This window comes from Choloepus didactylus, chromosome 6 (assembly GCF_015220235.1).
Source record: "Choloepus didactylus isolate mChoDid1 chromosome 6, mChoDid1.pri, whole genome shotgun sequence".
In the NCBI taxonomy this organism is placed as follows: Eukaryota; Metazoa; Chordata; class Mammalia; order Pilosa; family Megalonychidae; genus Choloepus; species Choloepus didactylus.
In genome coordinates, this window is record NC_051312.1 from 1,401,744 (window position 1) to 1,658,149 (window position 256,406).

The 256,406-nt window shown below is 56.4% G+C and overlaps 3 protein-coding genes and 2 pseudogenes across 27 annotated transcripts; 2 read left to right on the forward strand and 3 right to left on the reverse strand.

Annotated features, from left to right (window-relative positions):
- The first annotated feature begins 22,871 nt into the window (after nucleotides 1-22,871).
- Nucleotides 22,872-92,331, forward strand: BRSK2 (BR serine/threonine kinase 2). Of its 18 annotated transcripts, none has more exons than XR_005217419.1 (22): nucleotides 22,874-23,046; nucleotides 69,437-69,531; nucleotides 70,831-70,916; nucleotides 71,200-71,340; nucleotides 72,025-72,141; nucleotides 73,160-73,193; nucleotides 73,423-73,491; nucleotides 74,087-74,233; nucleotides 75,987-76,018; nucleotides 76,259-76,423; nucleotides 76,639-76,736; nucleotides 76,815-76,965; nucleotides 78,828-78,893; nucleotides 81,028-81,088; nucleotides 81,990-82,197; nucleotides 82,812-82,860; nucleotides 85,835-85,958; nucleotides 87,454-87,634; nucleotides 87,708-87,797; nucleotides 87,970-88,064; nucleotides 89,421-89,468; nucleotides 90,927-92,331. XR_005217419.1 is itself a non-coding variant. In XM_037839808.1 (21 exons), exons 1-21 carry the CDS (start codon nucleotides 22,947-22,949, stop codon nucleotides 90,750-90,752), a joined length of 2,262 nt encoding a protein of 753 aa, XP_037695736.1. In that variant the 5' UTR covers nucleotides 22,872-22,946; the 3' UTR covers nucleotides 90,753-92,331. The 18 variants fall into 18 exon arrangements, 15 of the variants coding, with proteins under 15 accessions (XP_037695736.1, XP_037695737.1, XP_037695738.1 ...); XR_005217418.1 differs by lacking the exon at nucleotides 90,927-92,331 and adding an exon at nucleotides 90,601-90,685; XM_037839808.1 differs by lacking the exon at nucleotides 87,970-88,064 and having other exon boundaries at nucleotides 22,872-23,046; nucleotides 90,553-92,331.
- A 4,898-nt stretch (nucleotides 92,332-97,229) lies between these two features.
- Nucleotides 97,230-173,107, reverse strand: MOB2 (MOB kinase activator 2). 7 transcript variants are annotated; one of them, XM_037838708.1, is made up of 7 exons: nucleotides 109,222-109,533; nucleotides 108,832-108,974; nucleotides 108,615-108,684; nucleotides 105,083-105,243; nucleotides 104,550-104,643; nucleotides 98,856-98,980; nucleotides 97,230-98,173 (listed from the first exon to the last, which is right to left on the reverse strand). In XM_037838708.1, the coding sequence occupies exons 2-7, from the start codon at nucleotides 108,860-108,862 to the stop codon at nucleotides 97,887-97,889; spliced, it is 768 nt and encodes a 255-aa protein (XP_037694636.1). In that variant the 5' UTR covers nucleotides 108,863-108,974; nucleotides 109,222-109,533; the 3' UTR covers nucleotides 97,230-97,886. The 7 variants fall into 7 exon arrangements, with proteins under 7 accessions (XP_037694636.1, XP_037694630.1, XP_037694635.1 ...); XM_037838702.1 differs by lacking the exon at nucleotides 109,222-109,533 and having other exon boundaries at nucleotides 108,832-109,210; XM_037838707.1 differs by lacking the exons at nucleotides 108,615-108,684; nucleotides 108,832-108,974; nucleotides 109,222-109,533 and adding an exon at nucleotides 173,002-173,107.
- A 20,325-nt stretch (nucleotides 173,108-193,432) lies between these two features.
- Nucleotides 193,433-209,757, reverse strand: DUSP8 (dual specificity phosphatase 8). 2 transcript variants are annotated; one of them, XM_037838426.1, is made up of 7 exons: nucleotides 209,580-209,757; nucleotides 203,208-203,546; nucleotides 201,520-201,658; nucleotides 196,118-196,284; nucleotides 195,452-195,611; nucleotides 195,157-195,280; nucleotides 193,433-194,919 (listed from the first exon to the last, which is right to left on the reverse strand). In XM_037838426.1, the coding sequence occupies exons 2-7, from the start codon at nucleotides 203,436-203,438 to the stop codon at nucleotides 193,875-193,877; spliced, it is 1,866 nt and encodes a 621-aa protein (XP_037694354.1). In that variant the 5' UTR covers nucleotides 203,439-203,546; nucleotides 209,580-209,757; the 3' UTR covers nucleotides 193,433-193,874. The 2 variants fall into 2 exon arrangements, with proteins under 2 accessions (XP_037694354.1, XP_037694353.1); XM_037838425.1 differs by lacking the exon at nucleotides 209,580-209,757 and adding an exon at nucleotides 208,738-208,839.
- LOC119535992 lies at nucleotides 209,282-220,726 on the forward strand (annotated as a pseudogene).
- LOC119538901 lies at nucleotides 216,697-216,793 on the reverse strand (annotated as a pseudogene).
- Nucleotides 220,727-256,406: the final 35,680 nt, after the last annotated feature.

A 256,406-nucleotide genomic window follows, 5' to 3' on the forward strand; every position in this document is an offset into this window, starting at 1 on the left:
TCTGCCGAGGACCCTTCCACGCCGTTCCACCCGCGGGGTCCCTCTCGCTCCGGGCCCATTCAAACTCGGCAGCAGCCTTGCGGATAGACAAATTGTGGTGTGTCCACAGCACGGATGGTTTTTCATCCGTAAAAGGAAAGAAGCACTGATCCAACTACAGTGCGGCTGAGCCCTGAAGACACGGTGCTGAGTGGAGTAAGGCAGATGCAACAAAACACGTCTTGTCTCGTTCCACTTGTACAGGACACCTAGAAGAGGCAAATTCTCGGAGACTGAAAATAGATGAGAAGTTACTGGGGCTGGGGGACAGAGTATCTTCATGGGGAGATGAAAAAGTTCTGGAAGTCGTGGTGATGGTTACACCACAGTGTGACTGTGCTCAATGCCACTGAATTACACACTCAGACGTGGTTAGAATAGTAAATGTTAAATTATGTATTTTTACTACAATAAAAAAGGGGAAAGAGACACCTGCTGGTCTTCTGGGTTTTTAGGAAACAGGCTGAGGAAGCACATACGGTTCACGGTCCCTCCCGAGTCCAGACAGGCCCACCAGGCCCTGAGCCGCTTTCTTAGTTGCGGGCGGTGCAAACAGCAGCAGCTTGGAACCAGTGCCCAGGGACTCCCCCGAGAAGGCAGGTCCTCCTTTCTGTCCTTGGGGTGATCAATATCGAGATTTCGAGGTGCCCGAGGATGGTTTGACAACAAAGGAACGGGGAATGGGCGACACCTCAAGGTGAGCGAGCCAAGCGGTTCTGCTGGCCGCGCCAGGGGAAAGCAGATGCCTTCCGGTGGCCTCCGTGGTTTCGTCCCGAGGAGCAGCCCTGCCGGCCGGGCGTTTGCCCACAGGAGCCGAGTGGACAATCCGTTACGGAAGTTGCGGCTGGGAGAGCAGCTGCAGTGCGGTCACTACCTGGACTGATGGCTCTCAGCGGCCGTTCTCCATATCCACCGTCCCTCCCCAGGCCCAGTGGACACACGAAAAGTCACCAACCCGGGCTCCAACGTCCACCCCCCTGCGTAGCCGCAACTCCTCCTGGACGGCTCCACAGGAACTGCGGCCATTCAGCAGCTGGACCATGTTTCAGAGAAAGTGAGGGAAGCAGACTTGGGGGGCCCCGCTGGGCAGCGACTCTGCGCTGTGGTAGCCCCACCTTGCCCGGCCGCGTGTCTCGGCGTCCTTCAGTGAGCCGACCTTCACGGAGGGGCTGGGGTCTGTGACCTCCTCGGCTCTGGGGCGGGAGAGGGGCTGGTCCTGGCTGCCCCGACCGGGTCATTCCCTGCTCACCAGGGCCAGAGGTCCTTTTCCCTCCGGACGTCAGGGAGAACTTTGGCAGGCGTCTCACCTACCCTGGCCCTGGGGATGTCACAATTAATTGGCCAGAGCTCCTCCGAGTCAGTGCTCCAGTTCTGCTTGGGCCCTGGGGGTGAGTCCTGCCCGGGGACTCCTGCCCCTCAGAGACTCGGCACCCCACTGAAGGGGAGCCCATGGCACCGAAGTCAGGAGGCCTACAGAACTTTTCAAGGCAGCTGGTGTGCTGGTTTGGATGTATTGTGTCCCCCAGAAAAAGCCATGTTCTTTAATGCAGTCTTGTGGGGGCAGATGTGTTAGTGTTGATTAGGTTGGAATCCTTTGAGTGTTTCCATGGAGATGTGACTCAATCAACTGTGAATCAAACGTTTGATTGGTTATTTCCATGGAGATGTGGACTCCACCCATTTAGGGTGGGTCTTAATTTAATCACTGGAGTCCTATAAGAGAGCTCACAGACAGACGGAGCTGAGAGCAGCTGAGAGTGACATTTTGGAAAGAAGCTAAGAGAGACATTTTGGAGATGGCCATTGAAAGCAGACTTTTGCTGATGTTTTGGACATTCTAACCCAGAGTTTGCTCTGGAGAAGCTAAGAGAGGACAAAATGCCCCAAGAGCAACATTTGGAAGAACACACAGGAGCTGAGAGAGGAGCTGGAACACAACCTGGGATCAGCAGACACCAGCCATGTGCCTTCCCAGCTAATAGAGGTTTTCCAGATACCATCGGTCTTCCTTCGGTGAAGGTATACTCATGTTGATGCTTTAATTTGGACACTTTTATAGCCTTCAGACTGTAAATTTGTAACCCAATAAATCCCCTTTATAAAAACCAATCCATTTCTCATATTTTGTGTAACGGCATCTTTAGCAAACCGGAACAGCTGGTGCTCCCCATCAACGTCTTCCTCTGAGGAACCACCATTGGATGGGAGAGGGGGACGTAAACACCCCTCTGGCATCGTGAGCTCTGTGCTTTTGGATTCTTTCCTCCTCATCACACCAAGGAAATGCTGGCCTTTCCCTCCAGTGCCAAGTTTCAGTCCACCAAGAAAGCCAACACTTAGGACCCCTGCCAGCTACACCTTGAGCAAACTTGCGGAGCCAGGGTCCCTGGTGAGGGAGCTCACGATGATGAATCTAATGGCGCAATGTTGTGTTACGTTCTCCATGGTCTGAGACACTCAGAGTCCATTCCTTGAGACATTGCCAGGTTTCTGCTCATAAAAAGTGGCAAAACCTTGCATTCAGAGTGTATCTGATCTCCTGGGTTGGATTTTGTGCTCATCCATCTGGGATTTGACTCCAGTTACAGGTTTGGAAAGAATGAGAGCTGGTCAGGTGGGTCTTGGGAAGGACGGTCACCTCCCAAGGCTGAGGCCTCAGGTGAGGCTTTACGGGATCCTCGGGCACCGGGAGACAAACCTCTGCAGGGGGAGGAGCCGCGTCTGCCAACGAGAGAGGTTCAGAGGGATCTGCAGCCCAAGGTGCTCGGATTTGATGAAATCCATCTCTTCTATTCTCAAATCAATGCCATAACATTCACTTAAGAAACCCAGTTAGGCACAGAATTATATTTGAGTTGTAATTTATTAACCTGAAAGACTAAATTTAAGGTTGTCTGTTTTTTTAAACATTGGTCCTGTGGCTGCAAGAGATAAAATATTTTTTCAGGCAGTGCTAGATAGAAGCCCTCTGGTTCTCCGGCTGTGCCTTGAGCTGAGAAATTAAGGCCAGAGCTTGTCATTTTTTTCTGTTAATTCTCCAGTGCAGTCAGAAATAGCCATCCCATCCCACAGTCCTGCAAACCATCGTTTCCGTGGAAATGTTCTATTGCAGGAGACCTTGGTCTCTGAAAGCCAAGCCCCCAACAGGCATGTCGTTCCACATGATTGCAGGTGATGATTTTACCAGTAACGACACCCACGGGCTCTCTCTATCCTATTTTCCACTGGTGATAAGGTCATTGTGCCTTGAACTTAACCTGGTCAGCCAACTAATCCCAGAGTCTCCTCTTTGAGGTTCTGCTTTCCTGGGGATGCTGCTGGTACCAGGGATGGTCTGGGCAGGGGGGAACTGTAGTCACTCTTGGTATTTTGAGCAGAAAGAGGGGATTGGAGGCTTATACAAATGCTGAGAAATTTGGGGAAGGTCACATTCAATGGCCCCAGCCCAGAACCTGCAGCTCCCAGGAGATCCTCCGCTGATCCTGGGAGCCAGCGGGCGCCACCGCCCCCGGCCACAGCTGCCCCCAGACGGCCACGGCTGCTCCTTCCCGCCGGCCTTCCCGAGCTCTGCTTGCTATAGCGATTACTGGGAGTTTTGTGTAAAACTTTAGAGACTAAATGGGAAATTTCCGCAGCCCAGTCCCCAGCGGATCCGGTTCCTGGAATGACGGCCTGCGCGACACCCAGGTGCACACGGCGAGCAGCCACGGGGCTGGCTGGAGGCCAGGAGGACACAGAAAGGGTCAAGGGGGAAGGACACTACAAAGGCCACACTTGGGGTCAGCTGCAGGCGCGAGATTTGTGGCCACTCATGTCACGTTGCTCCCGTTTGTCATATAGAATCCGTATTTCTGTCTTGGTTCTCTATTGCTGTGTAACAAAGTATCCAAAACGTAGTCTTTGAAGACAACATCTACCACCTCGGCCGTGTCTGAGGGTCGAGCAGTGGTGGAGCTCAGGGTCCCGGGAGCCAAGGCTCGCCAGCCCCCGCCGAGGCGGCCCCACCACCCCTTTCCCGTCCTCTCTGCCGTCTGTGCAGTGGCGTTTGACGATGGTCAGCGGCCACATACACGATGATGGCAGGATCATCATGTGGCCAGGGTGGCCCGGAGACAGCCAGGTGCCATATGTCCCTCCAGGGAGAGGCAGGAGAGTGTGACGAGGGATGGGGCGGCTCCAACAGCCTCCTGCTTGGCGCTGCTCCTGCCCCTTTCTACCTGCAGAGGCGGGTAAGGTTTGCAATGCTCCCAGCCCTCCTGTGACAGGGGCTCCAGGTGAGCTTCGGGTCCCGCCCATTGGACACGTGTGTGTGAGGCTTTGGCCTGGAGCGGGACCACGAGGGGACAGAATGGATGGCCCGTCGCGCTGGCATTGCGGGGGGCTCCAGGGCAGGTGCTGGGGCAGAAGCAGATGCTCCCCCGGGACTGGACTCTGCTGGGCAGGGGCGGCTCCGGGCAGCAGGCCCCGAGCCCCAGCCCTGCCCTCCCGGCGAATCTCGAGATGTAGACACAGGTCCTTTTCCACCTCAACCGGCGGGTGAGGGCTCTGTTATCTGTAATTAAACCCGATCAATACAGCTCTGAATCCTTCACTTACGTTTTTGAGCATTCAAAGTGCCCGTTGTTAGATTACTCTATAAAATTAATTTCTTCAGGGGTGAATTCATTTGTAACCTCTGATTCACCATTTGTATCTCAGTTATGCCTCAATAAATCTGTAAAATACTAAAAAATAAAAATTTAAAAAGCAATCTCACCTGTGAAAGAAGCCAGATGCAAAAGACTAAGTTCATTCATATGAAATTCAAGAACAGGCCAAACGAATCTATGGCGTTTGCCTGTGGGATGGAGGAGGGGCTGGAATTGAGCCAAGGGAAATTTCTGGGGTGACGTTCTGCACCTCAATCGAGACGACGGGTCCTGGTGACTGGGATGTGTGCATTACTGAAACTCATGACATCATGTAACCTGAAATTCTTTGCATTTCACTTTGTGTAATTTCTTTCTCAATTTAAGAAAAACTGGTGAACTAAATGGGGAAGTACACAAACCCATATCTGTAACTGCAGATTTTAACCTACTTCCCCCAGAAAATAATAAAACAAGAAGAAAAAAAAAAATCAATAACTCTCTAGAGGTTTTGAATCCCATGATAAACAGATTTGTTCCCAGAAACTACACCAACGAAACACTGTCTTTTCAGGAGTAAACGGGTCATTCAGGAAAGTATGTCCTGTTCTGTCCATAAAGCAAATGTCAACATGTTTCAGGACCAGCACCCTTTGGAGCACGTTCTCCGAATGCAGCTGATCTAAGCCAGAACCCAGCGAGGGAAAGTACCGAGGACACACCACGTTTGGAAATGGAGCTGGGTTACCTGGTGTTGCTTCAGCACAACCCGCCCCTCACCTCGTCTTTGGGCTGCGTGAGCCTCGCTCACCTGCGGTGTTACAGATTCGACCCTGGCCCCAGCCCCTCTTGCCTTTTGCTGCCCTGGTCTCCTCCCAGCAGCCTCCTTCCCTATTCAGGCCAGTCCATCCGCGTCCTTCCAGGTGAGCCTTGGCCCTCACCTCCCTCCAGGTGACCCTTGGCCTCTCACCTTTACTGAGTTTCTCCACAAGCCCTGACCCCACGGATGCCCCAGGTGACCCCGGCCAGTGATTTGGCCTCTCCGAGCCCCACCTTTCTCGCCTCTGGAATGGGGGTAAGGATCTTTGTCTCACAGGGCTGCTTTGGAAGGTGAAATAACAGGTAAACATGTTTAGCAAAATTCAGAGGTGTGCTCCACTGTAAGCCGTCGTTTCAGGCCCTGCACAGTGCAGAGTGAGGGGTGATGTGTCCCCGGTGTCTTGAGGTTTACAATCTATAGGGGAAACAAAAGGGGCCATCGTAAAATCCATCCCACGGAACCAGATAATTGTGGAATAAATCACATATGTACGTGGAGCAGCGCGGGCTGAGCCATCACCTGCTGGCAGGGGGAGGACTGGCTGTTCAGCAGAGAAGGCGGCCCACCCCACCTGCTGGGAGCCCGGCAGCCCTTCAGCCTGTCCCTCCTGGGCCTCGGGGGCTGGTCCTCCTGGCGGGAGGTGGGGGACGTGGGGGCGCCTGGGCAGCCCTGGGGGGGTCAGGGAAGGGGAGGCCGCGGTCTGGCCCCAGGGGCTCCTCCAAAGCCCACCCCCGCCCCCAGTCTGTCTGCTCTCCCGGGAGCCGGCGTGGGACTTTGGGGTGCTGGGCAGAGAGGAAGTGACAGAGGTGATGCTGAGCCCCCAGAAACGGTGATGTCAGAACCAAGGGGCTGCTCGTGGGGCTGAAGGGCTCTGCAAGAACCAAGAACAAACCCTCATTAAACACAAATTCCGCAAGAAACAACAATATGGCAAAAATGGACCTCTGCCCGCTCTTTACGGGTGGAGAATTGATGCAGGGGGGACCCAGCGATGAAACAGGCAAATTTTGAGAAGTATCAACTCAATTCATTGAACTATATTAGCTTTAATTATTAACATTCAACATAATTATTGGGTATTTTTCTTCGGCGTGCATCTACAGAGAGCTCCGTTCCTGAGCTTCCGAGACATGTGACCTGCTTCTGGGGGCAAGAGTGTTTGATGTGCTTCTCCTAATTCTGAGAAACAAATAATAATAATAATAAAAATACAAATTGAAAACATAAATAAATGGTCTCATTAGGAGGAGTAGACGGGAGCTGTGGGAGCCGGGCTCCGCGCCTCCTCCTCACAGCTCAGCGGCTGGGACTCTCCCCGTCCCAAGGGCCGCATTTCATTAAACAAGTAAATACAAAGTCAGTCGTACTAAAAATCCATGGGATATCAAGCCACAATTCACCAGAGTAGAAACATCATTACATCTAGATAGGCCAGTTATCAATCAGACCAGGGGCTCCACCCCGGGTCTCTTCTGTGGAAGGCTTCGGAAGGTTCCTTTAGACGGCGATTCCTCCAGGCAACCGCGACGAGAGCCGAGAGCGCACAGCCCCTGGCAACCGCAGCGCTTGCCCTTACTGCTCTTGCTTACTAAGTGTGATTTCACGCGCGGCCTGCCGCTCCCCCCTCCTCCCGCTCCTCCCTCCCCCTCCTCCTGCTCCTCCCTCTCCCTCCTCCCTCCCCCTCCTCCTCCCGCTCCCCCTCCTCCCGCTCCTCCCTCCCCCTCCTCCTCCCGCTCCTCCTCCCCCTCCTCCCTCCCCATCCTCCCGCTCCCCCTCCTCCCCCTCCTCCCTCCCCCTCCTCCCGCTCCCCCTCCTCCCGCTCCTCCCGCCCCCCTCTTCCCGCTCCTCCCGCTCCTCCTCCTCCCGCTTCTCCTCCAGCTCCTCCCCCCCTCCTTCCTCCCGCTCCTCCCTCCCCCTCCTCCCCCTCCTCCCTCCCCCGCGGCGCGGGGCGCAGGGTCTCCGGCGCGCTCTGCTCTGCCTACCGTCAGCGGGAGGTGCCCGCGGCCAGGAGGGGAGGGAGGAGCGGGGAGCCGAGCTGTCTCTTGAGAAAGGGGATTAAGGCTCCAAAAATATCCGCCAACACCTGGAGAGGCCTCTCGGAAACGACGCCCTCGCGCCACGCCCCGCGCCCTGCGCCAGGCCCCTCCCGCGCTGTCCCGCCATCAGCGCGCGGGACGCAGCCTCCTGGGAAGCCCACGGCGCTTTCCTCCGGGCGAGCTTCTCCAGGGGGGAACAGAAGCCCCATTTGTAAGAATGTGACCCCGCAGCCTTTCTCCAGTCTGTCTTTTTAACTCCCCGTTTCTTTTCTTGCTCAGACGCTAATGGAGACGCGGACGCAGAGGATGCAGGGTGCACGTGCGCCGAACGCGACCCCGAATGGAGCAAGGGCGCGGGACCTCGGACCGTGTCGCTGCAGCATGGAAGGTCCCTCGCCGGCGCCATCTGATGTCCCTCCGCCTGCTCCCCCTCCCCCAGCGATGCGCAGGAGCTCAGGAGCACCAGACCCCACCTCTGAACCTCGGGAAGGCCTTCTGCGTCCTGAGGCCAGATGCTCCTCCCGGTCCGGGGATCACCCAGGGAACAAGGCTCCCCACCCACGACGCCTTCGCTGATCAGGTGGAGGCAGCACGGACCCTCTGCGCCCCCCCCCCCCGCTTCCCCCTCTTTCCGCAGCTCTTCTTCACTTGCCAGAAAAGTGGGAAGGAGCCACCACCTCAAATGAGGCTGCAAAAGGGGGTCCCTGGGGAGCCAGTCCCCCGGGGCTGCGGGCTTTGGCAGGAAGCGCCGCCCTGTCCCACCAGCGGCCCCTCCCCGGGTAGGAGAAATGTGGGAGAATGGAGGAAGTGGCGCTGGGATGCCCGGAGCCGGCTGCAGCCAGTGGGAGCCCCTGGAGTGTCCCAGCACCTGCCCCAGGTCCCTCCCCCGGCCGCCGCTCCCTCCCCCACCTGAGCTCAGGGGCTGGGGCATCAGCTGGACCCGGGGGACTCAGCAGCTGGGAACACAGCAGACCTCGGGGCTGTCCCCAGGGGGGCTTGGGAGGCTGGGGGAGGGGAATAGCACAGGTGGAGGGCTTGGCCTGTCTAAAGGTTTTTATTTCCACAATGACAACAGATGCCAGAACTGCCCACCCCGCAGGGGCACAGTCCCGGCCAGTCAAGGGTTAGGGTTAGGGTGACAGGTGACCCACTGGGCTAAGCATAGCCGAAAAGGGAAGTGAGCTCAAGGACAAACCTGGAGACCATGGTGCGGCCCAGGTGGAGCCGGCTCCTTTCCCGTTGGCCTGTGCACCTCCCACCCGGGCCCCTGCTCTCCTACCTCTGCACCCCCTCCCCTTCCCCCTCTCCTTGCAATCTGACCTGGGCAACATCTCGGGGACCTGGGGACAGTGGCACCCTTGCCTGTCCCAGCTTCTGCGTCCTCAGTTCAAATGAGCAGGATGGGCTGATGGGCGTCTTGGGACCCCAGCTCCGAATTAGCTGAGGGAGAGTCTGGCTGGCCCCAGTGAGTGGACAGGGCCCCTGGACAGTGAACCAAGGCCGGGAGTGGTGTGGCCCCAACTGCAGTGACTTCAGGGCCAGCCTGGGATGAGGGGCTGTCAACCAGGAGATGTCCCAATGGCCTCCACGACCCTGGGTCCGGAAAAGGGATTAAAAGACTTAACCACACACAAACCAAAATCAAAAGTCAAATAACAAACCAGGGAAAAACACTTGCACCTCACAAGACAGAGAGGATGACAGTGCCTTTGATAAAAAATGGGCTCTTACAAATCAATATCGAGAACCTGAACACCTCCAATGAAAAATAGACAAAAAACACAAGTCAGGACTTCACAAAAGAAAAATCCAAGTGGCTACTGAACACACAGGGAAAACAGCTTATCTTCTCTGGTAAATGGAAACATCCACAGTAAAGAAGGAGGTTGTTTCCACTTATCCAAATTTCTGAGTGCCAAACATGCCCCAGTTCCGTGAGGGGAAGAGGGGTCATTCGCTGACATTCTCAGTTGGTGGAAGGCTGGATGGAGGTGAGGGGTGACAGAGAATCTGTATAACGTATTTGGAGGGCAGTTTGGCAGTTAGGATCAGAAGGCTTATAAAACATGCATCCCTGCCCTGACAGCTCTGCATCCAGAGATCCACCCTAGGAAAATAATCACGGAGGTAGGCAGGCAAAATGCAAAGTGCAAATGACCGAGGCAGGGCAAACGGGTTCATAAGTGGTAAGATGTGGGTGCAGCCTGCCGGGGTCTGGAGCCCTCGCTGGCTGTGGCCTCTGGGAATGATGCCATCCACCAGCCGTGGGCAGTGCCATGTTCAGTCACAGCACACATGGTCACCAAGCCCCCAGCTGAGTTCACGGGCTGGGGACAGACCAGAGGCATTGACAAATAAGAAAGGTACCGTGGGTGTTGGGGACAGTACTGGACGTAGAAAAAGGAGAAAGCAGAGCAAGATGAGGGGTGGGGAGTCTAGTGAGGGGGGTGGGGGGCAGGTTGCCTTTTCTGAGCAGTGGGGCTGAGATGGGCCTCATGGAGAAGCTAACCATGGTGAACATCTTGCAGCCCTCAGGAAGTGAGCCAAGTGTGTGTCTAAAGGCAGAGAGAGGACCAGAACCCACAAACGAGTATGCCCGGCCCACCCCCAAATCACAAGGAAGAGCACAGGGGGCTGGGCAGTGTGTGCAGGCACTGGTGGGAGATGTGGTCAGATAGAGGGGGTGGTAGAGCTGGAGGCCCCAGGGAGGACCCTGGCCTTACCCTGAGTGAGTGGAGGGCCATGGGAGGGTGTGGGCAGAGGAACGGGGTCTGACTTGATTCTCAGCAGACCCCTCGGGTGCTGCGTTCACCTGTAAGAGAAAGAATGTCTCTCTGTGCCCACAGGTCCCTCTTTTTGTGAGGACCACAGCCATCTCGGATTTAGAGCCTGCCCTGCTAGGGACAGCCTCTTCTTAACCTGCAAAGAGACTGTCTCCACATACAGTCACAGGTTCTGTGGACGTGAATTCTGGAGGGTCACAATTCAACCCAAGCCAGAGGTCAAGGGTAACAGTCAAACAAAGACTGCAGTGAATTCTTTTTTTTTTTTTTTTTTGGCTTTTTTTTTTTTAAATTTTATTTTGAAATAAATTCAAAGTTACAGGAACAGTTGCAAAAACAATACAAACCCCATACATAGCATACCGTGACCCCCCTCCCCTGATACCCCGATCCATCAACTTTAACATGCTGTCACACTGCCATTTCTTTCTTTCCCTCCCTCCCTCCCTATCTATCATCCATCATCTATTGCTCTGTCTTCTGAACATATGAGAGTTAGCTGCACACATCCTTGAACAAACACTATAATTCACATATACATTTCCCATGAACAAGAACATTGTTTTATGCAATCCCATTAAGCACAGCTAAGAAGTACAAGAAATTCAACACTGATACAAAGCTTACATTCTACATTTCCTTTTTTTTTTTCCCCTTATGTTCCAACTGTGTCCCTTTGAGCCTCCTGTCCTCCATCCTCAGATCCCATCCAGGATCATCCTTGGCATTCAATTGTCATCTATTTAGACTGTCTTTTTTTTTTTTTCAATTGTGGAAACATATATACAGCCTAAATCTTCCCATTCCACCCTTCCCTAGCATTCCATTAGTGGGATTAATCACATTTAGAATGTTGTAATGCTATCACCTCCCACCATCCATTACTAGAAACTTCCCTTCACCTCAAACAGCAACCCTACACTCATTTCTTAACTCCCCATTGCCCCTTCCCCCACTTCTCATAACCCACACTCTACTTTTCATCTCTATGGTCATATTCTCTGATAATTTCTTTGCGTTGCAATGAATTCTTAACTATGAACAGAAACTGTACAGCAAATGAGCTTGCCTAGATGAAAGGACACATCCTTAGAAAGACACAAACCACCAAGAGGGATTCAAGAAGAAACAGAAAATCTGAAGAGACTGACAACAAGTAAAGAGATTGGCTTCACTGGTGAAGTCGACCAAGAAGTATTTAAAGAAGGGTTAACACTGATTCTTCACAAACACTTCCAAAAAGTAGAAGAGGAGGGAACACTTTTCAACTCATTCTCTGAGGCTAGAATCCCCCCAAAGCTAAAACCAGACAAAGATGTCATAGGAAAGGAAAATTATAGACCATTATCCCTTATGAAAATAGACATAAAAATCTTCAACATAATATTGGCAAACTGAATCCAGCAACATTTAAAAGGGATTATGCACTAAGACCAAGTGGGATTTATCCCAGGAATGCAAGGTTGGTTTAATATCTGAAAATCAATTAATTAATGTAATTCATGAATGGAATAAAATACATCAATAATAATTTAAAAAATCCAACAGACGCACAAAAAGCATTTGACAAAATCCAACACCAACACCCTTCCACGTTAAAGGCACTCAATAAGCTAGGACTACAAATAAAAATCCTTCTACCTGATAAAAGGTGTCTATGAGTAAACCACAGCTAACATGATATTTAATGGTGATAGAGCAGATGCTTTCCCTGAAGTAGGAAATAAGACAAGGATGTCTGCTCTTGCCACTCCTATCCCACATTTTCTGGACATTCCATCCAGGGCAATTAGGCAAGAAAAAGAAATAAAAGTTATTAGGATTGGAAGGAATAAGTGAAACTACTTCTAGTCACAGATAACATGAGCCTGTATATAGAAAATCTTAATCTTAAGGAATCTACTAAAAACTACTTGAATAAAAAAGTCAGCAAAGTTGCAAGGTACAAAATCAATACCCAGGAATCAACTGTATTTCTAAACATTTGGAAGGAACAATCTGAAAAAGAAATTATGAAAACAATTCTATTTACAATAGCATCAAAAAGAATAAAATACTTAACAATAAATTTAAGAAACAAAAGTGCACAACTTGTACTCTAGAAACTACAAAACCTTTTTGGAAGAAATTAAAGAACCAAATAAATGGGCAGGCCTCCTGTGTTCACAGGTTGGAAGGCTTACTCTTGTTAAGATGACAAACTACCCAAAGTAATATTTAGAACTGAAAGACCAGAAATAAACTCTCATATTTATGTCAATTGATGTTTGACAAGGGTCCCAAGACACTTGAATGGGAAAAGAAAAGTATTTTCAACAAGTGGTGTTGGAGCAACTGAATAGCCACATTCAATAGAAGGAAATTGGGCCCCTCTATCCCACCATATACAAAAATTAACTCAAAATGGATCATAGACCTAAATGCAAGAGCTAAAGCGATAAAACTCTTAGAGGAAAACCCAGGATTTTTCTCCTAATATCTGTGACCTTGGGTTGGTTTCTTCGGTATGTCACCAAAAACACAAGCAACAAAAGAAAAATTAGATAATGGGAATTCATCCAAATTAGAGAGTTGTGCTTCAAAGACTGCCACCAAAAAAGTGGGAAACCAACCAACAGAACGGGAGAAAATTTATGCAAATCATATATATGATAAGAGACTGGTATTAAGAATATATGAAGAAGTCTTACAACTCAATAAGGAAAACACAAATAACCCAACTTAAAAATGGGCAAAGAACACTGTATAATTTAACCTGTTGGTCAGTTTATTCAAACACAATAATTACATGGAAATTTGAATAAGGAATGAAATCTTGTTGGTTTGTACGGGTTAGTGTGAAGCCCTGATAAATCCCAGAATAATTTGGGCAGAGAAGAAAAATGTATTTGCAAAATCTCCTTGAGGAACTGGGGGAAAATGTGGAAATATTAAACTTCCCCACATGGGGAATTACTGATATTTTCACAAGCATTGGGGACTACCAGTTTAGTAGGCCGTGCCCTTGATCTTGGGGCTTGCCCTAATGAAGCTTGTTACTGCAAAGGAGAGGCTAAGCCTACTTTAAATTGTGCCTAAGAATCACCCCCAGAGAACCTCTTTTGTTGCTCGGATGTGTCCTCTCTCTCTAAGCCAATTCTGCAGGTAAACTCACTACCCTCCCCCTTTATGTGGGACATGACTCCCAGGGGTGTTAATCTCCCTGGCAACATGGGCCATAACTCCCAGGAATAACCCTGGACCCAGCATTGTGGGATTGAGAAAGCCTTCTTGACCAAAAGGGAAAGAGAAATGAAACAAAATAAAGTTTCAGTGGCTAGGAGATTTCAAATGGAGTTGAGAGGACATTCTGGAGGTTATTCTTGTGCATTATATAGATATCCCTTTTTGGTTTTTAGTATATTGGGACAACTAGAAGAAAATACCTGAAATTGTTGAACTGCAAACCAGTATCCTTGATTCTTGATGACAACTGTATAACTATATGGCTGAAAGGTTGTGACCGTATGATTGTGAAAACCTTATGGCTCCCACTCCCTTTATCCAGTGTATGAACAGATGAGTAGAAAAAAGGGAGACAAAAAGTAAATGAATAGATGGAGGGATGAGGGATGGGATGTTCTGGGTGTTCTTTTTTACTTTAATATTTATTCTTTTTTTTTTGCAGTAATGAAAATGTTCAAAAATTGATTGTGGTGATGAATACACAGCTATATAATGGTACTATGAACAATTGACTATACACTTTGGATGATTGTATGGTATGTGAATATATCTCAACAAAACTGAATTTTAAAAAATGGGCAATGAATCCAAAGAAGCTATCCAAGTCATTAATAAGCACATGAAAACATGCCATCAGGGAAATGCAAAATCAAAACCACAAGATACCACTTCACACTCACTAGGATAGCTGGAATAAAAAAAAAAAACCCCGACAGTAACAAGTGTTGACGAGGATGTGGAGAAATCAGAACCCCACACGCTGCTGTCGGGAGAATGTAAAATGGCGCAGCCACTTTAGAAAACAATTTGGCAGTTCCTCAAAACATTAAACCTGGAGGTATCCTATGACCCAGGAGTTCCATGGCTAGGTGTATACCTAAGAGAAATGAAAACACATGTCCCCACAGGCACTTATACATGAATCTTCATAGCAGCGCTATATACAATAGCCAGAAAGTGAAAACAACCCCAAAAATCCATCAACTGATGACTGGACACATAAACCAAATGTGGTCCATTGTACAAGGGAACATTACTCTACAACAGCAGAGATGAAGCTCTGATCCACGCTACAATGCAGATGAACCTTGAAGATGTTGTGGTCCATGAGGGAAGCAGGTTACAGAAGATCAACTATCGCAGGACTCCATTTATATGAAACCTACACAAGAGGCAAATCCATAGAGACAGAAAGTAGATTAGTGGTTGCTGGGGGGGTGGAGGGGGGGAGAGGGTAGCTGCTAAGGGGTGCAGGATTTCATTTTGGGGTGATGAGAATATTTTGGAATTTTTGGTGATGGTTGCATGTGAGTGGACTAAAAATCGTTGACTTGTGCAATTTAAATGGGTGGACTTGCATGGTGCATGAATTATAGCTCAATAAAGCTGTTCAAAAATATTAACTGAAAGGAGGAGGTTATAAAACATTTAGCAGAAGCCAGCTGGTGGAAAAATCCTGGCCGGACACAGAAAGCTAGATGTTGACAGTGGTGTTCTCTGGCCAGTGGGACTAAGGGTGATTTTTATTTCCTTCTTTTTATTTGTCTAACATTTTCCAAAATGAATCAACAAGCATATATTACTTTGGTAATGAAGAAAAATGTACACACCATGTTTTCAACAGGGTTTTATGAGACACACTTTGTCCCCCTCCCTCTGGCATTTGACTCGTCCTGCTGCCTCCCCTCCCAGCTCCTCTCCCCGCCACGACTTCTGAGTCTTCTCCCTCCTTCCCTCCTTCTGAGTCCTCCTCTTCCTCCCTCCTCCCCTTCTCCCCTCCCAGCTTCTCTCCCTCCTCCCTCCACTCCTGAGTCCTCCTCTCCCCTCCCCTGTCCCTCAGCCCGCCGAGCCCCGTCAGCTGAAACCCTCCGACGGGGCTGCTGCTGAGCCCATTGGACCCCAACCGGCTCACCCCTGGAGTCCGGTTGGTGGCCTGTCCCTCTGCTCTGTCCCTCTCCCGTCAGTGCCACCGCCCTGTGCTCTGCCCCGTTGTCTCCATCATCCGGCTGAACTGTCCAGTCTGAGTGCCGGTGTCTGGGGGGCCTGGATGGGCAACACGCAGGAACTGAGGAACCAACACACCCACCCGATCCTCCCACCCCCAGCCCCACACTTAGTAAACGGGCAGGCGCGGGTCCTCTGGGTTGAGCATCAGCTCTGCCTGCACCTGCCCTAGCCTTGGTTCAGCCCTTCGCCAATCCTGCCGATGTTTATGGGGCAAAGTGCCGGGCTGGGTGGGCAGGGAGCAGCAGGATGCACAGTGGCCAAGCACCCCTGAACCCTGGGTTCATGGAAGAGCGGGGAAGCAGGAGCTTTGGCATCACACAGACCCAAGGTTAAACCCAGCTCTAATGAGGGTAAGTCACATCACCACTCTGACCCTCAGAATCCTTTTCCACCCACTCCTCTGCTCTCCTCCAGCAGATGCCCAATCTGGGTTGGCCTTTCGGAGTATCCACCCGGGACCCCGCCCATCCAACTCACCTGCCAGGTCTCTCATTGCCCTTCCCGCGCTGGCCCCACCTCCCGGGAATCCTCCTGGGCCCGGCCCCCAAATCTTCCCCGTGAGGTGCTCAGATCCACCCCTCCCCACCTCCCACGGCCCCGCTGGTCCAGGCCGCCTCGTGGAGCTCCCAGACCCAGCTCCATTGTCCCATGTGCTGGTTTGGAGCTGTTATGTACCCCAGAAAAGGCTGTGTTCTTTCAGACCATCCCTGGGGGTGCAGATCTATCGTGGGTGGGGCCTTTTGATTACGTTGTTTCCATGGAGATGTAACGCCACCCATTCAAGGTGGGTCTTGATCCTTTACTGGAGTCCTTTATGAGGATAAAAGCCAGAGATACTTGGAGAGAGTTTAAAGAGATAAACACCCTGGAGATGCTAAGAGAGACCCACAGATGCTCAGAGAGGAGGCCACTGGAATGAGAAGCTGAAAGCCTCGAAACCCAGGAGAGAAGGACCAGCGGACGCCACCATGTGCCTTCCCACAGGACAGAGGGACCCCGGATGCCAGCAGCCTTTCTTCAGAGAAGGTATCTTTCCCTTGATGCCTTTATTTGGGCATTTCATGGCTTTCGAAAGGTACATTTGCAAACTAATAAACCCCCACTGTGAAAGCCAACCCATTTCAGGTATATTGCATTCTGGCAGCTTTAGCAAACCAGAGCACCCCAGCTGCAGGGGTCTGGCTGCTGCCAGCCTTGCCCTGGCCAGCCCACTGCCACGCTGCAGCCACAGCCCTGTCCTGCGGACAACCCTTCACAGGCTCCCTTCATGGGCTCCTGCTGGTGCCCCAGGGGGTACCTGCCAACCCCACCTGACCCTTGCCCCCACTCAGCCCTCCGGGTCCCTCGTCCCCTGCTGCCATCATTATCAACAGCAACCACAACAAACAAGGCCTGCCCCTTAACCCACAAGGGGTCACCCTCACTCCACAGACGGGGCCTTGGGACTGACCCCTCATATGCCCCCCCGTGCCCTTCTCCACTGCTGTGGTTTATGGCAAGGCCATTTGTCACATGGCCTCGTAAGAGTCACTGTTCCCCCTTCCTTTAAAATTATTATTATAGAACATTTCCCACTGACAGTTCCAACTCAGCACAAGAGATGGAGCTGGAGGGGGCGGTGTACCCCAGCCCCCTCAGACCCCCACCCCGCCCCACCTGCCTTCACCCAGGACCGTGCCACACAGGTGTCTCCAGTCTCCAGGTGCCTGCATGGCCCTGGGAAAGCAGCTGGCCGGGGCTGCTGGGCTTTGGGGACGGGCGGCCGCGTCTTCCAGACTGTCCAGGTGAGCCCGGCGCCCTGAGGGTGTCATGTGGGAGAAGGTGCATCGCAAGGTGTGGACACACCTGTCCTGGGGATTCGCTGTGACCCTTTGTTTCTTCTCGGGATCACACAGTCCTGGAGGGACCCTCCCCGGACTTGGCCCTGCCCTGGGACGGCCACACTGACCTTTATTAAGTTTTGCCAAATTTCTTCCCAAAGTCATCATTAAATGTGTGCTCCTGCTGGTTCCCCACCATCCACGTCCTCAACATGTCACACAAGGTGGCGGCTGCAAACCAGGTCAAGCGGAGCATCCCTGCGACGTCCACCTGCTCTCCTGTCACCACAGGCTCCTCCGGCCCCCGCCCCGGCCGTTCCTTTCCCCGCAGGCTCACTGTCTTTCTGGGTAGATCCCGGGGGCCTTGACACCAACCGGGGGCAAGTTCCCCCTCGGCTATGCAGCCGATCTTCTCCCAGCCTGGGGCTTTCACTTGGAACGTGTCCTTGGTTGTAAGTTTTTAATTGTAACCTAATCAAATGTATCAATTATTTCCTCTGTGGTTTGTGACAGTTGCATATTAAGGCACCCTCCATCCCAAACGTGTTGTGTGTGTGGTGAGACGGGTGCCCTGTTTTCCCCTAAGTTTGTTGTGTGTCCATCCTTCTCGGCTGTGTCTCTTTATTTCTCGGTTGTCTCCACGAGTGTGTCAGCACCCACGGAAGGCCTGGTGGGGGTGGCGGGAGCTCTCGGCACAGGCCGGGCGGTGGATGGAGGCCTGGCGCTGTCACACGCGGCCCTGGGCTGGGAAGGGGTTAGGGTGACGGGGGCTGTCACAGGAGTCTGGGCCCCAGGACAGTGGGCCTCGCAGGGGGAGGGGGCACTGACCAGCTCAGAGCTGGGGAGAGGTCGGCGGGGCCAGGGCCGGGGGTGGGGGCCAGCGGGGACCAACGTCCAAGAGCTTGAACCCCGGGCCGGGGGACAGGAGTGGGTCCAGGGCCAGCCAGTGGCAGGAGGGCAGGGGTGTTTTGGGGTGTGTGGGAACCACGGGACAGGGAGGGGCTGGAGGAAGACAATGCGGGGTGGGCCAGTGTCAGGGTGGGGGTCCTTGGGGGTCGTGTGGAGACATACAGAGCAGCAGGGGAGCCTGCGGGGCAGGAGACTGGTGTTTCCTGGGGTGAAGAAATGGGGTGGGGGTGACGAAGGCTACTGGGGAGGGGTGGGGGTTCCTGGCAGGCAACAGCAGGGTGAAAATAACAAACGTGGACCTGACGTCGTTGCGGGAGGGTCTCTGCAGCGAGTCAGTGGACACCAGAAGACGGTGGGGCTGGAGGAGATGAGGGAACCAAATCCCTGATCGCTCAGGAGAAGCCACGCTGGCCGCTGGGCCTGGGCCGGTCACCGGGCTCTGCCCTCACAGGGTTGGGGGAAGGTGACGGGGGCGGCTTCCGCCAGGCCCTGGACCCCCACCTGCTCCCCCCTCGGCCCTGCCCCAGTGGAGCCCGGAAGATTCCTGCTCAGGCCTGGTGGGGGGCTCCCCTCGCATCCCTGGGTGGTCCAGCGTGGTTTCAGGGGTGCAGCAACTGGGCTACTACCCCCTTCCCGGCACCACCAGGACCCACACCTGACTGCTTTTGTCTGGGCTTCCAGCAAGAGCCCCTGCCCTGCCCCTGGGGGGCGCCCCCTCTGAGCCCCCCACCCACAGTGATGGCCACTGCCTCTTGCTGGGGTCCCGGGCTCGGGCTCTGACGTCCTGGGCCCCCGCCCTCAGGAGAAGCGGGGAGGGGCTCCTTGAAGGATGAGGCGAGACAGGGCCCCCGGGCGGGGCTGCAGCCGCTGGTGGGAAGCAGCCTGGTGGGGAGGGGGCAGTCCACACAGGCGAGGGCAGCATGGGGGGCTCCTCTCCACAGCCCCTTCCTCAGGGGGCTCACAGACGACCCAGCCCCCAAGATTGAGACACAGCAGCTGCCCCAGCGGACGGGGGCTGCTTTCCACGGCCTGGCGGCCACGGCAAAGAGACACCACCCCAGCTCCCATCAGCCCCGGTCCTCGGGCCGCCCAGCCCCTCCCTGGGTGTCGGCCCCGCAGCCCCTCTCCCTCAGCTTGTCAAGGTGTCTGGGAATCACGTGTCTGTGTGCAGGGCCGGCAGCAGGGGCTGTGACCCTGAGTCTGAATCCCACATGCTGAATGAACCTGCAACATGGAACGAATGAATGAGTGAATGAATGAATCCATCAGTCCTGGGCCTCAGGAAGCCAGTGATTAGGGCCTGGGGGTGTCGGCAGAGAGGGCAATGGACCAAAGGGAGGGAGGGAAAGAGAAGGCTGGAGCAGGAACTTGCCAGTGCACGTAACAAACCACCCCAGGCCCCCCTGAGCTGATCTGCTGCACGGCGCGCCCCCCACCCCCCGCCTCTGGGCGCACAGGCTCCGCTGCTTTGTGCCTTCGCGGTGGCCGAGGGCCCTGGGCACCAGACATGGACAGCGTTGCCCAGCCTGCAGGGAACGTCTCGGCTGGCAGTAGAGATGGACCCTCCTCATGGCACCCTCTGTCTCCTTCACCCCCCATGGGTCCTCCAGGAGGCTGTGTGTCATGAGCCCAGCTGGTCCACGCGGCTCACACACAGCCTGCTTATGTCCTCAGGAGGCCACCTCCTCCAGGAAGCCCTCTCCTACTCACCCGTCCACACCCTGTGGTCCCTTCTTGGGCTGCCCCCTGCACAGTGGACAGACAGATGTGGACCTTCTCTCCCCAACTGGGCCACCGGCTCCCTGGGGGCATGGGGGCGAGGTGGGGTAGCAGCTCCCTTTTTCTCGTCAGCTTTATTGGGGAATAATTCACATTCATGGAAACGTACCAATTTCAGGTGTATAATCCGGTAATTTGGCAAATGCACACAGTCCGTGAACCACCACGATCACAAGACAGAACTTTTCTGGCACCTAAGTGGTTCCTGTTTGTCAGCTGCCTCCCCCCACCCTGGCAACCACTGGTCTGCTTGTTGTGGATTTTCCTCCTCTATAAGGTCATGGAAAGATTCTTTTCCTTGGCATTTTTGAGATTCATCCATGTTGTGGCCAGTATCAGAAGCTCATTCCTTTTATTGCTGAGTAATTTTCCGGCGGAGTGGGTGCTATAGTCCGTTCATCCGCTGTTTCTGCACTGAAGAACATTTGGGCTGTTTCCACCTTGGGTTATTACGAGTAAAGCTACAATGAACGTGTGCTTACGGGTCTTTGTGTGAACCTAGTTTTCATCTTTCTTGGGTAAATACCCATGAAGGGGATTGCTGGGTTATATGGTAAGTGTATCAGTTTAGCTTCATGAGAAACTGTTTTCCAGAGCAGCTGTACCTCTTTGTCCCAGTTGCTCTGTATCCCGAGTAGTATTTTGAATTTTAATCATTCCAGTGGGCATTTCAAGACATCTCATGGCTTTACTTTGCATGTATCTCATAACTAATGAGGTTGAACTAACCGTTTCCCCATTTTAAGCCCAAATCACATGCTCGTTTGTCATCCATATCTCTTTCTGGGCAAAGTGCTTTGCCCACATTTTTGTTGAGCTGTTGGACTTATTGACTTGCTGGAGCTCTTTGTATATTCTAGATATACATCTTTGATTAGAGATATATTTTGTCAATATTTTCTCCCACTCTGTGGCTTTTTGTTTTCTTAATGGTGTCTTTCTGAAACACATTTTAAAATTTTGATGAAACCCAATTTAATATCTTTTTATTTTATGGTTTGTGCTTTTTGTGTCCTATCTATAACCACGGACACCCACATTTTCTCCTATGTTTTCTTCTAAAGGTTTTATACCACTCTTAGCCTTTAGGTCTGTGATTCTTTTCTAGTCAATATTTGTTAATATCATCTGATTAATCTGGTTAATATTTGTGATGGTGTGAGGTGAGGTTTGAGTCCCTCCTTTCCTCGGGATGTCTAATTGTTTCACCCGATTTGTTCCAAAGTCCATCCCCTCTCGCTCACGTGCCTCTGTGCATTTGTTGGAAGCTAGTTGCTGTGAGTGAGGGACTCACGTCTGGACTCGGCTTGTTCTCTGATCTCTAAGTCAATGCCGTTCTGTCTGGATTATTATCGCTTTGTAACAAGCCCTGAACTCAGGTGGTGTAACTCTTCTAACTCTGTCCTTTAAAATTGCCTCGGCTCTTCTAGGCCCCTTGTGTTCCCCTGGGTTGGGGAAGAGGAATAAAGGAATGCACTGTATGTGGTCCCCGCAGTGCATGGAATGTGGGAAGGATCTGGAAGTTTCCTGAGTTCACAACAGCCCCAGAGGGTGGGCAGGATCAGGGGACCGGCTGGCTACGCAGGACAGCTGGCAGGGACGGCCAGGAGGGTGGAGCAGAAAGTCTGAAACAATGTTGGGGAGCTTGACCCCAGGCCCTGCACCTACCTCCCCAAGCCTAGCTTCCCTGGCCAGACCCCCAGGTCTCACTCTCCTGGGGCCTCCTGCCCCCCAACCTCTCCTCTCCCAGGACTCTCCGCAGCACCCATGCTTTCCCGCAAGAAAGAGGGGTCCCTCCCGGTCCGTTGCCTCTGCCGACTCGCTGGACTTCACACTGTACAGTGGCTTCTCCGAGGCCTCCGCTGGATCTTGAGGACAGCCCTGCTGTGTGACCTCGGGTGAGCTCGTGGCCCCGCTGGGCTGGCCCCTCATTTAATACCCGGGAAAACGCTGCCCCACTTCTGCCCGTGGGGACAGAGGAGGGCAGCGCCTCGGGGCACAGCCCGGGAAGCGCAAGGTCACGGGTTCTGCACACCCGCAGCCGCGTGCCGGCCCGCGCGCCCTTCTCCGCAGTGCCGGCCGCCGCCACCCGGGAGGGGCGGGAAGTTCCGTCTGGGAGTCCGGGGACCCGGCCCCCAGGAGCGGCGGCGCCGTACTATCCTCCGCACCCCCGGGCCACGGCGTCCGGAGGCTGGAGACCCCTCCCCTCCTCCCCCGGCGCCCCCCGCACTCCCGCCCCGCCCCGCAGCCTGCGCGCCTCCCGGGATGCGCTGAGGGCGCGCCGGGCGGTGGCGACGGGTCGGGAGCGCGCGCGGACTCCCGGGCCCGGCCTCGCCCCGCGCAGCTCCCGCAGCCCCCGACCGCCCCGGCGGAGCTCCCCGCAGCCCCCCGCAGCCCCCTGCAGCCGAGCCTCCCCCGGGCTCCCGCGGCGGGCAGGGGCGGGCGGCTCGCGCGGGAGCCGCTGATTGGCCGACGCGGGCGCCACTCGCCGCCGCGGCCCGCGCTTCCGCCGACGCGCCGCCGCTGCCGGCTGCGCTCGCTCGGGCTCGGCTCAGCTCGGCTCGGTTCGGCGCGGCCCGGCTCGGTGCGCGGGCCGCGGACAGGCGGGCGGCGGGGGCGCGGCGCGGCGGCGGCGGCAGCCTGGTGCCCCCGCCCGCCCTGTGGAGCCGAGGAGCGCGCGGCGTCGCCGCTGGCTCGGGGCTGTCCGGCCGCCTCCGGAGCGGGGCGCGGGGGGCGCGGAGCGAAGCGCGCGGCTCGCACGGGGCGCCGCCGATCCGGCTCCGGGAGGACCGCGCGCGGCGCACGGCGCGCGGACGGACGGACGGGACTCCGGCCCTCCCTGCCCGCCCGCCCGCCGGCCGGCCGGGGCGCCCACCTCGCCGGCGCCGGGCCTGGGAGCGATGACATCGACGGGGAAGGACGGCGGCGGCGGCGGAGCTCAGCACGCACAGTATGTGGGGCCCTACCGGCTGGAGAAGACGCTGGGCAAGGGGCAGACAGGTGCGTGGGGCGCGGGGGCGGCCGTCCCGGAGGAGGCCCGCGGGGGGTGGGGGTGCCACAGCGCGCCGGCGGGGGAGAGGGGGGCGCCTAGACCCGGCCCCGGGCCAGGGCCTGGCCCGCAGGCCGCCGGCGGCCGCGAACAATGGGCGACCCTGCCCGACTCGGGCGCACGAGCCGCAGGCCGCGCAGCTGCGGGCGCCCGGCGCGGCCCAAGGACACACGCGGGACGCGGACTGGCGCGGGGGCCGCCCAGGTGTGCGGCCGGGGGGCTGCATTGTGCGCCCGGCCAGGGCCATTGTGCGGCGGCCGGAGCCGCCGGGCGCCCATCTGCCGTCTGCGCGCGGCGCTAATGGGCGTGCTGCCCGAGCAGCTGCGCCCCGGCCGCGGCCCCCGCCTCCCGGGGCCTGCAGGTGAGCGGCCTTCGGGCAGGGGCGGCCGGCCGGGCCTCCTGACAACCGCGCATGGCCTGGGGCCTCCCTCCGAGGCGGGTGTGAGGTCGTGCTGGGACCAGCCAGGAGCTGGACAGCGCCGTCGCCTTCTCCTGGCCTCAGCCCAGCGCCGGCTGCTACGCTGCGCTCCCCGGGGCGCCCCGACAGGGAGAGGGGCCGCCCTGGGCCCGGACCGCGGACCCCTGGGCCGCCGGAGCAGCGCCGGGCTTGAGGCGGCCGCGCCGTTCCAGAGCGGGGGTCGGGTCCCTGCAGAGGCCCTGAAAGGCCCGCGGTGACCACGGCCGCCCTTGTGCTTGGCCAACTTTTCCCCAGCGGCCTGGCCACCCCCTCATCTGGTCAGCCCGGCGCATTCGCACAGTCGCCTTTGTGGGAGGCTGGACTCAGCCATTTTCTTTCTTCTCCAGGTCCGTCTCCAGGCTGCTCCCGGCAGCCGGTGCCGCGGCTTCTCCCTTCCTACCGTGGCAGGCAGGAAGGGAGGGGAAGGGAGTGTTGGGGTGAGGCCCAGAGGGGCTGCTGCAGGGTGGGGGCCCAGGAAGGGGTGAGGCCGCAGGCCCTGGCTCTCCCACACCCCCCAGGGCAGCAGGGAGGTGGTGTTTGGGAAGGAGGTGGACCAGGCCCTGGGCTCGTAGGGGGAGGGGAGCGGCCGTGCCGTGACTAAGGCCAAGCGCTCCTGGGGTGCCTGGGCCCCGGGGTGCCTGGCCTGGGAGCCTGAGGGAGCTGCACCTCCCTGTCCTGGGGAGACAGCCCCGTCCGTGCCTGAGCAAGCTCTGGACCCAGCTGCCGGGGTGTCGGGGGGCCGTGGCAGCAGGGCAGGGCCATTGGAGTGGGGGGGGTGGGAGGAGGCCGCAGACAGCCAGGGTTCGGCTGAGCGCCCTCCCGGGTGCTTCCTGGGAAGGACGACGGTAGTTTGTGGAACCCACATGGGATAGGGCCTGGAGCAGCAGCATGCGGAGGCAGCGTGATAATGTAATTATTTTACAATAAAACATCGTCTTGAGGAAACCTCCCAGTACAGGCGATGGAGGGGTGAGTTACGGTCGGGCTGGCGAACGTCCCCTCGGTCGAGTTGTGCCCGCACCTGGTTAGTTACAGTAGCTTCCTGCTGTGGTTAACAGTAGTGAGTGCAGAAGGAGGTGCCGGGTATGGCGACAGCCCCCTGCGGTGTGACGTTTGGGGAGCAGCTCCGACCTGAGCACAAAGCCAGCAGCCCCTCCTCCGTGGCTTGGGACCCCCTTAGCACTTCGCCGAGCTGAGTTTCCTCCTGGGGCCCCCTGCGGTGATTCTCTTGGTGCAAAGGCCGGGGAGTGGCCCGTCCGGCTGGCCGTCCCCCTGTCTTTCTGCCGCCGCTGCTGAAGGGTCACCTGGAGTTTGGTGGCGTGCGTGGGCCGGGCCCCCGGCTGGCTGGGCTGTTCCCGGCACCAAATGCCGAGCGAGTAGCAGCGCCAGAGGCCTGCCCGTCTGCCCAGAGAGGCTTCTGGCCTTATCTGGGTGATGAGCGTCTTGCCGGGGCCCTGGTGGGAGAGGCGCGGGTGCACTTGTGTCTGTACTCCCCGTGCCCTCACCCTGCTGGCCTGTCCCGGGCGCCGGGGAGCCCCCGGGTGTGGCGGGGTCACACACTTGGACCTGAACTCCTTTACTCCCAAGTGTTCTCTCGCCTGAATCTTCCCCATTCTCCGCTGTGCCCCCGCCCCAGTGAGGACCTGCGTGTTGTGAGGGGGCGTTGACGGGGGACGGCAGGGAGCCCCCCAGAGCCTGCGTGGCCTGTCGGAAGGCAGGTCACTGATGTGCTCAGATTGAAGCGGGTCCCCAGGTCCGGGCTCGGTGTGGGGTGTGGGTGATGCAGACACCCCCAGGGAAGTCCCCTGAGATGGGCAGGCTCTGGCCGACACTTTCTGTGCCTTTCCAGCGGCCTTCGGCTCAGGGTGATGCTCTGGTTGTGTCTGAACTGGGCTGCTTCCGTCCAGCTCGGGTGTCTCACCCTGCACAGCTGCGCTTTGGCAGCCCCGGGTCCTGCCTCCTGGCGGGTGACGAGCAAAGCTGGAGTGTTCAGCTGCCCCAGGAAGTCACCAGGCTGGCAGGGGCCGTGGTTTCTGGCCGCCGAGAACTCTGTTGGAGGGACGGGGCTGTGCCGGGCAGCCAGGGCTCCTGGGGCACGGTGTCGCTGGGGCTCGGCATCCAGCTGTCCGGGGCTCTTCTGTTGGCTTCCCCTGACCCTGAGAGTCCCGGAGGCCCTTCCCTGGGCCTGTGGAGGCCGAGACCACCCCTGCTGCTGAGGGCACCCACCAGGAAGGGGCATGGAGGCTGGGGGTGCACACACACGGGGCAGGCCATGCGTCCAGGGTCCCTATGCCGTGGCGGACCCCGCTCTGGAGCCCAGGCAGCCCCTGTGGCCCGAAAACACCCGCAGGAGGAAGGGGTGTGCAGCAGGTCCCCCCGAGCCCCTGCAGCCCTGTGGTCTCAGGCTCTGAGGTGAACCCTGCATGCGGTGGGAGCACGGAGAGGAGCTGAAGGCGCAGCCTCCGCTTGCCTGCCTGGGGCCACAGGCCCGTAGGAACGGGAGGCGGGGGTGCTGGGACCTCCCCTCGGGGTCCCCGCGTGTGGCAGCTCTTCATGAAGACCAACTTAAGGGTTCTGCAGGCTGGGGAGGGGGCGGCCTGCACAGTCCCCGTGAGACCAGGAGGGAGGGTCCGGAAGGCCCGCGTGGGGCCTGGGGTGTTGGAAGGAGCCGGGTGCAGGCAGGGCCGGGAGTGGGGTAATTGGGGGCGATGCTTGTTTGAAAAGGACTGAGCACTCAAAGGCAGCTTGCGAGGTGACGGGGGGGCCCTCGCTGTCGGCCGCTGGGGGCTGGATGCCGGGTCCTCCGGGGGTGCTGCTCGGCCAGGCCCAGAGAGTGGTCCCCCGGGCGGGCATGGGCCGGGCTGACCGTGGAGGCGCCGCCTTTGATCAGGTGGGGCCCCCGCGGCCCCCGCGTCAGGGTGGAGCAGGGCTGGATGCGGGTGGCCAGCTGGCGCCTGGGAACCCCACCTGTCGTGTGATGGTGGGTCTCACTCCTTGCGAGGACCCCGAGGGTGTCCAGAGCCCCCGCCCTGTGCCGTCGTCTGTCTCATCCCATCTCTGCAAACAGGGTGACAGGCCTGCTCAGAACTTGGGGAGATGCTCACAGGCGGCAGCTACTTGGGGGAGAGACTTAGGCCCATCGTTTCTCTGCTGTCCGTGGTGGGCTCTCGGAAACGTGAGGTGCAGGACCCTATCCTTGAGTAGGGTCACACCTGGGGCTTGGAGGGGCCAGGGAGGGTGGGAGCCCTCTTCCCTGTTTGTTGCCCCAAACCGTGGTGCGGCCCCGGGGGGCTCCAGGCTCCCCCCAGTGAAGCTGGCAGCATCACTGTCGTGGAGGCCTTGGGGTGCAGGTCTGGCCTCTCCCAGTGGCCGAGCTCTCCCCCCGGGGCTCCCCTTCCTGCCAAGGAGCTGGCTGTAGAGGGACTGTCCCTCTCGTTGAGGGGGCAGCTCAGCCTGGAGGTTTCTGGGGTGCAGTGGGGGGCGTCCTGGGGGAGGGCGGTGCTCTGGGCCCTGGACTTGTCCCAGGCCCTCTGGGGTCCCCTGGGACATCCGAGTGACACCTGTAAGTCAGAAGTTCTCCCTGGTCTGGCCCCCGTCCCTGCCATGAAGGAGCTTCTGAGAGTGGTGGGGTGCCCCAGAGGCACGTATCTGGTCCCGCGGGAAGGGTGTGCCGGGAGCGGGAACAGTGTGGGTGGATGTGCAGAGGTGGGGGGGGGAATCCTGGTGGGCCAGGTGCCCTGAGACTGCGCTGCTCCCAGGGTCGCCGCCCTGCCCGGCTGCCAGCGCCCCTCTCCTGAGGCAGGCAGGAGGGGCAGGGGCTGGGCCGGGGGGCCTTCTGGAACGCCCCCTGTTTGGTCTTTGCCTGGCGTCTGCCCAGGGTGGACAGTGGTCTCTAGAACCATTTGGGAGTGGGGTGCTCTGGTGTGCATGGACACCAGACTGGATTTTCCTTCTGGATATCGAGCGTCAGACGCACTCACCATGGCCCCCCAGGCTTGGGGGTCTCTGCTACTGCAGACGCTCACCCAGCACCCTGGGGGTGCTGAGTGTCTATCGCCTGGGCCTGCCCTTGGGTACATTGATCCTGGGACCGGTGGCTGAGTGAGCGTGGCCTGCCCAGCGCAGGGGCAGGGGTGGCAGCTGCAGTTCACTCCCAGCCTTCTTCCGTTATCTCTTTTCCTGGCTGTCACTCCTGGCGTTTGTCTTTGGGGTGACCCCGGTGCGAGAAGGGCAGTCCGGGCATGCGCCCCACCCTGGACCCCTTTGAGTACCTGGCAGTGGACGGAGAGCCCTCCCCGAGCCGGAGCGCACCTGTGTCTGAAAGGCCTCCGTGGACGCGGGTCAGGCTGCGGCCGGTGGCCCTTATGGGAGAGGACATGGCGCACTGCTGTGTGGCCAGCTTCCCCTGGGGCCGAGCCTGGAGGGCCTGTGCTCTCCCGAGGCCGTCCCCTAGGTGCCTGCGCTGTCACGACCGCCGCCTGCCCGTGCCCACCACACTGGTCAGCTCCCTCGGGGCTGGCAGTGAGGGGCCCGTCACTCCGCAGCTGGGAGCTCACACGGCACCAACGAGCGGGAGGGTCTGGGCTCTTTGGAAGAGGCGCCCGTGTCCTCCTGGGGCCTGGTGCCGGACAGTGAGGGAACGGGCCAGGGCTGGCTCATGCGTTCTGGCGTTCCCCCCACGTTTGTGCCCCGTCTGCTGCATGACCAGGGCCTGTGGGCCCTTCTGGCCACCTTGGAGCTTAATGGGGCGGCTCTCCTGGGCTCTGGCCGCCTGGGGGCTGGGGGATTTTGAGCCTCAGGCCCTTTCCCTGTACAATGGGGTTTCCGTGAAGTTCCTGGGAGGCTCCTGCAGCTGGGGCCAGCAACTGGGGCACGTCTGTGGTGCATGGCGTGGGCAGGACGATGGGCTGTCAGGGCCCAGCTGAGGGGTGTGTGTGGGGTCCTGGCTGGGGGCGTGGAGGGGGGCCAGCTGGGGGGCGTGGGGCAGGGGTCTCTCTGGGCTGTGGGCTGAGGATGGCTCCCTGCTGCCTGGATCCTGTGAAAAGGCCTCTCGGCTCCGACGGATCCTTCCTTGACCTTCTGAGGCTGGCCCTTGGCTGTGGGCTGACTGGCTCATCCAGGGCCGCGCAGCAGTGGGTGGTGGGCCCCAAGGTGGATGGGCCTCGTGGTCTTCACCCAGAGCCCTGTGTCCAGGCCGCCCGCAGGCCCCTCAGGTCCGCCGGCCCAGCGGGCTGCCCCTGCCGGCCGCCTCTCACTCGGGACGAGATGGGGGCTGGGCTCGGGCGGGGGCGCGGGGACAAGGCGGCGATTGTGCCGGGCCCGGCCGCTCCTCACAGGCCTCGACCCGCCGCCTCTGAGGGGCCAGTGTTCTGGAGCCCCAGCAGCTGGAAGCCGGGCACCCCCACCCTGGACAGTAACGAGCCAGGAGGACAAGCCCTCCTCACGAGGAGCGGCCCTTATTCTGCTGGTGGCTTCCGTCTCCGCTGCGCCTCCCGCCTTTCTCCTGGCACGGCCGGGGTGGCCCCTCCTGGGCCGGCCCACGGCTGCTCCTGAGCCCAGCCCTGGGCCCTGTCCCCTGGGCGGTGGGTCCTGAGGTCACGTGTGTTGAAGTGCGTGGGGTGTTTGGCCTGCGGCGGGGACTTGCTGACCCGGGAGGGGCCCCTCCACCCCAGGAGTGGGGGTGCTGGGCTCAGGGCCCCCTTGACGCAGGGAGGGGCTGGGGCTGGCTGCCCCCACTGCCTCCGAGGGTCCTGGGAGATTCCGACCCTCGTGGCTCTGGGCTGGCGGGGGTGGGGGAATGGGTGACGCCTGGGCAGGGGCTCCAGGGCCTGTGGGGGGGTCAGGACGTGCCCAGGGCCCCCACCCCGCTGCTGCCCACTCTGGGCTCAGACTGGCCCCAGGGGCCTGGAGGGCAGCCCAGCTAGCCGCCCGCGAGGCCGAGTGATGCAGACACACGTCAGGCCACAGCCTCGGTCCCCTCGTGCCAGGGCAGGGTACGGGGGCAGCGGGCAGCTGCACGCCAGGAATGTGGCTTCGATGAGGGGAGGCTGCGGCCCGGGAGCCTCTTGCTTGGGCCTGGGGGTCAGGATGGGCTGGGCAGAACCTGGAGGGGCATCTGTGCAAGGAGGACAGGCCGTGAGGAGCCACCTGGCGCTTCTCCGGGGCTGCCTCGGCCTGGACCTGAGGTCCCTGCAGTGTCCCAGCTGGTCTGTCGGGGTCAGTCCCTGGCTGGCTGCTCCCTGGGGCTGGGGGCTTCGTCTCCTGGGTCTGAGAGTCCAGGCCTGGGGCTGGGGGGAGGCTGGACACGTGCCTGCCCAGGAAGGGGCTCGGGTGGTGTCGGGGGTGGGGAGAGCGGCCCCCAGAGTGGCGCGTTGTCTCCGAGGCCTGACCTGGCCCCTTCCCTGGGCAGCCCCTCTGGTGATGATGCTGACTCCGAACTAGAGGTGGGCTTGGGCACGGAGCCATGGGTGGGCGGCGGACACGGGGCAGGGGCCGGTGGGAGCCACCCTGCAGATGCCATGAAGCTGCTGCTTGGTGCGCTGCAGGCCTTGCTGGGCTCCCGGCCTCTCTGTGGGGTCAGGGTTGGCATAGGAGCCCTGTCCCCGTTCCTGCTTGTCCAGCCTCAGGCCTTCAGCCCAGAGCTCCGCAGACTCAGCCGGGGGAACAGGGGTCCTGGGTGTAGCCCGGGGTGGGTCGTGGGGCCCTGCAGGGTGGCTCCTGCTGGTCAGAGGTCTCCTGGAAAGGTGACTCTCGTGCTCGGCAGTGCCTGTGGGTGCAGGGACAGCTCTGTGGTGCCAGTGAGGGCCTGAGCAGCTGGCGAAGGGGTGGGCTGGGCAGGGAGGGGGCTTGGATTGGGAAATGAGGACAGACGGAGCGCTGTGAGCTGATGGGATTTTGGGTATCTCTCGTTGGAGGGTGTAGCGAGTGTGGAGAGTGGATGGGGTCAGGTAAAGCCAGGCCCTGGGGGAGGTGGGGGACAGGTGGGGGTGGGTGCACATCCAGGGGCTGCCCCCGCCCGTGTCTGGCCCTGGCTCAGCGGCTCCGATGCCCACGTGGGGGCGGGGTCCCGGCCCCCTGCCTCAGCTTCCTCGATGCAGAGCCCACGTAGCTCTTGGTCCCTGAGCCCCGGGTACCATCTCTCCCACCAGCATCCATATCATCTGCTCTTGTTGGGTGGGTGGGGGTCACACAACCCTGAGGCCAAGTCGCCAGACCCTCACCAAGTGTGTGCCCTCGTCCACCCTCACACCTTCCAGGAAGGCAGAAATGAGCATCCCGGGAGGAAGGTGTTCCCGGTACAGCGGTGTTCTGGTTTGCTAAAGCTGCCGTTTTGCGAAACACCAGAAATGCACTGGCTTTTATAAAGAGGGTTTATTTGGCTACAAAGTTACAGTCTTAAGGCAATAAAGTGTCCAAATGAAGGCATCAGCGTGAGTGTACCTTCACTGGAGAAAGGCCAGTGACATCCGGAACACCTCTGTCAGCTGGGAAGGCACGTGGCCAGCATCTGCTGATCCTGGGTTGTGTCCCAGCTCCTCGCTCAGCTCCTGTGTGTTCTTCAAAGCATCTCTCTCGGCTGCAGCAGCTCCTTTTGTCTGTAAACACTTTTATAGGACTCCAGTGACTCAATTAAGACCAACCCTGAATGGGCGGGGCAACACCTCCGTGGAAATTATCCAATCAAAGGTCTTGTCCACAGTTGATTGAGTCACATCTCCGTGGAAACACCCAAAGGATCCCAACCTCATCAACACTGATACATCCACCCCCATAGGATTGCATCAAAGAACATGGCGTTTTGGGAACATAACACATCCAAACCGGTACAAACAGGAACTGTCCCGGCTGGGGCTCAGCAGGGGCTGTGGGCCTGGCCTCTGCTGGGGGGCTCTCCTGCCTGCTGCCTCTTCTCCCCCACCTCCCCTCCCCAGGAGGGAGTGCTCCCCGGGTCCTTCAGGGCTGTGGGGGGCAGAGGTCAGGGGCCACTGGTGCAGCATCCTCTGCCTTGGGGCCCACAGGGTTGGGGTGTGCGGGGGGTGGGGGTGGAGCTGCCTGAGCTTCATCGCCCCACCGACACTTCTGCTCCTGGGGCGTCCCTGAAAGGGGTGGTCATGGCGATCATAAAGCTGGTCCTTTTCTCACAGTGGATATTGGGGATTTTCAGATGTTGGTGGGACACAGGAACCCTTCTCGGACAACACGCAGCCAAGCTTGTCACTCTGCACCCCTCTCCAGCCAGTTGTTCGGGAGCAAACCCCAGACAGGGTTGGCTGTGAGTGTATTGGTGTGTGTTGTGTCGCTGAGAGGTGAGGCTCGGGGCAGAAGGCAGGGTGCTGGCCTTGCCCCAAAGGAACCCACATGGTTTCCAAGGACCCCTCAACCCTGGCTACCCCGAGCCGAGCCCCTGCCGCCCGCCCACCCTGCACTGGGCCCAAGGGAAGCTGGGGGAGCTGGGCTGGGGATGGGGGTGTGGGGTGGGTGGGGGCTGCTCAGTGGTCTCAGCCTTGGGCCCCCAGTGATCTCAACCTCAGGACCCTCCCCCCTAAATCCCATCTGGTGGTCTCAGCCTCGGGCCCCTCCAGTGGTCTCAGCCTCGAGCCTCCATCTCCACCCAGTGGTCTTAGCCTCGCCCTCCACCCCCACCAGTGATCTCAGCCTCGGGCCCCGGTGGTCTCAGCCTCAGGACCCCCCAGTGATCTCAACCTCGGGCCACCCCCCCCCAGTGGTCTCAGCTTTGGGTCCCCCTCAGTGGTCTCAGCCTCGGGCCCCCGGTGATCTCAGCCTTGGGCCCCCCCACCAGTGGTCTCAGCCTCGGGTCCCCAGGGCTGGTTGCTGCACTGCCCCAGCTTCCCATTTGGCGGGTTGGATCCCACTCTGAGAACTGCTGGTCTAGACCAAAGTTGGGGGGATGGACCCCGTCTCCTGAGGGGTCTCCTGGCCCAGGCGTGGGGGCGGGGCTGCCTCCTCTGGCCCCACAGGCGCCACCCCCGAGCTGGGTGCCGGCTGGATCTCAGGCCTGGTCCTGCCGGGACCGCTGGGCACCTGCAGCCATAACAGATGCAGCGTGACCACGTCGTGCGGATGCCACCTCCGTGCCGTGAGCACCACCTGGAGGCACGACCCGGTTTTAGCCCAGGGCGGGGGCAGGGGACAGAGGCTCCACGAAGCCCAGCGGGAGGGGCGGGCCCAAGGCCGGTCACCTGGCCATGGGGGTGGCCTGCATCTGGCCGCTGGCTCTCGGGACCCCCTGCAGCCCTGGGAAGAGGCCGATGAGGAACCCGAGGCCCTGACGGGGCTGGGAGGGGCTCACGACTCAGGCGGGCCTTCCTTCCTGGCTCGGTCGCACCCTCCCCAGGTCTGCCCTCTCCTCGTGGCCTGGTGGGGACGAGCGGGGGTGCCTCGCCGACTGCGCCGACCGACCGGAGTGAGGCCCTGGGAGTGGCTCAGGGCTCTGCGGTGGCCCGGCTGCGGAGCTGTCCAGCGCCGCGGTGCTGAAGCTGGGGAGGCTGCGCGTGGCCGGGCTGGTGGGTGTTGGCCGCCTCCTGGACCTGCCCTTCCCTGGGGAACTTTTTCTCGGCTCTGTGCTGACAAGGGTGAGAGGTGGAAAGTCCAGGTTCCAGCTGCCAAGTCTCCCCTGTCCTGGCTGGGCTGCTCGGAGGGAAGACCCCTGGCCCCCAGCCCCCTGGGCAGGGGAACCGGCGGCCTGGCCGTCCTTGGCTGCGGTGGTGGACCCCATCCAGGCTGTGGCTGCCCTGTGCCTGGGTGCTGGGCCTTGGCCACCCTGCCCCGTGTTCTCTGGAGCCTGTGGGTGCCGTGCACCCTTGGGACTCCCCATGAGTCCCCTGTGGAGAGTGGGGGCAGGCCCACCCTTGGGGTCGCTGGTCAGTTGCGCTCGCCGGCCCACTGCACGTCCTCAGTCCTGATGTGGGGCTTTGTGGCCCAAGGTGGATGAACTGTGGCTGATCGTGCAGAATGGGGTCTGGTCGGCGGTGGCCTTGGGGCGGTGATGGCACCAAGGGGGCCTGGGTGGAGGAGAGACCTTTGTGGGCCAGGCTCCTTGCAGCCCCCATCTGTGAGTCCGAGGGCTGGTCGCCTGAGCCCCCACCTCTGGGGAAGGCAGAGACGTGGTGGGCATGGGGCACTGGCCTGGGAAGGTGCTGGGTGCTGCTCTCCCACTGCCGTCGCCCTGTAGCCCCCCGGCTCCTGCTCCAGGGGAGGGCCTGGGTCTCTTGTGTTCCCTGCAGATGGGGCAAGTCCTCTGGGCATCGCGGTCTGCACCTGCAGCGCCCCTCTCCTGTGCCCGGGGTTTGGAGGGAAGTGGGCCTGGGTGCAGGAGCTAGGGTGGAAAAGGTCTGCCAGGCCCCAGCCCCTCCACCAGAACACACCCTTCATGCAGGGCCTTGGGGCAGGGTGGCATTTGGGAGAGGGGAGCCTGGCTGTTGGATGAAGAGGGGGATATTGTGTTGCTGAGAAGGCTGGGAGGCTGCTGGCCTCGGGAGAAATGTGAGGGGTGAGTTGCTGGTTTATCTCCAAACAGAGGAGACTCTTCATGTTGGATACCTTGACTCTGAACCCCAAATCCCAAGAGACTTACAGCTGACCGTAAAGCAGCGAGGATAAGGCGTTGTCCAGCACAATGCGGTGGGGAGGCAGAGGGCGATAAACGGACACAGGCGGAGATGGATGGGTTGTGCCTGAGTGTTTGGGTCACTTATGTCCCTGGGGGGCACATATGGCTTGGCCGGGCTGCAGGGAGGTGCTGTCCCAGGATGCATGAGGCCCAGGGTTTGGCGGGGAAGGTCCCGTCACTGTCATCTCCAGCCTTGCTGCTGGACCCCAAGAGGCACATGGGGAACTCAGAGGCAGGGGAGCCCCACCCACTGCCCTCGGCCCCGCCCACTGCCCACAGCCCCGCCCTAACTCCTGCCCTTGGCCCCACCCACTGTCCTCAGCCCCTCCCACTGTCTTTGGCCCCGCCCATTGCTCTCAGCCAGCCCCGACCTCACCCCACCCCACCCCACCACCCGGGGGCACCCATTGGGCTGGGCCCCCTGGCCGGACCCACGCTTCACCCGCCTAAGGTGCCACTGCAGGGTTTCCCGCACTCTCTAACCAGTGGCCCCAGTGGGCAGCACCAGGCCTCCCGGTTCTCCCCTGAACAGAGAACCCCCTGATGGCCCCGGGCTGCCGTGTGTTTGCCTGGTTGTGTGTTCCCACAGCAACTCTAGAGGCACAGCGTCTGGGGGGAGGGGACGTGCATTTTAAATCTGATGAGCCGTTCCTGCCTTTGAACGTGTGGCATTCGGCCCCGTGGTCACCCGTGGTCCAGCGCTGCTCCGTGGTGACACCCTCCCGGCAGCCCCATCAGCATCCACTTGGTCGCACAGGGCCGCCTGGGGCTAAGAGTCCGCTGAGGGGTCCCAGTCCCGCCCCGGGAAAGCACCCCAGCTCACACCCGCATGCACCCTGGCTCACGCACACAGCCTGGCTCACACCTGCACACACCCCGGCTCACGCATGCACGCCGGCTCACACCCACACGCACCCCGGCTCACGCACGCACCCCGGCTCACGCACGCACGCACCCCGGCTCACGCCCGCACCTTGGCTCACGCACGCACCCTGGCTCACGCCCGCGTGCACCCCGGCTCATGCCCTCATCCTGGCTCGTGCCTGCATGCACCCCGGCTCACGCCCGCACCCTGGCTCATGCCCGCATGCACCCCGGCTCATGCACGCACCCCAGCTCACGCACACATGCCGGTGGTCTGGGTTCCTGGTTTGCACACTTGGGCCCCCTGAAGTGCCCTGGGGTGTCTCTGTAACTCTTGAGCCCCGACTTTATTTGGAAACGTGTAACTGTCTTGGAGGGTGTGGGTTTTCCACAGGCGAATCTGCCGCGGTTGGCAGGTCGGGGAACTGTGGACTCAGGCAGCTGGAGGGCAGGCAGCCAGGCCCCTGGCCGCCACCTGGTCCTCTCGGCTGGCGGGAGCCTCTCCAGGCCTTGGAAAACGGGACAGGCCTGTGCGTGGGGCTGCCGCCAGGACGTGGAGGCAGTGGGGTGGGCAGCTGGGGAGGGCCATCCCTCCCCAGGAGAGCACGGGCTGGGCAGGGGGCCTGAGCCGCAGCCCCCTCTGTCCTCAGTGAGCTGTGGATGGTGCCAGCCTGCCTGTACCAAGCCTGTCCATGCCGCTGTCTGTGCTGGGTCTGTCTGTACAGCTGGGCCTGTCCGTGCCGCCGTCTGTGCTGGGTCCATCCACACTGGCACGGGCTGTCCCTGTGCTGCCCGCCTGCTTGCCCTCCAGGGAAGCCCCTTCGCAGGGCCCCGGGGAAGCACGGGCCCTGGTGCTGTGTGAGCAGCCCACCCAGCAGTGCCGGCAGGAGAGAGGCCGTGGGCTCCCCCCTAAGGGCCGGGCTGTGGCGTCTCCGTGCTTCTGACCCTTGCTGGCCTCCGTGAGCCCACCTCTCGGGAACCGGGTGCCCCCGTTGAGCCCCTGGCTCCCGGGTTATAGGGCCCTGCTCCGTGGCCCTGGCGACCGACTAGGGCATCCTGGGCTTGGGAGTTCACCCCAGTCCTGCCACCAGGGCCCTGCTGACCGTGTCCCCCCACTGGCCCTGGGTTCCTCTCGGGTCTGGGTGCTGAGCGGCCCCTCCCCAGGGGGATAGCTCTATCGAGGTGCAGAGAGGGTGCAGCAGGTACCCCACCCGCCTCCCCCCAGGTGTCGCTCCCAGGGCAGGTGAGCCAGGGCTTGTCAGCAGGGTCCCCCGGGGAGCCGGGCCTGGGGCATCATGCCCGGGCTGTCCCTGAGCCGGCGGTGCAGGCCCAGCATCACCTCAGGAAGGGCAGGAGCCTGGTCCGTGGCACCCCAAACTGTGCCCGTGGGTCTGATCCGGAAGTTCCAATCAAGGAGGAGGTAGCATGTGTGTCAGGCCAGGTGTGGGGGGAGCAGGAGGCAGATGGGGGGTGGGGGGGGTGCTCGTGCCGGGACCTCACGCCAGTCTGGGGTGTCCGGGTGGGCAGGCCCTGCGGGTGGATGGAGGGGGGGACCCACCCCTGGTCCCTGCCCCGAAACTCACCGTGGGGTCGTCCCTCTGCCTCCTCCTGGAGCCGAGAGGCCTTCAACGCTCCCTGGCGGCGTGAGCTTCAGCAAGACGCTGCACCCCTTGAGCCCATTGGGGCAGCACTGGGCCCCTGCACGGAGGAGGCCGTGTATGAAGTGAGCTGGAGAGCGCGTCTCGGTTTCCCTCTCCTGGGCACACATGCTCGGCAGGCAGGGATGCGGGGGGCTGTCAGCGTGCCCCCACCCCCTGGGGCGTGCAGTGGGGTGGCTGTGCCTGTCTCCCAGGACATGTGGTGGGGTGTCTTCCCGTCCCCCTCTCAAGCTGGGCCGTGGCCTTGGCTCGCGTTGGCCGTTGTGCGGGTGCAGTAGCAGCATCGAGAGCCGGCTCTGTCCCCCGCAGCCCCGTTTCTGTCCTCCCTCTGGGTCCTTGGTCACCGCCATCATGGCTTTGCTATTCGGCGTCCCCCAACCGTGTGTTGACTTTGGGGGTGCACGAGGGGCCCTGGTGCCTGACTTGGCCTGATGGGGCAGCCCTTGGACAGGGGGACGGGTCTCGGGAGGGAAGGTCGTGGCTCGAGGCGGCCCGTGCAGGGCAGATCAGGGCAGGCCGTGTGCACTGGGGGGTCCCAGGCAGCGGGAGGAGGGCTGGGGGCAGGGGTGGCCGTGGGGTGGGGGCTGCCAGCTGCCCGCTCCGGCCCCCCAGCCTTCCCAGCAGGCTGCCCGCTGAGCGGGTCCTACGTTCCCCCTTGTGGGGGTTACTCGGCCTTCTCGGGGGCTGGGCGGGGGGCTCCAGGCTTGCAGGTATCAGCCCTTTCCTCCCCGACCGAGTGGGTGACACTGCCGGGTTCACCGCCCTCCCTGCGCCCGGCGTGGGCCCCTCCCTGACATCCACGCGGCTCCCTGTGGGTGAACCAGCGGGCCGAGCGGCTGTCTGTCTGTCTGTCTGTCTGGGCAGCGGGTGCCTCGGGGGCCTGAGCCGTGTCCGCCTTTGCTTCCTGGGGAGGCTGCCCCGTCCCCTCCCACCCCCACCGTAGACCTGGGTGGGCTTTCATCGGGTGTTGTGCCCACACCTGCCCTGGGGCCAGCCCCCCCTCCAGGGACCCCTTGGTCCGTCCACCTTACTGGGCCCCCTTTCGGCCCTGGGCAGTGCCCGCATCGTGCTGGCCCTCCCTGCCCCCCTGCCGCCTGCGGGGGAGGGTCCGGCCCCAGGGCGTCTGCTTGGGTGTGGGCTGGAGGGTGGTCTCCTGGGGTGGGGGTTGGGGATGAGCGTGGGCTCAGGGTGCCTCCTGCCCCCCGTGAGACGGAGGGGGGCGCTGGGCCGGGCTCCCCTCGGACACTGGTGCAGCCACTCCCTGTGCTGCTCTGGGCCGGCGCGGGGGGCGGAACCTTCTGTGCGGTTGTGGGAAACCGAGTCTGCAGCTCTGATGTAGGTAGAGCCGTGGCTCGTGTGTTTAACGGCAAGTGCACCTACAGCAGGGGCAGGAAGTGGCCCCGGTGCTGGGGGACGGGACCAGAGAGACGGGGAGCAGGGCCCTGCAGCTTGCCCGCACCCCGCTCCTTCCTTCCCACCCCACTGGGCTTCGAAGGCCAACCCAGGCGGCCCCCCGCCCTGGGACCCTCACCTGCCCTGAGCCCGGGGGCTGCGAGGGTGGCCGGGGTGCCTGGAGCTGGGGGCGGGCAGGGGGTCTGCTCCATGGGGGGGCAGGGGCACAGCACCAGCGCCCCCCACCCTCCCAGGCCTGCTGAGCGAGATGCCGGATGTGGGGTTCAGGCAGGTCCACGGAGAGGCCGTTCTGAGGTCAGGGCTCCTCTCAGAGCGCGTGTGGGTGCGTCCGTCCGTCTGTTTCCTGAGCTCTGTCTGTGTCGTCCCTGGGCTGAACGGGCCGCACAGAGGATGGCGCCCCAGCCCCTGGCCCCGTCCCCCCCGGCCACGCGGTCCCTCCCATCCTGGAGCATCGTCCCCACCCCGGGCAGGCCCTGGAGTCGCCGTCCCGCCCAGCTCAGGTGCTCGGCTCTGCGCACTCCTCCCGTCCTCCTGCCAGACCCCTCCCGACAGGTGACCCCCACAGGTGACCCCCCCCAACGGACACACACAGGTCACCCCCTCCGCAGGTGACTCCCACCCCCCGTCTCAGCGACGACTCAGGACATGTCACTCCTGTGACTGGCCGTGGGCAGGGGTGGGCCTGACTCCGTGTGGGGTGGGGACGGGGAAGGCAGCTGCAGCCTGGGGGTGGGGAGCAGGAGATGGGGGGGACACCCCCGGGGAAGCTCCTCTTGGCCTGGGGGTCTGCGGGGCCGGGGGTGGTGAGCACAGGGGGGCTGCAGGCCCAGGGCAGGGCCCAGCCTTGGACTGTGGCTTTCACTCCAGGGACCCCCCACCAGCTGCGAAAGGCGGTGCTGAGGAGGGGACGGGGGGCCCACGAGCTGCGCCGCAGGCCACCCCGCCGTGTCCGTGTGCCCGTCGGGGTGTGCGTGTCCGCGCGTCCGCACGTCTGGGTGCCTGTCTGCGCGTCTGTGTGTTTGTCATGCACATCTGTGCGTGTGTGTGAATGTGTGTCTGCGTGTGATGCAGGGGGGTGGCCCCCGCACCCCGGCAGCCCGTTCCTGGGGGCTGCCCACTCTGCTGGGGCGGGCCCTGCCTCCCAGTGCCCCCTCTGGGCTCCTGGTCCTGCCCCCAGCCCTCTCACAGCTGGGCCCCCAGCGCCCCAGGCCCAGCCCCCTCTCCGGCCCCCCACCACCTCATGGAGCCCACCCCGGGCCCGGACATCTGTGTGGGACCAGGCAGCTGCCCCCGTGCCCTGCCCGAGCTCCGCCTCAGGGTCACCACCTTGCATGGCCGTGGTGGCAGAGCCCCTCCTGCACCCCCGCCTCAGCATCATCGAGCCCCTCAGCACGACGGGAGCCGGGGGGCACCTCATGTTCTGGGAACCCCACCCTCACCCCCACCTCAGCCCCCACTGGACCCAGCCTTACCCTCTCACACCAGGTGGCACCTGTCTCCTGGCCCCACATTTGCCTCCTGGGCCTGCGCTGACGGCCCACCCCAGCCCCTGCCCGCCTGCTGCTGCAAAGTGTGGGTGCCCCTCCAGCAGACCCCCTTCTCGGGGCTCGCCCTGGGCCCCGGCCCCCCCACTTCCCTTCCCCAGCACCAGCCTGGCCCCCACCCTTGGGCCCCAGCCCCTGGGCCCTGAGCTCCGGTGTCCCCCAGCCCCCGGGCCCCGAGCTCCGGTGTCCCCCCAGCCCCTGGGCCCTGAGCTCCGGTGTCCCCCAGCCCCCGGGCCCCCCGCCGTGTGACGCAGGAAAAGCGTGGGTTCTCAAAGTAGGACACCAGCTTGAAAGAAGTAAAGAAGCAGCTTGCCGGATTGCTTTTCTGGAGCATTCTTGGGCTCAATCAAAATTCTTCGTGGGGTTAATTTTATGATCCTGAACTGCGAAAAGCAGTTTGTGTGAACCTCCCGCGACCGCCTGGCACCGAGGGAATCGGGCGTGGTGCCCGCTCGCCTCCGAGGCGCCGTCCTCCGCGGAGGTGTTTCCCAGCTCGTGGATGGAGGGGTGGGGGGCTGTGGGGTACGGGGGTGCGGGCCGGGCGGGGCCGGAGTCCTCGCAGTCGCCTGGCGGGGGGCTGCCCCACGGCGCCTCCGTCCCGCTCGTCCTCTGCACTGCCTTCTGCGGTCGCCACGGCGACCAGCTGGTGTCGGGGGGCCTGGGGACCCCGTGACTGGTTTTGCCTGGGACGGAAAGGGGGAATCCCCCCTCCACGGGGCGTTCCGTGCAGCCCTGGACCCCTCCCTGGCCGCGCGGGTGGGTGACAGGGCTGGGCCCCCGCTCTCGAGCTGCCCCTCCCCTGAAGGTCACCAGCCCCAGCCCGCGTGGTGCTCCATCCGCGCCTGCCTCGGGGGTCTGGGCCGCCCCCTCCTCATCGCTTGCAGGCCATGGGGCAGCCCGGGAGGACCCCAGTATCTCGTCCTCGGTGAGGGGTGGCCCCTCCTGTGTCTGCTCCCAGAGCCCTCTCGGGTGTGTCCTGTGTCTGGGGCACTGGGACCCCTGCTGCCGCCTCCCGGGGCTGGGCGGTGGCCTCTGGGCCATTCTGGCCTCGGTGCAGGATGGAGCCCGGAGTGTGGGCTGCGTCCACCCTGGGAGCCTGGGGCAGCGGCTGTTGGAATGGGGAGGGGGCCTTAGCATGACAGCCCCAGACTGGAGGGGCCCTCAAGGCCACCTGTGTCTTTGCCGCCGTGGCCCCAGGACCCTGCACCCCAGTACTGAGGGACCCTCCCTGGGTGCTGGGCTGGTTGGGGGGTGGTCCCAGAGCCACGGCTGGAGTCAGGATGGCCTCTGGAGCGCCCCCCACGTGCCCTCTTGTGCCCAAGCCCACCCCCCAGCCCCACCCGGAGGTCCCCTCTTGCGCTGCATCTGGGGAGTGGGCAGGGGTGGGGCGCGGCCAGGAGGTAGAGTCGTGGTCCTGGGGGGCTGCAGATGCGGGGGGTGGCTGCCTTGGCTCCTTCTGTCTCCTAACCCCTCCCCCTCCTCGAGCCCTGACTGGTTTCCTGGTGCCCCAGGGACCCCGCATCGGGGCTGCTGGGCTGTGGGGTCTGGGGCCGCTGCGGGGCCGGAGCTGACCCGGGTGACTGGTGTTCTTGCTGCACTGTGGCGGCTCCTGGCCCCATTGGCGTTTCGCTCCCCCGCTGCCCTGGCATCCCCGCACCCAGTCTCCGCTGCCTCGGGGACAGGCCCCGGTTTCCAGGTGTAGAGCTCGGGGTGCAGCGGAGCCTCCGTTTCCTCTGAGAACTGCTCTTCCCTCCTCGATTCGCCGAAAGGCAGGGGGTGTTTGTGGGTTTCAGCCAGAGCCCCGGAGCCCAGGCCTGGGGTGGAGACCCGCGTGGCCGGGTTCCGTCTCTTTGGGGTCGGCTTGGCACGCCGGGCCACGAGCCTCTGAGTGACACCTGCCCCTGGGGTGAGGCACGTAAGTCTATGTCCTGTCCGATTCCACACACAGAACACTCTAGAGACCGCGGTGTCAGCAGTGGACGGTGGGCGCTCGCGGTGGCCTGCAGGGAGGGTGGGGGCTGCAGAGTGGTGGAGGACGGCGGGTGGTTTTGGGGGAGGGCACGTCACAACCGATGAGACCGCCCCGCGGGGTGCAGCCGACGGGGAGCTGTCGGAGGAACTCACGGGAGAAATGCTGGGGCTCGGACGGGCCGCACCTGCAACTCACCCTGTGCAGCTTTGGGTGAGCCCTTGACCTCTCTGAGCCACGGGTCCTCGCCGTGAAGGGGGTGCTCTCGGCCTCTCATTGTCAGGCCGTGGGGGATTCGACGAGCCGACGTGTATCAAGTGCTTGGAAAGGTGCCCACACTAGCGCCCCGTGAGCCAGCCCAGCGCCGGGGCCGCATCTTGGAGTGTGGGGGGAGCCTTATCCTCTCCGGCCTCCAGCCAGGGCCCCCCACCTCGGAAATCCGTGTCTGCCTGAGAGTGGGGCCTGCGGGGAGCTTCTCCTGCCCGGGATGGGGGGCTGCACGTCGGTGGGGACGCCCTTGGGCCCAGGAGCCCCCTGGAGGGTCAGGGACCGGCTGGCTTTGAGCCAGGCCTGAGGTCGCACCGGCCCTACCCGCGCAGGGCTGCAGAGCGGCTGGGGGGCTGGAGGGGGTGCCGGGTGGGAGGTGGGAGTCGGGGCGTCTCTGGGCTGTGGGAAGAAGCCGCGGCCAGCTGCTGGGGGCGGCTGGGGCTGGGGATCTGTGGCCAGCACCCAGCGTGGAGCCCCTCCCAGCCAGAGGGAGCGGAAAAGAAGGGGGGCAGTCGGATGCTCGCCTGCCTTGTCTGCTCCCGTCGCCATGGCAACAGATGGCAGCTTGGCAGGAGCGAGGAGGGGGAGGGCTGCACAGGCGGCGCCGGTTTGGAGACCAGCTGGGATCCGGCAGGGCGGGGGCCGGGCTGGGGGCTCGGAGCCGCCCGGCTGCACGGGCTCCGCCTTTGGGACCCCAGAGCAGCCTGAGACGGGAGCTGAGAGTCGGGCTGGGGGACGGGGGTCCTGGGTGGGAGTCGGAGCCCGGGCTCCACATCCCCTGCCCCCACCACGGTGCTGGCCTCTCCCTCCCTCCCTTCCGGCAGGCGGAAGGAGGCTGCTGACCCCTGGGGGGGGGGGCACCTGGACAGTGGGTGTGGACTCTGTCCCTACCTGGTAAACCCCACCCCAGCTCACTGTGACTCCCACGCACTGCAGGGACGTCCCCCACCCAGCCTTCTTCTCCCACCCTGCCCTGCACTCGGGCTCCCTTGCCCCCTCGACAGCACCGCACCTGGCCCAGAAGGTGGGCAGGGGAGGGGCCGCGCGGTCTTGGAGAGTAAGTGACCTGATCGCATGATGCCTGCACCCGCCCCGCCGTCCAGGGGTCATGCTCTGCAGCCACATTGTCCCCCTCACCTCCTCTTCCCCCCTCCTTCCCTCTTGACACTGGAGGCGTGGTGTACCTCTCCCGCCCCCAGGAGCGGCCCTGTGCCCCCACCCAGCTGAGCCGTTCCCACAGTGGGAGTGCAGCCACCTGGGCCGGGTCCTTTGGCCAGGTACCCCCCCCCCGTGGGCGAGGAGGCAGCTGCCTGGGCACACGTGCCAGGTGGCCGGCTCACCGTCAGGTGGGTACCGCTGCCCTTGGTTCTAATCCAGGCAGGAGGGTCGGGGTGAGGGTCGGGCCCCTCGGGAGGCAGGGGGCAGGGCCGGGCGCCCCGAGAGTGGGCCCCCTTGGCACCCACTGGGCCGGCTGAAGCACTGGCAGAGGTGCCCGGCCCTGCCCGTTCTGTCTGTGGGAAACTGCCCATGAGGGGTGAGGCCCACAGCCAGCCTCCCATGGGGAGGAGGGGGTCCCACCGTCTGCTGGGGGGCTGCTGCGGCATAGCGACCCCGCGCCCCAGGTTGGCAGGACCAGGTTACATGCTGCCTGCGGGGTCCGGCAGTGCGGTCGTTCCCCACCTGGCCTGCGGGGTCTTCAAGGCCATGGCAGCTGGGCCCGGAGGGCTTTGGGGCCCACCCGTCCTCGGAAAGCCGAGGCAGGCACCGTGGAGGAGAGCGGCCGTCTCCCAGCCCGCGACCTGAGCGGGGGCCTCTGACCCCCGCCCCCCGGCCCCCCCTGCGTCCCGAGAGGTGGACCTGGCCAGGGCTCGCCTGCCCGTCCACGTGCAGCCCACCCCTCCGCCTGCCCTGAGGGACACTGCAGAGCAGGCCTGGGCTGGGGGGACAGTGTGTGCCCGTGGGCAGGGGTGGGGCCCTCGCACCCCCACCGCAGCAGACACTGCCCCTGCCCTCATCCCCAGAGCCTTGGCTGACTCGGCAGGTGTTGGGAGCCTGTGTGGGGGGGGAGCCAGCTGGGAGGGGTCAGCCCCTGCCTGGGCCCTGTTGGGGGGCGAGAGCAGGGTCTCATGGTGGCATCTCGTGTCCCCAGGGTCAGGCCCCAGCTGTGCAATGCTGGCTGTGCTGGCCCAGCCACCCGTGAGCCCCAAGACCCGTCACGGACAGCCCCCCGACCCCCCAGCTTCTCTCCGTGAGCTTCAGCCTTCGCCCGCCCAGTCGGGCCTTTCGGGACACCCCTGACCCCAGTCACCTGGTCTCCCTCCCAACCGCCCTGTCCCCCTGGGTCTCCGTCCCATCCCCCCAATGTCTTTCTTTCTCCTGGGTCTTGGCGGAGACGGGTTTCCCATGGCTGTGGATCTCGGGGGTCCTGGGGGCTGACCCCACGCATCTGTGTGTCCTATGTCCCTGGAGCAGGGGGCAGGGGCTCTCTGCCCAGGCCCCCCCCGAGCGGCTGTGTTACTCTGCTGGTCCTGTAGGATGAGGGTGTGAGGGCCCAGTGGGTCGGGCGTGTTCCTGTGAAGGGGGGTTCATGCAGCCCCCCAGCCTCTCCCAGCCCCCTTCCCCAGTATCCAGAAGAGGAGAGGAGAACAGCGGGGAAGGGGATGGGGTAGGGGACGGGCAGAGCGGCCTGCTGGTTCTGCTGATCCGTCCCCAGGACAGAAGGGCATGGGGGAGGGGCGCTGGCGGCAGCTGGGGTGGGGGGGCAGGACTGGCCCCCGACCCTCGGCTCCCAGCTCTCCGCTGCAGCTGCCGGGGGATGGAGCCCCCCCCCCCAGGCCTGTATCCCAGGGGGCTAAGGGGCTCCCCACTCCCCCCCAGGCCTCCATCCCAGCCAGATGGCCCCTGAGCACAAAGCGTGACCGTCCCCGGGGTTGGGAGGGGGCTGGGGAAAGCAGGCGGTCATCTCCGCGGCCATCGCCGGGTGGGCCAGGCTGGAGGGGGCTCTGGGCACCTGTCTGGGGGGGCGGGGTGCACTCTGGGCTGGAACCCCCCTTCTCCCAGCAGCTGCCCGTTCCCAGCCTCTGCCTCCTCCCCTTGGCCCTGGCGCTGGGCCTCCTGGGTTCCCCTGGCCTAGCCCGGCGGGGGCTGGGGGGTGGAAGTGCATCAGCGCCGCGGGGGCCTCTGCCAGCCACTGGGCCTGCTGGGGGACACGGCCGCCTGATGGGCTGTGGAGGGGCAGCATGCGGGGAGCCCCTAGCCCCCGCTTCTCCCAGACTGGTGGTTGGGGGGCTGGGCTCACGGAGGCCTCCCCAAGGCCTCATCCCTGGCCCCCGGCCCTGGGGGTGGGATGGCCGGAAGGAGCTGCCCCCCAACCCCCAGCCTTCCCCTAATGGTTCCACGTCTCCCCCGGCTGGGACCTCGGGGGCGGGGTGGTGGACTGCGTCACCCCAAGCTGGCCAGGAGAAGCCGACAGTTTCCCCTGGGCTGGTGGAAGGCTGTCATTTATGGGGGGCTCGACTTGAGTGTTTTTCACGTGGGAAAACCTCCCAGGAGGCAGGGGTGACGGGACTTGAGCAATGGGGCAGTGGGCTGGGCCAGAGGATGCAGGGATGTGCGGATGGGGCTACCCGGAGGCCCCAGTGCGGCCGGCAGGGCTGGACCGTGGGTGCCTTCCTCCCGGCGAGCTGATGTCTGCCCCCAAGTCCCCCGGGGTTCTGCGGGGACTTTGTACGTGTAGCAGGGACTTGCCTTGTGAAATCGGCTCCTGTGCCTGGGGGGCAGGGGGAGGCTGGGACGTGGGGGGTTTCTACGGCCATCCAGGGGCAGAGCTTTTCCCCTGGAAACCCCCCGCCGGCCTGGAGGAGGCCTGCAGTTATCAGGGTGCAGCCTTGGAGCCACCCGACCTGGTGCTGATTCCAGCTGCAGAGAGCCACGGTGGGCATCCAATTAACAGGTGGGCACACGCCAGCCGGGTTGGCAGAGGCCTCGAGCCGTCGCACCCCATCCCAGCCTTCTCAGGCCACTGCCCCCTCAGCCATCTGCCACTTCTGCTGGGTCACAAACACGAGGGCGGCGGGGGCCTCCCAGGGTGGAACTGGGGGGCTGGGGGAGCGACCAGAGCTGGCCTCGCTTCGCTCCCACCAGCCCCTCGTGCTCTCAGTCGGGGGCATGAGTGATGTGGGGAAGGGACACTCAGCAGCCGTTGCGACCCTCCCAGAAGGAGCAGGGATGCCCCCCACCCCTAGTCCTGGGCGAGCTGGCAGCTGACGGGGGGACGTGGCCAGCCCCGGCTGAGGGAGACGTGGCCTGCTGGGGTGGGTTCAGCTGGGGAGACCCAGGCCCCACCAGCACGGCAGGTGGAGGACGCCGGCAAAGCCGGGGCAGAGGTGGGACCGTGGCCTGGGGGGTGAGCAGGGCTGCCAAGTGGACCCTGCGCTTAGCCTAGCTGTGTCCACCTGTGGGGGAGCACCAGGGACCCCCAACCACCACCCCCTCCAGCAGACACCTTGGAGAATGGCCTCTGGGCAAGGAGCCCCAAAGGGGCTGCACCCCTCTTTCTGGGGCCTGGGTGTCTGCCTCACAGGGGCAGCTCAAGCATATACCCCCAGAGCAGGTCTTTGTTTGCCTTTTTAAGTTTCCTGTGCATTCATTGTTTATTTTATTGTGTAATATAATTACATAGAAGTGATGACTTTCCAAGTACAATTTAACAAGTAGAGAGCAAATTTCGAAGAACGTTCTGGGTCATAGTTCCACAGTTTCAGTTACTTCCTTTTTGTGAAATATATGCAGAAAAGGTGATAATTTCCAAAGTATGATTTAACAAGTAATTATATAGGAAATTTCCAAGGATATTATGGGTTACAGTACCATAATTTCAGTTATTTCCTTATTGTGAAATATGACATATATACCGAAAGGTCATGTATTAGGGTTCTCTAGGGAAATGGAACCAACAGAAGACAGCTGTAAATATGAGATTTTATAAAAGTGGCTCACATAACTATAGGGATGCACAAGTCCAAATCCCGTAGGGCAGGCAGCGAGCTGGCAACCCTTATGAAGGTGTTTGATGAACGCCTCGGGAAAGTCTGGCCGGCCGAAAAAGAAAAGGTTCTCTCTCTTCTCCCTTAAAAGTCTTCAACTGATTGGATAAATCCAGCTGATTGAATTCTCTCGTTGTGGAAGACATGCCCTTAGTTGATTATAGATGTGATCAGTCACAGATGTAGTCAATTGATGATTTAATAAACCAGCTTTCTGGTTTATTCACAAATGTCCTTGCAGTAATGGTTAGACTGGTGCTTACTTAACCAGACAACTGGGCATCATCACCTGGCCAAGGTGACATGTGAACCCAACCATCACAGGTGATGACTTTCAAATTACAACTGAACAAGCAGCTATTATAGCAAATTGCAAAGAATGTTATGGGTTATAGTTCCACATTTCATTTCTTTCCTTCTGGCTATTCTAATACTCTAGCAACTAAGAAAAAGACAATTATATAGAGATTCAGGATTCATAATCCTTTGTTACGTTCTATCCTGTCTGTTGCTACCCCTTCCTCTAGTTTAATCACTTTCCCGATCTTCAGGGGTATCTAGGCAGTGACCACCCTAACCTGTTCATCTTGAAAAGGGCTGTCAAATTTATGGGAAAAGGGGACACATCTGGTTGATGTTCTCAAAGAGGCTGTTGCCTCTGAATTTTTGGACTTAGCTGGAGTAGGAGTTCTCTGGAGGATTTAAGTTTCTGAAGAATAAACTTAGTGAATGATACTTTTATAGAGTCTCAGATAGGGATCCGGATATTCTTTAGGGTTTTTGGGACTACTGTTGACTTGGGCTTATTGTACTGTGGCCATTTGACATATCTAGATGAAGCTTACGTAGTGGTAACCTCCAGGACAGACTCTGACTCTGTTTGAATTCTCTTAACCACTGAAACCTTATTTTGTTGCCTTTCTTTTCCCCCTTTTGGTCAAAAAGACATTCTCAACCCCTCAATGCCAGGGTCAGGCTCATTTCTGGAATCTGTGCCCCATGTCTTCAGTGAGACTCACTCACCTGGGGGGTCCTGTCCCACATCAGGGGGAGGGTGATGAATTTATCTGCAAAATTGGGCTGAGAGAGAGAAGGACCACATTTGAGCAACAAAAGAGGTTCTCTGGAGGTGACTCCCAGGCATAATTATAGGTGGGCTCAGCCTCCCCTTTACAACCATAAGTTTCATAAGAGCAAGCCTCAAGAGCAAGGGCTTGACTTAAATTTCACATAGCATACGTTCTGTCCACAATAATCCATCCCTATCTCACATTATTATCACTTAGTTGTACAGTTTTCATCCCTCTCCATTTTAAATAATTCTCATGACCCAAAATGCCCCATAGCTCTTTTTAGCCCTTAATTATTTGTCCCTAGTATTTGTGTGATACTACAAAGATATTCCTATTAATTATAGTCCCTAGTATGCAATAGGTAAATTTTTCCCATACAGCACTCTATTGTCAAATCTCTGTGCTAGTGTCATACCTTAGAAATATGTCATGCAGGCACTTGTCTATATTTGTGGTGTTCATCTGTGGGATACACACCTTTAAACAACCCCTTCCAATCCTGTTTGCCTTCAGTGCAGCTCTGACACTTACAGTCCTATTAACAATCATCACCCCCATCCATTCCCACACCTTTGAATTCACCCTCATTAACATATCTGAACATATTAGACTGTCATTCCCCCTCACTAGCTTCTGTCTATCACTAGGTCCCCAATATTCTATATGATAAGACATTGGTTTTACATTGTTCAGGGAGTCCACATTAGTGGCAACATACAACATCTCTCCTTTTGTGTCTGGCTTATTTCACTCAGCATTATGTCTTGAGGGATCATCCATGTTGCCGTATGTTTCATGCCCTTGTTTCTTATTATTGCCGCGTAGTATACCATCGTGTGTATATACCACATTTTGTTTATCCACTCTTCTGTTGAAGGACATTTGGATTGTTTCCATCCCTCGGCAGTTATGGACAGTGCTGCTATGAACATCAGTGTACAAATGTCTGTTCGTGTCACTGCTTTCAGATCTTCTGGGTATATACCGAGAAGTGGAATTGCTAGATTGTAAGGTAATTTGATATCTAGTTTTCTGAAGAACCTCCAAACTGTCTTCCATAGTGGGTACCATTCTGCAGTCCCACCAGCAATGAATAAGAGTTCCAATTTCTCCACATCCTCTCCAGCATTTATTGTTTCCTGTTTGTTTAATGGCAGCCATTCTAATTGGTGTGAAATGATCACTTCTTGTGGTTTTGATCTGCATTTCCCTAATAGCTAGTAAAGATGAACATTTTTTTCATGTGTTTTTTTAGCCATTTGTAGTTCCTCTTTGGAAAAATGCCTTTTTGTGCATTCATTTTTTAAAAATTGTGGTAATATGTATGTGCCAAATGTATTTGCCATTTCAGCCACTTTTTAAGGGCAGAATCCAGTGGTGTAAATTACATTCACAACGTTGTGTAGCCATCACCTCTATTTTCAAAACTTCTCATCCTCCCTAACAAACTCTATTCATTAAGCAGTAACTCCCCATTCCTTCCCCTCCTCACCCCTCACACCCTTCAGGCTGCTTTGTGTCTCTATGGATTTGCCTATTCTAGATGCTTCATAAGGGGGCTCGTGTAATATGTGGCCTTTTGTGTCTGGCTTCTTTCAGTTCATCTCCTAGTTTGCTAATGCTGCCAGAATGCAAAACACCAGAGACGGATTGGCTTTTATAAAGGGGGTTTATTTGGTTACACAGTTATAGTCTTAATGCCATAAAGTGTCCAAGGTAAGGAATCAGCAATCAGGTACCTTCACTGGAGTATGCCCAATGGCGTCCGGAAAACCTCTGTCAGCTGGGAAGGCACGTGGCTGGCATCTGCTCCAAAGTTCTGGTTTCAAAATGGCTTTCTCCCAAGACGTTCCTCTCTAGGCTGCAGTTCCTCAAAAATGTCACTCTTTGTTGCACTTGAGGTATTTGTCCTCTCTCAGCTTCTCTGGAGCAAGAGTCTGCTTTCAACAGCCATCTTCAAACTGTCTCTGTAAGCTGAAGCTCCTCTCTCAGCTCCTGTGCATTCTTCAAAGTGTCCCTCTTGGCTGTTGCAACTTGCTCCTTCTGTCTGAGCTTATATAGAGCTTATATAAATTAAATTATATAGTAATTTAATTCAGACCCACCCTGAAAGGGCGGGCCAACAGCTCCATGGAAATTATCCAATCAGAGTCATCACAGTTGGGTGGGGCGCATCTCCATGGAAACACTCAAAGAATTACAATCTAGTTAACACTGATAGGTCTGCCCACACAAGATTACATCAAAGATAATGGCGTTTGGGGGGGACATAATACATTCAAACTGGTACAATCTACATAATATTTACAAGGTTCATCCACACTGTGTCAGAACTTCATTCCTTTTTATGGCTGAGCAGTGTCCCATTGTATAAACATTTTGCTTCTCCGTCATCTCTTGGGGGGCACTTGGGTCGCTCTGCCTCTTGGCTGTTGTGAACAGTGCTGCAGTGATGTCGGTGTGCAAACACCCGTTTGAGACCCTGTTGTCATTCTTTAAGGTACGTACCTAGGAGTGGAATTGCTGGGTCAAGTGCTTAGTATTTGTTTAAATTTTGTGGAATTGCCGGACTTTTCTACAGGAGCTGCACCGCTTTTATTCCCACCAACAATGAAGAGGGTCCCTGTTTCCCTGCTTCCTTGTCAGCAGGTGTGATGTTCTCTTGTTGTCATCCAGGTAGGTGTGAAGTGGGACCTTGTGGTTTTGACTTGCATTCTCCTAATGACTAATGATGTTGAGCATCTTTTCATGTACTTATTGGCCAGTGTGGATCTTCTTTGGAGAAATATTTACTCAGATTCTTTGCTTGTATTTTAGTGTGTTGTTTGTCTTTTTGTGTTGAGTTGTAGGAGTTCTTTTTGTAGTATTTATTGCTATTGTAAATGGAGTTGTTAACTTCCTTTTTGTGTTGTTCATTGCTAGTGCGGAGAAATAAAACTGATTCTTGTGTGTTGATTTTTGCATCCTGAAACTTTGCTGAATTCATTCATTAGCTCAATAGGCTTTTTTGGTGAATTCTCTAGAATTTCCTAGATATAAGATCATATCGTCTACAAATAATAACAGTTTTACTTCTTCCTTTTCAAGTTGGATACATTTTATTTCTTTTTCTTGCCTGATTGCTCTGGCTAGCACTTCTAGTACAATGTTGACTAGCAGTGGTGACATCCTTGTCTTGTTCCTGATCTTAGAGGGAAGGCTTTTAGTCTTTCCCCATTGTGTATGATGTTATCTGTGGGTTTTTCATATGCTCTCTTTATCAGGTTGAGGAAGTTTCCTTTTATTCCTAGTTTCCTGATTGTTTTTATCTTGAAAGGGTGTTGATCTGCATAAAGTGGTGTGACCATGTGGGGTTTTCTTCCCCACATTAACTGAATGGTTAATGTTTTATATGTTGAACCACCTTTGCATTTAAATAAATCCCACTTGGTCGTGGAGTATAATCCTTTTAACATGCTGCTGAACTCTGTTTGCTAGTGTTTTGTTGAGGATTTTAGCCTCTGTGTTCAGAAGAGCCATTCGGGATTTTGATCTGGGGCTTTCTTCTCTAGTAATGTCTTTGGCTTCGGAGCAAGGTAGTGCTGGCCTCGTAGAGTGAGTTAGGAAGTGTTCCCTCCTCTTCAGTTTTTTGAGAGGTTTGAGAAAAGGTTTATTAAAGGATATGTAAGTTTAAAATGTACCACTGTGAAGCTTGCATGTGTGTTATTAAAACTCAGCGGTTAGTAGGACTAGTTTAGAACTTAGACCAGTGAGAGATTGTTTCTGGGAGGGAGATGTAATTTTCTCTGTGTCATTCTTTAGAATCGTCAGCGATGCCAATAGAAAGTAGACCAGCTTCTAACTGGCTTTATTTTTGTTTTCAGTCTCCACAGACAGGGTGTCCCTTATTGTTTGCCCACCGGGTTGGGCCCTCCCCCTGCCCCCCAGGATTCTTCCTCTTTTCTTTGCAGAGTGAAGGATTGGTTGGCTCAGAGGGAAGGGTCCTGATTTGGGTTGTGACGTGGTCCTGGTGGGAAACTTCACCAGTGTGGCTGCCCTCCCTCATGGCTTGTGCTGCGTGGTGGCCACAGCTCCCCCCAGCTGCTGTCCCTGGAGCCCCCAGCCTTGGCCAGCTTCCTGCTGCTGGAAGTTCTGTTCTGTGACTTAGGTTTTACAGATTCGGGGAAGTTGAGAGGTTGAAGTCCATTGCCAGCCGGGACCCGGAGCCAAACAAGATGGGCAGTGCTTGTTACCGGCTTCTGCAGCCACTCCAGGATGTGTCTGGCGCCTGGGAGACCTCCCGGTGGCCCGGGAGGCGTGGCAGACCGTGCTGTGGCCCTGGGGTGGGGGGTGGGAGGTCCCTGGTGACCTGGGCACAGGGACGGGCTGGGATAGACCCCTGGTTGAGGGGACAGAGCCTGGCTTATGCCTCAGTGTCTGGCCTCGGGGAGATGTGGCCTTTCTGGGCGGATGCCAGAGGTGAGCCATCTTTCCCGAGGGGCGGCTGGGGGTCTGTGTAGCCCTGTAGACCCTGCTGTGCTGTGCTTTGTCTTTATTTTTATCCTGGTGATAAATACCTGGGGTAGCAAGTCACAAGTGCTTCTCAAGTGATGAGTATGAATTTTTGCAGTTGTTGTTTTTAATTCCCAATCAATACTTTAGTAAAATGACATAGGGAGCAGCAACCCCGAAGCCTCCCCTAGTGCAAGTCCCGACATCCTGCCTGATTCCCCGGACACGGGCTTCCTGGGTCACCGCTCAGTGTATTCCAGAGGCTCACACCCCCTTCTGTGCCTGTGGGGCCGTCCTGGCTGCAGACCACCCCTGGCCCAGGCCTCGAGGACGCGGGTGAGACGCCCTCCCGGCCCCTGCCCCTCGCCCCCCCAGAGGCCACCTCCCCCACCCCGGGCTGCTGCTTCTGAGCCGCCTGACGGTCAGCTTTAGGCAGCACCTCGCGTCGGGTGGGGAAAGTGAGCGAGCCCCACCCAGTGGTCGTCATCCCTGTCGGGTCTTCCTTGGGTTTCTTCGTATTTCTCAGTAGCTTCCTGAGACCTGCCTTCCCACCCTGGTCTGGGCGCTGCCGTCTCTCTTGCTTGTGCAGGATGAGCCTGCAGTGCTCCCACCTCCCCTCCTCCCTCCCGTCCCAGCAGCTGCACGTTTGCCTTCGGCTTGTAGAGCAGCTTCTCGGCCTGCCCTTGGCCGCCCCAGGCCTTCCGGGGTTCCCGGAAGGGGCAGCCGCCCCGAGGCCCGGAGCTCACGGGGTTCTTGTTGGTCGCACGTTGTCTCGCATGCCCTCCTGCCCCCCACCCTGCGGAGAGGCTCCCCGGGACCTCCCAGGACCTGCAGCCGGGCCTCGGGGACACTGTCGTGGCGGTGCTCCCCCCACTCCTCCGCGCCCTCCTCTCTCCCCGCCGTCCTCGCCCCGTCTGCCTCCCGACCCCTGAACGGGGCGCACCCCAGCGCTCGGCGGGGTCCTCTCCTCTGTCGCTCTCGCTTCCCGGGGGGCCGTCGAGTTCCACGAGGCTCAGCGTCCCTGTGGCTTTTTTTATCCTTTTTCCTTCCGTCTGTGTGTCCTTACGTTTGAAGTGAACAGCATGCAGTGTTTGTTTTTACCTCCGGCTAATATTTTGTTTTAATTGGAGTTTGTAGGCCATTTACATTTAATATAATCACTGGTTTGGTTGAAGTCTACCGTCTCAGTGTTTGATTTCTGTTTGTCAATTTGCTTTGGCTTTTGTTCGTCCTCTCCTGTCTTCTTTTGTGTTCATCAGGATTTTTTTGTGTTGTTTCGATTTTAGTTATATTGGCTTTTTAACTAAACCCCTTTTACTGTTTATTTAGTGGCTGCTCTAGAACAGTGGTTCTCAAAGTCTTAGACTGGGGACTCCCCGGGTTCCTGAAATCCTTACAGGAGTTTTGTGCGACCAAAACAGTTTTCATAATATTATAGGTTATTATTTTCCTCAACTCAGTGGAGTTTTTCAAGGGCCCGTGATGTGTCTTCTTTGAAGGAAGATATTAAAAAGGTATGCAAAAATGTAAAAACATTGCCGTTCCCACTGATTCTACTTTTTTGTTTTTAGAAAATGTGTTTTTTTTTCATAAAAATGAATTATGTAAACATGTAATGGGTTTTTTGGTATTTTAAAGCAAATCAATAAATATTTGCAATTTTCTGTTCTAAATTTTTAATACAATAAATATCAATACATATAACCCCATAAATGAAAGCTCTTTGGGGGAGCCTTTTGGGGGTCCTTGGTAAGTTTTAAAATTGTAAAGGGGTCCTGAGACCAAAAATGTTGAGAACTGCCGATTTAGGGATTGCAGCGTGCACGCTTGGCACATCACAGCCAACTTGAGTTGGCATCTTACACGTCACAGATCAGTAACGGTCTCCCAGCAGTAATTCTATTTGTCCTCTGTCCATTGTGCCACTCTTACTTCTGCATGTTATAAATCCCACAAGACATTGCTATCATATTTACAGAATCAGTCTTTTAAAGAAATGCTTTTTTAAGAATAGATTTTTATATTTATTCTTCTATTACCCTTTTTAGTAGACTTCATTCCTTTCCGTGCATCTGAGCTTCCATCTGGGATCCCTGTAGCCTGAAGACTTCATTTAGTGTTTATTGTAGTGAGAGTCTGTAGGGTGCTCATCCTCTCAACTTTTGTTTAAGTAGGATTGTCTTTATTGCACCTTACTTTTTGAAGGACATGCTTGCTGGTTATAAAATTCTGGGTTTTCTTTTAGCATTTAAACGGTGCTTTTCCATTGCCTGCTGGGTCTCCTGTCTCAGCGAGAAGCCTGACATTACTGATGTCCACCCCGACATAATGTGCATATTTTTCTCTGGCTGCTGTTGAGATTTTCTCTCTTTCAGTTTTGTCAGTTTAACAGTGATAAGCCTTGGTGTGGTTTTCTGTGTTTCTGTCCTGCTTGAGGTTCATGAACTTCTTGGATCTGTGGTTTGATATATTTAATGCATTTGGGAAAATTCTTGGCTATTATCTCTTAAAAAATGCCCCCTGCCCTACCCCCTCCCCTCTTGGGTCTCGTCCCACAGGCCTCTGATGTGCTGCTGCTGCTGCTTTTTTGCATTTTTTCTCTCAGTCTGGATAATTCCTCTTGACCCTTCTTAGATTTTACCAGTTTCTGCTCTTAGGCACATCCAGTGAATCTTTTTTTTTCTCTTTTTTTTTTTTTTGCTTCAGATACTATATTTTTCAATTGTAGAATTTCCTTTAGTTCCTTTTTTCTATGTAAGTTTTCTATACTGTCACCCATTTTCTCCATCTTTTCCTCCAATTAAAAACCACATTTATGATACTTTCATATCCTTTTCTGCAATTTCTAATATGCGAGTCGTCTGTGGCCTGCGTCTATATGTCAGAATGTTTTATTGTGTATCTGATGACATGTACTGAAAAACAAAACGGTTCAGGCCGAAGGAGGTAATGTTTTTCCCAGAAAGGGCTCTTCCTGCCCGTCAGCGGTTAGGGTTGGGGCCGATCAGGACCGTGGCTGGTGCCCCAGTGAGCCGCTGTTGGGCTCTAGCTTCAGATAACTCAGGGGTGTGGATGGCTCCTTCCTGCTGTGGTTTCTGTTTGTTACTATGTTGAAAACTCTTATTGAAGGAATTGTACATCTCTCTATGTAACTGTTTATGATTTTCTTTATGTAGTTTCTATGTATTTTTTCCATGTATTTATGAAGTGGGATGTAAATTTATAAAGACGTAATTCCTTAATAATATTTTGCAGTGAGTTATGTCTGAAGCAGCTTGTTTATTAAATCTGTTGTGGGAACTTTCATAAAAATTTCCCATTCAACCTAATAAGTTTTTCCTTTTAATTGTAAAACCCGCTATGCACCGCTCGGTGGCTTATCAAAGAGGGAACATCTCCTGGATCAAGGAGAACGTTGCCAACTCTCCCCAGGAAAACCCCTCGCGTTTACTCTCAAACACGATCCCCTCCATTTCCTAAAGGTCATCACTATTTATGGCAAATACTTCCTCGCATTTCTTTGTAGTATTACCACCTAAGCATACATATAAAATGTATATTTAAGCATCCCTATTTTTGTTAATCTTGTGTAAATGGACTCATAAATTTAATGTTCTTTTTGCCTCTCTTTTTTGTTCAAAATCTCACGTGAGGGCTGCTCATATTCTGTGTAGCTTTGGTTTGTGAATATTTACAGCTTCCCTGTGCACTGGGGATGTTTTCATTATTTCTGTTTTGGGAGATGATAAAAGCAGCGCTGGACGCCTCTGCTGCTGTCCCCTTGGGACCAGGCATGTGCCAGGCTCTTGGGTATAAACCTAGGAGGGCAAATTCAAGTTCATAATTTTCAAACTTAAAAGATGGCATCGGACTTTCTCCAAGTGGCATGAACGACACCTACTCACCCGGGCAGTGTGGGCGTCTCTGCCCGGGCCCCACCCTGCTGGCCTGGCTGTTTGCCTGAAACGGAGGATCCAGCGGACAGTCCGATTCTTCTTTGCTAAGTAGGAATGTTTCCCTGCTTGGGCCTCTCCTGGGGGGGACCCCTGCCGGGAGCACAGGTGTGTATGTACACGCGTGTGTATGTGTGTGCGCCTGCATGTGCGTGTGTGGTGGGGACGTGCCAGCAGGTGGTGAGTGGGGAGTGAGGTTTGGCAGAATGAAAACGCTTTGCTCCAGGACAACCTCCTGCCCCCTGCTTTGCCAAGACGGGCCCAGCGCCTTGGAGAAGAGCGGTTTTGTTCTGTGCCTGGCTCTCCATCTGGGCATGGAAGGAGTGGATGCCAAACCCGGCCACTCCCCACCTGTACCCTCAATAAATGCCCCCACCATGTGCAGCCTGCCCGGCCCCCCGGCTGCCTTGGCACCCACAGCCTCTCTGGGATTCCCCGGAGGTGGGCAGACCCTTCTGCCTTCCTTTTCCAGAGGTTTCTGAAACATTTCCAGGTCTCTTCTCCATGGCCAGACTTCCCACTTGTTTCAGCCCACAGGGTGGGCTCAACAGGAGGCAGACATGAGAGTCAGCCTGCCCTGGAACCCGGGTCTGCCTCACCGTCAGGGCCTGAGCTGCTGCCCTGCCCTCCTCCTCCGGCTCTGGCCGCTTCCAACCCGACCTGGCCCGCAAAGTGCCCCTGGGACCAGTCCTCCTCCTCCAGCCTCCCGCCCCCGATGCATCACCCATCCCCAGTGAAATGTATTCTGAAAACCCGGGCCTCTTCTTGGCCTGCGTGGGAGATGCCTCCGGGGCTCCTTCTGGCCAGAGGCGGTGTTCCCATTCTCAGCTCTGTGTCACCGCGGGATGCCAGCCTCAGGGTGCGGGTAGGATCTGCCCCTCCCCAGCCCGGGGGCCCGGGAGCTTGGCTTCCAGGGGGCCCAGCTCAATGCCTTGCCCTTCCTGGAGTGAGGGAGGGTCTGTGTCCCCAGGAGGGTCCCCACCCCTGCCTCAGCCCTCTGACTGGTGCTGGCAAGGGGGTTCTTAACTCTTGGCCCCAAGGCGCCGTTTCCCAGCATCTCCCATCTGGGTGCAGAAGCGAGAGGGGGGTTGGGGGGCACCCAGGCGATTGTCTTGAGGCTTTGGGTCTCTGGGCCTGACAGATTTCTGAGGCCCTGCAGGCTGCCTTTGGGCTGGCCCCATCCTGAGGACCTCTGGCCCTACCGAAGTTTGGCCCCCACCCCTTAATGGCCCCCTTCAGGCAGGCGTCAAGCCCACCCAGCCCTTGGAAGGCAGGGACAAGTGCAGGATGCCTGGGTGGGGGGCACTGCCCAGAGGTGTATGGGGTTTCCCATTCAACTTCAGGCGCAGGAGAGGATGTTAGAGGGCTGCGGAAGCGGGATTCAAGGCCTGGCCTGGCTCCAGCCGTCTTTGCCCAGCTCTGCGGGCGCACGGCCGGTTCAGTTCTGCCCCGACGCGCACCGCGGGGACCAGAATAGCGCGGGCGTTATGTAAGGAGCTCAGAAACCCGAGCGTCAGCAGGAGGGGCGCGGCGTGGGCGGCTCTGCGTCCTCTCCCGCCCCTTCCCCTCCCGCGGGTCGCGGGCATCCGGCGCGGCGCAGGCCGGGCCCTGGGGGTTTCCAGTCCCGCGGTGGGAGCCGCGCCCCCGCCGCTCCGCCGCCTCCTGTTCGGGTGCCGGGAGGGGGAGGCGCAGGAGGGCGGCAGAGGCGGCCGAGCGGCTGCAGCGCGTGTGAAATATTTCAGAGCTTAATTAATTTAATTTGAGAGGTTCCTTTTTGGAGCGTGAACAGTTGTCTCCCAAGAGACGCGCGCGCCTCCTCCCTCCCCCTCCGGCCCTTCCTGGCGCGGGTGGGTGGAAGGAGAACGCGGGGTCTGCATTGAGGGGGAGCCCTGCGCGGTGCGGGCGCCCCCTCCCCTCCTTTTGCCCCGGTGTCCCCAGCCTGAGGGGTCCCCGCCGCTGGGGCTTTGCGCTTTTGTCCGGGGGTGTGCGCGTGACTGGGCCGGGAGCGGGCGGCAGAATCGGGGCGTTTGGGGAGGAGTTTGGGAAGCGAGAGCGCGGAGCCCTGGCGCCGCCGGGAGGAGAGAGAGAACCCGGGGCCGGCTCGCTGCTGGGATGGGGATGGGGGCGGGAAAGGAGGTCGGGTCCGGGGGGTGGGGGGCACAGCGGCTGTGCCGCGGGGAGATCGCGGGGCCCGGCTCGCTAATGAGGGAGAACCGCCATGCTTTGAAGTCTGAGCCGACTTCAAAGAGGCCGTCCCCTCCCAGCACCCGCGGTCAATCAACTCCTCTGCGCGACTGGAGGGGCCAGGGGAGGAGCGGGCGCTGAGCCAGTTTGCGGAGGCCGGAGTTTCCGAAGTGGGTCCTCTGGACTGGGCCTGGGCGCCCCTCTTTGGTCAGGACCCGGGGAGCCCAGAGCAGGGTGGGGGCGGGGGGCAGTGCGCCCAGAACCGGGAACCAAATTCGTGGGCTCAGCGCTCCTCCCTCCCGAACTCTGGGCCAGAGCCTCGGTGAGGAGTGGGGTGGAGGCCCACGGCCGGAGCTGGGTCAGGGGAGACCCCCAAGCCGCCCTCGTGCGCCCCAAGGCCTGCATCTGGGCGTTGCTGGGGCCTGGCAGTGGTCAGGGCGTGCGTGGTGGAAGAAGGTGGGGCTCGCGCTGGGTGTTGGTTCTTCATTCCCCAGCGTCGACGCCAAGTCCGAGCCAGGCGGCTGCCGCCTAACCCTGGGGCCCCACCACCCCCGGGAGCGTGCGGCCGGGTGGGGGCCGTCGGCGGGTCAGAGACGGGCGCTGGCCCCCGGTGCCCAGACCGCGGGTTCGGCTGCACGTAGAGGTGGTGCGGGGGCGGCCTCTGCGCGGCGCACATCCCACCCCACGGCGCCCATCCCAGGAGCAACGGGGACCGTCTCCCGGCACTGCCGCTCTACTGCAGACTTGGAGGCGGGCCGCTGGGCCGAGGACCCCGGAGGCCGCCCTGCGCCTTGCGCGCTTCTCGGCGGGGAAACCCGGGTGCAGCGGCGCGGGCGGACAGAGGCCTCCTGGAACTTGGGCCTTGGGGGACCCGAGAGCGCGCTGCCGCGTCCCCTCCCGGTCCCTGCAGGGATTTGGCACTTGCACATGCGCAGTGAGTCCCCGCGCCGGCCGCCCGCCCCCACCCGGGGAGGGAGGTGTGTTCCAGCCCCCCCACCCACCAGGACTCGAAGGCGCTTAGCGTCGGGTGACCCGCGCCGCGCCTCCGTGGGCGCCCTTGGTGCGTGCTGGGGGCCTTGCAGGGGGACCGCCACAAAGGCAGGCGCGCTGTACAGATCACCGCCCCGCGGGGCGCACGACCCCCAGGACCTCGGCGGCTGCAGGGGTGGCTGGGGGAGGCGCCTGGAGAGCGGACGTCCGGGTTCCCACGGCGCCGGGCTCTGGGTGTCGGGGGTCAGCTCTGCCACCCGCCAGCTCTCCGGGCTCAGGCCAGGCGCCCGGCGGGGCTGCGGGGCGAGGAGGGGCAGTGGGAGGGGCAGGGGGACCACCCCCGGCTCCCCCCGCGCCCCGAGGGCCCGCCCGCGCCGGCTGCTGTCCGCGGTGCTGAAAGCAGCCTTCCGGCAGCGCCTGGCTCAGCCGCGGTTCCCGGGGACACCTGCTCGCCCAGTCCCCGCGCGCTCCCCAAGCTTACAGGGAAGGGATGCAGGCCCCGCCCACCCGGGAATCTCTCCCTCAGGGCTGGGAGTGCCGCTGTGATTCAGGGGAAGGAAACTGAACCTTGTCCCCAGACCCGGATTCCAGGTCAGCACTTGCTGGCAGGACAACCCTAAGGGACCTAACCCTGCCAAGCCTCAGTTTCCCTTCTGGGAGAGGGAGCAGGACCGTGGGAGGATGGAGGCTAGCATGGAGGGTGTCTGGAGCCTTCGTTTTGACCGGACAGTGGCTTTAACCAGGACTCACAAATGCCTGCAGCCCGCCCCGCCCCGGGCCTCTGCCATGGCTTGACCAGTGGTTCAGGCCTAGGTGAGCCGGCAGCTCCAGGCCCCACTTCCTCCCTCCCTGGGAGAGCTGGGGGCCTGCCGCCATCAGCTCTAACAGAGACAGCGAGCAGGAGCTCCTTCCAGACACTCCATCTCATCCTTCATGCCTCAGGGGATCCCCCTGCCACGCAACAGGGCCCAGCCAGCCCAGCCGGCTTGACCGCCACCTGTGGCCAGACACAAACGTGTGCTGAGCTGGGATGGTAGCAGGCAGCACGTGTTACAGAAAGTAACCTGAAGACTGAAGATGTGCTAACTTTGAGTTCTTGTGGAACAAACAAAAATCCTACTTGAAGTGCACTAGGAGGTTTGTGATGGAAGGAAGCTTGAGGTTCCTACGTGAGCTGAAGACACCCCAGTTGTGGTGCCCCTGGTGGGTGCCAGGGTGTCTGCAGCTTTTCACTTGGGTACCTGCCCATGGACGTGGGGGCCTGAAGGCAAGGGGTGAGAATGCACTTGACATAAATCTTGACTGGGGCTCCCACCGAGGCCTCCCTCTCCCCCACCCTGGACCACCTTACGCCTCTGTAGGTGCCCCCAGCACTGAGTGGGTCTGGGTGCAGGTGAGAGGAGAAGAAGCCGGAGAGACAAGCACGGATGGGGCGCACACTGGTCCTGCAAGACATCTTCTCCTAGTGGGCGGCCGCAGTGTGTCCTCAGGATCCCCCATTCTTCCAGGGGTGCTGGATGGGTCCCTCCGCAGGCAGATGGTGAGGGTGCCGTGTGTCAGGTGAAGAGAACGGACCAGTGTGGGAGATAAGGGGTAGGGCATGAGAGACCCCTTTCCTGGAGCAGGAACCTGGCAACAAGAACGTTTCCACCATTTGAAAGAGGGCTCCCGAGAGTCGGGCTGCATTGCGGCCTCGCGGGAGCAGAGGATGGGCTCCTCTGCAGCCGGGAGAGCTGCTGCTGCTGGCTGTGCCCTCCCAGCCCTCCCCCTCCACCCCTCCAGCCTCCCCAGCCCTCTCACCCCTCCACCCCTGCACTTCACCCTCTGGGCAGTGGCTGGGGGCAGTTAGTCCTGGGGAGAGCAGGCAGGCCCTTGCCTCCCCCCCTCCCCGGCTTACTCACCTCTGTGGCTCATGGGCCTGGTGAGCAGGTCAGACTAGGGGGGAGGCCCTGAGCGGTTGGGGGGGCCAGCTGGGTGAGGTGGAGAGGGGCGAGGAGAGCCAGCCCTGACCCGTCCCTCTGTGCCCCTCCCGTTCCCAGTGCTTCGCGGATGTCCCGTGTCGTCCGGACAGGGCTGAGCAGGAGAGGAACTGGGCTCTAGGGGTCGGGCGCCTCGTGTGACTGCACCCGGCTGGGAGGGTGCTCTTCTCCGCTGTGCTGAGTGCACAGTGGATGCCAAGCCCCGGGCGTTGTTCCAGGGCCCGGGAGCCCAAAGACCGTGCGTGTCAGTTGTCTGCTGCTACGTGACAAACTGCCTCAAAGCTTAGCGACTTGAAGTGACAAACGTTTATCACCTCACAGTGTCTAGGGGCCGGGACTCCAGGAGCAGCTCAGCGGGTGGCTCTGGCTCAGACCCTGCGTGAGGTTGCAGTCAGGAAGGCATGACTACTATGGAGCCTGCTTCTGGAAGGCTCCCTCGCTTAGCTGTTGCCTGGAGACCTCAGCTCCTGACCCGTGGCTTCCCCTGAGACCAGGCAGCAGAGCTCGGGATCTCGTGTACCTGATCCTGGAGCTCACAGCCCCCGTCTCACCTGTTCAGGGCACTGGGCAGTGTGGGGGGACGGGACGTGCCTGGGCTCCAGGAGCTGGGGGTCATCAGGGCCCTCTCGGGAGCTGGGGCAGGAAGGGCCGGGACTCAGGGGCAGGTGCAGCACCTGGGGTCTCCTCCGGGCGTCTCTCCTGCCTGGGGCGGTGCCTGGTGGGGGGCGCTGAGGCCTCTGTAGCCCCCTCCCTCCTGGGCTCACTCGAGGTTGCCATCCCCTGGAACCTGCGTGGATCCAGCTGGTCCCTGGACCCCCTGCCTTGGCTGTCCCTCCCTTTCATATTCTGCCTCCAGCAGTGGGACCACTGCCCCAACCCACCTCTCCCTGCCGGCGGGAGCCCAGGGGAAGCTCTCCTGGAGATGGGCTGGGGGCGAGGGGGTCCTGGCCTGGGCCTGGAGGCTGAGGGTGTGTGTCGGAACCAGTGGCCAGGGGCAGTCGCCTCTGAGGTTGGCAGGAGCTGCTCGGCGGCCGCCGCCCGAGCCAGCCTTTGGGGCAGAGCCCGGTGACTTTGCGTCCCAGTGCTGCTGGGATCTGGGGCCGGCGCCTGCTCCTGGCGCAAGGCCGTTGGCTGCGGACAGTGGAGAGCGTGTTCCCTGCGGGGACGGGGTCAGCAGGCGGTGCTCAGCCCGTCTTGCCCTATCCCTTGTGCAGTCCTCAGTCCTCCACTCTGGTGCAGCCCCTGCCCGCCCCATGCTTCTTTCCATCGCCCACCGTGGACACCCGGGCTTGTGGCGAGCGGGTCTGGCTCTGCTGATTCGTCTTTCCAAAGGGCCAACGTCATGCCGCCTTCCCGCCCTCCTGGGGAGAGAAAGTCGGGGCAGCCCCCAGCGTGGGGCCCGTCGAGGCGGGGGAAAGCAGGACAAACGGCCGGGAGGCGGGCCGTGGCTGTTGGCTGGTCCGGGGGGACGGCGATTAGTGTGGGGGGTGGGGCAGAGGGTGGGCCACCCCGGCATTGGTGACCCTCGAGTGCTCCGGGAAGCGTTAGTGGCCGGACGTGGGTCTCTTCCGAGGCGCTGCCCCAGGGGCTGCCCCGAGCGGCTCCACCCTCACTGAGGGCTCCCCTGCCGGGCCTGGCCGCGGGCCTCGGGGGGACAGCTGCGCCCTGGACATCGTTTCACCGAGGGGCAGTGAAGGGCTACAGACCCTTTCTTCTGTCTGGGGTGGGGGGGGTGGGACTGTCATCCCTGGAGGGCGGTCACTGGGCAGCGTGACCTGGGGACGGACAGACTGAATCACAGACACGACCCCCCGCCCACTCGGGTGAGCCTTTCTGGGGGGCTCAGAGGGGGTGGACAGCTTGTGGACCAGCTGGGGGGACAGGGGCATCAGAGATTGGGAACCAGCCTGGAGGGATGCTCTGGTGACAATGGCCCCTCATCTAGTCCCACACCTGGTGCAGCTGCCCAGAGCTGGGCAGGCAGAAGAGGGCGGCACCCCAGTATGTGGGTGCTGGGGTGCCCAGAGGCAGCCAAGGGCTCTGCTGGGCGTGGTCAGGCCGAGGTGGGGTGAGGTGGGGCCCGTGGGGTGAGCTCAGCGCCTGTCAACCAAGGGCCGAGTGGGAAGGGGCCTAAGGGGAGCCCCTGGGGTCTGCGGGAGGCCCCGGGTCTGTCGGGGTTCAGGGGCCCACAGGGAGGCAGGACACTCACTTGAGATGCTGCAAAGCAAGCCTGGTGGGAGAGGGGCCCAGGGCCTCAGGAGAGGGGTGCTGGCTGGGGTTTCCGGAGCAGCCTCGGGGGTGGATCCGCCCGGTGCTGGAACGGGCTGCAGCCCTGTGGAAGAAAGTGTGGGGTCCAGGACCCCGGGAGGGCCGGCCTGGCTGGCCTGTGACACTCAAGGCCCTCCTTACCCTGGAAGGTTCCGGGGCATTCCAGAGCCCGGGAGTGGCATTGAAGGCTGAGTGCTGTGAGATGGAGACGGTGCTTTGAAGCGTGCCCATACGACGCACAGCTGCCTACAGGGAGACCCTGCTGTGTCTGCTGGGGGTGGGGGCATCCGAGGCTGCACCCCCACCCCCACGCCCACGCCCCGCCCCCACCTCAGTGGCCGAGCAGCTCCTGGGTCGCTCCAGGCTGTGAGGGTCCTTCCCTCCCTCGATCCCGGATGGCAGCCCTGTCGCCTGTCCCCGGGGACCCCTCTCCAGCCAAAGAGCAATGGGTCTGGCCTTGAATGGCAGGGTCAGGGCCCCACTCCAGGCACAGCAGGGCCTGGTGGCCACCTGGGTTCCACTGCCCCCTTCTGCTAGCCCTGACTCCCACCCCCACCTCCCGAGGGCACCCAGCTGCCCCCCTGGGCCCCCGGGACGCCCCACCATCCCCTGCATCCGCCCCCAGCCCTCCCTCCGTGGGTGGGCGCGGCCCCGGCCCCTCAGCAGCTGGGGGAGGCCTGAGCTCCCCTGCCCCCCGCAGGAGCTGCGCCAAGGCTGGGGCTGGCAGTGCCCTGGAGCGGCCCCCATGCAATTACCCGTGACACGATATACTTTTCTTCACTTGATGTGAGCCTGTGTTTGCTGTAAAGACAATAATTAGAGATAAAAACCACAATTGGAAAATCAGCCCCTGCGGAGCTGGAGGGCTGTGAGGGGGAAGGGCAGGCCCCAGCGGGAGCCCCCACCCCGCCCCGACTCCGGGGTGGCATACGGGCCCCAGGGCAGCCCCTGGGATCCAGCTGCACCGCTCAGAAGCCGCCTGCCAGCCCCAGCGCCCCAGGGGGGGGAAGCCCCGGACATGGAGGGCCGAGCCCCCACCCCGGGCGTCAGAGAAGCTTCCTGAGGAGGGGCAGCCCCACGCTGGGCCTGGAGGGGTACGCAGGGACCCGCAGGGCAGAACGAGGGGCAGGGGCTGTCCGGGGCAGAGGGGCAGCAGGTGGAGAGAAGTGGGGCAGGGAGTGCGTGGCCGGGGCCCCGGGGGACAGCCCAGGGCGGCCCCCCAGCTCCCGGCCTCACCTGAGGCACGTGGCAGCCCTCACCTGCACCTGGGGAGGAGGCCCCTGCGGCCACGAGGACGTGCCACAGGTCTGCCAAGGGCTGGCCTTGACCCGACAGTCCCCTCCGGCCCGTGCCTGGGAGCCTTGTCCACGCGGAAGACATGAGGCTCGCGGACGTGGCAGACACCTGGCACGAAGGAAAAGGCCGTAGGAAAGCAGCCCAGGGAGGCAGGAGCCAGGAGACACACATGGGAAAACGGGGTTCAGCTTCCAGAACAGAAAAGTGGGTCACAAAGCTCTAGTAAGTACAACCACAAACTCCAGACCCACGTGACAGAAGCAGGACATCGGAAGGCTGCTGCCAATAACGGCCAGAGCTGCTGGGCACCGAGTGTGCCGGGCACTGCGAGAGGGGGATGTCGTCACCCCATTCTGTGGAGGAGGAAACTGAGTCTGTCATCACCCAGCTGCTCAACGGCCTCCCGGAAAGGCCAGGGGGAGCCCGGGGCCCACAGGAAACATGCTGCACACACACACACACACACACACAGAGAACATGTGCACCCACATGTGTGCACACACGCACATTCCAGGCCTGCATGCGGGAGTCAGGCACATGGGTAGCTGCGTGTGCACATTGGGTGTGCGTGCATGGGTGTGTGCACGTTGCACAGGACGTACAGGTGCACATGTAAACTCTGTGTGTGTGTGTGTGCGCACTGGGATATGTGTGTGTAAGTGTAGGAGTCCCCTGACGGGCTGTGCAAGTGCATGTGTGTGTGCTCATGTCTGGGTGGATGTGCAGACTGTGTGTGTGCAGGTGCGTGTGCACATGGCATGTTGTCTTCAGTGCATGGGCCACGGGTTCACAGGGTGAGTGTGCTTGTGTGCGGGTGTGTGCATGGTGTGGATTCTGTGTGCGCACACGTGTGTTGTTTTCCGTGAGTGGACAGTGGTGCACTCTGTCACCGTCTGGTGGCCATGTGGTCCCAGTGGCTGTGCCATAATTGATGATTATTTTACTTGTCTCCTGTTTGGGGACGGACGTCAGTTCCCGTTCTTGCTGGGAGGCAGCCAGGGGAGTGGGGCGAAGGGGTCAAGGTGGCGACCACCCTTCACCGCCCTGGCCCTCCCCTCCCCCACCCTCGCAGCCACCACGTCCCAGGGATGGGGAGACGGCTCCCTGTCCCTCGGTCCCACTGACCGCCGTCCCAGAGCCGCTGGCCCCTCGGGGTGGGTGGGTGGCCCCTGTGGACCCAGGCCTGCCCCTGCCCTCTGGGAGGTGCAGCTCCACCCCCACCCAGGGCCCCAGGGCCCCCACCCAGCGGCCGCCTGAGGCAGGAGCCGGTCCCCGCCCCGAGGGGCTGCTGCTGGCCCTGTCCATCCAGCTGAGCTCAAGCCCCCGGGTGGCCCCTTTCTGCCCTCCCCCGCCCCAGTGCAGGCTGGGGACCACCGAGATCCTCACCTGCTGCACCCCCTGCAGCAAGAGCACGACCCGAGGTGGGGGGCGGGCAAGTCCTTGTGGCGCAGCCTCTGCTTCCGTCCCGGCTCTGACTCCAGCCCCCCCCCCAGGAGACACGAGGCCCCGACGGAGACGGGTGGGGGGTCGGCCACGGCCTGAGCAGGTGAGGGCACCTCTGGACCATGGCAGGGCAGGGGCTCTGCATGTCCAGCCCGAGATGGGCGGTGGGCAGCTCACAGCACGTCTGTCTGTGCTGGTGCCAAACCCCCAGCCATGAGGCAAGGCTGGGTGGAGGGGCCGTGCCACGGTGGGGTTCCGGGGCAACTCATGAGGGGCCCAGGAGCTGGGGGGGGCCTCACAAAGCCAAGAGGAGGTGGGGCGGCCACCGGAGGGAGGGACGCTCTGTGTGCAGCTCGGAACAGCGCACAGCGAGGTCTGCAGAGTTGGCAGACGAGGCACAGGCCTGGGGAGAAGTTCTCAGTGCCCGGGACAAACGAAGGCCCTGACAAATTGACGAGGACTCGTGCACACACTCACCCCACAAAAGCAGGCAGAGGACACGGGGGGCTCACACAAGCAACTCGGCCAACGAGAGTCTGGAAACCTGCTCCATGTCATGGACAAAGATGCCGATGAATGGGGCAACCGGGGTGTGGCCTCCCCAAGCGCAGCTCACACAGGCTTGCCCTGCACCGATGGCCACAATGTGCCAGCGGGAAGGCGGGCTGCTGCGGTTGCTGGGGCCAGTTGGGGGGAGCGTCCGCCCAGCCCCTGTAAGGTGACAGGCAGGGAGGGGCCCAAGCCATGTCCTCCAGGACCCAGCTCTCCCCCCTGCTGCTCCACCATCCCTGGGGTGGGGTGGTCCCTTTGTGTTGTGGTTGCCACTTGCTCCCCTCAGTTGTGAGGTTCCAGTTGGGGGGGTGGAGGACAGAGTGGGCTGGACGGTCCTTGGAGAGGAGGTGACCCGGGATCGTGGCCCCTCATGGAGGGCAGCCCCCGCTATTGGGGCGGGCAGTGCCCCTGGCCCGGTGGCCGTGCTGCTCCTGCTGGGCCTCAGAGGTCAGGGAGTAGGGTCCGGGGCAGGGAGTGGCACCTTAGCGTCCTGGGGCAGCCGAGAAACACCACCCATGAGTGACTTAAAGCCCCAGAAACTCATTCTCACCTTCTGGAGCCCAGAGGCCCGAAATCCAGGTGCCGGCTGGCTGCTCCCTCGAAACCTGTGGGGAGCCCCTGTCGGCCCCTGGTGGCCCCTGGCCGTCCTCGGCTCCCCTTGGCTTGTGGGCGCATCGCCCCAGGCTCGGCCTCTGTCGCCACGTGGCGTCTCCTCTCTCCATCTGTGCACATCCTCTGCTTTAAGGACACCGGGCTCCTTGGGTTTAGGGCCCTCCCTACCCATTTGGTCTCATCTTCAAAGACCCTCCCATTTAAGGTCACGCTCACTAGGACGTGTCTCTTTGGGGGACACAGCTCACCCCATACCCCTGGGGACGGGGTGCCCCCAGCGTGGCGGGGAGGGGACAGACCTGCTCCTCCCACGTCACCCAAGCCTGGGTTCACCACCCCCAGCCCTCTGGGCCCCTCTGTTCTGAGGTCCCTCCCCTCCAGCTGGGGTTTCTGCTGGGGCCCCCGCGGATCCTGGTCCAGGACGAGGACAGGGAGTGGCCCCCATCAGGGTGGTGCCTGGACGTCCACGCAGCCCTCCAGCCCCTCGAGGCCTCCCGGGTCCGGAGGCGGGTCCGGCTGGAAACCGGGGTTTGGGGATTCTGGAGGGAGGGGTGCCTGGAGACGGGGCCTGGCGTCCCAGCCGCTCGGCAGCTCGTGTCACGTCGAGCGCGCACGCCCGGCTGGCAGGCCCCGGGGTCCTTCGCTTGTGGCGGGTGTGGACCCCCCCTCTGCTCCCCCAGTCGGGCCCCCCAGTCCGCTCGCCTCACACCCCTTCCCTGACCTCGGGGACAGCCAGAGGCTCCGGCCCACTACACGCCTGAGCTCCGTCGGCACCTGGCACCGCCCAAGGAGAAAGGAGGGGGCTCAGGGTGAAGGTGCTTTATTTCACGGTCGGGGGGCGTGTGGAGGGTGTGGGATCTGGCGGAATTGGGCAAAATCAGACGGTGTGGAGGAGGGAGAGTCGAGGGGAAGGCAGAGGGCTGTGACTCTGAAAGCAGAAATGGCCCTCGGCAGTTTCCGCAGTTCCTGCCCTCCGGGAACATTCCCAGACACGTGCCCAGGCTCTGGGTGTGGTCAGGGTGGGACGGGGCAGGAGTCGCCCGCGTGCTGCACCCTGCTCAGCCCGACCTCAGCCCCCGGTGCCAGAGGGGCCCCCACGGGGGACGTGCCGGGCACCTGGAGCACCTGAGCGGGGGTGGGGGGGCTGCAGAGCCATCCAGTTGGAGGCCCGGTGTGCTCGGCGTCACTGATGGGGCCCGGGGCAGGCGACAGGACCAGGGTCTTTAGTTTCTGGTGTCGGCAGGTGAGGGAGCAGAGAGCTCTGCTTTAGGTGGGGGCCAGGTGGGGGGAGGGCCTGGGGTGGTGGGGAGCCGGGGGAGGTGGGGAGTGCCTCTGCACAGCGAGCCCACGGGGCATGGGGGTCTGCGGGATGGGGAGGCAGGGCGCACCGGGGGGCCAGGACCCTGGCCTGTGGGTACGTGGGGGAGCACCTGTGGGTGTCCTGGCCGCGGAGCACTGAGACCCCCCAGGAGAGGCGCAGGAGGCCGGAGGGCAGCCCCGTGGGCAGAAGGCTGTGGTCGGAGGGAAGCCCCTCCGCGGAGCTGCTGTTCTGGGCAGTGAGGGCGGAGGGCGTACAGCTGGCCGGTGGCAGGCTGGGCAGGGGGCCCTGGGGCACCCCTGGTGGGTCTGAGTCGCTGTGGTCTCTCCTTGCAGGCCTGGTGAAGCTGGGGATCCACTGTGTCACATGCCAGAAGGTCGCCATCAAGATTGTCAACCGGGAGAAGCTCAGCGAGTCGGTGCTGATGAAGGTGGGCGGCTGGGGGCGCGGCCAAGCGTCTGGGGGGTGGGCGGGGCTAGGGGTGCCATCTGTGGGGGGCGTGGGTGGCAGCCTCAGGTGAGTGCTGAGAGGCAGGGCCCTGGAGGGGCAGGGCCAGTGGGGGTTGGGCCCTGAGGATCTGGCGGGGGTGCCGGGTCGGTTCTGGAGCTGCAGCTCCATCAGGTGGGCAGACAGGTGTGTCCACAGAAACGGGCTCCTGCCCTGGAGGGTCGCCATGGCGCCATCTGAGCCCGCCCGGGGGGTGGGTGCTCAACTGGGGGGGCCCGACCAGGCACCGGCTCCCACAACTGCAACCGCAGGACCGAGGCCGTAGCCACAGAAGTGCAGGGCTCAGGTACCCCAACCCACCACGGGGCCCCGGCCCACCTCACCAGGGAGGACGCTAGGCTGGTTCCCCACCCAGGGACAGAGCTGGACAGGCCCAGGATGCCTCCCCACCAGGGCACCTCCCCGCACACCCAGAGGGGCCTGGCTGCAGCTGCAGGAGACCGCGATCCAGGGGCAGGAGCAATGGCAAGTGGCCCTCTCCGGGCATCCTGAGCCGGCCTGGAGCCGTGGGCAGTGGCCCCTGCCCGCAGGAACTGCACTTTTGGTCTCAGTCGAGCACTCAGTCACTCGTGCACTCACAGCGGGCCTTCCGAGCAGCCGGGCAGCACAGAGCAGGTCCCCTCCTGGCACCGGGCTATGGTGTTGGCGGAAGGGGGCAGGAAACCAGGCAGACAGCGGCGAGGAGACCTCCGAGGGTGGTGGGCTGTGGTGTCTGTGCTTGGGCAGGCAGGTGGGGGTGGCACTGGGTGACAGGCAGGGACGGGCAGGAGAGGCTGTTGCCAGGTTTGGGGCTGGGGGCAGCGAGAGCCCAGGTACCTCTTCGGGACCCCTCTGGCTGCTGGGGAACCTGACGGGCTGGAAGCTTGGACGGGGAGTGGCGGGTCAGGTGGGGGCTGGCCAGGGGCAGTGCTGGGCTGGGGGTGGGGGCGTGGCAGAGGGGGCCACGCTCAAGGTGCCCGCGAGATACCCAAGTTGGGGGGGGTCGCTCAGTGGAAAGGGGGAGCCTGGACACGAGGCTGCAGCAGGCCGAGGTGCGGGGGCGGCCCCTGGCAGTGTGGGGAGGGCTGGGGGCGGCTCAGAAGCCCCCGGCTGCCCCTTGAGCGTTCCCGGGGGGCGGATGCGGCCTGCGGAACCAGCGCGGTGCCCGCGAGTGACTGGCCAGCCAGCCTGATGCCCCCGCCCCGTGTCCGGTCTGGGAGTGACCCCCGTGCCCTCTCTGCAGGTGGAGCGGGAGATAGCCATCCTGAAGCTCATAGAACACCCTCACGTTTTAAAGCTGCACGACGTTTATGAAAATAAAAAATATTTGTAGGTATTGCTGGGACTGGACAGCTGGGCGGGGGGTGGGGGGGCTGAGGTGTCCATCCAGTCCCGGGGGACCTGGGCCCCCCTTGGCATCCTCAGGGTGAGGAAGAGGAGCCAGGAGACCCTCGGGGAAGGGTCTCTCCATCCCTGCACCTATAGGAGAGCAGGAGGGAGGCCCCGGGGATGGATGGAGGCGGGCAGGGGTGCGGCCCCGGGCGTGGCGGGGTGAGGGGTGGGGACTGGCCCAGAGTGGCCTCCGGCTGCCCCATGGCCGCCTGTCTCGCAGATACCTGGTGCTAGAACACGTGTCCGGCGGGGAGCTCTTCGACTACCTGGTGAAAAAGGGGAGGCTGACCCCCAAGGAGGCCCGCAGGTTCTTCCGGCAGATCATCTCGGCCCTCGACTTCTGCCACAGCCACTCCATATGGTGCGTGCCCCCAGCCCGTCCTGTCCCCTCAGGCACCCCCAGACCCCCCGACACCCCGGGCACCCACAGACCCGCATCCTCCCAGGCGCCCCCAGGCACCTCCAGGCCATTCTACTAGGGTGCCCCCCTTTCCCTCAGTGCGCCCAGGTGCCCCATCCTCCACCAGGTGGCCCCGTTTTGCAACCCCCCCCCATTCCTGCCCTCTCCTCCCCACGACTCTCCTTCAGGGCTCGCCAGGAGGTGCTGGGCGTCCACCCAAGAATACTGGGAGCCCCCCTGGCATGTCCAGGATTTCCGGGTCCAAGGACCCCTTATTTGCACTCCCCCTGGGTGTCTGCGGACCTGTGAGGGTTCTCGGCCCAGGGCCAAAGCTGGGGGCGGAGAGGACCCAGGCCGCAGGGCAGAGCTGGCCTGCTGACCATGGGGGAGTCAGGAGGACCCCCGCTTTTCCCTTCCCAAAGACCAGCTGGCCAGCCACCTTCTGATTGGCTGGCTATGACATCACCAGGCAGCACCGCCATTGGCCCTCGTGGGGTGTGGCATGGAGGGTTGAGGCGGCGAGGGGGCTCAGGGCTGGGATGTGGGTTCAGGAGCGCAGGGCCCTGCGTGTCCCTCCCGGCTCCCACTCTCCGGCCCCCGGGCTGGTGCCGTCGCAGTACCCCTCAACCGGCCTTCCTCCCCCAGCCACAGGGATCTGAAGCCGGAAAATCTTCTCCTGGACGAGAAGAATAACATCCGGATCGCCGACTTCGGCATGGCGTCGCTGCAGGTGGGCGACAGCCTGCTGGAAACCAGCTGCGGGTGAGTGGGGGCGCCCACGTGGGGCCCTGCCGCGCGGCCCGGCCCCGCCCACCGGGCCCCGCCCACGCCGCGGCGCAGACCCCGCCCAGGCCCGCCGCTGCCCTCGGGCGCCCGCTGCTGGCCGCAGCCAGTGCTACACACCCTGAGCCAGGGAGGCCGGGAGCGGTGGGCGAGGAGGCCCCCTGATACCCGAGGATCCTTGCCCGCCCCGCTGGACGCCTCCGCCATGCTGGCTGGAGTGTCAGGAGCCAAGCTGGCAGGACATTAAGGGAGAAGGGCCTGCTGGGGACAGCTGAGGTCTCTGTTGCCCAGACCTGTGGCCCTGCAGCTGGAGCCCCATCTTCTTAGCCTGCCTGTTTGCTGCTGCTGCCAGTGGCCGGGACGGGTCTGGGCCTCCCTTTTCCCCAGCCCCACCCAGCTTGGGACCGGAGGCTGGACCCCCGACTTTGTGCCCAGCACTGCCTCTGACATGCGGTGCAGCCTCCAACCCATCTGCAGAGCCAGAGTGGGTGGCGGTGGCACCCAGCCCTAGGGCGCACGTCTGGAGCCCCTCCCCACCTGGTCTCTGGGCCCCAGCCCTGGAAGGCCTGCCCTGCCCCCATCATGGCTTGCCCAGCTGGGGACTGAGAGCTGGTATGCAGTCCCCCCACTTTGTTCAGTGTCCGGGGGTGTCTGCTCCCCATGCTGCCTGTCCTGCTTCCTGTGCCCACGGGGCTAGAACCTGGGATATGGTCTGTCCTTCTAGAACTGGCTGGGTGGAAACAGTCTCCAGCCCAGCAGAGCCCCCTGGACCCCTCCCACCCAATCTCTATCTCCCCCAGAAACATGCAGGGAGTTGGGGGTGGGGCGGGTTTGGTACCAGAGCCTATGAACATGGGGAGCAGGAGGGACCTCATCTTCCAGTCTCCGCCCGCGGTGGCCCTGGGGGACGTGGCTAGGCCCCAGCTGGGGCGGGTGGCTGGGCCTGGAGAGCCAGCCCTGACCATCGCCACCTCTGAGCAGCCACCTTTGCCCTCAGGTCTCCCCACTACGCCTGCCCGGAGGTGATCCGCGTGAGTAGCCCTGGGACGCCACCGCGCAGTACCCGCTCTGGGCTCCGGGGAGGGCGGGAGCAGGAGCGCGCAGACCCGGCCCACCTCGGCCCACTGCGGGCCCCAGGCCCCGGCTTAGCCGCCCGAGCGTGGGCCGCGGGCACACTCCCCCCAGACCCTCCGGCCCCTCACCCGCACCAGCTCCCGGGGCCACCGTGTCCTGACCAACGGCTGGCGCTACTGTCCGCAGGGGGAGAAGTACGATGGCCGGAAGGCTGACGTGTGGAGCTGCGGCGTGATCCTGTTTGCCTTGTTGGTGGTGAGCGCCCCGCCCCCGCCGCCCTGACCCCGCCCCCCGCGCTGTCCAGGCCCCGCCCCCGCACTGACCCCGCCCTGGCCCCGCAGCCCTGGCCCCCGCCCCCGGCCGCGGAGCTGTCCCTGGTGCTGGCCGCCGGGCCGGAGCGCGCCGTGACCCTGCCCCACCGCCCTGACCCCGACCTCGCCCCGCCCCTCCACCGCTGTCCAGGCTCCGCCCCCACCGTCCAGGCCCCACTACCGCTGTCCAGGCTCCGCCCCCACCGTCCAGGCTCCGCCCCCACCGTCCAGGCTCCGCCCCCACCGTCCAGGCCCCGCCCCCGCCCTCGCCCCGCCGCCCTGACCCCGCCCCCGGCCGCGGAGCTGTCCTTGGTGCTGGCCGCCGGGCCGGAGCGCGCCGTGACCCTGCCCCACCGCCCTGACCCCGACCTCGCCCCGCCCCACCACCGCTGTCCAGGCTCCGCCCCCACCGCCCAGGCCCCGCCCCGCCGTCCAGGCCCCGCCCCCGCCGCCCTGGCCCCGCCCCCGGCCGCGGAGCTGTCCCTGGTGCTGGCCGCTGGGCCGGGGCTCGCCGTGACCCTGCCCCGCCCGGCCCGCAGGGGGCGCTGCCCTTCGACGACGACAACCTGCGGCAGCTGCTGGAGAAGGTCAAGCGCGGCGTGTTCCACATGCCGCACTTCATCCCGCCCGACTGCCAGAGCCTGCTGCGCGGCATGATCGAGGTGGACGCGGCGCGGCGCCTCACGGTGCGTGCCCGGCGGGAGCCCCTTCCCCGCCCTCCGCCCAGGGCCTGCCGGCGAGCCGCGGTCAGTCCCCCCTCCGCCGCCTGGGCAGGGCCCGCCGACAGCCGCCCCTCCTGGGCTCTGCAGGCCCCCCAGCCGCCCCGGCTCTCTCCACCGTGGCCTTCAGCCTCCTGGCCTCTGCTGTCCCCCCACTTCTGAGCCCGCCCCTCCTGGGGCAGCTCCCACAGCTTCCGTGACACTCCAGACACCCCGGGGTCACTCCCAGTGGTTCTGTTTGTCGCCTCTGCCCAGGCACCTCCTGGGAGAAGCAGTTGCCCTGGGGAAAGGACTGTTGCTTGGTGTCTTGGTGGACACTCACCCATGCCCGTGACGGGGCAGGGTGCATGCCTGCACGTGTGAGCGCGTGCCCGGGTGGGCCTCTGGCAGGCCTGTGCTGGCGAGGGTGGCCGTGGAGAGCTTGGCTGTGTCCCCTCAGACACTGCTGGCCTGGGCGTCGTGGGCTGCCTCGTGGTGCGTCCTGGGGCAAGCACCCCCACACACTTCCAGGGTGACTAGTTCTTACAGCCAGCCCCATCAGCTGGAGGGGCCCAGGGAGGGGTCTGCAGGGAACCCCCCAGTCGACATGGTCCCAGCTCCTCCGGGGCTCAGCTGGGGCCATGAGGGCAGGCACCCTAGGGCAGGGGAGCTCCACTCGCTTCGGATGCGTTTCTGGGACGGAGGTGGCCCTGTTCCCAAGGCCACTCGCTCCCCACCTAGCTGCCCTCAGTCAGGGCAGAGGACAGGTAGCTGGAGGACAGGCCGGGAACCAGGAGAGACCCAGCTGGGGTTGGGGAGGGGCTGGCCCCTCGGAGCCTCCAGCTTGCACCCGCACCCCCAGCCTCTCCCGGGCCGTCCAGGTGGGCCATGTCCTGGCTTCAGCTTCTCTGAGGGCTCCCCTGCTCTCTTCCCCTTGGAGTCTCCTTTGCAGAGCCCCAGGGCTCGGGTCTGGCAGCAAGGCAACCCCTCACCCTAGCCCCCCGGAGATGGGCTCCTGCTTCCTGCCTCTTTGCCTCTCTCTCCCCTCCCCCTCTTAGGCCTGGAGCCACCCCTGGCCCCATCCTCGGCCTCTGTCCTTCTCTAGGTTTTGTTTTCTTTTCCCCTGGGGGGAAGCGGGGGCACTGGAAGCAGAGCCTCTGGGAAGGCAGCCCCTCCTTGTCCTCCCCTTCCCCATCCTTTCTTCACTGTCTTCTTTCCCCATCCTCCCTCCCTCCCCATCCTCTTCCTTCCTCTTCTTCCTCCTTCCTTATCCAGGTCTCTATCTTTTCTCTTCCCCATTCCCCTCCCTCTCCATCCTCCTTTCTCCATCTTTCTCTTTCCTCCTCTTGTCCCTCCCCCCTCCTCCTCCCGCTCTATTCTCTTTACCCTTCTCTCCCTCCCTCTTCTCTCTCCTGCGTTCTCCCCATCCTCTCCTTGTCCATTCTTTTCCCTTTCTCATCTTCCCCTTTTCCTCTTCTTTTCCATTCTGCAGCTCCCCCCTTCTTTCTCTCCACCCTTTCCCTCCTGTCTTCGTCCCTTCCCGTCTTCCTCATTGTCCTCCCCCATCCTCTTTCTTCATTTTCCCATCCTCCTCCTTTCTGCCTTCTCTCCCCCTCCCCTCCTCTCCCTGTCCTTCCCCGCTCTCCTTTGTCCTCCCCGCCCCTCCTGCTTCCTCTCGCCTCCTAACGTGGGCTCTCTCCTCCATCCTCCGTACTAACTCCCTGTTTCTCTTTCCTTGTAGCTAGAGCACATTCAGAAACACACATGGTATATGTAAGTAGCTTTTCCGCCCCACTGAGCCTGCTTTGCCTGCCGTGGCGGAGGACCCGCTAGGAAAGGGGGGAGGGCGCCGTCCCGCCCCCAGCCTCGGGGCTGCCAGGCCAGCTCTGGGGGGACCCGGCCGGGGCCGGGCGCAGGGAGAGCGGCAGAACTCTGCCCGGCGCCCCGGGTGGGGGTGGTGGAGCTGCGGGCGGCCGAGGGGAGTCACCGGGCGCTGTGCCCTGTCGTCCACAGAGGTGGCAAGAATGAGCCGGAGCCGGAGCAGCCTGCCCCGCGCAAGGTGCAGATCCGCTCGCTGCCGAGCCTGGAGGACCTGGACCCCGACGTGCTGGACAGCATGCACTCGCTGGGCTGCTTCCGTGACCGCAACAAGCTGCTACAGGACCTCCTGTCCGAGGAGTAGGTCCCACCCTCCTGCCCCTGGGGCCTCACCCAGCAGCCACACCCCAGACGCCTGCCTCTGGGGCTCATGAGCAGGCCACGCCAAGGGGCCAGGTGCCCCCCGCTGCAGAGGAGCTGGGAACGTGGCATGTGTCCCGGGAAGCCTGGGCCGCCCTCCAGGGCCAGAGCTGTCCCTGCGATGGCAACTCCTGGCGCTTCTTGCTCTGCTGCAGGGAGAACCAGGAAAAGATGATTTACTTCCTTCTCTTGGACCGGAAAGAAAGATATCCCAGCCACGAGGATGAGGACTTGCCCCCCAGGAACGAAATAGGTACAAGGGCAGAGGGTGGCCTCCAGTCCCTGGCCCCACCCCCTGGGGTCCAGGGGGCTGACCCCTGTCTACGTGCAGACCCCCCTCGGAAGCGCGTGGACTCCCCGATGCTGAATCGGCACGGCAAGCGGCGGCCGGAGCGGAAGTCCATGGAGGTGCTCAGCGTGACGGACGGGGGCTCCCCGGTGCCTGCACGGAGAGCCATCGAGATGGCCCAGCACAGCCAGAGGTATGCGTGTGCCCCGCCCTCGATGCCCCAGTGGGGTCGGCACCAGCACCCCCCGTGGCTGCAGCAGGCTTGGCCTGGCCATTCCTGCTCCCCTGGCTGTGGGGTCCTGGCTGGGCACGGCTGAGGGGACTGGACCAGGCTGGGCCAGACTGAGCTGGGCTGGGCCAGACGTTACTGTGAGGTCGGGGTGAGCTGCGCTGGGCTGGGCTGGGCCAGACTGAGCTGTACTGGGCTAGGCTGTACTGGGCTGGGTCTACTGGGTTGGGCTCAGCTGGGCTGAGCTGGGTGCACTTGGCTGGGCTGTGCTGGGCTAAGCTGGGTATACTGGGCTGGGCTGAGGTGGGCTGTGCTGGGTATAGTTGGTTGGGCTGTGCTGGGTGCACTGGGCCGTGCTGGGAGCACTGGGCTGGGCTGAGGTGGGCTGTGCTGGGTATAGTGGGTTGGGCTGTGCTGGGAGCACTGGGCTGTGCTGGGAGCACTGGGCTGGGCTGAGGTGGGCTGTGCTGGGAGCACTGAGCTGGGTTGAGGTGGGCTGTGCTGGGTATAGTTGGTTGGGCTGTGCTGGGTGCACTGGGCTGTGCTGGGAGCACTGAGCTGGGCTGAGGTGGGCTGTGCTGGGTATAGTGGGTTGGGCTGTGCTGGGAGCACTGGGCTGTGCTGGGAGCACTGGGCTGGGGTGATGGGGGTGGGTCAGGTGGTGTCGGGCTCCGTGGGGAATGGCTTGCACCTTACTGGGAGGCAGAGCAGCCTGCAGTGGTGGGTGGCCAAATTCTGGGGGGTGCTGAGCAGGTCTGGACGGCCCTCAGGCCCACGGCTGTGATGAGAAGGCCCTGCTGCCCTGGCTGCCCTGTGGTCTGGGCCCCAGCACCCCACTGACCCTCCCTGCTTCTCTGCCCGGCCTGTACCGGACACTTGGGTGCTGGGGCAGGACAAGCTCCTCTCAAAGAACTTGCTGGAAACATAGAAGAGACCTCAGGGAGGCTGCATGAGGACTGTGATAAACTGTGCCAGCCCCAGTGGTCCCAGGCCCTCCCCAGGGAGCCAGTGGGTCCGGCCCCCGAGCCTCCTCCCAGTTCTCTAGGCAGCCATGACCCACCCACCCACCCCACAGCTCCTGGAACCAGGTTGGGAAGGGGCGGGAGGGCCCCCTGGCTGCGCTCAAGGTCTTGTCCTCAACTGTTGGCTGCGTCCTGCGTGTCGTGGAGGGCGTACCCCAGCCTGGACACACGCCTGTGGCCGGCCGGCGTAGCCAACACACTCCCTGGCTCCTGTCTCCAGGGCTTCCCCCCGGGCCGAGGGTGGCTCGGAGCCCCTCCCCACTCCCTGTACCGGCCGCCTCAGCACCCCCCTGCCCACCTGGACCCCCAGACGGGCAGGGGAGGAGAGGGGCTGCCCGCTCTTTCCTCTTACCTAGGGTTCCTTGGCTTCTCCTGCTCCAGTCTCCAGGCCTGGCTGCCTCCAGGGGTGCTGGGATGGGGTCGGGGTGACACCCAGGCTGTTGGAGGCCCCTCTGTCCTGGAAGGTCCTGATCTCTTGCTGTTTCTTGGGGCTTCCTGTGTGCCCCTGGTCACCCGGCACAGGGGTCAGCGGTGGGAACGGGCATCCTCCAAGGCCTGATTGGACCACCCCACCCAGGCAGCCCTCGAGGCTCTCCTGCCCGACACCCGCTCGCTCTCTGGGCACCACCCAGTCTTGGTGGGCTGCACCCCAGCCTCCCCTCACTGTGCCCCTTGGGCCGGCCCAGTCTCAGGACTGTGCAGCCGTGACCCCCAGGCCTGCATCTGGCTCTGGCCTGCCTGGCGTGGCCCGGGTGGCGGGCGGCCACGCGGTGACTGTGTTTTCTTGCTTTGTTCCTGCTGTAGTAAAGCAGTGTTCAGTAAAAGCCTGGATATCGCTGAAGCCCATCCCCCATTCAGCAAAGAAGACAGGTATACACGCTGACCCCAGCCCCACAGATGCTGACCCCGCTGCCCGGCAGGCACGGCAAACGGCAGGCCCGGGGCAGGGCCAGCCCCGCTCCTTCCCACAGCGGAGCCACCCAGGCAGCCAGGGGAGGGGCCTGGGCCAGGCCAGGGTACTGGGGCAGGGCAGATGCCAGCCCCGAGGGAGGGGCCTGCGCCCCATGGCACACAGCCCCCCCCCTGCCCAAGACCCTGCAGGGCCTGGAGACCTTGGGGTGTGCTCCAGGCTGTGCCCCTCCCGCTTGACCCAGTCCTGCCCACTGCTTCCCAGCAGGGCCTTCGCTGGGCCTGGCTGAACCATCCCCTGTTGGGCACCCCAGGGGCCTGGCACGCACGGCAGCCTCCTGCCCACAAGGGTGGGTTGGAGACAGCCCAGGGCAGCTCGTGTCCTGTGCCCACCTGCGAGCTGCAGGCTCCTGGGGGGTGGCAGGGGCTGCTGACGGGGGTCTTCCCATGGGGTCTGCTGCTCCCAAGGCTCTGGCCTGGCTCTGGCTCTGCCCCCGTGGAGCCCGTTCCCCCTGCACAGTCGCACCTCAGCCCCACAGGGCTGCCCCTTCCTAGCTTCTTCCCCCATAACCCAGCCTCCCACCCACCCCTGCCTTCCCCCACAGTGCCCCGACCCCCCGAGCCCCACCCCCTCTCACCGTGCCTCCTCGCCGCCACCCCTCCCCTGCACCTCTCCACCCCACAGCCCTCTCTGCCACTCTTCCTCTCCTTCCCCTGCACCCTCTCCCCCTGCTCTGGCTGCTTTGGGGGCTCTCTGTCCTTTCTGCCTGGGGTAGTTGTAGCTTAGTGTTTCCAGAGGCCACCTAGTCAGACGGCAGAGGCTGTGGAGATGGCTTCCCACCCCTCTTCTCTCTGGCAGCAAGGAACGAGCTCGGGCTGGGTCAGTGGGAGGCCCCCGGCCCTGGGCCATGTACGAGGCTCCTGACTCAGTGGACCTGTGGCTGCTGGGCGGCACCAGCTGGGACCGTCCGGGGCTCCCTTCCCAAGGCTGGGCTCCTGGCTCTGCATCTGGGGGCATTGGCCCTGACCCTCCAGGGCACTGTCCTGGCCCAGGGCCAAGAGGGCTGTGGCCCTCAGCTGGGTGGCTGCGTTGGGATGGGGGAATCGGGGTGGTCTCTGCAGGAGCCCAGGGAACAGGCCTGGATCCAGACGAGGGGCCCATGTGGGCTCGGGCTGCCTGTCCCAGTGCTCCCCAAGGCCCAGGCCTGGACTGTGATGGGGGCTGGCTGGTGGGGGCAGTGCGGTCGGCTCATCACCCTCTGTCCTCTTCTCTGCTGTGGCCGCTTGGGCCCCCTCCTTTCCTGGTTCCTTTCTCTGAGGGCAGCAAGTGCCAGCACGCGGAGCTGAGGGGCCACTGGCTTCCTCTCCCGCTGCCATGCAGCATGTGGGGTGGTGGCGTCTGCTCGGCCCCGTGGGGGGCAGCCGTGTACCAGTGCCTCACTGGGCTCCTGGTCTGGCGCCTCCCCCGGGTGTGCCCAGGCCGGGTCCTGGGGCCATGGACACATGGGGGAGTCGGGCCCCGCTGTCCCTGCCCCGGCCCTGCCCAGGCTGGCCCAGCACAAATGAAGGAGGCCAAGCTGGCCTGGGCATCTTGGGTCGGCAGCCCCAGGCCTGGCAGGCGAGGTGATGGACGTGGGGGCCCGGCTAGTTCCAGGTGCCTGTGGGCAGGGCAGAGCCTGGGGCAGCCAGGATGCGGAGATGGGGTCCGCCTGCGGCCTGGAGCTGGGCAGGGCTGATTCACAGAAGCCCCCTGTGCTTTGTCCATCTGTCCATTCGTCCGAGCACTTGACGGCCCCTTGCTGGCGGGCTCCTTGGAGCAGGTCCCATCCTGGCCTGGGGCCACTGGCATGGCAGCTGCGGAGTGGCGGGGAGGGCCCCGGTGACCCTGGCACCCCTACGGGAGCCCTGACAGACCTTGGATGGGCTGTGCGGAGATGCAGGGCAGGGCCAACCTCCAGGGCCCCTCCTGGGCTCGGGGGGCAGGTACCAGGCACGGGGCGGGCTCAGGGCTCCTGACCAGGCCGGGAGACCCTTGGAGGGGACAGGAGATGCTGCCCTGAGGGCTGAAGTGGCCACCCTGTGCTTGCTTCCCCAGGTCTCGGTCCATCAGCGGCGCCTCCTCGGGCCTGTCCACCAGCCCCCTCAGCAGCCCCCGGGTGAGTGCCCGCCCCGCCCTGCACCCCAGGTTTAGGCTGAGGGGCTGGGGCAGGAAGGCCGGGTGGGAGGGCCAGGGCATCTGCGGACCCTCACGAAGTGGGCCCCAGGAGCCCTCCACCCCCTGCCTCTCCCTCACCTCGAGGACCCTGGGCCTAGCCCGCACCCCTCGGGCTGGAGGAGAGAGGCCCCGGCCCCCTGAGCTGTGAGCACTGGAGCTGGCAGGGACCCCACCGCACCCTCGACCTCCAGGGTGGGCTGGTGCCGTCGCTGCTGCTCAGGGGTCCCCTGGCTGCTGCTGCTGGGCGGGTGTGGGCCGCTCTTGCTAACTGCACGTTTCTCTGTTTTGTTTGTGTTCTCGTGTGTCGTTTGTTTTCTTTTGTGCCTCCCCCTGTGCCTGCTGCCTGGGGTGCTGCCGCGGGTCCTGCCTGCACGCTCCCTCGGGCCCTCCCGGGTGCCCTGTGTGCATGGGGTGGGTGCACGTGTGTCGGGGGCGCCACCCTCCCCGCTCGCGTTCGCTCTCGGCACCTCCCGTAGCCTGTTAGGAAGTTCATCCTCCCCCCGCCGCCCCCCGAGCCCCCCGCCGCAGCCTGCCCCCCGACCACATCCGTGGAGCCCGAAGCCTGTCGGAGCACCCGGCCTGGACACGGCCTCCCTCCGCCGGCCGCCCCGCGGCCCAACCCCAAGACCCAGACCTTGCCGTGCAAGGGCAGGCTGAGCGGCAGGCCGCTGCAGGGCACCAAGTCCAACCCCCTGCCGGTCACCGCCCAGAGCCGGCCTCCCGCCGCTGCGGGGCTCAGCCCCCCGCTCGCCCTGTCCCCGGGCCCGGCCGCCCCACCAGCCCCCGCCTGGCTGCCGCCTGCCGGGGCCGAACCAAATGCCAGATCTGTCCCCGCCATACAGGTGACCCCTCACCCCTCTCCGAGGGGCAGCCCCCTCCCCACCCCCAAGGGGACACCTGTCCACACGCCCAAGGAGAGCCCGGCTGGCACACCCAACCCCACACCGCCGTCCAGCCCCAGCGTCGGAGGGGTGCCCTGGAGGGCGCGGCTCAACTCCATCAAGAACAGCTTCCTGGGCTCACCCCGCTTCCACCGCCGGAAACTGCAAGGTGAGCGGGGCTGCTGCGGGCCTGCCGGGGGCCCCGTCCCCACTCTGCCCTCACTGCGGGGTCCTTCCCCAGCAAGCACTGGGCATGTGCCCAGTGCCTGCATTGGGGTCTGGTGTGCACACGGCGCAGAGCCACCCAACCTTGTGGGCATGGCCCCAAGGCTGCTCCTGGCCCCTCTGCCCCGCTCAGACCACAGCCTTCCCCGGGCCACATGCCTCACCAGGAGGAGGGCCCCTGATGAGTGGGGTGTGGGCACTGGAGGCCTTTGGGGTCCCCCTTCTGTGTGCTAGGACCGGTTGGCACTGCCCACCTCCCGGGCTGCAGCACCACTGCTTGGCTTCTGGGAGTGGCAGGGACCTGGGGCCAGTGAGAGGCCAGAGAAGCCCCCCTACCTGGCTGGCTTCAGCACCAGAGGGGAGGACAGCTCCTGCGGCCCAGGCCGAGGAGGCTCGGGGTGGACAGGAGCCCACTGGGCGGTGCCTTCAGGCAGCTCAGCCCTGGGGTGTCCAAGTCAGGTTGTTCAGACTCTGCCAGGGCAGGGTGGCTGAGGGGGGCAGGGTGGGGACAGGATGGATGGTAACCTGGTTCTTTTTCCCTGTCCGTCGTGTGTGCAGTTCCGACGCCGGAGGAGATGTCCAACCTGACCCCCGAGTCGTCCCCAGAGTAAGTGGCCCTTGCTCGAGGCCCCAGGGGAGCCCTCAGGCCTGGCCCCCACACCTGGCTGGGTGGGGTGGGGCCCGGTGGACCTGCCCCCACCACGTTCCCCCTGCCCACCTTCTCCAGCCCCGCCCCCTCCTGGTCCCCCTTCTGGGTCTCGTCTCCTTGACCCTGAAGGCCTGGGCTTGTGGCCGGAAGGACGGGGCCGGGAGACACCGCGGAGACGCAGTGCTGGCTGCCAGCTCTGCCCAGAAGCCACGGCTCTCAGCAGGGGCCTGGGGTGGGCCAAAGATGAGGGCAGGGGAGCGCAGGGGACCCCATGGCCGGAGGGTGTGGCCATGCCTTGTCATGGTGGTCGGTGGGAAGAGGGTCCCTCGGGCCCGTGAGGAGCTTGGCCCTACCAGGGCCGTGGTGCCAGCTGACGGCAGGCCTCAGTGCCTCCGGATACAGACGCAGCCCGCGGGGGCTGCTCCCCGGGCAGCCTTGGCGTGAGGGAGCCAGGGCACTGCTGGCCTTGGCCGGGAAGGGCTGCACTGGGCAGAGGTGACCCGAGGCTCCGGGCTTCCCAAGGACAGAGTGGAACCTGGAGGGGCTGAGACCCTGGGGTTGGGCAGAGGGCTCACAAGAGATGGTGGGTTCTCCCGAGGAGCGGGGTCAGCACGATGGAACTGCTGGCTGCCTGTGAACGGGGCGCCGTGGGAGGACGGCCGAGGCCAGGTGCACTTGAGCCAGGACCCGGCAGCACCAGGCCATCCGAGCCAAGGCTTTGTCCTGCTGCTGGGAGGAAAAGGGGCTCAGGGACACCGAGGAGGACGGAGGGGCAGAGATGCTCCTGGGGCTGGCGTCTGCCTGTGGGGCCTGCACCTGGCCCTGAAGCCAAGCTGAATGCCAAGGCACCTGCCCTGGTCACCCAGAAGGCCCTCGTTCCCCTGGTTGCTGCCCGAGTCCACTCCATCACAGTGCCAGCGAGGCAGGAGGTGTCCCTGTGAGACCCTGTGCCAAGCCTGGTCCATCATCGGTTCCTGGTGATGGAGGGGTTGGTGTAGGCTGTGCAGAGGGATGTCGTGGTGAGCGAGGCCACGCCTCACGTACGGGGCATAGGCCTGGCCGTAAGCTGCTGTGCCCACACAGGCAGCCTCTGCCCAGGGCAGTGGGCCAGGGCGGCTGCCACAGAAGAGCCTGCTCTGTGCCCGCCCGGCAGAGGCCCGCTGGGGCTGCCAGCATCCGGCCTGGTTTGGGACTTGGCTGCCCGGCTGGGGTGATGCGCATCTTGTAACAAGCCCTGAAGGCCTGGGTTGAGGCAGTGGTTTTAAATCCTGCTCTCAGCATCCCTCAAGCTGCAGTTCTCCCGCTGTTTCTAGAAGCCTCCATGGACATAATCGTGATGTAACTACTGTAGGTTTTGGAAGAGCTGAAGCGTGGCGGCCTTCTCTTCCTTCTCTCCTGACCCTTGAGGCCCCCTGAGGCCGTATCCGCTCCCCTCCGGCCCGGGCTCCTCTGTGCACACCTGAGCCCCGGGCGCCCGCCCCGTCCAGAGGCTTTGCTCGCGGAGGCTAGCACCGCACCCAGCACTGCACCCACCGCCAGCTTCCCTCAAGACGCGGCTCCCAAAGGCAGGAACTACCTGCTATGGCTTCCAGAGACACCGGGCCACTCCGTAATTTGGTCAAAAAATGTTCCCAAGTGCCTCCAGGCTCCCTGCCCTGCTGTGGACACCGGGGATGTGGCGGCAAGTGAGGCAGGCAGGACATGGCCCTCGAGAGCTCCAGGTATAGGGCGCTCAGCCGGGGAGGTGGCAGGACGTCGCGGTCAAGAGGCTGGAGCCCACCTGGGACACGGGGCTGCACCCGAGGCTACGTTCCTCGGCCAGGAGTCCTGGCACACACGAAGAAGCCGGTCCTGGCTGGAGAGCAGGGGCTACTGGGAGGCCGCGTGGTCATCTGAGAATAGCCACAGGGGCCGAAGAATCAGCTCAGGAAACGGGAGGTGGCGCAGCCAGGAAATCTGCCACGCTGGCCTCAGAACCCGCCCAGGGAGGCCCCACGGCTGGGGTGCTGGCCCCCCGCACTCCTGGCTGCTTGTGGAGGCCTGTCGCCTGCCCTCCCAGCCGCAGGGCTGCCCAGCTGCCGGGGCTCCACGGCCGCATCTCCAGTGGCAGCAGCACCCGCCTGGCGCCGTCCTGGGCCCTGTGGGCTGTGGGTGGACAGTCGGCTGGGCCTCCTGGCTCCACTGGACTGGGGTCCGCTCTTGAGCTCACCGGGGGTTGGCAGAATGCGGGTCCCGGGGGGCTGCTGGCTGGAGGCCACCCCCAGTTCCTCACCTGTCCTCACACCTGCTGGCAGGACGCGGTCAGTCTCGGGCTCCAATCTGGAAGTGCTGTCCCCTGGCACTGCTGGGTGCCGGGCTCAGAAGCATGTTGCAGTCCTGGCTCGCTCAGGGGGTGGGGAAACATCCTGGAACCTGCCTCCCGCACGGAGCATTCAGATCTGGGGGGCAGGAGACCCCAGGTCAAAGTGAGGGTGACCATTGGGGTAGAATATGGGGGGCAGTAGCAGCGCGTTGCTGCAGCAGCTCTGTGGCCACGGGAGGGCCTGCTCGGCACACACGGCCCACGGGCAGCATTGGGGGGACGGGGTGACCACTGGGGTGCCGAGTCACAAGGGAGCACAGGGGATGCCATGGGAAGGGGGCAGACTCTAAGGCCGGGGTGGAAGATGTGCCGTCTGCCCTGGTGCTCGCCCATTCTGCAGAGCAGGGGCCCCGGCCCCCTCCCGCTCGCACTGGCTGGGCCCCGGCGCACCCCCAGGTGGGGGTCATCTCTGCTACTGTAGAACTTAGGGTTTAACCAGGGAGGGGCGAGCCCGGGGTCTCCTTTCCTCCTGGTTGGGTTTCTGGGCACGGCTCTGTGGGAGGCAGGAAGTGGGGCCACCCCCGGCCCCAGGACCGCTGTCCAGAACACCAACACCACCATGTTCCCCAGGCTCGCCAAGAAGTCCTGGTTTGGGAACTTCATCAGCCTGGAGAAGGAGGAGCAGATCTTCATGGTGATCAAGGACAAGCCGCTCAGCTCCATCAAGGCTGACATCGTGCACGCCTTCCTCTCGGTGAGGCCCAGGCCCCGTGGCCGCCAGCAGGCCAGACCATTGTGGGGGACACCTGGCAGGGACGGGAGGCTCAGGGCACGCATGCTGGCTGCAGAGTGGATGCCCACTTGCTCATGCATTTGTTCAGGGAGACCCCAGCCTGGGGGTCCAGGCCTCCAAGGGCTGGGTGGAGGGGGCACAGGCTGTGGACACGGGGCCTGGGTGCGGGGGCCGAAGAGCAGGTGGATGAGCAGCCCAAGCAAGGATCTTGGGACCAGACCCCAGGCAGGCGGGCTGGTGTGACGCAGAGGGTCGGTCCTCAGGAGCCTCTGGCCCACCCTGGAGGGGGCTGCCCACCAGGGGTGTCCTCCCCACTCTACCCACCCCGACACTGGCCGTGTCTCCTGCAGCCCCTCCTGGCCCCAAGTGGGCTTCCTTGGTCTCTGCTGGGGGTCTTTAATACGGGGGAGCAGAAATCCCACAAAGACTCCAGAAAAGGTTTCTTCGTCAGCATGACTCCGAGTCCCAGGCAGGAGCCCTGCCCAGCGGGTGGGGGGTGGCCCCTACCTGCAGCCCCCGCCCCGCGTTGGCCTTAGTCTGGGTGTCATGCTCAGGTGTCCACCTTGGCCTGGGGTCCCTGTCCAGCTTGGCTTTCCACCTGCCTGCCCACTGACTAGGGCGGCCTGGGACCTGTCTTCCCCCTCGGCCAAGCCCCACCCATGCAGGACCACTTGGCCCTGAGGCCTGGACAGGGAGTGGGGCCTGAGGAGCTCTCTGTCATCTCGGGGCAGCGCTCAGCACCCACAGGCATGTTTCCCATAGGTGCCCACCCAGCCCCTGGGGTCAGGGGCCCCTGGCCTGAGCCCCACGCCCACTTTGGGATTGTTGGCGCCTGGCACATGTGCCAAGAGGCTGACACCTGCCCTGGGGGCCTCCACACGCAGCCCTGTCAGCCCGCCTGGGGCTCCGTGGCCATTCAGCCAGGGTCCCTCAGGGCCCCTCAAGGCCCTGCCGCCTCCGCCCCCCTGGCCCCTGGCCCCCTTCCCTGGCCCCTGTGGTGACGACAGGGATGAGCTTCCTGCTGACACGAGGCCCCTGGCCGCTGCTCCTTGGGGGCTCTCCTTCCCACTGTCACCCCTGTCCTCTCCTGCAAGGCCGTCCTTGGACGCCAGTGTCCGTTCCCCTGTGAAGGCTCAGCCAGTGCTTTCTTGGCCCCCGTGTGCTGGGGCCCTTGGACTTGGCTCACATCAGTGGAGACTGCTGTGAGCTTCCATCTAGTTTGGCTTTAAATGGCGTTTCCCGTTGCTGCTGCGTGAGCCAAGCGCAGCCGAGGGTCCCTCGGTGCCCGGGAGGGGGCGGCGGCTCATCGCAGTTACTCAGTCCCTCGAGGAACCTTGGGGACAGGAAGGCGCGTTCTTCACCATCACCCACGGCGCAGCTCCCCGCCTGCTCCGCCCCGGCCTGGCGCTCTCCCTCGGGGGCCGGGGCGGCCACGACTCCCGCCTGCTCTCCGCAGATCCCCAGCCTCAGCCACAGTGTCGTCTCCCAGACGAGCTTCCGGGCCGAGTACAAGTCGGCGGGGGGGCCGGCGGTGTTCCAGAAGCCGGTCAAGTTCCAGGTGGACATCACCTACTCGGAGGGTGGGGGCGCCCAGAAGGACAGCGGTGTCTACTCGGTCACCTTCGCGCTGCTGTCAGGTGCGGCGGGGGCCGGGCGCGGGGCGGGGGTGGCGCTGGCCGGCGCAGGCTGTGACCCGCTCCCCGCCCCCAGGCCCCAGCCGCCGCTTCAAGAGGGTGGTGGAGACCATCCAGGCCCAGCTGCTGAGCTCGCACGAGCAGCCGCCGGCCCCACAGCTGGCAGGTGAGCGGGGCCCGGCCGGGGTACTGGGGGGCGGGGGGAGCAGGAGACCAGGGCCCCCTGGCGCCCCCCACGCCGCCCGCCGCCCCAGGGAGCAGAGCCCCCAGCCCCCCAGGCTGCGCCGGGGCAAGAGGCCGAGCCGCAGCCACCTGAAAGGCGCCTCTTGTCCACCCAGACCTGCCCCTGCCCGCGCCAGGACTCAGCTGGGGCGCTGAGCATAAGGGCCAGAAGGTGGCCACCAGCTACGAGAGTAGCCTCTGACGCGGGCAGGTAAGGCTCCCGGCCTCCAGGGCCCCCGCCGCAGCCCCCGAGGGCTCCGGGCCTGACGCCACACTGGCCCCGGCTGTTCCCGGCTGTTCTGACCCCGCTCCGGGGACCGCCTGGCCACACTGGGCTCCTCGTGGCAGCCCTGAGGGCCTGGGCAGAGCAGGGGGTCTTCATCCTGGGCCTAGAAGGGCTCTTGGGGATAGGGGCACAGGAGCCCAGGGTCCATGTGTGTGCCCGTGGGGTCCCAGGAGGAGGGCCGGAGGGGCGAGCTGGGCAGGTGCAAGGTGTCCAGGCCTGGCCTTGCTGAGCCCTGGGGCAGCCCCCTGCTCCCTCGCTTTCTGCCATCTCATCCCATCTGTCTGTGTCTCTCCACCTCCACCTTCCCACCTCCACCAGGCCCTTCTCACCCCACAGGGGTTGGCAATAGCATCCCTCCGGGGTGAGGCAGGAGGGGTCCCGGGGAAGACAGCTGCAGGACACTGCCCTGGGCATGGCAGGGACCCTGCCCCCCAAGACACCCTTCTCCTAGCCCATTGGGCAGGTCTCCGAGCCCCCCCCACCAGGAGGTGCCACCCCGTGTCAAGCCAGGGCTCCCCCCTGCAGTTCTGCCGCTCCCCAAAGCAGGGGACACTTTTCCCTTTAGCCTTTGCCCAACCCTGGGGACTGGGGTCCTCAACCAGGCCTCCACCCCCGTGCTCCCCGTGTGCCCCACCCTCAGCACCCCAGCCCACCCGGCACTCTCACGCGACCATGCTCAGACCCAGCCACTGTGGGCAGACGCTGGCCCCTCGGGTGCGGGCAGCCCTCTGGGGAATGCGGGGCCCCCTGATAGGGCACCCAGCAGTCTGGGAGGAGAGAGGGATCCAGAAAGGGCCCTGCCCCCATGGCCCCCATCTCCCTGCCCCAGGCCCATCCAGGAAGAGGGCAGACACAGAGGAGCCAAGGCCTGGCAAGGAGGTGTCCGCCACCCCACCCCCCAGCACCAGCCCCTTCCAGGCCTGGGCTGTGGTCGCAGGCCAAGCGGGGCAGCTGGGGGCTCCTGACCGGCAGGAGCAGGGAGCGGCAGGCAGGAGGGCATCAGGTGTCACGGGAACCAGGAGCTCGGGCTGCCCCGAGCCAAGGAGCGAGCACGCTCAGAACACGGAGCAGCTGGCGCTCGTTCAGTTCCAGAGCAAGCGGGGGCCAGGCAAGGCCAAGGCAGGGACCAGGGAACCCCAGGTGCCCCCATGTCCCCCCACACAGGCCCCACTGCAGGGCAGAGGGCCCAGCCCTGCCCCATGAGGCCTGCCCTGTGGGGCCCACCCAGCCCCCCGGGAGCCTTTTTCACATGCACCCCCCTGTCTCCGTTCTGTGCTGCAGACCCCACTAACTGCATGGAGGTGATGACGGGGAGGCTTTCCAAGTGTGGTAAGATCCCCTCCCACCCTCTCGGCCCACCCCACCTCCGCCCTCCCCACCCACTCACCCCACCGCAGCGCCACGGCCTCCCGCTCACACCCAGGACCCAGCCACACGCCACCCTGCCTGGCACATGCAGCACACACGCGGGCGCACTCAGCCCCCCATCGCTGCTTCTCCTCTGTTCCCTGTGAGCTGACTTCCCCTCAGACACTGGGGCTCTCCCCCGGGACCCGGCCAGCCCCTCCTGGGGGCTCCTGTGGCTGGGCGGCCTCCGCTTGGTGGCAGAGGCAGGGCCGACCTGCGGGCACACACACTCACACACCCAAGGTTAGGGCCTCAGAAGCACCCCAAGGCTCAGAGCAGGAGGGGGGCCCTGTGTCCCCCATGGCAAGACTCCTGAGGGCCCTGTCCGTGGCTGGACCCCAGCCTGCCCAAGGCTGCCCCTCCCCACTGCACCTGGTAGGGAGAGAAGAGGGTGCCCCATAGGGCTTGGGCTCAGGGAGGGCTCAGGTTTAGGACAGAGGCTGAGGACCCCACACCCACACCAGGGGTCCCACTGCATCGCTTCACCCATGCAGGAGCGGTTCCCGTTTCTGCTCCCTGGTCCCAGCTTGCCCCCCCCCCACACCCACGTGCTCCATGCCTCTCCACTCATCTGTCCATCTGTCTGTCTGCGGCTGAGCTCCGTGTCTGCACTGAGTCTGCCCGGCCTCTGGGCAGCAGGTCCCGGGTTCCCCTGGCCCCTGGGGGCCCGCTCTTTGCATCTCGGGCTGGAGAGTCAGGGTCAGCAGGCTGCAGGGCTCCAGGGCCGCCGGGCTGGCCGCGGCGGGCACAGGGGGCGCAGCATGAGCCTGAGGGGTGCGTCAGGGCCTCGGGGCCTGGCCTGCGAGGGAGGAGGGGTCCCGGCTGGGGCTGCTGGGCACAGCCCCTGGGCACAGGCACCCTGGCCACCGCTGCCTGTCCCTGCACCTCCTCCCGCGGGGTCTTCTCTCTCTCCGCAAGGCCCCCTTGTTCATTTGTCTGTTTGTTCTCTCTCTCCTCCCTCCCTCCTTCTCTTTTTTTCTTTTCGTTTTCTGTTCTGTGTCCCCAGGCAGCCCACTGGGTAACTTCTTTGACGTAATTAAACAACTTTTTTCAGACGAGAAGAACGGGCAGGCGGCCCAGGCCCCCAGCACGTCCGCCCAGCCGAGGGCACCTGGCCCGCTCGGCCCTGCAGGGGACACCGAGCAGCCACCGGGCCCGGACACGGCCAGGACAGGGCCGCCCGCCGCCCGCCGCGAGCAGCCTTAGACCCCCACCCGGCACTGTCCATCCAGCGCCCAGCTCTGTCCGTCCAGACTGTTGTGGCAAAGCCTGGGAGGAAAGGAAAGGGGCACCGGCGGGGTGCCTGCTCTCGCTTTCTCTCGCGCGGTTTCTGTGTCTCTCTGTCTCTGATGCCGTCGCTTGTTTCCGCTCTGATACCAGGACTTATCCCGAAAAGTTAACACGTCACCTCCGCGAGGCCACCTCTGCGCTCCCGGCCGGACACTGGCTGACCGAAGGCAGCGGCTGCGACCTGCCTCCCTCCTCCTCCCACCCCCGCCCACCCCGGCGGCCCCCGCGCCCAGCTCTGCATGGCCCCGTGAGGACGCGGCCGTGGGGACGCCCTCCAGCCAGCTGACCCGGACGCGGCGACCTGACTGCTCGGCAGGAACGGCCAGGCCAGGCGTGACCCCGCGGCGGCCGGGGCTGTGGGAGCGGATCGCCCCGCCGCAGCCTCGCCAGCGCCCACCTCCCGCCGCCCGTCCTGGGCCCAGCGGAGGCACCGGCAGGAAGGGGGATCCCACCCCCGGGGGCGGCCGCGCTGCGGGCCGGGCTGCGACCAGTGTTACTTACTCGCCGCTTTTACTGAATTCCTGTACTTCTCTGTTCAGGGAAGGGGCAGCAGCGTTCTGCCGGCTGTCTGTCTATCTGTCCATCTGTCTTGGGCAGGGCGGTGTCTCGGGCCGAGGGGTGCTCTGGGGACAGAGCCCCCCAGGTGCCAGGGTGGGCAGGGAGGCAGGCAAGCTACTGTAAACTTTAAAGAATTCCTGCAAGATATTTTTATAAACTTTTTTTCTTGGTTGTTTTTGGAAAAGGGTGTGGGGGCTGCTGGGGCAGCACTAGGCCGTGTTTCCGTCACTAGCTCTTGGTTATTTCTATAAACATATCCACACATATATATATTTAGAGGGCGATGCGGTCAGCTCTGTCCCGGGCTGGCTGCCGGGGGCCCACGCGGGGGTGTGTGCTCTGGGCTCCGAGCCCTGGAGTGGAGGGCAGAAGGACAGCTCACCCGGGAGGGCAGGGGCGCCACAGGATTTTTTTAGTAAAATAACAAAAAGCTATTAAAAAAAACTTAAAAACAGAAAGAAAGTGGGCGGTGCTGCCGTGGCACGTCTCGGGCACAGTGAGGTGGGGGCTGCCCGCCCCGGCACCTCCCGCGCCCCTCCATGTGCCCGCCAAGCCCCAGGCCGGCCCCGACTGCCTGCTCGGGCTGCATGCTTTGCTGTGACGAGTCCGTCTTGCTTTCGGTGTCTTCCCTGCCCCTCCGCCTCGCTGTAGATTCTAGCGCTCCCGTCACACTGACCCTGCACCATGGGCCGGGATTTCGGTCCCTGAGAACAAAACGGAACAGCCACGAGAGCAAAGCCACGCGCACGAGCGGGAAGGGCCCATGCGGCCCGGAGCACCTGAAGCAATACCTCCCGTTCGCCTTCGTCTTTTGTACTTCAGACTCACGCGGACTCACGCAGACATCACGGAAACGGACAAGCCCCATCCAGTGTACCCCTTGTCAAATAACTGTGAGCAACTTTAGTTCTGGAACAATAAATTCCTTCAGCAATGACGCCAAGGCAGTCTCCGTCCGAGCCAGGGCACGGGGCAGCTGTGGCCTGAGCCCCGCGGCCCGGGCTGGCTTGGGCCGGAGCCACCCTCTGCCCAGCCGAGGACAAGCCCCGGGGTGGTGCCCACACGGCCAGGGTCAGAGACCGTTCCCAACGTGCTGGGCTTGGCCCCAGGCTGCCCCTGGCTGCAGTCGGGCTCACAGCTAGGTTGGGGGCTGGGGAGGGCAGGGGGAGGGCAGGGAGTGGCTGTGCTGCTCCCTGACATGTGCCCGCCCCCCGGCACTGGGCTGTGGCCTGTGGGATGACCTGCACTTGCCCCTTCTGGAGCGGAGGCTGGGTAAGGCACGTGACCCGGCCCTGGAAGCGAGGGGCCCCAGCTGGCGGGCGGCGTCTTGTACAGAGGGGCGCCACTACTGCCTCCCTGCAGAAAGCTGTGGGACCCCACAGATGCCCAGCTGACCACACTCGGCTTCTCCAGCACAAAGGGCCAGGCCCAGCCTGTGCCCCAGATGTGCCCCTCAGCAGGTCTGAGCAGAGAACTGCACGCTGCCAGCAGGCCCAGCCCGCAGCCTCTCCCGGGTGCGCCTGCGGGTGGAGCAGCTGGGCATGGTGCCCCAAGCTGGGCGACTGTGGTGGGCTTCCTCGACTTTACCCGCCAGGTGCCTGGAGCACCTCCAGACCCTGCCCGAGGCACCCCGCAGCACCACCCCACCCGCTGGAAAGCACTGCCCGAGGCTGGCCGGCTCCCACACCACCTGGAGGGGCAGCTGGGCCTTCTCGTGTCCTTGAGAGGTGGGTGCCCAGAAGGGACCCCAGGAGACAGCTCTGCTTCACCTGCTGGGCTGCAGCTCTCCGGCTGGCTTCAGTCTGAAATAGGGGGACAATGGACCCCACTCCAGCTCGGCGAAGTAGGCTCGCCTGGCTCTTGGGGCCCGCCCGGGCTCTGGTCTGCTCTCCTGACCTCAGCCCCTTCTGGGCCCCCGAATGCTCGGCATCTAGCATCAGCCTTAACGGGCACATGCTGGAGTTACCACAGACCTGCCAGCGCCCCCATTCCCCCTCCGGCCCCAAGCTCACTCCTGGGTGCGAGTGACTGAAGCCAAGGCCAGCTGGCCTAAGTCAGAAGCAATTAGTAATAACAGTTACCAATATGAAATAAAGTTTATATAAACAAGTGCATGTACGGACTTGGTACAACCCAACGCTCTCCTGGGCACGTTCCACATGAGCCGGTTGCTCCTTACATTGAGTCCCGCAGAGTAGAAATTAAATGGGGCCTTACAGTGGACATGGCGGTGGGGCCAGTGGGGTCCCCCTCCAATGTCCCCAGGTGGATGGATGGGGAGGAAGGCCACGTGGCAGGTGCACAGCTGGGGCCCATGCTGGAGGGGAGCCTGTGGGGAGCGGCCAGCTGAGCGCCATGTTATCGGAAGCCTGCCCTAAGCTCTGTCCACGCTACTGGCTGAAGGCGGGGGCAGAGGGGCCCCTGGATGCCCACCCTGCACGATGGAGTGACTTCTGGGGTTCTGAGGCCTCAGAGCTGGGGAAGGGGGCAGCCCAGATGGGGGTGGGGAGAGCATGCAGCCCCCCGGGCACTGGGGCTGGCGGAGGTCCGTGCCTCGCAGGCTCGAGGGGGTGGGCGCACACATCTGGGGCGGAAGAGGGTACAGTCTGCCTACCACAGCCCACCCTCTGCCCCCGGATTCACATCCACTCCACAAGCAAAACACACACAGCCCCATTTCAAGGCCCCCTGAAGTCTCGCCCAAGTCCAAAATTCCATCTAAATCTCATCACCTCAAAAGCTCTAGGCGGTCACCTGTTGGCGCAGACTGGGGGTGTCCTGCCTGGCCGTCCTAGGACTGGCTCCAGCTTGAACCATGAAGCCAGGACACAGGACTTCTGCTGCCAGGAGACAGCACGGGCTGGGGCCGGATGGCAGCTACGGACATTCCCACTTGAAAAAGGAAGAGAATGGAGGGGAAGAGGGAGTCGCGAATCCCAAGCGATTTCAGAATCTAGGGGGGCGAACTCCACTGGGTGGCAGGCCTGGGATGGAGCCTCTGGGGCTCGCGGCTCTGCCCTTTCCGTGGAAGGTGGCACGAGCTGCAGCTAGAGAGCCTGTCGTCTGGGGCACGGACTGTAAGTCTCGGGGGTCCTCTCATTCACCCCTCCCCACCCCTCCAAGCACAGTTTGGCAGCATTTCTGCTGGCATAAAATGCTCAAGAATCTGGTGGATCTCCCTATATTAAAGGAATTCACTCCGCTGGGGGAGGCTTGTCAGCACAGCCTCCCAGAAGCTCCCCCACTTCCCACTCCTGCTGAGAAGGCCCAGGGGTCCGCAGGCCCCAGGCTGCATTGCCTCCGAGCCTCTGAGCCTCCGTGGGACTGAATCCTCCGACCTTGGACCTCCCCAGCCACACTCTCAGCCTTTTCTCTAGAGCACACTTCTCTGACAGCAAATCTCTTAACCGCAGTCTTTTGTAATCTGGAAAGAATGATAATTTCTCAAATCACCAAGTCCTGGTTCCTTTCTGTTTACCTCTCTCCAGTTGCATTTTACTGGAGCAGTGTTCTAGTTTGCTAATGCTGCCGGGATGCAGAATACCAGAAATGGATCAGCTCTTATAAAGGGGGGTTATTTGTTACAAAGTTACAGTCTTAAGGCCATAAAGTGTCCAAGGTAAGGATCAACAATCAGGTACCTTCCCTGGAGGATGGCCAATGGTGTCCGGAAAACCTCTGTTAGCTGGGAAGGCACGTGGCTGGCGTCTGCTCCAAAGTTCTGGTTTCAAAACGGCTTTCTCCCAGGACGTTCCTCTCTAGGCTGCAACTCCTCAAAAATGTCATTCTTAGTTGCTCTTGGGGTGTTTGTCCTCTCTTAGCTTCTCCGGAGCAAGAGTCTGCTTTCAATGGCTGTCTTCAAACTGTCTCTCATCTGCAGCTCCTCTCTCAGCTCCTGTGCATTCTTCAGTGTCCCTCTTGGCTGTGGCAAGCTCACTCCTTCTGTCTGAGCTTATACAGTGCCCCAGTAAACTAATCAAGGCCCATGCTGAATGGGTGGGGCCACACCTCCATGGGAATTATCCAATCAGAGTCATTGCTCACAGCTGGGTGGGGCGCATTTCCATGGAAACAACCTAATCCAAAGGTTCCAACCTAATCAACACTAATATGTCTGCCCCAAAAGATTGCATCAAAGAATATGGCATTTTCTGGGAGACACTGAAACCCGCACAAGCAGCAAGGAAAAAAAAATCAAAAAACAGGCTTCACCTTCAGTGCTTTGCTTGGAAATCTCAGCTAAATATTGAAGTTCATGACGTGGGAGTTCAGCTTCGCATCTCCCCCAGGGCGCAGCTCAGCCGAGCTCTCTGCCTTCCCACGGTTTCCAACACCATGTCCCTCGCCTCGCTCAGGGCCCCTGCCCGCCGGGGTGCCTCTAGTGCCACATTCCACCACATTCCCAGGCCTCTCTGCGGAGCCCTCTCCCGCGGAGGTGCCGACGTCGTTTCCTGTCTGTTGGAGGCCATCTTGGCCTTTCCCAGCACGCTCCTCAGAAACCACCTGGCACTGCCCAGGGCCACGCTCCAAAGTGACTTCAACCTTTCCCTGATCTACCGTCGCCCCACCTGGCACTGAAACCCACACTCACTCCCTTTGCTGCTGGAACAAACTACCCCAAACTGCCCATCTTCCCGGAGCCCCTGCCGAAGCCACGCCAGCTCCGAGGGGCAGTGCAGGGCCTGGGGGCCTTCCTGCCGGGGCTCTTGGCACAAGCATGCGCTCGCCAGGTGGCAGGCAGAGCCTTCTGGAACAGTGCCATGGGAGCCAAAGAGGCAGCCTCCACAGCTCTGAGGCCTCTGTCTCCAGGGACTGGGGCAAGTGTGGGGCCTGCGGGACAGGCAGGGGCATGCCGGGCTCACACCTGGATTCTCTGGGGAGCCCCAAGGGCCGCCAGGCAGGATGGAGCTCTCAGACTGGGAGGAGAGCCTGCAGCCAAGTCCAGGGGAGAGAAGGCAGGCAGGCCCAAGCCTGGGTGGGCACAGCGAGCTGGGACAACCCCTCCTGGTGAGCATTCAGGGCCGGCACCTGACCCGCTATTGTGGGAGGCAGAGAGGGAGGAGAAGGGGCCTCTGGCCAGGCCGCAGGGCCATGACAGGCCGAGCAGGGCAAGCAGGGCAAGGCTCTGCTGCAGCAAGTGCATTGGGACAGGCTGAGTCTGAGGAGCTGTGGCCAGTGGGGGCCAAAGGATGGGGCGCAGTGAGTCCCCAGAGCTTGGAGGGACGGGGAGTGGGGCTCAGCCAGGAGCCTACCACCTAAGGGGTGCAAGGTAGGGGGTGAACATGACAGGACCCCACCATCAACACAGGGCTGCAGGCTGTCCTGACCCCACCCAAGTCCGGTGTCAGGTGTGCGGTGGGTGGGTGGAGCCTCCCACAGCCCGCCCCGAGCCCAGGGCCCCACAGCCATGCTCCCCACCTCCCAAGCTCTATGGACACTCTTCTGCGGCCTGATGTGCAGCAGCCCCCAGTGGGAACTCCAGTTCCCCACAGCCCTCAAGCCCTCGCCTCCTGCAGGGGGGCTGGTGGAGGAGCATGGCACCAGGGGCCAGGGCCGGGACATGTGCCTCCACAGGTGCCGGGGGGGGGGGGGTTCCCCTGATCATGGCTCCCCTCCCGACTGGGGAATGCGCTATCAATCCCACCAGACAGTACAGGAACCCTCAAGGCAGCCGGGCTAGCTCAGCAAAGGGACTGCCATTTTGATGGGCCCAGAGGGGCCGGGCTGCGGGGCAGTTGGAGGACCCCACCTGGGGAGCACACCCCCTCCCTGAGGCCACCCCACTCACCACCGGCCTGGGCTCCCGAGACCCTGAGGACACATGTAAGACTGCCGCCTGAGACAACCTTTTTATTAGGACTGAAGAGGAGCAACACCAGGGCACCCCGCTCCCTGCCCACAGCGAGCCTGGCACGGCGGGTGCCCCGTCCCACCCTCACCTCTTGGTGGGACTGAGAGACCATCACCCTCAGTGCTGACGCCAGCTGCTCTGCGGCTCCTCCTCGGGCACCCGGGAAGCAGGGAGCAAAGGGGGTGCAGACCCCTTCCCTCAAGGCCGCCCCACACACCCCGAGCCGCCAACAGGCAACCTCCTGGGGGTCGGGAGGAGGGAAAGGAAAGGGGAGGAAAGAGAACCCCCCAGAAAACCTAAACCCCACCCCCCAAAGCAGAACAAAACCCAAAGTGCCCAGCTCAGCCCCTCCCCGAGGAAGTGGCGCTTCCCACGTGGATGCCCGTGAGCCACGGAGCCACCGGAGGAAGGGGAGGGCGGCGCCCAGCAGGCGGGAAAGGGGTCCCGGAAGGAAGCCGGCGTCAGCCCTCGACGCTCAAGGAGGGGCGGGTGGCGCGGGGCCCGGCCCGGCAGCGCCTGTGCAGCTGACCCGGGGAGGCGGTGGCGCTCGCAGAACCCTCTGCGCCGGCGTCCGGGTCCGTGCGCACACGCGCAGACGCAGGGGCGCGGCTGTTCTTTGGCGGGGGCGCCCGCCCCGGGGCTCATCTCTCCTTCACGTGGTTCTGGGCCCCGTCGCCGCCCCCGCGGGCGCCCGGGCCGCTGCACAGGGCCTCCGTGAGGTCGTCCATGACAGCCATCTCCTTGGGGTCGACCAGACTGAACTCCCTGACGAAGAGGAGGAAGTGGGCGTATAGGGTGTTCAAGTGTCCGTGCAGCTCGAGGGCCAGGGTCTCCTTGAAGTGGGACGAGTAGATGTGCGCCAGCACGTGGAACAGGTACTTGCAGATCTTCTTCACCAGGGCCTCGAAGGAGCTGGGGAATTCTCTGCCTGGAGGGGAGGCCACCATCACAGCCCCGTCCCCCCCGGAGCCTCCGCCTCACCAGCCCCCCCCCACTCCCCGAAGCAGGTACTTTGCCACTGGACCCCGTCCACTCTCCCTGCAGCCCCCAAGCAGCACCTGTCCAGGACCGCCGAGACCCCGGCCCCTGGGGCCTTGACTCATCCGTCACCCAGGAGCGGGGCGGGTGCTCGGGGAGCTGCACCACTGCCCTCTGCTGCCAGCGGGCTGGGGTCCACCCATCACATGCCGCCCAGGCCAGGCTCGGCCTTCGGGTCACCCATGGTTCTGTGGGCGCCATGCCGGGGCTCCCCACCTGAGAGGGACATGGGCTGAGGAGGAACTGGCTGGAGACCACCCTGAAGGGTGCTGACACCCGGGGCTGGCTGCCCCAGCTGCTGACGTCAGCCCACAGCCAAGCGGCCTCGTGCACGGGGGCAGGGGCAGGGGAGGCCGCAGATGCCCACAGAGAGTGGTGCAGAGCAGGACCCTCCCCAGAACGGACGGCCTGCTCGGGGGCCCTGCACACAGCTTGGGTAACACAGCCACCCCACCCCAAATCCGTGCTCGCTGGTGCAGCCCCCCTTGCTGTCCTGAGCATGGCACTGTCGTCACCACCCCAGCCCGGGCTGCCCACAGCCACACCCACGCCCGTCTACTGGAAGGACGCACCGTATTTTGTGGGGAAAACGTCCTCATCTGTCACCAGCTTCTGCACAGAGCTCATGACGAAGTCGACGTACTGAGGAGCCGTGCACTTGACCTTCTTTCCCCGCTCATCGTACCAGTGGTACTGCCTGTGGGGACAGCAACGGGCCCGTCAGCAGCCCGTCCGAGCACAGGGTCACCCAGGTGCACAGCCCACCCACTGGGTGGTAGCTGCCTCCAGCTGGCCCCAGCCTTACACTGCAGCCAAAGGAGAGCCCCAAAGCACCCAGCAGAGGTGCAGGAGGGAGCACGTGCCAACCATACAGACCCCATGACCCCAAGAACCCCACCCCCATCCTGCCCTGTCACCCCGTGGTCCTGCACCGCCTTGTGTGGCCTGTGCAGGAGGGTCGCCCACACCGTTAGGACAGCCGGGACATGTTATCCGGGGAAAATGCAGGTGGTGGAATGGCGTCCCCGATGCACTGGGCACATGGGAAGAAGTCCCAGGGTACACAGGGCAGGAAAGCTTTGCTTTCGCTGCTTCTGTGCAGCTTCGAGTTTTACTCTTCTAAACAAACACATGATGTTTTTACATTACTTGTTTAATGTCGCTAAAAGTGTATTTTCAAAGTCTACAGACCAGTTTTCCAGCCTCTTCCAGGAGGCAGTGGTGACACTGGCCAGCCCGGCCCCGGGCCCCGGCAGTGCCCCTGCTCCTGCCACTAGGAGCCAAGCCCCTCCTTCCAGGGGGCTGCAACCCAGGGCCGGCTGGACCAGGAGCAGGGCCAACCCTGGGCGCCCACCCTAGCCCCCCCACCGGGGCAGCCACTCCTGCTGAGAGCAGTCGCCAGCCCCCACGAGACAAAGGGCCCAGAGCACCCTGGGGACAAGGGCACCGGGATGTGCTTCTCTTATGGTTGGCGTCTAGCGTGAAACGATGTTTTCTATTTCATATAAAGATAAACTAGTGTCCCCTCATCTCCCGGCATAACACACACACAAAATCCCGTCAGGGCACCCCCTCGGCTCAGGGGCCTGCGCCACCACCTGCACACCCTCCACCCCACCCGGGGCCTTGGCGCCCCAGGCTCACCAGGCCTCTTCCCCAAATTGGGATGTGCTGGGGCTGGGGAGAGTGCAGCAGGGAGATTGGCCCACGCTACAATGGGGCCTCCCCCAGGGGCTGGTGCATCAGCTCACCTGGCCGGGCAGTGGCCACAGCGGGGGCCTGGGCCTGCTCCGCGACCCCAGCCGGGCTGAAGAGGTGGGGGCACGAGCCACCGTCCACAGCCGGGCGTGAGGCAGCAGCAGCGGCACTGCAGTCACAGCCCTGCAGGGGTGGCAACCCCCCGGTCACGGGGACAGGGTAGGGGTGGCCGAGGGAAAAGGGACTGGGCCTTCCCACAGCACCCAGAGGACCAGGCTCGGGCCTTGGCCAGAGGGAGGCGGAGTAGATGGGGAGCCGGCAGGGAGGCCCCGGCTGAAGACGGCGCTTAGCGCCTTACAGTCCCCCCCATCCCCATGGCTATGGGTCGGGGGGGCCTCCATCTGCACCTGGGCCCTTGGGGTGTTCAAGGATGTGGAAACGAAACCCCTCTGGCATCTGTTCCTCAAGGCAGGGAGAAGAAAACTGTGAATTTCCCTGTCCTTCTCAAAGCCTCAGGCATGGGCCCTGTGGGGACCCCGTGCTGGTGTGGCGGAGAGCACAGGCTTCTGGGAGTCGGGTGGAGCCCAGCACAGACCCCGACACCCACTGGCCAGCTGAGGTTGGCTCTGCGGCCACGGCTGTGGGAGTCGGCAAGGGCTGGCCAAGATTCGGACCTGGAAAGACGCCCCAGCTGAAGACCCCGAGAGGACAGCCACTGAGGGACACTGTGCTGCTCTGTCTGCTCTGAGAGGCAGAGGACCCTGTTTTCAGTGTTTTCTTTTGTGTTTCCACTTTATTTTGTAAACTGTCATACAGTAAAATTGGCCTTTTTTTTGGTGTAAAATTCGACGAATTTTAATGCATACCTAGATTCATGTAACCAGTCAGGACACAGAGCAGCTCCATTCCCCCCCAGCACCCCCTCGGGCTGCTGCCCCCACCCTGCTAGTCTGCTCCCAAGCTGGATGAGGTCCCCGGAGACTGGCTCTGTGGCTCGGCCACGCTGCCAGGCGTCACCAGCTCGTCACCTGACGTCATCAGCTGAGGCCCAGTGCCACATGCACCAGGAGCCGTTTCACCATCCGTGTGCTCAAGTCCACTTGGGTTGTTTCCAGTTTGGAGCAATTACAGGTCAGGCTGTCGCAAACACCCCGACAGGTTTCTGTATGAACTTAAGTTCCCTTTCTCTAGGGCAGAGACCCGGGAGAGGGGATGCTGGGACACATGGCGAGTAGCCAGGATGTTTCCAGAACAGCCGATCCCGGCCCAGAGTGACCACACCACCTGGCGCTCCCACCAGCAATCAGGGGGGTGCTGGGTGCTCAGCAGCTGCATTGGCACTTGGGGCACTGAGTCATCCGTTCCTGCAGCCATCCTGGCAGTGGGATGCCCTCTTGCTGTGGTTCTGCGGTTCTGGGCTTCTCTGACAACGGTGCTCGGCGGCCTCCTGGGGCTTGGCTGCCGGCGACGCGGGCACACCTTGTTTTCCCGGGCCTTGCTTGACTGTGTGCCGCAGGGAGCCGTTCTTTACAAGGGCTCTTTACAGGGGGTGGCGGCACCCCCGCGTGGAATAAGTCTATCGGTGCCATTCTCCCGGCAGCATGTGCTCACTTCCAGTCTCTGTGTCACATTTTAATTAAGGTGTGCACAGTGACTTTTTAAAGGTATAATGCTAGTGCTAGCACATTTAACGCACCACAGAATAGTGCAAACATAACTTATATGCACTGGGGAAGCAGAAACCCCGTGTGACTCGCTGTATTGAAACATCTGCTTTATTCAGTGGGTGGGAACTGAGCCCGGGGCGTTTCCGAGCTCTGCCTGTATCCTCTTTGGGAGAGTGTTCATTCAAGTCCTTGGCCTGTGTTTAATTGGATTACTATCTCTTATTGATGAGTTCTGAGAGTTCTTTACATATCTTAGACGCTTGTCCTTTCTCAGATCTGTGAAAATTTTCTCACTGTTTGTATCTTGTCTTTTCTTTCTCTTAATAGCATCTTTCTCAGAGTAGATGCTTGCAATTTTAATGAAGTCCATTTATTGAATTTTTTTCTTCAAAGGATCATACCTTTGGTGTCATGTTTACTTATAAAAGTTTTGTATTTTTACATTTAGATTAATAATTCATTTTGAGTTCATGTTTGCATAAGCTGTGAGATTTAGGTTAAAGTGTTTTTTTTTTCTTTGCATATAAATAACCATTTTTTCCAGTGGCATCACCTCTGTCCCGTTCTTTTGCTCCACTGTTCTCTGCCAGCACCACACTACACGAGGACACCAGCTTTATAGGAACTCTTAAAACTCGGTACTGGATTTCCTCCAAATTTATTCTTTTTCAAAATTGTTTAGCTTTTCTAGCTACTGTGCCCCTCTGTGGACATTTCAGAATCAGCTTGTTTAGATGTACAAAATACCCTGCTGGGACTTTGATTGGTATTGTACTAAATCAATAGACAAATTAGGGGAGAATGGTCATTTTACCATGTTGAGCCTTCTAATTCACGAACAAAAAATGTCTCCATTTATGTATGTCGTCTTCATCAGCATCCTGTAGTTTCCCAAGTATGGATCCTATACATGTCTGGGTGAATTCTGTTAGTTTGAAGTTTCCGAGAAAGCAGTCTAATCTAAGTTGTCAAAGTTACATGCATAGAGTTTTTGGCGTGGTATTTCCCTGTTATCCCATGCGAGCACCCCCAGTGGGTCTGTCTAAGCTGCAGATCAGATGCATGCCGAGCAGCTCTAGGGCAGCCCAGGAGCTCACAGGCAGATTTACTGGGCGTCTTTCCTGAGCTCGTCTTCTCTGCAGTGTCCTGGTGCCTCTCAGTTCCCTGAGGTTTCCCTTTGCAGACGCAGCCAGACACCACCCATTTCTGTGATGGCTCCACTTCCAGGGACAAGTGGGGGGACAGAGAGATGAGAGAGAGGCAGGGTGTACCCCGCCCCCTCGGGAGAGGAGGGATCCCACGGGCTGCCTGGCGGCTAGGGTATAAGAGAATGGAGGAACAGAACCACAGCCGCGCTTCCGAGCAGGGCTGGGTGCTGGGTGGGACACAGAGTGCTGCCGAGCCCCGTCCTCTTCCCAGTCCCCACGCCCTGTCCCTGTGCCAACCACTCCCCCATCCCCAGAGCCCCAGAAGCCCTGTCCCTGGGAGACACCGGACCCAGCTGGGCCCATCAGACACTTTCTCCAGGACTCAGGGTTTGAGTCTGAGTGATGGGGTCGGCCCCGGGTGCAGCTGTGGCACAGAGTGAGAGGAAAGGGGTCGAGGCACCAGCTGGCCTGGTAAACCCGAGGCAGGCCGCAGCTCCTGCTCTTGCTGGCCTTGGGGACGGCACACCCCAGGATCTTGAACAAACCTGCCCCCACCTAAACTAACTTGTCTGCGTTCAGTCCCTTGACCTCCAACGGTGTCTGAGAAGCCATGTGGCGCACACTCGCTCACATAAAGCAGGGTGCAGGCGTGGGCAGTGAAGCGCCGTGCGTGTTGGTTGCCCCAGGCCCCAAGTTAGTGCCCAGCACAGCCACCATCTAGACGAGGGCCTGCCGGGCACCACACCTGCTCCTGCAAGCACACCCAGCCGGGTGCCCAGGGGGAGAGGAGCTGGGAGGGGGCATGGCGGAGCCCATCCGAGCTATGCCACACACTCTGCTCTGCTTCCTGCCATCACCCGCTCCTGAGGAGCCACTGTTGTGCCACCCGGCCCTGCAAACCCCACAGGTCCCAACACCCAGCCATTTAACCAGATCCTGGGCAGGAAAGAGTGGGTCAGCCGCTGTCCATCCTGCTCCTCCAGGCCACAGTCCACGCCGCAGCCACCTGAGGTGCCAGAGGCTGGCAGGCCCGAGCTGAGGGGGGGGCCACCGCCGAGTGCCTGCTGTGCCGAGTCTTCGGCTGGGTTTTCACTGTGTGAGCTGACCTCTGCGTCTGGCCTGAGCTTGTGGCCGCCCCCCGCCGGGCCCAGGGAGTCCGGGAAGCAGTGTTTCTGGGCAGGATGAATTCCAGGACGGAATATGCACGTGTGCAAATGAGGAGCAGGTAGTAGCTCACACACGTGGAGTCACTCCACTCCCAGCCTGTCCTGTCCTTACAAGGAGAGGGAGCCTCCCGCTGGCCAGACCCTCTCCCAGCCCCACCCACGCTGGGCTGAGCACCACCAGGCTGGGCCCCTGCCACAGTGACCCTCCGTCCCTTATGCCACTGGCTCCAGGGCAGCGGCCTAGCAGAGCACCCCCTGGGCACCATCCCCGAGAGCTGCTGGAAAGCCAAGGCCAAGGCTCAGCCGAGGAGGGCATGTACAGGTGCTTCAGAGCAGCACAGCCAGCACCGAGCGAGGACACCCCCACCCGCAGCGGCCGAGCCCTGAGCCCCTCGGAAGTGAGACCAAGGGAGCAGGTGGCCTCACCCCACCCCAGCCGCTGTCTCACACGCACACACACGCATGCACACGCACGCCTGCACCAAGAGCTCTGGGTAGGAGTCCTCACTGGACTGGAAACAGTCGCTACAGCAGAGGACGACTTGCCGGCTCCAGGAGGGTCCCGGCCCTGGCAGACCCCTACTCACGTGTGGCACACAGCCATCGTCTGACACGTCTCTCCGGTGCAAAATTCTGAGATTGTGCTGTACTGAAGGTTGATGTGGTGGAAAAAAGTCGTCGCTGGAAGAGAGGTGAGAAAGGGCCAGACATGAAAACGCTGTCTCAGCAACGCACAATGGCAGCAAGGAGGTGGTCCCATTGTGCACAGGTCCCGCTCTGCCACCAGGGCCCGTGGCTGCCCGGCCAGCAGCACCCCTCCAGGCCGGCCACCCCAGAGGACGGGGGCGGGGGCTTCTGGGAAGAGGAGGGGCCACCAGTGGGCTGTCACAGGCCCATCATCCTCAGCCGCTCAAGGCTCCTCCTATCCCCTTCGCAGGGGAACAGGCTCTGGAGACCTACAGCTGTGTTCGCAGTGCCTGGCCTGAGGCCCGGGGGTCCTGGATGGCCAGGCCACACAGTGTCACCCCAGCTCCACCCGGGTGCGGCCGGGCCACGGTACTGCCCTGGGCAGTGGGCTCCCTCCCAGCCCCCGGGCAGGAGGCCCCGGCCCGGCACCTACTGTTGCTCGCCAGCCACTCATTGAGATCTATCTCCCGGGGCAGCACCACCAGCTCTTTGAATTCGAAGTCAGTGATTCTGGATTTGGTGTACTCTGGCTCCAGATAGATTTTCTTCTCTTCGGGAGCGGGCTTCTTCCCATTCGGCTTGGCTTTAGATTTCCTGTCCAGAGAGAGGAGGGACAGCCAGGTTACAACATGCTCAGCCCTGGGCCTGCCCAGGTGGGTAGAAGACCCTGCTTGGGCCAGCTGGACGTGAGGGGTGGCTCTGCTGCTCCCCGTGGGAGCCGGGCACAGGAGGACGGCTGCCCTGCACAGAGCCTTCGCTCTCCTCCTGCCTCGCATCATTGGGTCGGGGCCGTGGCCGGGCAAGGGCAGACCCCCCAACAGACACCAAGTAGCCATCTCCTTGCCTTCTGACCCGCACGGCGGAGGGGGCTGGCTCTCCTCCCCTGGCCCCTTGGCTGGCAGGACTGTGCGGCACCCAGCACACCCTGGACCCTGCCTCGCTGCACCCCACAGCCATCCTGGGCTCCACGCTGACACGCAGCACCGTGGTAGCACACCCAGCTCCACCCCTCCCAGGGAAGCCTGCTGCAGGGGCCTGCAGGGATCTCCATGCCCCCCCCAAACTGTTCCCATTTCAACATGGAGTCCAGGCACTCATTCAGGGGCCACAAATCCAAACTCGAGCCATAATCACGCCAAGCTCAGAGGCGGCCATCCTGCCAGGTCGGTCAGGAGGGGCTACACTGGGCTTCTCGGGCAGCAGAGCCAGGAGGAGACAGCTGACACACGCAGAGTGGACACAGAACCTGCAGAAATTGCATGTGCGCAGGGGGCGTGCGAACGCTATGTGCCTCCACGCATATGTACCACAAGTCCACATGCCAGAAAGACGGGAACGAGGCTCGCCCAAGGGCTCCGCGTGTGACCATGGGGCAGGGTGGGGTAGGGGGAGGCAGGGGCTGCCTCGGAGGGAGGGAGGCTCCTCCTGGGACCCCGTTTTTGCTCCTCAGACCTGCAGCCGATGGGCAGGGCCCCCACCTGGCTCAGTCAGCCAACATGGGTGCAACCACCCCACCAAGCCCCCGCAGGGCCCCGACGGCACACGGGGACCATCTGCCCAGCTCTCCCGCTCTCGAAGCATGTGGCCGACAGCGCAGCAGACCAAAGAAGCAGAGGTGAGAACGCTGGGTTCTCAAGACAGACGTTGGAGAGGTCTGCAGAAACCTAAACAATGCCGCACATCTCACTCAACAGTTCACTTCCTTTGTAACATGGCTGCTTTTCATAAAAATACGTCACTATGTTAACACACGACAGGCCTGTTCTGGCTATTTTTAAGTGAGTTCACAAATACATTTTTTAATCATCTTACTTTTAGCTTGAATACACTAAATATCAGGAGCTGAAACCCACATGAACAACAGCTCTTCGGGGTCCTCAGACCAGAACATCAGGGAGCCACTGATGTCAGATCCAGGGCAGGACTTGGAGTCCAGGGGTCCCAGATGTAGGAAAAGCAGGGGCTGGGGGGCAGCGTCTGTGGGTGGCAGGCGGGCGCAGCCAGGCAGAGGCTTGGGGGACGGGGCCTGGCACAGGGGGTCTGCAGCCCCGCAGATGAGCCGGGAGGCCCTGGAGCGCCTGTCCCGCGCGGCAGAGCGCAGAGGCCCGGGCCACGCTCCCAGGGGTGCGGGGTGGCCAGTGCGGGCCGGGCCCCTCGGAGACTCACGGTGCATAAGGCACACGCTGACCGCACCAGGTCTACATCAGCTGCTGTTGCAAGAGGTAAATACCTTCAAAATGACACCATCTCAGCGCCTTGCCAGTAAAGTGAAATAAAAAATCAATTCATCTAGAAATTAAACAAATGAACAAGTCTAGACGCGAGGAGGACTTTGCCTCAAGAGAGGGGGTGTCCTGCAGGTCACGAGCTGCGGTGTGGGCGGCACATGACCACCGCTGCCAGACGCCAAGCCGGGGCAGTGAGGGCAGGGAGCAGCCTTGCCGACCCCCTGCGCGGGCAGGAGGGTCCCCACGGGACGGTCAGCGCCGGGCCCCGCAGGGGCATCCCCTCACATTTTACAGGCTGGAGCAGGGTGAGAAGCGGAAGAAGAGCTCCCAAGTAGCAGGCTTTAGGCTCGCGTTTGGGTGACTGAATACTTTGAAGGCAAACATCTTAATTGTCTTAAAAACTGGAAATCAATACTATCGTCAACTCTCACCAATCAAAAAGGGGCAACTTTGATTATAAACTCTTGCGGAGGCCCCCACATCCTGGAGAGCTGGGGGAGGGTCCCAGGCTGGCCTCAGACCTGGTAGAAGGGGGTCACCTTCTGGAGATGCCATCTGGGAAGGACCAGGTCTGAGGGGACGGAGGGGTCCCTGGGCCATGCAAGGTGGGGTCACAGGTGCAGGCTGAGTGGCCGCAGGGACAGAGAAGGCGGGAAGGAGGGTGCGTGCCAGGGAGCCGGGCTGTGGCTGGCGTGGGGGGCCCTGAGGGGGAAGGGTATGTCCTCTGGCTTCCAAGAGGTGGGAGACGAGACTAAGAGGTGTCCTGTGCCAGCTGGGGATGCTGGGAGAAGCCCCCCATGCTGCTCCCCAGAGTGGCGAGGAACAGGAGGCGCCCCTGGAATGACCAAGTGTCACAAGTGCTGCGGCGTGCACCCCTCGCCAGTCCCCCATGCCCTGTGCTCAGGGCCCCCTCCTGGTCTTCGGGGTGGGGCCCCTCACCTCTGTCTCAAGTCTGTGCATTGCTGCCCCTGGCCCCAGGCCCTCACCCTCCCAGTCGCCGTGGAGACACGGTGTGGGGACAGGCAGGTGGGACGGGGCTCCCCCAGCAGAAGCCCCCACCACCAGGAGAAGAAACTGTGGCCTCACAGGGGGGCGGGGTGAAGGTCTCTGCAGTTCCCTGGCCTGGCTTTTTTTTTTCCTTCTTCTGTTTTGAAAAGTTGCTAATAGTTTATTTAAGAGAAAGAGGAAGGAAGAATGCACCCTGAATGCCAGGGAAATGCTTTCCTTCCAGGTTCTCACAGCAGAGCTTCGCCTTAAAAGGCGCCGAATGCTCAGCTCCGGACGGATGGGGCACTGGGGGCAGCCAGCGCTGGAGGAGGGGCCCACACTGTCCTCACGGCCGGGTCAAGGCCCTGCCCACCCCGTGCCTGGCCCTCCACACACAGCCTGGCCACTCTGCTTACAGCCGTTTTCACTGCCATCTCCACCTGTTGTTAGATAACACACTCGTCCTTTAGGACCCAGCTACATGTCACCTTGTCCAGGAAGTCTTCCCAGATGCCCCAATGAAACCAGCCCGTCTCTCCTGCCTCCTCACAGAACGTGAGGGGCCTTCTGCAGCTGCCCACAGGTCTCATGACAGTCAACTGTGCCTTTCTGTCTTCCATGCAGCGCGTTGCAGCCTGTACCCTCTCCCGCTGCGCGTGCACGAGGCCCAGCGCAGGCCCCTGCACTGTCAGCCACCATCATGGTGGCTGATCCAAACCAACCACTGGGAGAAGAGTGTCTCCAACTTACCCAGGTTTCCAGAATCTCACACCGCAATTCACAAAAGGACCGTACAAGCCTCCCTGCCATGGAGCCAGGTCTGCAGGGAGAAAGGGCGTCGCGAGGGAGACCAGAGCCAGGGGCACATGCATCCGGTCCAGTGCCTCTGAGGACCCCCCACCCTCACCAACAGGCCCGCCCAGCTCAGATGCTGGCAAAGGCAGAGCTGAAAAAGCAAGACTTTTACCTTCATTTTGACAATTACCACCCATTAACATCGGAGGTACACTCAGGATCAGTACACCGGGGGAAAAGTAAACCACAGCGCACGGGTGGCGACGCTCAGGCAGCCCCGGCTCCAGCGCGCGTGTGCGGCGGCCCCTCTCCTTGCTGCTCCAGAAGCCACGGGTGCAAGTCGGCCCGAATGGACACGCGGGGGCCAGGAGAGCCCCGGCCCTGCCCCACACCGCACACACTCGCACACATAGGCTGTGCACACACGCATGCACCCATCTGCAAGCACACATGTTCACATGCTCACAGGCACACCAGGCACGCACACATTTACACACACGCGTGCACACTCAGAAGCACACTCACATGCACGTACACACTCACACTCATTCTCTCTCACAACCTGCTCGTGTCCTGAGGGGTTTCTTTAAACCCCTTTCTTGGTGCCTCTGGCGGATGGAGGAGGGAGCATGGCAGCAGGTCACACGAGAGTGCAGCGGCGGTCAGAGGGGGCACTCCTGCCCTCGGGCCCAGAGCCCCTGCCCAGGGGGCGGTGGTCACCGAGCAGGGCTGGGTGCAGTGGCGAAGGGCACAGCCAGGGGCCGGGAAGGGTTGTGAGGGGCACCCCCCCACCGGCCAGGCCTCTTGGGGCTGGAAGCAGCCCTGCTCCCCTACCCCGGCGCCGGCCGCGCCCCCACCCCACGTGGGCAGGCGGGATGTCACCTGAGCACTTTGCCGATGGCCTGAAGCACCATCTTGCAGCTCAGCCTTGGGTGGGGGGGCTGGCCAAGCAGAGCGGGGGCCGCGAGCAGAACACAGTGCCCTCTGTGCATGGCGTGGTGGCGGTGCAGGGGCACCAGGTCCAAGCTGCACGCCCAGAGCCCTGGGCCTGGCCAACGGGACGTGCCGGGGAAGGGCTCCCACCTTGGGGGACAGCAGTGCTGTGTCAGAGCCGTGGGCAGGGCCAGGACGGGTTAAATACGGGTGTGTGACTCGCCTGCTCAGGCGGGCGCCAGGAGGGCGTGGCACGAGGTCAGTGGGGGCAGCCTGCTCTGCGCTCTGCCAAGGCCTGCCAACAGGACGTTGTGGGAGGGAGCTGCTCACAGGCCCCACTGAGGGGCCAGGGGCACTGGGAACCACTGCCGGCTGGGACCCTGCTGTCGGCGCACAGTGGGGTTGCCCCAAACACCTCGAGCAAGGGCAGTCTGGGGAGCAGGGTCCCCACAAAGCTGCCTGCCTGTTACAGTCACTGGGACCCAGGCCGCTGGCATCGTGACCAGAGCACCCCACCCTGTGTGTGTAAGGTGCTGCCAATGGTGGGACAGCTCCCACCAGCGCTGGGCCGGCACGGGGGTCAGATATGCCCCCCAGAAGGTGCCAAGCTGAGTCAGGAAAGAAGCTGAGAAGCGAGTTCACAGCACAGGGACGTGAACACATGTGCCCTGCCCTCTCCAGAGCAGGGATACTGAGAACTCGGCATCCACCCCACGGTCCTCACATGCCTCTGAGCAGGGCCTTGGACGCCAAGGTCACCAGCTGCGCGAGGCCCGCAGGGACCACAATGCCAGGATCCCTAGGCCTGGTGCCCCCGGCGGGCTGCCCTGCGGGGAAACCCCACACCTCTGCTGCCTGGGCTCCCTACAGGCAGCCCCCATTAGCCCTGCGCTCCCCTTGCCACCTGCCAGGGGTCCCCCAGCCTGGTCACAAACTCCAAGGCCTGCCTGAGCACCTGGAGACCCGGCAGAGGAGCTCAAGAGGAGGTAAGGATGGGGGCAGGCAGGGCCACGCGGATGCTGCTTGCAGGGGTGGAAGGTCCCACCCGGCCCTCAGAGGAGGCCTGGTCCCGGGGCAGGTGTCTCCATGGCCCCTGCGGTGCTCCCGTCTTTTGCACAGCACACTCCTGACTGGCCACCCACCATGCGACCCCACGCTGGGCCCCAGGACACAGCTGTGCCCTGCCAGGCAGAATTGCTTCCTGTCCCATAGGGGAGAGATGTCGGTGGACAGCCTCACAGTGGAAGGAGACAGTGAGATGAGAGCCTCAGGCAAGGGGTCCACAGTGTGCCTACCGGGTCAGGGACAGCACGGTGGGTGCCAACCTGCAGGGAGGAGGGGCCCAGCAGAGGAGCAGCACAGCCGAAGGCCCTGGGAAGGGGGGACACAGCCTCTGGGAAGCAGCGGCAGGCCAGGCAGGCGGGAGCACGGAGCAGAGAACCAGGAGCAGGGGGCTGGGAGCACACAGCAGGGAGTCTTGGGGCTGGGGGAAGACCCCTGGAAGGCCGGGCACCGGGTGCAGCTCCCTCCTCACTCTGACCATGAGCTTCCTCCGAGATGCACAGGCAGACAGGCAGCTCACTGGAGCGCCCAGCCAGAGACTTACTGGGGGAGGGGCAGTGCACAGGTGGCCTCTGGGGCTGTGGGCATGCTAGGGGCACACAAGAGGGCCTGGGCCCTCCTGCAGAGCCCATTTAATGGCTGACAGTAAAGGTGATAGGGAGAGCAGGGGGCAGGAGCATGGCTGCTCACCCCAGACACAACCGTGGCCTCTCCTGTGGAGGCACAGGGGGAGGGCAGGCCGGTGAGACAGGCCAGAAAGGAGCGAGACCCTGGCACAGGGACGGGATGTGGGGACCACATGCAAGCGGGCGTGCCAGCCGACCAGGGCGGGCAGGGGACCTCCCCTCCAGGCCACAGTGGGCATCTGTGTCGTGGAAGACGTTTTGTTGGCTCCTGGAAATGCTTCCATGCTTGTCTGGCAATTCTTTGCCAATTTCCTTTTACGTGGAAAGGCTGAAGGGCTGAAGACTGGGCTCCTTTCTAGATGCCAACTTCTTTTTTTGTTTCAACAAACCAAAATGGAAAATGGAAACAACCTTCATGTCGGTCAATCACACAAGCCAGAAAGCAGAAGGAAACAGGAAGCCAGGGGCAGAGCACCCACCCACAGGGACACTCAGGTGACGTCCCTCCTGAGGGACAGACAGCTTGGCGAGGCCCTTCGCACAAGGACCAAGCAGGGTGGGGGGCCACAGGCTGCGGTGCCCATACACCAGCTTGGTGACGCCCCGTGCTGTAACTCCCAAGGCGACAGGAGAGCCTCCCCCATGGTGAGGTTTCCAGAAACTTCCATGGAACGAGCTATCCCTGCCCAAAGCTTCATGCACATGACCACAATGTGGCAGGGCTGGCCTGGCCACGACTTTGTCAATGGAGTAGGGCCAACGTGTGCGCTGTCGCCAGTTGAAAAGAGCAGCATTTTGGCAAACAGGAAAAGGCCCAAGTGAGCCAGGATGAGGAGCCAAGAAAACTTTTACAAATGGAAAGGCAGCTCCTGGCTCACCACGCATTCCTGACAGCACCAGGCCCCTGGAAAAGCACCTAGGGGAGCCGCCCAAATGTTCAATCCTTTGCTTGTTCACGCATTCATTCAAGCCGATGTGGTTGGTTGTTTTGTTCACTTCCTTCCTTTCTGGCACAAAGCTGCTCCAGGCTCAGCTTATGTATTTCATGCCTCACCCTAGGGTCAGCCATTTCTCCAGGGAGCCCTGGTTCCCTTGATGGGAGAAGGGTCTGAGAAACCAAGCCCCGGGCGCTGGGGGTGCTCACTGCAGCTGCGGGCTGCTGCTTCCCGGCTGTGTTGCGGGCAGAGAGGAGACAGAAGGGGCCACCCCGTGTCTGCAGAGATTTTAGCACACAGCCCCTACAGCGCCTCCAGCCCTGACCCCTACCCGCCCGTCCCTCGCTCCCTTTCACCCCAACAGTGAGAAGTGGGCAGCAGGGGGGAAGACAGCAGAGCCGCCCTGAACCACATCCCGGCACCAAAAGCCAGCAGGAAAAAAGCAATATAGTCAGACCCAATTAAAACTCTCCACAAAAAACGAACACCCCAAGCCACTGACAACTGTAATCAAATAAATTAAAATTAGAAAGTCTCAGAAATAAAGTCATCAATAAAAAATTTGAAAGGAAAGGGAAAAGAACTGAAAAAAAAAATCAAGAATGAAAGCATAAGCCATTTTTTAAATGACGTCTAAACTAGAAGGAACACAAAAACAACCATAACAGAGAAATGGAAGGTGGAAAGGAGAAATTTTTTAATGAAAAAGGAGTAAAGAGTTTCCACTTCAGTCCTCGTGGGCATCGCTAGCCCTCCACTATTGATGACTATAAAACTGGGTAAAATACATGAGACAGCTGTTTCCAGATGCTGGACAAGAAGCAGCACAGGACTGGGACCCTGAGAGAAAGAGACATGGGGGCGAGCAAGCTGCCCCGGCCGGCGCTCCAGGACAGGGTGCAGAGGAACTTGGGGGCCCACGTCAGCCCAGGGCAGCTGGGCTGAGCGAGGGCGGGGCGGTTCCCACAGGCCTGGCCACACGTGGCTCCGAGGGGCCATGAGCTGCGGGGATTTCTGGGGTGCGCCCAGGGCAGAAGACACGAGGGCTCCCACACCGCATGGACAGGCCTCGGGCGTGTGCCTGAGGCCCCACGAGGACTGCCACGGGAGCGGGGCAACTGTGGCACCCGAGTAGGTGCTCCCAAAAGCTTCAAAACAAGCCTCAGGAGGATCCCCCTGAACCAGCAGTTTACCACTCCTGCCAGAACAAACTACAACACTCTCTAAAGGAGAGCAGCACAACCAAGACTTGAATGATGGGACCTCCACAGTCCCTGGCATACCAAAACAACAGCAACAACAAAGACAAGGCATGTGAAGACTCAGGAAAACTAACTCATAACCAGGAAATTAAAGAGTCACAGAAATATTCCCAAAAGCAACAAGGGTGCTGGAAACAGCAGAAAGAACATGAAAATGACGATGATAAACATTCCAGGGTGGAGAAGAAAGGAGGGACAAAATAAGTGAAAAATTAGGAATCTCAAAAAAGAAAATCCCAAATCCCAATAAACAATCAATAGGAAATTCTACAAGTGAAAACTACAATACCTGAAACGAAAAGCTTATGGGATAGGCTTAGCAGTAGCTTGAACAACGCAAAAAGAGATTACCAAAAAAACCACACATCAAAATTTGTAGACCGCAGCTAAAGCAGAGCTTCGGGGGACATCCATACCTAGGAGTGTCTGTATTAGAAGAGCTGGTTGAAAATCAACGATCTACACTCCCACCTTAAGAAACCACAAACACGAAGTGCATATTCAACCCAAAGCAGACAGGAGGAAGAAAATTAAGAGCAGAAATTAATGAAATAGAAAATGGCAGATAATAAAAAAAAATTAAACATGATGTTTGCTTTGAAAAGTTCAAGAAAACTGACCAATTTTTCAGCTAATTGATTGAAAAAGAAAGAATGGGGAGGGGGAGATGTCAGGGGGCAGGGAGGAGAATGGGGGGCGGAGCAAAGAGGACACAAGTCACCAACATCGGAAATAGAAGGGGGGGCAGGACTGCAGATCCTACAAGCGTTAAAAGGATAACAAGGGACCGTAACGAGCAAACTTCTATGCCAACAGAAAACTCAGATGAAATTGGCAAGTTCTTTGAAAAACATGTTACCAAAACTGACACAAGAAACAAAGGAATATCTGAATAGTCCTTTTATCTGTCAAATAGATTGACTTTATCATTAAAAACCTTCCTACAAGGAAATGCTAGGAGCAGGTGGCTTTCCAGGTAGATTACATCAAATATATAAGGAAGGAATAGTAACAATCTTAAACATAATCTTTCAGAAAATAGAGGAAACATTTCCCAAGTAATCTGATGAGGTCAGCATAATCCTGCTGCCAAAATAGGACAACGATACTACAAGAGAATAAAAATTACACACCAATATCCTTCCTGAACACACATGCAAAAATCCACAAACCATTAGCAAGTTGAATGCAGCAATACATAGCAAAGATAATGCATCGTCACCAAAAGACGGCCATCCACGAACCGACACTTAGCTAACGTTTGAAAATCAAGGCAAGTCACCAAATTAGCAGAAACAAGGAGAAAAAAATTATATGATCATCTTAGTTTGATGTAGAAATAGTACACGGCAAAATTCAACACCATTTTATGATATAAACTCTCACCAAACTAGGAATAGACGGGAACATCCGCAACGGACAAGGGCATCGCTCCAAACACCCACAACCAACTACAAGAGCTCCCTGGGAGCCTCAGCCGGGACCTGAGCTGGAGACGGAGGCTGGAGGCCCACCCGCTCTCACCCCTTCCCTCCAGCCCCGTGGGCGGCCCTCAGCCAGGGCAGGGAGACAAGAGACAGAAATAGAAGGCACAGCTATGGAAAGGAAAAGTTTGTCCTGTTTGGCAAATACCATGGTTGTTATATATACAAAATTCTAAGACAACTACGGAAGTCTAGTGAAACTAAGAAGTAAAGATAGCAACATCGCAGTATACAAATAAATTCAATGTTACGTCTATATATTAGCAACAAACAATGAAAATAAAATTTGCGGGACACTGTTATCGAGTTCCGACTTGGCGGGCCTGGGCCAGGGGAACTGATCAGCCCCTAGGAAAGGTAGTGGGGCACGGGTGGTAGCACCCTCCACGGCCCCCCCGGGCCTGAGAAAGTGGAGCAGAATGCAGGCCCCATTTCCTCACCCCAAAGTACAACCGTTGGGGAGGGCTTGCCGGAGAAACCCCCCCCCCCCCCCCCGTGCCTTACCCGCACCCTCCACCCTCTTCATTACCGGAGCAACTCCCGCCCCTTTTCAAACAACCTCCGCGCCCTCTCAGAACCAATCCAAGCCTTCAACCCCTACAGCTACCCCGCCCTCTAAACCGCCCGATATAAGCTTGTACTCTCCCCTAATAAAGCTCTCTTGGCTTCCTCACCCTAAAAGAAACGTGTCCCGCCTGTTTCTTCTCGCCGCCCTCCACACCTTGCACGCCACCGCCGGGGACCGGGCCCAGTCCCCCGCCTCGCCCTCGCCTCCGGGAAAGAGCCCCCGCCGCCGGTACCCTCCGAGCAATCCCGAGAGCATAGGATTTAGCAACCGGCCGCCACCCCCCCCCAGAAGAGTTAATAACGACCGCAAAATTTATAAAATTGCTATTTACAATAGAAATTTTTAAAAATAAAGTTAATGAAAAAAGTTAAAAACCTTACACTGAAAACTATAAAATATGCTGAGAGAATTGAAAGAAGACCTAAATAAACGGATTAGAAGACTCAATATGGTTAAGATGTCCATCTTCCCAATTCAACAGATATTTGGCGAAATCTTATCAAAATCCCAGAATTTTTTATGGAGACAGGCTGCTTCTGAAGTGCATGTGGAAACGCAAACTGACCTAGAATAACCAGACCGATCTCACAAAGAAGAATCAAGTTGGAGGACTCACACTAGCTAATTTCAAGACTTACTTTACAGCTACAGAATTCCATATATCGTGGTACTGACACCAATATAAACAGAGAAATAAAATAGAATAAGGTTCAGAAACAGACCCACGCTTATATGATCAACTGGATTTCAAAGGAGGCATGAAATCAATCTAACAGGGAAAGTCTTTTCAATAAATGGTGATGGGAAAAGGCAATAAGGAAGGAAGGAAAGAAAGAAGGAGGGAGGGAGGGAGTAAGGAAAAGAAATTCACCCCTACTTCATACCATTAACAAAAATTCAAGATGGACCAGAGACCTAAAAATAAAAGCAAAACTGTTTAACATTTCTAAAAGAAAACATAAGAGAACTTCTTTGCCCAGCTCAAAGTAGTAGGCAGATTTATTAGAACACAAAAAGCATTAACCACAAAAGAAAAAGTTGATGAAATACGTATCACCAAAACACATACACATCCTCAAAAATTTACATTCAAAGACACTGTTAAGAAAAATAAATAGGCAAGCCCCAGACTGAGAGAAAATATTCACCATATCTGACAAAAAGACTTGTATCCAGAATATACAAAGAGTTCGTATGATTCAATCTAAAAAAGACAATCCAATTTCAAAACAGGGCAGAAGATCTGCAGGCGCTTTAGGAAGGAAGCTGGTCAAGTGGCTGACATGCTCTGGAGAACACTCCGGCACACGGTCAGGATGAGCCCAGACCCACTCGAACGGCAACACCCAGTGGCCTGAGATCACCAGCGCTGGGGTCAGGAGCACGGAGCACGCACAACGCCAGACACCGCGGGCACCACTCCCGGCCAACAGGCGGCAGTTTCTCACGCAGTTAAATACCCACGTGCCCGGGGAGCCAGGCGTCCCTGCCGCAGCACCTACCGGGGAGAAAGACAAGCACATGTCTCCACCAAGACACAGGCCACACGGTCTCGGCAGCACCGTCCACGACAGTGCAGGGCGGGGAGCAGCCCTGACCCCACCGACAGGAGCCTGGACAAACAAACGCGGCCACGCAGGGAACACTGCTCGGTGGCCACAAGCAAACGGACACTGCACAGGACACACCACACAAGGCTGCCCTTCACGGGCACGATGCAGGGAGGAGAAACAGAAACCAACAGTAGGTTCTGTACGGTTCTACGCATATGAAGCTCCAGAAAAGGCAGAGCAGACCTTCAAAGAGACAAATGAGAACAGTGGTTGCCTCCTGGGGAGCGGAGGTGGCTGGAAGGTGCATGGTGGAATCTTCTGTTCCTTGGCAGGGGTGCGGGCTAAGGGATTATTCACGCTGGTCAAAACCCAGCCAGCTGGGATCCATGCATTTCATCATTTGTAAATTATACCCAAGTTAGCAAAGCAAAGAAAAAAGATTTTATAAAGAGGAAAAAGATAAAGCATTTGAGAGCAAGTGGAAATAAGTTTAAAGAAAAAAAAAAAAGACTTGAAACTACATATTGAAAAGGCATGTGTTAAACTAGAACAACCTGCACAGAAGTTTTCTAGTAAAATTATTGGGTTTAAGATAATGCAAAAAAAATCATCTGACAAAAAGACTAGTTCACATACGAAGGAAAGAAAACGCTACTTTCATCAGACTCTGACATCAACACTACCTCAAAAGACGGTGGTGCAGCGTATTTAAGCCTCTCGGGACAGGAAATGTGTGCCAGGGATTTCACTCTACCCAAACTGTCCTCAAGCACAAAGTGACAAAAGCAGTTCTCCACTGGGGTGCCTGTGCCCCCAGGGGACATCCAGCAGCTCTGAAAACATTTTGGTGGTCATGGCTGGGGTGGGGGTTGGCGCAAAGCACCCTACACTACACGGGACCCCCCAGCAGCAAAGAACGGTCCAGGGCAGACTGCCGGGTGTCCTGGGCCTGAGGACAGACGCCCCCGGGGATGACCCCTGCCCCACAGGCCCTGCCGGGGGAATTCATGCTCAGACAGGTGGTTCTCAAGGTAGGTCCCTGGGCCAGCATCAATTGCGTCACCTGTCACTCAGGCCCATCCTCAATCCAGAAGCTCTGGGGTGAAGCTCTCCAGAGAGTGCTGATGCTAAACCTTGAGAACCACTGTGCTGCCGAATGAGCTTTAGAGAATCAAATCCTAAAGACATGATGAAAGGACTGTGGCAAGCAATAAATACATGAAGCATCTAGAACGAACACTAAGTGATGGGAATAAATGTTACTACTTCAAGTCAGGAGATGTGAATGGAAGGGGAGGAGGAAGTTTCTAATTAACTGTGCTCATATGAGGGAACCAAGAGACAACAGCCACAAAAAGATGAGACTGAGCTTTTTACACCAGTAACTGGTTGAAAAAACAAACATTCTAAATAACGCGGGGGCTTTTTAAAGGACGGAAAAGCAACTTTTAAAAAAATTTCTTATGGGAAAAAAGAGGAAGGGACATGAATAGAAGCGAACCCAGTGAGCAGCATTATTCACAATTGCCAAAAGATGGAAAAAACCCAGGAACCTACCAAAGAATGGATAAAGAGATAATAGAATAGATAAATGAAATACTGTTCAGCCATAAAAGGAAGTAAGTCCTGAAGCCGCGACAACAGAACACCACCGTCCTGCAACCCCTAATGAACCAAGGGGCCTGGGAGATGGCCACCAGGGGCTGACGACAACCCAGAAGACATCCAGACGGAATGTCCCTCCCACTGGGACACGGCACCACCGACGAGCAGTCTTGCCCCGAATGAAAGAACAAGTGTCCAGATGTAGCCACCCATTTACAGGAAATACAGGCACAGAGGAAGACACTGATCATACCACAAAGATGCAACGAGAAAAATCCAGATGTGGGGAAAACAACAGGAAAAGCAACCTGGTTTCATCACAAAATAACTGCAAGGGAAAAAACAAGAGAAGGTTCAGAGAGAACCGCCTGCAGAAGGGCTCGGTGCTGCCGACAGCTCCCGGCCCCGAGGCCACCTGCAGTTACGGGAGATGGCGCCGGGCAAAGCTGGGTGCACCGGCCTCCCTGTGCTGCTTCAGCAACTTGTGAATTTACAATTTTTTCAAAATAGAAAGTTAAAAAACAGAGGGAATTATGAAACTTGTGAACAAATTGCAGTATATGGACCCTACTTGAATCCACATTCAAACAAACTAAAAGAAGAAAGAGAAGAAACTGGGAAATGTGAACACTGGCTATCTGATATTAAGAAATTAATTTTTGTAGCTCTTATGTTTAAAAAAAAGAATCCCTATTCTTTATACACATGAGAAAACATTTACACATGAAATGAAATGATGCCCAGAATTTGCTCCAAAATAATTTGAGTAGGGGGGAGTTAAGGAAAGAAAACAGAACATTAGGGTTGTGCTGGGTGCGAGTTTGGAAACACAGCTCTGAAGCATGCTGGCCGCAGTCCCTCACCCTCCCGCAGCCTCATCTTGTAAACAGTCAGTGGCTCCAGCCCCCGCCCGAGGAACAAACCAGCACGGAGTCCCTCCAGACACGCTGTCTGCAAAGACCCGCTGTCTGCAAAGACCCGTGGCGCCTCTCCCCTGCCCAGCTGTGGGGCCGGCCCGGCCAGCAGCAGCAGCTGAGGACGGCAGACGCAGAAACGCCTCACCCACCCCAAATGACTGGTGCAGGCACCGCACTTATGGGTTTATGAAGCCTCTGCGTGTGCATCTGTGTGCCGGTGCCTGCGTATTCGGGGAACTGGAGCTTGGGGGGCAGGTGCCCTGCCCCAGGCCAACCCCAGCACCAGCCACTTGCGTCCCTGCAGTGCTTGCCCTGCTGGTCCTTTTCTGTGGGTGCTGCTGGGGAGCTGGGACAGCCCTGCAGGAGGTGAGAGCTGGAGGAGAATCCCACGTGGTCCTCACAGCAACCACTCAGAAGCAAGGCAGCTGGGAAACGGCAGAGCCAAAACCCAGGCCCGTGAGGGCCGGCCCCAGCAGCTACCGCAAGTCTCGGGACGCTCTTCCGGCTGCCAGCCCCTGACCCGCCACAGCTGGGCCTCCATCGGTGCCTGCTGCAAGACACGGGGCACCCCGTCCCTCAGGATGCTGACTGGGCACTTCCTGACCTGTCCATGCCCACCGCCGGTTCAGGGCTTCCAGCAAGGACTCTGCGGAGAGCAACAAGCCCTCGGAAATCTTGTCCGTACTTGCAGAGAAGTTCTTCATGACATATTTACCACAAGTCCTTTGACCACATGTCGCTGCTGTTTCTCCTTCATCCCAAGAGCGCCTGGCACCAGGTGTGTGAAGAAGGCAGGTGTGTACCTGGAAGACGGGGCAGGGCGGGGTGCTCACTGAGCGGGCGGCCTCCAAGCAAAGCACACATGCCCTGGGTGGGGCAACACGGCTCTCCCAGCACCACATGGGAAACGGGAACCCTAAGACAAGTCTATGTCTACTGGTGACTGCTGAGGTGGCCAGGTGGGCGGGCTCGTGTAACTGGCTAAGCCCCCAGCGTTAAGAGGCACATCTTTTTAAGATGGCAGTGGGACCCTCACCTCTAATCTTCTGCACATACAAAACCCTTTGGGAAGGGTTTCGACTTCCGCCCCAGCTGAATGGCTAGTAATACAAGCCCCGTGCCGGACTGTTACGCTGTCTCTTTCCACTAACCAGGTCAGGTGACCCGAGTCCTGCTCTGGAGCCACTGGGGGGTCAGGTGGCTCCAGTCCAGCATCTGCAGGCTTTGTTGGCAATGCCCGCCTGCCGGGGCAACTCCAGAGGTGCCACCCTACCAGCTCCCGGCACCCTACTCGCCAGGCACGCAGCCCAGAAGGGAAATCAATGGGCAGCAGCTCCCATGGCACACACACCAACGGTGCACGCCTTGGATGCTGCAGGGGCTGCCATGGAGGGACAAGATGGATGCAAGAAGCTCGGGTGTCACCAGGTCACTTCTCACACCATCCTGAGGGCCCGTGGAAGAAAAGAGTAATGCCACAGAGTCTGGGAAACGGACATTATAGAACTTAAGTTTACCAAGTGTGGGTGGACTCTGAAGTCGAGTCAAGCGAGCTGAGAGAATAATCAAGTAAATTACAGAGTTACGGAACAAAACTTGATAACCACATGCATACCCGTTTTACAGGAGAAGTCCTCAAAAAGGAACTTCCAGTCGGGACTTCCGCATCTGATGGAGCCGCTGTGGAGTCACGGACGGGATTTTCCCTCCTGCCTGAAACCACATACTCAGGGCAAAACCGGAGGCCAGCGCTCTCCAGGGGCAGGTCCCCGCGCCCCTGCATGCTTCCCTCAGGTCCCTGGTTCCTCAAGCAGTCACAAGGGCCCCCCGTTGTCCCCTCCCAAAATGAAGGCCCCCCACACACCCCAGCACCACTGCGCCACCCCACCCTCGTGGGCAGAACCCAAGACCCCCAAGCCTGGACTCAGCTTTGTCCTCCAGTGTGTTCTGGCCCCAGAAAAGGGCAACCGTGGGCAGCCAGTGTCCAGGGAGTGGACAAAAGAAGCTTCACGTCACCCTCATGTCCAGAGCAGGGCTCTACGGCAGACGAGCCAGTTAAAGCGCCAACCAGCGGGCAACCCCAAGCCTGCCTTCACTCCACTCTCTTCCTCAGTGCTGCGCGGCCCGCGCTGCACAGTGTTCCATGCTGTGGCTCAGGAGCCTGGGGCTACCAGGTGCCCCCCAGGGCCACACTCTGCCCGCGGGATGCCGGTCAATGCGTCACCCTCATGGCGGGGTCCACACGCAGGCTGCAAGGTCCTTTTGTCCCCAAAACTAGAGGCTGGAGGGGGCCTCCCACTGGATGCCCCCGGTCACACTGACATCTAAGCGCTGGCCCCAGGGACGTCGAGGAGGGGTACCGCCAGCCCACGGACCCCCGCACGCCCCGTAGCTCCGACCACAGCCCCCAGGTTGCACCACCAGAGGAGGTAAGGTGCCAGGGGGAGTGCAGGCCCGGGTCTTTCTGAAGGACGACCTGACCCCAGCAGAGAAGAGAGCGTGCAGTGGGCGTCTCCAGAGCGAACCCTCCCCGGGTGGGCGGAGCACCTCTGCAGCCTCCCCTGGTACACCTGCACACCTGCATGTGTCGCACCAGCCCCGCCCCTCTGCTCAGGTGTGAGTGCCACCTCCCCATCTGGGCTCTCCCCCAATACCCCCACAACTCTCCAGCTCTTTCCAGAAGTTCTCCTCTACCAGTCCCCAAGGGCCGGGCAGATCCGCCTCGGCCCTCATGTTGCCCAGCACGGGCCTGACCGCTGGAGGGGCCCTGGCCGGCGGCAACGGACAGAACTGCTCCCGCCCTGGCAGCTGCCACACACAGCCTCCTGCCCAGCCAGCACCACGGGGGTATTTTTCTACCACAGCCGTCACCCCTCATTGGGCCGGACTTGTCATGTTCACCCTGATATGTGCCGGTACCTGCTGCAGGGGCCCCAGGGCTGGGGTGTCACATGTGACCCCATAGGCGGTGATGACAGGGACTTGAGCATGGCTGTGACTTGGGACAAAAGGGAGGCTGGGGGTGCAGTGTGTGCACAGCACATACCCCTGCACTCTGCCAACAAAGTGTGGCGGGACCTCGGCCAGGCTGGCAAGGGGAGCTAGACTGCGGCCTGACCAGGGCCGCCTCCATGCCCACAGCTGTGGGGAAGGACCAGGGGGCCGAGGGGCTGGCAGTGAGGGTGAACACCATGCCCACCCCCACCTCGGCCCAGCACTGTGCCCCACGTAGGAGGCACCACACTGGAGAATGAAGCCAGGTGAGCCCTTGGCCAGGGGTGCTGGGGCACAGGGTGGCACGGGCGGCATGCTGCTGTCGTGCCTGGTCAGAGGATTAGAGACTCAGAAGCCAAAAGGAAAATCAAAGTGTCGCCCCTCGCCCCCAAGAGCACAGGGACCTACCCCCACAACCGCTCACTTTCCAGGGTGCCCACCAAGCACCCGCTGGTCTTGCCTGTCCTGGGCCTGGTGGAGGAGCAGGGCAGCCAGGGGCGGGGGTAGCGAGGCCCAGGCTGGGGCATACCTGGCCGGCGAGAAGGAGCCGCACCTCGTGGGCCTCAGGCTGCGGAGAGGATACTCAGGAAAAAACCAGCGTGAACTGCGGGCTCCTCCTGAAGGGAAAGGAGTCCCCGCCTGCCAGGTGCTTCTGCCAGGAGCTGCTCTCCTTCTGAATCCCTGCGGGCCCCATGGCCAGGCGGACTTCGCACAGGGAACCCGGTGGCCAGCAGCCAGGGACATGGACAGGCTGGGCCAGGAGGAGATGCCAGGCCTCCAAGAAGAGCCCGGCCTTGCCTAGGGGCGGACCCCGGAGCCTGGGCAGAGTGGGGGCGCCTCCTGTCCCTTCGCCTCCAAGCAGCACACACCCCTTTCTCGGTGGCCTGCAGTGAGTCATGGCTGGGAAACTGATACCAAGGTCAAAATCAAAACGGACTGCCAGGCGAAGTGGAAGGGTGGCCTAAAGAGAAGGGAGGCCCAGGGTCTGAGGGCCTCCTCCCCCAGGTACTTGGCCATGTGTGTCCCTGCAGCACCAGCACTCCTGGCCCCCATCCTGCTATGCCAGGTGCCCAGGCCACCAGGCGCTTGGCCCCGAGACCCCTGGGGCAGATCCACCCCGCAGCCCCCTCGAGTGCACAGTCACGCAGCTCAGGGCACTGAGGCGACAAGAGGGCAGCAACACGTGGTCCCGAGGACCAGTGTCCCAGCCTTCCCCCTCAGAGCCCAAGGACACCTCAGCTGCTTTATCCACAACGGTCAAATCCTGGGCAGAACCCCAGTGTCCGTCGACAAATGGGTGGGTAACAAAGCGCACTTTGCCTTAAAAAGGGGGACAGACGCTGGAAGGCACGGGCACCAGCGACCCCGTCCTGCTGTGGCACGAACCTCCAGCAAGGGGGAACGGCGGGCTTGGGGAGAGGAGCAGAGGCAGCCAGGCTGCGGGGAAAGATCACCTTCTCAGGGCCCGAGAGAACCAGAGGCTCTGCCCCCACTGTGGCGGGTGCCTGGCCACACATCGGCCAAAGCGCAGCAAAACGCACACGTCAAATCAGGCTGTCTTACTGACCGTCAATTAGACCTCAACGGAGCAGAGCAAGAACACATCGAGGACACCGCGGGCCGACGAGAAAGCAAGCTGTCCTGCTCCCCGGGCCGCAGGGTGAGTGCACCAGGAGCGCGGGAGTGGACACAGGCAGGTGCGGGGGTGGTCTCCACATGCTCACACTGGGCTCCTGCCCGGGCCACGCACCGCGGGTCACCTGCACAAATCCTCGTTCTATCGCTTGCTGAGGAGTCTTGTGAAAGAGAAAACACAGTTCCTGTCTTTTGGGTTGAATTCAATTTCCCCTTCTTAAACTCCGTGGACTTCTTTTTGGTGTTCTGTAGAGTCGTAAATAATCCTGAATTTTTGTCTTAGGTCTTAGGCCTGTGGCTGATTCTGAACTAGTTCTGGGCCACATAATCCCACAAGACCAGATCAAGGGGAGACCATTAAGCCCGACCTCCCATGGACGCAGTGGGTGAGAGTGTGGACCACGAGCTGGCCACCTGGTCCTCAGGCTGGGTGGTGGTGACATGCGTGTGCTCACCGGGGAAAACCCACTGGGCTGCAGACGTGGAATGCCTGCTTGTCTACACACATGGGATGTTTCAGTGAAAGGTCTGCTTAAAGCTGAAGGAAGGGGGGGACGGCACTCACCTGTGACATAGCACAGGCATCCCTCAACAGAGGACCTGGGGGTGCACGGCCTGGAAGAGGGACCCACTCGCAAGTCTCAGGGGCCACACGCCAATACCAAGGAATTGTGGGTCAGCGGCAGAGACAAACTGTGGCAGGACTGAACTGAAGGATTAGACTATTGCAGCAGCTTTAAAACTCCAGGATCACCAGGGAGATTTGATTGTTAGAGCCACCCCCCTCCCTGACTGCCCAGACACACGTCCCTTACACAGGGCGGGCAACACCAACTATACACGCAAGCTTGGTACACCAACTGGACCCCAAAAGACTCACTCCCCCACTCACCACAAAGACAAGGCAGGGGAGAACTGGCTTTAGGGGAACAGGTGGCTCGTGGACACCACCTGCTGGTTAGTTACAGAAGGTGTACTCCACGAAGCGGCAGATCTGAGAAATTAGAGATAAGGATTTCAGTCGGTCTACAAATCCTAAAAGAACCCTATCAAGTTAAGCAAATGCCAAGAGGCCAAAAAGAACAGCAAATTTTAAAGCATATGAAAAAATCAGACGATATGGGTAACCCAAGCCCAAGCAGCCAAATCAAAAGATCAGAGGAGACACAGTACCTGGAACAATTAATCAAAGAACTAAAGATGAATGACGAGACTGTGGCACAGAATATAAAGGACATGAAGAGCATGGCACAGGATATAAAGGACTTCAAAAAGACCCTAGGGGAGCATAAAGAAGACACTGCCAGAGTAAATAAAAAAATAGATGATCTTACGGAAATTAAAGAAACTGTTGACCAAATTAAAAAGATTCTGGATACTCATAGTACAAGACTAGAGGAAGTTTAACAATGAATCAGTGACCTGGAAGATGACTGTCCTAGTTTGCTAATGCTGCAGAATGCAAAACACCAGAGATGGATAGGCTTTTATAAAATGGGGGTTTATTTCACTACACAGTTACAGTCTTAAGGCCACAAAGCGTCCAAGGTAACACATCAGCAACTGGGCACCTTCACCTGAGGATGGCCAATGGTGTCCGGAAAACCTCTGCTAGCTGGGAAGGCAGCCGGCGTCTGCTCCAAAGCTCCGGCCTCAAAACGGCTTTCTCCCAGGACGTTCCTCTCTAGCAAGCTTGCTTCTCTTCAAAACATCACTCCCAGCTGCACTCTCTTTCCTCTTTGAGTCAGCTCATTTATATAGCTCCACCGATCAAGGCCCACCCCAAATGGGTGGGGCCAAGCCTCCATGGGAACATCTCATCAAAATTATCACCGACAGCTGGGTGGGGCACACTCCAAGCAAATCCAACCAGCACCAAAAACATCTGCCCCACACAAGACCACAAAGACAATGGCATTTGGGGGACACAATACACTCAAACCGGCACAATGACAGAATGGAAAATGAAAGAACAAAAGAAAGAATGGGGAAAAAAATCGAAAAAATTGAAATGGACCTCAGGGATATGATAGATGATATAAAACATCCAAATGTAAGACTCACTGGTGTTCCAGAAGGGGAAGAGAAGGGTAAAGGTCTAGGAAGAGTATTCAAAGAAATTGTTGGGGAAAACTTCCCAAATCTTCTAAACACCATAAATACACAAATCATAAATGCCCAGGGAACTCCAAATAGAATAAATCCAAATAAACCCACTCCAAGACATATTCTGATCATACTGTCAAACACGGAAGAGAAGGAGCAAGTTCTGAAAGCAGCAAGAGAAAAGCAATTCACCACATACAAAGGAAACAGCATAAGACTAAGTAGTGACTACTCAGCAGCCACCATGGCGGCGAGAAGGCAGTGGCACGACGTATTTAAGATTCTGAGTGAGAAAAATTTCCAACCAAGAATACTTTATCCACCAAAGCTCTCCTTCAAATTTGAGGGAGAGCATAAATTTTTCACAGACAAACAAATGCTGAGAGAATTTGCTAACAGGAGACCTGCCCTACTGGAGAAACTAAAGGAGCCCTACAGACAGAGAAACAAAGAAAGGAGAGAGAGACTTGGAGAAAGGTTCAGTACTAAAGAGATTCGGTATGGGTACATTAAAGGATATTAATAGAGAGAGTGAAAAAATATATATGACAAACATAAATCAAAGGATAAGATGGCTGATTCAAGAAATGCCTTCACGGTTATAACGTTGAATGTAAATGGATTAAACTCCCCAATTAAAAGATAGATTCGCAGAATGGATCAAAAAAAATGAACCATCAATACGTTGCATACAAGAGACTCATCTTAGACACAGGGACACAAAGAAATTGAAAGTGAAAGGATGGAAAAAAATATTTCATGCAAGCTACAGCCAAAAGAAAGCAGGTGTAGCAATATTAGTCTGAGATAAAATAGACTTTAAATGCAAGGATGTTATGAAAGACAGAGAAGGTCACTACATACTAATAAAAGGAGCAATTCAACAAGAAGAAATAACAATCATAAATGTTTAAGCACCCAATCAAGGTGCCACAAAATACATGAGAGAAACACTGGCAAAACTAAAGGAAGCAATTGATGTTTCCACAATAATTGTGGGAGACTTCAACACATCACTGTCTCCTATAGATAGATCAACCAGACAGAAGACCAATAAGGAAATTGAAAACCTAAACAATCTGATAAATGAATTGGATTTAACAGACATATACAGAACATTACATCCCAAATCACCAGGATACACATACTTCTCTAGTGCTCATGGAACTTTCTCCAGAACAGATCATATGCTGGGACATAAAACAAGGGTCAATAAATTTAAAAAGATTGAAATTATTCAAAGCACATTCTCTGACCACAATGGAACGCAATTAGAAGTCAAAAACCATCAGAGACTTAGAAAATTCACAAATACCTGGAGGTTAAACAACACGCTCCTCAACAATCAGTGGGTTAAAGAAGAAATAGCAAGAGAAATTGCTAAATATAGAGAGACGAATGAAAATGGGAACACAACATACCAAAACCTACGGGATGCAGCAAAAGCGATACTGAGGGGAAATTTATAGCACTAAACGTATATATTAAAAAGGAAGAAAGAGCAAAAATCAAAGAACTAATGGATCAACTGAAGAAGTTAGAAAATGAATAGCAAACCAATCCGAAACCAAGTGGAAGAAAAGAAATAACAAGGATTAAAGCAGAAATAAATGATACAGAGAACGATAAAAAACAACAGAGAAGATAAATAACACCAAAAGTTGGTTCTTTGAGAAGATCAACAAGATTGACAAGCCCCTAGCTAGACTGACAAAATCAAAAAGAGAGAAGACTCATATAAACAAAATAATGAATGAGAAAAGTGACATTACTGCGGATTCCAAAGAAATTAAAAAAATTATAAGAGGATACTATGAACAACTGTACGGCAACAAACTGGATAATGTAGAGGAAATGGACAATTTCCTGGAAACATATGAACAACCGAGACTGACCAGAGAAGAAACAGAAGACTTCAACCAACCAATTGCAAGCAAAGAGATCCAATCAGTCATCAAAAAGCTTCCCACAAGACCTTGTGGATCACACCCCCTTTATCTAGTGTATGGATGAGTGGAGGAATGGGGATAAAAACTAAAGGAGAAATGGGGTGGGATGGGGGAATGATTTGGGTGTTCTTTTTTCACTTTTATTTTTTATTCTTGTTCTGGTTCTTTCTGATGTAAGGAAAATGTCCAGAGATAGATTGTGGTGATGAACGCATAACTATGTTATCATACTGTGGACAGTGGATTGTATATCATGGATGACTGTATGGTGTGTGAATGTATTTCAATAAAACTAACTTCAATTAAAAAAAAAAAAAAAAAAAAAGCTTCCCACAAATAAATGCCCAGGTCCAGATGGCTTCACAGGGGAATTCTACCAAACTTTCCAGAAAGAACTGACACCAATCTTACTTAAACTCCTTCAAAACATCAAAGAAAATGGAACATTACCTAACTCATTTTATGAAGCTAACATCAATCTAATACCAAAACCAAGAAAGATGCTACAAAAAAGGAAAACTACTGGCAAATCTCCCTAATGAATACAGATGCAAAAATCCTCAACAAAATACTTGCAAATCGAATCCAAAGACACATTAAAAAAATCATACACCATGACCAAGTGGGGTTCATTCCAGGCATGCAAGGATGGTTCAACATAAGAAAATCAATCAATGTATTACAACACATTAACAAATCAAAAGGGAAGAATCAAATGGTCATCTCAATAGATGCTGAAAAAGCATTCGACAAAATCCAACATCCTTTTTCATAAAAACACTTCAAAAGGAGGAATTGAAGGAAACTTCCTGAATACGATAAAGAGCATATATGAAAAACCCACAGCCAGCATAGTACTCAATGGTGAGAGACTGAAAGCCTTCCCTCTAAGATCAGGAACAAGACAAGGATGCCCGTTATCACCACTGTTATTCAACATTGTGCTGGAAGTGCTAGCCAGGGCAATCAGGCAAGACAAAGAAATAAAAGGCATCCAAATTGGAAAGGAAGAAGTAAAACTGTCATTGTGGATGATATGATCTTATATCTGGAAAACCCTGAGAAATTGATGATACAGCTACTAGAGCTAATAAACAAATTTAGCAAAGTAGCAGGATACAAGATTAATGCACATCAGTCAGTAATGTTTCTATATGCTAGAAATGAACAAACTGAAGAGACACTCAAGAAAAAGATACCATTTTCAATAGCAACTAAAAAAATCAAGTACCTAGGAATAAACTTAACCAAAGATGTAAAAGACCTATACAAAGAAAACTACATAACTCTACTAAAAGAAATAGAAGGGGACCTTAAAAGATGGAAAAATATTCCATGTTCATGGATAGGAAGGCTAAATGCCATTAAAATGTCAATTCTACCCAAACTCATCTACAGATTCAATGCAATCCCAATCAAAATTCCAACAACCTACTTTGCAGACTTGGAAAAGCTAGTGAGCTAGTTTGAATGTATTATGTCCCCCAGAAAAAGCCATATTCTTTGGTGCAATCTTGTGGGGCAGACATAATAGTGGGGATTAAGTTGGAACGTTTGGATTAGGTTGTTTGCATGGAGATGCGCCCCACCCAACTGTGGATGATGGCTGATGAGATATTTCCATGGAGGCGTGGCCCCACCCATTCAGGGTGGGCCTTGATCAGTGGAGCCATATAAATGAGCTGACTCAAAGAGAAGGAACTGAGTGCAGCTGTGAGTGATGTTTTGAAGAGGAGCAAGCTTGCTAGAGAGGAACGTCCTGGGAGAAAGCCATTTTGAAACCAGAACTTTGGAGCAGACGCCAGCCACGTGCCTTCCCAGCTAACAGAGGTTTTCCGGATGCCATTGGCCATCCTCCAGCGAAGGTACCTGATTACTGATGTGTTACCTTGGACATTTTATGGCCTTAAGATTGTAACTGTGTAGCCAAATAAACCCCCTTTTTATAAAAGCCAATCCATCTCTGGTGTTTTGCATACTGCAGCATTAGCAAACTAGAACAGATTTTGGTACCAGAGAAGTGGGGTGCTTTTGCTGCTGAGTTTGCAAATACCAAACATGTTGGAAAGGCTTTTCAAATGGATAAGGGGAAGATTCTGGAAGAACTGTAAGGAGCTTGATAGAAAAGGCCAAAACTGCTTTAAAGAGACTGTTTATGGAAATGTGGACTCTAAAGATACTTCTGATGAGGACTTAAGCAGAAATGATGAATGTGTTGTTGCAAACTGGAAGAAAGGTGATCCTTGTTTTAAAGTGGCAGAGAATTTGGCAAAATTGAGTCCTGGTGTCAGATGGAAGGAAGAATTTGAAAGTGACAACCTGGAATACTTAGCTGAGGAGATCTCCAGACTACACGTGGAGGAGGTACCCTGGCTTCTTCTTGCAGCTTATAGTAAAATGCGAGCAGAGAGAGAGAAACTTAGAACTGAACTCTTGGGTTCAAAGAAACCAGAAGCTGATGGCTTGGAAAATTACGAGCTTCCAAGGGGTGGAATCCCAGAAGCTACAGCCCAACATGAGGATGGAACCAAACATGGAACCCAGCCACCATTTCAGTACAAGCCAAGATTGGAGATGGAATTATCCAGAAAGGACTTGTGGAAAATCCTCTTGTCTGATGGCTTTGACCCCTGTGTGCTTCATGCGAAGCCAACAGAATTTTTGCGAGATCTTTACAGACAGAGCCGCTGCCAGTCGGGACTGGAGGAGAAAGACAAGGAACAAATTGAAGGAAAAGTTTCTTCAAAGACAGAGCCATGGAGGTTGAGGTCTGGAGTCAAGAGGCCTTGGGCTAGGAGAGTGGAGCAGCCCACAAGCATGGAAAGGGTGAGTTTGCCCTGGAGGTCGAGGGTGGGCATTCCACCTCGATGCTCTGGAAGAGTTTTTTCACCTGAGGTCCCAAAGAGGGCGGAGCACATTCCCAGGGAATTGGGTAGAGCCTGGCTGCCACCCCACTGTTCTGAAGGGGTTGAGCGTGTACCCCGGAGACGGAAGGGAATCCGGAAGCTGCCCTGATGTTTGAGGAGGGTGGGGCCGAGAAGGTGGTCTCTCCAGTGTGTGGATATGTTGGAGCACTCACCTAAGCATTTGGAGAGGAAGGGGCTGCCAGAAAGGCCCTTAGGAAGGGTTACACTCCCGCTCTCTCAAGCCCCAAGGATGCAACGTTGTTCTATAAATGACTCTCAGACTTTGAAATCTAATGGAGTTTGTCCTGCAGGTTTTAGGAACTGTTTCGGTCCTGTTAACCCTGTTTTCCTTACTGTTTCTCCTTATGGCAATGGAAATGTTTATCCTATGAATGTCTCTCCTTTGTATATTGGGAGCACATAACTTGTTCTAAGTTCACAGATCCACAGCTAAAAGAAAATTATGCCTTAGGACTGGCCATGCCTATAATTGATTTTGATGGGATCTTGTACTTAACTTCTGTTACTGAAATGATTTAAGTTTTTGTGATACTGTGATGGAATTAATGTATTTTGTATTTGGAAAGAATATGTTCTTCTGGGGTCCAGGGGGTAGAATGTGTCGGTTTAAAAGTATTATGTCCCCCAGAAAAAGCCATATTCTTTGGTGCAATCCTGTGGGGCAGACATAATAGTGGGGATTAAGTTGGAACATTTGGGTGAGATGCGCCCCACCCAACTGTGGATGATGGCTGATGAAATACTCCCATGGAGACGTGGCCCCACCCATTCAGGGTGGGCCTTGATCAGTGGAGCCATATAAATGAACTGACTCAAAGAGAAGGAACTGAGTGCAGCTGTGAGTGATGTTTTGAAGAGGAGCAAGCTTGCTAGAGAGGAATGTCCTGGGAGAAAGCCATTTTGAAACCAGAACTTTGGAGCAGACGCCAGCCACGTGCCTTCCCAGCTAACAGATGTTTTCCGGACGCCATTGGCCATCCTCCAGTGAAGGTACCCGATTACTGATGTGTTACCTTAGACACTTTATGGCCTTAAAACTGTAACTGTGTAGCCAAATAAACCCCCTTTTTATAAAAGCCAATCCATCTCTGGTGTTTTGCATTCTGCAGCATTAGCAAACTAGAACAACTAGTAATTAAATTTATTTGGAAAGGGAAGATACCTCGAATTGCTAAAGACACTCTAAAAGAGAAAAACGAAGTGGGAGGACTTACAGTCCCTGATTTTGAAGCTTATTATAAAGCCACAGTTGTCAAAACAGCATGGTACTGACACAAAGATAAACATATTGATCAATGGAATTGAATTGAGAATTTGGAGATAGACCCCCAGATCTATGGCCGACTGATCTTTGATAAGGTCCTCAAAGTTGATGAACTGGGTCATAATGGTCTTTTCAACAAATGGGGCTGGGAGAGTTGGATATCCATATCCAAAAGAATGAAAGAGGACCCCTACCTCACACCCTACACAAAAATTAACTCAAAATGGATCAAAGATCTCAATATAAAAGAAAGTACCATAAAACTCCTAGAAGATAATGTAGGGAAACATCTTCAAGACCTCGTATTAGGCGGCCACTTCCTAGACTTTACACCCAAAGCACAAGCAACAAAAGAAAAAATAGATAAATGGGAACTCCTCAAGCTTAGAAGTTTCTATACCTGAAAGGAATTTGTCAAAAAGGTAAAGAGGCAGCCAACTCAATGGGAAAAAAATTTTGGCAACCATGTATCTGACAAAAGACTGATTATCTTGCATATATAAAGAAATCCTACAACTCAATGACGATAGTACAGACAGCCCAATTATAAAATGGGCATAAGATATGAAAAAACAGTTCTCTGAAGAGGAAACACAAATGGCCAAGAAACACACGAAAAAATGTTCAGCTTCACTAGCTGTTAGAGAGACGTAAATTAAGACCACAATGAGATACCATCTCACACCAATTAGAATGGCTGCCATTAAACAAACAGGAAACTACAAATGCTGGAGGGGATGTGGAGAAATTGGGACTCTTATTCATTGTTGGTGAGACTATAATGGTTCAGCCACTCTGGAAGTCGGTCTGGCAGTTCCTTAGAAAACTAGATATAGAGTTACCATTCGATCCAGCGATTGTACTTCTCGGTACATACCCGGAAGATCGGAAAGCAGTGACACGAACAGATATCTGCACGCCAATGTTCACAGCAGCGTTATTCACAATTGCCAAGAGATGGAAACAACCCAAATGTCCTTCAACAGATGAGTGGATAAATAAAATGTGGTATATACACACGATGGAATACTACACGGCAGTAAGAAGGAACTATGTCGTGAAACATAGGACAACATAGATGAACCTTGAAGACATAATGCTGAGTGAAATAAGCCAGGCACAAAAGGAAATATTATATGCTACCACTAAGGTGAACTTCGACAAATGTAAAACAAATAGTTTATATTGTAAAATGTAGGGCAACTAGCAATAGAGAGCAATTAAGGAAGGGGGAACGATAATCCAGTAAGAACAGATAAGCTATTGTGGGTAAATTTAACGTTCTGGGAATGCCCAGGAAGGACTATGGTCTGTTAATTTCTGATGGGTATATTAGGAACAAGTTCACAGAAATGTCGCTGTATCAGGTAACTTTCTTGGGGTAAAGTAGGAACATGTAGGAAGTAAAGCAGTTATCTTAGGTTAGTTGTCTTTTTCTTACTCCCTTGTTATGGTCTCTTTGAAATGTTCTTTTATTGTATGTTTTTTTTTTATTTTTTTTATTTTTTATACAGTTGATTTAAAAAAAAAAGTTTAAAAAAAAAAACGCTGAAGGAAGAAAACAGTAGCAACTTCTTTGTGTGGGGTGTTGCAGTTTTTGCACTAGAGCTAGTCACAAGTGTGACCACTGCGTTACTCTCGGTTCCCTTCATGGTGACTGGCAGCTCTGCCCATGTATCCAAAGGTGGAAGGAAGAAAAGGCTTCAGGGGCTGGATGGCTACAGGGCGCTCCCTCCGGTGGACCCCCAGGCCCTCGACAGCAGAGCCAGGCTCTGGGGCCCATCTGAGCCTCCTGTTCGGGCCGCGCTCATGCCCACTCAATCCCCTTGTACAGATTGGCCGAGATGCACGGGAATTCCGCAAAGACCCTGGAGTGGAAAAGTAGGGTCTGCGTGCAGCCCAAGGCCCTGGGGGTGAGGAAGAGGCGCCCGCACTGGGGAGGGCACCGGCAGAGGTGCGCTCCCTGTCCCCCTGACCGTTCCATTTCCGGTCCTCCTCAAGCCGAGCTCAAGGAAGCAGAATGGCTGCTAGAGGCCGGGCCTTGGCGCGGGGGTCTGGGGGGTGCCCACCCTGGGAGGAAGGGGCCCCGGCCACAGCTGACCCATTCAGCCTAGTAGCATCCTGTTCTTCAAGAGGCAAGGTGACGGGGCTGGGAAGCAGCCGGGGAGCTGAGAACAAACCGGGGGGCAGCCAGCACCCCACACCCGCCAGAACCCACACGTCGGCAGGGATTATGAAGACAGGCAGCCTGAACCCCATGGAGGCCTTGGGCTCAGAAAAGCCAAGCCCCCCATGGTGGGGGCACGGGCAGCCCGTCCCCACCCCCAAAAAGCCTCGGCGTAAAATCTAGACCAGGCTCTTCCCCCAGGGAGGCAGCTCAGGGCCCCACAGGGCAGGAGCAGGGCCAGGGGACACAGCCTGGAACTCACCTGCCTGGCCCAGGGCACCGCAGCCCCGGCCACGAGTCCCTCCCGGCCCAGCCCCAGCTAAGATGCTGCCGACATTTACCTGCAGGCATAACAGAAACGCAGGAAAGTTTGTTTGTTTTTTTTAATTTGAAATTCAGGAGAGGAAGAGCCCTTCATTGGAAAAATGCCGGAGTGAAATGGAAGCAGGACCCACACCCTGGAAGGAGGCAGAAGTCTCCAGAGAGAGGCGTACGAACCCCAGAAGAGGCGCGTGCTGAGACACCCCGCAGCCCCCACGGCTGTCACCGCGGTCACGTGCCTCAGGAACACAATTTGTTCCTGGTTTGGGGGAAACTGCAGCAACTCTGATAGAACTATGGAACCTTAAAATAATAACCTAAGAAAAGGTGAACATGAGAATCACTGCCTTGGCAGGACAGTGTCTTGCATACAACTGACGATTCCAAAACCAAAATGATGTCTGGGTCACCGCGCTGGAGATGGATGCGAGGGGGTATGAACCACCCAGAGTGAGCAATCCACAGGCAGAAAGGAGGGCGGGGGGCTGCGAGGGGGAGTAGGGGAGCTGTGGGACGGTGGAGGCCAGGGTGGCACAGCGCTAGGAACGCAATCAGTGCCGCTGAACGTGGTTATAAGGGGAGTTTTCTGTTGTGTGTATGTTAGCACAAAATAATATTTTTTTTACAGGGCTGTGAGTGAGAAACTCCAGAAGGCCCCAGTCAACGCAAGAGCTGTGGCAAAGCCATGTGACAGGGCGAGCGCCCGCCCAGCTCCTACTGTGGGCACCGGCAGTGATGCGGAGTGAGGACGCCTGGGGCCACAGCAGGAGAGGCCCGGGCCTGCACCCCCATCCTCAGAGGTGAGAGGGTGTGGCCGGCAGCTGCAGCATGCTCCTACCTGGAAAGTCGGCAGCCCTTCCACTAGGGGAAGGTGCTGACTGGGCATCCCCCAGAGGGGACAGGAGGGGCCAGGGCTCACACCTCAGATTCCTCGCAGGAGGCCCGGCAGGCGAGAAGGCAGGGGGGAGGCGCTCGGGGACCCTCCTGGAGCACGCAGGGCCCCCACAGGTGCCCCAGCTCCTGAGGCCTCACAGGCGATCAGACGGCCTGCTGGGCCTCGAGCTGCCACCCCACTGTCATCTGCACAGAGAGTCCCCTGAGACCCGCGTCCAGCCACGACGCTCCAGGTCCCCCAGGGTCTTCTTGTGCTCAGAGCTTGCGGCCCAGGGTCTTCACAGCCCTGTGGTCTGACCTGCTCACACACGCCCCTCTGTGCTCGCTGACCCCACAGCTGCCGTCCTTCCTGGAGGCTCACTGAGGGCAAGAACATGTACGTTTTGTTTTCTGCTCCACCCGCAGGGTCCAGAACAGGATCCACTGTGGGTACTGGCATGATATATATTTTCAATGAATTAAGAAATATATCCCTTCATATACAAAAAGCTTTTGCAAACCAATGAGGAAAAGATTGCAATCCGAATTTTTAAAATAACCACGAGAAAAAATTAAAAAAAAAAAAAAAAAACACCAAAAAACTACAGATGATCAATAAACATAAAAAAACGAAACTGATTTCACCAACTTAGAAGAAACATAAGTAAAAAAGTCCGCGATCACCCTCCTCCCGGGGAGGCGGTGGGCAAGGCCAACTGCCCGCCAGGTTGTACGGCCCCCGCTCACCCGCCGCCAAGGAGCGGCACTGCCAACACGGCCAGGGCCCTGGACGAGCGAGACCCCCAGGCCTCTGGGAAGACCTGCTTCTGGGCCAGGTCCCTGGCCTCCCTCCAGGCCTCTCTGGCACCAGATCTCCTGGGAAGCTTCCTAGAAAGGGGTTCGTGGGAAGCCATTTTTTGAGAACCTGCTCATCAGAAAACATTTTTGTTCTATCCTCACAACACCTGATGGACAGTTTGGCTGATACAGAAGTCCTTTTCTCATGACATCCTGAAGATTATTTTCTAGTTTCCAGGTTGGAATTTGGGTTCTACCTCCTAGTGCTTTGGAGATTGACCTGGTTTTCTGTTTGGTCTTGTTTTTCTCTGGAGTTTCTAGAAAACTTTCTTTATCCCTGGCAGTGTGCAATGTCCAACTGTGTTCCCTGTTGCAGGTGTTTGTTTTGTTCATTCTGTTGGGCACTGGGTGAGCCTATTCAATCTGAAAACTTGCTTCCTGTGATTCTGGAAAATTTTTAAATTCCGTTAATAATTTCCTCCCTCCTGTTTCCTGCTTTTTCCTGGAACCCCCTGCCCTGGTGCTTCCGTTTGCTTCTCTGGGCACTCCCTTCTCCCATCTCTGACTTCTGGCTCTATTTTCTTGGAAATGTCCTCAATTTTATCTTCTACCAGTTCCATTAGGGTTTTAATTTCTGCTATCATGTTTTCAACTTCTAAGAATACTTTCTAATTCTCTGATTCTTTTCTTAGCAGTCTGCTCTCACCTTTCATGCCTGCCTTAGAGTCGTCACGTCTCTAAGAGATTCATGATACAGTTATCACTTCTAAATGGTGACTTTCCCCATGGAGGTTTCAATATATCATGGGTTGGTATAATAAATTAAATGTGAATTTAGGCGGAGTTTTGCGGAAGCCACAGACAACACGCAAAGGCCAGCAGATGTTGGTATTTTTACTTAACACTGACCTACACATAGCCTATGACCAAATACTTAGCCCCAATTTCACAATAAGGTACTGAAAACACCCCATAAAAGAAAAAGAAAAAAAAAGACTCCTTCTATGGTATAAATGGAGGGCTAAAAAATTGTAGGCAGATTTTTCAGATTGTGGGGGTGCTGAGCCCCTAACCCCCGCAATGTGGAAGAGATAACTGTAGATTTTTTACTTTCTGGTTTGGGGGTTGCTTCTTCCTTTGCTATTTAATTTGGTCTTTGTCTCTCAGGTAAGGCATCCCTCAAGCACCTGGGGCCCCTGGGAGCCCCTGACAGCTGTGCCAGGTGGGCCTCCAGGCGGCCCCACAGGCGGACAGTGTCCTCAGGCCTCTAGGGCTGCCGCACTCCCTGAAGAACTGCCCACTCTTCTGCCTGGGGCCAGGGGTCCGGGGAGACCCCAGGCTTGGCCGTGGAAGGTGCCGGGTGTCTGGTCTGTGTTGCCACCGCCCCTCCAGGGAGACTCTGCTCTGCTCTGGGGACAAGCTGGGCATGAGTCAGGCAGGTTTTGGGATGGGGATGGATCTGACTGGTTCTGCGGTTTTCAACAACCCCCCCTTCCAGAGGCACCCCGGTTCCACCACCGTGCAGCCATTCTGAGGGTCCTGCCCCGGCTGGTTCTGACCTCGGCTTTCCACTGGCTCATCAGCTTTCCACCTGCCTTTGTGTGCTGATGTTTCCTCTCCAGATCTCTGCTCCTGTGGGTTTCTACCCTTCCCAAATTCCCTCGGCTCTCACTTAGCGGAGTCGGGCAGTGAGCAGGTTAAATGCAGACATTCACACTCTCTTTACCCGCAGCCCCATTCATGAGGCTTCCCAGCTCCAGTGAAGTGCGTGGCACAAGCAGGTGGCCTCTGGCCCCCTCCCTTAGAGGCTCCCCAGATCCACAGCAGGCCAGCAAGGCAGTGAGCCCCATGTGCACCTGAGGACTCGGGTCTGCAGCGTAGGACGCCCATGCGTGGCCCTACTGGTGCCCTCAGGAGCTCTGCATCTGCCCGCAGGCCTTCCCATCCCAGCTTGGGCAGGTCCCTGCCATGAGCTGGGCCTCCAGAGGAACCCCACGGCTGGGCCCCGACACCATCAAATGCTGACTCAGCACAAAAGCCTTGACTCAAACCCTGGTCTGGCTCGCACACGCGGTGCCGCTGTTTCCACAAAAAGCTGCTCAGAGACCAGGGACCAATGAGCACCAACTGTGTCTGCCGGGATTCTTGGTCCAGTCCCCAGCTGCTAACTGGGGGCTGCGCCTCTCCACACAAAGGCAGCCCCACCCCTGCAGAGATCTGGAGCCGTCTCCCTGGCTGGAGGGCTGAGGCAGTGCTGCTCAAAAGCAACCCAGGCAGGGGGTGGAGTGGGTGCCAGTGGACAACTTTTGAACAGTTGCTATTCTCATGAGGAACCCTGGAAAGCAAGTAGTTCATTCAAGGTCACCAGGGGGCAAGATGCAGACCCTTCCTCCAGGTGACCCCTGGCAGAGTGCTGGTCATAGGCCTGAAGACACAGGTGGACATGCACCTGCTTTCCTGCCCTCACACCCTGGCGTGAGGACCAGACACGCTGCACAGGGCTGGGACCCCAGCTGGTTGCCTAAAAGCCAAACGTGCAGAAAAGCAAGGCCAAGAGGGCAGCAGGACGGCGGTGGTGGAGGACCTGCCAGGACCCAGTCCCTCCACCCAAACAGCTATGGAACTGGCAGGAGCGGTGTGAATCAACCATCTTGGGATTCTGGGGTCCGGTGGGACCCCATGCAGACTCCAGGCAGGCGCAGGAGGAAACACTAGTGGATTTCACCCCCCATGCAGCGGCCATCACCCCATCCCAGCTGCGGGGCCAGCGGCAGCAGGCGTGCTGGTGCCGGGTGGGCCCCAAGGACCCAGGCCTCGCTGACCTTGGCTTCTGATCAGCTACTTCAAACCTCGGGGGGCAGCCAAGGCTCCCACCCACCTCGGGAAAAGTGGCAGAACAGCTAGATTTTTCCTCTTTCCACTCCCCACTTAGGAGCAAAATTAGTTTGGAAAAGTCACATATTGATGACTTCAGCCCTTAACAACAAAACCCAGCAATCCCAGAGGGTCTCAAGAGTCAGAACAAGCTAACACTCAGAAATGTCCAGACCTCAACAGAAAATTACACAACACGTGAAGAAACAGGAAAAGAATGGCCCATTCACAGGAAAAAAACAATCTGCCAGGAAACATCCCAGAGGAAGTTCATACGTTGGAATTAGTAGTCACAGAGGTTAAATCAACCGTCTAAAATATGTTCAATGAACTAAAGGAATCCAGACAAAAATCTAAAAGAAATTAGGAAAATACTGTCTAAGCAGGGATGGAAATCACAAAAAGGAACCAAACAGAAATTCTGGAACTGCAAAGTACAGTAACTGAAATGAAAAACTCATTAGATGGATCCAACAGCAGAATGTAAACAGGTAGAAGAAAGGATCTGTGATCCTGAAGACAAGACAACTGAAATGATCCAGTGTGAGGAGCAGAAAGAAAAGAAAAAAAAGAAGGAAAATGAGCATAGCCTGGGGGACCTGGGGCCCCACCAAGGGCACCAACATTCGTGTCACTGACGTCCCAGAAGGACAGAGAGAGGGAAAAGGGTGGAGGAAGTATTTGAAGAAATAATGGCCAGAAGCTTCCCCAGTCTGATGGAAGTCAGGAATGTGCACACCCAGGAAGCTCAGAGAGCTCCAGGCAGGACAGACTCTGATGGCTCCACACCAATACACACCGTAGTGAAACTGACAAAATCCAGACGAGAGAGGACGGTGAAAGCAGCAAGAGAGAAGCGACTTGTCACATACGAGGGGTCCCGATGAGATTCACAGTGGGTTTCTCACAGACCGTGGAGGCAGAGGACAGTGGGCCGGCATCTTCAAAGCCCTTAGAGAAAAAACTGTCAACCAAGAATTCTCTATCCAGCAAAATTATCTTTCAAAAGTAAAGGTGAATTTAAGACATTTACAGATAAACAAAAGCTGAAAAAGCTCATTGCCAGAAGATCTGCCCTATAAGAAATGCTAAACAGAGTCCTTCAGGCCGGAATAAAAGGGCACCAGACAGGAACTCAAAGCCATAAGAAGAAATAAAGAACACTCGAAAAGGGACCTACGTAGGGAAATATAAAATCCTGTACTACCATCCTTTTGGTTTGTTGCTTCTTCCCCCATGTGATTTAAGAGGTAGATGTGTAAAACAACATTATAAATCCAGATGTGTAAAACAACATTACAAACCTATGTTAATGGGCAGACAACGTATGAGGATGGAAACTGAGAAGACAGCAGAGCAAAGGGGCAGGACGGAGACATACAGGAGGGAGGGTGTACACAACCCAAACACCGGTGGTCCTAGTGGGACTGGGTTGCTGTGAGATTAAGATGCTGACTATAATTACAAACACAATCACTAAGAGAATAACCAAAAAATACAGAAAAAGGGAAGAAGGGAATCAAAATGGCAACTAAATACAAAACTCGGCAGTAAGGGAGTAACTGAGGAATGAAGGCACACGGGGCCACAGGAACAAGTGGCCGCCTGCAGGGCGAGTCCCCTCTTCTTGGGTCCGACCTGAATGTCCGTGGGTGAGAGCCCCCGATTAACAGGCAGGGACTGGCAGGCTGGAGGAAAGCGTGATCCATCCACACACCATCCACGAGAGGCCTGCAGAGGCTGGAAGTGGAAACAGAAAAAGGGTGCAGGAAGCTGTCCATGCAGTGGAACCCCTGGGGTGCAGCAGGCCGGCAGGGCAGACTCAGGAGGGGAGGCACAGGCCAGGCAGAAAGCCTCTAAGGCTTGGTGGGTCCTAGTCCCCGAGGCAACCCGACCGTCCGGGCGCTAAAGCAGCCAGAGACAATACGTCAAGGAACGCGCGTGGCTGTGTGCCAAGGGAACTTGACTTTCGGAAATGGAAGGTAGCATTTCTTAGGATTTTCATGTGTCATAAAATATTACTCTTCTTTGGGTTTTTTTTCCCAACTATTTCAAATTGTAAAAACCACCCTTAGCTCATGGGCTGTGAAAAAACCATAAGCTAAGGTGATAAAAAGCACCTGAAATGCTATGAATTCTTGTTGCTGGGGGACTCTGGGGGCAGGAGGGGAGAGAAGAGGCTGTAAAACCAGCCAGCCATGGCCGGCCACCCGCATTCAGCAGCACACTGCAGTGCGCACACGCTGACACCTCACCGCGCGCCTCCCGGCAGGTAAGCAGCCTGCCCACCCGCCGCAGCCCACGCAGGTCCTTAGGCCCAGCGGGTCGCGCTCCGGAAGCTGGGGAGCCGTGCCCTTGACGTGACCCTGCGGCTCGGCCTTTCGGGTGGAGGACTCGCAGCTGCTCGCGGTGAGGGTGCAGCTTCTCAGGCGCCCACCCGGAGGGTCTCTGGCCGGCGGCCCCCTGGGCCTCTGACGGAGAGTTGCAGGGGGCCCGGGGGACTTTCCAGCTGGAGGCAGGGCCCGGCCGGGTGAGGAAGTCCCCGTCCACGGGTGCTGAGCAGAGGAGGGATAACTTTTCTACTCTTGCAGCCTTAGAAAGACACACATTACTTTCTTCTCTGTAAAACAGAAGTAAGATTTTGAAATCCTTGCTTTCTGGAATTTACATCTGGCTGACTAACCTGCTTCAGCGCATTCCCAGAGCACACGCACAACCTCGTGGCGCTTGCGAGGTCTGGGGTCTGGCTGGCTGAAGGACTGGGGGGAAACCACGTCCCCGCCAGCTCGGCCCCACACACACGCACACGCACTCTCCCCGCCAATACCCCTTCTGCTTACCGGGAAAATACTGGATGGCAGTGACAGGGAGGAACTACTCGACGCCAACAGTAAATTAACAGGCGTCAGAGTGTGGAGTAATATAAAATGGCCTCCTGCACTGGGTGCTGCGAGGAGACCCCTTTGTTTCAGAGGGAAAAACAACAGCCCTGCAGGGGTTCTCCCAAGAAAACAGAACACACCCCTCAGGGCTGAGGGCAAGCAACACCTAGGGATAAAACCCGCTTTGTCCAACAGAGAGAGCGTCTCAGCAAGGACGAGCACACTACAGCAATCAGTGGACATCTGCTCCCCAATGTGCAAGACGCCCCCTGTGTCCCTGGAAGCTTAATCTCAGCCAACAGAACCGCCTGGCCCGGCCTCCACGGCGGCCCTGGGGGAGCCCCCTCCTGCCCCTCAGGGAGCCCCTACTGCTTCCTCGGTGGGACGCTGCCTGATTCACAAATCGCACAATAAAGCTGGGAGACCTGAAACTGCAAGAAAAGTTTTATTTTTTTTCTCAAGAGTACTAATATGGAAAGACTTTCAATATAAATGACAAAAACAAGTTTAGAATAGTGTGTATCATGCAATTGTGTAAAAAAATTTTGGTGGGGAAGAGGATGGGTAATTATTTGCATGGAAATTTTCTGAAAGGATAAAATAATGATAATGATTACATCTAGGAAGTAAGACAGGGATCTGGGTTAAAGGGGATTCACTTTTCATTACATACAGTTGTATTCTTTAAAATTTTTACATGTGTCTTAATACAAATACCAATAAATATATAAATGTGCCCTTCAAATCAAAAACAAAAAATGAAAGGGAGACAGAGTGAGCCAGAACGGCAATGTTACTGTCAAAGTAGACTTCAAATCAAAAAGGATTAAGAGACAAAAAAAAAAAAAAATATTACATATAGGTAAAAGGTTCCATCCAGCAAGAACTCATGAGGGAAACTAGGAAATATCTTGAAGCAAATGAAAAAGAAAACACAACACACCAAAACTTACAGATGCAGTGAAGGCAGGGCTCAGAGAGAAATTTATGTCTCTAAATGCCTATATTAAAAAAGACACAAAATCAGAAATCAATGACCAAACTTCACACCTAAAAAAGAAGAGCAAACTAAACCCCAACTAAACCCCAATCAATGACCAAACTTCACACCTAAAAAAGAAGAGCAAACTAAACACCAACTAAACCCCAACTAAACCCCAATCAATGACCAAACTTCACACCTAAAAAAGAAGAGCAAACTAAAGAGCAAACTAAACTTCACACCTAAAAAAGAAGAGCAAACTAAACCCCAAGTTAGCAGAAGGAAGGAAACAGTAAAGAGTAGAGCAGGGACAAATGAAATAGAGAACAGAAGAACGACAGAGAGAATCAACAAAATCAAAAGCTGGTTTTTTTAAAAGATCAGTAAAATTGACAAAACTTTAGCCAGACTGACAAAGAAAAAGAGAGGATACAAATAACTAAAATTAGGAACACAAGTGGGAACATTACCACCCTTTTAGAAATAAAAAGGATAGTAAGAGGGTTCTCTGAATAATTATATGCTGACAAATTAGAAAACCTGGATGAAATGAACAAATTCCCAGAAACACACAAATGACCTAATCTGATGCAAGAACAAACAGAAAATCTCACCAGATCTGTAACAAGTACAGATATGGAATCAGGAATCAAAAACCTCCCAGTAAAGACACGTAAAGGGTTGAATGGCTTCACTGCTGACTTCTCCCAAACATTTAAAGATTTATCACCAATCCTTTTCAAACTCTTCCAAAAAACAGAAGAGGAGGATGTTCTGGTTTGCTAATGCTGCCATTTTGCAAAACATCAGAAATGGATTGGCTTTTACAAAGGGGGTTATTCAATTACAAAATTAAAGTCTCAAGGCCATAAAGTATTCAAGCTAAGGCATCAACAACAGGGTACCTTCACAGAAGAATGGCCAGTGGCACCTGGAACATCTCTGTTGTCTGGGAAGGCACGTGGCTGGCGTCTTCTTCCTTTGCTCCCAGGTTGTGTTTCAAAACGGCTTTCTCCAAGGACATTTCTCTCTAGGCGTCTGTGGGTGTTCTCTTAGTTTCTCACAGGTAAACTCTGGAGTAGCAAAAGTCTGCTTTCAATGGCCATCTTCAACATGTCTGTCTTGGCTGCAGCTAGCGTTTTGGCCTGCATGGCTCTTTTTAAAGTACTCCACTAACCAATCAAGAGCCACACTGAATGGGTAGGGCCACACCTCCATGGGAATAATCCAACCAAAGGTATTACCCGCAGTTGGGTGGATCACAACCTAATCCAAAGGTTCTAACCTAACCAATACTATTACGTCTGTCCCCACAAGATTGCATCAAAGAATATGGCTTTGTCTGGGGGACAGAATACATCCAAACTGGCACAGTGGGATTACTTCCTAACTCATTCTGAGGCCAGCAAAGATACCAAGGCCAGATAAAGACAGCACAAGAAAAGAAAATTAGAATAATATCTCTTGTGAATGTAGATGAAAAAATCCTTAGCAAAATACTGGCAAACTGAATCCAACAATATATTAAAAAGATTATATAGTCCAACAAAGTGGGATTTATTCCAAGGAAGCAAGGTTAAACATTAAAAAAAAAAAAATCAATGTAATATACCACATTAATAGAATGAAGGGAAAAAAACACATGATCTTCTCAATTGATGTAGAAAAAAATCTGACAAAATCCAACATCCTTGCATAATAAAAATACCAAGAAAACAAGGAATAGAAGGGAACTTTCTTAATATGATAAAAGGCATTTATGAAAAACCCATAGCAAATATCATACTCACTGGGGAGAGACTGAAAGCGTTCCCCTGAAGATGAGGAACAAGACAAGGACGCCCACTGTCACCACCATTATCCAACAATGTATTGGAAGTTCTGGCCAAGCAATCAGGCAAGAGCAAGGAACAGAAGGCATCCGAATGGGAAAGGAAGAAGCCATATTATCTCGTGTGCCAGTTTGGATGTAGTATGTCCCCCAAAACACTATGTTCTTTGAAGCAATCTTGTGGGGACAGACGTATTAGTGTTGATTAGGTTGGAATCCTTTGATTGAGTGTTTCCATAAAGATGTGACTCAATCAACTGTGGACAATACCTTTGATTGGATAATTTCCGTGGAGGTGTTACCCCACCCATTCAGGGTGGGTCTTAATTGAATCCCTGGAGTCCTATAAAAGTGTTTACAGACAGAAGGAGGTGTTGCAGCCAAGAGAGACACTTTGAAGAACACACAGGAGCTGAGAGTAGACCACAACCTGGATCAGCAGATGCCAGACACTTGCCTTCCCAGCTAACAGAGGTTTTCTAGATGCTATTGGCCTTCCTTCGGTGAAGATATACTTGTGTTGATGCCTTCATTTGCACATTTTCATGGCCTTCAGACTGTGGCTTTGTAACCAAATAAACTTCCTTTATAAAAGCCAATCCATTTTTGTTATTTTGCATAATGGCAGCATTAGCAAAATGGAACATCCCTTTTTCACAGATGACATGATCCTATACAGAGAAAACCCCAAAGAATCATCAAGAAAGCTACTTGAACTAATAAACAAATTCAGCAAAGTTGCAGGACACAAGTAAACATGCAGAAGTCAGCTGGTTTTCTATAATTCCAGCAGCCTTTTTTGCAGAAATGGAAAACCTGATCCTCAAATTCATATGGAATTGCAGGGGCCCTGAAGAGCCAAAGCAATCTTGAAAAAGAACAAAGTTAGGGAACTCACACTTCCTGATTTCAAAACTTACTACAAAGCTACAGTTATTAAAACGGTGTGGTACTGGCATAAGGATAGACATGTAGACCAATGGAATAGAATTGAGAGCCCAGAGATAAATCCACACATCTACGGCAAAATGATTTGACAAGGGCATCAAGACCATTCAATGGGGGAAAGAAAGGTCTCTTTAACAAATGGTGCTGGACAACTGGAAATCCATGTGCAAAAGAATGAATTTGGAACCTACCTCTTACCACATAAAAAAATGAACTCAAAATGAATCAAAGACATAAATATAAGAACCAAAACCATAAAACTCCCAGAAGAAAACATAGGGAAGCATCTTCAGAATCTTGTGGTAAACAATGGTTTCTTAGACTTTACACCAAAAGCACCAGTGACAAAAGAAAAATACAGATAATAGAACTAATTAAAAATTTAAAACTTTCGCGCATCAAAGGACTTTATCGTGAAAGTAAAAAGACAATCCACAGAATGGGAGAAACTATTTGGAAACCACATATCTGATAAGGTTTTAATATCAAGAATATATAAAGAACACCTACAACTCAACAACTAAAAGACAAACAACCCAATTAAAAAATGGGCCGAGGATTTTGTTTTAGTTTCTTAGGCTACTCAAGCAAATACCATGAAATGGGTTGGGCTAAACAACGGGAATTTATTCGCTCATGGGTTTGAGGCTAAAAGAAAGTCCAAATCAAGGTGTCATCAAGGTAATGCTTTCTTCCTGCGGACTGTGCTGGGCTGGCTGCCAGCGATCCCTGGCTCCTGGCTCCTCCGTCACGTGGCCATGCACACGGCAGCCTCTCCGGGCCTCTCCCTTCTCTGCAGAATTCTGCTGAATTTCAGTTTCTTGCTTCCATGCGTTTCTCTCCGTCTTAACTGAATTTCACTCCACTTATAAAAAGACTTCAGTAACAGGATTAAGACCCATTCTGATTGGGCTGCACCATATCTTAACTGAAGTAACCTACTTACAATGGGTTCACACACACAGGAATGGATTAAATTTAAAAACATGTTTTTCTGGGGCACATACAGCTTCAAACCACCACAGATTTGAAGTGACATTTCTCCAAAAAAGAAATACAAATGGCAAATAAGCATATGAAAAGATTATTAGCCATCAGAGAAATGCAAATTAAAACTACAATGAGATACCACTTCATACCCACTGAGACGGCTATTATTTAAAAAATTTTTTAAAACAGAAAGTAAGTGTTTGCGGGGACACAAAGAAACAGGAACCTTAGCACACTGTTGGTGGGAATGTAAAATGGTGCAATCACTGTGGAAAAGTTTGGTGTTTACTCAGAAAATTAAATGCAGAATTACCATATGATCTGGCAATTCCACTCCTAGGAATACACCCCAAAGAACTGAAAGCAGAGACTCAAACAGATATTTGTACACCAATTGTTCATCACAAAATTATTCACAATTGCCAAAAGGTGGAAGCAACCAAAATGTCTATGCCGGTTTGGATATATTATGTCCCCCAAAAAGTCGTGTTCTTTAATGCAATCTTGTGGGGGCAGATTTATTTGTCTTTTGATTAGGGTGGAACCCTTTGATGGAGTTTTTCCATGGAGATGTGACTCACCCAACTGTGGGTGATACTTCTGATTAGATTATTTCCATGGAGGTGTGGCCCTGTCCATTCAGGATGGGTCTTGATTAGTGCACTGGAATATGTAAGAGAGAAGCTAAGAGCTGGCACAGACCCAGATGTCTGCTGATGCTTGGAGATGCGGACAGAAGGATGCGTGGAGATGCTAAGCTGAGAGATGAAGCCCAGAGTTTGATCTGCAGAAGCCAAGAGAGACCCAGAGACATTTTGGAGAAAGCCACTTTGAGTTGCAACTTGGGATCGAAGGAGCAGCAGACACCAGCCATGTGCCTTCCCAGCTGACAGAGGCGTTCCAGACGCCATTGGCTGTTCTTCAGTGAAGATATCCTCTTGCTGATGCCTTAGTTTGGACACATTTATGGCCTTAGAACTCTAAATTTGTAACCAAGTAAACCCCCTTTATAAAAGCAAATCCATTTCTGGTATTTTGCATAACAGCAGCTCTAGCAAACCAGAACAGGGTCCATTACCAGATGACTGGATAAACAAAATGCTGTCTACCCAGACCACGGAATATGATTCAGCTGTAAAAAGAGTAAAGTGCTGGTATAAGCTACAACAGGGATGAACCCTGAAGACAACACTTTAAGAGAAATAAACCAGATACAAAAAGACAAATATTGTATAATTCCTTTTATATGAAAAGCTCATAATAAGCAAATTCATAGAGACAGAAAGCAAAATAGTGGTCCCTAGGAGAAGAGGTGGGGAGAGGGGTTGCTGCCGCACAGCAGGGATGCATTTCTGTTCAGGACGGTGAGACGTCCTGCAAACACACAGAGGTGAGAGTCACATGATACTGTCAATGTGCTTCATGTCACAGAACTGTCTACTTAAAGACGGGTACAATGATTTTTCTGTTATGTATTGTGGTGGTTTGGAGAGATGTAGCCCAGAAAAACATGTTCCTGAACTTAATCCATTCCTGTGGGTGTGAGCCTACAGTAAGTAGGACCTTTTAATAAGGTTATTTCTGTTAAGGTGTGGCCCACCCCATTCAGACGGGTCTTAGCCCTATGACTGGAGTCCTCTGTAAGAGAAGGAAATTCAGACAGAGGGAGAGCGAGTGTGCGTGCCACAGGCAGCAGCCGGAAGCTGAGTGTCAGGGGACCTGGAGGAGCAGGGTGAGGCTGCCACCTGCCTGCCCCGTGACAGGCTAAGGACCCTTGGTCTCCTGCAGCCACCCACAGAACAGCACGGTCTTTGGGGAGAAAGCATCGCCTTGGTGATGCCTGGATTTGGACTTCTATCTTAGCCTCAAAACCCTGAACAGATAGATTCGCGTGGTTTAACCCAGCCCACTGCATGGTATTTGCTTGAGCAACCTAGGAAGTGAAAACGTGCATTTTTCCACAATTAAAAATAAAATTTAAAAATAAATAAAATGAACAAGGCCAACAGTGACCCAGTTAGGACAAGAAAAAGCCTCTCTTCATCTTCCCGACTGGACTGTTGGTGATCAGAAAGTCTGCTGCCAGCACTCCCCAGGCTGCTGGAGCGGATCCCTCCCCTGGCCTTCGGGACCTGGACTCCAGGGGCACACGCGCACGTGTGCAGGGACCCATGTGCCCGCTTGTGCGTGCAGCCGTGTGCACAGACACACCCGAGCAGAGACAGGCAGCTCCCATTTCGTCCGGGTCCGCTGCCCTTGCCCCACGCCATGCCCGGGGTACTGTTGTAGGCGGGCTTCACGGAGGGAGCTTGGCAGGGCGGGGGGAGTTGCTGAGCCCCTGGGATGGCACGACCCCTGCTCCCCTGACCACCGTGCAGGTGGCCTAGAAGCAGCCGGCTCCCAGCTCCAGGCCAGCAGCGCCCTCTGGCGGGACTGCAACCTCAGCCCGTGCACCCCGTGCTGCCCCCAGCCCCAGGTCCAGCGCAGGGCTGCAGGGGGGCAGCGCATCTAAATCCCAGTCCATCTTGAGGCAGAGCCAGGACGAGCCACCCAGCCCAGAGTGTCGGTCTGGGACGTGGAAGGAGGTGCTGTCCTCCCTCCAGCTCCTGGCCGCACAGTCCCTCACCTGGCCCCTGCGCTCCTGGAGCCGACCCGCTCGGGCCCCCTCATGTCCTGCCCTGTAGGGTTGTGCAGGACCCCCAAGCTTGCTGCACCCAGAGCTGCATTCCGGAGCCCCCGTGCTGTGGCCAACACCTGCAGCGTCCGAGTTGCCTCCCTCCCTCCAGGCCAGAGCCCTCCATGAGAAGGCCATGGAGAGGAGGGCCGTGGCCTAACCGCACCCTCGGCTCCAGAATGGCCGCCCCGAGGCGGTGGCACCGGCCCAGCCCCCATGGCCCCCAACACAGCCCCGCACCGCCCCAGAGCGGCCTGTTGCAACACTGATGTAAGCGCCCAGCCCTCGGGACAGTCCTGTCACTAGAGCAGCCCCAGGTGCTGGGAACACGGCCAGACACCTGTAGGCCAAAGTCCTCACCTTTGGAAGACCAGCATTTCCGAGGAAGGAGACACCACCTGGAGAAAACCCGTTCCCGGTCACTCGGTGCCATGGAAAAGAGCAGCGAGCACAGGAAGGGGCACCGCCAGCACAGGCCGAGGGGGAACCGTGCGTGCAGAGGCCCGAGACGCCACGGGAGGCCCGGCTCTGGGGTGGGGTGAGGCCAGGGCCAGGCCACGGGGCCAGAGGAACTGGTGGGGGCTGTGCGACGAGGGGCTCTGTAAAGCCTGCTCTGGGTGATGCCAGAAGGGCAGCTGGGAAGCCACCAGCACAGCCCTGGAGGCGGGCGTGAGGGCAGGCAAGAGCCAGGTGGGCACAGGTGCATTTTGCAGGAGCAGCTGACAGACGTCAGGCCGGCAGGAAAGAAAGGAAGCGGCTGAGGTTCGTGGTCATGGCTTCGGCAAGCAGGCCAGCTGCGGGAACACACCCGGGGCACGTCTGCTGGGAAGAGCACGGGGCTCAAGCGGGTGCGTGGAGTCTGGAGGCATGTGGAGGGTAGGTGGGCCTGGGCGGGGTCGGCTCCGCAGGGAGCAGAGGCGCAGCTGGCCACGGCAGCCCAGGGAGCTCTCCAGGGCACCGAGGGACTTTAGAAAGAAAGCTAAACTGGGAGGAAGCAGCAGGGAGACACTGTGATTCCTGTGTTCTCTGACAGCTCTGGAAGGTCAGCTGCAACGCACCTCAGGTCTCGCTGGTGGGCCAGCCCCCCAAGAGGAAACAAGCCCCCGCCCCGCTCACCCCCTTCCTGGTGCTCCTTCTGGTCCTTCCCCCACTGCCCTCCCAGCAGGACACAGGCATCCGGGCCACACCATGTCCCCACCCAGTCCTGCAGGCCCGCATCCCGGCACACGGTGGGCAGGGGCGGCCGCTCCACCCACAGAACAGGGGGCACACACCACCACCCGGCCCCCTGCACAGCATCAGCCCCACACCACCGTGCCCCCCACCCCAGTTACTTCCCGCACCGCAGCCTCCAGGCAGGCATCACAAACAGAGGGGAAACGCTCAAACAAAAGGAGGGACAGGAGACACGGCTTCCTGTTTTGATGTTCTTGGTGGCAGAGGACGGCACCTGCAAAAATGATTTGGGGACCTTGTTTTCTCAGAGTTCCAGCCCCAGTCACACCCACCCCAGGGCCATTCTGGGTTCTCCATGAGAGCAGGCAAGGGGCAGGGGACAGGAGGCCCAGCAGCTCCCCTGGAAAGGTGGGCCGGCGGCCAGACTGTGGCCCAAGGACGAGTCCCCACGGCAGGCTCCCAGGGCCTGGAGCACACAGTGGGGGACATCACAGTGGGGGTGTGCCAGTGCCCTCCACCCCGACAGCAAGGGCTGTGGCCCTGTCCTCCCAAGGCGGCCCCCTGGGCCACATACCAGCATGCACCTGGGAACTCCGGGCAGGAATTTCTGTCTGTGAATGCCAGGGGGGTGGGGGGAGGGGACCTGTGTGGCTCCAGCAGCGGCAAGCGGGTGCCCTCAGAGGGCAGCCGCCTTCCTCCCTTGTCCAATTCCCCACAAATTAGGAATGCGGCTGGTCAGCTCCTGGCTGGGCCATCGTTGGGCGGCCCCTGGCTCCACTCGAGTCTGGGATCTGCCACTTGGCGCCACAGCTTGACCTGGGGACTCAGACTCAAACCTGCAAACTCTAACCCAGGCGGACCTTTCTCAGGCACTTTCCCCAGCCCAGAGACAGCCAGGAACGCCGATGGACAGTGAGAGACAAAGCCAGCACCTCCACCCTGGCCCTGCAGCCAGAGCCACACCACCACCCGTCCCGGGCCAGGACCCAGGGGCTCCATCACTGCAGTCTCCCAGCACCACGTGACCCCCCCAGCCCCAAGGCCCTGCCCCCCACCACGAGATGGGAGAGCAGAGGACCCTGGGTGCGCCCGCCCTCCCTCCATGCGGCTCCTCAACACGGACAACACCCCAAACCACGGCGCCACCTGCCCAGGACTCCAGGCTGCCCAGCACCAGCCTGCAGCCCCCACTAACATAGGTCCTGGCTGGGACTTCAGTAGGCAAGGGGCTCCCAAAACGGGGCACAGTCAACAGTGGTCATGTCCAGCCCCCACCTGCGCGGGCACCCACCTGGAGGCTCTCTGTAGTGCTCTGAAGTGAGTTCCTGTCCAGCCACGACAGCCCTGGTGCTGTGGCTGCTGCCAGGGCTGGGTCACACCACTCCCGCTGTGCCCTATGGGCAAGTTCCCTTCCAGGCCCCCCTCCGCCAGCAGGGCAGAGATGCGGAAGGAGGAGGCAACCAGGGGGCACCTCTCACCAACGTCATCACCATGGCCCAGGGCTCCCACTCGGGCTGGCTGGGGAGTGGCTAGAGGCAGCAGGCAGCAGGGTCTGTGAGCTGCAGATGGTTCCCGCTGGGGCCAGCAGGGGGCACAAGTCACAAAGCCCTGCGCCCACGTGGGGTCACGGTCCCTGCATGCCCCCAACATTCCAGGTCCTCTTCAGACCTCGGTCCTGAGTGAGCCCCCCCAAGAGCCATCGCTGGACCCCTCCTCACGTTCGTGACACAAAGCATGGGGAAGGCAGCAGAGGGGTGCCCGAGGCCCCACGGGGCCCCACTCACTGGATCCCAGCACTCTGGGACCACCCCGCCTTTGAGGAGATGGCCAGCAAACGGAGACAGCAGAGGGCACAACAGAAGTCACAAGCAAATGGAGCCGGCAAACGGCACCCTGCGGATGCCAGGGAGCGTGGCCAGGGCTGGGGCTGGGCATCTCTTCGTGGCCTTGGGCCGTCCTGGCAGGGGAGCAGGAAAGGCTGACTGCAGCGCTGATCCGAGATGCTGGACATGCATAGCGGGACAGTCTACTGCAGCGTGGGTCCTAGCGGGTCCCCCTGGAGACACCCCAGGATTCACAGGCTGCAGGAGGCGCGCGTTCAACCCCAAGCCCCGAAGCAGCTCTCTGCCTCATCAAGAGACCAGCATTTCCAACTGCACGATGACATGGGAAGGATCTTAAGGCCACCACTTGGCAATAAAACCCAAGAAGCACCACCGCAGGAGAGGAGCAGAGGGATCTGACGTTGTTACTAAACGACTCAACACCAAACGCCATGTACTTGCAGAGCTAAGCAGGAAACAAGGATCTTGCTAGTTTTCATTAACAAAGGCTGTTTTAAAAATCTCTCCTTAAGAAATCCAGGTTGCAACAATCACGTTTGGACTGACTGGTTCATCTGCATCTGACCCTGCCACTGGCCCCGGGGCAACCGTCGCCCATCCTGCCAGCTCCTGTCCTCCTCCCTTCCATCCCATCTCTTCTCCCCGTTGCCAGGGGCTGAGTGCGCCGCACGAGTGGGGCTCCTAGAGGCTCCGCCCAGGGCTGGTCAGCACCCCTGGCCTGCAGGTTTGAGGTGCCCCTGCCCTGGTGCCCACCCCGGGCCCCTGATCTGCGTGGCAACTGTGCTTTCAGTTACGGTACTTTCCTGCTCACGCTCGTGGCGGGCACATGCGTCCAGCGCCCAGGGCTGCACCCGCCTCGCCCAGCTTCTTCCGTCTTCCAGCACTTGCATACAAGGTGCCGGGGCCTGGCCTCTGCGTCCATGCCAAAGAGGGTGCAGAACCGGCCCTCCCCGCGTTTTTGCTGCAGCTGCCCCCGCAGTTTCCAGGCTGCAGCGCTCTCCCTTCTCATGCGTTGGCTCCTCCCGCTTCCCCTTTACATCACGGCTGGAACATGACACGGGTTTCTTCTAAACGTGTACAAACGGGCTTATTACCTAAGAGTCTCACTTCAGAATAACAAAGGAGTGCTTCTAAATTTTGTTATCAAAATAGAACAGTGTCAACTAGGGCTGAGATAACTGGTCAAGGGCAGGCGGACACTGGCGAGAAAGCAGTTCCAACAGCGGCCGGGCCCTCGGCTGGGGAGAAGGAAGGAGAGAGGACAAGTGGGACCCATGCTGAGGGAGGCGGGAGAAGCCGGGGCTGGGGGACCTCGAAGGAGCGGATGTGGGGGAGGGTGGCTGCAGCAATGGGCACTGTCCCTGGTCCCAGGTGGGCCATGGGAGCAGGTGACGCGGTGGGCAAAGGGAAGCTCTGAGGTGGTCCTGGGTGGGAGGCCAGGGAGTGTGGTAGATGGGTCATCTCCACAGTGGGGACACCCCAGGAGGACGAGGGCAAGCAGAGCCGGGGCCAGGGGCTGTGGGCCCTGATACAGGATGACTGGCATCCTTGTAAGAGGAGATGTGGACCCAGACAGAGTGTGCCAGTTTGAATGTACTGTGTCCCCCAAACGCCATTATCTTTGATGTAGTCTTGTGGGGCAGACGTTTTGGTGCTGATCAGATTTGCTTGGAATGTGCCCCACCCAGCTGTGGGTGATGACTCTGATGAGACAGTCCCATGGAGGTGTGGCCCCGCCCATTCAGGGTGGGCCTTGATCAGTGGAGCCATATAAATGAGCTGACTCAGAGAGAAGGAACTCAGTGCAGCTGGGAGTGACTTTCTGAAGAGGAGCAAGCTTGCCAGAGAGGAACATCCTGGGAGAAAGCCATTTTGAAACCAGAACTTTGGAGGAGATGCCGGCCACGTGCCTTCCCAGCTAACAGAGGTTTTCCGGACGCCATTGGCCATCCTCCAGTGAAGGTACCCGATTACTGATGTGTTACCTTGGACAGTTTATGGCCTTAAGACTGTAACTGTGTAGCCAAATAAACCCCCTTTTATAAAAGCCAATCCATTTCTGGTGTTTTGCATTCAAGCAGCATTAGCAAACTAGAACACAGAGGGACAGAGGTGGCCAGGTGACACCGGGGGCAGTTTGCCACAAGCCCATGAACGCCCAGAACAGCCGCCACGGCCAGATGCTGCCCTGGAGGGCCAAGGGAAGCACGGCTCTGCCCACCCCCATCTTGGACTTCCAGCCTCGGGGCTGAGAAGGGGCTCCCGTGGTGGCAGGCCGCCCCCTCTGTGGCAACCTTCGGTCCCACGTGAGCAGGGGGCATGGGTATGTCTCTGGAGGGGGAGGGCAGGGCTGCGGCTCAGATGACAGGGCTGCGACAACGCTGGTCCCCAGCCTGGTAACAAGGCTGTGTCAATATGAGTAAGAGAATGCCTTTGCTTTCTTAGAAATGAATACTGACATATTTAGGGGTAAAGGGGCAAATCACTCTCAAAATGTTAAGAGAAAATGTATATTTACAAAGGAAAAAAAACAGAACAAACAGGATAAACATGCTAATATTTAGGGAACCTGGGTGAATCACTTTTGCAACTTCTCTGCAAGTTTGAAATGATTTTGAAACTAATTTTTTAATGTTAGAAGCACCTGGGGTGGGTGGCAGGAGGTCCTTCTGAAAGAACAGGAGTTGACCTGCCAGCTAACTTCTCCAGAGCCAAGGGAGCCGACGGACTGATGTGTTCAATGGGCTGAAAGGAAATTAACCAAAAACACTACTCAGAGGAAACATTTGCTGAGAAGGAGAGCAAGCTGGAGGACCTTCAGATAGCCGGACTCGGAGCGCTGGCTCTGGCAGCCCACATTCAAGAAAGTGCCACAGGATGTGGGACCTCGTCACAGGGAAGGGGAGACTCCAGGAGAAAGAGATAAATAGAGGAAAAGTTCACATAAAGTAAGTTTTGCTTTTTGCTTTTTTTTAAAGGGTTAAATTTACATAAACACCAAATGTATAAAACAACAGTGACATCTGGGGGCTTAAAATGCACATCAACAACCGCCTATCACTTGAGGAGGAGGAAAAACACACGAAACTCTTCTGAGATCCCTGGGAACTGTGGGGAGCAGATAAAGCTATTATTTAACATTCGATTTTGATGAGTTTTAGGCGCACACCATTAAGAGAACCCCTAACAGAAAGGAAAACAGGAGTACAGACCTCTGAAGCAGTGATTATTATTACTCGAGGTGGGGGGCAGGTGACGAAAAAAAAAGAAACTTACACAAAAGACTGAGCAGGTGGGAAAACGGAGGCACGAGGCAGGGCCTGGCCGGGAGGGTTTAACCTGAGCAAGTCCGCAACTTCGCTCGGCATTAAAGGGAAAGGGACCAGGACGCTCCGGCTGCACAGGAGCAAGCATTCCCTCTCGGGCCAGCGCAACACCCCTCCCTGGGCCTCTCGCGGGCTCCGTCTGTCCTTGCTGCCGAGCAAGCAGGCACCTTCTCCTCCATTCGGGGGCACCGGCATTTCCTCTCTGCTGGGGGTCTGCTCCAGACCCCTGCCCGTGAGTTCTTGGGGGCCTGGCCACGAGTCTCTGGTCACCTCTGTGTGTGGGCCAGCTCCCCGCCCTGGGCCCACCTTTTCTCTGAAGGGTATCTTTCGGTGAACAGAGAATTTTAATAAAAACCGAATTCTCTCTCTTTCCCTTTATGGTCAGTGCTTTTTGGTCCTGTTCAAGAAAACTCCTGACCCACGGGTCAGCAACAGCAGCTTCTCCAACAGGAGTGTCCTGAAGAAATACAATGCACACCAAAAATGCAAGCCACGTGTGCAATTTTAAATTTTCTAGGAGCCACGTTAAGACAGTAAAAAGAAATCCAGTGATATTAATTTTATTTTATTTAACCCAATAAATCTAAAATATTATTTCAACGTAATCCATATAAAAATACTAATGACATTTTTTATCCTCTTTTAAATCTGCTGTATATTACATGTCAGCACATCTCAACTCAGATCAGCCACATTCCCATGCTCAATGCCCACACATGGCTGGAGCCCATCAGGTGGACAAGCAGGCCAGGGGGGACACGGGCAGGCCAGGGGGGTACACACTGGCTGGGGGGACGGGCAGGCCGGGGGGGATGGGCAGGCCCAGACATCCACTTCCCCCTCCCCCATGTCCCCCATGCTGGCAGGGGTGGGAGACAGTTGACCCCGTGCGATTTACTGACAAGACTGGCTACTGGTACCTTTTCTCTCTCTTTCTCCCCCTGATCAGTCTCACCTGAGGTTTCTCATTTTTTTTCCTATTTTCAAAAAATTGAACTCTGGCCTTGGGAATTCTCTGCTAATGGTTCACTTTGTTTTGTTAATTTCTCCCACCTTTACCTCCAACCTCCACCTTTCTTTGGGCTTATGCTGCTGTTCTTTTAAAGCTGCTGGAAGTGGATGCTGGGCTAATTCTTCATTTCTTCTTTCCTAACTTGCCCATCAAAAGCCCTAAGTGGCTCTGGTCTCCTTGCACCCCACATACTGGGACAGAACATTTGGGTTCTCTTTCAATTAAAGACATTTTCAAATTTCCATTATGCATTCTTCTTTGACCCCCGGTCACTTCGAGGTGTGTTTCGTATTTCTAAATATGAGGTTATCTCACCTCCTCATTACTAAGTTCTAGCTTCACCCCCCCTTTCAGTGAGCACACGGTGCAGCTGGGTCAGCTCCTGTGAATGTTCTGTGAGAGCCGAAGGAAAGCACATAGCGCACAAGCGCCCCAGCCCTCACTCACCCCACACATGCTCCCTGGACTACATTTGCTTGTTGCAGCTCTGCCACGCTGTGATCCTCCCCATTTCAGCTCTGCCACATGGCAGTCCTCCCCATCCCAGGGCTGCCACGTCGTGATCCTCTCCATCTCAGCTCTGCCATGCTGAAGTCCTCCCCATCCACACCGTGATCCTCCCTGTCCCATGCCATGGTCCTCCCCATCCCAGGGCTGCCACCTCATGATCCTCTTCATCTCAGCTCTGCCATGCCTAAGTCCTCCCCATCCCACACTGCGGTCCTCCCTGCCCAGCTCTGCCATGCCACGGTCCTCCCTGTCCCATGCCACAGTCCTCCCTGTCCCATGCCACAGTCCTCCCCATTCCAGCGCTGCCACATTGTGATCCTTTCCATCTCAGCTCTGCCATGCCGAAATCCTCCCCATCCCATGCCGCGGTCCTCCCTGCCCAGCTCTGGCATGCGGTGGTCCTGCTACAGTCCTCCCTGTCCCAGCTCTGCCATGCTGTAATCCTCTTTGCCCAGCTCTGTCACTCTGTAGTCCTCCCTGTCCCACGCCACGGTCCTCCCTGCCCAGCTCTGACATGCTGTAGCCCTCCCTGCCCAGCTCTGCCATGTGGTGGTCCTCCCCATCCCAGCACTGCCACGTCATGATCCTCTCCATCTCAGTTCTGCCATGCCGTAGTCCTCCCTGACCCATGCTGTGGTCCTCCCTGCCCAGCTCTGCCACACTGCAACTGCCTTCATCCCAGCTCTGCACGTTCGTTGTCTCCATTATACAGTCGGACCTCCACTCCTGCTTGGCCTGCTTGTCTGGCACCTGGCACAGATAATCACACTCAGCAATGCTCTGAGAGCTGATGGCTCATACCAGACAAAGCCATCCAAGTAAGACGGAGGTGGAGGCGTACCCCGCTGCCCTTGGATCCCCATCGCCTCCCACAGATTCTGTCTTCTGCGTCTATCTGCCCCTGTAAGAACCAGCTCCCACATCTCAATACCCAGGAGTAACTTCCTTACACTGTAAGGAACCCACACCACTCATAAGGAAATCAGGCCACTTCAGGAGCAAAATGGGCAAAGAACAACACGGATGGTTCCCAAAAGAAAAGCACATGGCCACAAGCACCTGAGAAGATTGCTCACTCAGCCCTCCGAGGGACATGACCACAACAAGGCACTGGTTTCTGCCTGTCAAGGCGGCGCCGACTTGTTTTCCTAAAATGCAGGGCTGGCGATGCAGTGGTGACGTGGACACGTGCCAGAGCCGCTGTTCGAAGCACAGGCAGGGGACTTCCCAGGTGCACACGGCGGCAGGAAGAGCCTCTGAAGCTCTGAGCTGCTGGCCCCTTCTAGGTGTCCACCGTCAGCACCAGGCACGATGCCGGGCCGATGCTCCTATAGCCTGGGGACATCCTGGTACCCAGAGCAGAGCACACTGGGTGATGGTGCACCTGTGGCAGCCGCCAACCGCATCCTCCTCGAAGATCACACACTGGCGCAGGAAAGGCTATGCACAGCATGAAACCAGTTTTATTTTTAAACATATCATGATTGTCTTTTCTGATTTATATTTTTCCATGTTTTCACTTTCTATGGCAGACACGTAAACCCAGGTCCCACGAGAGAGGAGGGGCTCTGTCCTTCCCCCAGGGTCGCTGAGTGTCCACAGTGTGGACGAGGCAGCACGTGGAGCCCAACACTCACAGGCGAGTGAAGGGGTGGGGTCCCGCCATGCCCAGAAGGCAGGGTCTGACTGAGGGTGAGGTGCACGCCGAGGGCCTGGTCGGGGCTGCGCCCCTTCTCCTCTCAGACCACCAAGAACACCCTGGTAGATGATGTTCCGCAAGTGCAAACAGTGCAGCCATTAAAAACCAGCCATGTGCCCACCCAGTGACCCCGGGCCACGCAGGCCTGACTCACCGAGGCAGGGTCCCAAGACACAAGGGTGAGCTGGGCGTGTTTGAAACTAAACCGAAAGGGACAGGGAAGTTAAGCGCCCTGCCCCCTCCTGTCCATTCCCAGGGGTGCCCTAGCCCATCTGACCATGACAGACCCCACAAGAGGTGGCGGCAGTCACCTCGGCCTGGCTGTCGGGGGTCTCTCTGCTGGGCCGACCGACCACACCTGCGGGTGGGGGTCACGATTGAGCCTGGGAGGCAAGCCTGGGATGAGGCAGTGGACCACTATGAGCCCGTCTTGCCACGCTCACCCGACATCCGCACAGTCCAGCCTGGTCTGGGCTCCATACGCTGTGGTGCAGAGTGCTCCCTTGGTGGGATGCTGAGCAGCATCCCTGGCCTCCCCAAAACTGGGACCACCAAACACGTCTCCAGATAAGCCCGATGTCCCGTAGGGGTGAAGCAGCCCAGGGTTGAGAAGCCCCGGCCTGGACAAAGCCCCATGCCCATCCCTGGCCTGCTGCAGAGAGACGGGGAGGACACAGGTCCTGAGGGTGCTCCCCAAGGCCCGAGGTTCTGGGGACCCAGGATGGTGGGTCAGCCCTGTCCTCCAGGGTCTGGTGGACGAGGAGGCCGGTGGGTCCCAGCAAGCCAGGTGCCTGGGCACTGTGCCTCCCGCACGGGCTGCTCTGGAAGTCAGGGATGTGCTCCTCCCTGAGTCGCACCACCACCTGGGCCCAGTGGCTGTGAGTCGGGGGTCAGCAAAAGCAGGGGCCCTGCGCCGTCACAGTCATGCACTGAGCTCTGTCTCGGCACCCCCAACATGATGCAAGCTCACCACCAGAGAGCACTTCGCCCCCAGGCCCAGGGTCCTGCTGACGGGACGGGCAGCCATGTGCCCTCCTCCAGGCTCATGCTGCCTTTTCTCTGCAGGCTCACGGCCACCGTGTGCGGAGTGCCCGCAGCAGCCCTGAAGGAGGCAGCTTTGTGACCTGCCCTGAAAGAGAGGTGCCACCTGTGTGTGTGTTTCGGAAGCTTCTAGTTAATCATCATCACCTGGACGGACAGCAAGCCACCTTCTCTCTCTCTGCCCCTCCCCCTGGGCTCCTGTCTCTCTGACTCCCGAGGAATCACGTAAGTGAGCCAAAGGGACACGTCCCGCAAACGGCCACAGCCACGTTCTGAAGCTCCCGCTCCCCAGGGCCTGTGCGGACCTGGCTGTGGGAGGGGAGCCCATGTCGCCAGGGCCGCCTGCCAGGCCCAGTCTGGGAAGAGAGGGAGCCTGGCACCCAGCTCCACCTGCTGGCTGCAAAAGAGCCCTAGAAGTTAAAACGAGAAAGGCCTCTTTTCCCACGGAGAAGCTGCCATGTGCTTGACAATCAAAGCATCAAACTGAGCCCCCCATGTGATGGGTACCCCACAGCCGGGGCAGGGGCTGAGCTCTCCAAGGCCACGCAGGGAAGGGCTGAAGCAGGTGAGCGGCAGCACCCTTCCTGGAACCAGCCCTCAAAACCCAGCTGCCACAGCACATCCCACCTACAACACTGCCACGGCTACGGGCTGGCGCCTGGGCCTGGGTCTGCCTCCCCCGGGGGATGGGGGGACAGAGGCACCCTGGCCTGCATGGCTGACTCACAGCCCCGGGAAAAGCCCACCGCCAGGTGGTGAACACCACCCCGCCTCCCTGAGATGCTGCTGGGTTGTGGGGTGGGGGGTGGGAGTGGTGCCGAGTCAGAAAAACAGGCCTCGCGGTGCACCTGTGTGTCCGTACCGTGGGAGAGCCGCCTCCCGCCCACAGCCAGACACCTCTCGGGGCCAGCCGGCTACCCCCATGGGGTTCATGGGCTTGCACTCAAGTCAGAGGGCACTGCCCCACCACTGCCACCCACTGGGCATGACCAGTCACGTGCTGCTTCCCACCGAGCCAGCACCCAGCCTGTCCAGGTGTGGGCCCAGTGACCCTCAAGAGAGGAGGAAAGGAGGGCAAGAGTGGAAGCAAAGACAGATAAAAGGCGCAGAAAGGGTCCAACCCTCAGAAGGTGGGAAGGAAGACAGGATCACTGCCCCTGAGGATGTCCGCAATGGCTCTGGGGGGAACGGGGACCAGGAGGGAAGGAGATGCAGACGTGAGGTCGGCAGGAGGGAGTAGAAGGACCCAGGACGGGAGGACAATCACCGCCACGTGGACTGTCATCCCGTGCGATCCCCATGACCGCCCCACAGGCAGGTTCCTACTCAGCCTTGTGCACACGAGGAAACCGAGGCCAGGAGGTGAAACAAGCTGGTGCTGTGGAATCTGGATGAGCTGGAGCTCTCTGGCCCTAAGCGCATTGTCCTAAACAACTTCTGTGCAGAGAAAGGGGTCTCGGCTTCCCTGCTCCCCACACACAAATGACTCGGTGAGGAGACGCCGGGTAGCGGCGGAGCCAGCGTCCCCACCTGAGTCCGTCTGTCTGAAGCCGGGCCACCAGCGACTTTCCCCTTTCCTGCCCGTGGAGGGGCATCTCTCCCCTCCCACCCTGCTCCCACCCCCTATCTGCACGGCTCTGTGATGGTTCTGACCAACAGAGTGTGGCAGGAGTGATCGGAGAGAGCGCCCTTTCCACGGGTCTCCAGATCCCAACTCCCTTCCTGAAGCTACAAAGATGCTGTTTGCCTCCCACTTCCACTCTCTCATGCGTGGAGCATTCCAGAAGCTACGAGACTCATGAAATTACAACCTCATGGGTGCAGACCAGCGACAAGACTCCAGGTAACTAGGTTTGCAAGAATGTAAAACAACACTGTTCTCACTAAAATGTTTGCCACCCTAGAAAGCATAGCTAGCTACTTTTTAGCTTTCAGAAGTTATTTACATGAACATACACTGGACTCACTTTTCTCCTTAAATGAACTGAGAAGTAAATGTTTTTAAATTGCTCAATTTTAATTTCTAAAATGGTAAATTTTGATGGCTAGAATCCACACAAACAACACTTTTTGGGGTCCTGAGATCAAAATGTTTGAGGCTCCTACTCCAGACTGAGGATGAGACCCCACGTGGTGTCAGGCCGTGTGGGGGAAACCGAGGCACGCAGCAGACAGCCAGCACCAAGGCCATGTGAGTGAGGGATCCAGGGCCCCCAGCCCAGTCCCCACTGCGGGGAGCCCTGCAAGTAACCCTGGGGGACTGGAGACCCTCCTGGTCAGCCCCCACAGCCTTGCCCTTCCAAACCGCTGAGTTCTGGGGGCCAATGACACAGCAACAGGGGAGCAAGATGATGCAGACGCTGCGTCAGGAGGCTGCAAGACCAGCCCAAGACCAGAGGTGTGTTCATCTGGCAGGGTGGCAGCCGAGCCCCTGAGGGCTGGGTGGGCTGCACCCCGGGGTGGACCACTGGGGGGTCTGCCAGCCACACCGGGCCTCTGCTGGCCACAGAAGCGCTGCTCAGAAAGGCGCTGGCCCCAGATGGCCATCTCCTGCCAGGGTGCAAGTTCAGGGAGGACCACGGCGGGCTCGGTTACCGAGTGTCATGAGAGGCAGCAGAGCAAAAAGGTGGGAAAGTAAAGGGCTGACACGCAAAGCGGCACGTACCATTCCACAGCCAAAGCCATGGGAACCCAAGGCTCTGGAGAGATGCGCACTGAGACACATGGGTGCTCCTGCAGCACGGAGCACCACCCACGAGGGTGAGGAGGAGGGCGCCACGGCAAGGAGAGAAGCCCCGGGGACGGTCTGGCCTCCCAGCCGAGAGGCCACAAAGAGCCACCAGCACACAGACCTCCAGATCTCCCGCTGCCCCCACGAGCCGTCCACCCATTCCTGTGCCTGTTCAGGAAACAGGTCCTGGCCTGCCCACATGGCTGCCCCTGGGAGGTCTCAAGGACGCACGTGCCTTTTCCTCACCCGGCACACTACCCAGGCTACTCTCAATGCTAGCCGCGCCCTTCCCAGCCACCAACGCACTCTTCTTGCACCTGCAGCGAGCGCCCTCCTGAAATTTAATTAAAATTGAATTAAAAGAGGGGGGACAAACCCTAAATTGAATAGAAACAAATGAACCTTGCTCAGGGTCACACAGACAACCACAGAGAGAAAAAACTGCTCTAGCAGACACCTCCAACACAGTTCTGACCACATCCTGTGTGTGTGTGTGTGCACGTGTGTGCGTGTGAGCAAGTGTGCATACGCATGGGGATATAGTCTAAGGACAAACAGAATGGCCAAAAAACACTTGGGCTTCCATCACTGGATTATGTTGATGGCGACGCTGGCCTGGCAGTTTGGGAACTGGTCCACGGACGCTGCGGTTAAAGCAAGCACAGCAAATACACTAACGTCCTCAAGAACCATGATGTTTGACAGAAAGAAGATACCAGATAAAACAGAGCAAGTGGACAAAAGCCCCCGTAATGCCATACTGGAGAGGTATGATGTGCTCTGTCCATGAAAAAAAGCCTAAAGGCCACAACCCCTCCTGCCCGCTCCCAAAGGCGCCCACCTAGCACCCAGGTCAGGGTTTCTAAAGCTCCTTCCCCCTACAAGGAGCCAGCATCCTGGGGGTGGGCACATGGGGGCACATGGGCACACACACGGGAACACACATGGGGCACATGTGGGATGCACATGGGGGCACACATGGGATGCACACAGGGCACACAGGGACACAGATGGGGGCATACACAGGGCACACGGGGACGCACACAGGGGCACATGGGGATGCACACAGGCACACAGGGCACACGGGGACACAGATGGGGGCATACACAGGGCACACGGGGACACAGATGGGGGCATACTCAGGGCACACAGGGACGCACATGGGCACACGGGGATGCACACAGGCACACAGGGCACACAGGGACACAGATGGGAGCATACACAGGGCACACAGGGACGCACACAGGCACACAGGGCACACGGGGACACAGATGGGGGCATACACAGGGCACACAGGGACGCACACAGCCACACAGGGCACACGGGGACACAGATGGGGGCATACACAGGGCACACGGGGACGCACACAGGGGCACATGGGGATGCACACAGGCACACAGGGCACACGGGGACACAGATGGGGGCATACACAGGGCACACAGGGATGCACACAGGCACACAGGGCACACGGGGACACAGATGGGGGCATACACAGGGCACACAGGGACGCACACAGGCACACAGGGCACACGGGGACACAGATGGGGGCATACACAGGGCACACGGGGACACACACAGGGGCACATGGGGACGCACACAGGCACACGGCACACGGGGACACAGATGGGGGCATACACAGGGCACACGGGGACGCACACAGGGGCACATGGGGATGCACACAGGCACACAGGGCACACGGGGACACACACAGGGCACACAGGGACGCACAGAGGCACACAGGGCACACGGGGACACAGATGGGGGCATACACAGGGCACACAGGGACGCACACAGGCACACAGGGCACACGGGGACACAGATGGGGGCATACACAGGGCACACGGGGACACACACAGGGGCACATGGGGACGCACACAGGCACACAGGGCACACGGGGACACAGATGGGGGCATACACAGGGCACACGGGGACGCACACAGGGGCACATGGGGATGCACACAGGCACACAGGGCACACGGGGACACAGATGGGGGCATACACAGGGCACACAGGGATGCACACAGGCACACAGGGCACACGGGGACACAGATGGGGGCATACACAGGGCACACAGGGACGCACACAGGCACACAGGGCACACGGGGACACAGATGGGGGCATACACAGGGCACACGGGGACACACACAGGGGCACATGAGGACGCACACAGGCACACAGGGCACACGGGGACACAGATGGGGGCATACACAGGGCACACGGGGACGCACACAGGGGCACATGGGGATGCACACAGGCACACAGGGCACACGGGGACACAGATGGGGGCATACACAGGGCACACGGGGACGCACACAGGGGCACATGGGGATGCACACAGGCACACAGGGCACATGGGGACACAGATGGGGGCATACACAGGGCACACGGGGACACACACGGGCACACGGGGATGCACACAGGCACACAGGGCACATGGGGACACAGATGGGGGCATACACAGGGCACACAGGGACGTACACAGGCACACAGGGCACACGGGGACACAGATGGGGGCATACACAGGGCACACAGGGACGCACACAGGCACACGGGGACACAGATGGGGACATACACAGGGCACATGGGGACGCACACAGGGGCACATGGGGATGCACACAGGCACACAGGGCACACGGGGACACAGATGGGGGCATACACAGGGCACACGGGGACGCACATAGGGGCACATGGGGATGCACACAGGCACACAGGGCACACGGGGACACAGATGGGGGCATACACAGGGCACACGGGGACGCACACGGGCACATGGGGATGCACACAGGCACACAGGGCACACGGGGACACAGATGGGGGCATACACAGGGCACACGGGGACGCACACAGGGGCACATGGGGATGCACACAGGCACACAGGGCACACAGGGCACCCACAGCACATGGGAACACACACGGGAGAGAGGGATAGAGAAGGCGGCCGGAGGCTGTCAGCACCCCTTCACGGAGCGCATGGCACACACCTCCAGGTCTCCGGGTTGGGGCTCGAATGCCATGTCTGAAGGAACTCGCAGGACCCCCACCGTGCCGTCTCATCTCACTACTCCTCACCCACCCTCCCAGCATGTCAGCTCTCAGCCCGCTGTTCACCGCGGGGCCCCTTCCCTGGCCCACAGTGGGCCCCCAGGACAACCCGCCTGGCCACGTGGCCAGACCCAACCCCCCGCATCAGAGCCTCCACTCCAGGCGTCAGGACACCCTGGGTGAGGACAGACTGCCCGTCAGATGAGCCCCACAAGACCCGCTGTGGGCAGCATGGCAAGGTGGCCGCGGGGGCAGAGCCAAGGCTGGAACCAGGGCTGCGAAGACAAGCTAGGCCCCCACCAGCAGCTGCAGCCCCATGCGAGCTAATTTTACGCTCATGAGCTCACTCCAGCCAGCCCCATGGTTCAGACATCCGGCTCCAGAGGGCCCCCCGCCACCGCCAGGCCTCTCCGTGGGCAGGGACAAGTCCCAGGAAAGCCAGTGGGCAAAGGGGAACAGTCCACGAAGGCTGGAGAGGAAGGGGTGCCACTGAGAGAACCGCCCCGACCCCTAGGGGAAAGAGGAAGGTCACACCTCCCTTGCTTCCCAGCCGGGGCCTGCGTCCCAGGGAGGGGGAGGCGCTGCAAGGGACACTCATGACACTGACAAACTCGCCCCGCAACCCAGCACAGCAGCAACACAAACGGAAAACCAACGAGGCAATGCCACCCTCCATCCCCACACCCACCCAGCAACTGACGTGCCACCACAGCCACGGCATGCACCAGTGAATTCATGCCGGCAAAGAAAGGCACTGACAAGGACAGCAAGAACACGACCTGAGCCTGGGGCGGGACCCATGGTTCCAGCCAAAACGTTAACACGAGTCCAAGCTGGGCCTGGATGCTGAGCCAATCCCAGCCGTCCTTCCCTCCTAAGCTCTCAAGTTTTATTTTTTAGCTTCAATTGTTTCTCCTTTCACATTCCCAGGCACTGCCCCATGGTGCTGACACTGGCGGGTGTGCCCCAGTCACCAGAAATCCTGCACAGAAAGAAAAACACAGACAAAGTCAGGCAAAGAATGGGGAGACCCTTCTGCCAATCCAGGTTGAAAGAGCACACACCACCTTCTCCCAACAGGCCCGACATGCTGGAGGGAGCACGGACAGACTTGCCCACCAAGAACAGAGCCCATCTCCCCAGGCAGAGCCACCTGGGGCCGCACGCCCTGTGAAACACCGAGGGGCCCTGCCAGGGCTCTGCAGTCCGTGACAGCCTCCACCAGGCCAAACCCCAGCACGGTCAGCTCTGAGCTCCGATGGAAGCTGGTCCAGACTCAGCGGCACCGACCCGCCATGCCAGCACGTCCAAGAGGAAACCAGAGGCGGGGGTTTGTCTCTACGTTCCCAGGATACTGCAAGGCCAATTTCAGAAATGCTGGGATCTGGGCACCTGGGCAAGGGTGACCCACCGTGGTGGCCTCAGAGGCCACCTTCCTAGCCCAGATGAGGTAGCAGAAGCTCGGGTCCACAGCCAACGGCAGTCTTGTCACAGCCGGCAAACCCCTTCTGACCAGCAACCAACACCCATGAGGATGCCCTGACGCGCTGACCATGGGTGAGCCGTGGGTCCTGAAGCAGGACTTGGGAAAGGGCCAGGGGCCTGACTTTTCCAGAGGACGACAGCCCCAAAGCCTGGGGTGGAAGCCCTGGCGACCACACCAGGGCGAAGACTGGAAGCAGAAGCTGCTGCCAGGGCAGCCCCTCCTCCCGGGTGCCAGGCTCTGCTGCGTGGGGGCCATGGGAGGTCAGCGCAGATGCACCTGCAAGTAGAAACGCAGCCTGCAGACCAGCCTGCTGTCTCCCCAGCAGAGCTTTTCTGTGGAAACTTCTGTGGGTTCACGCTCAGCCCACTGCCCATCAGCTGGACACTCCTGGCAGGAATGCAAAGGAAAAAGATGGGTTGCTTAGGATGTCAGAGCCAGGGCACATTCTACAAGGGCTTGAGGGACTGCCACCCTCCTTACCAGGAACCTGAAGGCAAGACCAATCCCCAGGCAAGCAGCTCAGCCCAGTCCCAAATAACCATCTGCCTGAGAGACCCAGGGATGGCTGCCCTCCCAGAGACCTGTTCCAGAAATTTTCCCCAGTCAGGGCTTCAGGGTCTGAGGCGGCGGCTGCCGGCTGGGAGAACTCGGCTTCATTAGGCTGGTTTTCCGCTCACACCCCTGTGCCTCTACATGTGCCATTCCTTCTTCCCAGGCCCCACGTTCCCTCCTTTCCACTGAGGGATCCTTCGAGATGACTCAGACTGAGCACCCGTGCTCTCAGCCGCCTTCCGGCCTTGCCTCCCCCAGCTCCAGCACTCCTGCACTCCAATGCTCCCATTGCCTTCACCCCTGGATGCCTGGACCAGGCTAAGAACTCGCTGGAAGCAGAAACAGCATCCTTGTGATCGGGGAACCCCTACTCCCGAGCACAGGGCCTGGCCCCCAAGGGGTGCCTAGACAGCAAACTCCCTACCGTGTTGGCAACCTGGAGGTCACCTCTGGCTGAGGAGGTCACCCAGCTTAGCACCCTAAAGGCTGGTCTCAGCAACAGGAGGCACAATCGGCAGGACGTGGAAGCTGCCAAATGCCCACCCACCGGTAAGAGGACAATGAGACAGTGCACGTCCACACAGCGGAATGCCGTCTGCACTGAAAACAACCCAACAGCCAGTGCATGCAACAACCTGGAGGAACCTCAAGGACATCATCAAAAGACCATGTCCTGCATGATTCCACGTACATGAAATGTCCAGAAGAGGCAAATGAATAGAGACAGAAGGCAGATTAGTGGTTGGCTGGGGTGGAAACACGAGTGACCACAAATGGACACGAGGCTTCTTTTGGGGGTGACAGCAAGGTTCTAAGATTAGATTGTGGTGATGGTTACACAACTCTGTAATTTTACTAAAGATCATTGAATTGTACACTTAAAGTAAACTTTATGGAATGTAAATTATACCTCAATAAGACTATTTAAAAGAGAAAGGTCTGGAGACTCCAGCAAGCCTCATCATCGGGGAACACACTCCCAGGAGGGAAGGCAAGGAGGAAAGCAAATACACCACCACCTCTCAGATCCCAGCAGAAATGCAGCTACCCTGGGCTCCGCGCCTTCACCTGCGGAGATTCCTGAGCACGGCGCCAGACAGCCCACAGCCAGGTAGCAAGTAGCTGCCAGCCAAACGGCAGCGCAGATGATCCCAAGGAGATTAAGCCTGTACCTGCAACCCGCGAATCCTGGCTTTTTACCCACCCTGCCCCACACTGTGTCTGCTGCTTGAGAATAAAGAGAGCACTGATGTTAAGGCACCCTGCAGGCTCAGAGAGAGAAGCGAGGAGGACCCCAGGAACTGGGCCCGCAGGTGGAGTGCCTACCTCCCACCCCTACCCCGTGGGCCTAGGGCGAGGCAGGCAGGCGGGCAGCTGGGCAGCTATTGGCAAGTCCCTGCAAACTTCACCCTGCTGGCCCCACCCAGGCCGCGGGAGAGCGGGCTGCTCCGAGCCGCCGAGTGGGGAGGCACGTGCCTCTGCGGCTCTCCAGCTCTGGGCTTCTGGACTACAGCTTCTGGGTGGGTGAAATGCGGGCTGCACTTCTACCCTCTGGACAGATGCCTGAACGCGCCACCTGAGGATGAGATGGAAGTTCTCCCTGCACCACCCAGGACCTAATGGTAGGGGTCTGTCTTTTTCCAGACCCGCAGGATCCGACGTGCCTTAGGCAGTTTCCTCTTTGCACTGCCACTGGAGTCCGCTGTCCGGAATCAAGGCAGCCAAGGACCACAGAAGCCGGGAAGCAGCGACCCTCTCCAAGTCAGAAATTACTCTTTGTAAATACATATACATATACATAAACTCAACACCTACTTCAACAGCAAGCCCAAAGCCATGCCAGGGTGAGGAAATGCAGTCAGGAGGCTGAGTTACACATTGTAAAACCTCTCCAGAGTCCCAGCAGAGCCCCATCACCAAGTCCCAACATGCTGGGCTTGATTTCTGGCTGTTCTGAGCAGGTTTTCTGGTAGGACCTCCCCTTCCTCAGAAGCAGCTGGGAGGGCTGAAGATAAGACTGCTAACATTACTCAGCAGAGCTGGCGCTAAGTTTCTCTTTCAGTGAAAGGGAAGACATGGTTTTTCACTTGGGCGTCTATATATACAGCCCTTCTGGCTATCACCACAATGGGGAGGGAGGGCAGAGAGCCCCCTGAGCTCCTGTACAGTTCACTCTCCTCCTGGCTGCCTGCAATGACCCAATTCAAAGAAACCCTTAAAAAAAAAAATAACAAAATGTTGAAAACATAAGAGATCTATGTTCCACACTACCTCTGGTTGGCACTGAACCGTCTGAATTAATAAAAGTATCAAGAGAAGAATAAAGAATAACAAATTTCCCCAATGCTGAAGCCTGGTTAAAGAATTAATGACCACCTAAAGGCCCAGCACTGGGCACAGGAAGACATCCTGGCAGGAGCTAGCCGCTCACACACCGCAGCTCTCCTCCAGGGAGGAGCCAGATTAAGTGAGAGGTGAAGAGCTGGGAGACGGGGGTGTGCCTCACGCTGCAGCTTTCAAGTCTAGGCCCCAGGGGGCTCACGTTTATAGTAGATGCTCAGTAAATACGAGAAATAAGTGAAGGGACAAGTAACAGGGGAAGGAGGCTGCAGAGCCCGTGCTACCACCCTAGAAAGATCTCACGGAAGAGCAGTACTTGACAACTGAAATGTGCCCCCTAAAAGGGAGGGAGGTGTTCATATTTAAGGAAATGTTAAAATACTTCATGATTCAGAATGTCCAATGTGCAATCCCCTAAAATGAAAAACCCATATCTGAAGATAACCAAACTCCTTCCCAATCCCTCTTTCACAATTCTACCCTTTTTGGAGCTGCTCCTTTCCTTCCCAGGGCCGCAGCTCCAAGCCTGTCCCTTCCAAAGCTCTCCACGCAGATTTCTACCTCTCTCTAGGACCTGGATCCAGCTCCGGGGCATGGGGCCCATAAAGTCAGTGCCCCATTTACCTGCAGGACTGGTGACTTTCTGGTTATTCAGAATGATTACAGTTAAGTCCATAAAGCAGTGACTTCAGCCAGTTTAAAGAGACTCAGAGTTTGGTCAGTTCCAGGCATAGAGTACCTGCTACTTATGGAAATGAACACGTCAGAGGTGACACACATCCAAAACACCACGAGCTGCTTCCTCAGCAACCCGGCCGAGGACTCTGGGCCTTTGAACAGAAAGCCCGGTGACTTCTCCGGAACAGACTCTCTTGGGAGCCAGGGTGCCTCCGACACAGTCCATCCCAAAGAAGCAGAAATCAAGTTATTCTAACTTGGAATAAAGCAAGTGCAGCTCTTTGCCTTCAACTCTAGGTGCCCATGGGTTTTAAAGGCCTCCTACAAAATCACCACCATATGCCAGCCCTGCATTCCTTTCGTTTACCCTTCCACAACTCTACACTGCAAACACCACATTTTCTATTTTTCAGATGATTAAACAAAGCAACTGGGAAAAAACAATAGAGAAGCGAAGGGAGGGCCCAAAGTCACAGCCACAAGCAGCAGGGCTGGGTCAGAACCCAAGTCCATGGGGCAGGGCTGCCTCTTCCTGAAGGAAGCGCCCACGTGGGTGCCCTCCCAGCTGGTCTCCTCATCACCCACAGGCTGCCCACAGGCGGCCCGGCTCCAGGCTCTGGCTCCCCGCCCACCTCGCCACACTCAGCACTTCTCTTGGGCCTGCTTCACTCATCCCCCTCATGCTTTGTCCTCCTGGTCTCCCCTCCGCGAGGCTGCAGGGAACTTGCAGGCTAACGCTGGGTCTGCTCCATCTCCCATCTTCCTGGATGTTGTGACAGTGCCCAGCAGCTACGGGACACCCTGCAAGGGGCTTCAGAGACAGGCCTGAAGTGTCCGGACAAGCCTTTCCAACAGCCCAAAACCAAGAGCAAGAGTCCCCAGCCCCACCCAGGCCTCTAGAATACCGACTCCTAAGGGGTGCTATGGAAGAAACCCAGAGATAGGTGTAGACGCTAAGGACCAAGCTCCCGCGTGAAAAGTGCCTACCTTTCTCCCCCCTCAAAAGAGAATATGAGGAGGGGGGTCGCTTCAGAGGAAAAACTTTCTGAAGGCAAGGTGACTTTTCACCTTCTTTCTCTGCAAAGCCAAGGCAAAAGCAAAGGGGAAGGGGAGTCGGGCTCCCGCTGCCCCGGCGCCGCCAGCAGTGTCGGACGCTTCCTTCCTACTCCACCCTCCCGGCCCGGCCCCACGGCGGGCGCGATCCGCAGAGGCGCTGACCTCGAGGCAGCCCCTCTCCTCGCCCGCAGCCGAGCCGCCAGCTCGCGGCGCCCCCTCTCACCTGCTCGCTCTCAGCCGAGCCGGGGAGAAAAGTTGGGCTGCCGGACTGGGTTGTTTTTGCTTTTGTTTTTTTTCGCTTTTACGGCAATGTTCTTCGCTGCTGCTCAACTTACTCATCCTAGAGCCGAGCTACCTGCGACGACCGGTGCGCCGAGCCCGCTCCTCAAAGCCCCCGCGCCCCCCGACGCCCCGGCGGCGCGGTCTCCCCGGGCCTGACCTCTGCGGGGTCCCGCGCCCCGCTCCCCGAGGCGCCCCGCACCCCGAGCCCCGGCGCAGGTCCCCGGCCGGGAGGCGGTGCGGGGCTCGGGGGCGCGCGGGGCCCACGGCCGCGAGAGCCCGGGCGCCGGCCCGACGGGGCAGCCCCTCAAGGCGCGCGGGGCCCCCCGCGAGGCCGCCCGCAGCCCGCGCCGCCGAGCCCGGGGCCCTCGGCCGGGGACCAGCCCCGCGCGCGCCCGGCGCCCACTCACCCCATGAGCCAGTCCATGGCTGCGCCGCGCCCGCCGCCCGTCTCGTCGGTCCCTCAGCCCGCGGCGGCGGCGGCGGCGGCGGCCGGAAGTCAACACTCGCCCGCACACTCCCCCACGCGCGCCCCGCCGCCGGAAGTGACGCTTCCGCGCGCGGCCGCCTGGGAAGTGTAGTCCCGGCGGCCCCCGCGCCGCGTCGCGCTTCCGGCCCGGGCGGCTCGGCGACCCCTGCACCAGCCAGGGGAGCGCGGGAAACGTGCGCCCGGCGCTCTCCCTCCCGGGTGTCGGGCTGGCCCTACGAGCGGGCTTCGAGAAAGGCTCAGGGGCTCGGTTTCCTTCCCTCGCACCCGGAGAAGAGGGCCGGTGCTCGCTTCCCTCCTCCACCGACAGAGCCACGAGGGGAAGAGGAGCGGGACGCCTCCCGGCGCCCTCGGGGCTGGAGGCTGGACTCTGGGCACCTGGACGCGAGACTGTCGGAGCCGGAGCCGAGCCCGGAGCCCAGAGGTTAAGAGACCCCCGGCGATCCCACAGCGAGCAGGTCGGGAAAGTGGGAGGAACATGCCCCGGTGCGGTCGCACAGCCGCCGGGCAGCTGGACTTGCCTGCTCCCGGGACAGCCGGAGGACGGCAGCGCCTCTGCGCCTCAGACAGGCTGTGCTGCCTTCCCCGCCAGGTCCCGCTCCTGCCCACTTTGCCTTCTCTCTAAGCCCAGGGAGGCTCAAGTGTGAGCCAGGGCCCTCAGTGCCATCAACACAAAGGTTTAAGGTGAGGAGGAATTAACAGAAGCTGGGTAGCTCGCAGAATGACCAGGGAGGTTAGAGAACCAGGCTTCTGAGACTGCATCAAGGAACATCCTCCAACCACAGTGGTCTCCTTTCTAAGCCCCTTCTCCCCTGCCCTCCTCTGTAGTAGAGGCCAGCAAGTGAATCATTTCAACCTCAGCCTCCCTTGGAGCAGGAGGAGGCCCAGTGACGGTTACTGCCGATGATGCAGAAGCAGGACATGGCTGCTGGACTGGGAAGGTGTCGACGGCACGGCTGCTGTCACTGGGTACCAGACTCCTGCCCCTGGGTGCTAATGCTGGCAGGGCCGGCACCAGAAAAGGAATGCAGCTGCTGCTGCAACTTGTTACTCAAATGGATTTTGTGCAGTCCTTGCTTCCAAGTCAAAGTTTGGGGGATCCTAAGTTATTTGCCCACGCTCTGGCCACACAAGAGGCAGGCAAATTCCAGAGCACGAGGCAGATCCGGCCTCATAGGAAGGAAGGTCAGGTTCTGAAAGAAGATGAATAAAAACTGTCCACCACTGTCTGCCTTGTTTTGCTGATTTACATTAATACCATGTGATGGTTTGAAGCTGTTTGGACCCCAGAAAAGATCATGTTCAGGAAAGCTAATCCATTTGTATGCGTGTAGACCTGTTGTGGGTGGGACCTTTTGATTAGGTTATTTCAGCTGATGTATGCCCCAGGTGGATTTTAATCCTCTTACTACAGTTCTCTGTAAGCGGATAAAAGGTAGAGTGATGACACAAAAGCTAAGAGAGAAACACAGAGAACCTAAGAGAGACAGAAGCTAAGAGAGAAACACGCCAAAACTCAGAGAGGAAGGCACTGAACCCAGACACTGGAAATGACAAAACCCGTAAAAGAAGGGAGAGACCAGCAGACATCACCACGTGTCTTCCCATTTGACAGAGGAGTCCTGGATCACCAGCAGCCTTTCTTCAGGAAGAAGGTATCATCCTGATGGTGCCTTGATTTGGACATTTCCACAGCCTCAGAACTGTGTCTAAGTTAATAAATCCCCATTATAAATGCCAACCCATTTCTGGTATATTGCATTTTGCCAGCTCTAACAAACTAAAACACACCACTTGTCTTAGTTTGCCAAGGCTGCTAGTTTGCCAATGGCTTGGCTTAACAACAGGAATTTATTAGCTCACAGTTGCAGAGGCCAGAAGTTCCAAGTCGAGGCTTACACAAGGCCTGCTTTCTTCTGGGGTCAGTAGTGCTCCGGTGATAGCAGTCCTTGTCACATGGCGGGTGCCCACTGACTTCCTGCTTCTGCGTCCTTCTGTGGCTTTCTCTTTGTCAGGCCTCCAGTGATCTGGATTAAGCTCATTTGCATTCAGTTGGGCCCTACCTTAACTGAAAACAACATCTAGGGGTCCATGTCCAATGGGTTCACGCCCCTGGGATGTGAACTGAGAGCAGGTGTCTGTCTTGTACCCACACTGAAAAAGAAGAAATGTTGCTGCTCGCCACGACACAGCTGCCCCTTACACACTAAGCGTGCCCGCCCCGCCAAAAGGCCCGGCCCAGTATCCTCAGCTCTACCACCAACCGCCACCTGAGATAAAAGAGTAAGGAAACACAAAGGAAAGAAGAGGAAAATCCATTTAATGGATAGATGCACTATCTCAGGAAGGAAGAAAATGCAAACACGTGCCATGGTCTTCACTTCTACGGCTGGGCACGAGGCCCTGGGTGACACTTGTGGTTCTCCTTCTCCCCGTTACACATTCGCTTTGCCCCTCATCAGGCTGCAGTGCTGACCCTGTAGAGCCACCCGCCCACCCCATCACCCCTGAGGGCCTCGAGCCCTCTGAAATGCTGCCTGCATTCGGCATCAGGGTGCTGTCGTTGCCCGTTTGCTCTCGTCCCTGACCATGGCAGTGCTGGGAGGTGCTTTGGGCAACCCCCGCTTCCATCCACATCCCCTCCTGTCCCCGCTGTGTACCGGCAAGCTCTGCCCCCTTGGGGTCTGGGGTCAGACCCCACTCTTCCACTGAGTCGCCGGGTGACCTGGGCAAGTCGTTCAGCAGCCCTGTGCCCCGGGCCCTGTGAGTCTAACAGGAGTGACAGAAGCATCAAACTTGTCATGGGAAATCCTGCACGAGGCCCCGGTGGGTGGAGGGTGAAGGTGGGAAGCAGTGAGGTGTGACTCGGCACCTTGGGAATGAGCCCCCTGCTCGTGCAGCCACCTGAGACCTGCCTGTGCTCGAGCTGAATCCCAAAACACCCAATTTATGGTTGTATTTCACCTCGTCTGTGGTGGGCAGATTGCATGGCCTGTGACATCCATGGGCTCAGGCCCAGCCTGAACCAGAGCCTCATGCCCAGCCGGAACTTGCTTCTCAAGGAATTGTAATTTCTTTCTTGAGAGGATATGGCTTTGCTGCCAAAACCTGGGGCCCTCCTCTCAGTCCTCCCGTTGGCATTTGCTGCAGTCTCCATGCGGCATCTCCTCGAGTGCCGCTGGTCTGGTTGAGTCCAAAGCGTCACGTGGAGAACTGCTGGTCCTGCAGACTTCGCAAAACCGTTTCCTGGATCAGCAGCACCGTCTGCACTGGCACACTTGTTAATTAGATAAAAGCAGCACACTCACCACTGGCCAGGGATTATTAGTTTCCTGCCTGATAACCACTTTATCCATGTCCTTCTTCTTTAGCAATGGAACCCTGTGCATGTAGCATCCATGTGGACAGGGTGGACAGTGAGACTAAAGTGGCAGTTGTTGGGTGCGGCTTCCCAAAAAGCCTTTTTGGCCTTCTTCCCTGCCCCCATCCTCGAGAGTTTCCTTCCTCCTCCCAAGAATCAGGAAATGATAGCCGGAACACTTGCATCCGTTTTGGACCATGAGGAAACTTTGAGGATGCTAATCAGGGCAGGGCAGAAAGATAGAGAGAATGTAGGTTCCTGTGGAAGCTGGTACCTCCACAGCAGGCCTGGCCTTCTTTTAATCGAGAGGACCCTAATTGACTGTTATTTTCGATTTCTGTTACTTGATGCTAAAGGCCATTGCTCACCGATACATCCTTCAGAATACATGTCTTCTTCCTCACGGTGAATGTTGTAACGGCCTGTCCTTCACCTTGGAGGGGACATCTTGGCTAGACGCAAAACGTCACCTAAGTGGCAAGCTACTAGATTTTTATGAATGTATCCATTTGGCTATCCTGTCTCATCTTGGTATTGGGTGTCAGGTTTAAATCGTGTGCTTCCGGAAGGCTCATGAGCCAAGATGCCAAGAGGGCTGTGGTGGGGGGAGCTGCGGGGATCTCGGGAGGAAGACCATGCCAAGGGCCGAGGGGAAAGCCACTGTGGCTGGCCTGGAACGAGCGAGGACGAAAGGAGGAAATGAGCTCAGAGGCCAAGGGTCAAACCACGCCGGGCCTCTCGCCCATCCGAAGACTTTGGGTTTTGCTCTCAGTGGACGGGAAGGCAGAGGCGTGACTGATGTGACTGATTTAAACCCCAGCTGCAGAGCTGGAAGCACCAAGGGGGAAGGGGAGAGGACAATAGCAAGGAGGCCGTGGAGAAACCCCCCAAGTGATGGCGGCAGGAGCAGAGGCCTCAGGGGAAACTGAGGAAACAGGACACACTTCTGAGGTTGAGCCGATGGAATTTTTCAGTCGAGTGTGCAACAAGGATGAGCAATTCAAAGGGTGGAGTTGTAGCCATCGAGAGGGGAGAGTGAGCTAGGCTGGTCTGGGGGAGAAACCGGGAGCTCTGTTTCCGACGGCACACCTGAATTCCTGTTTGACTTTGAAGTAAGCCAAGGAGGCGGCTGCGTGCACACGTGGGGAGCCTCAGGGGAGGGGCCTGGGCTGCGGATTCAACTCGGGAAGTCATCAGAATACCAGTGGCACTGAACGAAATCCATGTGGAAAAGGGGGCCAGCGCTGTCGCATCGAGGGTAGAGCTGGGATGGGGACCGCAGGGCCGGAGAGCTGCGGAGATGGGGGCAGATGCAGATCCGTGGGACAGAAAAGATTTTCCGGGGATCGACCCAGACCCGTGTGGTTGGTCGGTTTTGGAGATGTCTGGGCTGGAGGAAGGACAGTCTTTTTTAAAAAAAAAAAAAAAAAAACGGTGCTGGAACAGTTGGGTATTCACATGTGAAAAAAGAAAGAAACTTTGCCCCAAATCTCACTCCATATGCAACAATCAATTCGAAATGGACCATAGATCCAATTGTAAAACCTAAAGCTATAAAACATAGGGGTAGATGTAGGGAAAAAATCTTGTTGGCCTTAGGATAGAAAATTTCTTGGGACACGTAAAGCACAAACTGTAAGAAATCTCTAATTTCTTGTCAAAATTTAAAATCTCTGCTTTTCAAAAGACATTGCTAAGATCACAAGACAAGCCAAAGGTGGGAGACATATTTTTAAAAACCTGTATCTGATAGCGAATTTGTATCTAGAATGTATAAGAAAGAAAGACATAAGTAACAGAAATTGGAAATTACAGTCACTTAATCAGGGTCCTCTTGATTAAAAGAAGGCCAGGCCTGCTGTGGAGGTACCAGCTTCCACAGGAACCTACATTCTTTCTATCTTTCTTACTTCTTTCTCTTACAACTCAATGATAAGAAGACAACCCAATAAAAAATGGGCAAAAATTTTGAACAGATTCCTCACCAAAGAAGAGATGTGATGGGCAAATAATTTACATTAAAGATGTTCAACATCACCAGCTATTAGGGAAATGCAAATTAAAACCACAGTGAGATTCTGCTTCATACCTGGTGGGGATGAAAAATGGTGCAATCACTTTGGGAAACAGTTTGGAGGTTTCTTATCAAGTTAAACATATGGTTACCATCTGACCCAGTGCTCCCACTCCTGGGTATTCACACAAAAGAAAAGAAAACGTGTCTACACAGAGACTTGCACCCAAATTTTCATAACAGCTTTATTCCCAATAGCCAAAAACTAGAAAGACCCCACCTATCCATCAGCTGGTGAATGGAGAAACAAACTGTGATCTAGCCGTACACACGGAACATGAGCTAGCAGTTAAAAGGAATGAACGACTGATTCACAGAATGGCATAAACGGATCTCCAATGCAATATGGTGTGTGAAATAAGCCAGGTACAGAAGGCTCTGTACTGTAGTGTTCCGGTTTGGCTAATGCTGCCAGAATGCAAATACCAGAAACGGATTGGCTTTTATAAAGGGGGTTTATTTGCTTACAAAGTTACAGTCTTAAGGCCATAAAAGTGTCCAAACTAAGGCATCAAAAAAGTATACCTTCTGTGCCGGTTTGTATGTATTGTGTCCCCCAGAAAAAGCCAAGTTCTTTGGTGCATTCTTGTGGGGGGCAGACATGTTAGTGTTGATTAAGTTGGAACCTTTGGGTTAGGTTGTATCCACGGAGATGTGATGCACCCAAATGTGGGTGATGACTCTGATCGGATTATTTCCATGGAGGGGTGGCCCCGCCCATTCAGAATGGGCCTTGAATAGTTCACTGGAGCACTATATAAGCTCAGACAGAAGGAGCTCCCAGCTAGCTGTAGCTGAGACAGACATTTTGAAGACGGGCTGTTGGCAGCTGATGCAGACATGTTGGAGAACGCCATTTTGAAATGCAACCTGGGAGCAAGCAGACGCCAGCCTCGTGCCTTCCCAGCTAACAGAGGATTTCCAGATGCCAATGGCCTTTCTCCAGTGAAGGTACCCTTTGTTGATGGACACTTTATAGCCATAAGACTATGACGGTGTAACCAAATAAACTCCCTTTTATAAAAGCCAATCCATTTCTGGTATTTTGCATCCTGACAGCATTAGCAAACTGGTACACCTTCACTGAAGGATGGCCAATGGCATCTGTGTTCTAGTTTGCTAATGCTGTGGAATGCAAAACACCAGAGATGGATTGGCTTTTATAAAAAGGGGGTTTATTTGGCTACACAGTTACAGTCTTAAGGCCATAAAGTGTCTAAGGTAACACATCAGTAATCGGGTACCTTCACTGGAGGACGGCCAATGGCGTCCGGAAAACCTCTGTTAGCTGGGAAGGCACGTGGCTGGTGTCTGCTCCAAAGTTCTGGTTTCAAAATGGCTTTCTCCCAGGACGTTACTCTCTAACAAGCTTGCTCCTCTTCAAAAGGTCACTCACAGCTGCACTGAGTTCCTTCTCTTTGAGTCAGCTCATTTATATGGCTCCACTGATCAAGGCCCACCCTGAATGGGTGGGGCCACACCTCCATGGAAATATCCCATCAGTTATCATCTACAGTTGGGTGGGGCGCATCTCCGTGCAAACAACCTAATCCAAATGTTCCAACTTAAGCCCCACTATTATGTATGCCCCACAAGATTGCATCAAAGAATATGGCTTTTTCTGGGGGACATAATACATTCAAACCGGCACAATCTGGAAAACCTCTGTTAGCTGGGAAGGTGGCATCTGCTTGCTCCTAGGTTGCATTTCAAAATGGCTTTCTCCAAAACATCTAAGCATCAGCCAATGTCTGGAGTCCGCAACTCCAAGCATCTCTGAGCTGAGGCAGCAAGCATCTGGGCCTGTGCCTGCGTTTTTAAAGGACTCCAATAAACTAATCAAGACCCATGCTGAATGGGCGGGGCCACACCTCCATGGAAATAACCTAATCAAAGGTTTCACCTACAGTTGGGTGAGTCATATCTCCATGGAAACAACCTAATCCCAATATCCCACAAGATGGATTAAAGATCGTGGCTTTTTGTGAGAGACATAATATATCCAAACCGGGCACATGTAGGAATCCATTTTTGTGACATTCTGGAAAAGGCAAAACTTAGGAGTGAGAATCAGATCAATGACCGTCAGGGGCTGAGGGCCAGGGAGGGGACTGACCACACACGGAACTTTCTAGGAGAGAGAAAATGCCCTGTATCTCGGGTGGGGGGTGGTGACATGACCATATACAATCATCAGAAATCACCAGAAAGTTCTTCTGTGTGTGTTTAATTTATGCTTCACTATTCCTCACTTAAAGAAGAATGGGAGGAGAATTGAAGGCTGGGAGTATGGTCTGAAGGGTGCTGTCGTAAGGGGCCCCTGGAGGGAGTGGTGAACTGGGGAGGGTTCCCCTGAGCGGCCATGGGTCAAGGAGCTGGGGTGGGGCTCTACAGGCAGGCATAGGTCCACTCCCAGGAATCGAGGGGTGCTTTGGGGGCTTCAGATCACAGCTCCACTGGTCACCTGCCTGTAGACCTCACCAGCGTTTGGGTCTGCAGGTGTTGGGGTTGGCTCAGCACCAGTGTCTAAGACTGGCTGCCCCCCAGGTCTCTGTGGCAAAGGCCAGGAGGAACACGGCAAAGAAAAGAGAACGCGGCTACACAGAGACCTGCACCCAAATGGCCTTGTCTTGTCCCTGTCACGTGACTGTACCTCTTTCCTCGGGTACCTCCCTTCCCTTCTTTGAACTGACACGGGGCTGGGATCGGGTGGACGTCTGCGTCCATCACGGACCCTTGTCCACCTCCCTCTCGATTTCCATGGCCATTCTCCTTCCAGTATCAGAAAGAACCTGCATGACCAAGCTCTGAGTTTGGTTTGTGGCTGCTCGGCCCCTTAGGGAGAGAGAACATCCCGGGTTGTCGGCCTTGGTGGGGGCTGAGAACTCCCATCTGGGACTGGTCATTCTTTCTCGCAGTCGCTCAGCTCTGCCGCTGTCAGCTCCCCCCCAGTCCCTGCTTCTGAGAAAGGGGACAAGCAGGCAGGGTAGCCCTGCAAACACTGAGCCACCATCCCTGGGTACTGGCCAGACAGTCACCGTCATCTGCCCCACACACAGCCAACACCAGTGCCCGCCCTTCCTGGGGCCCCCAGCCATTCCCGGGACCCCCTTTGTCCACTGTACACTCAGATGTCAGCAGCCCTGATCTGCTCCCACCGGCTTAGGCAGACAGGGCGAGAAGGCCCCCGGGGGCTCACCTATTCTGAGAGGGCAGAGATTCAGGCTCGGAGGGGCGCAGCCAAGAGCCGGGCCCCAAGTCAGGCCACTGAAATGGTCCCACAGGGACACCACGGGCACTCCGCTTCTCCCCTTGGGCTTCCGACACACCCTCAGGGCTCTGGGAGTGGGGTTTGGCCGGGTGCCCTTGCTCTGGCACCAGGGGGGCAAGAAGAGAACGTCAGGCATTTTCTGGGGTGGGAAGTGGGTTCAGCCTCCTGGGGGGCAGGGAGCAGTGCCCTGGACCTGGGGAGGAGCTTCCAAGGCTGGGTGAACCGCAAACAGGGCAGGGCGGAAAGGCAGCGCCCCGGATCCAGCACCTCTGCCCCTTGTTGGCCAAGTGGGCGCTTGGGGAGCTGAGCAGCGTGAGCAGCCTGTATCCTCGGGGCTGGGAGGAGGGCCAGCGTGCGCCCCTGGGGCCGAGTCATCAGGCTTTGCTTGTGGGGGACCCCTTGAAGGCCGGGCACCCCTGGGGTCCTCCCGGGGGCTGTAGGGTGGAGGGCTGCAGCTTCCAGGAGGAGGAGCCCGGGGGGACAGAGCCCACTCTCCCCCCGGGCAGTGGCTGGCTCTGATCACAAGCCGAGCCGGCTGAGCCCACTTCTCTCCCGCCACCTTGGGCCTGCCCTGGTCCCTCCGTCCCGCGGGTCTCTCAAGACCCCCCAGGCTTGCTGCCCCACCCACATGACAGGGCAAAGGGCTGACCCCAGCCGCCCGTCAGGAGGCCGTTGGTGGCCAGCAGGTGGATCTGTCCAGACTGCCCCTCCAGGAGGCCTTGGTGACCGGGTGGCCCTCGTGACATGCTTGCTCCTGCATCGCGGGGAGCAGAGAACAATGGCTTCCTCTCATCAGGAGCTGGCTCTTGTGCTTGCCTGGGACACGCCCAAGTAAGGCCCAGGGCAGCGGAGAGGCCTGCCTGGTGGCAGCAAACCCTGCCGCCTGATGACCCGGAGGGTGGGCTCCGCAGCCTCTCGGGGAGGCCAGGGGCCCGCCTTGGGGAAGGCCCTTGGGCAGCCGTCCCAGGGCTTGGGAGGACCCTCCTCCCCTCCTTCCCCTCCTCCAGGCACCCCCTTCTGAGACTTCATCAAGCCCCTCAGTGCCCTCCTGTGGCCATGACCTCCCGGCCCCCTGAGGTTAAGCCCCACTCCGAGTCCAGGTGGCACCTGGGGGTGCGGGCAGGGAGCCGGGATTCCAGAGCAGTCTGCTCCGCAGCCCACGATCATCTTCCCTTCACATCCCGGCTCCAGAGGCCTCTCCTGCCCGGAGCCTTGAGAAGATGGTCCAGTGGCCGGCAGGCTGGGGGATGGTCCTCCCCATCGCATGACCAGAGAAAAACTGCATCTAGAGACCTGGGGTTCAGCCCCTCCTGCCCCACTGGGGTGCACATATTTGGCCCCATGGTGCTGCAGCCTGTGCTCTGAGGAGGGTGGCTTGGGGCTCGTGGGGGCACCCAGGGCCCAGAGCCAAGGTCTCAGTGGGGACACAATGCCAGCCGGGTGCTAACCCCATGTCAGCGAACACCTGAAACCTGGCAACAGCCCCCATTACCTGTCCGAAGTTACAGGGCTGGGAAGTGGGGTCCCCTGAGGGCTTTCTGCTGCCGGGCCCACTGCCACCTGCTGTCCTGAAGCAGCAGGCCCACTGCCCAGCTTTGGGGGCCCCACCAGGGACTCTCTCCCTTCCCGGGTCACGCCTGGTGATCCACGTAACTTCCAGCTCCCTCTCCTCTTAGTCCCACCCTCCAGCCAAAGCCCCCTGCCAGCCGAGGCCCACTAAGGGCCGGGCACGGGACAGACAGTGCCTCAGCCCGCAGAAAGCAGCACTGTGGGCGGCTGTCCCGGGAGAGGCTGCGGGAGCCCTGTGAAGTTGAGAACGTCTCCCTGTGTTTTCTCCTCTGTCCCAAAGGCTCATCGTTACACTCAAGTTCGATTCTGGGCTAGCCCAGCCCCCCTGTTGCTGACCCTTCAGGACGGGTTTGGAGATTTTACCTTCAGGAAAAAACTGGCTTGGGTTTCTGGTGGGGACGGGCCTCGGCCACACGAGGTAAAGCACACGCGCAGTGCTTCGCCGAGACTGACACCGGCCTAAGACCGGGTTTTAGTTACGGATCCACGGGTCGTGCTGATGAACGCGTGACTTGTTGCAAAGCAAACGCTGCATTCCGGGGCAGTGGTGAGGCTGCGCTTCGGGAAGTTGCCCCCAAGGATAACCAGCCAGTTCCCCGGCGGGCCCCAGCCTTCCTTTCCCGCTCACTCGAGTCTTAGGTTGTGATGCTGAAAGCCTCGAAGCCCCCCTGGAGTCCCGCGGAACTCCCTCCTTCTTGACCTCCCGCAGCAGCAAGGAAAGCGGGGAAACCTGGATCTGCAAACAGGAAGGAGGCCGGGCTTCTCCAGGCAATCCCACCCCTACAGGAACCAGACGGGCGGCGCCATCCGTCCCCATCCACGCTTCTCCCCCACGGATCCTCCCAGCGGCCTGGCGAGGTGGGACCCGAGGCGGGGGCGGTCTGCCAGGGGAGCACAGGCAGGCGGGGGTCCAGGTCCAGACAGGTGCCCTCAACCCACCCCTTGCAGAGAGGCCTTCCACAGCCCAGGACCCCACAGGACCACCCGCCAACCACCCTGCAGCCCAGGAATCGCAACATGCTGTATTCGGAACCGTCCCCTCAGTCCGTGCCCACCATCCCTCCTGCCCCGCCCGTCCCAGCGGGGAATGGTCTGCTCTCCTGAGGGGCAGCCCCCAGTGGCCTGCTCTAAGGCCCTGACCCCACCCAGCCCTTCCCATTGCTCCCAGGACAGAGCCCCCACTCCTCTGGAGGCGACCTGGCCCCCGACCCTCCCAGCATCTGCCCACCTATGCCTGCCCAGCACCCTGCAGGGCCCCTGGTGTGGCCTGGACTGACAGGCTTCTCCCACGCTGGGCACCACACCTGCTACCCGGGGTGCCCATCGGCCTGGAGAACTGCTCACCCTCAGGGCCTCCCTCTGCTGCCCCTTCCTCCCGGCGTGCACCCCTGCAGCCTGGCTTCCGCGTGGGGGGAGGGTCTGTCCTGTGCAAAGCCCCAGCTCCAGGCACACTGGGTCTGACTCCCAGGGGCTCCGTTACAGGTGGACTGAAAAAATCCACAGTGATGGGGGCAGGCAAGTCGGTGTGATTCCACCCCCCTTCCCGCATACAGACAGGAAGCGCAGCCAGGACAGGGTGGGGGCATGGGCAGGGGGTGGCAGGCGGCGGATGGGGGAGGGGCAGACAAAGTGCCCTGCAGGGCCGCCCCACGCCCCCAGCGTGGCAAGTGGGGGGAGTGGGTAGGACAGTTGCCCGAGGTTGGTGTGACTGTGCAGGTGACAGGTGCGGGGGGGGTCGATGAGAAAGGGAGGGGATTCGAGGACCGTGGCCAGGTTTACAGCCTACAGGGGAGGGACGGTGGGGGCAAGAGGCAGGGCAGGGAGCTGGGGTGCTGGGACACGGGGCAGCCGACTTCTGTAGGCGCCCTCAGCAGCTGTCGCGTTTCCGGGTCTGAAGGTCAAGGGAGGGATCTGGCTGGAGCGACAGCCGGGCAGCTGGCAGCAGGTACATGTCCGGGAAGCCCAGGGCGTGGGAGGCTCAGAGCAGGTGGCGGGTGCGTGGAGAGGCAGGAGGGCCAACAACGGGAGGGCGTTGGAAGGAGGGATGGGTGGGGACTGCCGAGGATCCGAAGCCCCTAGGCCACACCGCCCCCCGCCTGCAGGGCCAGGGCAGGTGGGGTGCGTGGGGGCCTGGGCGCCCGCCGCAGCGCGCTCCCACCTTCCGCGGCTCGGGCAGCAGGTGGCGCTGCCGGGCTGCTCTCCGCTCGGGGCTCCGGGGACGCGGGTGGGGGGCGGCGGGAGAGGGGAGCCCGTCGGCGGACGGGCGGGTTTCGGAGGCGCACGGCCCGCAGGCGCCTGGAGGGACGTCGCCGCGCTCCGCCAGGACAGGTGTTTGCCCACCTGCAGCCAAGGCCGTGGGAGCCCGCAGGTTCTCTCCGCGCCGGGCCCTCCCGCGCCGCGCGGTGCCCGGGACCCCGGGGCATCCAGGGGGCCGCGACGGCGGCGCTTTGAAGGTCAAGGGCGCCCGTCGCGGTCGGGCCGGCGTCCGGGGCGTGGGCGCGGCCCTTCCGCGCATGAGGTCACCGCGGGCGGCGCTGCCATCGCACGCGGCCTCCCGGCCCGGGGAGTCCCGGCTGCTGCCCGCGGTGCGCGTGGGCTGTGCGTCCGGCCGCGCGGAGACGGGTTTGGGGAGAACTGGGGTCCGGGACAGGGGTGAGCCCTGCAAGGACGGGAGTGGGATGGGGTGTCTCCGGGAGCGCGGAACCGCGGCCTCCGAGGCCCCCACCCCCACCCCGGGCGCTGACGTTACCGCCCAGCTCGGGCGGGCCCTGCGGGGCCCGTGGGAACCCCACCCCCACCCCGGCGGAGCGGCCGCAGCCCCCCCCACACTCGGCTGTGTCCCTGGCCTCGGGGTGGGGGCGGGGCAGCGGCGACCTGCGGGAGAGGGGCGGGCCCCGCACGGCTCCCCCTACTGCGCCCTACTGCCCTAGATCCTGTCCCCGCCGCACCCCACGGAGTTTCGTCAAAGGTTTGACTCGGCGCCGCGGGGCCTGGGCAGCTTGGGCCCGCGCCACCCGCTGCCTCTTCGAGGGCCCCGGCCCCCGCCGAGCCCCCGTGGAGATCAGGGGCAGAGATTGGCGGGGGCGGGAGAGGGGGCTTCCCGGAGCCACCCGTCCGGAGCCACGACCTGGCCGGGGACGGACCCTGGGGCCCTCTCTCTGACTTCGGGGCCCCCGGGCTGAGGGCCTGGCCCCCCGGCGGCTGCTCGGCACGGCGCGCCCGTGTGGGTCCAGGCGGGGCCGGGCCCCCAGAGGCCCCACGAGAGGCGACCACGGTGGGAGAGTAACCCCTCAGAACCCCTCAGGACCCCGTTCCTGTACCTGGCCCCAGGGGGGTTCAGATGATGCCGCGGGAAAGCACCCAGCCAGGCGGAGTTTCCGAGGATCCCGCGTCCCTCCGGGAGGGGGGCGGGTGCGTGAGCGGTGGGGGTTCTCCTCGGGCCAGGGTCTGGGCTGGGGGGCGCAGGGGGAAGGCCCGGGAATTCCTTCCTGCTGGTCCTGGAGGCAGGGCGGGGGGCGGCCGAGAGCTGTGAGCGGTGCAGGTCCCCATTCCTCGCAGCCCCCGCGGCCGATCGCGCCCCCTCCCGGGCCCCTCTGAGTTGCTGCTCCGCTTTCATCTGCTCCCCCAGGGTTTCCGGGGGAAACGCCGCATCGCCGGGGCGGGCGGGACGCTCCGAGTGGGGCTTTGTTTTCCTCCCCTGGCGTCACCTCTTCCCCCGCGGGACGCGGCCCCCTGCCACCCCGCCGACCTCGGGCCCTTCCCCCAGTTCTATTTCAAGCGCTCCTTTCCTATTTATAGCTGGGTCGGCCCGTTGCGTCAGGGCCAGTCTCGCGTCCGCAGCCCTGATGCCAACAGAGCTGCCACCCCGAGCCGGTGGCACCTGCACAGCTCCGTGGCAGAGGCGGCTCCAGGTGTGCGCTCCGCTGTGCTTGCCCTGGGGCGCCCTGGCTGGGGTCTCTGATGTCCTGGGGGAGCCCAAGGAAGGCTCCGGCTAGGGCAGCGGCAGCAGGGCTGTGGGTGCTGCCCGAGGCTCAGGGGCAGCCTCCCCTTCTGCCCCCAGAACTGCCCCTCGGGGAGCCCCTGGGAAGGCCTTGGTGCTCTAGTGTCTCTTTGGCGTTTGCTAAGACAGAGAGGCTCTGCCCCCACCCCACTCCCACCCCAAATGAAGGTGAGCTGCTGAGCTGTAGCCCTCTCCTCCTACCCCTGCCCCTCTCCCCAGCCCCTCCCCTCTCCTCCAGGTCAGCACCCACTTCCCTCCCTGCCCCCCACCCCCAGCCTCTGCCCCCACCTTCACCGGCTCTCCCCCTTGCAGCTCCCGGGGACCCAAGATGGGGACCTGAAGAAGACAAGTTCTCTTCCAGATTTTGAAAGGCCGGAGGGACTCGCCCAGGCCCCTGCCCAGTTTGGGGGGAAGTTTCAACCCCAGGCGTCACCCTGCCCTGTGGAGTGGAGGTGGGAGCTGGCTGGGGGGCAGAGAAGAGGGCGCCTTTCTCCTTCTCTCGGCCCCACCGGGACGCCACTCTCAGCTCTGGGAACTGGTCCCGCATCTCGGCCTCACTCCCTCCGGAGCCTGCCCATGCAGGGAGGGGGACTGTGGGCAGCTCTGGGCCCCTCCCTCTGTCCCTTTGTCCCCCTCAGCCCTGGGGGCTGGAGCCGGCCCTGGGACCCTCTTCTGGCTTGCTAGTCTAGACCCCTCTGCCGTAAAGGATGACATTTTCCTAGAAGGTGGGCTCCTGGGAGCAAAGACTGACTTGGAGAAATAAGTGTATTTTCCCCCCAGGGCACATGTCAGCCACCCAAGGCTCCCAGTGTGAAGCTTTGCTGGGAATCGGCCCCCACTGAGCCACCCGGAGCCCCCACACCCCTCTCTGGGAGACCGAGGCACCAACTGCCTGTCTCCATTCTTCAGACCCCTCAGAGGCTCCCCGGCTTCTCCTTGCTCCAGTTCAGGAGCTCACTTTTCTGCACAACAGACAAAAAACCCCACCCCATCTGCTATCGAGCGCCTTCCAGGGCTGCGCGGCTGTCGGCATGGGCCTTGGGTGCCTCGGCCACCGTTGGCTCCACTGCTGCTGCCCCCCGCCCCACACACCCCTCCCTCCGGCCCTGCTCTCAACCCCCCGCCCTCTCTACACCCCCTGCACCCCTGCCCCCAGCAGCCCGTCCACAGGAGCCAGGACAGGCCTGAGGGGCCACGGGGACTCCCCCTCACAGGACCTTCCAGGGGCTGCTCAGTGGCGCAGGAGTGAGGCTGGGAGGTTAGGGGCCCGGAGAATGGCCCCAAGTCTCCCTCTGACTCCTGGAGGGGCACTGGGCAAGTTGGTTTCTCTACTGGGCTGCAGAGAGGGTTGAACCGCGTCTCGACAGTGCTCTCCAGCTCAGAAAGACTGCTTTGTGGTGTATGCATTAGACACTGGGTGACTCCTGCTTGCCAGTGCCAAGCCCTGGCTACGGACCAGTGGGAGCAGAGAGGTGAGCACCCAGGCAGCGTGAATGCCCGGCAGGCGGCTAGAGCGCGTCCACGACAGGCTGCCACAGCTCAGCCCCCACCCTCGCCCTCCACCCGCCCATCCAAGGCACATCAAATGCCAAAAGCTCTTGAGCAGGGACTGGGGAGATCCAGTGCAGGAAGCCTGGGTGCTCACCTTTAGGAGCCCCCCGAGCAGCAGAGACACCAGACAGTGCAGTGGTGAGAGCACGGGGGTGCAAACCTCTGCCCCCCCCCCCCACTTACTAACTCCTCAGAGCCTGGCTGAATTGGAAGTGGCATTGCCACCGCCCCCACGGTCCCGAGACCCTCTGTGCCCAGCTGGGCCCCCTGGAGAGGCTGTGTCACCCACCTCCCACAGCTGCAGGTGCTCATGGGGGGGAGGGGGCACCCACAGTGGTGGAGATGGCCATCCGCTTTTTTCTGTCCTCTGTTTTAGTGACTCCAAGGGGCTGCCAGAGTTATAAATAGATGTTCTTGAGCTAAAAATAGTCTTGCAGAAGTGGAGGGGCTGGTTGCAAACCAGGGTCCCAGCCTCAGCCTCCAGCTTGGGGATGCAGGGTTTGAGGACCCCCCACACACAGCCCCCCATGGGCCCAGCTCTCTCCCCATCTTTTCTCTGGCCTCCTTTCCCTCCCAGGTCTCCTAAAACACACACGCATGCCACACACAAGTGCTCATGCGCACACACTTATGCTCGTATATGTACACCCCCACGCACACACGTGCTCACAGATGCACACAACACTCATGCACCACACATACATGCAGTCACACACTGCAGGTGTGCTCACATACTGCACACACTCGCGTGTGCACTCCTATGCACGCAGGCCTGGCTGGCGTCACTTGCCTGCTTGGTTAGGGGACACTCTTCCTGGCATAAAGCCTTCAGGAAGGGCCAGACCCTGGCGAGGCCCCCCACTGCACCAGCTTGAGGCCTTTGGGGCCGGGGACACATCTGTCGGAGCTGGGGACGGTAGGAGGGCAGCGGTTCCCGGAAAACACCACAGGCAGTGCCTGGCACAGGGGAGCACTCAGTGCTTGCCAGTTATGGTGATGGCGATGGCCCAGCAGATGTGGACAGGACCCAGCAGGGCCACGTCTGAGTCTCCCCCTGAGGACGCACAGGCCCTGCAGGTGCTGCTGAACTGGCCACAACCGTGCCATCCCTGGGGGCCACGGGTGCCAGCTGCATCCACGCTGCAGAATCGCATGGGCCACGGCCCTGTGTGGCCAGGCGGCGGGCAGCCCTGGGGCCAGGCCCAGGCTGGGACAAGGCCTGGGGGGCCAGCGCTCTTTGCCAGATACCCCATGCACCCCTTGAGTTTGTGCCATGTGCATCCTGACTTCAAGAAATCACGTACAGGATACCATAAAAGCCAGTTGCTGACACTCTAGGGTGGACCCCATTTCTACAGAAAGGGGGAGCTGTGGTGTGGTGTAGGCACAGGCACCCCTGGATGCAAAGGTCTTAGCAGCAGGAGTGAGACTGGGGGTGGGGGGCGGTTGTTGAGGAAAAACACTGAGGTTTTTTTTATGGTTCTAAATTATTTAAACTTTTTTTAGCACGTAGTAACAAAAAAAGGGTGAGGACCTATATTTCCTAAATAATTTAACTTGTACAGTTGGTTTGTTCAAACACCATAATTACATGGAAATTTGAACAGGAAGTGAGATCTGGTAGGTTTGTATAGGATAACGTGAAATAGCGACACATCCCCAAGTAATCTGGACAGAGAATGAAAACATATATGCAGGCCCGCCCCCCTGAGGAGCTGGGGGGGGGACGCGGGTGCTGGGCTTCCTCACCTGGGTTGTTGCTGATGTTCTCACAAACACTGAGGACTGGCGGTTTGGTGTGCTGAGTCCTTATGAAGCTCCTCACTGCAAAGGAGAGGCTAAACCTGCTTAGTTTCCCCAAGTACCTCTGTGTTGCTCAGATGTGGCCTGCCCCCCCCCTCTCTCTAAGTCACCTCGGCAGGTGACCTCACTGCCCTCCCCCCTACGTGGGACCTGACTCCCAGGGGTGTAAATCTCCCTGGCAACACAGGATATGACTCCTGGGGATGAATCTGGACCTGGTATTGTGGTATTGAGAACATCTTCTTGACCAAAAGGGGGATGCGGAATGAAACGAAATAAAGCTTCAGTGGCTGAGCGATTTCAAATGGAGTCGAGAGGTCACTCTGGTGGGCATTCTTACACACTATATAGATAACACATTTTACATTTTAATATATTGGAATAGCTAGAAGTAAATACCTGAAACTACCAAACTCCAACCCAGTAGCCTTGACTCTTGAAGACACTTGTATAACAATGTAGCTTACAAGGGGTGACAGTGTGATGGTGAAAACCTTGTGGATCGCACCCCCGTTATCCAGTGTATGGATGGGTGAGTAGAAAAATGGGGACAAAAACTAAATGACAAATAGGGTGGGATGGGGGGATGATTGGGTGTTCTGTTCTATTTTTTATTCTGATTCTTTCTGGTATAAGGAAAATTTTCAAAAATAGATTGGGGTGATGAATGCACAACTATATGATGGTTCTGTGAACAGCTGATTGTACACCATGGAAGACTGTATGGTATGTGAATATATCTCAATAAAACTGAATTTAATTAAAAAAAAAAAAGGGGGTGAGGACCTGAACCTGGCCACAGAGGCGGGGCTCCTTCTGCCCCCCACCCCGCCCCCTCTACCTCTCTCCCAGCCGCCCACTGGGCTTGGGGCAGAGCTGGGAGCAGGTCTCCTTCCCAGACCCAACACAGCAGCGTCCCCCCAAGCCCCCCACCTCCTCCCCACCGTCTTCGTCCCCCACCCCACCCACCTCGCCCACCTAGCCCACCCAGAAGGAAGAGGCAGCTGGAGGCCCGGGGAAAACATCCATCTCAGGATTTATTACAACACATTGTTTGCAAATACAAAAGGAGGGACCAGGAGGCAGCCGAGAGTGGCCGCGCTGGGGGCTGGGCTGGGGGCGTCTGAGGCAGGAGACGAGGACCTGCCCCACCCCAGAGACACCGGGCCCTCGGGCTAAGGAGCTTGTCTCCCCTCCTTAGCTGGATTTCCCAGCAAATGACAGGAGGGGCAGGTCCACTCGGGTGCACCAGATGGCCAGGGGCCGCGGAGAGCCCTGGACGGGGCCCAGTGGCCACCAGCCCACCCTTCAAGGTGTGTGAACCAGGGGGCTCCTCGGGCACATGCAGGGGGCAGCAGACCCCTCCCCGCCTCGGCTGCTCACTTTGGGGTGACTATGCAGAGGCAGGCTGCGGTCCAGGGCCCCCCGCGGGACCAAAGCCCCGAGAGACACCGGCAGCCTTGGGGGCCCCAGCAGGGGCCACAGGCCACTGTCTCCTGGACAGCGTCGGGTGGGGGCAGGAGGGGGAACCAGTGCATCCTCCACACCCATCACCTCAGAACCCAACGCAACGACAGACAGGAGGCAGATTTACATAATTAATAATAATAATTAACCAATGATAATAAATACTTAAACCTCTAATCCATAGATTGCAAATACAACAATGATAGCTTATTTGCTTGGGGATCCGGGCTGGGGACAGAGGAACCAGGAACAGGACTTCTGCTTAAAGGAGGGGTGACAGGGACACATGTCTGCAGGTGAAAAAGAACAGAGAGAAGACAGCCAGCAGGAGGGGGCCGGGGCCTCCCTACCCCATAGTGACCGATCCCCACTGCCAAACTCCAGGATGTTCGCCCCAAAAGCCGTGGGTCCTCATGGTCCAACGGAATGCCACAGGGAGCAGCAGGGCCTCTTCTCCTGCCCTCACCCCCAGGCTGGCCCACCTGGGCCAAAAGGAACCTGGGGGTGGCGGCTGGAGGCTCACCTTGCAGGTAGTGGGGGAGACTTCAGAGGGGAGCCTGCCCTGGAAAGGGGGTGCTCAGGGGTTGGGGCAGACCTAAGACACCTATCAGGGGTCTTTACCTGCCTTGAGATGTTTTTCCCAAAGCTCAGGACCCCACTTCAGCGGAGCATTAGGGTCTGACAGGCCCTTACCTGCCTCCTTCCCAACACAAAGACTCCCCACAGAGGCCCCCTCAAGTCACAGATGTGACCTGAATTCCAAGCCCAGCCTGAGGCTGAGGGAAGCGGGGGAGAGCCCAGAACAAGATGCTCACATCCTCAGCCCCCCCCCCCCGTGACAGCGGCCCCCCCTGCATCCTCCACCAGGCAGGTGGCTCCGGGGGGCATCAGCAAAGGAGGGGAGAGGGGCAGCCACCTCTGAGCTGCCTTTCTGAGCCTGTGAAACTGGAGCCCCGGGCACAGGCAGGAGTTGGGGGGGTCCCCATCACTGACACTCAAGAGCCCCCTTCTGCTGAGCACAGGCTCCCACCTGCCCCATTCCCCAGCCCCTCTGAAGAACCCAGCCACCGGGCCCCAGCAGGGCAGGTCAGGGAGTGGGGTGCGGCGGGGCCTGGCGATGGCGGTGCCTTCCTGCCATCAGGGATTGGCGCCTCGAGGCGGCAGGGGCGCCCCAGCTCCTGGACCAGCCCCCCACCTACCACCTGGGTGCAGAGCCCCAGAAAGGAGAGAGGAGAAGGAGCAGGGCGAGAGGAGGCACTGGGGTGGGGGAGGGTGGAGAGGGTCTGCGGCTCAGTTTGTGGCAAAGAAGTTTTTTTTTTTTTTCTTTTTTTCCCCCTTTTTCTTATGTAAAAAGTGCACGAAAGCTCTGCAGCCCTCTTTGCAACGGTTCAGCCGGTCAGCCGGGTTTCCTGTGGGGGCGGAGGGCGGGAGGGAGCCCCAGGCCTGGCACCCAGCTTGCGGCCGAAGGTGGCCTCATATTGCTTAGAAACGTACGTTTCAGTTTAAATACCAGACAGTAAAAATAGAGCGCAAAGGACCGCCCTGCCTTGTTGCCAACTCATTGCCAGAATGAACAGCTTAAATAAATTAAAAAATCGACGTATTTACTTCTGGGTAAAAATCGCAGTAAAACCGTTTACCTTTCTTTGTACTCTCTATAACATACATCTATAGGGGCCCGAGGTCGGCGAGCCCGCGCGTCAGGACACCTCGATGACTTCCACGCTACCCGAGAAGCTGGCCTGCTTACCCAGGGCGGCCAGCTCCTCGCCGCGCGCGCGCCCCTCCACCATGCCCTCCTCGAACTCCATCTGGCAGCTGCGGCGCTTGAATTGCGTCTCCGGGGCCGGCTCCTCGGGCCAGCCGGTCCGCGCGTCCCGGGGCTCGGCCCGCGCCGCCTCCCGCCGCCGTAGGTCGCCGCCGCCCGCGGTCTGCACGCCCGGCCGGCCGAAGGGCGCGAACAGCGCGCCGCTGCCCACGCCGCCCGCGCCCTCGGGGCTGAAGCACCAGGGCGCGTCGGGCGACGGCGTGCCGGGGGAGTCCAGCGGCGGCGCCCAGCCCCCGGGGCCGGTCGGCTGGCCTGGCCCGGGCAGCCCGGGCGCCGACAGGGCCGAGAGGCCGTGCCGTGGAGTCTGCCGGGCCGCGTCGCCGAAGTTCAGGCCGAGGCCGTGAGCGGGGGAGCGCGCCGGGGAGCCGGCGGGGGGCCGGGGACGCCGGCGGGGCCGCGGGCGCGCCTCGGGCGCCGCGTCCGGGCTGTCGAGGCCCGGGGAGGGCAGGCTCAGCGCGCCCCCCGAAGGGCTGTCCAGCTTGCAGAGCTTGGGGGCCTCGCCGGGGTCGGGGGGCCCGGGACCCTCGGGCCGCCGGCTCGGGGCGTAGGCCGACTTGATGTCCAGCGAGAAGGAGCGCTTGAGGCGGTTGGTGTCCTGCAGGCGGTCGGAGGACAGGTGCAGGCCGCGCAGGCCCTGCTGCAGGGCGCTGGTGGCCGGCGCCGGGGGCTCCCCGCCCGTGCGCGCCGACCCCTCCCTGGCGGTGGCCGCCGCGCTCCCGGTGGCGGCGCTCTCTGAGGTAGGTGATGGCAGCGGCGGCAGCGGGGCCGCAGGGCCGGGCAGGGGCTCCGGGGTCCCCGGCTGGGACGCCCCGTCGCCCTGCAGGGCCGCTATCAGCTTCAGGCTGCGCTCGTACTCCAGCAGCTGGCCCAGGAAGTTGAAGTTGGGCGAGATGGACGGGCGCCGGTCCTTCACGAACCTGCGGCGCAGGGCGGCGTCAGGCGGCAGCGAGGGGCTTCCGGCGGGGGGCTTCCCGCAGGCCGCCCACCTGACTGTCCCTCGGGGCTCCCTCCTGCAGGAAGTGCAGGCTGCCCCGGCGCTGTGGGCTGCGCCGGGACGGGTGACGCTGACGCCTGGGGCCACCCTGGATAGTTGGTGGACAGGGGCGGCGAAAGGAGGGCACGGGGGTGTCCCAGCTGGTGGGGGAGGGGGCTACCTGTAGGCATCGTCAGAGGACATGCCCATGGTCTTCATGATGTAAGCGATGGCGATGGTCGCGGAGCGGGAGATGCCAGCCAGGCAGTGGACGATGACTTGGCAGCTGGACAGCTTGGCTTTATCTGGGACAGGAGGCAGGGGGCTCAGCTGAGGGACCCCTCCCAACTGCAGGCAAAGCTAGCTGCTGCTCAGGGAATGCCACGCCCCCCCCACACCTGCGCCTGCGCACAGCGCCGCCCTCCCCTCACTCCAGGCCCCCTCCCCGGGCTTGGGGGCAGGGATGGCGTCCCCACCGATGAACTCGATGGACTTGTCCAGCCAGGGCAGCAGCTTTTCACAGTAGCTGTCGTTGACGGGGATGCGCAGGAAGCGGCTCTCGCAGATGAAGTCCGGCTTGGGGCAGGAGTTGCTGGCATTGAGGACGTAGCTTATTCCATTTTGGGTCATCAGATCCTGGAGGGAAAGGGGAACAGGTTGAAAGGCAAGGGAGGGGAGAAGGGGGAATCGGGGGGTGCTGGCACCGCTCCAGGACCCTCCGAATTCCTCTTGGTCCTGCCCAAGTCAGAGAAGCTAGGCCCACGGAGGGGACGCCGGCCTCCTCCCTGAGCGCCACCCACCGTTTGCGGTAGGCTCTGAGGAATGTTATGGTTGCACGGGGCGGTGGCTTTACCCTTTTCCTTCTACACCATTTTTAAAGCCCGGGATTCTTTCAGCACTGGCCAGGGGCCCGGTGACATCAGCAGTCTGGCATGTGGGCGAAGGGGCCGGGAGCCTGCCTCTCCACCCAGCCCGGCCAGCCCCTCCCCCAAGCCCAGCCCTGGCCTTGCTGGGTCCCCTGGGGCCCCCCTCAGCCCCCAACCCCTGCTCATCCACCCTCTGCCCCTGCCTCCGCCTTCAGCTCCCCTCTTCCCCCAGACCACCCCTGGAGCAGCTTTCCCTGCTCCTCCCCAGCCTCACACCTCGTTCAGGACATCCTTCTGCGAGCCCAGGTAGAGGTGAGGCAGGATGCGGGTCAGGCCCACACTGGACACGGGCAGGCAGGGCTGGGAGAGGCTCATGGGCAGCAGGGCGGCCGGCTTCCCCTCGCAGAGGCCAGGGAAGCAGGAGGAGAAGGTGGCAAAGCCCCCTGCAGAAGGAGGAGAGGCGACGTGTGTCAAGCAGGCCAGCTGGGGCTGGAAGGGCCTGGGGCCCTGGCAGCGCAGCCGCCCCCAGCCTGGACGCTGAGCGCGAGTGGCCGAGCCGCGGCAGCAGCACTGGTCTGGGTCTGGGTGCTGGAGGGCCTGTCCCGCCAGGGCGGCCGCGGGGCGGCACTTAGGGCTGACCTCACCCACATTCCTCCCGATGCTAATTAGGGGCCATCGCTGTGGACGCTGCTGCCGCTGCCCATAAATGTGTGGCCCGTGGTGGCACAGCGCGTGGGGCAGGCAGGGGGCCGACTCCGGGGCCACGGGGGTCTTCCGATGAGGGTCTGTTTCCCATGGTCGAGAGGAGGGACCCCGCCATGCCCGAGGCACCACAGCCCGGGCTGCCTGCCTCCCCCCAGCGCTGACGCAATCCCTCTGGCCTCCCGCTGGCCGGGAGCCCCTAGCCAGGCTTGGGTGCCGGCCCCGGGAGACGAGGCTGCAGAGGACACCCCTGCTCTGCGCAGGACATTACTCCTGGAGCTGGCACAGCCCGCAGGGACATCTGTGCTCTGGCACTGACTCCACCCCACCCCACGGGACAAGACCAAAGAGCTGAGGCCGGGCTGAGACCTGGGAACCCAGGGGGCCAGGGGCACGCAGGGGATGCAGTGGCCACGAGTCCCTCATGTGGCCGGCCTGGGCCAGTGCCTCCCACACCTGCTGTGTCCCTGGCCACCGGCTGGTGGAGGGAGCCCTCCCCAGGCTGGAGAGGCCCACGCTCGGGTCCCCAGATGTGTCTGCGTCAGTGTGGGACTCGGGTCTCAACGGCCTTGTCATGTCCCACCTGCCCAGCGGCACCGTCGGGAGGCTCAGCCAGACCACGGCCACAAAGAACCCAGTGACCTGGCCACACAGCTGAGCCCTGGCCTGGCCGGAGTGACCTCTGATTCAGACCAGTCTCGGGCAGCCCTAGGGGCCACCGGCTCCAGGTGGATGGGGGGAGGACAGCCTGGTGGTGTCCTGGGCTGACCTTGCAGCTGGGGCCACGGGCATTTCTAAAGCACATTTCCTTCCACGAGCCCAGGGCCCTCCCACCTCTGGCCTGGTTGTCACCCTGCTGCCCACAGAGATGACTGTCATTGCACTGGAGGAGGTGGGGTCCTGGGCTTGGGACCCCCAGTGCCCCTTCCTACTCCAGCCTGCAAAGGTCAGGGCCTGGGACCTTCATGATCTCTGAGGACAGAGAAGCTGCGTCAGCCTTTGTCCCCAGCTCAGTGGCGTGGCTGCTCCAGTGTGTGTGTGTGTGCATTTGTGTGTGCATGTGCCCCCTCCAGGATGCCTGCTGTGCCCCCAAGGAGGGCTTGACCCTGGTGGCCCTGGAGCTGGGGAACCTCCAGGCTGGGAGCCAGGGCACCAGCCCTGGAGGAGAAGTGATCCCTCCTTTGGGACAAGCAGGTGACTGCTGGCATGTGAAGCTGCTGCTGACGAGTTCCCACAAGAGGAGGCTGAGCTGGCACTGGGGGTCTGCCCCCCGGAGCTCCGCAGACCGTGCCCCAGCATTGACTTCCTCTCCCTCCCCCTCTGGCTCTCTTGCCAGGGGTCTTGCACTGTCTTCTCCCCGGCCTGGCCAGGACTGGGGATGAAGCCCCCCAGAAGCATGCCCCCTCCCTCCAAGGGGGGAAGGCAGGCAGGTGTCTGGACAGTAAGGCCCCAGGGCTAACCCCCAGGCAGAGCCCAGCAGTTCGGGGTCCCCCTGCAGGCCCCTTCAGATGCCAAGCTGGCCAGGCTCTAACCCTACAGGGAGTTCAGTGGCCCCCACCCCCTCACCCCCCAACCCCCGCCCTGGGAGATGCCTGAGGAGGGAGGGGCTTCCGGGACTCAGGGAGGGGGAGAATGCAAGCCCCAGAGCCCCCAGGGATGGCACCCCAAGGAAACCTTCTTCCCCAGCCTCCCCGGACCCTGGCCAGGGAGGGCGTCGCAGGTGGGCTCCTTCACAATGAAATCCCAGACACGCGCACAGGCGCGCGCACGGGGAACGCGCCCCGACCCTGCGGCCCCGGCACCCCCAACCCCTCCTTACCAGGGACGCTGCGGCCACCGCCAGGGTCCCCTCCTGCCCACCCGCGGCCCCACTGCCCCCGGGAAGGAGTCCCCGCTCACAGGGGCCCGGGGCGAGCGGGGGGGGGGCCCCCCTCCAGGCTGCGGGGGCGCGCACGGGCGGCGACAGCCCCAGCCTGCATTCCGCAGAGATGCGCAGGGCCCGCCGCTTAAAGGGCCAGGCTCGCTTCCCACCCCGCCCGATGTCACCTGCGGCGCAGCTGGGGAGGGGCTGCGGGGTCACAGAGGTGTCTCCCTGCCCTCCTCTGAGCGTCCCCCCGCCGGGGGCCCAGGTCTCCCCGCTGGCCTTTGATGGCCTGGGCACCCCAGCAAATGCACCAAAGAGCCCCCCGCAAGCCCCTGCTGGCGTATCCCAGGAAGTCACTTCCCCTTTCTGAGTGGGAACCATCCCCTCCCCTCTCAACCCTTTTCTCCCGGGATTCAGGGCAGCCCTTGGCCTCGACTGGGGGGCTGTACCCACCCCAGGGTGGGGCTTGTGGTCAAGGCTGGGATGCGCTGCTGACCGCTGGGTGCTGCCTCTGTGCCGCTGTGAACCCACCCGGTGCTACCGGGGCTGGGACCCCGTCCCGGCCTGGCAGCAGAGGAATGGGAACAGATCTCACAGGGCAGGCAGAGAGCAGAGGAAGAGCCGGGGCGGCCCAGAGGGCGCGAGGGCCGGGCTGGGTCTCCGGGGAGCCCTCCTGGCACACTCAGCCAGGCTTGTCCAGCTAGGACCGGGGGTAGAGGCCCCTTCTTCTGCCTTCCTAGCTTTGTCCACTAAAGGACGATGGGAAGGTGCTGCCCCTTCCCATCCTGAGGGGCGAAATGGAAGGTGGCTGGTACCCAGGGCTGTGCTGCACACCTGCCCCCAGCCCCCAGACTCAGCGCCCCCTCCCCACTGGGAAACCGCTCCAGCAAACCCAACCTAGCCTGGCCTCCTCCTCACTGGATGCCCACTGGCAGACACCTATCGAGTGCCAAGTACGGAGGCCGTCCCAGCCTCCCGGGCTCAGAGCTTCATGGGGGCCACAGACCCAGGCCCTGCAGTGTGGCCACACAGGAAGCCTCGAGAAAGCCCAGGACCAGGCTGTCTAATCCAGGCAGCCTTCCTGGAAGAGGGACCATTTGCTCTGACACCTAAGGGACAAAAAAAAGGGTACCAAGTGGTGGGCCAAGGGATCAGCAAGGAGAGAGAAAGACAGAGAAACAGAGACAGACTAGCCTGTGAGGTGATGAAGGGAGGACATCCCCTGGTCAGAGGGTCTCCGTGCACGGCCCTGGGAATCTGGTGTGTGTGTGTGTGTGTGTGTGAACTCTTGGAGCCGGAGAGCCACAGAATTGCAGACCGTGGGATGCCACCCTCCTTCCTGGGTTTGCCACAGGGTCTGAAAGGGTGGGGAGAGCTGGCGAGGGGAGACGGGACAGCAGGCATCTCCGGGCATTTCCAGGGGCCTGGGAGTCTCCGGAACCCTCCCAGCTCACTGCCCCTGCTGGGAATGGGGACCAGAGGCCCTTCTGGGAGTCTGAGGGGAGGGTGCCGGCAGCACCCCTTGAACCCCAGCCCACTCTAGCTGCCTGACTCCCCAAGCCTTCCTCCCTACCCAGCCCCTCTGGGCCTTGGAGCTGCAGGTCTGGCAGGCCCTGGGGGACGGGAGAGAGGGTTTACGATGGGGTGGGAGCCTAGAGGCAGCAGGTGCAGAACCGACTGCCCCCCCAGCCCCCCAGGCAGTGACCAGGGCTAAATGAGAGAAATGCAAAACGCCCAGGGTAGCCCTGGCACCCAGGAACCAGCTGACAAATGCCAGGGGCTGGGGTTGTAGCGTGGCCTGGGGGCCAGAGGGGCTGTGCCGGAGGCAGGGGTCATGGCCCATTTGAGAGAGGGTCAGCGCTCTGTCCCTGCCTTGGACTGGTCCCTTCCCCTGTCTGAGCCTCAGTTTCCATCTGCAAAACCCAGGGTGGGGGGGCACATGCAGATTCAGTGTCAGGGTGAACCACCACCCCCTGACGGAGGGGACAGTGGGCAGGACGGCCCTCAGACACAGCAGGGGCAGAGGGCAGGTGTGGGCTCCCTGCCCCGGGAGTGAACCCCAGGCCTCTGTCTGGCCCCACCTCCCACCGTCCTGGCTCCAGGCCCATCCTTGTCTGGGGACTTCTGCTCCCGTGGGCCTGGGTGGCACACGACCACCTCCTTGACGCCTGTCGGCTCTGGGCCCGTGGGCGCCTCCTCCAAGAAGGCCTCCCCAGCAGCTGCTAATGTAGCCAACAGGGCCTGCCCCCCGCAGCCTCCCTGAAGGACCGCTGGGTAGAAAGTCTGTGCCCAGAGACACTGGGGACACCAGGGCTGCGAGAAGTGGGGCCTGGCCACCTCGTGAGTCGAATGAATAGGGCATTGGAGGTGGTACAGAGGTGTCACCCCCCCCATGCCCCCTACCCGCCTGCCACAACCCCTGGCCATAAGCCCCAGCCTGTCCCAGGACCCCTGTCCCCAGCCCAGGCTGGGGCTACCTCGGGAGGTGCCAAGGAACCAGCCAGAACCACTGTGGGGGATGCACGTGGGGGGTGCGGGGGAGGGGTTCTTCCCAGACTCAAGCCAGTGTGGTCTGGAGGCCAGCTGGCCAGGCTGCTTTTGGGGAGCAGGCAGCCATGGGGGGACTCTGCTTGTCCCCCAGGCAGCGGTCACGATCGGCTAGGCTGTCGCTAGGCAACCTGTGCTCAGCTGGCACCTTTTGGGCGATTTCCCTGGTGTGGCACCAGCTCTGCCTCAGATGGGGCTCCAGATGGTGGGGTCCCTGCCGCCCCCCCCCCAGACAGGGCGCTCCACAGTGCGGGGGTGTATCTTAAAGCAGAGCCCACTCTTTGCCCATCTCACGTGGAGCTTCCCCTGGTCCACACCTTCGCCTGTTAGGCTGGGGGGTTCTGAGTGTAGGGACCCAGGGGAGGGGAGAGTGGAGCCCCCTGAGACCTGTCCCCTTCCCCCCAGCACTGCCCCAGCCAAGGCTGGTCTCTAGTTCCCAGACGGGCAGTGGGGAGGGGGATCCAGAAGCCCACCTCCGCGGACCCCTTTCCTGCTAAGCTAGGCTTTGGGGAGAGGCTGGGAGGGCAGGGCATGGCCCCAGCCCCGGGCCCCACCGGCAGCTCACCCGTGAGGATGGCCACGCTGTCGAAGCAGCCGTCCAGCTTGCTGAGCAGGACGGAGAGGAAGCTGTCTGCGGCCAGCATGCTGGCGTCCCGTGTGCTCTGGTCGTAGACCACCACGTCCTGCGGCTCCCTGGCCTCCACCTGGGGGCCGTGAGGGGAGGGGTCAGGCACGGCCCGGCACTGCCGGCCGCCCCCACCAACCACCGGCCTCGAGGGAGGGGCAGGGGTGTGGGTGACGGGAGGAGGGGCTGCTGCGTGGGAAGGGCAGGGCCGGCCCCCAGCCACACACCTCACACTCCCTCCCACGCCCGCCCTGGCCCAAGGTACACTCCCACCTGGGCAGGTGTCAGTGTCGCCCTGGCAGGCTGCTGGGGCAGGGAGGGACAGACGGGCCACTCATGCCCTGCACAGCCACTTCCTCCTGCACACTCACATGGGCGTCACCCACTGTGAGCCTCCACACAAGCAGGTGCCAGTGGGCGTGGTGGCACACAGGTGGGGGGGGGTTGGGGTGCCTGAGGCAGAGGGAAGCTCTGCACAGGGTCCCTGGGAGGCAGACTTCCAAGGTAGGGTGCCTTCGAGTCTGGGGTCCCAGCTGAACCAGCACACCTCACCTTCCCTCCAGCCCCCTGCCAGCGATGGAGAAGCTGAGGGCTTCAGGAGGAAGCCCCCCTCCCCCTCCAATCAGGAGGCAGCAGCGGGAGGCTGGGGTTCCTCCTGCCTCTCTGGCCCCAGTGCGCGGGCAGGGCTGGGTGGGCTGGGCCCTGGGGCAGATGCTGAGCGGCTTCTGCCGGGAGCCCCCTGAGCACACGCAGCCCTGGAGCCAGCCCAGCCGCCAGCCGCGGATGATGTCACCGGCAGCCAATGGGATCACGCGCTGGCCGGGAGTCCTCGCTGGGGGTGATTGATCCCCGGATTCCCCTCCCGAGACGCTCATGGCTGGGGGAGGGGGTTCCCGAGCAGCTCCCGCCCTGCCTGGGCCCTCCCACATCCCAGCTCTGCGGTGGGCGACCAAGACCCCTCCCTGGGCCGTCCCTTCCCACAGGCTCCGGGCACATGGGGGGGAGGTCTGAACCCCGGAAGGCAGCGCAGAGGGAGGTGCTGCCACCTGCACAGGCTGGCTGGCCCAGCCAGGCGCCCCCCAATAGCTGGACTTGATGTTCCCGGGGTGGGGGATCCACTGTAGGCCCCCTGAGACCTTCCTGGGGGACACAGAGGGAACTCGGGGTCACTGAGGACTCCAGGGGGAAAAGGGGACCCCGCAGGTAGGGCAGGTATGAGAACGGGGACAGAGGCCTCTTGGGGGGAGCCCCTCGTCCACCTCCTGTTTCCGTGAGTCCTGCCCCTTCCCGAGCTGCCCGGGGTCCTCTGCCCCATCCCTTTGGGCTCAGGAACACAACCCTGCTCTGCCTGGGGAGACACCGCGCGAGCCCACCCTGTCACCCCCGTGGGAGTGGAGGGAACTCGTGCAGGGGATCTCTGGAGGGGATCAGGGCACTGAGGCATGGCTGGGGGATGGGTAGACCCCCTGGGGACTGGAGTCCGTGCAGCTGTGCAGCCACTGGCCACAGCGTGAAAGGGCTCACTGTTGTCCAACCATGAGGGGCCCAGGGCAGGTGCAAGAAGCAGAGGTGAGGTGATGGGAACCCCATGGTGGGGGCATGTGTCCCAGGCCAGGATGGGCTGGTACCTGGCTGTGGGCGGCCGGCTGGATGAGCTCAGCGATGGTCACCTTCCCCTGCTGTAGCCGGCGCTTCAGCAGCTTGGAGCAGCAGATGTTGACGGAGCTGAGCACGTGCCAGCTGTTGTACTCCACGAAGGAGCGGCTGTCGATGACCAGCGGCCCCCCTGGCCCACCCCGCAGCAGGCTGGCCAGCTTCTTGGCGTCCATCACCTTCCTCGGGAGCCGGTCCCCGGCCATGGTGGGGCAGTGGGTGGCGGGGAGGGGCTGAGCCCTGAAGCGAGGAGGGGCTGCACCAGTGGCCTGGGGTCTGCCTAGAAGTTGGAGTGACCGGGCATGTTGCTGTACCTGTGGGGACAGGCAGGTGGTCAGCAATGTGGCAAGGTCAGTGGGCGTGGGCACCCGGCCAGCTCCCCAGGCAGGGTTGGCCGGGATGAAACCACGGTGCCATCGAAGCCCTGGAACTTTTGTGCCCGCTGCCCCAGGGGGCTCTCCCCTCTGAGCTCCTCCATAAAGACCAAGCCCCTGATGTCTCAGGGAAAGGGGCTAGGGTCCCCGGCCCATCGAGTGGAAGGGTCCCCAGGAGACAGCCTGTCCAGCCTCAGCGTCAAGCTTCTCAGCAGGAAGCAGCAGGGCATGGGGGTGACCCGGGGGTGAACGGCGAGGGCTGGGTCACAGGCTTTGAGCAGATGAGTCCTGTGCAGCCCGGGCCAGCCAGCAGGGAGAACACTCGAGGGACCTTCCCCTGGGCCCTTGGGTTCATCAACCCTCACGCATTCCAGAACATTCTGTTCCGCTCCCCCATCTCCGCGATGCAGACGAGGGATGTCTCCCCTGTGGCCTCCACATCTCAAGCCCCGGGACCCAGGCGACTCAGGGCCCTGGACATGCTCTGCCCACCCTCGCTGCCAGGCCCTGTCCATCCCTCAGCTGAGTTCCCGATGGGCATCTGCCCCCGGACCTGCCCCCTTCCCAGTCGCTAAAGCCTCATCTCCAGGGCAGTAGCCTGAGTCCATAACTCGGACCCCCGTGGGTGAGGGGTCGGGGCCGCCTCAAAACAGCTAATGGGTTCTTGAAGGCAGGTGGGCAAGGCAGGGGCCAGAAAGGGTCTCAGGAGAGGAGGAGGGGGCTAGTGGGTGGCGAGTGACCGTCTCCCGCAGGTCAGCTTGGGAGGGACCCTCTTGGCCTCCAGGAGCCCTCAGGCTGAAGGGGCGCATGGAGGGAGCGGGTGTCGGGATCTAGGACCCCAGACTCCTGGGCTGAAGGAAGCCCCTCCTGTGGGCTTGGTGCCAGGCTTCTGCCACCGCTGCCCCATCTCCCTGCCACCTGCCAGGATGCCCCTCCCCAGGCCCCCCCAGGAGGAAAGCAGCACTGGTGTTTGTTTAAATATGGGGAACCTGAGGCCCAGGGAAGGGCCGGGACCAATCTCACATCACAAAGAGGCTGGACGGAGCCCAGGGCTCCTGAGCACCCCCGGCCAGGCCCCCTCCCCCGAGAGGGCCTCGTCACCAGGGTCTCCCCCCACCACACCCACACCCTGACTCCCGCCCACGTCTGGCTCCCTGGCAGTCCTCGGGGGTCCTGATTGAAGCAGGGGGAGGCCTGGGTGGGCCAGCGGGCGCAAGGAGGTGGAACCAAGCTCGGCTGAGCCGCGCCCCGAGGTCCCGGCCCCCTCAACTCCCCGCCTGGAGTGGAGTGTGGGGCCAGGGGACCGGCCCCCAGCAAGGGCACAGTAGGGGGCCTGGTCTCCCACAGGGAGATGCTGTGCTCCCCACACCCACACTCGGGTCGCCTCCCCAGGGGGTGGGATGGGCAAGGCCTGGGGGGCGCAGCTGGGGCTGCTGCCTCCCCCGAGGGCCATATCAAGCAGGTTCAACAGCAAAAGGATCTGCCTGCTGAGGGGGTCCCTGCCAGAGGGGCGCCCCACCTGCGGGGGGGGCATCTCTGCCTGCCCAAGGGGATCCCAAGGTGATTTCTGTATGAGCTGCTTTGGGAAGGGTTTCCTGATTCTTACGGGAGCATTTCCAGAAGTGGTGACAGGCCACGGCCGCTTCCCCCAGGCCAAGGTGAGATCAGCTCTCGGCCTCCCACCCACTGCCCTGGGATGCTGGGACCAAGGGCCCAGCTGGAAGCCCCCAGCCCTGCCCTGTCCCTGGCTCCTGGGGGTCGCAGGCCTGCTGGGTCCTTCCCTACCACCTACACTGCCATGGGGGCCTTAAACCACTCTGAGGGGCCGAGGAGTGGCGCCCACGCCCCAGACAGGGGTCAAGGCTGGGGGGAGCGAGGAGGGGACGGGAGGCTGGAGCAGCCTGGGGGCCTCTGCTGGGAGGGGAGGCCTGAGACCCAGAGAGTGGTGGGGGTGAGGGCCACAGGGCAGTGGGCAGGGGCCGCAGGGGGGGGGGGCGCAGGGAAAGAAGGAGCAGGAGGGGAGGGTTTCGAGGGGTGGGCAGGGGCCACAGAGGAGGGGGGGCCGCAGGGGTGGTGAGGCAGAATAGCTCCCAAGCTTTGTACCTGGCCTGCACCCCTGTACCCCCAGGGTCCCCCCAGCACGGCCTGTTAACCACTATAGTATCGTTATTTGCAGCCAAGGGGGACTCATTAGCAAGTTAGCACCTCCGTCGTCGCCATGGCAACAGCAGAGGTGCCAGGCAACCGCTGCTCCTGCGCAGCAGCCACCGAGCAGGCCAGTCTGCAGTGTGGCCAAGGTGCCCCCTCCCCGCGGGCTCCCAGCCCACCCCTCCAGCAGGTGCCTAGTAGCGGGGGCCTGCCCCTCCCCTCCCTGCCTTCCTCCCTCTGTCCCTAGTACCCACCTTGCCCCTTCTCCCCCACTCCCCACCCGAGCCTGCCCCCCACCCCCTCCTGCAGGAGGTCTCTAATTGTGCCCACCTCCTGGGGGTGCATCCTTTCTCACAGGGTCTCCTGGGGACGGACCCCTCCCCTCTCACCTCCCCCAGACGTGATGGAACAGGGCCCAGGCTGGGCCAGAGTGGGGAGCGGGCTGGGGTCGGGCCAGGCCCGGTGGACATTGTGGGGCAGTGGAGTTGGTAGGGTCCCCTGCCTGCCCGTTCCTGGGCATGGGTGGGAGGGAGGCGGGGCTGGGGACAGGGTGCTTCCTGCCCTGCACTGCCCACCTGGTCCCAGGCTCAGCCCTAGACACCTTATCAAGGACTTTGGGACAAGGGCAGCAGGTCCCAAGGCAGAAGGAGATCCCCCCCGGGTCACCATGGGACTGGCCCCTTCCAGCACCAGCGGGGAGCTGTCTAGGAGGCCCCAGGCAGCCCCACCTGACGGCCAGGTACTCGGCCCGCCTGGGCTGCGCGGCCCGTGTGCTGCTCTGTGCTGCCAGGACCCCCCGGCTGCACACCCACTCTCTCTGCACACGGGTCCCGGGCTCACCACCCGCCCCCCACGAGTGTTCCCACAGGACCGTACACACATCCAAGGGCCCACTGACCAGTGCCCGAATCCCTCCGCCACACCCTCACCCGCTGCAGCTAACCCCCAAGGGCCCAGGACTCCCGCGGCCCCGGCGCTGGTAACTCCGTATCTGCTCTCGCATCTGGCTCCCCACGGGCACGTTCATGTCCCCCAGCACACACGTGGCCAGGCACAGCCCGAGTTCCTGCACCCACCAAACTCCCAGCCGGCGAGGCCGCCTCCAGAGGGGGTGGGGCTGGGTCTCCCTCAGGGCCCCGTCCCCAGCCCCTGCCCTCTCTCCATGCTCAGGACCCCCTGGAGGCCAGAACAGCTGCTCTGAGGACGCCAGGAATAGGCCTGGCAGGTGAGGACCCCTGGGAGCCTGGGGCTCACCCCCCCACAAAGGCCCGTGCCTGCACACCTACTCTGCTGCCCAGGGTGGCGGGGTTAGGACCTGAGCTGGGGGGCACACTGCCTCGGGCTCGGCCAATGGGAAGGCCAAGGGGGTCAGCCCCAGCCCGGGAATCCTCGGACTGGGAGACAGCAGGGTGGGGGCGGGCTCGCCCCTGGGTTCTTAGGAGGGGGGCACAGCTGCAGCCTGGGGTGGGGGCTGGGCACGTGGTCCTTGAAAGCACAGGCTGAGGACCCTACCACCTCTCCTGAGATACCCACCCCCATCTGCAGGGCTTCAGCCATCCCAGACCCCTGGTATGCAATGGTGCTCGAGCAGCCCAGGCAGAGGTGGCCCAGCCCATGCCGCCCTGGAGGTCAGGGTCCGACCCATCTCACTGCGTGCTCACCTCGTGTGCCTTCCCTGTGAGTGGCATATCTAGGGGGTCAGCAGCTCACCCTCTGGCTGCCCCCACCCGCCGGTGTCCCCTTGAGTGCCTCTGTGCTCTTGACCCTGCTGGACCCCATCAGGCTCAGTCCAGAAAGAAAGGGGACGCTGGGAAAGGTGCCTGGGCTTGGAGCCCCTTTTCCCATCTGTTCATGTTCCTGAGGGGGCTTGGGAGTCATAGAACTTGCCCAGCAACTGTCCCTTCTGCCCGAGGCTGTCTGTAGCAGGAGGGATTTCAGTCAGACTTCAGGGTGGACGCTGGTCACATGACCCGCCTCTCCCTCACCGGTGCTGATTAAATATCTGAGTGGACGCTGGGGCAGGCTGTCCTCCCTGGCCAGGCATGGGCTGGCGGGCTGCATTCAGCCTGTGGGCAGTCCTGGGAGTAAGAGGGTCTGAGGGAGGCTGGGAGGAGGACCGAGGCCCCTGGACCTCTACCCAGAACCCCAGCGCCAGGGGCACAGGGCAGGAAGAACCTGCTCCCCCGCCCTGCCACACGCCCCCCCTTTCCCCATCAGCAGCAGGACAAGAACTCTGCAGAGGCCCCTCCAGGCCCTGCCACCCCGGACTACCCCCTCCACTGCAGCACAGGCCTCACCATCCCTGGCAGAAGCTACTGCGATCCGGACGACAAATTCCCCAGGAGGGGGTGACCACGGCGGGCTGGGCCCATTGTTGCCTCCTCCCCTCCAGGCCAGATATCGGGCACCCCCACCTGGGCCGCCCCCCCCCAAGGTGGGCAGAGGGAGGCCCCTTGCCGTCCGACTGGCAGTGCCAGCCCCTCCCCCGGCACGCGGCGGCCTCTGCAGCAGGCGCACGTCTTTATTCTGCAGAGGAGGCTGAGCGCCCCGGGGTGGGGGTGCCCGGACAGCCTGCCGGAGCCGGGCGGGCCGCCTGCCGTCCCTCCCCACCGGACAAGGAAGGGGTCCTTTCCCGAGTCGCCCCCAGGCCAAAGGCCCGCCTGGAGCTGAGGCCGGCGGCGTCTCCCCCTCCCAGCTCGGCCCCAAATGGGGGCTTCCAGGTGGACGCTTGGGGCTTGCGCTGGGGCGCGGACAGATCCAGGCTGGGTCCCCAATGATCCCCTCGGGTAGCCCCGGCCGCGGAAAGAGCACGAGCGGCCGGCGGGGGCGGGGGTGGCCGCGGCAGCGCTGCCCGGGCCGGTCGCTCACCTCCGGGGCCGCGCTCCTCTCCCGGCGCCCGCCCCGCGCCCCGCAGCGGCGCCCACCCCGCCGGGCGCCCGGGCTCGCGCCGGCCGACCCCTTCCCCGCCGCGCGCCCCGCTCACCTGGCGCCGCGCTCGCCGCTCCGGGGCGCCCCTGGGGGCCGCGCCGCGATCACGGCGCCCTTTCGGCCGCGCCGCCCATGGGCCCGGCGGGGACCCGCGCAGCCGGGGCAGGGGCCGGGGCACCGCGCAGGCCGCGTCGCCGCCGCCGCCGCCGCCGCCGCCGCCGCGGGGGAGCGCTCGCTCGGGCCGGGGCGCGCGCGCTGCGGGCGGGCACGCGTGCACGCGGCGCGCATCCCAGCCCCGCGGCTCGGCGGGCGCGGCCGGTCGCAGCTCCGGCTCCGAGCTGGGGGGCGGGCGGGCGCGGGGGCCGCGGAGCCGGCTCGGGCCGCGCTGGACCGAGTGACAGGCCCGGGGCGGAGGGCGGGGCGCGGGCGGGGATGAGGTCATGCCGGGCGAAAAAAGGCCCTGACGTCACCTGCAGCCAATCAGCGCGCGCCGCTCGGGGGCAGGTGACGTCAGCCGCAGCCCGGGCTCCGGGTGCAGATTAGAGGCGGCGGCGGGTGGCGGCCGGGGGAGGGGGTGGGCTGGGGGGGTGGGTCCTGCCGCCGCCGCCCTCTGCCCTCACCCCTCGCCCGCGGCCCGCTCTTAAAGGGGCCGCGCGGCGCGAACCCGCGGGCGCGCTCGGGGGCCCCACCTCCAGGAAGCCCTCCGGATCCCACGGCTCGGCCTCAGCGGGACCCCCACCCTGCCCGACGCGGACCCGCCGGGCGTCCGACCCAGCGGTCCTGGGTGCGAGGGCCTCCCCCGCCTTCCTGTGCAGGACCCGTCCGGCGCCCACGGGCGCTCCCGCCTTTGTTCCGGGGTCCGCCGCGGGAGCCCCCCGACCTTCCGTGAGCACTCACCACGGCCAGGCGCGGGCGCAGCTCTGTACCTGAAGCAGCTACCTTTACCCTCTCCGCGATCCTTGGAGGTGGAATCCAGGATCTCCATCTTACTTAGAGGAAACTGGAGGCTCTGAGGCGAGACGGCGAGCCTCAGATCACGCACTTCAGGAACTCGCCGGGGAGGGGGGGGGGTACCCAAAGCCCACGTGCTTTCCCAGTGCCCTGCTGCCCACCCCCACCCCAAGCGCCACTGACTGACGTCCAGTCCTTGGCGCTTCTGGTGAAAAGCCGCCCCTAACCAAAGGCCTTCAGGGCGCCCACCCCGACACGGTCCGCAACCCCCCCCGGACTGTGGCGTGTCACCCGCAGCCGACCACTGTGTGAGCAAAACCACGTGGGACTCTCCGGAGCTGGGAGGACGAAGCGGAACAAAAACGTATGTAATTACACCTTGGGCAAATGTTCCCCCGGAAACAAACAGGGGCGGAGGTGGGGGGTCAGGGGGATAGGGGAGGGAGGTGGGGCACTCCCGGTGGCCTCCCGGAGGAGGTGACAGGAGAGCAATAAATGACCTGCAGGCGGAGGAGGTGAGGGATGGAGACGGTGGGGCAGGAGCGCTGTGCAAAAGCCCCGGGGAAGGAAAGCACTGGGCTGTTCCAGGACCAGAAGAAGGCCAGGGGGCTGGAGGGGGCCCGACCTTGGAGCCAAAAGCATCCAGTCACTCAGCTACAGAGCCAGCAGATGTTTCTCCAGCGCCTGCTAGGGGTCCAGCCCTGTCTGGGCACTGGGACCACCGCCCTGAGAACCGGTACCAAAACCTGGCCCAGAGGAGCCCTGGGAGTCCTTGAAGGTAATTATTTTGGGGGTTCGTGTGTGACTGACAGCATTTCTAAAAGTTCTTCTGGGCCGCCCTTGGAGAATGGGGCCGGGGTCCCCCCTCTGGCCCTGAGCCCCCAGCCACTGCGGGTCACCCGGGGCGTTCAGCCATTGCTGGTTGAATGAAGGGACACAAAAAATTAAGCAGATGTGCCTGGCCTGTCCCCTCCTGGGTTGGGGTGAGCACTTAGGACCCCAGACTGGCGAATGGGAATGAGTAAGGGGTATCGTCGCCTGCGGTAGGGCTGGTGGTGTTGGGCCTGGCCTTCAGGCGGCACGCAGCAGGTGGGCACTGGGGGTCCGAGGGCCTGCCTTTCCCTGCCCCTCTTCAGGTCCAGCTCTGCCAACAGCAGGTGCCCCCTAAATGCTTGTAGCCCCTCCCCCCAGGCTTGCTGGGTAGCTGTGTGTGGGTGTGTGGGTGTGACCCAGAGCCAGCAGGTAGGATTAATAAACAAGTTGGGGGGTGAGGGCAGACAGGGCTGTCCTGGCAGGAAGTTCTGGGAGCCCAGAGGCTATTCGGGGTGTGTGTGTGTTGTGTGTGTGTGTTGTATGTTTGTGTGTGACCAAGCCCTTCTTTATTACCTACCTCAGTCTGGGTTCCTGAAAGGAATGGAGGACAGAGGCCCTGGCTGGAGGTGGACCCTGAGTTCAAGCAGACATGGCCAGGTTGGTGATGGGGCTGGGGGATTGGGCCTTGCTGGGCCCTGGGGGTGAGCAGGAGGACTCCAGCTGGGCCTGGAGGGGCCTGGGGGGCTGGAGCAGGACTGTGACAGTCGGTAACACAGGACTTGGCTTCTGGCTGGGGTGTCAGCGGCAGACCTCGCAGGGCCTGGGACAGGGCACCCGGGGTCCCACTGGGGAGGGGGCTGTGAGCCGTTCCCTGGAGGAGCTGCCACCAGGGGTGAGACAAGCCAGCCCCAGAGGAGCCCAGTGGAGAGGAGCCAGCTCCTGCAGGAGGAGGTGGGGGCTTCTTGGCCTCAGTTTCCCTTTTCCGCCCAGTCCAGATATGGTCCTGCCTGCAGGATGGTGGGTAGCCTGGCATGGCAGCACCCACTGCACCCCTAAGAACTGGGGGCTGCTTGTGCCCGGGGCAACTTCTAGCCAGGCGTGGGCTGATGGAAGTTTCAGGTTGCCGGGGTGACTGCATTTTCCTTCGGAGGGCCCAGTGGGCCCTGGAGAGGGGAGAGTGTTGACGCCTTGATTACTTTATAATCCTCCTTGCAGAGTGAGCTCTGAAACCAGGGTCCTGCCAACTACTGGGCCTGCAGGTGGTGACTTCCCAAGGCCAGTGGCTCTGGCCCTAGCTTCCCTCGGACTGGGTCCTCGGTTCTGTCCCTTCTCCGCTGCTACCCGACCAGGTGCCTCGCCTGGGGCTATGGGGCCTGGGAGGGGGCTGCGGTCGGGCTGCCGCGATGGAGGTGCCAGCGCGCGGGGTTCACAGCTCTCCGGGGGGCCGCGGTCCAGCGCCGACTGCCCGCCGGCCCGGGCTCCCCCGCGGGGTGCAGGAATCGTCTCGGGCTCCCTGGGACTGAGCATAGCCCCGACCCGGGCCAGGGAGGCGCCGAAGCCGTGTGGGGCGCCCGGGCAGGACCCGCGCGCCGCGACCCGCGGGTCGGACGGGCCGGCTCAGCGCTCCGCGCGCGCCCTCTGCCGCCCGAACCCTGCAATCGGCCAAGGCTAATTTAGTAAGCCAGCCTTTCCGCGCAAAAAAGGGAATTTCTTGCTGATTTGAAATTTAGTATTTCAACTAAGGATAAACAGTAAACATTTATCCCTGCCATTACATTTCCCACAGCCCGAGTTTTTAAAAATTAAGGAATAATTAACTCAATAAAGTGCCTAGCTCAGCTGCTGAGGACGGTGGGCTGACAACTGTGTACATATCTCACCCCTGCCACTCACAAGACCTGGCGCTCCCGAGTCCCCCAAGAAAGTTCCCTCGTGCCCCCACCCTTCCACCTATCACCATCGATTATTGTCATCTGTTTTCCAACTTTGCAGAAATGGAAACATAGAGCCTGTATTCTTTTCTGGCTTCTTTCACTCAGAAAATGCCTTTAAGATTTGTCGTTGCCTGTGTTTTCCTGCAACCTGACTTTAAATTTCTGTGTGGAATTGTATTTTATGGACGGATGAAATTATCTGAACCATAAAAAGAGATATATTTATACATTAGATTGTTTTCATATGTTGGCTGTTAAAAGCTTCTTCCTGCTTTTACTGGACATTTCAGATTATTTTCTTGCCCAGTTTTTTTGTGTCATGGCATATTTTAAATATACGAAATCAACACAGAAAACAATATAGCAAATGCCCAAATGACCCAACAATGTCAACATTTTTCCAGTTTTGCTTTGGGTTAGAAAGAGCATTGCAGCCCCCTTGGAGCTCTCCCACCCCTCTTTCCAGAGGCCCTGGCATCCTCAGGTTGATGGGACTCTATTCTATGTTGCCCTTAGGATTTTGCTACTTAGAAGTGCCCGTGCACAGTAGATGGTATTGTGTGTTGTTTAAAATGTTCACATTTAAGTAACATAGTGTGAAGATTCTTCAACTGTTTTTTCACTTCCCACCTGTTTTTCCTTGATGCAGGTGAGTCTAGTTTGTCCATTTTAGCTGCTGTATAGTATTGCAATGTGTGAATAGACCAGTGCTTATTTACCATTCCTCAATTGGTGGACGTTTGTTTGCAATTTTTGATACAAGAAACCGTGCTGCAGGAAACAGTCTAGCAGCTATCTTTTAGTGTTGTGTTACTCAGTCTCCTGGGAGACTGTTCGAAATGCAAATCTCAGAACCCACCCTGGTCTGCTGAGTCAGAATCTGTGTTTTAACAAGCCCCAGGAGATTTGCATGCACATTAGTTTTTTTTACTGTTTTATTTTATTTTTAAAATTAGCATAGAGTAAAAATGACTTTTGGGAGGGGGTTTACAGTACTATAATGTTAACACAGGTATAAATTCATGTGCTCTTATCACAATCAGAATATGAAACAGCTCCATCAACCCCCAAATCTCCCTTGCACTATCTCTTTATAGTCATATCCCCACCCCTCCTTGCCAACCCCTGGCAACCGCTGACCTGTTTCCGGTACTATAGTTTTGTCCTTTTGAGAATGTTGTGTGAATGGAATAACATAGAAGGTGAGCTTTTGGGACTTGTAATGCCTTGGGAGTCACCGGGTTGTGTGTAGGAGTGGCTTATTCCATTTTACTTCTGAGCTGCACTCCATGGTATGGAGGACCCAGTTTACCCATTGTGCTGGTTTGAATGTATTATGTCCCCCAGAAAAAGCCATGTTCTTTGATGCTATCTTGTGGGGCAGACAAACTAGTGGGGATTAAGTTGAACGTTTGGATTAGGTTGTTTGCTTGGAAATGCGCCCCACCCAACTGTAGGTGATAACTCTGAAGAGATATTTCCATGGAGGCGTGGCCCCACCCATTAAGATGGGCCTTGATCAGTGGAGCCATATAAATGAGCTAACGGGCAGAGGGAACTCAGTGCAGCTGAGAGAGACATTTGGAAGAGGAGCCACAGCCAAGAGGGACTCTTTGAAGAATGTGCAGGAGCTGCAGATGAGAGACAGTTTGAGGACGGCTGTTGAAAACAGACTTTTGCTCCAGAGAAGCTAAGAGAGGAAAAACACTCCAAGAGCAATTAAGAGTGACATTTCTGAGGAACCGTAGCCTAGAGAGGAACATCCTGGTTGAAAGCCATATTGAAACCAGAACTTTGGAGCAGATGCCAGCCATGTGCCTTCCCAGCTAATAGATTTTCCAGACACCATTGGCCATCCTCCAGTGAAGGTACCCGATTGCTGATGTGTTACCTTGGACACTTTATGGCCTTAAGACTGTAACAGTGTAACCAAATAACCCCCTTTTATAAAAGCCAATCCATTTCTGGTGTTTTGCATTCCAGCAGCATTAGCAAACTAGAACACCCATTCACCTACTGAAGGACATTTGGGTTGTTATAGTTTTTGGAAGTTGCAAATCTTCACACATTCACATATGGGCTTTTGTGTGGGTGCGAGTGTGGTGGTTCACTTTGTGTGTCAACTTAGCCAGGCTGTGGTGCCCCCTTATTTGGTCAAACCCTGGTCTAGATGTTGCTGTGAAGGTGTTTTGTGGACATGATTACCATCTCCAGTTGGTTGATGTTAAGTAAAGGAGATGACCCCTGGGAATGTGGGTGGGCCTGGAGAAGAAATTCTGCCTCAAGTCTGCAGTGTCAACTCCTGTCTGAGTTTCTAGCCTGCCATCCTGCCCTACAGATTTTCCACTTGTCAGCCCCACAATTGCATGAGCCGATTCTTTAAAATCTCTTTCTTTCTGTCGCTGTCTCTATATAGACAGATAAATAAATGAAATATAAATACATTCTATACATATAAATATAGACACACATATATAAAATCTATTGGTTCTGTTTCTTTGGAGAGCTCTGACTGATCTGACAAGTTCCCATTTCTCTAGGGTAAATACCAAGCAGTGGGACGTGTATGTTTAACTTAAGAAGCTGCCAAAATGCTTTCCGGGGGGGCCATGCCATTTGTCATAAACTTTGGGAAATAATGTCCCAGTGAACTTGGGCCAGAGTTTGTCTGAAGTGTGGGCAATGGGTTGGTTTAAACAGCGGGAATTCATGGGCTCACGGTTTTGAGGCTGGGAGAAGTGTAAAATCAGGTGTCATCAAGGCGATGTTTTCTCCCAAATGTCTGTGGTGTTTCGGGTGCTGGTGATCCTTGGTCCTTGGGCTTTTCCATCATGTGGCGATGCAGAGTGGCCTCTCCCGGCTTCTCTTCGGATTCTGTTGACTTCCAGCTTCTGACTCCCCCCTCTGGCGCTCTCCGTCTCTCTCTGCAGCCCTCCCTATAAGGCCTCCAGTCATAGGATTAAGACCCCTCCTGAGCCACTTGGCCACACCTTACCTGAAGTCACGTTTATCAAAAGGTCCTACTAACAATGGGTTCACACCCGCAGGACTGGATTAAGTTTAAGAACATGTTTGTCTGGGGAACATAGCTGCAAGCCACCACAGTCCACCCTCTGTACCTCAAAAAGATACGGTTTTTCCACATGCAAAATATATTCATTCCATCATAACATCCCAAAAGCCTTAAGCTGTCTCAGTAACAATGCTAAGTACAAAGTCTCATCAGAATTGGCTATGGGTGTGGCCTGTTCTGGGCACAAATCCCCTCAGTCTGTGGACCTGGGAGTCCTAGAAAATGAGTTACCTGCTTCTGATGTACAAGGCAGGGACAGGCATGGCATAGAAGGGAGAACTTGGCGGGAAAACAGAGGACCCAAACCGTTCTGAAACCCAGAAGGGAAAGTGCCATTAGATCCCAAGCTCTGAGAGTCATCCATGGCCCGATGCTTTGTCCTCTGCACCTGAGGGAGCAGCTCCCCTCTTCCGGGTTCTCTCCCCAAACACTGCGGTGAAGGCCCATCCTCTCCGAACCCCTCTCCGTGGCAGCACTTCCTGAAGAACAGGGTGTGAATCCTACCCCTTGAGGCACAGGGTGCACCTGCCCTTCCCAGCCTGTCCTGGGCCCACACTCTTTGCCCAGGAGATCTCTTCAGTCCAGACCTCGGCTTCCATGGTTCCACCCGAGCCACACTTAATTTGGATTTTCTGCATATATAATCATGTTATCTGTATTTAAAGACATTTGACTTTTTTCCATTTCAGTCTTTATACTGTGGCCTGGTGCGTTCTTTGTAGGAAGATTTTTAATTACAGATTCAATTTCTTTAATGGATCTAGGACTAGTCACATTTTCTATTTCTTCTTGTGTCAGTTTTGGTAAAGTTGTATTTTTCAAAGAATTTTTCTATTTCATGTAAATTTTCAAATTATTTGTGTAAATTTGTTCTCAGTACATAGTTGTTATGCTGTTAATGTCTGCAGGATATGTAGTGATGCCCCCTCTTCATTTCTGGTCTTCACAACTTATTTTTTTCTCTCGTTTTCTCAATCAGTATTGCTAGTGGTTTGTAAATTTTATTAATCTTTTTCAAGTACCACATTTGGCTTTGTTAACTTTCTCTGTTTTATGTCTTATTTCATTGATTTATGCTCCTATCTTTATTTTGTTTCTTCTACTTTATTTGGATTTAATTTGCTCCCCCCACCCAGCTTTTTGCCATGGAAGTTTATACAGTTATTTTTCAACTATCCTCCTTTTCTAAATATATCTATTTTGAGCTATAAATTTTTCTCTAAGCACTGCTTTAGCTGCATCCAACAATCATTTCACAACTTTGCTTGTCACCATTGTGTAGGGGTCATGCTAATCTCGTAGCATTCCAATTGTAGTATGTATGCTGCTGAAATGAGCATTTTGTCCAACAGATTTTGATGTCATATTTCATTATCAGCCTGTTCAAAATGTCTTCTAATTTCCACTGTGATTTCTTTCTTATTTGACTTATGGGTTAGTTAGAAGTCTATGACTTAATTCTCAAATATTGGGGATTTTAAAAAGGTATCTTTTTCTTATTGAGTGCTAGTTTGTTTCCCCTCTGTCAACGAACTTACTCTGTAAGATTTCAATATATGTTAATTAACTAAGGGCTAGTCCTGTTCATTTCTTCTACATCCTTACTAGATTTGCTTTCTCTCCTTGTTCTTTCAGTTCATAAGAGAGAGTCAGTAAAATCCCTAATTATATTTGTGTGCATGTATATTTCTCCTTTTAGTTTGTCAATGTTTGCTTTATATTTGGAAGCTGTTATTTGGTACATAAAAACTTAGGATTGCTATCTCTTCAGTTGAATGACTCATCATCATGAAATGTTCTTTGTTATCTCTAGTAATAGTTTTGTCTCAAAATCTAAATTGTCTGATATTAACATAGTGACATCAGCTTTTTTGGAGGAGTGGTTTAGAATTTTCACTATATATCTTTTGCTTCTACCTTTCTGTGTGTGATATTTAAAGTGTATCTTTTTAAACAGCATGTATTTGGGTTTTTCTTTTTATTTTCCAATCTGACATTTGATTTTTAATTGGAGTGTTTAAACTACTTGCATTTGATGGTGTTACTGATATTGTTGGGCTCAAGTCTACCATACTGCTGTTTTTATTTTTTGTTTCTTTCATTTCTGTATTTCTTTATTTCATCTCCTCTTTATTCTTTTATCCTTCTCTCTTGCCTTCTTTTGGACTCATCAAAAATTTTTATTCCATTTCTCTCTATTAGTTTTTGAGTTATATATATGTATTATTCCTTTGGTTACCTTACAGGGTATATTTTACGTCCATGACTTACCATACTGTACTATCAATTAGCAATCTCATGACTTCCGAACCAGGCGAGACCCTCACAGCTGTTTAACTCCGTGCATCCCCTCCTGGCCTTTGTGCCATGGTTATATATTTTACTTTTGTATATATGTTAAAAATCACACAGGACATTAGTCTGTTGTTTTGAGCAGTCAGTTTTCTTTTCACGATTGCTCATTTCCCGTGAAGTCCCATGCTCCCAGGGAGGGTCATTTCCTTCGGTAAGTCTGGGTTTTTGGTGATGAACTCTCATCTTAAAACATATTTCCCGACACTTTTGCAGATGAGGGAAGGTTCAGGGCAGCCCCAGGAGCTGAGGCTGACTGCAGCCAGGGGCAGCGGGATGGACAGAAGTCGTAAGCCGTATTCTGCGAGGGTCTCTGGGCCCTTGCAGGGTCTGGCAGCCGGGAGGGGAGGGCTAACCATCCCAGCAGGGGGCGGTTAGGGGGCTGTGGCTTGTCTGCATGACAGGGGGTGAGGACTGGATGTGGAGAAGTCAGGTGTGAGGGGCCCCGACACACCCCCTCCTCACCGCTGGGTGGATTCCATCCCGGACAGAACCCAAGACCCTCTGGGCTGAGGGTTTCCCACCCCACAGCCTGGGCTGCCTCGGGGCTGGGTGGGCACCCCCTTCTCTTTCGTTATTGAACTCTGTACTCACATCCAAGCTGCACCTTCTTGGGGTGGGCATGGGACCCTCAGCGCTCACCTGGTCCAACACTGACCCCTGGGGGGGCTCTGCACCCCTCCTTCTCCCTGGACCGAGCGTCCCTCTCAAGAGTCTTGTCTTCTGCACTAGGTGACCCCAGGGCCTGCTGTGCCTACCGCCTCGTCTGGTGTGGAGAAGAGGGGATTAGCTGCCCAGCTCTGTCCAGAGCCTTCCTGGGATGACAGCCGGCAGGTGGGGTGGGTGCCAGACCCAAGGCGGCCAATCTGTGGGCAGAAGTGACTTATGGGGCGGCTGGGAGTGGGGGGCTGGCTGGGCCCCCCCCAGAGGACCTCGGAAGTTTGAATGTGGACACTGATCGGGCAGATCAGCGGTGGGAACTGAATCAAAGGTCTGAAGAGACAGGAGGCAGCTGCAACCACGTCAGGTCCGAGTCTGAGAAAGTAGAAATGGCACAAGCAGAAGCTGTGGGGGAGAGAATCCCCTGCCCCACGCCACCCCCAGCTCCTGCCCCCAACCCTTCACACTCTCACCCACACCCCCCTCCTGAGGCACCCTTCCCACCGTCCGTCCCCACTAACCTCTCTGATCACCCCTCGTCCCACCTCCCAAAGAGTCCAGCACCCCCCTGAGCCTCGAGATTGGAATCTGCAGAGAAGCCAAGGCTGAGGTTGAGGTTGGGAGAGGGGGTGTGTCCTCAGAACCAGAATTTTCCTTGGTGAGTGGGGGTAGCAAACAAGACCATGATCTTACTCCAGCAGCTGTCCTGTCCAGCCAAGATCCCCACCTTGGCCACGTGCCGAGAGTGTTCTGTGGACTCCACCAAGCCCCGGGTCCCTGGGCACCCCAGGGCCTGAGAGCTCATGGGTAGCTCCTGGTGGAACCCGGCCCTGACCACAAGTGCTGTTCCAATGCAGACCACCCATCTCCCCCGACCAGCAGGAAATAAACAGACAAATACTACACCACAGTGGGGTTTGGGGCGACGGGATTTATTAGATATTTAAAGGGCAGGAGTTAAGCTCCTAGTGTCAGCGGAATGAGCAGGGCTGGGCAAAACCTTTTGCTTCCCCTGCATGGACGTCCACACTGCAGAGGGTGCCAGGCAGGAGGGGGCTGTGCATTTGCTGCAGGTGGCTGTGAGAGGACTCCAGGGACTGGGAGATGAGGCCCTGGGAGACATTCCTGGACACAGGGGCCCAGAGCATTTCTGGGCAAGACACAGAAAGAAATGGCTGCACTTGGCAAGGGGGGAGGGTGAGGAATGGGGCAATGGGATGGAGAAGAGAGTCTGGCTTAAAAGGTACTGGGAAAAGGCAGATAAAGGCTGGGATGGAGCACGTGACTCCTGATCAGGGATGACACTGACTTTGGGAAGAGTCCCTGCAAAAACCAAACTTCAGATCTTGCACTGGCAGCAAATGGGGACACAGCAGTTGGACTGGGAGCAGCAGGATTTGCAGCAGCTGGACTGGGAGCAGCAGGGTTTGCAGCAGCTGGATTGGGAGCAAACGGGGACACAGCAGCTGGACTGGGAGCAGCCACAGGAGCCAAAGCCCCCCTTGCAGCCCCCACAGGAGCCACAGCCCCCCTTGCAGCCCCTGCAGGAGCCACAGCCCCCCTTGCAGGCCCCGCAGGAGCCACAGCCCCCCTTGCAGCCCCCACACGAGCCACAGCCCCCATTGCCACAGCTGGTGCAGGAACAGGCTGGCACACAGCAGCACACGGGCTTGCAGCAGCAAACGGGCACACAGCAGCCAGAGCCGCAGCCCCCACTGCCAGAGCCACAGCCCCCACAGCCAGAGCCGCAGCCCCCACAACCAGAGCCACAGCCCCCACAGCCAGAGCCGCAGCCCCCACAGCCGGAGCCACAGCCCCCACAGCCTCCGGAGCAGCCAGAGCAGCCCATGGTCCTGGTGGGTTGAGGGTGGAGTCGGTCAGAGGAGCAGGTAGAGAGGGAAGGTGGTCAGGTGTGGGGCCCCCTGTGCCGGGAGCCTTTATGTACCTGCCCAGGGGTCAGGTGGGATCTGGGCACATGGTGGTCACTTCCTTGTTCCTGTTTGTGCCATTTTTAGGTCCGTCCTTCTTGTTTTTCTCTAAATATTGGCTTCCGGTGTAAAGTCCCATGTGCCACTGGCTGCTCAGTGGGTCTCATGTCCCTTGCTAACCCATGTCCAAACTTAAGACCCCTGAGGGTCCAGACCTTTCCTTTAATTAGAGAGTCCCCTTTAATTAGAGAGAGAGAGAGAGAGAGAGAGAGAGAGAGAGAGAGAGAGAGAGAGAGAGATTTTATATGCACAAAAGGTATAGAGAATAATATACCAAATAAATATGTAAAAAAACCACTCAGCTTAAGAAAAAAATTGCAAAGATAGAGGAAGTCCCCCTTTACCCGTTTCTCCATCTTGTTTCCCTCCCATCACCCAGACAAACTCCTCCTTTGGAATTTATCACTGCCAGGCAAGTCTTTACATTCTTAATAAGTATGTATGTTCTTTAAAGATAATATTTTGTATGTTTGAAAATTTTTATGTATTTAGTAATACATTCTGTTACTCCTTTTACAAATTACTTTTTAAAAAAAATCAACAGTAATGAGACTTCAGTATGGCTTCAGGTTATTCATGTTCTCTGATCTATAAATATTCTGCCATTTACTTACCCAGTTTCCTGTTGGTGGGCATTTTGTTTCCTTTTTGTTGCTATTTCAAACAATACTGCGACTTTCTTGTCTGAAGCTCCTTGGGCTTTTGTGAGTGTCTTGGGCTAAGCCGAGTTTGCCAAGCTGTCCTTCCAGGTGGCCTCCACCGTCCTGCCTCCAGGGAGCGGGAGCAAAGTTTCCATTTTGCCAAATCCTTACCCAAACAGAACTGTCAAGCTTAAATATTTGCCAGTCTGGCAAGACGCTGTATTATTGAATTTCATTGGATGCTTGCGATGCTACACATCTTTCCAAAAGTTCGCTTGTCATTAAAGTCCCTTTCATGAATTTCCTCTTCCTTACCCGCTTAAAAAATAAGACTATTTAAAATTTTTTTTATTGGTTTCTGAAATTCTTTGAATTTTCTGGAATCAGTATACATGATCACGACTTTTGCCAGTCCAGGGTTTTCTTTTTAGTTTTTGTCTGTTGAGTTCTGGTGTACCAAGTTTTAAAATATGGATGTAGTAAAATGTATTAATATTTTTCTTTAGAGTTTATATATATTTTTTGTATTTAGACTTTCCACCTACGATACTGCCCTGTTTTTTTCTTGCTGAAAGTTTGAAAGTTTGGATTAAAAACCACCTACGTGGAATTGGTTTTTGTGTATTTTTTGATGTACTGATTCCATTTATTTTTTATTTTTTCAGTGTGCATAAGCAAGCTTGCCGGCAGCATTTGTCTTTGTCCTGTGGGCTGCAGCGCCGCCTCTCCCTTGGTGATCTTCCACACGGGACGGGCTGTCCAGCTCTTGGCCCCTTGGGCCGCCTCCCTGACTCTGCCCCTGCCCCTGCCCCTGCTTGGGGCACTCTGCTCCCTCCACCATGTGAGAAACAAGCACTGTTCCTAAAAAGGAATGAACGCTCACCCGATTGTGGAGAAGAAAAGACTTTATTCAGGGTCCTGCAAGAACGGGCACCCAACCAAATGTGGGGGTTGGCGCGCAGAACAATAGACCCAGCAGTATTTATTCCCTACGCCTAACCTCAAGTCCCTCCCCTGTTTCTCCATTGGCTGATACTCCAGAGGTTACATTCTATTCCACAAGCCTAAGTAGCCCAGCAAATTTGAAACATGCAGCCAGCCCAAATTGGAAACATTTGAAATACCTTTCCCTGGCAAATTTGCAACATTAGGAACCTTGGAACAAATCTCCACCCCTGACTATAATGGGTATGCCCAGGCCTCTTTAGAGCCAGTCTGGGCTAGTTTGGTAACAAGTTATGACGCTATTTTGAGAATCTCTATTCTGAGGCTCCACCATGCAAGGATAGTAGATAGTGGGCGGATAAGCAGGGGGACTGACTGTGGATAGTGGGCAGATAAGCAGGGGGACTGACTGTGGATTACAATTTGTCTTTTTAATCTTCTACCAATTCCTTAACTGCCCCACCCTGCTAGGCACACCTGTCCTGTGTGTAAGCTAAACTTAATCTCATTCTCACAACCAGAAACACTGAAAATAACCCAGGTAACCAGGGTGCAAACCCCTGACCTTTGTTCTATTTAAATTTTAGAATCAGCTTGCCAAGTTTCATAAAATACCCTCTTCAGGATTTTTATTGTACTTGCACTGAATGTATAGATGAATTTGGGGGAGAACTGACATTTTTAAGATTTTGAATATTCTTATCCATGAATATTACACATTTCTCAATTTACTTAGAACACCTTTAAAGTTTGAATAAAATTTTAAAAATATTCTCCATAAACATCTTGAATTTGTTAGATTCATTTTCATTTACCCTGCTTTTTGTTGCTGTTATAAATTATATTTTCTTACTGTAATTGGTTGACTTTTGTACATTGTTCTTGTTCTCAGCAATCTTGCTGAGTTTTCTTTTTAATTCTAATAATTTATCTGCAGATTTTCTTTGGTTTTCTATGTTGACATTTGTATTTTCAGTGAATTTTGAAAGTATTTGTTCTTTTTTAAATCCTTCTCACTTTTATTTCCTTTTGTGGTTCACTGTACTAGTCAGAACAATGTTTTTCTATTTGGTTTTCGTAAGTCTGATGCCTTTTTTGCTCCTTAATTCTTCTGTTACTGACTTTTTAATTTCCTTGACCTTTTGTACCAGACCATTTAGAATCCCTTCCCATTTCCTTCTTGGTATATTTTTCAGACATTTTCTTTGCGGTTACCACAGGGCTTACATTTAACACCTTAGTTCTATAACAATTTCTTGATACCGACTCAACTTTAGTCACCGACACAAACTGTGTTCCTGCTCCCTGCCCCCACCTTCATGCTTTTCTTGTCATAAATTACATATTTATATATTATGAGCAAAAATATATATACATTTATTTTTACTTTTTATGTATTTGAAGTTTAGATCCTGTAGGAAGTAAAAAGTGGAGTAACACACCAAAAATAGAATAGTTCTGGCATTTAAAATTACCCGTGTAGTTCCGATCACTGGATCCCCTGAATTCTTGGTGCAGCTTTGGTTGGCCAGCTATTGTGCTTCTCTTTCAATCTGCAGAGCTCTCTTCAGCATGGCTGGTAGGACAGGTTGCCCAGCTTTTGTTTATCTGGTAGCACCCTATTCTCTCCCTTATTTTTGAAAGACAGTTTCTCTGGATGTAGAATTCTTGGTTGGCATTTTTCTTTTTCTTTCAGCACTTTAAATATTTTGACCCACTGCCATCTTTCCTGCATGCTTTCAGATGAGAAATTGGAACTTATTCTTATCAGGGCCCCCTTGTACCTAATACTTGCTTTTCCCTTGCAACTTGCAGAGCTGGTTTCCTGTCCTTGCTAGTGACCGTTTGACCACAATGTGTCTGGGTGTGGTTCTTTTTATTCTATCTTGCTTGTGTTTCATTGGGCCTTTTGAGTGTGTACATTCTCTTTTTTCTCCTCTTCAATCCCATAGTGTGAATGGTGGCATGCTTTATGGTGTCCCACCAGCTCGTGTGCTCTATTTGCTTTATAAAATTCTTTGTTCTTTCTGCTCCTTGGCCTGAATAATTTCAATTGTCTTATCTCAGAGTTAACTGATTCTTTCATCTGCCAGCTCTAATCTGCTGTTGAAACCCTCCAGGTGGTTTTTTATTTCAGTTATTGCGGTCTTCAACTCCAGTATATCTCTTTGGTTCCTTTCTCAAATGTTTATCTCTTTATTGAGTTTCTCATATTATTAAAAAAAATCATTTTCCTGATATCCTTTATTATTTTTAAATTTTATTTTAAAAAAATTAAAAAACAAACATTAAAAAAACATTTCAAACAAAACAAAACAAAGGAATAAGAAAAACAAATAACCTAAAAGAATTACATTGCTTCCAACATGTTCCTGCCATACCCCAAGAAAATTAACAAACCATAACTGATATCCTTTAGTTCTTTTTCTATGGTTTCTTTTATCTCTTTGATCATGTTTAGGATCATTTAAAAAATATTTGGCATGTCAAAAGGTGGTCTTCATTTTGGTTTCTGAAGTTTTAGCTTGTTCCTTTTGGTGGACCACAATTCTTATTTGTTTGTCTTGTAATCTGTTACACACTGCACATTTTGATATTTTAATGTATTAACTCTAGGTTTTAGTCCCGGAACAGTCTGTTCCTTAAATTTGTATCCAGGTAGTGATATGACAGAGATTTTCTTGAGTGCCAGGACCTAACAAAAACAAACAAACTGATGCAGAGAACATTTTTCACAGTTTATTCAAATCAGCTCTGTGTTGGCTGGGGCTCTCCTTCAGAGTTTAGCCCTATTATCAAGAGATTAGCATAAGTCAGAATTTCAGGGTCCTCTCCATGTCTTCTGCACCTGTGTCTTGTCCTGAGCTTGTGCCATGGCCTTGGGAATTCCCCCATTTACAGGAATCTGAATGCTGCCTCTACTCCAAATGAAATAGACTTTCTCCCTGTTCTGGTTTTCTAATGCTGTCATTTTGCAAAACACCAGAAATGGATTAGCTTTTATAAAGGGGGTTTATTTGGTTACAAAGTTACAGTCTGAAGGCCATGAAAATTTCCAAATGAAGGCATCAACACAAGGATAACTTCACCAAAGGAAGGCCAATGGCATCTGGAAAACCTCTGTTAGCTGGGAAGGCATGTGGCTAGTGTCTGTTTGCTCCTAGGTTCTGTTTCAAAATGGCCTTCTCCCAGCATCTCTAGGCATCTGGGGGTGTTCTCTTAGCTTCTCCCAGGGCATTCTCTGGAGTAGCAAAAGTCTACTTTCAATGGCTGTCTTCAAAATGTCTCTCTTGGCTGCAGCCAACATCAGGGGTCTGCAACTCCAAGCATGTCTAAGCATCAGTGTCAGCAAGCATCTGGGCCTCTGTGGCTCTTTTAAAGTACTTCAGTGATTAAATCAAGACCCACCCTGAATGGGTGGAGCCACACCTCCATGGAAACAATCCGGTCAAAGTCATCACCCACATTTGGGTGGGTTATCTCTCCATGGAAACATCCAACCAAGAGGTTCCAACCCAATCAACACTGATACATCTGCCCCCACAAGATTGCATCAAAGATAATGGCATTTTGGGGGACATAATACATCCAAACCAGCACACCTTGTATGTGACAAGTCACAGCTTTCTTGATGCTTTCAAAATCCTCTTTAAGTCTTTGGATTTTGACAATTTCATTATAATGTGTCTTGTTGTAGATCGCTTATAGTCTATTCTGCTTGGAGTTTTCTGAGCTTCCTGGATGTGTATATTCATGAAAATTTTCAGACTTTGAAGTTTTCAGCCATTATTTCTTCAAACACTTTTTCTGACCCTTTCTGTCTCCATCCTTCTGGGACTCCAGTCATGTATACATTGACACACTTGATGGTGTCCCACAGGTCTGTCAGGCTTTGTTCATTTTTCTTCAGATTGGATAATTTCTATTATTTTATTTTAAAATTCACTCATCTAACAAATTTTCCATTTCAAATATTGTACTTTGCAGCTACAAAATTTGGTTTCCTTTTTAATAATTTCCATCTCTTTATTTTGTTCAATGTTTTCCTAATTTCCTTTTGTCCTTTGTATATGGATGCCTTTATCTCATTGAACAAATTTAAGATGGTTGATTTAAATCCTTTGATTAATAGTTCCAAGGTATGAACTTCCTCAGGGATGGTTTCTGGAAAATTCTTTTTTTCCTGTGAATGGTCCATTCTTTCCTGTTTCTTGTGTTTTGTAATTTTTTACTGAGAACTTCTGAGAACAATCAGAGTATTACTTTGCTGTGACTAGAAATCTAGCTCTCCCCGTTCTCTGGGATTGCAAAGTGGTGGTTTTGTTGTTGTTGTTGTTTTTTTTTTTTTTTTTTTTCAGAGCTGGAGTTGTCAATTTGTGACATTTCCAAACTAATTTTGCTCCCAAATGTGAACAGAAAGTGTCAAGAGGAGAAAAAAGATCGGTACTGCCTCTTGAAGACTCCTCTGCCATTTCCTCCCAAAGTGGTAGAACAGTGACTGCTCTCAGAGCCAGCTTCCCAGCCATCTGAAGTAGTTGATCCAAAGCAGTGATTAGTGATCAGAAACCACCTCCCCTGGGTTTTGGAGGCCTGGGTCCTTATAGCCCACCTGACATCGTCAACTGCCCTGGGAGCCCATGCTGCAGCCCTCAGTGCTGCCTGCCATGGCGTTGGGGGTGGGAGTGGTACAGGGAGGGTGAAATTCACTGAAATTCACCACAATTTACCAACAGCCTCTTCCTGCAGCTCCTCCCTGGATGCTTCTCAGTGTACACTAGACTCAGGGTTCCAGAATAGCTGATCCAGACAGTTCTTGTCAGTTCAATAATTGTGCTGCTGGAGGAGCCAATTGCTGGAGCTTCTTACTCCACCGTCTTTCCACCATCCTCTTCTTGTTTTATTAATTTTTCTCTCACCTTTATTTATTTCCTTCTACTTCATTATTTTTTCTGTTTCTTTTTTTTTTTTTAACTCTCTTAATATGGGTGATTTTCTCATTAATTTCTGGTCTTTCATTTTCTGGGACAAGCATTGTGCCACTTTGGATGTATTATGTCCCCCAAAATGCCATGTTCTTTGATGCAGTCTTGTGGGGGCAGACATATGAGTGTTGGTTAGGTTGGAGCCTATTGGTTCAGTGTTTCCATGGAGATGTGACTCAATCAACTGTGGGTGAGAACTTTGATTGGATAATTTCCATGGAGGTGTTACCCACCCATTCAGGGTGGGTCTTAATTGAATCACTGGAGTCATATAAAAGAGTTCACAGACAGAAGGAGCTGCTGCAGCCAAGAGAGACACTTTGAGGAATGCACAGGAGCCAAGAGTGGAGCTGGAACACAACCTGGGATCAGCAGATGCCAGCCACGTGCCTTCCCAGCTAACAGAGGTTTTCCAGGCACCATTGGCCTTCCATCAGTGAAGGTATACTTGCGTTGATGCCTTCATTTGGACACTTTATGGCCTTCAGACTGTGGCTTTGTAACCAAATAAACCCCCTTTATAAAAGCCAATCCATTTCTGATACTTTGCATAATGGCAGCATTAGCAAACCAGAACAAGCATATAAGGTTAAACTTTATTTTTAATGAGGTTTTAGTGATAGCCTCAAGTTCGACATGTAGTATGTTCATTATTATTCAATTCTACCTATTTTCTAATTTCCATTTTGATTTAATTTTGCCCCATGAGTTATTCAGGCATGGTAAAAACTTTCAAAGTTGTTAAGATTTTGTGGTTAATCCTTATTTACTGATTTCTAACTGAAATGCAGTTGCCAGAGCACATTGTTTGCGTGGAGTTGACTTCCTGATGCTTGTTGAGATTTCCTCTGGTGGTTGGCTTTGTGGGGAGATTTCGTGAACAGTTCCCATGTGTTTAAGGACCCCATGTGTTCTCCAGGCTCATTACATATTTTACATCCACTTTGTGGTGTGGAAATGTCTACATCCTTACTAATTCTTTGTCAACTTGATCTATCAATTATAAAGAGACATGTTAAAATCTACTGTGGTTCTAGAGTTTTAAATTTCTTCTTGTAATTCATCTGTTTTTTTTTTTAAAGGAGAGTTTTAAGCTCTGTTAATAGATTCACAGATATTTAGGACTTTTTTTTTATCCTCTTGGCAAATTACATCTTTTCTATTATGTACTTGTGTCTTTCCCCTGGTCATGTTTTTTACTTAAGGTGTGCTCTGTCTGATATTAAAATGGCTAGTTCTGGTGCATCTTTCTCCATCCAGCTTATTTGGACCTTTTTGCATCCTTATGTTTTAGGTTTGTCTCTTGTCAGTAGTATAGAGCTGCCTTTCAAAATCCCGTGTATTGAGTTCTCTATTCTTTAGCTGATGAACCGAACCCATGTAGATCAGTATGAGTTCTAATTTCTGATATGTCTGATATATTTAGATTTGTTTTTTCCACCTTATTTTGTGCTTTGTATTTAACTGTCCTAATTTTGTGATTCCTTTCCTTACTTTTATAGGTAAATTTCAAGATTCATTTATTTTTTTTGCCTTGAGTGATTCAAAACATATACTATCTTCCCCCTTTTTAGGAGCAACTGTACACATTTCTATTTATTTCTAACAAAACACTATCTAAATCTCTATTGCCCCTCTTAAGACTAGTGCAAGGAAACTTCAGCGGCAGAGAGATTCCAAAAGGAGCCGAGAGGTCACTCTGGTGGGCACTCTTTTTTTATTCACTTTATTGAGATATATTCACATACCACGCAGTCATACAAAACAAATCGTACTTTCAATTGTTCACAGTACCATTACATAGTGGTACATTCATCACCCAAATCAATCCCCGACACCCTCATTACCACACACACAAAAATAACCAGAATAATAATTAAAGTGAAAAAGAGCAACTAAAGTAAAAAAGAACACTGGGTACCTTTGTCTGTTTGTTTGTTTCCTTCCCCCACCTTTCCACTTATCCATCCACAAACTAGACAAAGTGGAGTGTGGTCCCCATGTCCCCCCCCAATCCCACTGTCCCCCCTCATAAGCCACATTTTTATACAATTGTCTTCGAGATTCATGGGTTCTGGGTTGTAGTTTGATAGTTTCAGGTATTCACCACCAGCTACCCCAATTCTTTAGAACCTAAAAAGGGTTGTCTAAAGTGTGCGTAAGAGTGCCCACCAGAGTGACCTCTCGGCTCCTTTTGGAATCTCTCTGCCACTGAAGCTTATTTCATTTCCTTTCACATCCCCCTTTTGGTCAAGAAGATGTTCTCCGTCCCACGGTGCCAGGTCTACATTCCTCCCCGGGAGTCATATTCCACGTTGCCAGGGAGATTCACTCCCCTGGGTGTCTGATCCCACGTAGTGGGGAGGGCAGTGATTTCACCTTTCAAGTTGGCTTAGCTAGAGAGAGAGGGCCACATCTGAGCAACAAAGAGGCATTCGGGAGGAGGCTCTTAGGCACAATTATAGGGAGGCCTAGCCTCTCCTTTGCAGCAACTGTCTTCCCAAGGGTAAAACCTATGGTAGAGGGCTCAACCCATCAAACCACCAGTCCCCTATGTCTGTGGGCATGTTAGCAACCATCGAGGTGGGGTAGGCGAATACCCCTGCATTCTCCACAGGCTCCTCAAGGGGGCTCTACATATTTTTTTCCTTGTTTTTTTTTTTAAACTTTTTTTCTTTTCTAAATCAACTGTATGAAAAATAAAAAAATTAAAAAAGAAAAAAAAAACATACAATAAAAGAACATTTCAAAGAGACCATAACAAAGAGTAAGAAAAAGACAACTAACCTAAGATAACTACTTTACTTCCAACTTGTTCTTACTCTACCCCAAGAAAGTAACCTAATATAGCAACATTTCTGTGAACTTGGTCCTACTATACCCGTCAGAAATTAACAGACCATAGTCATTCCTGGGCATCCCCAGAACATTAAATAGCTTATCTGTTCTTCTTGGATTATTGTTCCCCCTTCCTTAATTGCTCTCTATCACTAGTTCCCCTACATTCTACATTATAAACCATTTGTTTTACATTTTTCAAAGTTCACATTAGTGGTAGCATATAATATTTCTCTTTTTGTGCCTGGCTTATTTCACTCAGCATTATGTCTTCAAGGTTCATCCATGTTGTCATATGTTTCACGAGATCGTTCCTTCTTACTGCCGCGTAGTATTCCATCGTGTGTATATACCACATTTTATTTATCTACTCATCTGTTGAAGGACATTTGGGTTGTTTCCATCTCTTGGCAATTGTGAATAATGCTGCTATGAACATTGGCGTGCAGATATCTGTTCGTGTCACTGCTCTCCAATCTTCCAGAAGTGTAATCGCTGGATCGAATGGTAACTCTATATCTAGTTTTCTAAGGAACTGCCAGACTGACTTCCAGAGTGGCTGAACCATTATACAGTCCCACCAACAATGAATAAGAGTTCCAATTTCTCCACATCCCCTCCAGCATTTGCAGTTTCCTGTTTGTTTAATGGCAGCCATTCTAATTGGTGTTGGATGGTATCTCATTGTGGTCTTAATTTGCATCTCTCTAATAGCTAGTGAATCTGAACATTTTTTTATGTGTTTCTTGGCCATTTATATTTCCTCTTCAGAGAACTGTCTTTTCATATCTTTTGCCCATTTTATAATTGGGCTGTCTGAACTATCGTCATTGAGTTGTAGGATTTCTTTATATATGCAAGATAATCAGTCTTTTGTCAGATACATGGTTTCCAAAAATTTTTTTCCCATTGAGTTGGCTGCCTCTTTATGTTTTTGAGAAATTCCTTTGAGGTGCAGAAGCTTCTAAGCTTGAGGAGTTCCCATTTTTCTATTTTTTCTTTTGTTGCTTGTGCTTTGGGTGTAAAGTCTAGGAAGTGGCCGCCTAATACAAGGTCTTGAAGATGTTTTCCTACATTATCTTCTAGGAGTTTTATGGTGCTTTCTTTTATATTGAGATCTTTGATCCATTTTGAGTTAATTTTTGTGTAGGGTGTGAGGTAGGGGTCCTCTTTCATTCTTTTGGATATGGATATCCAACTCTCCCAGCCCCATTTGTTGAAAAGATCTTTATGACCCAGTTCAGTGACTTTGGGGGCCTTATCAAAGATCAGTCGGCCATAGATCTGGGGGTCTATCTCCGAATTCTCAATTCGATTCCATTGATCTATATGTCTATCTTTGTGCCAGTACCATGCTGTTTTGACAACTGTGACTTTATAATAAGCTTCAGTGTCAGGGAGTGTAAGTCCTCCCACTTCGTTTTTCTTTTTGGGAGTGTCTTTAGCAATTCGAGGTATCTTCCCTTTCCAAATATATTTGATAACTAGCTTTTCCAAATCTGCAAAGTAGGTTGATGGAATTTTGATTGGGATTGCATTGAATCTGTAGATGAGTTTGGGTAGAATTGACATCTTAATGACATTTAGCCTTCCTATCCATGAACATGGAATATTTTTCCATCTTTTAAGGTCCCCTTCTATTTCTTTTAGGAGAGTTATGTAGTTTTCTTTGTATAGGTCTTTTACATCTTTGGTTAAGTTTATTCCTAGGTACTTGATTTTTTTAGTTGCTATTGAAAATGGTATCTTTTTCTTGAGTGTCTCTTCAGTTTGTTCATTTCTAGCATATAGAAACATTACTGACTGATGTGCATTGATCTTGTATCCCGTGACTTTGCTAAATTTGTTTATCAGCTCTAGTAGCTGTATCGTCAATTTCTTGGGGTTTTCCAGATATAAGATCATATTATCTGCAAACAATGACAATTTTATTTCTTCCTTTCCAATTTGGATGCCTTTTATTTCTTTGTCCTGCCGGATTGCCCTGGCTAGCACTTCTAGCACAATGTTGAATAACAGTGGTGACAGCGGGCATCCTTGTCTTGTTCCTGATCTTAGGGGGAAGGCTTTCAGTCTCTCACCATTGAGTGCTATGCTGGCTGTGGGTTTTTCATATATGCTCTTTATCATGTTGAGGAAGTTTCCTTCAATTCCTACCTTTTGAAGTGTTTTTATCAAAATGGATGTTGGATTTTGTTGAATGCTTTTTCAGCATCTATTGAGATGATCATTTGATTTTTCCCTTTCGAATTTTTACTGTGTTGTAATACATTGATTGATTTTCTTATGTTGAACCATCCTTGCATGCCTGAAATGAACCCCACTTGGTCATGGTGTATGATTTTTTTAATGTGTCTTTGGATTCGATTTGCAAGTATTTTGTTGAGGATTTTTGCATCTATATTCATTAGGGAGATTGGCCGGTAGTTTTCCTTTTTTGTAGCATCTTCGCCTGGTTTTGATATTAGATTGATGTTAGCTTCATAAAATGAGTTAGGTAGTGTTCCATTTTCTTCAATGTTTTGAAAGAGTTTAAGTAAAATTGGTGTCAATTCTTTTTGGAAAGTTTGGTAGAATTCCCCTGTGAAGCTGTCTGGCCCTGGGCATTTATTTGTGGGAAGCTTTTTGATGACTGATTGGATCTCTCTGATTGTGATTGGTTGGTTGAGGTCTTCTGTTCCTTCTCTGGTCAGTCTCAGTTGTTCATATGTTTCCAGAAAATTGTCCATTTCCTCTACTTTATCCAGTTTGTTGCCATACAGTTGTTCATAGTATCCTCTTATAATTTTTTAAATTTTCTCGGGATCCGCAGTAATGTCACCTTTCTCATTCATTATTTTGTTTATATGGGTCTTCTCTCTTTTTGATTTTGTCAGTCTAGCTAGGGGCTTGTCAATCTTGTTGATCTTCTCAAAGAACCAACTTTTGGTGTTATTTATCCTCTCTATTGTTTTTTTGTTCTCTATGTCATTTATTTCGGCTTTAATCCTTGTTATTTCTTTTCTTCTGCTTGGTTTAGGATTGGTTTGCTGTTCATTTTCTAGCTTTTTCAGTTGTTCCATTAGTTCTTTGATTTTGGCTCTTTCTTACTTTTTAATATATGTGTTTAGTGCTATAAATTTCCCCCTCAGTACCGCTTTTGCTGCATCCCATAGGTTTTGGTATGTTGTGTTCTCATTTTCATTCGTCTCTATATATTTAGCAATTTCTCTTGCTATTTCTTCTTTAACCCACTGATTATTTAGGAGTGTATTGTTTAACCTCCAGGTATTTGTGAATTTTCTAAGTCTCTTAGGGTTATTGCTTCTAATTGTATTCCATTGTGGTCAGAGAATGTGCTTTGAATAATTTCAATCTTTTTAAATTTATTGAGCCTTGTTTTATGTCCCAGCATATGATCTATTCTGGAGAAAGTCCCGTGAGCACTAGAGAAGTATGTGTATCCTGGTGATTTGGGATATAATGTTCTATATATGTCTGTTAAATCCAATTCATTTATCAGATTGTTTAGGTTTTCAATTTCCTTATTGGTCTTCTGTCTGGTTGATCTATCTATAGGAGAGAGTGATGTGTTGAAGTCTCCCACAATTATTGTGGAAACATCAATTGCTTCCTTTAGTTTTGGCAGTGTTTCTCTCATGTATTTTGTGGCACCTTGATTGGGTGCATCGACATTTATGATTGTTATTTCTTCTTGTTGAATTGCCCCTTTTATTAGTATGTAATGGTCTGCTTTGTCTCTCAAAACATCCCTGCATTTAATGTCTATTTTATCTGAGATTAATATTGCTACACCTGCTTTCTTTTGGCTGTAGGTTGCATGAAATATTTTTTCCATCCTTTCACTTTCAATTTCTTTGTGTCCCTGTGTCTAAGATGAGTCTCTTGTATGCAGCATATTGATGATTCATTTTTTTTGATCCATTCTGCAAATCTATACCTTTTAATTGGTGAGTTTAATCCATTTACATTCAACATTATAACCGTGAGGGCATTTCTTGAATCAGCCATCTTATCCTTTGGTTTATGTTTGTCGTATATATTTTTCCCTCTCTCTGTTAATATCCTTTAATGTACCCATACCGAATCTCTTTAGTACTGAACCTTTCTCCATGTCTCTCTCTCCTTTCTTTGTTTCTCTGTCTGTAGGGATCCCTTTAGTATCTCCAGTAGGGCAGGTCTCTTGTTAGCAAATTCTCTCAGCATTTGTTTGTCTGTGAAAAATTTAAGCTCTCCCTCAAATTTGAAGGAGAGCTTTGCTGGGTAAAGTATTCTTGGTTGTAAATTTTTCTCACTCAGAATCTTAAATATGTCGTGCCACTGCCTTCTTGCCTCCATGGTGGCTGGCTGCTGAGTAGTCACTACTTAGTCTTATGCTGTTTCCTTTGTATGTGGTGAATTGCTTTTCTCTTGCTGCTTTCAGAACTTGCTCCTTCTGTTCCGTATTTGACAGTATGATTAGAATATGTCTTGGAGTGGGTTTATTTGGATTTATTCTATTTGGAGTTCCCTGGGCATTTATGATTTGTGTATTTATGGTGTTTAGAAGATTTGGGAAGTTTTCCCCAACAATTTCTTTGAATACTCTTCCTAGACCTTTACCCTTTTCTTCTCCTTCTGGAACACCAATGAGTCTTATATTTGGACGTTTTATATTATCTATCATATCCCTGAGGTCCATTTCAATTTTTCCAATTTTTTTCCCCATTCTTTCTTTTGTTCTTTCATTTTCCATTCTGTCATCTTTCAGGTCACTGATTCGTTGTTCAACTTCCTCTAGTCTTGTACTATGAGTATCCAGAATCTTTTCAATTTGGTCAACAGTTCCTTTAATTTCCATAAGATCATCTATTTTTTTATTTAGTCTTGCAATGTCTTCTTTATGCTCTTCTAGGGTCTTCTTGATATCCTTTGTATCCCTTACTATGGTCTCATTGTTCATCTTTAGTTGTTTGATTAGTTGCTCTAGGTACTGTGTCTCTTCTGACCTTTTTTTTTTTCATTTTTATTGAGATTGTTCAGATACCATACTCTTCTGATCTTTTGATTTGGGTGTTTGGGCTTGGTTATCCATATCGTCTGGTTTTTTCATGTGCTTTAAAATTTTCTGTTGTTTTTGGCCTCTTGGTATTTGCTTAACTTGATAGGGTTCTTTTAGGATGTGTATAGCAATTGAAATCCTTATCTCTAATTTGTCAGATCTACAGCTTCGTGGAGTACACTTTCTATAACTAACCAGCAGGTGGCGTCCACGAGCCACCTGTTCTCCACAAGCCAGTTCTGCCCTGCTTTGCCTTTGTGGTGAGTGGGGGAGTGAGTCTTGGGGGGTCCAGTTGGTGTACCAAGCTTGTGTGTGTAGTTGGTGTTGCCCGCCCTGTATATGGGGCATGTGTCTGGGCGGTCGGGGGTGGGGGGCGGCTCTAACAATCAAATCTCCCTGGTGTTCCTGGAGTTTTAAAGCTGCTGCAATAGTCTAATCCTTCAGTTCAGTCCTGCCACAGTTTGTCTCTGCCACTGACCCACAAGTCCTTGGTATTGGTGTATGGCTCCTGAGACTTGCAAGTGGGCCCCTCTTCCAGGCCGTGCACCCCCTGGTCCTCTGTTGAGGGGTGACTGTGCTATGTCACAGGTGAGTGCCATACCCCCAGGGTAGTTCTGGGCTGCTGGGCTGTGTAGGGAGGCTCCCAGTCTGCTGAAATGATGGCTGAATGGGGCTTGTTAATTCACACTGCTCCACCTTCCCAACTCTGGGACAATCAGCTGAGGGTGCAGGGAAGGCTAATGTCCACGCCCAGTTTTGTGGTGTATGCGTGTTATTGTAAGTACTTCCGTCACATTCGGTTGTCTGGGGCAGCTCTGGGCTATGGGGCCAGTGACGGGCAGGAGTGTTTCCTGTCCACCAGGATGATGGCTGTGAGAGGACACCCCCCTTTTCTTGGGAAGTTGTGGTGTTTAGTGAATTTTCTCAGCCACTGGATTATTGCCTTTTGTGTCAGAGCTCTCAGTTCTGCTCTTATCTTGACCTGCCCAAATTGCAAGTCTTTGAGGCTCTCTGTATTGGGCTTCTTAGAGTAATTGTTTTAGAAAATGAAAAAAAGATAAAAAAAAAAAGATAAAAAAATGGGCCCTCCTGGCGGATCTGATGCATTATTGAAATACTAAGAGACAAAGCAATTAGGGCTATTAAGGAAAGATCCAGGGGGCAGAGAGATCAGTTTTTCTTTGGGTTTTGCAAATGAGCCTACAGGCCTGAGCTCTGCCCTTCCCCTTTCTATGTTCACCAGAACTCCAAAAAGCATCTGCTTTTGTTTTTGAGTTTGTCTTGCTGTTTTTTTGCTATTCCTGTCTCCTCTCTTCTGGGCTGGCTGCTCTCAGATTCTCTGGTGTCTGGTCTCAGTCTATCTATGGTTGGAGTTTGGATCAGTAGAATGAGTTTCCGATAAGAGCTGTCACTGCAGTTCTCCCTTCTCCTTCCCAGCACTGACAGCCCCTCCTCCCACAGGACTGAGCCTGGCAGGGAGGGGCGCGGGTCCCCTGGCCGCAAAAACTTACAGATTTCGCTGATCTCAGCAGCTCCACGTTTTCATGAGTGTTGTATGAAGTATGCCCAAAGTCAGATTGCTCTGTGGTGTCCAGTCCACGCAGTTCCTGGCTTTCTACCTACTTCCCTGGAGGAGTAACTAAAACATACAGCTCACCAGTCCGCCATTTTGCCCCACCTCTCTGGTGGGCACTCTTTCGCACAATATAGACAATTGCGGTAGCTGGCGGTAGATACCTGAAACTATCAACTACAACCCAGAACCCATGAGTCTTGAAGACGATTGTATAAAAATGTAGCTTATGAGGGGTGACAACGGGATTGGGGAAGTCATAAGGACCACACTCCCCTTTGTCTAGTCTATGGATGGATGAGTAGAAAAATGGAGGAAGGAAAAAAACAAACAAACAAAGGCACCCAGTGTTCTTTTTTACTTTAATTGCTCTTTTTCACATTAATTTTTATTCTTATTATTTTTGTGTGTGTGGTAATGAAAGTGTCAAAAATTAATTTTGGTGATGAATGCACAACTATGTAATGGTACTGTAAACAACTGAATGTACTCTTTGCTTTGTATGACTGCATGGTATGTGAATATATCTCAATAAAATGAATAAAAAAAGACTAGTGGAAGGAACTTGGAATACTTTAACCTTGATTTTTCTCTTCTGTGTCATGTGTGGAAGTCATTTCCAGTGTTTTAGCTTCATCTTGTTCACCTCCCCACAGCACTCATTATTACTTATTTGTTTGGTTATTGTTTGCTTAAATTTACCCAGATGCAAACCAGTAACTTGAACATAATTTCCTGTTACTTTGTAGTTTTGTAATCTTTTGTTGAAATGAAAGATTTTGATATTTTAATATGGTATTACTGGAATTTAGACTCTGAGACTTGTATCCAGCTAGTATTATGACAGACCTTTCCTTGAATGCCTGGGGCTAACAAAAAAAAGAAGGTAAAAAAGAAAACACCTTTTTCAGTCATTGCAGATTGTCCTGTGCGGCGCGCTGTCCTCCAGGGCTTGTCATAAAATAGGTTTAGCTAATGCTCCAGCCCAAAGCAGAGGGGCCTCATGGTGCTTTCTGCACAAGTGTCTCTTGCGCAAACAGGAATTCCCCTTTTGCACAGGTAGGAATGTCCCCTTTTCCCCAGGAAGCAGTGTCCTTGCAGTCCCAGGCCCTGCACTGCGCGTCCAGTAGCCAGCAGCCCCCTGCCCCGGGCAGCCACTCGCCGCTCTCCTACCGCATCCTGGGGGAGAGCCAGGAGCCCCTTCCATGTGCAGGGCAGGCCCCGGGCGGTGAGTCCCTCGGGCAGCACCGGGCGGGTTGGACCAGACCTAGGTGCTCCCAGGGACCAGGGGTCTACACCGGGAGGGTGGGCTGGCTCTGTGCTGAGCCAGAGGGGTGGGAGGGGGGCTGGCCGGGGCACTGCTTGTATGTGGCCTTTTTCATGACTCAGCGCTCACCTTGTTACTGCAATCCTGAACTGTTTTCAGGAGTGTTGGGAAAGCTGTTGCTGCCAGCTCTTCCTCGTGGCTCAGAGCTCCTGTGGGGGAACAAGCCCTGAAGTACCTCACTGACTTCCATGTATCTTTTTTTTTTTTTAATCATCTCTATTGAGATAAACCACATCACACTGCTCACCCATTTAAAGCACACAATTCAGTGGCTTCTGTTACTCATGGAGTTGTGCAACCGTGATCACAATCACCCCCAAGGAGACCCCACCTCCATTAGCGACGGTGCCTCATTTCTCCCCACCGCCACGCCCAGCTCCTGCTGACCTCTCCTCTACTTTCTGCCCCTGTGGCTTTGCCTGTTCTGGACGTTTCTTGTAAGTGGAATCGTGCCATGAGTGGTCTTTTGTGACTGGCTTACTTCACTCAGCATCACGTCTTCAAGGTTCACTCGTGCTGTAGCATGTATTGGTACGTCATTATTCCTTTTTATGGCCAAATATTATTTCACTGCCTGTTTGTTGATACATTCATCAGTTGATGGACATTTGGGTTGTTTCCACTTTTTGATTATTATGACTAATGTATCTGTGAGCATCCGTGTACAAGTTTTTGTGTGGACATGTTTTCATTTTTGTTGCATACACACCTAGAGGTGGAATTAATTGCTAGGCCATATGGAAACTATACTAACCTTTTGAGGCACCTTCAGATTGTCCTCATGTATCTTAACTGACCTTTCCCAGGTATTGTCTTTTTATCAGTGCTACATTCTATTTCCTTCAGATTTACCTTCCAGTTCACTTTGTCTCCCTTTGGCTGCAGCTAATTTGATGGTTAATCCATACAATGACCTTTTAATTTTCAGAAGTTCTACTTTGTCCTTTCCCAGATGTGCTGGGTCTATTGAAAGTATTCCATACTATTCTAATTTTTAATGATCAGATATTTTAAACACATTTTATTCTTTAACTATGAATGTGAATTTGCAGTTTCTGCTGATCATTGCTTGGCTGTTTTGGCCAATTCTTTCCGATGGTAGACTGTTTTTCCCTGTGGTGTTTAACTTTGGGTTCATTAATGCTTAAACTGGGAACCCTGTGGGAGCAGTGCTGAAGATGCATTCCTAAAGAGAACTTCTCTCATTTTCCAACCTGGGACCACATCTGGGGATCCCATGGGCAGATAGGTAATATCACTCTGTACCCCATATGGTGGTGGTTTAGAAGTGTATGCACCCCAGAAAACCATGTTCTTAAAGCTAATCCATTCTTGTGGGTATCAACCTATTGTAAGCAGGACCTTGTGATGAGGTTACTTCAGTTAAGGTGTGGCCCAGGGTGGGTCTTAATCCTCTTACTGGAGTTGTCTTTATGAGAGGGAATTTAAGAGAAAGAGAGAAAGCCAGAGAAGCGAGAAGCTGAAAGCAATGGAACCCAGAAGAGAAGGGCGAGGACAGCAGATGCTGCCATGTGCTCTGCCGTGTGGCAGAGGAGCCCAGGATGGGCAGCATCTGGTCATTGGGAAGAAGGCATTGCCTTCATGATGCCTTGATTTGGACATTCACACATCCTCAAACTGTATTAATAAATTTCCATTGTTAAAAGTCAACCCATTGCACGGTATCTGCTTTGAATACCCAAGGAAAGCAAAACGCCTTCTGAGCAGGCCTGGATTCCTAGGGGAGACGTTTTTCCCTCTGAGAGTGCAGGTTTCTTTGTCATCTGCCTTTGCCAAGGTTTAGAAGTTTCTAGTCCAGTCTTTCCCTGCAAGTGAATACCTTCAAAGGTCCTGGATTTGTGCAAGGTGACCATTTAGATTTTTACCGAATCCTGTGGTTTATGAGATAATCATGTGAGTTTGGCCAAGACCACCAGGATACTTCTGTTGGCAGAAGCTGCCAGTATCAGTTTACCACTCTACTTGTTGCCTTCCTCCTTGATTTTCACCTCCAGGAATTTCTCTTACTTATTCTGGTTGAGAATCTAAGATGCTGCTGATCTGCTGTCAGAGTGGAGAGTTGGCTGGAGGAGAAGGGGGACCGTGGGATGCTGCTGAGGCAGAGGAGGGCAGAGCTGGAGCTGCAGGGACCAGCTGTCCAAAGCATTCTCCCAGCACAGCCTGAGAGCCCCCAGCCCACCTGAAGGCACAGCGGTTGCAGAGGTGACCAGAGGGGATTTCAAAATTCCTGTGATGCATGGAGCAGTGACTCAGATCCAGCTGTGCTGGGAGGTGAGGTCCACAGTGGTCTAGATTCTTCAGAAATGAGAGTGAAGGGAATGTGGAGGATGTTGGGCCAGTTGCCAGGACCTGGCCCAGGGCTTGGTAATCCTGGTCCGTCCAGGTCCTAAAAGGCAAGTCCAGCCCCCAGAGGGCTGGAACACTCAGGGGGGTTTCCTCTGAAGGAGCTACTCTTTAGCACAGGGAGGTAGTTGAAGGTCTGGGAATCTGGGGTAGGGCATTGGAGGCTGCAAAACCTACTCCTTTCACGTCTTACTCTTGGACCATGGGCAGTGACTACTAGATATTTCTGGAAAACACAAAATTCCAGAAGCCATCCAATAAGAAATAGAAAACTCGAATAGACTAATAACAATTAAAGGGATTTAAATGTTGATTGAAATTCTCCCTACCCCCCAAAACACCAGACCCAGATGGTTTATAGGTGAGGTGTTCCAAAGAACAGATAATCCCTATTTTATATGTGATTCTAGAAAACACAAAAAGCAAGTTACCTATCTTATTAAAACTAAAACTAGGCAAGGACAATATGAGACAACATATGTAAGCCAAATTTCTCCCATGAAAATAAGATAAAAAAAATCCTAATGCAAATATTAGATTCCGGATGCTAAGAGGATGAAAGAGTCATATGTGACAATCAAGGAAAGTTTCTGCCAAGAACGCAAAGGTGGCTCAACATCAGAAAATATATCATTGAACCCACCACATAAATGAGCTAAGGAACAAAAATTATTAATCGCTTCCTCAGAGGTTGAATAGGCATTGGAAAAAAGTGTGATAATGGCTCTTAGAAAACTAGGAAAACTAAGGAAATAGAAGACTTCTTTAACAAGACAAAGATTATCCAACGAAAGCTTGCAGCAAACGTAACACTCAATGGAGAAACTTTAGAAATACTCTCTTAAGGTTAGGAACAAGACAAGGATGGCTACTTGTGATAACGTTGGAGAAAGAGAAAGTCAGTGTATTTTTGCAGATAATATGATAATTCATGTCAGAAACATCAAAAAATCAACTGATGATGAAGTAAAATTAGTGTTTTCAAGGTTGACAGATCAACACACAAAAATATAGTATTCCTCTTTACCACAAGTAACCAATGAGAAAATTTAACTGAAAATAATGGAGTATTTAAAATACCAATAAAATACTATGTATCTAGGAATTAATTATTAAAATTTAAAATTGCTTTAGAAGATCCTGAAAGAACTGAATAAATAGAGAAATATACCACGTTTATGGATGGAAACAGTTAGTGCTGTTCTGAATGTAAACTATTTGGTTCACACTTTCATCCTTGATGGTCTTAAATAGGACGTTACATTTTCTTTTGCATAAAACATTGCTGACAAAAAGTCTGATTATCTAATTTTCTTTTCCTGTTTTTTTTTTTTCCACCTAGATAGCCAAAGGTTTTGTTTTGTTTTCTAAGTTCAGTAAATTTATTAGCATAAATCTTGGCATTGGTAATTCTGGCTTACTGCTCTCAGATACATATGTACTCTTTTAGGGTGTTGTTTCAAATCTTATTTTATTTTATAAAAATTTCCTTGAATACAGTTTATAGTATTTTTTCTATTCCCTGATTTTGACTTTTTTCTGTAGAAACTCCTACTGTTTGTATGTTGGACCATCTTTGTCTGTTTTCAATATCTGTCTCTTTCTCTTGAATCCTTTTAAAAAATATTGTCTTCAACTATTTTTGACTTTCAAAATTTTTTGTGCTTATTTGCTCATGTTCCATTTTAGACTTTATTTCTAAAGTGAGTTTTATTGCTAGTTCTTTCTGGGGTTGTTTTATCTCATTTCTTAATTTTTCTCATTCTGACTTATGTTGATTGTTTATGATTTTTATCATTTTACCTAATGTCCGTTTGCTTGTTTTGAAAGAGTAGGCTGTGGTCATCATCTGTTTTATGGGCATGTCTTCCTAGTGTCCTTTGAGTGTTTCCAGGGTCATTACCAAGGGCTCTTTGCGCTCACTCACCATTGGACTCAAGATGCCTGCTGTGCTTTTCCAGTGAGCACCTGTTGGCTCTTTTGAGGGTCCCTCGTTCTCAGGTCTACCAGATGCCTTGTGGCTTCCTTTGCTTTCTCCTGCACAGATGTGGGTACACACAGGGATGGTGATTTGCCCCCACTTGCACGTACTTTGTGGTTGACCTGGTTTGCTTATAAATGCAATCCATGAATTTTTGGTTTTCTATCTAGTTCCTTTTTCTGACTTTTTGTAAAGATATAAGAACTTACAAAAATTATGCTGCTACCACTACTGCCACCTTTCTGGAATTTCCCTTTTGAATTTTGGGCAAAAATAATTTAACTGATATTTACTTTCAACATTGAGAAAACACAATAACCATGTTTCCCAGTGAGATGAGACCTTTGTCATAATGCACTTGAAATAATCTGAAATTTCATGTCTAGATTATTTTTTCCCTTATTTTATATCTCTTTGATCTCAGGAATCTTTTCTTCAAAATTACATTGTATTTCTGTACCATGTTATCAAGAGTTATTGAGCTCCTGCTCTAAGTATGATTGGAGTTCATTGCTCACTGGTATCTTTTGTATTTTTTATCTCCCTCTATGTCTTCATTGCTTGTTCATTTGGCTAGAGAACTTCCTCAAATAATGTTTGCCCCTCCTTTTGTCCCCAGAAAGGATCGGGTAAATTCCCAAATGTTGCAGATGTAACCATTCAGAGAGTACTTTCAAGTTGGTGGTATAATAACAAGAAGCATTTTTACTTTCCTCAGAATTTCCCCCAAACACGACACATTGAACTTCCTTTTCCTGCTGGGACACTGATCTGTTAATGACGCCATGGGAACTTCTGTAGCTCCCTGGTTACTTTCAGTTATGAAAAGCCTGATAAGTCTAAAGTTCTAAAATTCTTATTTTGTGTTTGAACCAGAGCTGGACTGGAGACTGATGGGAATGGGAGGGGGCTCGTATTTTATCCTCCCCTCCCCTGATCTGAGTCTGCTCTGGGACCCCTCGTCCCCCATCCTCCCGAGGACCACGGCCTCTGTTTGTGTACCCAGAGGAGGATGGAAGGGGGGAGGCTCGTGCATCTACCCACCTGAGCACACCTCTGCTTGGGTGGTTGCTGGGGCTTCTCTTTGGTGGGCAGATGCCTTTGCACAGCAAGCAGAGAGCGTGAAGATGCCCGGTGGCCACTGGACATATGGAAGTAAATGACGTGGTTCTCTGTGAGTCTACCAGATGTGCTGGTGTGGATTTCCCAGCAGAACTTGCAGACCCTGAAGCACATTTATGAGAAAGTGCAGATCAACCACAACATAGGAAAGAGTTTGAAAAGAAATAATTGTACCAAAGTGTAGAGTTGGCTTGTAAAGAAAGTGAAACCTTTATTAAAAGGAAATTCTTTTGTTTTTTTAAACAAATGAAGTTGGAGCCAGCAGGAAGGAAGGGGGTTGCAGGGACCCCTGGTTGGGAAGTCAGCTGGAAGCAGTCCTCTGGCAGTCATCCGGATGTTGGCTGCACTTTGCTGGCCAGAGCTGGAGGGCCCCAGGGTTACAGTTGGCCAGGCACCTGAATCCAAGCAGAGTCATCTCCAATGTCAAGGCAACACCCTTCTGCTGGTCGAGGAGGACAAAGACAGGTCCCCAAGGGAGAGCTGAGCCTGAAAGGGAGGTGTGTGCATGAATGAAAAGTAGAAGAAAGTTGCAGGTACCTCAGGGAGGGAGTGTGGAAGAAAGCTGATTCAGGGAAACCACAAGAATGTGAGATTCAGCAAACATGAGAAACCCAAGGGTCTGGGGTCGGAGTCTCAGATCTTGCACTGGCAGCAAATGGGGACACAGCAGCTGGGCTCACAGCAACTGGACTGGGAGCAGCAGGGTTTGCAGCAGCTGGACTGGGAGCAGCAGGGTTTGCAGGAGCTGGACTGGGAGCAGCAGGGCTGGCAGCAGCTGGACTGGGAGCAAACCGGGACACAGCAGCTGGACTGGGAGCAGCCGCAGGAGCCACAGTCCCCCATGCAGCCCCTGCAGGAGCCACAGCCCCCCTTGGTGCCCCCGCAGGAGCCACAGCCCCCCTTGCTGCCCCCACAGGAGCCACAACTCCCCTTGCAGCCCCCACAGGAGCCACAGCCCCCCTTGCTACCCCCACAGGAGCCACAGCCCCCCATGCAGCCCCCGCAGGAGCCACAGTGCCCCTTGCAGCCCCCACAGGAGCCGCAGCCCCCCTTGCAGCTCCCGCAGGAGCCACAGCCCCCTTTGCCACTGCTGGTGCGGGAACAGGCTGGCACACAGCAGCACACGGGCTTGCAGCAGCAAACGGGCACACAGCAGCTGGAGCCGCTGCCCCCACAGCCGGAGCCGCAGCCCCCACAGCTGGAGCCGCAGCCCCCGCAGCCTCTGGAGCAGTCAGAGCAGCCCATGGTCCTGGTGGGTTGAGGGTGGAGTCGGTCAGAGGAGCAGGTGGAGAGGGAAGGTGGTCAGGTGTGGGGCCCCCTGTGCTGGGAGCCTTTATGTACCTGCCTGAGACCCCAGTCTGGGCACATGACCACTTCCCTGTGAATATGCTATTTTGCCCAATCCTTATTTTTCCTTTCTTGCCAGTGACTTTCTACTGGCTCAGCTGAGCATGTTCTTTGTTTCCTAAATTTGTCCTCTTTCCTATTTGTTTTGTCCCCTATAATTAGAACCTGAGCTCCAGGATGTCAGGGTTTTCCCCAGGGGCCCCAGGTGATGGTCACCTGCTTGCTGTGCTGTCCCCGTGGGACCTATGGATAACAGCTCCTGTCCCGTGCCCTGATTTGTGGTATTGAAACTTCCCCTGAGAACATTAAGTTTATATATTTTCTAGATTTGAAAACTTATACATGGTTTTTAGTGGAAGCAATGGACAAAGCTAAAGAAGATACAAAGTATCCACAATTCTGTCACATAGAGATGACATCTGACTGATTTCTGTAGGCAGGAATGGATGTATGTATGTGCACTTTGCCAGGGTTTACCCACAGCTCTATCAGCTTTCTGGAGATATCCTTTGAGTTCCTATCCAAATGAGAATATTCTGACCCACAACCTGCGTTTGCAGGAGAGTCCATTCCCCTCCCAGAGTAGTTCTGAAGATGCTCTCAGATCTCCCTCGTCACTGCATTCTCCCATCTCTGCTCAGACTGTCCATGTGTCCTGAGGCTGCCCCTCCTCCTGCTGTTGCTTCTCTGGTCAGCTTTGCTCCTTAGTGGAAAGAGACGGTCCTGTCTCCTCTCACCTGTAGACCGCTGCTGAATCACGGCTGCTTTGTCTAAGTATGTTCACTAAGCCTCAAAGAGAACATCAGGGTTGTGCATCACCGACAAGAAAAGCTCAACTCTGGATGCCAGTTGTCCCTGCTGCACATCTCTTGGAGAGTCCTTGGTGACAGTCCTCCTGCTGGTTGCCTCTTCCTCAGGCCCTCGTGCCAGCTGCCCTTGACTTGTCTTCACCCCTTTTTCAGGGAAATCTCCCTCCTCTTCCTCTGCATCTGTCAGTCCCTAGCTTTGACCCTGGCCCTGCTATGGGATCCTCCAAGTTAGTGTGTGTTTGATGATGATCTCTGCGGAGATACACTTACATAGTGGCCTGACAGCACAGCTGGACATTTCATACAGCGGAGTCGTACAGTGTGTGGTCTCCTGGGACTGGCTTCTTCCACTCGATGTTCCCATGGTTCATCTGTGTTGTGGTGTGTATCAAAGTTCCATTCATTTTTATGGCTGAATAATATTCCCTAATAAGAATATACCACGTTTGGTTTATTTGTTCATAAGCTGGTGGATATTTGGGTTGTGTCTACTATTTAGCGCTGACCAATGCCGCCATGAACATTTGTGTACAAGTTGTTGGGGAGGCACATGTTTCCATTCCCTTGAGTAGACACCTGGGAGAGGAATTGCTGTGTAAAATGATCACCCAGCCTTTCGCTTTTTGAGAAACTGCCAGAGTGTTTTTCCAAAATGGCTGCAACATTGACATTCCCATCAGTCATGTACGAGGTTCTAATTTCTCCATATTCTCGTCACACTTGTTATCTGACTTTTTGATTCCAGCCACCCAAGTGGGTGTGAAGTGACATCACATTGTGGCTGTGAATTACATTTCCCTGATGACTAGGAACAACTTAACATTTAAGAACAACTTAACGTTTTTTCATAAGCTTATTGGTCATTTGTATATCATTTTTGGAGAATTTTGTATTCCAATTTGTTGGTCATTTTTAATTGGGTGATTTCTCTTTAATTACCGAGTTCTAAGATTTCTTTATTACTCTGGATACAAGTCCCTTATCAGATATATGATTCACAAACATTTTCTCCCATTCTGTGGGTTGTCTTTCCACTTTCTGGATGGTGCTCTTTGAAGCAAAAAAGTTTTAAATTTTGATTATGTCCAGTTCATCTATTTTTTCTCTGTAACTTGTACTTTTGGTGTCATATGTAAGATCCATGAAGACTTACCCCCATGGTTTTCTCTAAGTGTTTAATAATTTTGACTCTCATATTTATGTCTCTGTACCACTTTGAGTTAATCTTTGTATATGATGCAAGGGTTCAGCTTTTTTCTTTTGTTTGTGATTATCCATTTGTCCCAGCACCATTTGTGGAAAAGGCCATTCGTTCCTTATTGAATGGTCTTGGCACCAGGTTGAAAGTCAGTTGACCGTAGATGTGTGGGTTTATTGTAGACCCTCAATTGCATTCCACTGGTATCTGGACATATGCCAACATCACACTGTCTTGATTACTGTTGTTTTACAGTGAAGTTTGTACTTTGGAAATGTGAGTTGTTCAACCCTTCTTTTAAAGATTATTTTGGCTCTTCTGTTCCCTTGAGTGACCATATGAATTTTAAGATTAGTTTGTCAGTTTCTGGAAAGAAGCCAGCCAGTATTCTGACAAGGATTTGGAAAGTATTGCCATCTTAACCCTCTGAAGTCTTCCAATCCATGTATGTGGGATATCTTTCAATTTATTTAGATATTCCTTAATTGATTTCAACAATGCTTTTTAGTTTCCAGAGTATATGTTTTGAACTGTTTTGGCTAAATTTATTCCCAAGTATTTTATTCTTTTTAGTGTTATTAATGGATGCATTTTTTTCATGGGATTCTTCTTACCCATCAACAACCAGCTTAAATCACCCTCTGCTCTTATGTAACTCCCTATACCTCTTTCCCTTCATTAAACTCATTTGCATTTTTGTTACGAACACCCCAGAAATAGTGTTGAATTCTTGTCAGAGCAACAAGTCCAGCTCTACATGATACTGATATGTCTTACGACTGGTGACATTGACCTCGGTCAATTGGATTAGGTGGTGTCTGTTGATTTTCTCCACTGTATAATTGCTATTTTCCCTCTTTAGTTGATAAATATCTTCCCAAAGATACTGAGACCATGTAAACCTCTGTGTCTACTTAAACCATCACCTCCTGATTTTGGCACCCTTCAGAGGCTTTTGCCTGCAACATTAGCTCCATGGTGTGTGCCCAATGGTGAACCCTGAAGCCATTTGATCCTAACCAGGAGATGGGTGGAGTTGTCTGCTATCAGTATGGTTATTTAACAGTGTCTTGCAGGTTTCTCTTAATGCAATAACACAAGAAAATGATACAGTGTATACATCCAGTATAAAAGATTTTCTTTTGGCAATGACTTGATTATATCCCTGAGAAGCCTAAGAGATTCTAAAAATAAAAACACAGAAATGAAAGACAACTTTTTATGGTGGATGGGTATGAGGTTAAGCATTTTTCCAATAGTTTTCTCACTGTTATGGCAAAAAAACATGAAGAATATAAAAATCAAAAGAACAACTTAACAAAAGTAATAAAAACTATGAAACACTAAGGAATACTTTCAACAAAAAAGGCAAAGGATTTCTTTTCTTTTCTTTTCTTTTTTTTCTTTTTTTGGCTTTTATACAGGGGGTTTATTTGGTTACAAAATTACAGTCTTAAGAGCATAAAATATCCAAGGTAAGGCATCAGCAATCGGGTACCTTCACTGGAGAAAGGCCATTGGCATCTGGAAAACCTCTGTTAGCTGGGAAGGCATGTGGCTGGCGTCTGCTTGCTCCTGGGTTGCGTTTCAAAATGTTGTTCTCCAAAATGTCAGTATCAGCTTTCAATGGCCATCTTCAAAATGTCTCCCTAAGTTGCAGCTCCTCTTCAAAGTATTACGCTCAGTTGCTCTGGGGTTCCTGTGTCTGTGAGCAATTTTTATAGGACTCCAGTGAACTAATCAAGAACCACCCTGAATGGGCAGGGCCACGTTTCCATGGAAACATTCAATCAAGAGGTCACACCTAATCAAGGTATCACTCACAGTTGGGTCGGTCACATCTCCATGGAAACAGCATAGTCCAAAGATTCCAACCTAATCAACAGTAATACATCTGCCCCCTAGATTGCATTAAAGAATACGGTTTTTCTGGGGACATAATATATAAAAACCAGCACAGGAGCCCTGTTGAGGGACCCCCTCATCAAGACCCATCTCCAAATGCCTCCTCTTCCAGCCAGTCTTCCCAGATGCCCTCATCAGAGAGGCTTTCCCCATCCCCACCCCCAGCAACCCACAACACTGACCACACCAGGCCCCCCACGCCGCCTGGGGCCTGCTCTGTCTGTCTCCCGTCCTGATGCTGGCTGACATCCAGTGGCTGGGATCCAGGGAGCATCCTCTCCATCTGCTTAAGGGCATAGGATTTCTGTGAAGAAAATTCTAAATTCTTACTGGAGTTTATATAAAAAATTAGAAGAAACGGAAATATGTAGCATATTCTTGGGTTGCAGAAGAGTTATTCATATTAATTTCTCTGAAGTTGATATCTAAATGTTAAGCAATTTGAAATAGAAACAGGGTATATTATTGGAATAAAGTAACCTTGACATTTATTAAAAGTATAAATGTCTGAGAAAAACTAAGATAAATATAAGGAATGATAGACATGGTGAACTTACCTTACCAGGTATCATTCTTATGACAATACTGGGAATTGAACTTAGAATAAAGAACTAGATCAGTGGAATAGAAAGAGAATGAAGAAATAGATCTCTTGAATATGTAAGGATTTAACATATTCTAATTTGTGGGAAACGTAGTAGCACAACACATTCTCCGTTTGGAATAAAGCCAAGTTATACCTCTAGTTCACACTGTATGTGTAAATGAATTTCAGATGGTGTGATGGTTAGGTCCATGTGTCAACTTGGCCAGGTGATGGTACCCAGCTGTCTGGTCAAGCAAGCACTGGCCTAACTGTTGCTGTGAGGACGTTTGTGGCTGGTTAATAAACCAACAGGCTGATTTATTAAATCATCAGTCAATTGGCTGCAGCTGTGACTGATGACGTCAATGAAGGGCATGTCTTCCACAAGGAGAGAATGCAGTCAGCTGGATTTAATCCAATCAGTCAGTTGAAGACTTTTAAGTGAGACAGATAGAGGACCTTCACATCTTCTTCAGCTGACCAGAGAAGCGTTTCCTGAGGAGTTTGTTGAAGTTGCCAGTTCATTACCTGAGGAGTTCATCAAACATCTTCATTGGAGTTGCCAGTTTGCTGCCTGCCCTACAGAATTTGGACTTATGCATCCCCACAGTTCTGTGAGACACTTTTATAAATCTTATATTTATAGATATCTCTCATTGATTCTGTTTCCCTAGAGAACCCTAACAAATACAGATGGCAAATATTTAGATATAAAAAATAAACAATAAAAACTGAGAGGAAATCTAGGAGACTACATGTGTTAAGTAAGTGAAGAAGAGAGTTTTGTGTACATGATGTGAAATCCATGTACAGGAAAAGAGACATATTCATACATATAAATTGGAAACTTTTGTTTATCCAAAGATAACAAACAAATTAAATGACGGGTTGAAATAAAATGAACATGCTAAAAATGAATCCAGAATGAATTATGTGATCCTATGATGTAAAATTTCTACATGTTTATGCATATGCATAAAGAATCATAAAAAAGTGTTTGGATTATTTCTACATCTGCTTCTTAGAAGGGATGTCCATGATATACATTTAGTGAATGCAATCAAGTTACAGAGAAATGTAGAAAGTATAATTCTAAGTGGCAAAAATAAATCCCGCCCTAATATATTTGATGTATATTCTTTATACATTGTATGCACTGGGAGAGAGGAGGGTCGGGGTGTGGAGAGCCCCAGAGCCTTATTGTGCGTTACCCGTGGGGGTGGGGGTGGCATTGGGTGGTAGGATATGACTGGCTTTTCTTTACACACTTTTGAATCGTGCACAGTTCTTACGTGTATACTCAATCAGTTATTTACCACAAGGTGAACACATCTATCTTGCACTGTCCAGTCCAGAATGAGAATGTTATTTGCATGTCGAGATGTTCTTGCCGTCTTATTCACTGCCTCATTCTTCAACCCATTATCCTGACTTCCAATGTCATAGATCAGTTTGATCTTTCTATAAATGGAATAGTAGAGCAAATATTCTTTTCACTCAATATTATGTTCGTGAGATTCATCCTTGTTACATATAGGAATAATTTGTTCATTTTCTTTGTTGTATTCAATGATATGAATATACCATAATTTATTTATTCAGCCTATGGTATTCAGTTTACAGTCTATGTATCCAGTTGTACATTTATCCATTGTGTACATAAACATTACATTTTGGCTTTTATGAATAAACTAGCAGATTTCTCTTGGTTACATCCAGAAGAGACATTGCTAATTACAGGGTGTGTATACATTCATCTGTAGATGTGTGGCGAAATGTTTTTGCAAGGTAGTTGTAACAATGTACCCTCCCACCAGTGGAGTGTGAAAAAGTTCAAGTTGCTCCACATCCTGACCAAGATTTGGTATTTTAATTCTGGTTATTTTGGTGAGTATGTAGCAGTTTTAATTTGGATTTGCCTAATAATCAATAAGTTTGTGTAACATTTTATATGTTTTCTAGTCATTTATAGATAGCCCGTAACTGTTTTCAGGAGTGTTGAGAAAGATGTTACTGCCACTTCTTGCTCATGTCTCAGAGCTCCTCTTGGGGACGGAGCCCTGAAGCATCTCACAAGCTTTCAGGTATCTTTTTAAAAAAATCATCTTTATTGAGATAAACCATTTCACACTGCTCACCCATTTAAAGCACACAATTCAGTGGCTTCTGCTATTCATGGAGTTGTGCAACCCTGATCACAGTCACCCCCCAAGGAAACCCCACCTTAGCAGCTCCAAAATGTCCCTCTCAGTTGCTCTCCAAAATGTCAATCTTAGCTGTTCTCAGTTCCTTATGTTTGCCAGCTCGTTTACATGGCTCCAGTGATTTAATTCAGACCCACCTTGAATGGGCAGGGCCACACCTCCATGGAAATTATCCAGTCAAAGGCCTTTCCAGCTGCTGATTGAGTCACATCTCCATGGAAACACTCAATCAATAGGTTCCAACCTAATCAACACTAATGTCTCTGCCCCTACGGGATTGCATTAAAGAATATGGCTTTTTCCTGGGGATGTAATACAGATAAACCAGCACAATGGACATTTGGGTTGTTTCCACTGTTTGGCTGTTATGGCTAATGTTTCTGTGAGCATTCATGTACAAGTTTTTGTGTGGACATGTTTTCATTTTTCCTGCATACACACCTAGAGGCGGAATTAATTGCTAGGCCATATGGTAACTATACTAACCTTTTGAGGCACCTTCAGATTGTCCTCATGTATCCTAACTGACCTTTCCCAGGTATTGTCTTTTTATCAGTGCTACATTCTATTTCCTTCAGATTTACCTTCCAGTTCACTTTGTCTCCCTTTGGCTGCAGCTAATTTGATGGTTAATCCATACAATGACCTTTTAATTTTCAGAAGTTCTATTTTGTTCTTTCCCAAATGTGCTGGGTCTATTGAAAGTATTCCACACTCTTCCAATTTTTAATGATCAGATATTTTAAATATATTTTATTCTTTAACTATGAATGCCAATTTGATGTTTCTGCTGCTCATTGCTTGGCTGTTGTTTTGGCCGTTTCTTTCCAATGGGAGACTGTTTTTCCCTGTGGTGTTTAATGTTGGGTTCATTAGTGCTTAAACTGGGAATCCTGTGGGGCCAGTGCTGAAGATGTATTCCTAAAGAGAACTTCCATCTTTTTCCAACCTGGGACCACATCTGGGGATCCCATGGGCACACAGGTCCTATCACTCTGTACCCCATGTGGTGGTGGTTTGGAACTGTATGCACCCCAGAAAACCATGTTCTTAAAGCTAACCGATTCTTGTGGGTATCAACCTATTGTAAGCAGGAACTTGTGATGAGGTTACTTCAGTTAAGGTGTGGCCCAGGGTGGGTCTTAATCCTCTTTGGAGTCATCTTTATGAGAGGGAAATTAAGAGAAAGAGAGAAAGCCAGAGAAGCGAGAAGCTGAAAGCAATGGAACCCAGAAGAGAAGGGCAAGGACAGCAGATGCCGCCATGTGCTCTGCCGTGTGGCAGAGGAGCCCAGGATGGGCAGCATCTGGTCATTGGGAAGAAGTCATTGCCTTCATGATGCCTTGATTTGGACATTCACACATCCTCAAACTGTATTAATAAATTTCCATTGTTTAAAGCCAACCCATTCCACGGTATCTGCTTTGAATACCCAAGGAAACCAAAACAACATCTGTGATGGTTAGGTTCATGTGTCAACTTGGCCAGGTGATAGTACCCAGCTGTCTGGTCAAGCAAACACTGGCCTAACAATTGCTGTGAGGATGTTTGAGGCTGGTTAATAAACCAACAGGCTGGTTTATTAAATCATCAGTCAATTAACTGCAGCTGTGAGTGATGACTCACCAAAGGGTGTGTCTTCCACAATGAGAAAATGCAATTGGCTGGATTTAATCCAATTAATCAGGTGAAGACTTATAAGCAAGACAGATAGAGGACCTTCACTTCTTCTTCGGTTGCCCAGTGAAGCGTTTCCTGAGGAGTTCGTCGAAGTTGCCAGTTCGTTTCCTGAGGAGTTCATCGAACACGTTCTTCAAAGATCCTAGTTCATTTCCTGAGGAGTTCATCGAAGTTGCCAGTTTGTTTCCCGAGGAGTTCATCGGACATCTTCCTTGGACTTGACAGTTTGCTGACTGCTCTACAAAATTTGGACTCGTGCAAACCCACAGTTGTGTGAGTCACTTTTGCACATCTGACAGTCAGAGACACCTCTCATTGATTCTGTTTCCCTAGAGAACCCTAACTAATACACCATCTGAGCAGGCCTGGATTCCTAGGGGAGATGTTTTTCCCTCTGAGAGTGCAGGTTTCTTTGTCATCTGCCTTTGCCAAGGTTTAGAAGTTTCTAGTCCAGTCTTTCCCTGCAAGTGAATACCTTCAAAGGCCCTGGATTTGTGCAAGGTGACCATTTAGATCTTTACCCAATCCTGTGGTTTATGAGATAACCATTTGAGTTTGGCCAAGGCCACCAGGATACTTCTGCTGGCAGAAGCTGCCAGTATCAGTTTACCACTCTACTTGTTGCCTTCCTCCTTGATTTTCACCTCCAGGAATTTCTCTCACTTATTCTGGTTGAGAATCTAAGATGCTGCTGACTCTGCTGTCAGAGTGGAGAGTTGGCTGGAGGAGTAGGGGGACCGTGGGATGCTGCTGAGGCACAAGAGGGCAGAGTTGGAGCTGCAGGGACCAGCTGTCCAAAGCATTCTCTCAGCACAGCCTGAGAGCCCCCAGCCCACCTGAAGGCACAGCCAGCTGCAGTGGTGACCAGCAGGGATTTTAAAAGTTCCTGTGATGCATGGAGCAGTGACACAGATCCATCTGTGCTGGGAGGTGAGGTCCACAGTGGTCTAGATTCTTCAGAAATGAGAGTGAAGGGAATGTGGAGGATGTTGGGCCAGTTGCCAGGACCTGGCCCAGGGCTTGGTAATCCTGGTCCGTCCAGGTCCCAAAAGGCAAGTCCAGCCCCCAGAGGGCCAGAAGGCTCAGCGGGGTTTCCTCTGCAGTGCTGAAGGAGCAGCTCTTTAGTACAGGTGGGTAGATGGGGGTCTGGGGGTTTGGGGTAGGGCATTGGAGGTTGCAGAAACCTACACTTTACATGTCTTACTCTTGGATGATGAGCTGTGACTACTAGGTATTTCTGGGAAATACAAAATTGCAGAAGGCATACAAGAAGAAATAGAAAACTTGAATAGACTAATAACAATTAAAGGGATTGAAATGTTGATTGAAATTCTCCCTATCTTCCAAAACACTAGACCCAGATGGTTTATAGGTGGGGTTTTCCAAAGAACAGATAATCCCTATTTCATATGTGATTCTAGAAAACACAAAAAGCAAGTTACCCATCTTATTTTATGTAACCTTAATAGCAAATCTAGGCAAGGGTAATATGAGACAAAATATGTAAGCCAATTTCTCCTATGAAAATAAGACAAAAAAAAAATCCTAATGCAAATATTCGATTCCAGATGCTAAAAGGATGAAAGAATCATATGTGACAATCAAGGAAAGTTTCTGCCAAGAATGCAGAAATGTTTCAACATCAGAAAATATATCATTGAACCAACCACATTAATGAGCAAAGGAAGAAAAATTATTAATCACTTCATGAGAGGTTGAATAGGCATCGGAAAAAAGTGTGATAATGGCTCTTAGAAAACTAGGAAAACAAAGGAAATAGAAGACTTCTTTAACAAGACAAGGATTATCCCACAAAAGCTTGCAGCAAACCTAACACTCAATGGAGAAACTTTAGAAATACTCTCCTAAGGTTAGGAACAAGACAAGGATGGCTACTGTTCAATGTGGCATTGGGGAAGGAAAAAAATCATTATATTTCTGCAGAGAATGTGATAATTCATATTAGAAACTTCAAAAAATCAATTGATGACAAAGTAAAATTAATGTTTTCAAGGTTGAGAGACCAACAAACAAAAATATAGCATTCCTCTTTACCACAAATAACCAATTAGAAAATTTAACAGAAAATAATGCATTATTTGATACCAATAAAATATTATGTATCTAAAAATTAATGATTAAAATTTAAAATTGTTTTAAAAGATCCCGAAAGAACTGCATAAATAAAGAAACATACCATGTTTATGGATGAAAATGGTTAGTGCTCTTCTGAATGTAAACTATTTTGTTCACAGTTTGTTCCTTTATGGTCTTAGATAGGACATTACATTTTCTTTTGCATAAAACATTACTGACAAAAAGTCTGATTACTTAATTTTCTTTTCCTGTTTTCTTTTTCCATCTAGATACCCAAAGGTTTTGTTTTGTTTTCTAAGTCCAGTAATTTTCCTAGTGTAAGTCTTAATGTTGGTAGTTCTGGCTTACTGCTCTCAGATATACATGTCCTCTTTTAGGGTGTTGTTTCAAACCTTATCTGATTTTAAAAAAGTTTCCTGGAATATAGTTTAAAGTATTTTTTCTATTCCCTTATTTTGACTTTCTTCTCTGGAAACTCCTACTATTTGTATGTTGCATCTTCTTTGTCTATTTTCAAGGTTTCTTACTTTCTCTTGAATCCTTATAAAAATCTTCTCTTCATCTATTTTTGAATTTAAAAAATTTTTTGTGCTTATTTGTGCATGTTCCATTTTAGACCTTATTTCTAAAGTGCATTTTCTTTAATTTCTAGTTCTCTCTGGGGTTCCTTTATCTCATCTCTTAATTTTTCTAATTCTAACTTATGTTGATTGTTTATGTTTTTTACCATTTTCCTAATGTCTGTTTGCTTGTTTTGAAAGAGTAGGCTGTGGTCATCATCTGTTTTATGGGCATGTCTTCCTAGTGTCCTTTGAGTGTTTCCAGGGTCATTACCAAGGGCTCTTTGCGCTCACTCACCATTGGACTCAAGATGCCTGCTGTGCTTTTCCAGTGAGCACCTGTTGGCTCTTTTGAGGATCTCGCGTTCTCAGGTCTACCAGATGCCTTGTGGCTTCCTTTGCTTTCTCCTGCACAGATGTGGATACACACAGGGATGGTGATTTTCCCCCACTTGCATGTACTTTGTGGTTGACCTGGTTTTGTTATAAATGCAATCTATGGATTATTGGTTTTCTAGCTAGTTGCTTTGTCTGATTTTGTGTCAGGATTTGAGAATTTACAGAAATTTTGCTTTGACTACTACTGCCACCTTTCTGGAATTTCTGTTTGAATTTTTGACCAAAATATTTACTTTCAACATTGAGAAATAAACAATAATCATGTTTCCCAGTGAGATGAGACATTTGGCACAATCCCAACCCCCCAATGTGTTTGAAATAATCTGAAATTTTATTTCTAGATTATTTCTTTCC

What these genes read in the sequence shown, in the direction of transcription:
- MOB2 (XM_037838702.1), bottom strand. Translation starts at nt 109,111, where the DNA reads ATGTGTGCTTGCAGATGGGTGCATGCGTGTGTGCACAGCCTATGTGTG. An exon ending in GTGAGATTCTGGAAACCTGG is followed by an intron (nt 105,244 to 108,614) that starts GTAAGTTGGAGA and finishes CTCTCTGGACAG; the next exon opens with GAAATCTAAAGCCAAGCCGA. An exon ending in ACGATGGCTGTGTGCCACAC is followed by an intron (nt 98,981 to 104,549) that starts GTGAGTAGGGGT and finishes CTGTCCCCACAG; the next exon opens with GCAGTACCACTGGTACGATG.
- DUSP8 (XM_037838426.1), bottom strand. Translation starts at nt 203,438, where the DNA reads ATGGCCGGGGACCGGCTCCCGAGGAAGGTGATGGACGCCAAGAAGCTG. An exon ending in AGCCGGCCGCCCACAGCCAG is followed by an intron (nt 201,659 to 203,207) that starts GTACCAGCCCAT and finishes CACGGCCCCCAG; the next exon opens with GTGGAGGCCAGGGAGCCGCA. An exon ending in CAAGTCCATCGAGTTCATCG is followed by an intron (nt 195,281 to 195,451) that starts GTGGGGACGCCA and finishes CTCCTGTCCCAG; the next exon opens with ATAAAGCCAAGCTGTCCAGC.
- BRSK2 (XM_037839808.1), top strand. Translation starts at nt 22,947, where the DNA reads ATGACATCGACGGGGAAGGACGGCGGCGGCGGCGGAGCTCAGCACGCA. An exon ending in ACCCCCGAGTCGTCCCCAGA is followed by an intron (nt 82,861 to 85,834) that starts GTAAGTGGCCCT and finishes CATGTTCCCCAG; the next exon opens with GCTCGCCAAGAAGTCCTGGT. An exon ending in CACCTTCGCGCTGCTGTCAG is followed by an intron (nt 87,635 to 87,707) that starts GTGCGGCGGGGG and finishes CCCCGCCCCCAG; the next exon opens with GCCCCAGCCGCCGCTTCAAG.